Genomic DNA, 288,358 nt, shown 5'->3' with positions numbered 1-288,358 from the left:
ATCCTTGCGCCCTCGAAGGTCAACAACTCTCTGTGACCCCATGGCCTCCGTCTCGCATCTTAGGATCATGCAGAGATCACGATATCTCTCGTCACGCTATAACGCGTTTCCACAAGCACATGACTCATACGAGATAAAATATTTTTCTTATAATATTACGAGAGCATTTTCCTATGTCTCCCGCCGAATTACACATCCGGAGAAAAATCCCACGAAAAAACGGCACAAAAAAAAATTCTACAACCATTTCGAAAATTAGAATAAATATCGACTGAACTTTTGATTCTTTCAAAACTTAAGAACTAGTTAACCCCTTATTCAACCCAGCAGTGTGTCTTTTTTTCTTACACTGCTTAAATCTTATTTCTTTCTCTTTTTTCCCAATTTTATTATTATTATTATTATTATTATTATTATTATTATTATTATTATTATTATTATTAATTAACAACATGCTCTTACTCTTAAATTAATCATTATTTCAATAAACCCCACAAGGCAAAGATTCACTCCTCCTTCATTCTGCGAAAAAAATATATATCCAAGAAAAAGAAAAAACCTGCACAATTCTGATTTGAGAACACATCGATTGCATAAAAATTAAAATTTTAAAAATACATAGTCATTTCCAAAAACAAAAAAAAACGACTCACTTATGAGACACTTCCTGACAATCCTTCACAAAACAAAATTTCAATACAAAATAACAATCGATGGAAACTAAAATTGTCCACCTCACCCAACACTGGGGTTTTCTGAAAAATAAAAAAAATATCTTTTACTTATTCGAGTAATTTTTATTATGGCCTCTTCTGCCATTTTCTCTTCTGCCACTTACGCCACGCCACGTCAGGGGAATTCCATTTGCTCCAAGACGCCGGACAGAAATACATTTCGCTCTGCTATATAGGAAAAAGCCTTTCTTTTTTTTTCCAGGTCGGTAACCGCAACTGCATTTTAAGGCATATAGCTCTGCGAAAAATATCGGGATCTCCACACATGGACTTTTTTTCATGTTCATCCTACTCGAAATCACGGAAGCCCATCACCCAGAGACAACACTTGTGTTTTTTTTCTTAATCTAAAAAAACATACATTTTAACATTTCATAAAATAGTTTACATCGATTTACATAACAATGAATAACATTTTTCCACACCAGAAAAAAAAATTCCTAAAAAAAAACCGTACAATTAGAGAAAAAAAAATTTCACATTAGCAAAACTTGTCCCTTGTTTCTTCACAAAAAAATTACACATTGTTTTTCCTAAAAGTACACGGAGATTTACAGTTTAAAATTGCAACGTTTGAAGTGTGCGTAATTGTTAACATTCTAACTCATAACAAACATTTTTGAATGACGTGTTTCTCTTTTAATTGACAGGCCTATTCCCACACTGTAACTAAAGTTCATATTTCTTTTCTATTTTTTCTTTCTGTTTTACACATTGGCTGTATATTCAAAATCAACAGTTTATTATCAGTATGTCGATCGAGATAACTGGGTTTTTTCCTCCAATTTCTTCTATTTATTTTTTTCTACACATAACGTTCTTTTTTCTTTCTTTCTATTTTACACTTTGGCTGTATTAATATTGTTTTCTTTCTTTCCTCTGTGTTTTCAATTTTCATTTCAAAATCAACAATTCGTTATCTGTATGTTACTCAACCTATCTGTTTTTGTTTTTTTATTTCTTCTTAATTTAGCATATAAATCTATCTATACATAATTTTAATGTGTTTATTTTTCTTCTTTTTTTTCGTTGTGTCTATATTTTTTCCGTGGTTTATTAAATAGACACTACATTGTTTTTTTTCTTTAATTTTCTTTATCTTTTCATCTTTTATGTCTAGTGTACAATAATATTTTCTTTTCGTTGTCTCTATATAATATTTTTATGGCAACCTCCAGGCTCGATTTTTTTTTCACACACTTGTATGAGTGCTCTGGTTCACGAACGCCAAATTGAGCGTTTTGTTGCTTAGTTATCTCTAATAAAGGGGACCGTGTGTGATCGTCTAAATATCTTTCTATTACATGGTATGTTCATATGCTTTTGGATGTGTATGTGTGTGACATGTCATGTATTTTCAGACATACCTTCTGTGTCGTCGATGTTGGTCCATCTGGAAACATCTCGTTTTGGAGGGGAGACCTGGTACCTGTTTTGGACGAAGATTTATTTCACTCCAAGATAAGATTTCACTTTCCAGATGTCTCGCAGAAGGATGGAAAGTGAATCTCTGGCTTGCGGTGTACACGTAATCGTCCCCCCACCCAGTGAAGGGGAGGAGACAACGGTGAAGCTGTCCGTCCTCTTCTAAGTCTAAACCTGATCACGTGACTCACACGCAATCCGATCAGCTGACCCTGACTTCTGGTCAACGTCTCAATATAATTTACACATCTCCCTTTCTCTGTCTCGTCATTCTATAACATATATATATATATATATATATATATATATATATATATATATATATATATATACTCATGAGTAAAAAAAAGAATGAGCCAAGCGTGAAAGAAGGAAGAAATCGATTTTTCAATATTTTTCCATGAACTTTTGTTAAATTTAACTGAAAATTTCTATTTTGCAGATCATTATTATAGCATATAATAATAAGTGCAAAAATTCATCTTAAAAATGGTAGAATCGCATCTTGGTGAGGATATAAAAAAAACAAATTGCAGGATTAAGGCAGTCCAAAATGACTTACAAACTGAAAAAAAAACCCTTAAACCTGGTGATTTTGTGGTCATAGACAATGTCTTCCAAAAGTAATATATTCTCTTTTGCTTGCTGTCTTAATAATTTTTTAACTCCTCCTCCTCCTCCTCCTCCTCCCCCTCCTCCTCCTTCTCCTCCTTCTCCTCCTGATGTTGTTGTTGTTTTTGAAATTGCTGTTTTTGTTTGAATTGTTGGAATTGTTGTTGTAAAGTGGCTTGAAGTTAATTCTGAAATCTGTTCCGTTTTTTACGTATCCACAAGAAAAAGTATTACTCCAAATTGTGTAGACAATAACCTTTCTAAATACAACCAAGAGAAAGGAGCAATTATCACTTTCTGTAAGAATTGAAAAAAAAATTTTTTACGTTCCTCGTTTTAAAAAAAAACTGAAAAAATGCGCACTTTTTGTAAGTAACGATCTTTCTAATGTTCTTCGCTAGATTTTTTTCATTTTGCGAGGCCGTTTCAACTAATTCGTCGTTAGACTAATTTTTTCTAAACTTGTGAGTTCGTTTCGAAACCTTTCGTCACCACTGATATGATTCCGCGAAAGGGCTATATATCATTTGAAATAGCTGAGTGATCTTGCAACAGTTCGAGTAATAAATCTTATGAGTCGCCGTACGGAACGAATGTTGTAGCAATCGATGTTCCTAGCGTGAGAATTGCGTGCCTTTCGACATCGGTCCCCAGGTCGCTCCACCAGTCGGTACGTATAGCTTAATCAGCCAGTCACAGTCGTGGAAGATAGAAAGATCCGGATGTACTCATATTTATCAGAAACGTTGTTTATGCAGCTTTTGTTTCATGTTAGGCACACGAAAGAAAGAAAAGTTCTCTGTGGTTGTCGTAAAAAGGCGAGTTATTGCTGTGAATGTCTTCTAAGGAGGAGCCAGAAATTGAGATTTCATCGATTACCTTCCAATTCTAAATATATATTGCTCATTCGAAACTGAAATTAATAGACTGCATTTTATCTTTGCCCTAATGAGTCATCAAACATCAAGAAAGAAACGGAATGGAATGAGAACGGCATTAACCCTATGCGGGTTTAACCGGTTTCTTTCAAAGGGGGGAGTTCCATGGGAGTGTGAAATTCAAAAGCGATCCCCAGTCGCATATATATCCAAATTAGGGGAAATGGCGACGTTAGATTTTTGCAACTCTTGCAAGGAGGTGTCGATGTCCTCCTACATGGCACTGACCAGGCTCAACGTTGCTTAACTTCGGTGATCTAACAAGAACTGGTGTGTCAACGTGATTATGATAGATACGATATAAAATAAACATTTGGGGTCAAATAGTGAAAAAGGGGTAAGAGTGATAAACGTCTGACCCTCTAAGAGGAAACGTCAGAATGATAAATTAAAAGCTAAGAATCGAATGAGGAAAGAGGGAGATTGGTTTCAGTTGGAAAACCAGTGAGAGAAAATATATATATATATATATATATATATATATATATATATATATATATATATATATATATATATATATATATATATATATATATAATTCTCACTGTTTAGGTGGTTTTAAATCAGTAAATATTTCCAACTGATGTTTCAAAATCTTTTGTCTACCTAGCCTGTGTAGACAAAAGATTTTGAAACATCAGTTGGAAATATTTACTGATTTAAAACCACCTGAACAGTGAGAATTATATATATATATATTTTTTCTCTCACTGGTTTTCCAACTGAAACAAATCTCCCTCTTTCCTCATTCGATTCTTAGCTTTTAATTTATCATTCTGACGTTTCCTCTTAGAGGGTCAGACGATAAGGCCTTAAGGAAATTTTAACAATTCCACCTGCCCGTTTTTTTTTTTTTTTTGTTTCTTTGATCTTTTTGATTTAAATATATATATATATATATATATATATATATATATATATATATATATATATATATATATATATATATATATATATATGACACCCAAGATGGCCGACTTGTAACAAAGTGGGGATGGAATATTCTTTTCCCCAAACACTAGGTTTATCATATACATCGAATCTGATGAGTTGATGAGAATCAAGAAATTTTTATGAGCACATTAAATCATAAAATTGCCATCTCATTAACGAAACGACTGTAATGAAGAAATCCAAAATGAAATAAACAAAAGTAACAAAAAAGAAAAGAAAGTAAGTCTCTGAATTTCAACAAAGTTTTGTACTATATATATATATATTGTTTCATTTTCTTTCAGTCGATGTTCTCAGAAATCAAGGATCCCCCTTCCTTGAGCTAACATTTGATCTTTATATGAGATACATAGAATTTCGAATATTCCATTAAATTTCTTCTTTGCATCTCAAACACTGAGTTAGTAAAGAAGGGCTGAACATACTTTTCCTTTCTCCAATTGACTATTTAAATATGTTATAGCATACCTTTTTGTGGTCTCTTGGTCTTACCAGAATCCAGGAAAAGTATTCATCTAATCTGGTGGAGTATCCAACTTCCGGTTGTTACTTGAGATAACATCACTTGGAAAAGATACACTATTCGTCGCTTCAGCTAGTGTTGGTTAGCCACACCGAGGAGATTTGAACCGTGAATACGAAATGTGATTTTGAATATTAAGTCAGTTTTCTTGCAGGGCAAAATAGTCTCATACCAGGTTGTCATGGCAAACCCCTGTACAGAGAGACCTTAGACACTCGAGGATAATGTCTAGTAGGCATTGTGCATGTATTTATATTAATTTAGGATTTCTCAACTGTTAACTATATTGCAATGTTACCAAACATTTCTCTGTCTTGCTGTCATCGTTATTATTAGTATCAAATCGCAACGATAATTAGACCCAACGTCATCATCAACCAAATTATTTTTGTCTCAATCTTCCCGCTTTTTCGTCCTCTTGTTCGCGCGTTTCTATTCTCTCTTTTTAATATTTTTCTTGCTTTCTTTTTTCTTCCTTTTCATTTTTTCTTTCTTTTTTTTTTTTTTTTTTTTTTTTTTTTTGTATTCTACTTGTTCTCATTTCTTTTTCGGCACCACACTATATTCCCCCGCATCTCTACAGTCCGTTTCCCGACCGCCTGAATATCACATCGCCCTCTTGTCTTCGCGTTGAAAAGATGTACAAGGCGAATGCGGCACGTTCTCGCTCTGCGCACCCAACCCTGCCGCCGTAGAAAGTGAACCGCTTTAGTCTTTCCGTTTCCTGGCACTTGAGCACACTTTATTGGCCGCCAGCCGTGGCCGCCTCCACCACCGCTGCCGGCCGCCGCACTCCGCCACCGTCGCCGCCACCCGTTATTGCCCGGACGCGAAGCACACCGTGATCATCGCTTCGACTTTTGTCTTCCTTTGTTGGCTCTTCTTTTGGCCACTTAACTCCAACAATCTCCGCAAAGACGAGAAAATAGCGGCGACGAGGCGCTGCGATGTAAGGCACATTATAACAGGCACAGAAAATCACTTACAGAATGCGCTGGCGAAGTGAACGCATATACGAACGTCAATAAATTAGTGTTTTATCACCCAACGCCGTCATTATCTCACGTGTGTGTTTGTTGACAACGCATGTTTAGCACAAACACACAATATACACACGACCAAAGATTGGTGTATTTAATGAATTGGTTGGCAGATAAACTACTTCAACGATTCATTAGTGAATAACATGGAATTTATGAGCGTGTATCGTCGTAAAGTCCGTGTGCAAACATGGATTCGTTTATTCATGTGCGCGCGCACCTGTTCTTAAATTCTTTCGTGTTTATTATAGAAAACAAAGCATCAGCAGCAGCATTATTATCATCATGTGTTGATATTTTGTACATAAATTTGCGCAACTGTTTTGTCAAAATACTAACTGAATTGCTTTGGGTGAAAAATATGAATCGACGAGTGAATTGTTAGTAAGATAGAGAAGCGATTCTGACGAACGCTAACACACAAATGCCTCTAATTGCTAAACCTCTTTCTTTCTCAGCTTCGTTAAAATTCTCTTTCCTCTTAACTAACCAAAGTGTTAGATATTGGCCGGACAATGCCGAATAGTATGCTGGTCAACGTTTATTATTATGATCGTTATTAATATTTGTAAAAAATAAAATGCCAGAAAGAATGTTATCATAGTGAAATTAATATTTACAGATAAAATTATTCATGCTAAAATGTTTTAATAGAAAAGAATGTTAGTTTTCAGAACTAGCACAAACAAAAATGTTAACTTAGTGAAAGAGAATGTTAGAACATAAACAAAATGACGTAACGAGAAAAATACACGGATCAGTTAATCAAGAGTTGGAGGTCAGAGTTAGCAGCCCAGTCAGTAACCTGAGAAAGAAAGACAGTCATGAACCGTAATGACTCCGAGCAGGAGAAAATATCGATAGTAAAAATCTAGGACCAGCGTTGCAGCTTTCCGAAGGGGAAAACATCCAAAATAAAGCTGCTGTAAATACCATCAAGGCTTCGGGTCGTACAAATCTTCGGCTTTAGCTTTTCCAAGGACCCGTCAAATCAAGGTCAACCCAGATGGATAAGGTATGTTTCTCTATTGGCTGATGTAAAACCCTAAGAGACTTAATGTTATAATTGTTATATGCCCTGTTTAGACAATCACTATACGCTCAATAGGCACATCCATATATCGACGCGTAAATATATAAATATACACTCGTTTATATATATAAACTCGTTTATATATATACACTCGTTTATATATATACACTCGTTTATATATATACACTCGTTTATATATACCCCCCCCCAAAAAAATATTACAAAAGCAAGAAAGTTTTCACAGAAATGAGTGAAGTCAAAATATTTTCAAATAATGAAAATTGTTCCAACCCCCTAAAAAGGAACACGTACATGTGAAAATAGTAAGCCGGTGCGAACTTAAAAAAAATTATAGGAACGAGTTAACAAAATCAGTTTTTCTTTAGGGTTATCAAGCAGATCACATTTGAAAGACATCAGACCATACGCTGTTCAACCCCCCCCTTCCTTGGCGGCTGAAGGAGGGGTCAAATTACAAAAAAAAAGAGAGAAATTAGATGGTTCGCTTATTTCATCTCGCGCACACATTTCTACATACTATCAAGACTTAGACAAGCAGGAATAAACTGCTGCTCACATCCATACACGCACTTTAAAGAATAAGGTAAATCAACACACATACACAATACTCACATGCGTATATTACTTATACCCGCATATTATTCACACTATGAACATACTGACCTACACATTTCTAAGCCTTGTGAATATTTAAGGAACTTTCTTTACCAAACACGTGTTTGCATAAAATGAACATATATTGATTAAAAATCACTTTTATATTCCTTTCTCTTGTATAAAATTTTTTTATAATTATTTTTTATTGGAACCATTTGAGATGAGTAATTTGTATATTTATTTATTTATTTGTTTATTTATTTATTTATTTGTATATTTATTTATTGATTTATTTATTTGTTTATTTGTATATTTATTTGTTTATTTATTTGTTTATTTATTTATTTGTAGACTGTTATCCTAATCTTCATAGCTGTTGCTGTTTCACCACATTTCAGCCAATTATTCCTCTGGCCTTCTTCAGGCGGTTAACCATTGCGGGATAGGAACGTTGAGGCTCTTAACTGCATCCCCGTAAATTACTACCTTCCATAGTGTTGTTGTCTCACCTCGTTTTGACCAACTAATCCTTTGGCCTGCTTTGGATATGATTGAAACCGCCATCTTCAGACAACGTTCACCTTCAGAACCCATGGTGTGCAGTGGGTATAGGCGTTAATTCCCTACGATTCCAGGCGAGCATTATTTGATATACACCTAATTGAATAAATGTGTGTGTGTGTGTGTGTTTATGTTTATGTGTTTATATATATGTATATATGTATATGTATATGTGTATACATGTATAAGTATATGTGTATGTATTAGTGTTGGGACGATTAATCAGAATCGGAAACATCGGAAAATTTGGGGATATTAGAATCGGTATCGGAAAAATTGGTGTCTATTTTCCAATGCCAAAACGATTCCTTTATCTTGTCTTCTTTTTTATTTGATTTTGTTTTAAAGTAAAATATTCAATTGCTGTTAATAATGATGAAATAATAAATATTTATTGATTTTAAAATACCAGTGAAACTAAAATCCATAGATCATCCTCCACAAGTTTAATTTTATGTTCGGGAACTATCTGAATATTTAAAATGTGTTTTTACGAAAATCGGGGAAATAATCTTATAGATAAATAATTAAAGATTTATAAAAAAAAATCGGAGTCGGAATCGATAATTGTATTGGAATCGGAAAAAATATTGGAATTGACCCATCACATATATGTATATGTATATATGTATATATATACATATACATATATTTATGTATATGTATATACATATATATGTATATATATTTATATATTTGTATATATTTGTATATATATATATGTACATATATGTATATATGTATATATATGTATATATGTATATATATATGTATATTTATATATGTATATATGTATATAAAGAAGGATTCAATTTAACATTATATAATCAATTCTTAATTAATACTGCAATATTTTAAATTATAAATTTATTATATTTTTATCATACTTTTCCTTTTCCTCTTCTATCAACTAGTTTTTCACTTTTCCAGGTTTTATTCTTACACATATAGTAATTCCATGCTAGCATTTTTCTATGTCATCCATAATTTTTCTAGGCTTCGCTTTGAAATAAAATTTTCTCTGTTTCACTTGTTACCAGTGAATTATTAGCGACAGCTGAGCGACAAATCGGTAAAGCGGTTAATTATAAGTAACAGTTTTTTTTTATATCCTGTTACGCTACCATCTCTGCCGTTGCTAACCGATTTGAGTAATCATAACAGATTTCGTTGCTATGGTAACCAACAGCCAATATAAAAAAAAATCTTTCAGTTCTTTACAGATTATGAAAAACTTTTAACACAGTGATTTTATTATAACTTTTGTTACACTAAACGGAAATTGAACTTTTTTTTAAATATAGCTGAGAAGGTGACCTATGAACTGTAAAAATTGTTTAAAATTTGGTCGTATAATGAGTGAGCGTTGAAGCTTTAAAGTAGTTCTAAATGAAAAAAAATAACTGATGTGATGTGATGAAAAGATAACCAAGATTTATAATGTGATGGTTAAATAAACAATAAAAACGATGTAAAGATAACAAAAATTTATGATGTGATGGTTAAAATAAAGAATAAAAATGATGTAAATATAACAAAGATTTATGATGTGATGATTAAAATAAACAATAAAAATGATGTAAAGATAACAAAAATTTATGATGTGATGATTAAAATAAACAATAAAAACGATGTAAAGATAACAAAAATTTATGATGTGATGATTAAAATAAACAATAAAAACGATGTAAAGATAACAAAAATTTATGATGTGATGATTAAAATAAACAATAAAAACGATGTAAAGATAACAAAAATTTATGATGTGATGATTAAAATAAACAATAACAATGATGTAAAGATAACAAAAATGTATGATGTGATGATCAAAATAAACAATAACAATGATGTAAATATAACAAAAATTTATGATGTGATGATTAAAATAAAGAATAAAAATGATGTAAAGATAACAAAAATTTATGATGTGATGGTTAAAATAAAGAATAAAAATGATGTAAAGATGACAAAGATTTATGATGTGGTGGAGAAAATAAACAATAAAAATGATGTAAAGATCAGAAACATTTATGATGTGATGGTTAAAATAAACAAAAAAATGGTGTAAAGATAAGAAAAATTTATGATGTGATGATTAAAAGAAACAATAAAAATGATGTAAAGATAACAAAGATTTATGATGTGATGATTAAAATAAACAATAAAAATGATGTAAATATAACATAAATTTATGATGTGATGGTTAAAAGAAACAATAAAAATGATGTAAATATAGCAAAGCATTATGATGTGATGGTTAAAATAAACAATAAGAATGGTGTAAAGATTAGAAAAATTTATGATATGATGGTTAAAATAAACAATAAAAATGATATAAAGATAGCAAAGAATTATTATGTGATGGTTAAAATAAACAATAAAAATTATGTTAAAATAAGAAAAATTTATGATGTGATGGTAAAAATAAACAATAAAAATGATGTAATGATAAGAAAAATTTATGATGTGATGATTAAAATAAAGAATAAAAAGATATAAAGATGACAAAAATTTATGATATGGTGGTTAAAATAAACAATAAAAATGATGTAAAGATCAGAAACATTTATGATGTGATGATTAAAATAAACAATAAAAATGATATAAAGATGACAAAAATTTAAGATGTTGTGGTTAAAATAAACAATAAAAATGATGTAAAGATAACTAAAATTTCTGATGTGATGATTAAATAAACAATAAAAATGATGTAAAGATCACTGAAATTTATGATGTGATGGTTAAAAATAAAGAATAAAAATAATGTAAAGATAACTAAAATCTTTGATCTGATGGTAAAAATAAAGAATAAAAATGATGTAAAGATAACAAAAATTTATGATGTGATGGTTAAAATAAAGAATAAAATGATGTAAAGATTACTAAAATATATGATATTATGGTTAAAATAAAGAATAAAAATTATTACTAAAATTTATGATGTGATGGTTAAAATAAAGAATAAAAATGATGTAAAGATTACTAAAATTTATGATGTGATGGTTAAAATAAACAATAGAAATGATGTAAAGATTACTAAAATTTATGATGTGATGGTTAAAATAAAGAATAAAAATGATGTAAAGATTACTAAAATTTATGATATGATGGTTAAAATAAAGAATAAAAATGAAGTAAAGATTACTAAAATTTATGATATGATGGTTAAAATAAAGAATAAAAATGATGTCAAATTAATGATGTGATGGTTAAAGTAAAGAAAAATGATGATGAGATTATTAAAAATGATTGTTGAATGTTTATGAAAAAAGAAAAATTATAATCTATTACATGTCTATGTGTATGTTTGTATTTCCAGCTGAAACTTTAAAAATCTACAATAAACACACACAAAATGTATATTTTCTTGGACGGCGTTGACCCGGATGTATTGCGTTGAGAGGAATGTCTTGCGGAATTTTTAATTTGGATTTCAAATGATGTATTTTCAAATAAGTTTTCGTTATAACTTTACTTTATTTATATATCATTTTAAAGAGCATTTTTCGCTCTGTCTAATCGTTTAAATTACAATCGTTTGAAAAAAATTATGTCTTCTTTTCAGAACGTTGAATACAAGATGGGAAAAAAGCAAATTCGCACAATTTTCTTATTTCAATTCAAGCTAGGCCAAAAAGCTGCTGAAACAACTTGCGATATATACTAAGCGTTTGGCCCAGGAATCACGACTGAACGCATAACGCAATGGTTTAAGAAATTTCGACGAGAGTCTTGAAGATGATGAGCGTAGTGGTCGGTCATCGGATGTTGACTACCATCAATTAAGAACCTTAGTCGAAGTCATCCACGCACAACTGTTCGAGAACTTATTTCTGGATTAGATGTAATGTATACAACGATTTCCAACCACTCGAGAGAGATTGAAAAGACAAATAATAATAATAAATGGGTGCCTCACGAATTGAACAACAACCAAAAGAAACGCCATTATGAAGTGTCATCTTCTTTTACACAACAAGAACGACCCGTTTCTCCATTGTGTTGTGACTCGCGGTGAAAAGCGGGGTTTTTTACGACAACTGGCGACACTCAGCTCAGTGATTAGATGCCGACGAAGCTCCACTTTCCGAACCCAGAGTTGCACCAAAAGAAGGTCATGCTGACTGTTTCGTGATCTGCGATCGGTCTTATCCATTACAGTTTTTTAATGCAGGCGAAACCATTAAGCAGAGAAGTACTGTCAACAAAAGGATGAAATGCGTCAGAAACTTCGACAACAATACCCAGCATTAGTCAACGGAAAATACCCAATTCTCCTCCATGACAATGCCAGACCGCACGTTGCTAAATCGACCCTGCAGAAGTTTAACGAATTGGGCTACGAAACCCTGCCTGATTCGCCATACTCTCCACCTCTTACCTACCGACTACCACTTTTTCAAGCATATCGACAACTTTCTCTGTGATGGCAAAACTGATGGTGCTTATTTCGATCAATAAATTTTGTTTGAGCCGAGATATGTTCATCTGAATTTAAAAGTAAAAATCCGCAAGAACTTTCTTGTCAATCTGATATAATATCTAAAATTTGAAAAAATTATTAATATACTGGTGTAGAAATAACAACAAATTCGTTGCGGGTGGTCAAATTTCATTCTACTTTCATTAATGTGTTTCATTTGCGCATGTGTATACTTCTTTCCTTTGTAGGCACTAAAAATTAATAAATACGTTAATTTCGAACTAAAGTTGAAGATCAAAATACTTTGGTTTCGATTTCAGCTAAGGGCGTATGTAAATTTTGTTATGAAAACTTTAAAAGTTACCAGAAATAAATTTTTTTAAATTTAAAGGAAGCGAATTAAGAAAATATTCTTCTGTAGTTTACGGACCGTGCTGAAATAATCTATTATATAAAAAGGCAAACGTAACCCCAGTAAAAGAAATTCATTCGTTTATTGTTAACAAGAACTAAACATGGTTTTTAATGCTATCATATAATAAGCATTTTTCCCCCGGATTAAAATTTATACATTAGTTTTCTCTTCTATGGGAGGAAGAGCGACTTAGGTTTAGTAGCGCTCTGGAGGCTGCCTTAATTCCATGTGTTTAAACAGTCTCGCCCGGGATTAAAAAAAACAAGAAAAAAGAAAAAAAAACTTCTGTGTCCCTTTGTGGATGTTGTCCGGGGGCAATCCCAAAAATGAAAAAGAAAAAGATTTCTCTTCTAGAGGGAGACTTGTTTTAGTATTGCTCTGGAGGCTTCCTTAATTTTAAAAGTGCTCAATATTTAAGATAGAGTAACTCAGTAACTCAAAAGTTAGTTAACTTGGTTTTAGTGGTTCTTTGTATCATAAATAAAGCAAGTGTGTTTAAACACAGTGTCGGCAGGGATAAAAAAAAAACTTCTCTCTCATTTTGTTAATGTTGCCTCGGAGCCACAATTCATAGTGCTCAATATTCTGCATAGAACATGTAGTAACCCAAAAGTGAGATTGCATAAAAGACAGAAATTTGTCTCCTAGAGAGGATGAACCGCTTCTATTTTATTTTCATGTCAAGTGCTCGACTGAACTCCAATCTACGGTTCCCACCTTGCCAAACATTCACAAAAAACACTTGACTAGCTACAGCCATTATATACGATTTCTCCCCTTTCTCTGTTGAACACTGTTTCACTAACCTACTTCTTGACTGAATACAACATAGAAGGCTTCAAATCCAATGTAAACAAGTTCTTGCTGAGCCGTCCCCATAAATAATCAAATTCTACCCAATTTACACCATTAACGATTACTACCACTACCACCTTACATTCATTAATCCTTATCCTCGAGTGGCCTTCGGGTCTTGATAAGTGATACTCTCAAGTAAAAGAGGAGCGCTTTAGAAGAACAAATGTAACACAATATTCAAGATCTATTTTTGTATTTGTTTTTTTTTTTGTTTTTTTAAATCCCGGGCAATGCCGGTAGCTGTTCTAGTGTGATTCTACGTAATAGAAACACGAAAATATGATGAAAACATAATAATCAGATGATTAAAATGACGTAATGCAACAAAAAAAAATAGAAAGAAAATGTAATGCGATAATGATAAAGAAAAGGAGGAGAAAATGACTTCAAATGATGCTGGGATGATGGTTAAGTTAAGGCAAACATGTATTGAGATGATAAAAAAGAGAATGAACAGGCGATGAATAAAAATGAAAATTTGATGGTTAAATTAAAGAAAGATTGTTATGGAATGTTGAAAAAAGGATGAGGAAGAGATGATTAAAAATGATGATATTTAAGATAAAGATTTATAATGAGATGTTGAAAAAATAAAAATAAAGAGATCAGTAAAATCATATCGGGATTGTTAAAATTAGTCAAAGATTGTAATGAGAAAAGATAAAAATTATATAAATATGGCCTAAACGATGATGGGATTGTTAAAATAAAGAAAAATTGTCATGAAATGATGAAAAAGGATATAAAAAAAATGATGAACAGATGACTAAAATGATGATGGAATTGTTAAAAAAAGAAAGATTGTAATGAGATGATGAAAAGAAAAATGATGAAAAGATGGCTAAACAAACAAAGAAAATGATGAAGAATGATGTGTTAGATAACCACATTTAAAAAGAAGGAATAAAAACGTTAGAAAAAAAGAAAAGAGTTAAGTAAAAAAGACAATAAAAGTCAGCCATGCGAATGATAACTAAAAAAAAATATGATGAGGAAACGTCGTCATAAGGAGAGGTCAAATAAAAGTTTCAGATGAAAAAAATGGAAACCGGTAGAATTCAAGTGCGTAAGAATCCGCTTGAACAACAATCGATTTAAAGAGAGATAACGCTAAAATGGCTGGATGAACGTATAAAATTGTTTCAGACTTAATTTCGGATGCTTCACTGGAAACGGTTTGCGACGATGATTATCAACACCCAATGCTACAGAATTTGTGTTAGGAAAATAGAAAAACAATATCCTATACATAAAGTAAAGCGATTTACCCAAATTTTATCGACTGCTTTATCCCCGTAATCTTAAGATGTTTAAAGAATTCTGCTTCGTGTATTCTTCGCCAACAGTTATTTTTATATTTTATCTGATCAGCTATTTAGTTTTTGCATGGAAATTTATGCATAAGATTAGAAGTGGCTACACCTCCAACAATATTAAGCTTTTTTTTTTCCACACAATACACCACAACAAAAACGCAGTATAAATCCAATTACACGCAGTCAATGATAATTAGCTATTGAATGACATCTAAAACATTAAATAATATCCTTTCTATGCTTATAAAATATACCCCTACTACTACTACTACTACTACTAATAATAATAATAATAATAATAATAATAATAATAATAATAATAATAATAAATAATAATAATAATTAGGGAACAAATCTACCACTCCCTGAATAATCGTGGACTCCTCTTCGAGGAACAGAAAGGATGCTACAAAGAAATAAAAGGAACACATGATCTGCTATATATAGATCAAAAGATCCTGAAGAGGGTAAAAAGAAGAAGAAAGGATTTAGCCATGGCATGGATCGATGACAAAAAGCCGTACGACAGGATCCTCGAAGCATGGATAATAGAATGCTTAAAAATGTATAAAATACCAAGCGGGATCATCAACGTGATTGAAAATGAAATGAGAACATGGAGACTGGAATTGACACCTGATGGACAACACATAACAGAAATCAACATACAAAGAGGCATCTTCCAAGGCGACTCACTATCACCATTGCTGTTCATCATAGCCGTGATGCCCCTGAACAATATACTGAGAAAGTGCGAAACTGGATACAAGTCCTCTGATACAGAAGAAAAAATGAATCATCTAATGTACATGGACGACCTCATATTTTTGCAAGGACTGAAAAGGAACTAGAGACACTAATAAACACTACGAGGATCTTCAGCCAGGATATACAAATGGAATTTTTTATAGAAAAGTGCGCACTACTAGTTATAAGAAAGGGGAAACGGGAGATGACAGAAGGCATGGAACTACCCAACAAAATGGAAATGTGGGCACTAGGGGAACTAGACGCCTATAAATACCTGGGAGTTCTGGAAACAGACACCGTCAAAGCAATAGAAATGAAAGAGATAATTGGAAACAAATACCTCAGGAGAACAAGAAGACTCCTAGAAACGAAATTATATAGCAGAAACCTAATAAAATGTATAAATACATGGGCAGTATTACTAGTAAGATACTCAGGACCGTTCATAGGGTGGACTAAAAAACTGAGACAGCTCGATCAGAAGACCAGGAAACTTATGATCATGCACAATGCAACTACAGCCGAAAGACAATGTTAACCAACTCTACGTGAAAAAAAGACAGTGGAAGGGGACTGGTTTGTATAGAAGATTGTGTGAATGACACATACACACAAAAAAAAAGAATTAGAAAAATTCATAACGCAAAACACGGAAAGGATAATAATGGCAGCGAGAGACACTGAAAAAATTAACAAAACAAAAAAACAGAGAGATAAAGCATAAGACGAGAAAAGAAAAATGGGAAGAAAAATAACTACACGGAAGATTCATAAGGATGACAAAAGATGAAAATAACGAAAACATTTGGACATGGATGCGAAAAGGGCACATAAGCTGAGAAACTGAATCCCTAATAACCGCAGCACAAGAAAACTTGATAAGAACCAACCACATCAAAGCAAAGATCGATAAAACACAAGAAAACAGCAAATCCAGACTCTGTGGACAAAGAGACGAAATTATAAACCATAAAGTAAGTGAATGCCGTAAACTGGCCCAAAAAGAATACAAGAACAAGCACGACCAAGTGTGAAGGGCAATACATTGGGAATTACGCAAACAATTATATCTCAAACGCACAGACAAGTGGTGCAAATATAGGCCAGCTACAGTACTTAAAAACGAGAATCACAAAATCCTATGAGATATGGATATACAAACTGATAAACCCATCCAAGAAAGAACACTGGATGGCATGATAATTAACAAGAAAAATCCTGTCAAATCATAAACTTTGCTGTTCCAGCTGATCACAGGGTGAATATCAAAGAAAAGGAGAAGCAGAGCAAATATACAGCCAGAGAGCTGAAAGGAATATGGAAGATGAAGAAAATCAAAAAAATATCTATAATAGTAGGACCACTAAGAACAATCCCATAAAACTTGGGGGGAAAAATGGGAGAAATTGGAATCAAAGGAATAACTGGGAAAATACAACAAACAACAATAATGAAAACAGCTGAAATATTAAGCAAAACCCTTGAATGTGGAGACTAACACACATGTGCCACAAGCGCGGGCCAGACAAACTGCTGCAGAGGCAAAATATGAAGCACTACATGGAACCAAAAACATTGAAGCCGCATAACATTCTCTAACTCCACTCCCCCCCTATTACCACATCACTGCCCCTACTTCCCCCAAAAAACAGTCAGACTGAATAGCCAAGTAGAGTAAAGGAGGAGGGAAGGACTGAGGAGAGAGCACTGACCAGACTTCCACTGAAGAAGTGCGAAGAGAACTGGGACCTTGGAGAGGCTTATTGCTACTCAAATTCCAGTGAAGACTAATAGCCGCTGCCTACGAGAAACCAATTGCAGCAGCTGTTGCAATAATGCAAATTTATTTGCAAATATTATCGGAAGAGGTAAATCTGGGGAGACTTGTTGTCACTCAGCTACTAGGGAACACCACAGTTTGTTTTCAAGGAGAGATCTTTGATGACCTGTGTGAAAGCTTCTTGTGAGCCAATAATAATAACAAATTATGTGAAATATCACATTGATAAAACGGCTTGAAAGTCAACTATGTCGATTGTGTGGACAGAAAAGTGAGAATGTACAACACCTCGTTAGTAGTTGTGAGAAGTTAGCTCAAAAGGAATACAAGAAACGACGTGACAATATTGCGAGAAATGTCCATTTGGATATATGCAAGAAAAGTGGGTTGGAATGCAGTGAAAAATGGTACAAGCATGTTCTAGAATGAGTAGTGGAGAGTGATACTGTGAAATTATTGTGAGACATGAATATCCCATGTGATTGAAACAAGGAGATCAGATTTCGTCTTGTTGAAAAAAAAAAAGAACACAAATCAATAATGATTGATATATAAATGCCAGCTGATGCGGATGTGATGGAAAAAGAAAAAGAGTAAAAAAGTACCAAGACTTGAAAAGGGAAATAAAAAGATTGTGGAAGTTGAAGAAGGTAGAAGTCGTAGCTATTGTGATAAGCGCCCTGGAGAGTGTAACAAAAGGATTTGACAAGTGGATTGAGAAAACTGGGATCCATTGCAATGCTGGAGTACTTCAAAAGACAGTCTTGTTTGAAACCGCCAGAATCTTGCAGAAAGTCCTGGAAGACTGGGAAAAGAAGATGTTGATAGCTTATGTTCATTTGTCATGATCCGCCTATTAGTATAAAATCGGCAATACAAACAGCCAGACACAACATGTAAATAATAATAATAATAATTCTTATTTCGTTTATGAACGTCTCCCTGGAAAGGGATGGGATTCATTTCCAGAGGATTTCCCTCAATCTCAGCGCCAAACCAGGAACTTCAAAGATCAAGGGTTTTCCTAAGGATGTTGATGGTACCTACAATAGCATAAGTCTGAAGGCCACCTAAAACATCGGAGATTCATAGTTTTTTCAATTGTCCTTCCAGACGACTTGATACTACTCCTAGCGTGCCAACTACAACCGGGATTATTTGTGTTTTAACCCCATGTATACGCCTTATCTCCAAGGCCAATGAAACAATTGCTCCATTTCTCGTTCTCCTTCTCTCTCACATTCCTGTTCCAGGGTACTCAGAAGTCTACAATCTGACAGTTTTTTGAGACTTTGTCAATAATGACCAAATCCGGACGCTTATGTTCCAATTGCTTGGTCGTTATGACACTTTTATCCCACCATACCTCTACACTTCCATCCTCACTTGTTCTCACTTCATCAGGAACCTCCTCAAACCATTTTCCAGCACACTTCACCTCCCAATATATCCAGAGTCCCTTGCGATCGTGTCTTTTGTGGTACTCCCTCTGGGCCAATCCACTACACCCTGCTGCAAGGGATTGGCCCAGAGAGAGTACCGCAAATAATAATAATAATAATAATAATAATAATAATAATAATAATAATAATAATAATAATAATAATTATTATTATTATTATTATTATTATTATTATTATTATTATTGTTATTATTATTATTATATAATCAAAGAAAATAAAGTTGCAACACATCAAAATAAATGACTAAAATGAAATAAAATGAATAAAATGAAATAAAAGTAAAATGAAATATAATAAAATAAAATTAAATTAAATTGAAATTAAATATAATAAAATAAAAACAGATTAATAAATAAATATAAATAAATAAAAATAAATTAAATTAAAAAAGGAGTACCAGTTTTGCTGATACCACACAAAGTAAATGTGAAGGATTAAAGAGAGTGGAAGGATCCAGGAGGGAGAGCACTAACCAGACCTCTACTGGATGAGTGCGAAGAATACTGGGACCTTGGAGAGACTTATTGCCACCTAGCAGAACTATTTTGGAACGCGAATTTATTAATATTAAACACACATTAATAAATAATGAATTCCCTAACCATGTCATCAACGAACAAATTAGGAAATTTACAATAATACCCATCAAAACATGCCGCCATATCTTAAATCAGATATTCAAAGCTACTGCCAAGATATTCAAAGCATACACAAGGACAACGATATATTTGTTCTAAATTTGGTATTACACTAATTTCCGACACCCATAACAAAAAATACAAGTAAAAATTAGTGAAATGAAATTAACTCATCATAATTTTTTACTCTACATTGAAAAGGAAAGATCAGGGTTTAAATCGCATATAAACATTCTTTATTTTACACTGAATAAACGGATGAAATTTGATTTGAATGTCACGAAATAACCAAAATATAAAAAAATTAGAATATAACATGACGTCGCAGATATACAGAAAAATATCGTGAAAAAAATTAATACAAATATATACACATCATACCTTAACAAAGTTTTTGTTCAATCATTATTCAAGTGAAATATAATAGTAAAAGTTTTACCTCTGGCTTGTAATATTGCGAAAAAGACATATATAGACATGTATATCGAGAAAAAATTCTTTTTTTTTTTTTCGCAAAGCACCTAAAGCAATTAATTTCCGGTTTTATATGGAGGCCGTTAAGTGACAGAATTTCCTTTATTATTAATTTTCAATATCATAATTAGTAGCCCGAAAAAAAGTAATATTTAAATTTTTTTTATTAAATTCCTCTTTATTCTAGGAAATATCAATTTTTAATTTCTACCATTGAGCTCTTTTTTTAATCTTCACAAAATCTTTTAATTAACTTTCGGCAACTTATTTTCAATTCAAAATTTTGTATGAACTTATAGACTAAAATAGTTTAATACTAGCAGGACCTGTTAACTGTCATAGCCCGGTGAAAGACTACCCTCTCTCCCCCCCGTAAAAAAAAATAAACTACTCTTGTTGTTGGTGACCACTGCAATCCCTGAATAATTGCGGACACTGGCGGCCGTGGTCGAAATGAAATAATCTGGCTTTCACTATAGATTAGTACTGGTTTGAGGTGATAATATGCGGGTACTCTTTAGATTGAAAAGAAAGGCAGTTAAGGGAATGTGTAAATCAGTAATAATTTTTTTAAAAATTACGAAAAATGGTCCATTAGAATAATAATCGAAAGTAAAACAGAAGTTTTAGAGGTTAGGGATTCTCACTGTATATGAACTGTTTAGAGTAATCGAAATCAGTGGTAGCAGTCCTAGCTGTTTCCGTTTGTTGCTTAAACATTGTAATTTCGCATACCTATCGGTGAGAAACGCTTTGGTCTAGGCGATCGAATCAACTTTTCCACCAATAGTATTAAAGTAAATTCCTCTTTTATATCGTCTTTTTTTTAACGTGTAAAACAAAACAATTACAACTTTTTCACTTCACTTCTTTGAGCATTGTCATGTTAAGAACGGCTTTCGAAATAGACAACCCCTTTTTTTTTTTTTTTTTGAATGACGGGAATAATATGATAATCGTTGTCAGCATACCCACCCACAGATGCAAAAACAAAAAAATTGGGAGTGGCAGTGTCGGTAGGAAAGAAGTAGATTTGTTTATTGCGTGTGCGTACAAAGCCAGTGAATTACAGTGTATAATACAGGTTTTATATCTCTATAAACACTTGTCTCTGCAAAATTTGAATGAGATTTTCTTAATCAGTATATACGAAACCCCTTAAGAGTCGTTATTCTAAACAAAAAAAATTGCGAGCGTGAACCATAAAAAGTTAACGTGTGTGCAATGTCGAGGATCCAGTAAATGATATTGCCAAAACATTTATTTTTAATTCGGCGACGGTCGTAATAGATTGCGCAGGTTTAAATAAAGTATATTTAAATAAAGTGCATAAAAAACGTAACTGTCTGAAAAAAATATAATTATTGGAACAAATGTACAAAGCGACTAAGAGAGATAGAGAGAGAAAAAGAGAGAGTGGGAGAGAGAGAAAATAACTGTTTGTTGTTATTTATTTGGCATCGCCGTGAGGAAATGTAAAAAGCGAGCGAGATAGAAACAGAGACAAAGAGAGAGAGAAAGAGAGAGGGAGTTGGGAAGAATATGGCAACACAACAAAGACGGTAAACGACCAAGTTCTCTCTGATTCCCTCTTCTCTGATCTTGAGCACGTGGTACAATGAGGGAAGAGGTGGCTGGTTACTTTTAATGCATCTAAAACTAAGCTTCTATCTTTACATTATCAACGCTCTGATCTCCATCTAACATCAATTGAAATGAATGGCTCTCGTCTCGGGAAGACTCAATGTTTTGATAAGATTCTGGGCTTGATTTTTTACTCCTGATCTTAAATGGAACACATAAATCAAATCTGTTGCTCAAAAAAAAAAAAATGGTGGTATCCTTCTACCGCTCCAGTAGATATCTTACAGCTGATGCAATTCTCTATCTATATAAAAGCCAAATACGTCCTAGGATGGAATACTGTTGCCATATCTGGGCAGGAGCTACGAAAAATACCTTATCCTGCTTTGACAGAGTTCAAAATAGATTTTGACTTTGTAGCTTAGTGGGGGATGCCCTTTTCTCTTCCCTGCAACCTCTTTCCCACAGAAGAGGCGTTGCGAGCCTGTCTCTGCTTTATCGTTATTTTCATGGCAAATGCTCGTTTGAGCTCCAATCTATGGTCTCCCTTCGCCAAACTTTCACGAAAAACACTCGTCTAGCTGAAACCACTGTCAATAATTTCCTCCACTCTTTATCTGTGCTTAAACCAAAATATAGATTCCATGAACAAAGCTTCTTTCTTAAAACTGAACGCCTGTTGAACTTTCTTCTTTTTTGCCTGTTTTCCAGCTGACTACAATTTTGTCTTCAATTCCAATGTAAACAAATTCTTGATGGACCGTCCCCTTAAGTAATTCAATTTACCAAATTTCCACTACTAACGATTACTATGATATTATCCCATTGACTACTGTACACGCAATAACCCTTATCCTCGAGTGGCCTCCGGGCCTTGATAAGTGGTGACTCCTATGTAAAAGAGAGAGGGGGAATGCAAACTTTCGCCGCTAAATGTAAGAAAATGAACGCAACAATTTACTCAGAGGGCAAAAATAGGTATCATTGTGACGCCATATTTGAATGATGCATTTGCGTTTCTTTAGCACGCGAATATCGTAAATCTGGAATATAGGAATGTTCAGAGGTCAGCCAATCAGATTAAGCGGAATTAGTCTGGGGAGACTTTATTATTTTTGAATCGGAAAAGGGAAATATTATGTTATGTCTAAGAGTTTATTATCCATGTAAGAAGGATGAAACCCCATGTCTGTCGAAAGTGCAGAATTCCTCCCAGTGGTGATTTGCAGTGGTGGGAATGCTTGATACTTATAGGGAAAAATAGAAACTATTTCCTCTAAAGATGGTTGCAATTGTGATGATGTTGCTCTTAGGATGAAATGTAGGATTTTATTATAACGACAATGTGTATATAATGCTGTTCTAAATTTATATAAGATATTGGCTAATTATCTAGACATTTTTGTGTGGCATTTGTTGTCGCAAACCTACAGTGCTTTGGTTTAGAGGGGAATTTCTGCAATCAAAAGATGAGATTAACAGATTGTAAAACATGTCGTGCACAAAGAAATTTAATGATCTCTTAAATCATGATTGTTTCAGTTACTTGGTTTAGAAATTATATTCCAGATTGCATTTTTGAAATTCACCAGCAGTGACAATCAAGCTTTAGTAGGGTGTGTTCTAATTCCTGTTGTAGCTGTTCATTTGAACGTGAAATCATAAAAATTGGTCAGTCATCTCATAAGATATATAGCAATAACATACTTAATTTTCAAAACAATTTTAAATGCCTGGAAAAAAAGTCTGGAAACTTATTGAAGTCACCTCGTACTTCAAACCAACTTCTGCCCAACTGTCATCTAGACGTATGTATAAGCATCTCTTCCACATACAATCTACTGTGTATTAAATATTTAGATACGTATATTTTAGGGAATACTTAGCAATAGTATACATTAATTCACTCATTACATCGGCATTTGTATCACAGCGTTTAAAAAAATAGGAAAATTTATAGAAAAATTCATTTGGAATTTAATTTACTACTGACTGTAATTGGGTTCTAATATGCAAATTTATACTTAGATTAGATAATTAGAAAATGTAATCGGTGTTTACTAAACCGATTAATTTTGTACTAAGAAAGTTTGAAAAAAAATGCTATTTTTTCGTATTCCTATTTTTAAATTCATAAAATAATAAGTTTCTCAAATAAAACTCAGTAAAACTAATATACATGTATCAAATTGTACCTTTTCAAAACCCCACTATGATAACACAATTATACAAACTAGTAAAAGTAATTAAAAATATCACAATAATAAGAGTATAATCAGGTTTAATTGTAATCTATCACAAATCAAATTTCCTATGGGGTTTGATAGTTAAATTCATATATAAACCTGATAATTAGAAGATGTAATCGGTATTTTATAAATCTATTAATCGTATACTAAAAAAATAAAGACATAAACGAATATTGCTTAACCTCATATTTCAAATAGTTATAAAATCTTGAAATCCTAATCTTATTAAACAAAATTCTATAAAAATAACAAACTGCCAATAGCGTACAAAGTAATGCTCTTTGTGTAAACAAATAGAGCTTAGGCGTTTGGACAATGTTTAAATATTGTAATTTCGCATACCTATCTTAGTGGCAGCCAAACAGCGTAACGGTGAGAAACGCTGATTGTCGTCTAGGCGATCGAGTTTCAATCCTGGCTTGAGATAGTTGCTACTCTAGCTGCACTGATCAGCTGCGAAACAGTACTGTATGACTATAAATTTTCTCTTGCATACATATATATATATATATATATATATATATATATATATATATATATAATCATCCACATTCTATAAATATATATAGTTATCCATATATAGTACTGTTTCGCAGCTCATCAGTGCGGCTAGACTAGCAACTACCTCAAGCCAGGATTGAAACTCGACCGCCTAGACGACAGTCAGCATTTCTCACCGTTACACTGTTTGCGTCACTTACATGTGACAAAGAGTAAATCCACCGAACTCTATCACACAAGTACGTAAAATAATGTTAACACTTGAGATCTAAAGCTTTTTTTATTGAAATAGTTAAAATAAGACCAATATTATTAAGTCTGTCATTCATTCATTCTATCATTCATTAATAGTGATTTAATTAGTTTTTTTTTTATTACATTTTCACCCCAAACAAGGCACATTGCCACTCAGGTGTAGGGGGCTATTATCAGGGTCAGCAACTACTGGGGCACTATGTAGGCATTTGGGCAGCAAGATGTCGGTTCACGTTGCACTTGAACTTCTGCATGTCAGTACAGTTAGGGAAGCAGGATCCTGGAATGGAATTCCAGATTCTAGCGGTTCTGGGGAAGAAACTACTGGAGTAGAAAGATCTTTTACATCTAGGGATCTCTACTGTGTGGGGGTGGGATTTAGCTGCCTGTCGGGTTTGTCGAGGGTGTCTGCATCGTGGGGGCACAAGTGTCTGCAGTTCGTCAGAGCATTCACCATTAAAATACTTGTAGAACAAGCAGAGGGATGCAACGTTTCGTTGACGGGACAGAGGCTGAAGCTTAGATGCCAGTTCAGGGCCTATCAGATTGGCGACTCTTTTTTGAACCTTGTCTAGGAGCGAGAGACTAGTAGTAGACGCACCAGCCCAGATGTGACAACAATACTCCATACATGGGCGAATGGTGGCCTTATAGAGATACAGGATACTTTCAGGTGTCAGTAGTTTTCTAGCACGGGAGAGAGAGCCTACCTTTTTTGCAGCGGCCCTGGCAATGTTTTCAATATAATTGTTCCAGCTCATGTTTCCTGTGAACGTTAGGCCAAGCAGTTTGAAAGATGTACTCTCAGACAGGGAGTCACTGGCCATTGCTATTGGTGGCAGAGAAGGTTTCTTGTAGTTATTGAAGGAAACCAGTTTAGTCTTGGCAGCATTGAATGTGACCATCCATTTATGTCCCCATTCCACTATAGATTGGAGGTCATCCTCTAGTGTTTTTGCCATTTCTTTAGATATGTGTTCATTTGTTTTCCTGCCATGCCTGTTATAGAGTGTAGTGTCATCAGCATATATACCCATCTCAGAGGCAGTTTTGTCGGGGAGGTCATTAATAAATATCAGGAACAATAGAGGTCCAAGAATAGACCCCTGAGGCACTCCCGCATTTATATCACACTGTTTAGATGTTCGACCGTCGAGGACAACCTGGATTTTTCTCTTATCGAAGAAGGATTTAATTATGCTAAGTATTCTACCAGTGATACCGTATGATTTAATTTTCCTGAGGAGACCCTTGTGCCATACCCTGTCAAAAGCCTTAGATATATCTAGAGCTACCGCTCTGCCCTCCCCCGCTTTGTCCAGTGAATGGTATATACGTTCAGAGATTACAGTAAGAATGTCAGCTGTAGAACGGGCTTGTCTATATCCATATTGTTTGTCAGTCAGAAGTTTAGCATCTGTAAGGTGCCGGACTAGAGCACGGTTAATTATGGTCTCAAATATTTTGGCGAAAAGTGGGAGGAGGCTAATGGGGCGATAATTTGATGGGTCAGTTCTTTCGCCAGAATTCTTGAATATTGGTACCACAGAAGCGGTTTTCCAACAGCCCGGAAAGCATGATTCATTAAGGCATTTGTTGTAGAGTTTGGATAGAACTGGAGCTACTTCGGCTGAGCACTTTTTTAATAGCACAGCTGGGATGAGATCAGGTCCACGTGCTTTTGAAGTGTCAAGATTTTTTATGATAGCATGTGCAATTAGATTGGGTGATCTTCTTCTGATGGGCTGAGGGTACCGGATTGATAGTTCCTGGCTGCTGTTTCCGACTGGTAGTACAGGGGCCTCTAACTCTTTGGTAGCGCTTAGAGCGGCTGCTCCATCAACAGTTGTATAATATCGGGTTGTTTGTAGTGCCATGTCGCGCATGGAAAGGGACCCTGCACTCATCCCCGATGGGCTTTCCCGAGGCCACAGTCCTAGTTGAAGAAAGGTCAGCCAATTGGTCTACTTGTGATGCATGTCTGATATCCTGCATAACCTCTTGTTCAGCTCCCCCTCATCTAACTGAAACTCTTTAAAAACATGATGACACTAAAATCAAAAAATAAGCTTAAACCAGGCCTAGGGGTAAACAAATTCAACTTGCCTCCTCCCTTGAGGCTTGCATTCACTAACATCCGTGGGCTTAGAACTAATTTAGCTGATGTTGAAGCATTTCTCCTAACAAATAACCCGGATATCTTAGCACTAAGCGAGACTAACCTACACTCCTCCATCCTCTCTAACTACTTTAACATGCCTGGCTATCTCCCACTCTGCCGTAAGGACTCTGACAGACATATGCACGGACTTGGAGTCTACATTCGTAATACCCTCCCCCTGACTAGAGAAACAAACCTAGAAACGGACGATCAAGCCTTTATGTGCTTTAGACTAAACATACAACACAACATTAGCTACTTTTATTTTCTCTACCGCTCTCCTTCGACCCAGGACTGCACCATAATAAACAAAGTCTCTGACAGCATAGACACAGCACATTTTAATTACCAACTATAATCTACTACACTTAAATTATTAAATTTCATAGTCCTTTTTCACTGTGGTTTATAAAATTACATTACCCAGTTATTAGTTAGATTAAAGCCCACTTCGACTATCTTTAGGAATTTAAGTAACATTAAATGTATTCTTATTCGGTGATATTTAATTGTTACGTCATACAGGAAAGTACATTATAGCTTCCTTATGGAATGTTATGGTGAATATACTAGATTATCATTATTTATCCAGGTGAATAGTTTTAAATGTCTGCAATTAATACATATTTCTATCCTTTGATTCAGTAGATCATCTTTATTTGGAAACGTAATCATCGCTAGTTTTTACTTAAGACAAAGAAAACAGATGGGGCTGGGTAGCATAGGGGTTGAATTTTTTCAAGGCTCTCCATCTCAGTACAAATACTATATTATTTTCTTTTAGAGAAAATAGGTGCTAGAGTTAATAGTGAGGTGTCCCGCTATTGTTTGGATTATCAATTAATCTTCTATTGTCTCTATATCTAAGCTTAATAATACAACATGTACTTTTATGTAAATTTTTCCAGACTAAGATTATTTTCTGGGTCATGGTTCCCAAATAAACTATACTTTTAGTTAAGCATTTTCTTGTATCAACCATTCACTTTTATTTCTACAGCTACACTCATTATTGTTGTTATTAATAATTCTGTTAATATTACGATATGGATATCTATCTATTATGACGCTTAATTATTTTTCAAAGTTAATTGTACAACTATAACTTAGTTTAACAGTATTTTTATTACAAATTTTATGCATACATCCATTACCAATTCTATGGCTAATTAATACAGGATGGAACGATAATATTGTCGCCCTAGAAAAGACGATATGAATACTTTCCGTTTGATAAAAACCAGTTTTCTTTTTTATTGCAAACCGTTTACTACTTCGCCAGTTGTGTACAAATCCCAAGAGCGATAAGGGCTTTCTATCATGTCTGAAAGTGACACAATTTTCAACGAACGAGATCGGAGATACGCCGTTGTACAACTCATGCTCGGTACCGATCCAAATTATGACAACAGAACTATTGCCAGCACCTTTAAAATGCATTGCTGGATTGCCACGAATAACAGGGACGTGCTTAGAGTTATGAAAACAAACTGATGGTCTTTGATGTGATGTGACACATATATTAATTTTGTGTTTAATACATAATTTTGTGTTTAATACTTAATTTTGTGTTTAACAGTTAATTTTGTGTTTAATACTTAATTAATGGACACGATGCATAAAGGGAAAACATCAAAAAGTTTGTCAAATTAAAAGTAGACGAGAATTTTCGGCTAAAAAATTAAATCCTACATTTTAAGTCGATTTTGGAACCGGAATCGAAATCGGGAATGCTATCGGAATCGGAAATATGAAACAAAATAGTTAATTGCATTGGAATGGGTATAATATTGGAATCGTCCCACCACTAATATATATATATATATATATATATATATATATATATATATATATATATATATATATATATATATATATATATATACCTGTGTGTGTTTGTATTACTGTATCTTTCTGTTAAGTTACATTATTGTTTCAGCTACCCGGCCGTTTTTTGGCCGTCTGTAGCTTCCTCAGACTTTTACAGAAACGTTCTGTAAAAGTCTGAGGAAGCTACAGACGGGCAAAAAAAAAAACAGCCGGGGAGCTGAAACAATAATGTAACTTAACAGAAAGATACGGTAATAAAAAATAAAACGCATATTTGCTCTATAACAGTATTGAGCACTTTCTTCAGTTTTTATTAATTACCATTTCTACTATATATATATATACCAATATATATATATATATATATATATATATATATATAGTGTGTGTGTGTGTGTGTGTGTGTGTGTGTGTGTGTGTGTGTGTGTGTGTGTGTGTGTGTTTAGACAGCATGTATTCTCTTAGGCATATTTCATTGAATAAAATAGACGTTTTTTGTCTATTAATTCTACTTTCGATCCTTTCCAACTTCCGAATAACGGTCTTCACTTTTAGCAAGAACTGGCTGATGTAATCGTCATATCTATCGTAAGTTCCATTGCTTTCAAATTTTCTGGATTCATTGTCAGGAATAGATTAATATAACTGGTTTTGAACAATTTTTATATATATATTTTAGCGTGTATATTTTTTTCATTGGTTAATTATTTTATTAACTTAACAAACATTTCTGGATATTATTACTATTGCTAAATTTTGTTTCGTTGATAGTGGTTTTTTAATATTTTATTATTAATGCTCCTATTATTTTAATCTTTCATTTATTATTGGTCTATTAAAATATGGATATATAAGTATATATTCGTGTATAGATATATAAGTATATATTCGTGTATAGATATATAAGTATATATTCGTGTATAGATGTATAAGTATATATTCGTGTATGGATATATAAGTATACACATATACACACACTTTTTAGTCTGTTGTTTTCAATTTATTTTAGAAATTATTGTAAATGCATTGTTTTAATTAATTTTTTTAATCTGTTTGTTTTTTTTAGAAATTATTGTTAAGATATTGTTTTTATTAATCTTTTTTATTCTGTTGTTTTCGATTTATTTTACAAATTTTTGTAAATATATTGTTTTAATATCTTTAATCTGTTGTTTTTAGTTTTTAGTTTAGAAATTTTTTTAAATATATTGTTTTAATATCTTTAATCTGTTGGTTTTTAGTTTTTAGTTTAGAAATTTTTGTAAATATATTGTTTTAATATCTTTAATCTGTTGTTTTTAGTTTTTAGTTTAGAAATTTTTGTAAATATATTGTTTTAATATCTTTAATCTGTTGGTTTTTAGTTTTTAGTTTAGAAATTTTTTTGTAAATATATTGTTTTAAAATAATATTTTTCATCTGTTGTTTCTAATTTATTTTACAAGATAACAAGAGAAAACGAATTGATGTTAACTTTCGTTTTAAATTTCAGTATATAAATTTTAATAAGAGTACAAAGTTGACCTTAGATTTCCCTTTTGGCAGCCTTGTAACTTTCGCTTCTCTTATTTTGTCCTTTAGTCCTCACATTCCATAAGTGATATATCTATCAAAGAGGATAGTAATGTTGTTTTCCAGGTAAACTCTATCCATATAAAACCTATTGTTTTCTAGTTTTTAACTTTGGAATGGTAGTTTTTTATTTTAGCTCCATGCATCAAGTGGCTTCCTGCATTGTCTGGAGTGATTTTTATAATAATTTTTTTCAATTTTTAAATAAGTAAATTTAAAAAGAAAAAAAAAGCTTAAATTTTAAAAATAATTCATACTAGTCGATGATACGTTCTCGACGATCTCTCCGCCAGTGTTACGCTCCTGTTCAGTCCTAGGAGGTTCACACTTCCAGGCTTTAATTTTTTTTTTATCATTGCTAATCTTCTGGGGCGTTTCTACTCGGGAATTAGGACGGGTCTGTTCAAGTATTTGTATAAGCTAGAGTGCACTTCCCCATAGCGCGCTGGTTTTTCAAACCTTCACCTGATCTTGTGCCTAACTTCTTGCAGATGAAGTAAATAAATGCAACATTCCCATTTATGAATACAACTGTTTAATCATATCGTGAGCAATCGAATAATAGGAGAGTATCTGTTTTTAGGTAATCATCTAATTGGTTCTCAGGTGTCATCAAGAGATCTCAGCATGTTCGAAATGGTTAGTTTCAAGAAAGACCTCATACGTGTGTGTGTGTGTGTGTGTGTGTGTGTGTGTGTGTGTGTGTGTGTGTGTGTGTGTGTGTGTGTGTGTGTGTGTGTGTGTGTGTGTGAACATTTGTTCGTATACTGCGTCTATATAAATGTATTCTTTTTTGGATGGTGTTGTGTGGCGTAAGATGCGGAGCTTTCTTCTACGCGTTAGACGTCCGTGGATAAGGTTGGCGAGCGTGTGCTTTAAGACTGTTTCTGTGTATGTTTGCAAGTGCGTTGCTTGCCGAAAACAATAACAAGTACAGCAAAAGAAGAAGAGTCGAGGCGTGCTAAGATTCCTCCCGACATCACGAACGTATCCCACTTGACAGCAAAATAAGAATCTGCTTCTTCTGTAGTTTGCGGCTTTTGAAATGGAAGACTCCTCGAGTAACTCGCTTTCCTCGACAATACTCGCCTTTTCGAGTTTTTTTTTTCTTTTCTTTTTTTTCTTTTTTCTTTTTTTTTTTCTTCTTTTCTTTTTTTTTCATATTTTTCTTTCTTGTTTCTTGTTTCATCCAAGCTTACACAAAGCTCGTATATGACGACCATACCTACACACACACACAAAATCTCTCTCTCTCTCTCTCTCTCTCTCTCTCTCTCTCTCTCTCTCTCTCTCTCTCTCTCTCTCTGTCACTCTCACTCTTTCTCTCTCTTTCTCTCTCTCTCTCTCTCTCTCTCTCTCTCTCTCTCGCTGGCTCGCTTTCGATCCCTCTCTTCCATTCTTTCTTTCTTTCTTTCTCTCTGTCTTCTCTCTCTTTCCTTCTATTTCTCTTTAATTTTTCTGTTTCTCTCTTTTACATTATGTGTCTCCCCGACTAACTTTCCCTATTTTTCCTTTCTCTCTCTCTCTCTCTCTCTCTCTCTCTCTCTCTCTCTCTCTCTCTCTCTCTCTCTCTCTCTCTTTCACTTTCCGTTTCTTTCTATTTGTGATATTTCACACCTTTCTCTCTCACTTCGTATTCCACTCTCTCTCTAGCTTTCTCTCTCTCTATTTCACTCTCTTTTTATTCCTATCTGTGTATCACTTCTTCTTCTTCTTCTTCTTCTTCTTCTTCTTCTTCTTCTTCTTCGCCAATTCTGTTTCTCCATACTTTACTCTTTTTCTCACCCCCTTTCCACCTTTTTATTTCACTTTCTCTAACTACTCCCCTTTTCTCTACCTCTGCCTAACCCCCATCTCTCCCAAACGTCCACGCCCACGTGATGAGATAATTGTTCTCTAGAATAATCGCATTCACACACGTAGGTTTCATCATGTTTCTATATTAGAGCTGAAAATGATAAGCATACATCTATCTATTACAGTAATAACATTGACAAACTCATAAGAGATGTGTATCTTGGTCAGTGCCAAATGGGTGATTATTTCGGAATATTATGCATTGCATGTGGTAGGATAGCCACACCTCTTTGAAAAAGCTAAGGTTGTGAAAAATTGAATTTTAGCTGACAATCGCAAAAATAGAGGATATTCTTTACATCTCTTCATCACACAGTATATGGATCAATCAACGTTTGTTTACCTAAAGCCTTTTGATAGATATACTTTAATAAAATAGTGGGTACCATAATATCTAATTTAATATAGGTAACAGCACATTAATAGTTATAAGATTTATATATATATATATATATATATATATATATATATATATATATATATATATATATATATATATAATCTGGTATACGCTGCCCTATAATCGGATATCAAAAGCTAAACTTAGAAAAGACATTTCTAAATCTCATCGAAAAATTACTTCCCCGTAACAAATCGCTTACAAAAAATCTTCAATAGAAATAACTCAAATCTGTCCTACGTTCGTTGCGGAAACTCAAATAATAATTAAAGCATATAACACAATATTAAAAGGAGAAATAAATAATAACAACGCCAATAAGAAAGATGACCAATATAACATCAATAAAAGAGCACAAACGAAGACACAAATATAAACACAGGAAATAGTAAAAACCCAAACCCAAATAGCAAGCACCTTAAAAGAAATAAAAACACTAATAATGAATAGGAGAGTTGCAATTGTAAAACACCTGCACGCTGCCCATTACAAAATTAATGCCTTGCCAAAAGCATTGTTTACCAAGCCACGATATTTGCCAAAGAAAATACGAATAACAAGAAATTTTATTTTGGTATGATAAGCTAGTACATATACATTATATATACATATATATATATATATATATATATATATATATATATATATATATATAATAAAATTTTATTCCTTTCTTATTTAAAATATACGTCATGGATGACATCATAGTAGATTATGTCATATATTACGTCATAACAGATTGTGTCATATATGATTACATTGCAGATTACGTCATATACGTCGTCATCCTTTAACGTCGTATATGACGTAATTTTCAATGACATCAGATATAACATGCTCTGCTATGACGTAATATATGACACAATCTACTATGATGTCATTTATGACGTATATTGTAAATAAACAAACGGATACAATTTGATTATATATATATATATTTATGTGTGTGTGTTTGTGCGTGTGTGTGTGTGTGTAAAATAAAAATTACAATTAATATATTATATTAATTATATCTATATATGTGCGTGTGTGCGTCTGTGTGTGTATCTGTGTGTGTAAAATAAAAATTACAATTAATATATTATATTAATTATATCTATATATGTGCGTGTGTGCGTCTGTGTGTGTATCTGTGTGTGTAAAATAAAAATTACAATTAATATATTATATTAATTATATCTATATATGTGCGTGTGTGCGTCTGTGTGTATATCTGTGTGTGTAAAATAAGAATTACAATTAAGTTTACAAAGATAATCTAAAATAGCAAACTTAAAATATTTTATAAATATTAACCAATAAAATAATCCTAACCAGATGTAAAAGCTCAATAAAACCAAATAGGATATAGAGCTTATAATAAGAACAAAGAATTAATAAAACATGTTAGAAAACACTTTAAGAAGAAGAGTTAAAAACATATTTAATTTTCAAAAAGGAAACACAATTAAGTGGATTGTCCTTAATGCGCGAAGTTTCGAAAGAAATACTTTCCTTCTCATCAGAGGGTAAGAATAAGCAAAATACGGAATCAGATTTTGCTTTCAAAATATTTAATGAAACTGCAAGTGAACCATAGAGCATACTTGTTAACAGTAAAAAAAAATAGAGGGAATGGGAAAAATATGAAAAATGATTTCACGTGAATGGATGTTCGATTGAAGAGTGAAAGATCCAAGTCCTTGGATTAAGGACAATCCACTTCTTTTGTGTTTCCTTTTTGAAAATTAAATATGTTTTTGCTAAACTGCTTTTTTAACATGTTTTATTAACTCTTTGTTGATATTATAAGCTTTATTGCCTATTTGGTTTACTATTTTGGATTATCTTTGTAAACTTAATTATAAATCATATACATACATATATATATATATATATATATATATATATATATATATATATATAACTACTTCATTTACTCACATAAAATTAATATACGAAAGTATAGATTTATGCGTAAACTTTAAGTATTTACTTCAGAAGTGCTCAATACGTAGGTAGAGCTAGTTAGTAATTTATAAAATATATATGGCGATTAAGCTACACTGAATATTCGACGTTTCACCCACTATAGGATTCGTCAGGCTTATGCGCGAATTCTGGAGTTGTTTCTCGTTTTTATATGGTCCTCTTCTGTTGAGGATTTTAGTTAGCCAATCAGCTTTCTCGTATCCACCGCGCCCCTTCCTATCAGCATGCATTTTATCGAACAAAGGATCTGTTTTAGAACTAGGTTAGTGGTTTAAGGCAGACGATTTTCCTCAGTTCTGCTCTTTTTTTTATATATATAAATATACATACATACATGCACACATACATACATACATATATATGTGTGTGTGTGTGTGTGTGTGTGTGTGTGTGTGTGTGTGTGTGTGTGTGTGTGTGTGTGTGTGTGTGTGTGTGTGTGTGGTCGTTTATGTATATTCATGTTTATTTAATTTATTTATTTGTTTGTTTTCTATTGTTTTTGTTAGTTTTAAAGCTATTTTGTATCGCTTTCCTAGAGTAAGTTTTATTTTGTGAACACAATTGTTTGCTATTTCTCGTCTACAGTTTATGGATAAATGGATAAAAACTAAAATGAAAAATTCGTTTGATTTGGCGATGGGTGCCAGAGATTCTGCAGAGGCATCAGATCTTGTGGGATTATTCATTCTATATACCCTCACAAGCATATTTGATACTACCGATATCGGCCTATATAGAGATGACGGACTAGCTATAATAAACAACTCCAACAAAGTCAAGGGAGAAAACTTTAAGAAAATCATACACAAGGAAATGAAAAAATTAGGCCTAAAAGCAGACGTATCAGCTAACATAAAAATAACAACCTTCCTGGACGTCACGTTAAACTTAGATAAAAACACATATGAACCATACTTAAAAGATAACGCTACTCCAATTTACGTAAACTCTAAGTCCAACCACCCACCATCAATTATAAAACACATTCCCAACTCGATCGTAAGTAGACTCAGTAATAACTCAAGCGATGAAAATGCATTTAACAGGTCAACCAATATCTACGAAACAGCCCTAAAAATAGTGGATATAAATATCGATATCAAATATAAGCAACAAAACACCAACAACTATAATAAAATCAAAAATAGAAGAAAAAGAAATATAATTTGGTATACGGCCCCATACAATCAAATGTTAAAAACAAAACTTGGTAAGAAATTTCTAGACCTTGTTGAAAAACACTTTCCCGCAACCAACCCCTTACACAAAATCTTTAATAAAAATACCTTGAAGTTATCTTACAGTTGTTGCGAAAATTTAGAGATGATAATTAAAGCACATAATAACAAAATACTAAATAAAAACAGTGTATACAACAACAAAATAACCAATAAAAAAAGTAGACACCATGACAAAAACAAAAACAACACTAGCAGAAATAATAATAATAATAATAATAATAGTAATAATAGTAATAATAATAATAATAATAACAAACCAACCCCGCCCTAGAACAACCATACCATAAATAAAATAATAATAACGAACAAGATAAATACAACTGTAGACACCGCACACTTTGCCCAGTTCAAAATAAATGTCTAACAAAAAGCGTAATTATCAAGCAACAATATTTGCGAAAGAAAACCCGAATAACAAGAAATATTACGTAGGCATGACTTCCTTAGATTTCAAAGCCCGATACTATGACCACAAAAGTACATTCAAAAATAAAAAAAAACACCGTATAAAAACAACACTAGCAGATAAATACTGGGAACTCAAAGAAAGCGGACATTCGCCGGTAGTCGAATGGAAAATAATAAGACAAGCTACCACGTGCAGACATTTAGATGACCCATGTAAATTATGCCTCCATGAAAAATTTTCTATCCTGTACTTTAAAGAACCCCAAAATCTATTAAACTGTAGACGAGAATAGCAAACAATTGTGTTCACAAAATAAAACTTACTCTAGGATAGCGATACAAAATAGCTTTAAAACTAACAAAAACAATAGAAAACAAACAAATAAATAAATTAAATAAACATAAATATATCTACACGACCACATATATATATATGTGTATGTATGTGTGCATGTATGTGTGTACACATATGTATATTTATATATAAAAAAAGAGCAGAACTGAGGAAAATCGTCTGCCTTAAACCACTAACCTAGTTCTAAAACAGATCCTTTGTTCGATAAAATGCATGCCCATTGGCTGATAGGAAGGGGCGCGGTGGATACTAGAAAGCTGATTGGCTAACTAAAATCCTCAACATATATAAAAACGAGAAACAACTACAGAATTCGCGCATAAGCCTGACAAATCCTATAGTGGATGCAACGCCAAATATTTAGTGTAGCTTAATCGCCATATATATTTTATAAATTACTATATATATATATATATATATAAATATATATATATATATATATATATATATATTATTATTATTATTATTATTATTATTATTATTATTATTATTATTACATAATAATTATTCATTTTTACCTACAGACACTAATGTTTTCCTTACGCGGTCGTCAGTGTAGGTAATAATTATACACACACACACACACAGACACACACACACACACACACACACACACACACACATATATATATATATATATATATATATATACGAGCAAACAGTTAATAAAACATGTTAAAAACACTTTGAAATGAGTTAAAAACATATTTAAACTGAAAAGGAAACACTAGATAAGTGGATAGTCCTTAATCCGCGGACTTTCGAAGAAATACTTTCCTTCTCATCAGAGGGTAGTAATTAGCAAAATGCGGGGTCGGATTTTGCATTCAAAGGTATTTGATGAAACAATAAGTAAGTCAAAGATCTTACTTGATAACAAAAAAGTGAAGCAGAGGGAATATGGTGAAGAAAAAGGTGATTACACGTGAATGGATAGTCTGGTTAAAGATAAATAATCCAGTGACGGTAAAATCCAAATATATAACTTCAAGAAAGTTAATTGAATTTCCATTTGCACAAGTAGAATCCAAGGAAATCCCGTAATTGTAAGATGGTCCAAAATAATCAAAAGGCAGAAATCCATGGAATAATTCACAAAAATGTGTACAAGGGAAAAAGGAAAAAAATGTCAATAATATTGATAAAAGAAAAATAAGATATGCTTTTCACTCTACTGCCGCGACATAAATATAAATAAGAAAGATCAGGGAAAAAAAGAGAAGAAAAAAATTTGAAAAAATAAATGGTGTATATAATAGAGAAACAAATGTCAAAATGACCCAGACAGGAAATGTTAAAGGCGCGAAAAAAATATATAGGGCAAAATAATATAGGTCAACTGAAATGTACAGGTCATCACTTAAAAAAATGTCAGCAAGAGTTATTAGACGACACTAAATGGAAAATAAATAAATTTATTAATAATAAATAGAAAATAGATAATGAATAAACAATGAATAAATAAATAAATAAAATTAAAATATAAAATAAAAATAAAAATTATTTAAGGGGAGAGGATGGCTGGTATCTGCAAATTCAGGAAAAAGCAAGAAGAAAAGTAAGTAAATGCATATGGTAAAATATAAGTAAATATATATACAAGATATGAAAGTGTGGGTAGATTGATATATTAGATAGGCAGGAAAGTTTAAAGAATAAAGCAGGAAATGCAGATAAAAAAATCGGCCATGCAAAGAAGAAATAAAGAATTAAAATAAATGATTATTAAATTATAAAGTATTAAAAAGTATGTAGAAAAAATGATAAAGTTAAAGAAAAATTTTATATATCTATATAAAAGGTAAAAGTAATAACTATGTAATTTCAAAATTGCCATAATTAAATTTGGACTTATGTTTACAGAAAGAGATCGGTTCATTTTTAGAATTTATTATATTGTTACTTTGAGGGGAAGTAATTATAGTTATAGCTTCGGTTGTGCAGAGGCGACATGACTTAGAGCCTGGAGTATAAGACTTAACTTTTTTATGATAGTCCATTTGATTGAGAAAGGGGTATTGTTAGAGTTAAGTTTTTTAATTAAAGTGGTTAGAGAAGTTCCTTGGTTATTATTAGAATTATGGTTGTTAAAAGAAGAAATGTGGTTTGATATTCTTTTCTTAATTAATGTTGAAGTAGTGCTGATATATGTATGTACTTTATTAAAAGCTCGAGGTCTGGTATTAATGTGACATGATGCGGACCGAGCGATGCCGAGTGACCTTGCTAGTCAACACGAATTCAGAGAAATTCGCACGGCTGAATTCTAATGATGATGATGATGATGATGGTTTGATGTTGTTTAAACAGAAATGTCTATGGGATTTTGTCAGAGAAAGAAAAAAAAACAAATAATTGTTCTTATCTTATTGTTGGAAATCCGTTAACAACGAAAAGGTTGTTTTGAGCCCTCTGTTGAGCGATATGAAGAAATCCAGATTCTTAAGCTGACAGCTTGGGGTGGGAATCGGGGGTGATGGGTCGCCGCCAGGCATTGTCGACCTGGGAGTGACTAATAGCTCCTAATAAGGAACACCTCAGTGCAATGAGGGTTAAAAATGGGGATAGATAAAGCCGAAAGGAGGAGTAGAAATCAGGGAAACAGAGAGAGGGAGAGGAAAGGGAAGAAAGAAAGAATAACTCCAAAAAGGTGGACGGAGGAATTACTGATTTGATAAAAACAAAATACTTGGCTAATTGGGGTCTTTTTTCGCTGATCCCTTCCCGTGGACTGACAGAAGATGAAGAACAGAGAGCTTGGTAAAGGAAACAAAACTGCCAGCCCCCTAAGTTGCATGACTAGGCAGTGTGTAACTATTATATTGTAAAGTCAAAGACAGTAATCAATTCTGTGTTAACCAATTAAGTTTTGACTTTCTTTTCTTTGATTGGAACGCCGTTGTGAATGCAATATATTTCTCCGATAGCGCAGATGATGGTTGGAAGCTGGTTTGAAAGCAGAACCGGAAGGAGACCGACGATGACCCGAAGACGAATTCGACCACTAGACGAAACCACGGGTAACGCCACAGGTATCGGCTACAGGTGCATTTCAATCACGAGCCTATGCACCTGAGCTGAGCTGCACTGGAGGGGTTACATTAATATTAATTTGCTGATTTGTATTAGTTAAATGGTTTGAATTTTGTTCATAGTGTTCAACAAATGGTGGGACAATTTCTGTATGAGGACTATTTTGGAGGGGATAATGAGTGTTGTTAGTTAGGATGGCTGTTAGGAGAAATATTATTATTATTATTATTATTATTATTATTATTATTATTATTAGTTGTATGATTGTAGATGGAGGGGATGCTCGAGTGGTGTATTGGATTATTCACTATATCAGATGGAGGATGGGAAGAAGAATAACTCGAAGACGAAATATTAGTGTCTGTTATGGGAGGATTGCATGGGAGCTCAGTAATAGTGCAAGAATATATAACATCTTTATGGGTGCAATCATTATTGAGTGGGCAAAGATGTTGTTATTACAATTACAGTTAGTTTTGAGTTTAATTGGGAAAGGTATTTTTGGGGCTGATTTAATTTTTTTTGTTATTAGATCTTAAGATTCTTTGTGCAAAATTAGGCATTGTTGAATAAAAATCCGGATTGAATTTTTATTGAAAATAGAACTATATATGTGTGGGTATTTCAAAGAGTTTTGTACAATGTTGAAGAATTCCTTAGGTATATTAGTTTTGACATTTAGGCTAAATGGAGGATTAAACCAAATATTTTTCTTTCTCCTGATGCGATTGGGTGGGTTAGAGGTATTGCGATTAGTATTTTGGTTTGGATTATAAATATAGACTGGTTCATTGTTATTGATAGCGGCAGATCTTGTTATTTGAACTGGTTTCTTACGAGTCATATTGTGTGTGATTACAGATTTAAGGCGGCCTACAGGAAGAGCATAATTGTTGTATTTAATATTTTCCTTGTGTCCTGAGTTCCATAAAGCATTATTGAAGAAAGTAGCATTTTGATTAAAAGTTTTTTATCAGCAGAAAGAGCAGAAATTCTTCTAGAGACGGATGGTACTATAGATTTTATAATTGAGTTGGGGTGGTTAGAAGATTTATGGACGTATAAAAGCGTAAGATTAGGTTTATGATAGGGGCTATGAGTTTCGGTGTTAAGATTAAGTGTAACATCTAGAAAATTTGCAGTTTTTTTGTTTGGTTCGATAATTATAGAAAGGCCAAAGTTATTGAAGAAGTTATGTAATTTTTTAATTGTTTTGTTGTGATCTCTTGGCCTGGCTGTTGTAGTAAAAAGGGCATCGTCTCTATAAAGACCCCCTTGGATATGTTTAAAGTGGTATTTAAGTTCTTTCAGTAAGAAGAGTCCCACTAAATCTGTAACTGCTGCAGAGTCAGAAGCACCCATCAAGATGTCAAATTTATCAGGGGTATTCTTTCTAGTCCAAAGCTTATTGTTAAATTGTATAAGGGACTTTCTCGCTAGGAGAATTAATTTTATTTCTAAATTAGTTAAGTTAGAATTTCTTTTAGCAAAGATAAGAGACTTATTTAAAAGGATCGGAGCAATTGATTGATAATAATTTTGGATGTCAATGGTTATGAAGTTAAGGAGGTGTTTATTTTTAAGGGAGACAAACCAATTAATTACGGAATCTGAATTCAGCCAAAGAGGGAAATTTACTTTTTCTTTAATAGAAGGGATGATTCTATCTAAGATATTTTTGCTTACAGCTCCTAAGTCAAAGTTACATGGGCAGATCAATCTGATGGAGGAGTTGTCATAGAAATTAGGTTTATGATCCTTGAGGGTGAATCTAGGAGTACCCGGAGAAATTATTTCAGTGAAGTTATGAATATTCATAGAAGTCAGTAAAAGTTTAGCTTCAGAATTAATGGAATCTAAAGTCTTATATATATATATATATATATATATATATATATATATATATATATATATATATATATATGATGGACTCAGTTCGGATGTTCATGTCAGAAATGATATAAAAGCCCAGCAAGTGATCTGCAAACAAGGCCACAAATCGAGCATGAGCGATGACTGTCAGAGATGATTGGTGTTTGTATGGCACGTGTTTTGGTCCTTAATTCTTCTTCTTTCAGTTTGTTGATACGATTTGACTCAAACGTCTTCATTTATTGCTGGCGTGTGCGTCTCCATTTGTTCCTATCAAGCGTCAAGTCATCAAAAGATTTAATTAAAATAAATCACGAATGAAAGATTGTGCTTAAGTTTGTTCTTGTATCGAAGCCACGCTCTGTTAGTCTTTCGTTTACTGCTTTTAAGTTGATTTTATCGATCAGAATTTTCTATACACATTCATCACTCATTTTGACGACTATTTAAGCTATAACTGCATAAAGAACGTTTCGATACCCGCCAATCTTACATTTTTCAAGAAATTCATTATTTGGGACTTTATAGAACGAAGGTATCGTTTATGTAATATAGCAAAATTATTCTAATTCTTCAGTTTAATTCCCCCATTTAAAGGATATTATCAATGAGTATAACATAAACAAAAAGTGCACCTTATCATTTAATTGTTTGCGTGGACTGGATTTAATAGATTTAAACAGAGTAAAGAATTTAAGATGCAATTAGGTTAATAAGTTTAAAGGTTGATTTCAGCGTGAAAAACGCAAAATTTTATTTGCTTCTTCTTCCTCTTCCTTTCTTTCATTTTATTTTATTTTCTCTGCTTCTTTTTCTTTTTCCTCCCTTCCCCTATACCCAAGCCTAACTTGACCTACCATAACGGCTATCCAACATTTAGCGTGTTTGAACTTGTCTATAGAGGTCACTCTGCTATATATATATATATATATATATATATATATATATATATATATATATATATATATATATATATATATATATATATATATATTATATATATATATATACATATATATATGTTTTCTCCCCCCACCACCACCATCTCATCATTTTAAATTTCTCTCCCCTCCACTACTCCTTTTTACCTATTCTATCTCACTAACGTTTAATTCCAGTAACACTAAGTTCTTTAATAAAAAGTTCCAAGACCTTAAAAATCTTTTCACCGGCCAATAAAGAAGAATTACTCCAGAAATATGCCCAACTTGGATTTCTACTCTATGATGTGGATTACACAATATACAGCTTGGATCTCATTACCTCAATGCTTTAAAGGACAGTTACCTTGGATTTTACCGCGCAATTTGGAACTAAACCTTTATATCCTTTTCTTCAATTTCCCCTGCTATGGGACTTCTATTTAATCAAGTTTTGACTATGATTTTCCATGTCTAACTGACTTTAGCAAATAGGATGAATACCGTTATATCTATTTGCCAATATTTTCTCCTCTGAAGAGATGGTAGGCATCGAACCCCTATAGGATAAGGAGATAAAATTTCTAAAGTATTCTTTGTCTTACTTGGAATAATAAAAAATCCTTGATTTAAATAGAGTTTTCTTTTAATTTCATTGAATCACTATAATTTGATATATATATATATATATATATATATATATATATATATACATATATATATATATATATATATATATATATATATATATATATATATATATATATATATATATATTCCAAAGTGGCTTTGAGTAAAAAAAAATGTAAAAATAAAAATAAAGAATGCAATTTTAATTCCCAGAAAAAAAAAATTAACCCATCGCAGACTTAGCACTTGCATAATACAATTTTAAAATGTTTACAATTACAAAAGAGAATTAAACTATATACGGATGATAAAAAAAAACTTAACTGAAATTATTATAGAGAAATAGACTTTGCACTTGCATAAGCCGACTTCTAAAAAGTCTACAATTATGAAAGTGAATTCAAGTATATATATATATATATATATATATATATATATATATATATATATATATATATATATATATATATATATTTGGATCCTTTTCGATTATTTTGGCCCATTTTCCAATTACGCGATTTCCTTGGATATTACTTGTGCAAATGGAAATTTAACTAACTTTCTTGGATTTACATTTTGGGATTTTACCGTCATTGGATACTTTACTTGTCACCAGACTATCCATTCACGTGTAATCACCTTTTTCTTCACCATATTCCCTCTGCTTCACTTTTTGTTATCAAGTAAGATCTTTGACTTACTTGCAGTTTCATCAAATACTTTTGTATGCAAAATCCGATCCCGCATTTTGCTAATTTCTACCTCTGATGAGAAGGAAAGTATTTCTTTGAAACTCTGCAGATTAAGGACAATCCACTTATTAAGTGTGTTCTTTTCAGATTAAATATGTTTTTAACACTTTTTCAAAGTGTTTTTTAACATGTTTTATTAACTATTTTCTCTTATTATAAGCTCTATCTCCTATTTGGATTTATCGAGCTTTTACATCTGGTTGAGATTACTTTATAAATATTGATTCTTTAATATTTATAATATACTTTAGTTTTACTATCTTGGATCATTTTGGTAAATTTAATTGTAATTTTTATTATATATATATATATATATATATATATATATATATATATATATATATATATATATATATATATATGTATAATGACCGGTAACATCAATTCCATGCATTACCCTGACGAGTTCTTACGAAAGTCAAACGCGGAAAGTTGTATGTAGCTGAATTGCTATATATTTTTTCATAACTTACTGCGTGCGTGTGACAACTGGTTCAATATAAAAGAAAAAGAAATGAGTAAAAACAAAACAAAAGAAAGCTGATTTAATGTATGACATAGTTTCGGTGTTTTTCTTTTCTTTTTTAAATACCTCTATGGACAAAGAAATGTATTTTTTTTAATTATTATTATTCACAAGTATTATATTTTTGTTTCAAATGAAGGGAACTAACTCTGTAGTGACGAATACAGAGTTAGTTACATTTGTAACTTCGCGCTCGTATGAAACTAATTTCAACTCGGCCAAAAGATTTTCTGAAAGTAATTAAATCTAATTAATATTTTATTGTTCTTAATAACATGTTGCAATGATCCATTAAAAGAACTGACGAAATAAAATAAAATATTGATGTTGTAGGAAGAAAGCTATTAATGACAAAAAATAGAGAGAGTGAATGACTTTATTTTATATACTAAAACACTAGATGATGATATAAATTTATATCAGGATATGTATATTGTCGAACTTCCACAACCCTTTTATGTGGAAGAATTTAGTTGTAGGTAACGTCGAACTGCCTTAGTGCGTTTACTCCGGATTTCCCTCGTGGTTTTCTCTTGAAGCTTTTTTCATGAGTAAATATTCCATAAGGCAGGGGATGTTTAAAATCACAAGTTAACTTCTTTTAGATGGACCAACTCTGAAAGTTGACAAGTTCCGCCTACCCGCTAATTTTCAAATAATATAAACATAAATATTTAAAATGCAAGTTACAAATAACTGCATATATGAACAAGATAATTGTAATATCTACACACGTAAAAACAATGTTAGTCTGTTTTATCACGTCTATGATACTACACGTGTGTTTGACAACAAAAAGATAAAAAAGTAACACTTGACATTAAATGTTTATTAAAAGATGTCGGCGTTACTATTAGTAACGCCGACATGGTATAAAACATTAATGGCGACATGAAATAAACAGAGAATATGTCATAGCAAATCATGTTATTTCGATTCTTTTTACATTTCTAAATATTTAATTATAGAGTTGTTGGGGGGGGTTGTATTTTGTTTTGTTTTTGTTTTTTTATTTATTTATTTATTTATTATTATTATTATTTTATTTTATTTTTTATTTTTCTTTCATTTTTTAAAATTTGTTGCGGACCAAGATATAAATACCCCAAACTCGCTACAAGAAAAAATAATGAAACGAATTGAATGAAGGAAACAAAGAACTCAAATGCTGGAATAAAATAAACATGTCATTTATTTTCTGTTGAGAAATGAAAGTTTTGGGTGTACACGTGTTCATTCGGCCGTTGGCGACTACGCGTGTGGAAGGAAAGGGGAATGCAATAGAGAAACGCGAAGTGGCAAGCCGACCTGTAGAAAGAGAGGGTAAGCTCAGTAGAGAGTCGCGCACATGTCTGTTGATGGACCAAGACAAAGGAGAGATAGAGTGAGAATGTCAGTCCAGTTCATGGAGATAGAAAGCGTATAAAGTGTACGTACTGTCTGTTAGCTTTTTATCCCACATAGTAGCAAGTGGTGTGAGGTACGCGAGTGCGCGCGCCTGCCGAAACGGCGGTGGCTGGTGCGCCGACCAACCACCTCGGAAGGCAGGTTGGAAAAGGGAGAAGCCGCTTATTGCTCTTTCTTTTATAGGTATTTCCTGTGGTCTGTTGCGCATGTGTGGATTTCCTTTGAAAGGGGAAGTGACGTTGTCCTTGTGCGCGTACGTGTGCGCGTGTGTGAGTACATGTGCATACGTTAGCGTGTGTGTATATACACGTGAATGTGTGTGTATGTACGCGAACGTGAATATATGTATGTGTGTGGACGTGGGCGCGTATGTTTGTGTGCGCGTATGTATATGACAAGTAATATAGCTTGAGATGTGTACGTGTTTTTGTGTGAAACTAGAAACGGCTCGCGCAGATTACAGTAAAAACCTGTTGCGGGACTAACGGGTGTGTCGATGTTAATCCCGCAAATTCAAAATAATAATAATACGCAGTGATGATAATAGTGATAAGATGGAGATAAGAATCAAGTGTAAAAAATGGTGTTGAAACAAGCAAGCAATGATGAGTGAGACGAATGGAAAAATTAAATACAAAATTTATTTTTGTATAAAAGATTGTAAAAGAAAAGAGAAGATACGAAAGTTTCTTCTTGGTCGAAGGTCTCTTTCTGTGACTGAGATAATTCAATGTTTTTCGATGTAATAAAAAAAAAAGACAGTTCCTCAACTGAGGTATAAAAAGATCTATATGTGATAGGTAATTGAATATTTTTTTTATGTATTGAAATAATCAAGGAAAGTCTTCGACTAAATTAATTGAATGTTTTTTTGTTTTTTTTTTGTATTGAAATAATCAAGGAACGTCTATGGTGAGCTACGATGTTCACTCTTTCGCTGCCGGAAGTTCAAGTGCCCCGAGACGTTTTCTGCGCATGCGGCTGGAGGCGCCTTTTTACTGAATTGCTTTGGAGGTTCAATGTTTTGATTTTCTGACCAATCAGAGAGTTTTCCGGGCTGTCGGAAATTCTGTGTCTGTGGGAGCCGATGAGAATCTTTAAAAGAGCTCTGTATTTTCCAAAAAAAAAGACCAGTTAACAAAAATTCAGAGATAGTGTTGGAAGGTATATATCACTACTGTCTGCAACTCAACTCTAACACGACAACACTTTGAACATAACAGTCAGCTAATCAGACAATGTAGGCGAACACACAGACACAGAAACAGTAACTAACTTGTGCATTCCCCCTTTTATTATCTTATGCTCACTTGAAATTAAGTTTATGAAAATAATTATTTTAAAACTTCTCACATTTTTCAATGAACCTTCCAGGGTGATTAATTAACTCTACTCAAAAACTTTCAGTGAAAATTATTTTATATAGTTGAGCGAGGAAGTTTTCTTTACGATTTACAGACCCGTGAACTAATCACGGCTCTTGAATTATCAACTCAAACTTCCTCGAAATCTCAAACTAATTTCCCCCTTTTGTTCACTCATAAATGAACTATTATTTTCAATGAAAATATTTCCTAAAATGTAATAAATCTTTTTCCTTTTATAAATTGAGAGTTAACCTTGTTTGTTATGTTGATATATTTTCTACGAAAGAACCTCGTAAATCCGACTCTCTGTCTCGCTCTCTTTACTTCTTTTCCCCACAATAATAACATCTTCTATCTTCTTTTCTATTCTATATAAATAAAATGAACTCATTTTTCCCCGTCTGATTTTGACATTAATAGGATTAAAAATCAAGATATTTCATGAAAATATAATATGCACTAACGGCAGAACAATATCTGAGGTGTGTTCTAGGCTTATTATTTCTCAAATTCCTCGATAATCTTAGATTTCTATACTTTTTCTGCTGAGAAGTCACGGCCAAAATCGGTTAAGATCAATGGAAGTGGTAAAATATTTTCTCTCTAATAAATTCCTCCTCCCCCTGCGACCACTTAACACCGTTTGGGGATCGTTCACAAGGAACAGTTGAGAAGAGAACACCGGTTTGGCTTTGTAGTTCTTTCATGTGAAGTTATTTAATCATTTTTCCCCGTCTGATTTTGACATTAATAGGATTAAAAATCAAGATACTTCATGCAAATATAATATGCACAAACGGCAGAACAATATCTGAGGTGTGTTATAGGCTTATTATTTCTCAAATTCCTCGATAATCTTAGATTTCTATACTTTTTCTGCTGAGAAGTCACGGCCAAAATTGGTTAAGATCAATAGAAGTGGTAAAATATTTTCTCTCTAATAAATTCCTCCTCCCCCTGCCACCACTTAACACCGTTTGGGGATCGTCCACAAGGAACAGTTGAAAAGAGAACACCGGTTTGGCTTTGTAGTTCTTTCATGTGAAGTTATTTAAAATCACTAAACTAAGCTGCAGTGCTCTGTGGCGTAGTGGTTAGCGTGCTGGACAATTCACATTATATTTTCACATTCGCTCCGACCTACCGTAGTCGTTTTTTTTTTTTTTTTTCCTAAACAACTGGAATGGACTTTTCTTGGTGGCCGAACTGTTAACGTTGCAGATGTTTTTTTTGTTTTTGTTTTTTTTTTTCACACTTTATTTTCCTACTTTTACTCATGACTCCGGGTTTGATCCTTCCTACTTACCTACCATAACATTTTTTAAAACTCCCCCCCCCCGTCCCGGAAACAAACACTCGGGCAACGCCGGGTACCCCCGCTAGTTAATTAATAATAATTAAACAACAATAAAAAAAAAATAAGGAAAAGGCCAAACGTCTTCGACTGAATTAATTGAATGTTCTGAAGGAGAAAAATAAGAGTTCTTGGTGAGAAATAACCAGTCTTTTTTCAAAGAATTAAACTATAAAAACCCCACCGCTTACTTAGCGGGGAGATAGAAAAGAGGGGGGGGGATGGTCCATTAGAGTTGCAAGTCCGTATCCACGTGGAGGAATTAATTGAGGAGCGCGCGCGTGTTTAACGTCCAAACGCGGACGGGTCGATGTTGATGTTTACGTCATGGTGTTCAAAGGTCGACTTCTCGATGTGGGCGAAAAGTGCCCTTTTTATACTTGTCCGACCGGCTCCAGGGAGGCATTCAGAAAAAAAACATTTTTTAAAATTTATTTCCTTGTAATTCAATTGGATGAAAAGAATAACATTCTTATGGCGTAAGATGCTGTAACTGACGCCCGCACGAACAACTGGAATTTCGTTTAAGAATCACCGAATTTGCGTGGGTGTGCAGAGGAAAATGTACGCGCAGCTGAAACGATGTTTATACATCCACGCGCACGCAACTGGGTTTTTACTGTTGAGGCAGCGCGCCATTATTTTGTTTTGGAGTAGATTCGACGCGCGTGCGTCGGGGCTACGACAAACCCGGGTAATATTTGCATAAATAGAAGTAAAAATAATGGTGTGGGCAGGATATATTACACGAATATATTTTTGTTTCGCATAATTTGTCGAAAATAATTAAATAACTTTATTTCTCTTTTAAAACAAAGTTGATTTGCAGGAGTTCGTTGTAAGTTGAGAAATTGTTATTTGAATTTTTCATCAACATTCGGGACAAGATCAAAGTGACGCCCAATTACTGTATCCAATGTTGTGGACAACGTGAGGCCGCCGTGGGACCGGGAAAGACAAATGGTCTACGTTACGATTCTGGCCGTGGCGAGAATGGTGATTTGGACGTCGCGTCTGCAAGGTTGCCGGGGGGTGTTGTCTTTTTCTGATCAAGATCTGATCGCGTTCTTTAAACACCAACTACGGGTGAAGATCAGATGTGATAGAAGAAGGCTGCATCGCGCGGCATTTGACAGAAGATGGATACATGTGGCAAGTCTGTGTGTACGAAGAGGAGCCAAATTTGAATACGTGTTCCCCGCCTAGGTGTGGAACGCGCAGTTCTGTAAAGTTAAATTAAACAAGTAGTCTCTCAGCTAGCTGAGTGTGTGTTCCATCCCTCCCCGATTAGGAAGCCTCCAAGATCCCCATCCCCTCTTACCTGCAATTTTTGTTTTCACCCCTTCCTCTAAATTTTACCCATCTTGGAGAAAAAGAAATACAAACTAACCTCCATCCCTTACCCACAAAATTTTCTTTTCTCCATTCACCCCCATCTAGAGGGCATCCCCACCTAGAGACTGACCCGCAGAAGCGAGGTTCCTTTTACAAACCTAGTGGAACGGGCAGTCTATCAACTAGACGGGGTTGGGAGGGTCCTACTAATCACCTTTTGTTTTTTTTGTTTTTTTTCTTCCCCCTCCCTCGACACAAATGAATTATTGTTACCATTTTATTGTTATCTTTTTTGTTTTTACACGTCAATAAAAAATGTTTTAAAAATTGGGAGTTACTAGGACGTCCCCCAATATGAAAGGGTGAATGCGGTATTATGGTGAAAGAAGATACTAGCTGGGAGAAACTTTTGACTTTGTTTAGTTCTGGAGTGACAAGGATGACCAACGATCCCCAAAATCCCCCCTTTTGAGTTGGCCATGTGCCTAAGTTTTTTGTTCATCGTTGATTTTTTTTTCTGTATTTTTTTAACATGAATAAAAGATTTAATATCTCAAAGTGTAGTATCTGTTCTTCAGATGCTGCAAGCTATGACTAGCAAAGACCAGATGTGGGGGCAACCCCACATGCCTGACCATTAACCAGCTCCCATTTCCCACCTCTCGGGAGCTGGTCCCCTTTTTCCCTTCCCCCTCCCTTCACTCCTCACATTAAAAATCGGCCTTGTGCCTAATTTGCTCGGTGGGGGAGCAAATAAATACCATCTGTTCTTCAGATGCTGCACTTCAATTTCTTGTTCTCTGTCAGTGGAGGAGAAATCCTTCACGACTGAGACAATTTTTATTTTTTGTTCCTTTTCTCCACATTAAAAAACGACCCTGGTGTCTAACTCTGTCCTGTGTGGAGGCATTGTAAATAGGAACATTTAAACATCGTCAACTATGACCTTTTTCAGTACATTTTAAATAGACTACTAACTTATTGTAAAAACTAAATGCTGCAAAGAGAAAAGAAAGTTAAAAGGGGCCATAGCGTAACGGATCGAATACTCAGTAAAATTCAGTCGTAAGTGGCGATGTTCTGGGGGTTAAAGTGTCGATTCTGTGAATTCTATAAGACTAAAATAAAGACAAAAATGAAAAAGAAAAAATCAAATAATAAAATATAATAAAATAGAGAAGATGAAAGAAAAAATGTGTGTGTGCATGTTATCTCAATAAAAAAGGGAAGTGTCGGATCAAAAGAAGAAAAGGAAAAAAGCGAAAGTAATCTCCCTTTGTTCAAAAATGGCCTTGATTAAATAATAGGTGAAACGAATTGATTTTTTTTTTGTCAGAAATAAGATGTCATTAAAAGATTCGTTTTTAAATTAGATAATAAAGCAAAACCAAAAGAATAATAAAAAAAAAAAAAAGAAACCTAGGATTTTGTCTGTCCATTTATTTTAATCAAATCAACCATTCGTATTTTGTTGTCTATCAGCTGGAAACTGCAGAACCGGCGATCCACCTATTGAGATCTCTTAATCTTCAATTGATACTTCCTGCAACGAACGTTCGGATATTTGATCTCAGATTAATGTATTTAAGCTTGACTTGACGATTCTTTGCCCAATGTCGGATCATCTCATAGATTAACGTTATATCAGTCACTCAGCGGATAAAAGACATAGGAGAGAAAAAAACGAATCAATTGGTCGGATAACTTGATTTGAGTAAGATACGAATTTAGTAGATTTTCTATTTTAATAAAAATAAATAAATAGCTAAAGGGTGATATCCCGAAATGAGCAGACAACACTCGGGGTTACAAAAAAAAATCCTCTTTTAGCAACTGACCTCAACAAGTAGCAATGAAAAAAAATGAATCCAACAGTCTTGAGGAATGGTTTCCACAGTAACAAAAACAAAAAAATAAATAAATAAAAACTATTGAGAATGGCAGAACCTGGCGTGTAATCGCATATTTACCGAGATAAGCGACTCCCTGTTTTGAAAGTCGTCCACATTAAACGGTGTAGCCTAATTTGATTTTTTTTGGGGGGGAGGGGGCAATATCATCTACTGAATCCGTGTAATAAACACAGATTCAGTAGATGATATTGTTCAGTATTATAGTTCAGGGATCTCTAAACTATGGCCCGTGGGCCAAATCCGGCCCACCAAAGTTTTTAATTTAACCCATGGAGCTCTTATGTAAAACGTAAAAATATTCATGAATTTTTTTTTTTTTTTTTTTTTTTTAATGAAAATGTGTAAAAATAGTGTGGTTTATCTTTTTGTTCAGAAAAGGATTAAAAGAATGAGGTTTTGGAGAACCAGTTTCACTAATAAGCAAAACAGTGTTGCTGGGCCGGTCGTCCGGGGACAATCGGCCCAACAACTAACAAGGCAGACAGTGGCAAAAAGTAAACAGCATAAAGGCAAAGAAGAATGACAGACACAAGTTGTTTGGTTAAAGATGAGCCTTTTATTTACAACGGAAGCGAAAAATCATATGATCTGGATGCTGGTTGTCCGGGAGGTCGCACGTCACCGGAGGCTAAGGTATGGAGGTCTGGAACAGGTCCGCTAGACGTAGCGTGGTTCAGGGTTGCTCGCTGGGTCTGGAACGATCGGCTGAACGTCATGGCGATCTGGAACGGACAGTGAACACTGAGAACGCGGGAGAGTTAGGGTTAGGGGTTCTATCAAAATACGGTAGGAAGGTGTGTCCCTTGACATTACATTCACTTCTGTAGTTGTTTGTTTGTTTGTTTGTTTGTTTGTTTGTTTTGAGAGGAATATAAAACAGCAACAGTTGCACGATCCGAAGAGAACTTGGAAACGATACATAAAGAACTTGGAAACGATACATAAAGAACTTGGAAACGATACATAAAGAACTTGGAAACGATACATAAAGAACGACATTTTAAAGGAAAAAAACGACCGGAAATAATTCAACCCAAAAATATTTCAATTACGTTTTAATCACTATTTTAGTTTTTGATGCGTGGTTGGTTAGATGATTTTTTTTTTTTTCTTCCTTTGAAGATTGTAGCGCTGGGTATGGGGCAGCTAAACCAGCTGCCAACATTGCTCTACTTTTTATTGAAACCAACCGAGAGCTCTTTAACTGAAATAGAATATTGAACAAGAAAAAGGATCGCGATCTTCCATAAATAAGACCAACATCTCCACCACTAAGACATCAACTTTTATTCAAAGAAACATTGGAACAAAGCAAGAATTGTTTTGTTGATAAATGAATGCCGTTTCCGAAAGCTCCATCCATTATAGCAGGTTTTTTGTGACTGAACGACGAGAATAGAATAACACATCGTATCAAAAATTGATCAAAACTGAAACTGATTTAAATCATATTTTGGGGCGCCCACAAGATTGGCGCTCATTGATTTCCAATTTGTGTCGTTCGCGTCTTAATTCCTACCAAGTTATAAGACTAGAGGTGAGTGCTCGAACTCGAAACCAGACCACAACTCAATCTAACGTGTGATACTGTGCGTACATTCAAACAACTCATGCAATTATTAGAATATATCCTATAAAAGCACACGGAACTGCTATTTTCTTTTTTACAATACGCCATAACAACCTTCCAAACTGGTGACCTCCATGGAGGCGACTTTATTATCAGTGAAATATCAGAAATGAATAGAATGATGAACCACGGAAACGAGGCTGCTCACGTGCAGGATATAATTATGCTAAAAATTGAACGCTGATATGTTTTGTGGAGGAGGGGGGAATTTCGGCTAAGTATTTGTGTAAATGTGTTAAGAAGTTGTTACTTAAGAAAAGTTATGACTATTTGATTATTTACGTCTAATAGTTGGGTGTAAGATGTCTGCGAAACGTTTAGCTATCACTTCCGTTCTTGTTTACAATCGTCTCCGTTTGACTTTATTTATTTTTATTTTTTTATTACATTTTCACCCCAAACAAGGTACATTGCCACTTTGTTGTAGGGGGCTACTTATCAGGGGCATAAGCATCAGGGTACTGTGTAGGAAGTTGGACAGCAAGATGTCGGTTCACGTTGCACTTGAACTTCTGCACGTCAGTACAGTCGGGGAAGCAGGGGCCCGGAAGGGAATTCCAAAGTCTAGCTGTTCTGGGGAAGAAACTACTGGAGTAGAAGGCTCTCTTGCATCTAGGGATCTCTACTGTGAAAGAGTGGGGTTTAGCTGCTTGTCAGGTCTGTCGATGGTATTTACATCGAGGGGGTACAAGTGCTTGCAGTTCGTCAGAGCATTCACCATTAAAGTACTTGTAGAACAGGCAGGGGGATGCTACATTTCGTCGAATGTGACAGAAGCTGAAGTTTAGCTGACAGTTCAGGACCTATCAGATTGGCGACTTTCTTTTGAACTTTGTCTAGGAGCGAGAGACTAGTGGCAGATGCACCAGCCCAAATATGACAGCAATACTCCATACATGGGCGAATGGTGGCCTTATAGAGTTATAGGATACTTTCAGGCGTTAATAGCTTTCTAACACGGTAGAAAGAACCCATCTTCTTCGCAGCGGTCCTGGCAATATTCTCAATGTAATTGTTCCAACTCGTGTTTCCTGTGAATGTTAGGCCGAGGAGTTTAAAAGATGTATTTTCAGATAAAGAGTCATTGGCCATTGTTATTGGCGGTAGAGAAGGTTTCTTGTAATTATTGAAGGGAACAAGTTTAGTCTTGGCAGCATTGAAGATGACCATCCATTTTTGTCTCCATTCCACTACGAATCGGAGGTCTTCCTCTAATGTTTCTGCCATTTCTTTAGATATGTGATCATTTGTTTATCTGTCGTGTCTGTTATAGAGTGTGGTGTCATCAGCATACATACCCATCTCACAGACAATTTTTTCAGGGAGGTCATTATTTATGAATATTAGGAATAATAGAGGTCCAAGGATAGACCCCTGAGGCACTCCCGCATTTATATCATATTGTTTAGATGTACGACCGTCAAGGACAACCTGGATTTTTCTCTTATCTAAGAAGAATCTAATTATGTTATGTATTCTTCCAGTGATGCCGTATGATCTAATCTTCCTGAGGAGACCCTCATGCCATACCCTGTCAAAAGCCTTAGATATATCTAGAGCTACCGCTCTACCCTCCCCCGCTTTGTCCAGTGACTGGTATATACGTTCTGAGATTACAGTTAGGATGTCTGCTGTGGAACGGGCTTGCCTAAATCTATATTGTTGGTCAGTCAGAAGTTTAGCATCTGTAAGGTGATGGACTAGAGCTTGGTTAATTATGGTCTCAAATATTTTGACGAAAAGTGGGAGGAGGCTAATGGGACGATAATTTACTGGGTCAGTTCTTTTGCCAGAATTCTTGAAAACTGGCACTACAGAAGCAGTTTTCCAGCAGGAAAGCAAGATTCATTAACTTTATCTTATGAATAAAAACAATGACAGTGTTTATATGCGAGATCTTGTGTTCTGCTACGTTTGTGTAATTCTGTACGTATGTGTCTATATTATTTTGGAAACAAACTTTTTCAGAATCGCATTTAGATGCAGCGTCATTATTACTTTATTTCTATTTATATTAGTACATGTAAATTTCCGATTCATACGATGTGCGTATATGTTATTGAGCATTTCTAATTGCATTCGCATAACGTGTTCCCTGATATTCTCCACACAATGAAACTGTTCTAGTGTATATTGTTAAATTGTTCGATTATTTATGTTGCTTGCAAGTCTGTTAGTGGTTGCAGTTTATTGTTAGTGTTATTACATCTAAACTAATAATTAAAGCATTTTTAATGTATGAGTTTGAATTATTTAATTATTAATTTTGTTTGTGAGTCTTTTAGTGACCATTTTGTAATATTTTAAGTGAAGTGGGAATTATTTTTATTTTTATTACTTCATTCTATGTTTTCTTCCCGAATCTGTTAGCGACCATTCTTGAGTGTTATTATCTTTCGCTTTGGGTCATCTTTACATACATGTTCCTGGTCATCTTTACATAAATGTTCCTGGAGGTAAATTGGGACTATTTTGTAATTTGCATACCTTTATAACCATTCTGCGAATGATGACGCTTTTTTTTTTTTTTTTCAGATAATCTTGAAATCCTATTCGTGAAGATATTTCAATCAGATTTGGACAGGTTTCCTTAAACATTGGCGGAATTAGCACGATGGACGATCATATGTGAATTAAGACCCACCGGGAACTCTCCTTCAAAATTAAGAGCACTGACTACACAAAGAAAATAATTTATCGAGTCTTGGCAAATTTTGATGGCGAGGGTAAAGTTCAACAAAGTTGTCATAATCCTTGCAATGATTGCAAACGAAGCAAAACTTTTCTGGCAGCATTGCAAAAGTCGATAAAAGCAAACTCAACTCAGTTAATGCCAAAACTGGCCAAAAAACGCAATGTTAATTACAGAATCATCAGCAGAGCAATGAAGACCTTGGGATGATCTCTTACATGAGAAGATGCTGCAGCCTCCTCATTGTCTGCTCAAGATCCATCAGGGTTGAAAGATGTGGAAAGTTTCTCAATCATCTCAAGAATAAAGGAGGACGTTTACATTTTTGTTGATGATTTCTCTCTCTCTCTCTCTCTCTCTCTCTCTCTCTCTATATATATATATATATATATATATATATATATATATATATATATATATATATATAGATAGATAGATAGATAGATAGATATGAGGGCCGTGAAATAAGTAATGCCCCTGACCCACTTCCCATAGAAGTAGAGCAACGAAACATGGCACAGTTGTTAGTCTTTCTCTATATAGGAACCACCCAGAGTTATGCATTTCTCCCATCGTTTGATGCAGCTCTGGAGACCGTTTTTGTAGAACACCCCAGGTTGGTCCTCCAATCACGACGTGACTTCAGAAATCAAGGCTGCATCATCTGGGAAACGCTTTCCTTTCAAAAACAACTTCATGGCTGGAAAGAGGTGAAAGTCAGAGAGTGCAAGGTCAGGAGAGTAGGGAGGATGGGGAAGGATTTAATAACCACGCGCCCCTGCTTCTGATCTGGCGACATGCGAGTTGTAGACCGGAGCGTTGTCCTGCAGGAGGAGGGTACCTTTGCTGATCTTGCCCCGCCTCTTGATTTTTATAGCTGCCCTTAATTTCCTCAAAAGTGAAGCATAATAGGCTCCTATAATTGTGGTACCCTTTGCCAGGAAATCTGTCATCACTACTCTGTCCTGGTACCAGAAGACTGTGAGCATGACCTTGCCAGCGGAGGGCTGCACCCTTGCCTTCTTTAGAGGTGGTGAGTCCAAGTACTTCCACTGCATTGACTGGGCTTTGGTCTCTGGATCATAGTGATGGACTCAGCTTTCATCCTGTGTAATCAGTCTTTTGAAAAACTTTGACTCATCTTCTTGGCACATCTCCAAATTTATTCTCGATCACTTGACGCGTTCTCGCTTCTGGAATGGTATGAGCAACCTAGGAATCCATCTGGCAGACACCTTATGCATATGCAAATGGTCATGAATGATAGTTTCCACAGACCCTGTACTAATCTTGACATCTTGGGCTATTTGGCGAATAGTAATGCGCCGATCTTCCAAAATGGCAGCCTCAACTTGACGGACAGATGCCTTATCAATGGCAGAAGCGGGGCGACCAGGTCTGGGAGTTGTTTCCACAGACTTCCGGCCATGTTTGAATTCACGATGCCAGCATTTTACATGGTCATATGATGGGGCATTATCACTATAAGTTTCTTTCATTTCATTAAAAGTCTCCTGTGGTGTGCATCCTTTCAAATACAAAAACCAGATCACTGCTCGATATTCAACAGGCTCCATTTCACACCTGACTCAGTTCAAACACCTATAAAACAGGAACCACAATTATTTAAGAGCTGTAATTTGCCACATAACTCATAGAGATATAAATCATTGCAAAATTTCAGCTAGATCAAACAACTGGAAGCGGGTCAGGGGCATTACTTATTGCACGCCCCTCGTATATATAGATATAGATATAGATAGATATATATTTATATAGATATAGATAGATAAAGGTATACAGATATATATATATGTATATATAGATAGATAGATTGATATACAGATATATATATATATATATATATATATATATATATATATATATATATATATGTTTCATTTTTTATTACCGTTTTATCTGTTTGGTTACATATGTTTCGGATGTTGGACCATGTTTACGATCCAACAGCTTCGTCAGACCTTACAGAAATGGTTGTTAGTATTTGAAAGAAGTGTTTTAGAAGAAATACGAGAAAAAAAGAGGCAGGGGTAGGAGATAATAAGGGGGGAGGGGGGCGGGTATCGACAATATTTCAGTTTTGAAGGTTAAAATACATTAGATTGTATTGTGTAGGGGGATAGCAGATTCAGGTAGGCATGGTTGGAGATATATGGACATAGGGAGGGGGAGGTGGAGAGAAGATGGTAAAGAAAAAAGAGAGGGGGGTAAGGAGAGAAGGGGCGGGTTCAATTTTTAGGTTTTAAATTTTGACTGCTTTTTGCTTGTTCAGCCATGTATATGAAGTAGATGAGAGAGTGAGAGAGAGAATGAGAGAGAGAGAGAGAAAGAGAGAGAGAGAGAATGGGTTTTTATAGGTGTCATGTGTTTGACAATACAAGGTTTCATTTAAGATTTAATTTTGTATTTATTATTACAGAATATTGTTCAATATATATATATATATATATATATATATATATATATATATATATATATATATATATATATATTAGCAAAAGTACCCGTCATTGACTTGGTTCAAAACAGCCTACAGAAAATGGACTCTGATTTATGAAAATATGATAGGTTATTAAAAGGAAGGGTTGTAAAAGATAGCTTCGAATTTGGGGGTATCAAAACTAAAGCAAAATATGATGAAAGTAAAAATAAAATAGATAAACCCCATAATTTATTATACCATACCTGTTCACACTGAAACACTTATCACAATATTCTGTGGATCTATATTAAAAAACCTTGTTAAACTTTGTGACATATTTCCATTCTATGGAGATCAGGCGCGAGCCAACACCCCATAATTTTATTATACCATATTTTCTCAAACTGAAACATAACTATCAAAGTATACTTACACAGATAGATATGAAAAGTCTTTATTAAAGTTTGTGCCTATTTCCATTCTATGGAGGCCAGGCACAAACGCAGACCCCACAATTATATTATACCATCCCTATTTAAGTTAAAACATACTTATCAAAGTATTATTATGTACATCTATATCAAAAACACTTGTAAACGTTTTTTTTTAATTTTTTAATTTTTTATTTCCATACTTGGTAGACCAGGTGCGAAGCAGACCCCACAATTTTAATGAACCACCGTTCTGCCAAATCAAACATACCCATTCCTGTGTCTCGATACATCTTCTATCATTGTATGTAATCAGTTTTTTAAAATAGTCAACCATATAGGAGCCTATACACACACACACACACACACACACAGACGTTCAGCTTATATATATATATATATATATATATATATATATATATATATATTCAAACATTAAAACTAATGAATTTAATGAGATTATAATCAGAGCAGTCAATATAAAGAGCAAGATATACTTTTATTTATATTCAAATAAATATTTTACAACACAATGTTTCAGTCAGTTATAAATTACTAGCTGTTCATTCATTGTAGACGAGGTTGCCAACTGCCAGAACACGCAAGTTATTGCCTGTGACCCATCACATGTTCGTCCTGTGATGCAAAGCAAGAATCCTGCTTCTGTGATGGTTTGGCAGCTGTAATAAGTGATGAAAGGGTGAGGCTTCCTCATTTCATCGAAGCTGAACTTAAAAATCAACAGAGTATTTGAAGATTCTGAATGATGTTGTGTTGCTATGGATTGCTAGATATACAATGCTACCAAAGTAATGCTTGTTCAAGACTCTGCACCAATTTATAGAGCAAAACAAATCGAACATTACCTGAAGGAGAGTCTTCCCTTGTTTGTACTGAAGGATATTTAGCCTAGTAGTTCTCTAGATCTGAATGTTTGTAATTATTGTCTATTCAGCATGCTTAAAAGAAAATCTGACGTTAATCTACACCTTGATGCAGTCATTCAAAGAACATTCTGTAATCTAGATGCTGATGACATGAAATTGTTCAAAGTTCTGTCATAGGATTTCCAAAACTATTGTAGCGAAGGGGGATCATATTGAATAATTATGTGGAATGGATTGTAAGAATTACCGAAATAAATGTTAAAATGATCAGGTATACCTCTTTTATCCTTTAAATCAGGGAATTTCAAAAGAAATGAAAAAGTCCCAATTTACCTCCAGGACTCTGCATAAATAAATAAAAACTTATGTTGTTAATTAGACCATATGTTTTGGCAAGTTTGTTATCCCTGTGATTCTATATGTTTATATTGAAAAAAAAAAGGTTAATAATATTAGTATGTATATTGCGTTATGTGCGGCTCCTGTTTTTCTGTTGTTTAATTATAGTATGCATTGGGCTAGTGATTTAATTTCTGTCTGTTATAATAATTATATTATTTAATACATACTTTGATTTTTTTCCAGCTGTAAAACAATATAACACAAAAGAGAGTTGATACGATTTTCTTACACGGATGCAATGCACACGCATTTCCAAAGTAATAAGCACATGAACGGAGCTCTTCACTCAAAGTATTTGTAGAGGATCAGACTGTTTAGGTTTGTGTTAAGTGCTGTGATATATGCATTGAAATTGACGAATCATTTGATTTCTTTGCAGTTACATATTTTGGTTTAGGAGGATTCAGAGTCTATTAGGAGGGATTTATGTTGTCTAGTGTCCTGGTAGATTGTACAGTCCTGCTAGTGGTACGACAGAGGATTTTTGTTGGATGGATGTTTGATCTGACTCATAATGGAGTTTTCGTTTCGCCAATCAAAACTCTGTTATCATAAAATGATAAAAATAAAAATAACATTTAATGCTGTAGCTGGTGCGTGTCGGATTGGAATTAGATGTTGGTGTTTGCTATGTTAAAAAAAAGGGTGTGGTGTTTATATGTATGCATACAAGACGTCTAATTTTATTTCATTTGTAACTACCATGTTGTAAGGTATTCTCTGTGTATTTGTGTGAGTGAAGGGGTATGGTTGTCAAATTGATTAGTTGATTGATTGCAATTATTGTAGGTTGAAGATGGACTTCATGGTAGAATTTATTTGTAAGTTGTTGAAATTTTTAGTGAGGTTTGCTTATTTCTTTTCTATTCACATTAATTATGGGACAGATTTGATAGAGGGGCCCACTTTCCTTGCAGCAGCCTTGGCAGTATCTTCTATGCATTTGTTGCAATTCATGTTGTTTGTGAATTTTAGTCCTCGTTTTGATAAGCTTCTATGACTGACTGAGAAAAATGTTAGATCATTCTACTGCTCCAGAAAGTATTTCACTCTTGACGCAATCCTCTACCTGAATAAAATCCAGATATGGACTAAGATGAAGTACTGTTGTCACATCTAGGGAGATGCCACTCAGCATTCTCTCCTGCCTTGATAGAGTACAAAATCGACTTTGAAAATTATACTCTTCTCTTCTCTGCCATCTCTTTCTCACAGAAGAGATAGTGTTAGTCTTTCTCTATCGTTATTTTCATGGTAGGTGCTCGACTGAGTTCCAATCTCTGATTCCACTCTGTAAAATATTCACAACAAAAACTCGTCTAACTACAAGCACTGTGAAAAAATTTCTTTTCTTTCTTGTGTATCTGGAGCCAAACAGAACTTTCTTTCATGAGCAAAGTTTCTTTCCAACAATTACTCGTTTGTGGAACACAATACTATGGGAGTGCTTCCCACTTGACTACAGCATGATCGTTTTTAAGTCTTATGTTAACAGGTTGTTGTTGAGCTGTTCCCATTAGATAATCAAATTCAGTAGATTCAACGATTGTCTATCTGCAATCCCATGTTTGATGAAACAGTTTCATCGAAAGATCATATTAAAAGGTAACTCTTTGCCTGGGTGAGCTCACTTGTCACAAAGAGATTTAAAGAATAGAGTTACCTCCCCTCGCACATCCCAGAAAGAGACAATCTTGGATTAACATGTGTTACAGACCACTTTCTAAGTAAGACGTTTCGGGAACTATGACGTAATTCTTTTCATCACTTGTAAATGAAAAATAAATGCTAATTTATACAAGAATTTTATTCAATTGTTTTTTTAAATTCATCGAATATCTCACAAATACCAACACAACGCCATCAGTTTATTTCATTATCCATCTAATACAAACCACTAATCCTTATCCTCAAGTGCACTTTAAGCTTTAGTGAGCAGTGATTCGCTAACAAAAAAGAAATTGGCCAAAGAGTTTGAATATTGAACTCTTGGAGATGACACTATTAGTCCAGACAAACCTCAAAATCATTCTTTGTCTCCGAGTCATCAAACGGCTGCTGCTGCTTTTGTTATTGGGTATCATTTCGTTTGAATCAGATTTTATTGTTGACATTGGTTTCCCCAGATATCTTCCTCGTTAGAATTCTTTCTTGAAAGACATCAGAACCTCATGAAGGTTGCCAACATTCCAAAATTAAAATATTTCTGTGGAATGAACTGAATGCAAACTTGGTGCACCCAGGTTATCAGTCCATGTTATAAACCAGTCATTGCCTGGCTGCTACTCCTGTTCTGATCTTTGTTGTCGACACCATATTTAAAAGTAGAAAATATTAAAAATAAACATGTCACCCTATTTATATGATTATTATGAAGATATGCAAATACGTCTTTCGTTAAAACATGTTTTTTATTTTCTATTGAATCAGAAAAATAAATATTTATATCTACACTAGCGGGGTGGGATGAGGGAGCTTTGCCCGGGCATAAAATACACTTAAATATATTTTAATATGTCCAGATTTCGTATATAATAATATTATAGAGATTTCATATATATCATTATAGAGTTGTGATTTCAAAAGTAAATAAAAAGTATTTAGGTGCCATCAGCTGGAATCGAAATCGAACCTAGGATTTAAAGTTGGTGGTGTTACCACTGTATCAACGTGATCCAAATATAAACTGATTAAAAATTAAAAATAAACTAAGATCAATGTATACAATGTTTTAATGATTTTTTGACCCCTTAAAAACAATTTTAACCAGCTAAAAACCCATAAAAGAACAGCCCATAAAAAATCCAATCATTTGAGACCCCTAGCGCCACTCTGCGACTTTTAGTTTCTGAGGAGATAGAGTTTAAAAATATGGAGACAGACGGACAGACATATAGCCGTTTATATATTAGATTTGGCTGTAAATTATTACTTTTGATTAAATAATTGAATTCAGTTTTTCAAGTTCATTTTATATTTTAACTATTTACAGTACTGTTACATTGTTACAAAAGATGTTTCTGATTATATCAAATTATTGCTTGAATTGAGGATCTACTTTTCTTTTTAGCATTGCATGTATATATATATATATATATATATATATATATATATATATAAACTGTGTCAATTGCTTATTGCAAATCAGTAAAATATCAATATTTCACTAAATATACGTCACAATAAAATGAAAATTGTGCCGTCAGAGGGCTGCTTTAAGGTTAGTTATTTCACAAAATTTTATTAAAATTCATGCTATATTCACGAAGGCCAGTGGTTGTTGCCCCTGATAGTAGCCCCCTACACCAAAGTGGCAATGTGCCTTGTTTGGGGTGAAAATGTAATTAAAAAAAAATTAAAAAAAAAAAAAGAAAAGTTATGGCATTTTATTCTCAAGGAAATTATACTGTCCATCGCTTTATTGCAGATTTATTAAAATGCCCAAAAAATCAGGCGATTAAAGGTTATCGAAAAGCAAAGGATAGTTGCTGGACTCATAGAAGGATTGTTCATCAAAGATTTAGCCACAGAGCTGGAAAGAGATCCAAGAACCTTGGCCTAATTCTTGAACAGCCAAACACCAAATTCAGAAGATTAAGGGCATCAGGAGAAACCTTTCAGATCATGATATTTGAAAAATTCATAGGGAAGTCAACCGAAACACAAGCAGCACCAGTGCTTCCGTTTTTTTTTGTTTTTTTTTATAAAGCTGGAATCATTTCAAGATTCAGGCAGGCCGGAAACAATATGCTGAATGAGAGTGCAAGGAACATCAAACCTCTTCCAACGCCTCCATTGAGCAAACAATGGATTTCCAACAGGTCCTATTTAGGGATGAGGCCCATGCTACTCTTGACAGTCTGGATAGATGGGCCAAAGTTTGAAACCTGAACAGAACTCTGACCCCTTACAGAGTTTATCATCAATAAAGAGGTGGAGGCATCATGTTTTGAGTGGGAATCATTGGGGTAAGTTGGTTGGACCATTCTGAGCACTAGAGGGTGTAAGGCTTACCAGCAATGCCTACACGGCCATTTTGGATAATCACTTGTCAACATGGCTAGATGACCTACCATTGTCATGTCGCTTTCAGATGATTTTTATACATGACAATGTACCATCCCATTCTGCTTGGGGCGACTCCAGCCTTTCTGGAAAGCTATGGAATTCATTGGGGAAACTATCATGACCTGACCACCATGTTCTCCAGACCTTAACCCCATTGAATATTTCTGGTCAATATTAAAAGGAGGAGTTTATGAGGGAGGAGAGCAATTTACTTCAAAGGATGCCTTGTGAAGGAACATAGTTGATGTTGCTAGAGCTATAACTCCTTTTAAGATCAAACAATTGACTTCTACAGGGGACCAAAGGTTGTTTTAAGTTATTTAAAAAAAAAAAATGGTGGATATGTCAATAAATAATTAATTTATACGAGGCCCATACCTAAAATGTTTTTGTTTATTATTCTTTGACAGAAAATTATAAAATGTAAAGTTTGCAAGATAAGACATTGTATTTTTGCCCTAAAACAACATTTAAGAAACCTGCAATAAAGCAATGGACAGTGGAAATTCCTCGATATAGAATAAAATTTCATAACTTTGTGAATATCACATGAATGGAATAAAAAAAATTTTGAAATAAATAACCTTAAAGGAGTCGTCTAGTGATTTAATTTTCATTTTGTTGTGACGTATATTTAGTAAAATATTGATATTTTACTAATCTGCAATAAAGCGATTGACACACAGAGATAATTAATAAAAAGCTATAACAATACACTGGATTGTAAGAAAGACAGCAAAGACAATTTTCTTTTTTATATATAATAAAACATGTTTACTTGCAAATATCTCCTCAATTAGTAGAAACATGATAGCTGAATATCAAAATATTTCGGGGATAAAATCACTTTCTCAAGTGTTTCTATTTCTTCATATCTCCAGTTATTCTCCGTTGTGAGTGTCTAGTTTTTTTTTTTTTTTTTTTTGTTGACCGTGAGACTGCAATTTTTAAGGGTAAGTTCTCACCATGTTAAAAGTTTGATATATTTTTCTATCCGACATGATTCTTAGCATGACTTAATTTTTTTAATTATATATATATATATATATATATATTAGTGGCCTGGCAAAAAACCGTAACCAAAATTCATCTCAAAGCAGCAAAACTAAAGCTGGCTTGCTGGGACACTATATACAAATGTAGACAAATTTGGGCATATTTTATTGGTTTTAAAATATAGGTTCTTTTTAACCAATTGTCAGAAAATTTTAACCATAGAATAGTATTATAATCTTCAAAAATTCCTGCAAATTTTCATGTAGTTTCGTTCCATAGATATGAGCATTTCAATATTTAATTTGGCTACGAATATATACATACACACACACACATACACACGCGCACATATATACACACACACACACACACAAGCCACCTTTTTGGCAATTTTATAAGTTCGAAATCTCAGCGACTATTGATCAGAATTTAACAAATGAAGGCTCGTTAGAAAGCTAATGACCTGAATTGTGTAGTGTGCCATGTAAGATTTGCTCTTAAGGTTGTACATTTTTATTTTCAAAAGTGGGGAATCATTTTCTATATTAACAAAAAATGAGCACCCACTTTATGGCCACCTTTTTTAAGGGGGGAGGGGGTATTTTTTATTTTGGAGGTGGTAGATCAACAGAAAACCTACCTTAAAAAACTTGTTTTCTGTAGGTTTTCGGGTGTGCTGAAAACGAATATCGCATTTAAATTTTCAGTAAATAAGGATTTTTCCGGGTATTAAACAAAAATATGTGCATGCTTGCATGTACAACAGTGGCCACCACCTACAACAAAGAATTACATTACTTAATACCTGGAAAAATACTTATTTGTGAAAAATTTAAATGCGATATTCGTTTTCAGCAAACCCAAAAACCTATAGAAAACAAGTTAAGGTAGGTTTTCTGTTGGTGTACCAAGCCACAATTACCAAATAAACACCACCCCTAGAAAAATTAACAGACGCCGCCCCCGCCAAAAAAGGTGGCTATAAGATGGGTGTTTATTTTTCACTAAATTAATATAGAAAAGTGATCCCTCACTTTTTTTATATAATTTCTTCATATCTTGGAAACTACTCATTGCATGGGATTTTAACTGTTATTTTCATTTTCAGCACTCTTGAAAAGCTACAATAGTGGTAATTTTAAATTTTTTTTTGTTTCCCCTCCCCCCTCACTGGAAAGATACCAAAATTTCATTCAGTCATTTATTTTCATAGTTCTGCATATGAATTACAAAATATCTGATATTTCCCCAAAACCTCTGGCCTTGATGGAGGGGAGACTAAAACTTGCTATGGTTTCAAATGATCTGTAATAACAGCAAGGGGGAACTCGATTCCAAATATTTCTCATATGTTATATCTCACCCTTTTTGGAAATAGGGTACAATTATGAATATCTCCAGTATCAAATAATCCTGTGAAATTTACTTTATGTATGAAAACCAAAGAGGGGAGAATAACATATGAGAAATATTTGGAATCAAGTCTCCCTTTGCTGTTATTTCAGATCATTTGAAACCATAGTAGCAAGTTTTAGTCTACCCTCCATCAAGGCCAGAGGTTTTGAGGAAATTAGATATATATTTTTTTTTAATTATTTTTTCGAGGAAAAACAATTACATATGATTGCTACAAACAGCCATCTGTTTCAGTCAATGAGACTGTCAGGCGACCCTGAACCATTCGACACTATAGAAAAAAAAAAAAAAAAGACTGAGCTCTTAAAAAAAAGGAAAATATATATAAAAGTTGCGAGCTCTCTAAAAAAGAAGGATAAAAAAAATGGAGAAATCGCATTTCAACCTTTATGGAAAATTGTTCAAAATGTGCTACAGCTGAATTTATAGACAATATAAATTTGAAATGATTAAATGATTAAAGTGGGTCCTAATTTTACCGGAACAGTGAATTGTGTTAGTGGGTGGAGGGAGTTTGTTTATGTGTCAAAAAAAGTGTTTGTAAATGTGTTCGTTGACATAAGTTGCGTGTCAGAAAAGGGTGAAAGTTAGGGCTTAATAAAAAGTATGAGAGAGAAAAAAAGGGGAATTATCTCTGTGATGAAGAATAAAACGTTAGGCGTATATAGATTCAAGTATACATATTCATAATGAGATATATATATATATATATATATATATATATATCACTGTTTCCTAAAGAATGAACTGAGAATAAAATTAAAATAAAATCATTGAGTAAAACAAGATGAATAATTGAACTATATATTTTGTCAACATGTAAAATAAAAGAATTGTTAATACGTAGAAATAAAAATATAAATATGTACATCACATCATTTCAATAACGAATATGGAGAGAATATTATATTCATGCTTTTCTACAAAATATATATACTTATGCCAGCCACACAACTGACCAAAAGTCACTTCACTGGTCAAGAGAGTCTTCAGGGGAAAATTGCTAGCATGAATTAACATATTTATAAATGATTTTAATAATTACAGTAAAGTCAAAAAGTATTTGAAAGAATTCCTGTGAAAAACATTAATAATAAACACAGTTGCAGAATCAATGTTAGATGTTTTAGAACGAGTCAGACTTGTAAGAATGTTAGGAGTCAGAATATTAATCTGACTCTGAATATTACTAAATATTGGAAGACTTTTGAAATATGGAGTTAAGTTTGAAAGAGGAATTCTAAGAATCAAAGTTTTAAGAATCCTAAAAGTTGAAGCCACATTCAACTCACAAACACTGATAATTTCTCAATTTGCTATGGCTAGGGGGTTTCAAACAAACAAGCTCAAGGTCTCATTACTCTGCAGACAGATCTGAAAATATGCACTATTAAATCTGCCATGCAAATCTTTGAACGGTGTGAGCATATTTCTTTTTTTTTAAAGATATGAACAGACAAGCTCAAACATTCTCCTCTTTTCGACTTTTGAGCTGACGACAAATATTTATCGACATTCACATATTCAGTCTCTACTCACATGTTTATATCATTCAATTATTATTGGCACAAACGAATTCTAAGGATTTATCTTTCAAATTCACTATGTCTAGTGTTCATATTTGCTAAAGTGGAAAAATGGACAAATTATTTTTGCTCCCACAAGTTCATGTGTAAAAGTTAAGATAAACCCTACTTCATGGCCAAGTTACTGCAATTCTTTTTTTTTTTAAACTCAAGGGAAAGTTAAAAAGAAACAAAACAAATGTAAAGAATATGTTAGAAAAACTGATAGTAAACATGAGAAAAAGAGAGAGGAAGGAAACGAGAGAGAAAGAGAGACGGGAAATGAGGGTTAAAAAAGAGAGAAGGGAAATGAGAGCTAAAGAAAGAGAGAAGGGAGGAAAGAATTAAAGAGAGAGATGGAGAAAGAAAAAAATTATTGAAAAAGAAAAAAAATTATGGAAAAAGAAAAAAAATTATGAAAAAAAGGAAAAGCCCTGGGGGAGAGAAAAACGGGGAAATGAAGACAAAACTAAAATAAAGAAAAAATTAGCAAAATAACAATAAGTAAATGGGGGGGGGGGGGGTAAACTCACATAATCCAATGAAAACAATAAAAAGCAACACAAACAAGAAAAATAGTTTATTAGTTTTTGTTCCAAAAAATACAATCCAAGGGAGATAATCAGTGGTAGAAAACTTTTAGATAAAAATAAAAAACTTGATTTTTTTTCTCTGCCTTTTCATTTCGTTAAAAATTATTCATTTTATCCAGAAAAAAAGACCATCAGCAGAGACGAGAATTATTTTATGTTGATTTCATTTTCCAAACGTTGACTTATTGGGAAAGATTTAACTTTTGTGTCAGTTCATCTCACCTGCTGATAAGTTGGAATGTATAACACTACGAACTTTGCAAAAATTATAAGTTTCAATATAAGGCATTTTGAACAGATAATCATTAAAAAATAAATGAAAAATTATTTCAATAAGAAAAAAATCTTTAAAAAATATCAGTAATTTTATTTTTTAATCTTAAAAATATTTTAACAAATATTGCGTATAAAATTTGATTGTTTATTTTGGAGATTTATGTTTTGTGTTTAAAATATTTTTAAAAAGACCCCAAAACTTGCAGGACTTCAATCTCTTGTGAAAAAAATTAGTTTTTTTAATGATGAATTAAAAGAATATTAGAAAAAGTTGTGTAAATCCCTTTTATAGAAGAAAAAAAAGTGAACACACACACAAAAAAAGTTTAAACAACTCCAGAGTTAAGCATCAAATCTTCTGTAGGGATTTTCTTCTGTTACCAAACCTACAATAAAAAAAAAAATAAAAAAATGGTAAATCAAAAATATTTATAAGAAAACCAAAGAGAAACAATTTTTTTTATTTCATATCTTTGGGTTTCCTGAAATAAATAAAAATTATATTAACCAAATGATTATTAGGGATAACAAAGTTTTATTGTTTGTTTGTTTTTATTTTTCTAAATATATATATATATATATATATATATATATATATATATATATATATATATATATATATAATAAAATCAAGAATTATTCCTCTCCTAAAAATAAAAAAAAATTAAAATTATATTAACCAAATAATTATTAGGGATAACAAAGTTTTTTTTTTTTTTTGTGTATATATATATATATATATATAATTATAACACCAGTTATAGGTTTTGTGCATATTACCATTCACTTTCATTCAGTACTGTCACTAACTCTTTTTGTTGCAGCAAGATTCACTCTCCCAAACATAATATTTTCTCCCAGTTACAACGTTACCAAATATTTCATAGAGTACAATTATTATACGCGTTCATCATTATTTCACTTTATCGTTCTGGTTAATTAACAGTCATCCAACACTCAGCCCATACTCGAATAATGAACGCTCCCAGAATTTTGAGTTGAGATATTTTGATTGGCTGCTCAAAGTTATGTCATAGATTCTCAGTTTGCATTTTCGAACACTATAGAAATGACTTCTTAAAATCCAATATAGCTTCCATGATACCTCGCTTCAATAAACAAAAAGCGTAGAATCCTTCCATTATAACACACAGGAAAAAGACAGACTTTAAGAAGGGTTACCACAGACAATAGACACACACATCAATTACTTTCTTTTAAAGATATATTAAAGAAAATTTTAATTTTCCATGAACGCACTATCTTTTTCAATTATTCCTTTTAGTCGTTTCTTAATAAGTAAATAAAGACTTAGATTTTAGCTGACCCGCAGCCAGTTGCTGCTACTTCTTTAATGCACTGTTTAAAGGGCACAAAATAGATTAAATACAGGCCTTTTCAAAAGTTTTATTTTTCTATTTGACAGTTTAAATGCTTCAAAATTCATTTCATTTTTTCCTGCAAACACTACAGATGACTGAAATGGATTTTCATAAATACCAAACACATACTATTTTTCTCCTTCATGATGTTTAAAGAACATGAAATAGGTTGAATATAGGGCTTTTCAGAAATATTATTTTCTATTCGACAGTTTAAATGCTTCAAAATTCATTTCGTTTTTTGCTGCAAACATAACAAATGGTCACAGCAGATGACGGAAATAGATTTTCATAAATACCGAACACACACTATTGGCGAGATTTTCACACAGATTCATGACAATAACCTATTGCGCAGTTTACCCAATTCATTACAAGAGTGTACTTTGAAACTCATAATTTCTTTACAGAACAAAGTTTGACACACTGTGCGTGCATAAACATATTCATAAAAAACACAGAAAATAACTTTATGTTCTTTGCAAAAAAACACAATATCTCCAGGTATTTTTTAGTAATACAAAATTTACACTCATATAAGTAAAGAAACGTCAATATTCTTTTTACAGTCAAGAAATACGTCAAAACTGTTACAAACTGGGACGAGAATTAGTCTATCACCGTCTAATTCCACTTCAAGTTATTGCAGATTAGAATCGGTTAAACTGCCGGATTGCCTTCATGCTTGTATCAGTTATGCAGAATACGGACCGTGCTGAAATATTACCGTTATTATTTATAATCCAAATATTAATATGGAAGAATTCTAACAATTTAATAAGTAATAACTACCGAAATATTAACATTATTATTTATAATCCAAGTATTAATATGGGAGGATTCTAACAATTTAATAAATAATAACTACCGTATGCAATTTATTTTTACTTGAACATATGTAAAGTATAACACAGTATGTCTTCTACATGAGTACAAAAACATGCGATATAATATCTACACCAATGTAGGAAATCAGTATTGAATAGAACGAAGAATAGGGTACCTTTTGTTTTAAACAGAATTGGAAAATCACACTGCATCGATCAGAACCGCCATTACCAACTCTTAACAACAATGATAGAGAGTTGTTAAAGCAAACAGTGACCACAATTAACCGACTCTATACAGCAGTGCCATCAAGTGATAGTAACCGCGTTTATAGAACACTATCCTACAGTTACCACCGATAACTGTCATAACCATCACTGGATGACAGTGCCCAACAATTGAAGATAGGCAATTTCGTTTAGGAGCAGTTCAATGGACACCGACAATGATTGATTGTTACAGAGTCAGCCTGTGCCCTCAAAATGTTTTGAAACGCCAGTGACCACCAGTCAAATTTAAGCTGATATTGGTCAATGACAAACAGTTGATCCCGCTAGTTGCCACTGCCAGACAATGCACATTAGTTGGAACCAGATTTTATTTTGGCCACTGTCTGCAATTTTCCAGAGCCGACAGTGGTTACCATGAGCAACCACCTTTTTCTGTGTCAATATTTTTTTTGCTGTTTATCCATAGTCAATAAGTTATGTGATTTGCATAAGATAATGCACTAGATAATCATAGGTTGATAATCTCTTCTGGTATTGGGCTATATTTCCCCTTGACATTGCCGGTACATGAGTCCTGCTAGTTTATTTATAAAGTTGGGCAGTTTATCATACGAACAATGCTATTAATATGCTAATTTTAAATACTAGAGAAAAGAAACTCAGCTTCCTAATATAAGGAATATGTTCATGTGATCAATACATCTCTGGCTAGTAATTTGCATATTCATTTGAAAAATGACATCTCATTAATTCACTGTTAGCTATTATTTTCTAATTTAATAACTTTTCATTTTGTTATTACACAAACTTCTAGTTCTGCATTTTTTTATATATAATCTATATATATGAAATCATGGAAATAAATTTAGAATTTCTAAGGGAATAGTATACTGACTCTTCAGATCAATTTACTTCTCTGGTGATCTGGATTAATATTACCAATTCAAAACATTACCCCCCCCCCCAAAAAAAAGAAAGAAAGAAATCCGCACACAGTAATAAAGTAAACAAGTCTGTGAATATCCATCTCACATTAACTTCCTTACAATATTAAATTCTGCTATAATGCATTTTGGTGTATTCATACATAATTCAATCATTTCATTCTTTGGTATTTATGCAATATTAGGAATGTGCTATCATTGGAAAATGCCAAAAAATATCAAAATTCTGAGCACCTTAACCTTAATACAAAAAAAATCACAAAGAAAATATGTTTGCTATTATTGGTTAATTATATAAAAAAAATCTAAATATTTATTTTGATTTGAACAAAAAAAATCATAAAAACCATAAAAAGAAAAAAAACATTTTTTTAAATCCCAAATTGTTTTTTTTGTTTTCTGTTGTTTGTTATTCAAAAAGTAAACTTCCAATGTTTTTCTTCTTGATTTGGATTTTAATTTTCTAAAAGTCTTATAAAAATTGTCAAGAATATTGTTTTCATTTTTTTTAATTTTTCATTGAATTTGTTTCATACTGATAGAAATAATACTTTCCATTGAATAAATTGGCCAGCATTTGTACGAAATAAAAAAAAAAAATCACAAAGCTCTTGTTCAGTACTTTCCGGTATATCAACTGGACGATTCTGACGATAGTATGGTCCTTATACTGCATAAGTACCCTTCTTCTGTTGGATTGTACATTAGAAACAAAGATCACCCCCTGCCCAGAAAAAAAAAACATATAACAGCTTAGCATTTGGGGTGGAAAGCATTTTTCAAATCCTTAACCAACCAATTTACTTCCAGAAATTGCAATTCTAGATTTCTTTAATTTTCATAGACAACACCCACACACAGATCCTGCTAGTTTTAAACACATTCCAAACTGAAAGTTTTTCCCATAACAACTAGTACCAAACAAATGCTAAAGGGTGGCCATTCATTGAAAGGTTATTTTTACTTTTACAGTTTCAACTTCAATCATTCTAAAAACTGCAAAATAAATTATACAAAATATAAACAAATATGATTTAAAATGATTCTTTACAAATCTATTAATTTGATTAAAAGTTTAAAATGAAAGAAAGCAAGAAACAATAGAAAAGAGAAAAATCCCAGTTGAAATGTCAAGATGAAGAAAGAGAAATTTGAAGGCGTGAAAAAGAAAGTATTTTGAAAGGTAGCGTTAATAGAAAATGTTTAGATTATACTCACAAAACTAATTTTTAGAAAACCAAATTAAGTTCAGCAACAATTAAATTCATCCAATATATTATATGTAAAATAAAAATTTTAATTAAATTTGACTACTTTTAAATATCCATGAATAAAAACAATTTTTACAAAATAAATTCCCAGCAAATATGACCAAAGAAAGAAAAATTACTACCATTATTTTCTTTTGATAAAATATTAAAAATCTTTTTTTTTTACCCTATTTTCATTGATTTTCTGAAATGCAAAATTTAAGCACATTGAAACAATTGGTTGAACATTTGAAGGCTAAAAAACATATTAATGACAATAACTGAATGAATAAGACCATGAAATTGGAACCTTAAAAAACAAACAGAAATTCATAAACATACTGGCAAATTTTTCAAGAAATTTCTTTGAAAAATAATTATTTGTATCATGTTTCAGAATTTTTGAGATGAGGATTTATAACTTATAGAACCCATTATTTAATCTACAGGTGTAATTTGCTCTTGTTCTATCAGCCATGACTGGGCAGAAATTACAAGTAATTCGTAATTGCATTTTTAGTATAATTCACAAAGCACACCGGGTATAAGTGTTAATCAATAATTAGTTCTCAGTGACAGTTTTCTGGATGTTGAAGGTTCAATCCTCGGTACAGGATGGAACGATAAAATTATTATTCTAGAAAAGCCAACAGGATTCCATTTCCATTTGATGAAAACCAGTTTTCTTTTTTTGTTGAGACCATCTCCTAGTTGACCAGTTGTGTACAAATCCCAAGAGTGATAGAAGCTTCTATTATGTCTGAAAGTGGCACAATGTAAAACAAGTGAGATTGGAGATGCACCATTGTACAACTCATGCTCCCTACCGATCCAAGTTATGACAACAGGACCATTGCCAGCACCCTCAAAATGCAAATCTGGATGGTTCAACACTTGAGGACACAGCTCAACAAAGTTTCCAGCCACAGTTATGGTCTTTAATGTGGTTTCAACTGAGGACCACATCATACCACCTTACATCTTCAAAGTCGGCTTGAAAGTCAACACCAAAGTGTATCTGGATGTGTTGAAGAGTGTGGTGATCACTTGGTGCAATCAGGTGGCCAGTGGCAAACACTGGGTGTGGCAGTAGGACTCGGCATCAGCCCACAAAAACCTAGGCTTGGCTTCAGACGGAGTGCTACAACTTCATAACTTTCTCTCACTGGCCCTCCTCCTCCCTCAACCTGAATTCGCTGGAATACTTCGTTTCATCATACATCGAGAACATCATCAACATGACCTCCCACAACACCAAAGCCAGCTTGATCGCCACCTTCTGCCGAGTATTCGCCGAGCTCCCGCCGGCATTTGTGGAAAAGGCATGCTCCTAACTCCGGATGAGTATTGAGGTGATGATTGAGACTAAAGGCAGCTACATAATCAAATTACCTGAATTGATTTTTTAATAAAAGTTTTAAAATAAAACTGTAGTGTTCTTTTCTTTAGGGCGACACTTTTATTGTTACCCCCTGTATAAGTGATACTAAGAAGACAATTATGAATTATTTAAGATTTCTAACTGGTCATGGCTGACAGAATGAGAGTAAGCTACCCTCATGGATTACACAAAACATTCACTTTGAAATTTCATACATATTAACAAATTCGACAAGATACACCTAAAGAATCTTGGAAGTCACATTGGATGAAATGTAAGAATAGCATCCAAGATGAGAACAGTAGTCAAAATAATTCAAATAAGCATTTCTAATCATCATATCCCAACCAGGCTTTTGATAATCACATCCAAGAATAACTGATGATGCTGGTCCAATTTATGTTTAGAATATTTGATGCAAATACAACATCCACTGAATAAAGGGAGCAAAACGCTTCAAATTTCTGGCTTTCTCGAGGAACAAAGAGGTTTGAAGAAAAAAAAAAAAATAATGCCCACTATCAGGGTTCCAAGTACTATCCTGTAAAAGTAGCTATGACAAAACTTGAAACCTGCATGCTAAGCCAACACTTTGCTCCCATCAAATCACATCACTCCCATATATCAGGGTTTCAAAGAAGATATAAAGTCCAATGCTGAATTCCAAAGATATTGATTTAGATATTTTATCTTATTTTCAAGTTTTCAAATATTTAGAATATCTATTGATTCTATGGAGGGATGGCAAGTTTTTTGTTTGTTATTTGACTGAAAATGTTCTAACAACTTCCAACATTTTGTTTTAATCATTTTAATGTGTTTCATAGCAACAGAATTGCAACCATAAAATGATTAAAATACCAGAAACAAACGTTTGCTGCTTTTATATAAAAACTGTATCTATTCTGTGTTTCCTTAAGAATTGTTAATATAATTAACAATAAAATAAAAATCCAACCTTAGTTCCTAACATTCTTACAGCCGATTCCACAATCTTTTCATATATATATATTTGTTATAACAAAATCAAGATATCAAGGAATAGATTGATAGCAACAAATAATGTATTTCATCATTTGTTACAATTGGTTCACGACTATTCGAACAAATTCAAACCCTATATCATTTGAAAATTTTCACAAGAACAGCCTATCATCAGACTTATTGAATAAAAAACACTTTAAGAATGGAAAATATGGAAACTATTTGCCTTTTAAGGAAAAATATGAGAAAATATTTTACCTACATCTCATCCTTCCAAAGTTTTTTTAAAAGATTTTTTTATATTCACCTGTTTTTTCCTTATAAGGGAAATGGTTTCCATATTGTTCATTATTAAAGTGTTTTTTATTCAATATGTCTGATGATAGGCTGTTTTTGTGAAAATTTTCAAATGATATAGGGTTTGAATTTGTTCAAATAGTCATGAACCAATTGTAACAAACGATGAAATACACTACTTGTTGCTATCAATCTATTCCTTGATATCTTGATTTTGTTAAAACAATATATGAATGCTCAATTATGAAATATGGTAATTTTGAAGCTTACAGTTTAAGTCATCTCATTTTGATGTAAAACTTATTGGTATATGAACGGTTACCAAATTTTCAATTATAAAAACCCAATAAAATTCGGAATACTATAAATTATATATATATATATATATATATATATATATATGTATATATGTCTTAAGTTAGTGTGAACTCAAATACTTGCTCTTTCTTGTAGGAACGCAAAAGACTGCTTTTTTTTTCACATAGAATGAAGAAAAGTTAGCAAGAGAAAAGTTATGGAAGGGAACGGCCAGATTGAATAAACGAGATTTGGAGTTTTCGTGCTTGTAGGTCAGGTTGTAAAGATAAAACCATCGGATGAGTCTCATTCATGAAGACACAGATGATGGCGGATGCATTACTACCTAGAGGAAGATGCATCTGATTTCATATGAAACTAAGGCAAATTTAATCTGGACTGAGATGATGTGCAAAATTTCAAATTGAATCCTTTATTTAATTCATGGGTGTAGAATATTCTCATACAGTTCCATTGCAATAGTTAGACAAACACGCATGCACACACATATGAAAAGCTTCAAAATAATACACACACAAGTTGGTTGGTTGTTTTTATTTACTTGCGTTGTTTAATACCGAATCCAGTAATTTATGAAAATGTTTTTATGCTTCAACTTCCTTATATTTACAAATATTTATTCATGGTGTTTGGTTTGAGTGTTTTGTAAAAGAAAATTGTTTTTGTTTTTGACTTTGCAGAAAATGATTGAGTTTTGCAAAGGGAAAGGAAAAAAAAACAATAAGATCAATGTTTAGTGCATTTTTGGTCAGGAAGCCAGTATCTTCAGATAGCCTGATCTGGTAGAACTAAATGCACTTACATGTTGGAGTTCACACACAGTAATGAGCATTAAAGAAAATTTTATAAAGCTTTGCAATTGTTTCATCTCTCATTTTTATGTCGATAAAAGCTTCAAGATGGAAAAATAAAATGGATGGCAGGGAAAAAAGTTTATGTATAATCATGCTAAAAACGGTTTCGTTTACATTTTTTTATAGCATTAGTTTTGTAAACTGAAATTTTACTCTCAAATGAAATCATTTTTTATTATTCGTTTTAATTTGGAATTTTAAACACAATCTAGAAATAAACTAGTGAAAAGGTATTCTTTTATGTTTTGAAAATAGTCGATTTAGTTTCAATGATAGAATACAAATACTTGAGATTGTAAAAAAAATGTTCCAAATGACTATTCCTCAAATATTCGAGATAATTAGGAAAAAGGTTCAAAGATGGATTTAAATGTTTTGGTTTTTACATTATCACACGCATTTTTTCTGTATTTTTTGTTACTTAAAAAACTAAGTAAATGAATTTTAAATTACAAATCTTTTTTATATAATTGGCATATACTAAACAGATTATGATTATTTGAGAATGCACAAACTTGGGTTCTGTAATTTTATTTGTGTAAATTCTGTATATTTGGTGTGTTGCATAGTTGTAATACATGCGGGTGACAGGTCTGCAGTGGGAGACATATTCAGCTAAGAGAAGAAGAATCATCCAAGAAATGGGATTCTTGGGTGCAAAGTTTCATGCTATGATTATGAGCTAATCAAGTTTTGGAAAAATTCATGCTTTTTCAGAGACAAAGTTCCTGATTAAACTGGCCAATGATTTTCAAGTGGCTGGATGGTCTACTACAAATAACATGAATATCTATATAGATTCCAACAGAATGGACAGAGAGAGAGAGATGGCCCTTTTTGGACCTTAAGCTGATTTTGTGTTCAGTTCTACTTCTGTTTTTATTTGGTCAAGTTGAGAGTTCTAATTGCACGTGTGTTGTTCAGTGAAGAAATCTCATTGTAATCTTGAAAAAGGAAAAGTTGAAAATTGTTTTAAACTGGAGTTGTACTTTTGTTTGTTTGTTGGAATCTTTTTGTTGCAGTAATGCGACAAGTGCTGGAACTGAGCTCCGAATCTGGACGAAAACAATAAGCAGATGATCACAGCTTTTGCAGCAAATACACGTAGCTGCACATTTACATTTGTTCTATTTTATTAAAAAATATATAATTAAAGCTGCATTTTTTGTTTGTTTTTAACTATTGAAATGTTTAACAAGTATTTGAGTGTAAAGATTATGTTTATATGTATATTTCAACACGCTTGTTCTTCATCCAGTTTTGGTATTTAAAAGCTGCTGTGAAACGATCAACACCAGGCAATGTCTCATGCCTGCTATCCATGTAGTCTCGTCCAGCCAAATTGTAAGCAGTTATAATCACTTCATGTATTTCTTGGCCTACTACATTCAGGTTGGAATATCCAAATGTATTATGGAGTTTATGCAAGAGGGTGCATGCTGTACATGGCTGAACCACTTGAAATGCAGGATGCAAAAGGCATTTACAATTTCACCACTACCAAGTTTCTGATAAAGCAGGCTTAATGTGTTTTTTTCCTAACAGTTTGTAGTTGTATAAAATTGACCTGGTCATGGCTCATGTTTCATTATCATGCAACATGGCAGAGCAAATGGGCTAAAATGATTTTAGCTTGAATATGACTAGCCGTAAGGATTGGTAGCAGTTTCTTGGACCTTCCCACCATGCATATAAAACAGTGAGCAGTGATAAACTGTCTGCAAGCAACACCACCATTCAATGTGACGTCATGCTTGTTAGAATAAAATCATAACAATAGTAAGTTGAAAATAAGTATTTTATTGGTGGAAGGAAACATTTTTAAAAGGAAAAATTAGTTTGAATAAATTGTTCATATCGTGGGATTCATCTTCACTTAAGATTAAAGACAAAAACAAAAAAAAAGAACACACATATACAGGCAAAAAACAAAACAAGCATTAAACTAGAAATTAAGATGGCCACCATGCATTGGCCAATAGTGTTTTATTTGGCACGGCCAAAACGGAAGGAGGAAGTAAGTATTTTTGACGGAGTCTTCCTTTAAAAATCTACCAAAAATCAAGTAATTACCAATCAATAAAGAATTTTCACCAATTATTAAGTGAAGAATGAGCTTTTATAATAGTGTACTTTTTTTTTCATAATCGATATTTATATCATTCAAACACGGTCGTGTTTGAATATATTGTTAAGTGGCAGTTTTAGTCATTTAGAACTGCTTTAAAGCTTCACTGCTTACTCATTCTTTGACTAAATTTCAAACAATTATTACAGTTTGTGATGAATTTACTGGTGTTCAAAACCATAAAATATGTAAAGAGGTGAGCGACGCTTTTTATGACTGGTTTCCTTAGCAACCACGTCACTTCAGCAATTACTGTTGCTACTAATTCACTGCTGTTGCAAAAAGAAAAGTAACAAGTGAAACAGAGAGAATGAAAGCATGAAAGGGAGATAATTGGGGGGGATTTTATTGAAAGCAGGCGAGTGCTGTATATTGTTATTACATATGTGTTGGTAGGGGCAAAAAAAATAAGACTGAAATTAAACAAAGAACAAGTGAATTTATTGAAAGCCTAGAAAAATCATGGATTACAATAGAAAAATGCAAGCATGAAAAGTAATATGGTTAAGCTTAAACATAGAAAAGTAAAGGACTAGTTGTTAAAACTGGAAAAGAAAAAGACAAGCTATTCTAGTAAAAAATATAATAAATTTATAACTTAACATATTGCAGCATTAAAAATTGATTATATAATGTTATAAATTGAATTAAAAAAAAATTCTTAATGTTGTAATATTTTAAGTTATTAATTTATCATATTTTTTACTAGAATATCTTGTCCTCTTCTATTCCAATTTTAACAACTAGTCCTTTACTTTTTCATGTTTAAGCTTAACCATATTACTTTTCATGCTCGCATTTTTCTATTGTAATATATATATATTTTACCTACAATGCCCCCCTTTATTTGTGGTTACAAATATGCTTAAAATAATCAGCCAAAACTGAACAAAATATATTGTATTGTGGAGAGGGTGAGGATTGTAGATAAAAAAACAACAACTATGCACGTATCAGATTTTAAGGTTTAAAATCCAAATTTTGTAATGTGTTTAATTTTTCATCCATTGTTTTGAAGTGTGAAATTCGTTGAATGGGTTAATAATAATTACACTTTCAGATTAGCAAATATATATATATATTAATCCATTATTTTTACCAAAAACACTACTTTTAAATATTTGAAAAATAATTACCAATTTATTTTTAGTGAGCCTAATAAAAAATGCTTTGAAGAATCGATACCAAAAAGAAAAAAAAAGAATCATTAAATAATTGCGCATTTTGCTAAAAATATAATTTCTTTCAGCAATTTATCGTTATGTGATATTTCCTCACCTATGAGAATATAGGCCTACAAACCATTGTTTGTATTTACAAACAATGGTTTGTTATCTTCCCCTTTTACTTTTTGCTGTGACTTGCACTTGACTTAGTTTAAAGTGTGGGGGACTTTTGCATCTACCACACTCTCTCATCTAAAAACACTTGGTCCTGATGGCAAGACACGGTCAAGATGACCAAGCGTGATACTAGATGCAGGAGTTTTCTTCAACACATGGTGTCTAGCACTCCCAAAATGGTCATCCATCTGGTGCTGGCCAGTCTCAACATTGCTTAACTTCAGGGGTTATGTAGGCAACAAATATATGTATATATATATATATATATATATATATATATATATATATATATCACTTATGAAAAAAAAAATTAAACCTTTATAAAGTTGATATATATATATATATATATATATATATATCACTTATGAAAAAAAAAATTAAACCTTTATAAAGTTGATATATATATATATATATATATATATCACTTATGAAAAAAAAAATTAAACCTTTATAAAATTGATTCTTCACTTAATCTTCAAAAACAAACGTTAAAAATAAATGGAAATTTACAGGATTAAATGATTTCATTTATTCTTCACAACTATCATTAAATTTTGGATTATTTAATTTCACCATGCGAAATCTATAGACTGAGATAAAAGATGGAATTATTTGAAATTCAGGTAATTAGGTTTTAAATTTTTTTGCATATTCGTAGAGCAAATCATCCTAAATCTTATTTAGATAAAAAAAAAAGTTGATTCATAAACTTTTAAAAAATATATAAATGTTATCCATCGAGACAAAAAAAGTGAATGGTGTTTTTTTTTTTTTGGAAAATTTAAAATTCTATTAAAAATAGTAGAAAAAGTTTTATATTATTCTGATTTTTATGTGATAAAATTCAGGCTTTTATCTTACTGAAAAAAAAAAAAAAAAAAAGTTGCTCAAGAATAATGGATTTTAATTTGTTTTAAAAAAACAACTTGGTTTTTCTACCATTTTTTGATTGTGCTTATGTTTTATTAACACAAAATTCAATCTATGATTTACGATAATACGGAGTGCACGATTTCATCAAAATAAAAAATTTAAATAAAAATTTGTATCTAATTTTAGAAAAAAAAACAAAACAAAAAAAACTAACAACTTGAGAAATATAGATCGCTTAAAATTTAAAATATTCTGTATCTACTAATCATCATTTGAAAGAAAAATTGTAATATTCTAAATTGACATCATGAAATATCGATTCACAAATCGTGATCAATAGCTTTAGTTAAATAATACAAAGTGTGATACACTTAGGTTCGATACTAGCATATCAATAAATTTGTACAGATATGGTTTTTACAGTTAACAATGATTCATGATACGTAATATGCAAACATTAAAATTATTTTTATCCTTATCTGTAAAGATGAACTGTTACATCTTTTAGGTCTTCTTTTCTTAATGCATGGGCTACCTAGATCATGTGGCGATCAACCATTGGTTGATTTAGTAATATGATCATTGCTATAAAAAGTGTGACTCACAAGTGCACTTCGTATTTACTATCTTTTGGGCTGACTATTGAAAGGACAACATAATCTCTCTATCTCTCTTTTTGAGTTTAGTCAGTAAAGTGACACCATTCACTTTTCTGCTCTTCCTATTTAGTCTAGATCAACCATTGAACATGCAGTGGTTTCATAAGCATCAGTCTGATTCAGCTGAAGTGCTTTTGAGACATTCACACCAGTCAGTCGTGATCATACAACCATACAAGTTTTGTTTTAATGTTGCACATCTCATCCACTACACATATCAGTAAATCTTCACATGTTAGAAATTTGTGACTTGTTAAAACATCCTCTAACCTATAATAAAGACTAATGTGTATTTGTATATTAGCATGCTGCTTGGCTTTGCCCAGTAATAAAATACACTTAAATAGGATATTTTAATCCATGCAGATTTCGTATTTGTTATTATCGAGCAAATACTCTGATTATTATATTGTATTCAATATAAATAGTAGTGATTTCAAAAGTTTTCAAAAAAAAAAAAAAAGAAAGGTACAACTCGGGTGCTATCAACTAAAATTGAAACCAAAATATATGGCTCTTCCTTATTCATTGCCAACTGAGCTAACAACAGATGGATATCAGAACTTTAGAAATTAACTGACTTTCCTGTATAAATGTATATTTGTACATGCATAGAAGATACATGTTTAGTCAACTTCCACCTATCAAGTTCCAATATTTTTCAATTTTGGCCCCATAACATTTATTTTTACTGGTTAAAAACAAAATCGAATTTTGTTCCACAGATTCAAATTCCTTATATATCAAGTTTCAAGTCTGTAGACTAGAAATTGACTGAGTAGTTTGGTAGAGACAGTTCCTCAGACAAACAAGGTCACTTTTTCATATAATAAATCCGTCTCATTGCACAAAAGTTAGCAAGTAAATGTGTCTTTTTATAGCCCTTTAGAGGCAACCATCTCAAGTGGTGAAAGGAAGCAAAAAAGTAAATAGTAAATCACACAACCTCCACCGTCTGAAATGAATTTAGAAAGTAAATAAAGTCAGGGTTTTTTTTTTCAGTAGGTCATCAGAAATGATAACTTATATATGAAAAATTTAATTATTGATGTAATTCAATACACTGACAAAGCATAATTATTTTATTGCCATTTTTGACTAAGGGTATATATTAGTTTTGTATATTTGTGAATGTGAACAAATATTCTTATATTGCTATGAATAATTTTTGGTTCTTTGTTTTTATACAAAGATAATTAAAAGAGCAATAAATCGTTTATACATTTTTCTAAAACATCGACATGATTGATGATTTTTATGTATAACATACATTGCAATTATCAACCAAACTCCAACTCCTCCATCATCGCTGCAATGTTGCATGACAACTATTTTAATGGAATGTGCTATAAAAATGTAATGTAAATACTCCATGACTAACCCAACAAGCAGCAAAATCTCACCTCTTCATTGTAGATGTAGATGCCAGAAAGCTTTATACTCTAATAGTTTCTTCCCTCAAACTGCTAGACTTTCGAAAACCCTCCCTTTTTCCTGCTTTCCCTAACTTTACTAATGCGCAAAAATTTGCATGTAATGCAAATGGATATGTCACTGCTACATAATTCCCCTGCACACACAACCTCACATAGTAATCGTTCACATCTAAGTTGCAACATGCCTTTATTGGGGTGAATGAGAAAAAAAAAATGAAGTTAATAAAGAAATTTTTCTAAATCTAATTGTTTTCAATATGCAAATCCCATTTTGACAAACTGAAAATATATGAATTGTGCATAGAAAGAAAAGAGACATAAAAAACGAAGACACATGCGTTTGTGATTCGAGAAAGACTCACCTTTTGAACCAATTCCTTTACAGATTGGATGAAAGGGAAAGAAAAAGAACAAATCATTACAAGCATCATCAGGATTTACTAACGTTCAAAACAGAAAAATAATATTTTTAAATGAATTAGTCAACTCAGAAATGTATTCTTTTATCTGAAACCATGAAATGATTGCATGAAATTAAAATTTTAAATGAATAATTAGCAAACAAGCATCAAAAAACATCTCGTAAATGCTGAAAAGTCACTTATCAATGATGAACTTGTTTTAATGCAGGTTTTGGGTTTAAATCAAACTCACTCCACCAGCAACCAAAGTATTTCTCAAAAGAATACCTCTTTCTCAAATGAGATGTTGTCCTATGCACCATTTAAAACATTGCAAATGAGTTCACAGAAAAACAAACTAGTTAATAAATCATTTCCACAAACTACTTCAGTAAATGTTTATTTTTTGTAAATTTAAAAAGCAAACATTTTGTTTCATTTAAATTTTATCATTCATCTAAAATATAAAATACAGTTAGTCTATCATTTCTTTGTCATCAATTGTTTTCTTTCTACAAAATCAATATTTAATTCTGGTTTGTCAGTTTTTTCTTGTAGATCATTGTAGCTTGTTAAGAATAAAATGTAATTTGTATTTCATTTCTTCCAGAAAATACTTTGTCTAAATCAGAATTATTTTGACATTGCTCCCGTTTTTTAAGAAAAGTGACATATCACTATATTTGTCCATACAGAATTATTTCCCTTTGATTAAAACAAAAAAAAAAAAAAAATGATATTTTGGGAAAATGTACCTTTTTTTCTCAAAATATTACATCCCATTTCTTTAAAATGGTAGTTATTTGAAAATTATTTCGACTTGGATAAAATGTTTTCTGAAAAGAATTAAGAAACACAAAGCAAATTATAAGTAAATACACTATCGAGCCACGTTGGGTATGTACACTAGTATCTCAGAGTATAATTACATTTAAAATATTTTCAACTAAGTTGCAACAATTTAAATCTTAAATAATGTTTTCTTTTTTTACCATAAAAATAATTGTCAGCTAAATATTCTTTAAGTAAATAAACTGAGTATTATTTTATTTTTTTTTTATTCAAAATTGCAAAAATTAGATGTGCATTTAAATTAAACTAAAAAAATACAAAGAACTGATTTTTTAATTAGAACAGATCGACAGAACTTAATTTTGGAACAATTCATTTTAAAATGGATAAAGTCAAATTTTTATGCTAATGATAATGTTTGTTTTATGTTAATGATAACAGTTAATTTGTAATTACTTTGTTTTCATTTCATTGTTGCCAATTAGATGATCTTATATTTTTTAAATGAATGTTGAAAGAATAAGATATATACAAACGTGAATAAGCATTAATACACATTATTAATATAAAAAATGTGTCTCTTTATCGTGTACCAATATTGTTGGTGTGTAGTAAAGATTCCTCTTTCTAAAGATTTATCCCCCTCCCCTACATCTCAATCAACATCTCATTTTCTGTAAATTACAAGCTGATCAACCCACCCCAAAATACCACCCATGGAATCTTTTAAATTTAAAATCACAGAGTAAAAATTGTATTTCCTATCAATATTAATATTTAATCCTGATCAATATTTTTTCATTAATCATAAATATAGAGTAAGAGGAAGGAACTTTTACCTTCACACTAAAAAGTCATAATACTGGGATAAAATTCAAAACAATTTTGTTCAGTAGTCATGACCGATTGTAAGAAAGCCATCTGTTCTTGCTTTATGTCGTGTTACCGCTTATGGCTCAATTGTTTAGATTATCGTACTTACAGACCTAAGTTCAAACTTCATCTAAGGCATAACTATCATATTCTGATTTTGTTTGAAAATTAACATTTCAACTTTAAATATTAAAAAGATGCTTCAGTTTTATTTTATCTTCTTCTGTAATCAATAATTTACAGAAATTGGACTTGGAATAACTTTGTGAGTATATACTAGAGATATCTTTGAGTTTGGCTTGCTGATACTTTAGGGGAAATGACTCTTCGGATGAGGCATTATTAATTATAATGAGGTTAGGCATACTTTCTATTTATTTGCCTCCTCATTTGCTTTTTCAATGATGAAACAGTGTAGTATTGGATAGAAAATGTGAATTAGAAATGAATAAAGAATATAGAAGTAGATTGTTTTACTTGAAAATTCCTATTAATTTACCAAATGTTTAATTCCATGAATCAGAAGTTCCTATTTACTTCCTTCCTCACAAAGGCAGAGTTAGATACACGGTCGGTTTATAATATGGAGAAAATCCAACGCCTCCCAACAAAAAAATATTCAGAGATCAGACAGCGCAGCAGGCAAAAGGTTACGAATATCACGAGACGAATATTTCAAACACATGCATAAGAAAAGATGAAAAGCTCAAATGAAGTTGAGGTTCTCAAATGCAGACGTTTTTGGTTCAATACATACAGTCTTTCATTCGGGTTAATCAATCCTGGTATTGTGAAACAAATTATCAAATGATGTACGATTTTAGATTGTTTTAGCATTATATATCAAACAAGAAATCCAGCTAGCTCAGATGAATCTCAAATGAGACTATATATATCCATAAAGCAATAGAAAGAAAAGAAAAATTATGTCTGGAATGAAGCTTGGGCATTAGCTGATGACACCATAAATCCACGGATTGGAATAATAATGAATCGCATTGGTAAGCTAGTTAAACACCATAGGTGTATGTATATATATATATATATATATATATATATATATAAAAACACAAGATGATATAACTTCCATGCATTTTAGCCTGACAATTTCTTATGAGGATGAAACATGAAAGATTCTGTATAGCTCCATTGCTATACATTATATATACATATATATATATATATATATATATATATATATATCTTTATTCGATTGGCAAAATTTTAGAATAATTATAAAAAAGTGAACCATATCGTAAATTCAATCAACTAAAAAATGGAAACCGGGGTGAGGAAAAGAAAAAAAAAAAATATATATATAATGGGGCAAGTTATATGTACAATTAAATAAAATAAATAAGTCGATTAAAAAAGATCGTTAAAATATACCCAAAGCGCTTTTCGTTCAGACAAACATTTTCAAGGGTCATAAGTCTGAAAATTATTATTTTTTAGAATATTTGGTAGTGATATGGAATACGAGCGGAGAGGTTTAGAAAAAAAAAAAAAAAAAAAAAAAAAAAAAAAACCTGACTACCCAAATAATTCTAACTGAAGCCGGAGGTTTCTCTGCTTGCACAAAGTAGGGGGGTTAGCAATGATGGTAAGTGCTTCGAGGACAGACAGATGGAACTTTGTGCGTCCTCGGTGCAAAACAGAAAAACACTCCGGAGAGAAAACAAGACCGCATTCCTTTTTATCGACCAAATGTTGGCCGATGGACGATTCTATCAGTTGGGATTTTCTGGTAGTAGCTTGATGATCCCTGATGAAACGGGGGACATGTTGGGCGATTCTAACCTGAAGACGCTGGGTCGTCTTGCCTATATAGACGGCACCACAGCGCTTTGGGTATATTTTAACGATCTTTTTTAATCGACTTATTTATTTTATTTAATTGTACATATAACTTGCCCCATTATATATATATTTTTTTTTTTTTTATTTTCCTCACCCCGGTTTCCATTTTTTAGTTGATTGAATTTACGATATGGTTCACTTTTTTATAATATATATATATATACACACACACACACAGATTTTCTCATTTTATATACACATGCCCAATAATAAACTGGTAAAATTTTTAAAAAAAGTACGTACCATACTTCTTACGAATCTCATCATTTTTAGATTGTCTTTCAGCTCGTCTGAAAAAGGAAAAAAATTTAATGAAATATTCATTCTTAAATCATTTTTAGAAAAATCATTTTATGTGAATTAGTTAAAAAGACAAAATGTTTAAAGATGAGAGGTTGTCCAACATATGAAATTATCTTAGTGCTCTGGAAGTCTTCTTATGTAAATTGGTGATCTTTTAAGCCAACACATTTCAGGTAAAAATATTACCTACTTACAAGTCAAAAGAAAGATAAATTACTTTTCTATTTTTAAGTGCTTTTTTTTTCTTATAAATAAAAGTAGCGTAGAACACATTACTGTTACCAAGAACAAGATAACTTATTCTTAAATACGAATATAAGGTACTTGTACAGATTTCTAATAATATGAAAACAAACAAAATCTTATCTGTGATGGAAAGAAAAAGTCGTACAATTGTATGTACAAGTCGTACAATAAATAATTTGAAAATCAAAATCATTGAGTAGTTTTATTTTTAGAAGATAAAGTACTTAAACAATAATTTAGTCATACACTGAATGCCCCCTTAATTTTAAATAATGTTTTCAGTAGCATTCTGGAAACCTTCGGAGTTTTTTTGTTTCACTGATCACTTAATAAATAATTTCTCTTCGGGTGGAGTGAGGGGGGATAAAACTTAGTTTTAGTAGTGCTTTGGAGGTCTCATTTTTATTTAGTGCTTCCAGTAGCACTTTGGAAGCCTGTTTTTTTTTTCACTGTTCACTTATGAAATCGATTTGTTTTATTCATTATATTTTTCTTGAAAGTGGTAGATAAACTTGATTTTTAAACAAATGAACTCCAGGAAATAAGAGATAAAGAAATAGGTTAAGCACACTTGTTATTTATGGTACAGGTCAATAATCTGAAACAAACTCCAAACTAATGAATCTATATAAATAAAACAATGGGTTTGAACGTGATTAATCTCTAGGGTATTCAACCATAACGCTGTTTTATTTTAATCATTTTCCCACTTTTCTTTTTTTTTTTCTCCCCTGTAAAATGAATAAAACGCAATTTTAATCGCTTTTTCATTCTTTGTTTTAAAAATTCCCTTAATACAGCTTTGAGAAGCGAGGGTCGAAACTGGTTAGCTGGCTCCTCATTTCTCTTTCTTTCCTCTTCTGTTCCCCCTTTTTTGGAGAGAAGATTAAAGGAATATATATATATTTATATATATACAAATTTACTTTTAATCATGAAAGTCTTCTCTTCCTAATTGCAATATTTAAATTTTGTATCTTTAAAAACATTATGAAATTATATATATATATATATATATATATATATATACACACATACTAGTAGGCCGCCGGGCATTGCCCAGTTTTAAAATACGCTTAAATATAATATTTTGATTAATGCAGATTTTGTATTTATATTATAATGGTCCCAATATATAGTAATGATTTAAAAAGTTTAAAAAAAAAAAAAAAAAAAAAATGACTCATGTGCCACCACCGAGAATTGAAACCAAAACATTTAGCTTACGATTTACTTTTTCATTTAACGTTAATGCCTGAGCTATGAAGACAGGTTTGCTGCAGTGCTAAAAATTAAAACATGAACAAATAGCAATTACGCATGCATATTCGTAATGCCGTCATTCACCCTTCTCCTGGCAAATTCTATTTTTTTATCTTCACACTATTGCACTGATTTTTTTTTGACTAAAACCCGAATATAAAGTTTCACATGAGTTCGAATACCCTATATATTAAGTTTCATGTCTGTAGACCAAAAACTGACAGGAGTTTGGTAGGCCAAATTTGTTAACAAAAATATATATATATATATATATATATATATATACACATACATAAATATATATAGAAAGAAGTTTGTGATTACTATAACCTTTTTATGCAAATATTACGCAAGTATAAATTATGTAGAATATCTGCATAAATATAATTACATATAATAGTTAACTAAAGATGATCATCCCATATGAAAACCAAAAAAAACTAATAAGGAATTAATTAAAATCAATGTTTACAAGAATATGCAAATTAACTAGATCTTTTGCAGATGAATGCAATTCCACGGCCCATATATAACAACGTATTTCTTTTTTAATAAATAGAAAAAAGGGTTTTTAATATGAATATCAATACACAAAAGAACCCAAATTTATAAGAGTGTATATATATATATATATATATATATGTTGTGAAGGAACATAACTGGCTATACACCGGTTACAAACTGTATATATATATATATTGGACTGTTTGGCAGACAGCGGCAGACAAGCAGTCGCAGTAAGACGGATAGTCTTACGTGTTGATTATCAGACTTTCTTCCCCATACTTGTTACTATGTACTTCTATTTACCTTAGGCGAGCAGCCTTACGTTTCTGTATTATAAATAAACCCCATTACACATACCACTCGGTGTAACTCACGTTTGTCTTTATTTCCTAAGTATTTAGGAATATAACAATGGCGACGAAAGGATGTTCTTTCTCTTAACAGAGATAAATTACCGTACCAAGGACTGTGTACAATGCAAGGATTTTTTGTTTTACGAAAAAAACAAACTACACAAGGATTTTTGACCACGTGCGTCAATGAATTTAAAAATTTTTCCTACCTAAAGTAGCGAAAAGTACGGATTTTTCTTCGTAAAGAACTCACAAGAAATTATAGAAACATGTTCAAGGTAAAGTGGAATTTATATTTATTTTGACAAGTAAAAAAAAAAAAAAAAAAAAATGGTCGCAAGTTGAATTCGAAACTACACTAAAGGATTACGAGTTTCGAAAGAAAAAATATAAATACAACGACTATTGTACCATTTTATGCCACGTGGGAACGGCAGCCATATATTTTTTTTTTTTGGAAAATTAATTGTTTGTTATTGCCTTTATATAAATAATTGGAACTATTTGTCGTGGGAAGTAAGAAATATTTTGTGTATGAACTTACGTTGTTGAAAAAAAAAAAAAAAAAAAAAGAATTATTTTACAAAGCCTGTTGAATTACTATGAATGAACTTTGTTGAAACGTGTTGTGTCTGCATATTGCTACTAATTTACGATATACGTAAATTTACGATTTTTCTTTGGAATTATTGTGTAGAATTCGAAAAGACATTTTTGTACTAGAAGCTAACATGGAACAATTAGCAGAGTTAACTAAGGCTCTAGCCCTTAGCATCCAGGAACAGACAAAAATGACTCAACAATTTTTAGCGCAACAACAACAACAACAACAAATTCAACAACAACAGCTACAGCAACAGCTGCAACAACAACAAGAAAGAACACAAAAAACTTTAGAGGCACAACAAGAACAAACAAACATACTACAACGACAAATGTCGACACAGCAAAAGAATTTAGAAAAGCTAATTCTAACGTCGACCGGGAAGAAGACTAATTTTTCTGCCGAGGGTATTTCAAATTCACTAACGGAATTTCGTTACTCCCCGGATACTGGTGTTACTTTCCCTGCATACTACAGAAGATACGAAACAATTTTTACGAAAAGATGTTTAGACTGGACCGATGAGGAAAAAGTTACCCTGCTACTACAAAAACTGGGTACTGATGAAAACACCAAGTATGCAAATCTAATTCTACCAAAAAAACCGGAGGAGGTTTCGTTCGAGGAAACAATTAGTACCTTGTCGAAAATATTTGATAAAAGGGATAGCCTATTTCACTCTAGATACAAATGTTTGAACATTCAGAAGGCAGAAGCTGAAGACTATCTAGAATATGCTTGCACTGTGAACTGTTTATGCGAATCATTTAAATTGAATGAAATTTCCGCAGACCAATTTAAATGTTTAATCTTTGTACAAGGTCTCACAGCACCAAGGGACAAAGATATACGTTCACGGATCCTAACAATTATGGAGGCGGATCCTAACATAACATTGCAAAAAGTCACTGAAGAGTGTCAACGTCTGATTAACATAAAGAAAGACAACACTCGCATTGAAGAGAAAAATATTTTTAAGGTGCAGCAAGTAAAAAGGCAAGGGACCACAAGAAAGTCCAGGTTCCAAGAACACAGGATCCTTAAAGGATACAAAGACCCAAAGCTAAAGTGTAAATGTTGTGGTAGTTTAAGACACAACAATAAGACCTGCTGGTTTAGGAACAAAATATGTTATGAATGTGGTCTCAGAGGTCACAAGGGAACATACTGTGCCCAGAAGAAAAGACAAGGGACCGATAATGTAAATACGCTTCGCATGAATAAAGAAAAAAGCTGCGAAAGACGGAAATATGTTGATGTTCGGATAAATGGACATCTGGTTACATTGCTTCTGGATAGCGGTGCAGATATTAGTATTATAAATGAAGATATATGGAAAAGGATAGGTCGACCTGAATTAACGAAAACCAGAAAGACGGCGAGAAGTGTGTGCGGCAAAAGATTAGAGTTCAAGGGAGAATTAAAATGCAAAGTGACATTCGCTAACCAGACTCATAAATCCAAAGTGTACGTCGTACCAGGAAAGAATACATGCCTGTTTGGGGTAGATTGGATTGTCCTGTTTAATTTATGGGAGAAACCCATAAATTCGTTTTGTAACGTTTTAACTGCAGAAAAAGCAAACCAAAGGGAAGACTTCCTGAAGGATTTGAAAACTGAATTTCCCAATGTTTTTGCCGAAGGACTAGGACTCTGTATTAAGACAGAGGCAAAATTTGAATTAAAGAAAAATGCCACTCCAGTATTCAAACCTAAAAGGAATGTGCCTTTTTCAGCGATGGACGCAATCGAAAAAGAGTTGGATAGACTTCAACAACTGGAAGTCATTGAAAAAGTTAACCACACAGATTGGGCAAGTCCAACCGTGTATGTAAAGAAAAAAAATAACAGAATAAGGGTCTGTGGAGATTTTTCAACGGGTTTAAATGACTGTCTATTGGACCATAATTATCCCCTTCCGTCCGCAGAAGATCTGTTCTCTAAGCTTAACGGAGGAAAAATTTTTTCTAAGATAGACCTCTCAGATGCTTACTTGCAAATTAAGATCAGCGATGAATGCTCCAAATACTTAGGCATAAATACTCATAAGGGCATTTTTAAGCTAAAGAGGCTTCCTTTTGGATTAAAGGTTGCTCCTGCTATTTTACAGCAAATTATGGACACGATGCTGGCAGGGTTGGAATTTTCAATGGCCTACCTTGACGATATCCTAATTAAAAGTGAAAATTTGCAAGATCATAAGAAGCATGTAAAAGAAGTATTCAAAAGAATACAGGAATTTGGTTTTAAATTGAGCCCAGAAAAATGCGATTTTTTTATGAAAAAAATTAAATATCTAGGTCAAATAATCGACAAAGAGGGTCGAAGACCGGATCCACAAAGGACTGAAGCAATTGAAAAGATGCCTGCTCCAGATTCAGTGACAAAATTAAAATCGTTTTTGGGATTAGTTCAATACTATGCAATTTACATCCCTAACATACATAATTTAAGAGCTCCTCTTAACGAGTTACTGAAAAAGGGTGTTAAATGGAACTGGAATAAGGAATGTGAATCTGCTTTCCAAAATATCAAAAGATGTCTACTGTCAGACTTAGCATTGGCACATTTCAATCCAGAAAAGGAACTAATACTAGCAACGGACGCCAGTGATTACGGTGTTGGCGCTGTATTACTTCACAAGTATGAGGATGGTAGGACAAAAGCTATCGCCCATGCTTCAAGAACGTTGGTTGCAGCGGAGAAAAATTACAGCCAAATTGAAAAAGAGGCGCTGTCGATAATATTTGGAATTACAAAGTACAATCGATTTCTCCATGGACGATCTTTTATTTTGCAAACCGACCATAAACCCCTACTTACCATATTTGGATAAAAGAAAGGCATTCCCACACATACTGCGAATCGATTACAGCGATGGGCTGTAACCCTCTTAAACTATCAGTTTAAGATGGAACATGTATCCTCAAAAAAGTTAGGACACGCAGATGCATTATCACGGTTGATCCCTAAAAGAAGCGAAAGTTTCGAAGAAACGGTAATTGCTGCGCTTAAAGACGAAAGTGAATGTACAAGTTCAATGTGTAATATGATACGTGAACTTCCGGTAACTTTCGAAAAAATAAAAAAAGAGGCAGTAAATGACATTTTCATTAAGAAAATGAAAAATCAATTGGGATGGATAAAAAAAAATAAAAAGGTAGATCAAACAACGCCTTTTTCCATCTGTGAAGATGTGCTCATGTATGGTGAGAGGATCGTAATTCCACTAACGTTACAGAGGAAAATTCTGAAGGAATTTCATACAGGTCATCCGGGCATTTCGAGAATGAAATCCCTTATGAGAGGATATGGTATGGACAAGGAAGTTGAAAAATGTGTCAAGACATGCAGAGGATGTCAATTAGCAGCTCGAGATCCTCCAGTAAAAACGACACCATGGCCAAATGGTCACGTCTGCATATTGATTATGCGGGACCTATAAATGGTTATTTTTACTTGATTATTGTAGATTCTTTTTCAAAATGGCCAGAAATATTTAAGTTTAGACATCCAACAGCAAAAAACACTGTGAGTGCGCTTAATGAAATTTTTAGCCGTTTTGGAGTGCCAAAAACCTTAGTGAGCGATAATGGAACAGCATTTACTGCTCATGAATTCAAAGAATTCTGTGACTCACTAAATATTCTACATATGACAACACCTGTGTACCATCCACGATCGAATGGGTTGGCCGAAAAATTTGTAGATACGTTTAAAAGGGCACTTAAGAAAAATCTTACTACGGACACAGACGAACAATGTATTCAAACATTTTTAGCAATTTACAGGGTGACACCAAATCCTAATAATAATGTCAATTCTTCCCCGGCTGAGCTAATGTTTGCAAGAAAGATAAGATCTGTCTTCGATAGGCTGCTACCAGAGAAAAAGAAAGTTTTCAAAAAAGAAAACCTTAATACCAAGTGCTTCTCCCCAGGTGAAAATGTATATTTCAAAAATTTTCAAAATGGACGAAATCAGTGGGTTGAAGGTATTATCAAAAAAAGGATTGGGAGCATGGTCTATACCATCCAAGGATTAAGTTTTGTCTGCAAAAGACACAGAAATCAAATACGTCCCAGACTGTCTCCAAATGTGGAAGAGACACCAATGGAAACATTGTGCGATATTTTTGATATACCAAAACCAGCGTGTGTACCGCAAACAATGAATATTTCGCCTGAACCGACCATACGGGCTGGACAGAAACCTTTACCCCGGGTAACGCTGACCAGAAGGAAAAGCGCAAGAAAGAGAAAAGTTACCAGGAGATTAAGCCCTGACCCTAAAAGGAAGAGGTATTTAAGCTAAAATCAGGAAGATTTCAGCTTCAGGGGGAGGTGTTGTGAAGGAACATAACTGGCTATACACCGGTTACAAACTGTATATATATATTGGACTGTTTGGCAGACAGCGGCAGACAGCGGCAGACAAGCAGTCGCAGTAAGACGGATAGTCTTACGTGTTGATTATCAGACTTTCTTCCCCATACTTGTTACTATGTACTTCTATTTACCTTAGGCGAGCAGCCTTACGTTTCTGTATTATAAATAAACCCCATTACACATACCACTCGGTGTAACTCACGTTTGTCTTTATTTCCTAAGTATTTAGGAATATAACAATATATATATATATAGAATAATATTCTGTAATAATAAATACGAAATTTGCATGAATTAGAATAGATTTAAGCAGGTTTTATGACCAAGCAAAGCCAGGCGCTTCCTGCTAGTTATTAATATAGTTGAACACTTGGTAAATAATATATGCTGCATAAAATAGTGCTCAATTCTCTAGATGTAACAGGTGCATGCAATAATGCAGTAAGGCACTTGGAACATGATAAATGCTGACTCTGAATGTACTCAATGCTCTAAATACAGTTAATATCAGTTACAATATAATTTTACTCTCATTAAGTCTTATGTTAAATCGAACAGTGCTCAATACCCTACACAAAATATAAATAAGAGCTGAGAGAGAGTAGGAAAATAGAGATACAAAAGAGAAATAGAAGTAAAGAGATGGAGCAAAGACAGAAGAGTAGATTTAATTGTATATGTTTTTCTGTTTTACTTTTTCAAGTTTTAAATCAGGTTTTAAGCATTTTTTTTTTTTTTTTTTTTTTTTTTTACAAAATTTTACTTTTTTAACCAAATAAAATATTGAAACAAAAAATAATTTCAACTTGTTACAGGCATGTAAAAGCATATTCATTTTTAAAAATTTAAATTAGAAAAATTAAAAATATAATCTTAAAAAATTAAATACAAATTAGAAAAGCATTTCTTGCAAGGTTAAATAAAATGATTTTTTAAACTTTTAAAAATATAGGTACAGTAGAACCCCGGGATACAGTGGACCTAGGATACGTTTTTTTCATGTTATGATGCAGAATATGATGTTTTTCCGGCCCCTGTTTATGGCATTTGCCCCACCTTACAGTGTTATTTATAATGTTATTTGATTATATACATGTGTATTATATACTGAACTGTATCTTATTACTAATTTTTAATGCTGGGGTTCTATTGTACAAGATTTAATTTGAAATTTATCAATTTTCGAAGTGCACTTTTAAAAACTTTTCAAAATAAAGTATAACAATTTTTAATTTAAAGTGAATTTAAAAATTTCCTTGGATTTATTTTATGTTATGTACATTCTGTTGCACTTCAAAAAATTTTTGGTTGAACATTATATATCTATATTTTGAATTGCTAAATGATAGATAAATTTAGTTTTTTCAAGTGCAACAAAATGTCTATAACATAAAATAAATTCTTAAATAAAGTTTTAGATTCTGCCTGGGGAAGTTAGCTTATGACAATATAAAAGCAATTGACCAAGTGATACAATGAGCAGTTAGCCAGAGTGTGGGAGGGGTTCAGTATAGGAAATTTAGAAGGAAGTAGTTTCCCATGAAATAAACTGCAGAACAAATGGATGCAGCCAATTTTGGTATTGAGTTAAGAGATAATTGGATGTATGCCAGTATCGGTTGAAAGTAGATATATTTGAGCGACACTGGCTTTTTGAGAGTGGAATCTTGAGGCAGACCTCCAAGACAGTCCAATAGAGTTTGACAGTAAATGATCGTGATTGTCCTAACAATGTATGCAAATTGTAAACTGTTTTGTGCTCGGTGATCACCAATACCAGAATCAATAATCAGAAAGAAAAAACCATATATACATTTGGGGTAGTTGGTTGGAAGAAACACACATACACCTGTAATTCTACGGCACTTCTTGAATTAAAAAGTACTAATCAATATATAAAATAGTAGCATTCGTTCATGTGTACAACTCTCCTACAGCCCAAACCACTAGACTGATCATGACCAAACCTGGCATGATCATGATGACACTACCCACCTAGGGATAGTGCACACAATTTTTCAAGGTCAAGGTCATAGCCTACATATACATACAAATATATATATATACATTCTCTCCTACAGTCCACATCATTGGACCGATCATAATTAAACCTGACATGATAATGGTCTCTGATCTAGGGATGGTACACACTATTTTTCAAGGTCAAGATCAAATGTTAAGGTCGGGTACCAGCGAAGTGAGTACCTGAGTATATAGCAAAGTCCCGTGCAAAGCACAGGTATCATTGCTAGTAGACAAATGCAACTGCTTATTATAAATGCAAAATATTTTGGTATTCTGGATACTCACCTTTCAGCAGCTTTTTGTTTCCTCTCTTCCCTTTGCCGTTCAAACCTTAGTTCTTCAGCCATATACCTAGAAAGAAAAAACAATTTCACATTTTTTTTTTCAGTACACATATACAAAATGTCTTTATATTCTTTTCCTTATATTCATTAAATGTCATTTTTTCTTTATTCAGGAGTCAGACAGTTTCTGATATTTCACAAGCTTACTTTCCAGTTCTTATGGTTCAGCAGGTCAACCATCCACAAATTTTAATCTATCCAATTTTATCACTAGCTTCTTAGTTTTCCTTGGCCAGCCAATTTTCCTGGGATTCAAGACATACATACTTCTGGAACGGTTTATCCAGGATGAACACTCCACATTAAGATAACCTCTATGCTGGGTAAATGTGGTACTGTCAGTAAATGCACAAATCTAATGTGTTGGGTTTGATCAGATTTAACATTGCAGATCCATTTAATCAGGGATCAGTTATTGTGCTGTAGTCAGGTAAGAAAGAACTTAGAACATGATGTACTTGACACAGCTGCTATACGACTTACTCTGGATGAAGAGAATTACAGTTTGTGATGCTATCAAAGGTAACAACTCACAAAATGTCACCCATATGGTTGCACCTGCACTCAGCATAGGAAGTAAGAAGAGTTTACTACCTCCAGGGTATTGTTATCAAGTAAAATCTCTTTGTGGGAATGACTGTTAATAGAGCATATCTGTCCGATACACTTAGAGCTAACTTGCTCTTCATATAAATGCACTTTTTATGGACCCACAATAAACACAGATTACATTGTGTCACACTGCATCAAAGATGCTTTCAGTACAGAGGACAAGGTTATCGACCAGTATCCATCGTAGCCAACAATCACACACTATCATTTTGATTTTAAATGAATTCATACTTAAATCCTCAGCCTTCAAACCATTTCTTTTTCTCTCAATATTTTCAGTTCATTCTTTAGCTGTTTCAAAAACTCAATAACTAATTATGAGCATAGAGTAATTCTCCTAGAGTTCAACCAAAATTCTTAAGACTGATAAAAATTATAGGACTAAAAACAGGGCTCCAGTGAACTCCAACCTTGACATTGAAGTTGTCACTGTAAAAACAGAAAAAAAATACCTGCTTTCTGGGCAGCAATTAATCTTGCTGCAGCCTTTTTCCAGAAAAAAGAAACAATTTCCATTTCATATTTTAATAAGTTCAACAAAAAAAAAAAAAAAAAAAAAAAAAAAAAAAAAGATTTTTTTATAATTTAGAAATATTAGAGGATTTTATTTTTATTTTTCATGACAAATGTAATGCTTATTATTAGTATTATTATTATTTAGTATGAATTTTCACATGAATCATAATCAATGATTGCTCACTGGTGATAACAAGGCTTGCCACCCAATAGAGCATCTCCTGCTTCATTACAAGGATAAAATAAAAGATAACCTGAAGCATTGTGAAATTTCTCTGAGCTCCTGGGAGAGTGCAGCAGGGGATAACTGCAAATGGAGGAAGATGTGTTTTCTAGGGACCAGAGAATTTGAACATAACCGCCTACGTCATAGGGACACCCTTTGTGCAAATATGAAGGCAAATCACCAGCAAAATCCACCAAAAAATTACAAGCATGAAACAAAGCAGCGTTATCTGTTCACTCGAGAAGACATCTTTAACCAATCAGTACATGCATATATAAGTTCACCATCTGCAAAGGAGTATGCCGGACATCTGCAAGTTTGTAGTTATGCATGCAGTGTCACAGAGCTTAGGAGTTGCTAAAGATTGCATACTGAACCCTCATTCATCATTGTCTTCAATGAGAGAATCCACCATATAAGGATTGAGGGATTAGGATTATTCATTATTGTCCACAAGTTTTTCAAACTTTGGAAACTTCAAGATACAAAAAACGAAAATCAATATTCATACTTCAATAATACTCCTTTAAAAGACAGAAGAACACTTTATGTGCTAAATGGGTGATGGTTTGTCACTTATTGTCTTATTATCATCACAATAAAACATTTGTTAAAGAAAAACAGAGTTTTAAAATAAACATATCTAATTATTTAAAAAAAAATGAAATTTGGAAGTATTGTATTAGCAAATCCTCATGTATTTGAAAGTTTCAGAAGCTATTTAAACCCAATCATTTTATAAATAGATACCAAAAATAAACATTACCTTAACAAAACTAATAATTTTATAACAATTTGGTTCAAGTAATAAATTCATGACTAAACTTGGCATAATAATTAAATATTATTCTCGGAATCCTATTTAAAATAAAAAAAGATTTAGTTAACAAAAAATAAAACAGTAAAATTAAAATGAAACTGCAAAGATTCCTGGGAAATGCTGAGAATGTCTGATTAGTATATTATATGAAATACTGTATACGGACATTTCTCGTTTTTTTAGATTTAAGTGAGTTTAGTATCTATACATTTTTTTTGCTTCTGCGTTTATCCTATAGAGATAGAGTTTGCACTGGTCTTTCCCATCTAGAATTGTTTTGTAATAGTTATACTCTGATGAATCACACCATCTGTCACCAGGAAGCATTCATAAAATAAAGTTTTATATGGGAGAAATGTTTTCTAAATTTGGCCATGATCTAAATAGATTTTCCATTAAAAAAAAAAAAAACTTTTGATATGTGTAACTAGCAAAACCACTTGTTGTCACATTGAATAACAATCCTGTGTAATTATATTCCTAGCCTTAATTTCTATTACAATTTTTATTTGTACTTTCTTTTAATTTCTATAATTTTTTAAACTATTTATAGAGTTATTTCCCTTGAATTTTTAAAATTTCTTAAGAAGTTTTTTGGAGTATTTTTTTTTTTGTCATTATTTTATCCCAGTCGACTCGAAGCGAATAAGGAATTATTTTTGTTACTATAACATGCTTGAGATCATACTAAATCAGAATAGTTAAGGTTTGTAGGTGTATCTTTAGTAGTTTTTGAGTTTTAACTGGATAGACACAAAAAACAACAACTTTTCTTTACATAATAGTTAACGTGAAGAAATAAATAAATAATGTGTAGAAATAAATAAATAACGTGTAGAAATAAATAACGTGTAGAAATAAATAAATAACGTGTAGAAATAAATAAACGTGTAGAAATAAATAAACGTGCAGAAATAAATATTAAGTAATTGACGAAAAATATTACAGTTAAACACACGGTCGGTTTTTAATACAGAGAAAATCCAGCTCCTCAAAAAAGGGACACAGTGAATTAAAACAAAAATAAAGATTGCCTTGGTCTAAAAGGATTTCCCCTGCTCTAATAAATGCTATGTGTAATTAGCTTTCCAGCGAACAACATTTGTTATTGCAGTTGCCTCAAAAACAAAAAATACTCAAAGAAACCAGAGAACACAGCAGGCAAAAAGTTGTGATATCATCATGATGAAACAAATATTCTGAACACATGCATAAGAAAATATGAAGAACTCAAATCAAGTTGCTATTAAATGTTCTCAAATGCAGAGTTTGTGGTTCAATAAAATCTTTCATTCGGGTTAATCAGTCATGGTATTGTGAAACAAATGATCAAATGACGTATGATCTTAGATTGTTTTAGTATTATATATCAATCAAGCTAGCTCAGATGAAGGTCAGTTTATAATGTGGGAAAAATCCAGCTGTCCAAAAAGGGGCACTCTGGATTGAAAGAAAAATAAAAATTTCCTCAATCTAGAAAGATTTCTCTATCAAAGACATTAATGTGTAGTATCAAAACGGATACTACACTTTGCTTCTAGTCATTCAGCAGTTATTTTGTGATTTAAGTTTACATACAAATTAAATATTAGGGTGAAGACATTTTAATTATAAATGTTGCATCTACGGTGACTAATGCTTTGATCCTCACAGATTATCTGGATGACAGCAGCTCATCATATCAACAGAGCCTCGTTGGTAGACGATACACAGCAGTAATTCATTTCCCCTCTTCTCTCTCGTTATAGACATCTTTTTAATAACAGATCTTGCAAACATTATTAAAAAAAGAGCAGTACAAATTCACTTGGATTTGGGGTTTGTTTTTTTTTCTCGATAGTATACATGTACACATACATTTCCACTACTAAGAATTACTACAATGTTGTCACATTGACTACTGTACACTTATTAACCCTTATCCTCGAATGGCCTCCAGGCTATGTAAATATATATATAATGCCCCCAAACCTTCCCTTATGGAGAAGGGAGCAGCTATGTAAAACCCAAATCATACTCTCTGCCAATTCCGTGAAAAGAGAAATATCTATTTAGCTAATTCTCCACGTTATACTAACGATTACCTGTCCGTAACGTAACTGCCAGGACACAAAGCTCTTACTCGATTTTTAATGGAATATTCCACTCTGTTTGATTTTGATCTTGCATAGAAATATTGCATTCTAATTCTATTCTCATGTGCCTGCATCTGAATATTATTAAATTAAAACATTTCAGTTTGTTTAAACATATGCTGAAATTCATGAAAAAATAACATTTACAATAAGAACATAAATTAGTCACAAGATTGCATACATTTCTTGATGATGTAAAGATGGGCCAAAGTTTCATCAGAACTTTATTTCTCCATATTGTATGAAACTTTCTCAAAGTGATATAATGAAAACATTGATAACGTTAAAACTATTTCTCTGATCAGGCTAAAATTCTCCATAATTATTACTGTAATCACACAGCAACAGATCCATGCATCAAATTTGAAAAAAATCCCAAGTTTAAAGTTACATAAATGTATACACATATCCACATTTCTCTCAAGGAGGAGGCAACAGCTATACAAAAACCCAACCATCCTCTCTGCTGATACAGTGAAAGAAATACTGTGTTACATAAACAAATATACATCCATTCGTGTGTCGGTTGATAAAAAAAATTAGATAGAGTAAACAAACATTATTGCTCTACACAGTTTGCTGTTCATGCGGGTTGGGTTAGGGTTTAGGGTTGGGTGGGTTTAAAAAAAAAAAAATGAAATTCATACTCTTGTTTTAAATAATAAAAAAATTCATAAAATTCAACTTTAAGATGAAACTGGCAACTTTATTTTGTTACTTTAATATAACGTTGCTTTTTATTTTTAAGGCAGCAAACTTTAAATTGCAGATTTGGCACCTATCAGTTATTTTGATTTCAGCTTGGTTTGCAATTTATTATGAAGAAACTGACACCCGAGCAGTGTTTGCAAATTGCAAATGATACAATCAATTTACTGAGACAGACATTTGATGAACGAATAATTTCACAAAATGGATTTGTCAACTGGCCACCTCATTCATACAATTTAACTCCATAAGATTTTCTGTTGGGATATGTACAGTCCCATGTCTATGCTAATAAACCAGATACAATAGAGCACTTGGAAGACAACATTTGATGTGCTACTGCTGAAATAGAGCCAAATTTAATGGGCACAGTTTGTGAAAATTGGATCTCTAGATTACACCATATATGCGCGAGGCACAAAGCCATATACCCAAAAGTATATTTAAATAATAAATAACAAAAAGTAATCTTCGGAATAAACCGCATATTTGTATAAAATATTTTTCTGTGATTTATCTTAATTTAAATTTTGCCGCCTCCAAAAAAACCCTTTCTTATTTTGTTTTACAAAGTTCTTTTTTATTTTTTGTAAGCAATTTTTTTTTTTGCATTTAATTTTGATACTGAATTTTTTTTTAACGATTCAAACTGATATATTTTTTGTAAAATTCTTTCACATTTAAATTCGATGAAACAAATACATTTCCAACAGTGCAATGTCTTGTATTTCCTATTTTTTTCGTTTGAAAATAATTGATACTAAAATGCAAATAGATACCAAGATGCATATATACAAAACGATAACAACAAAGAAAATCTTTAATGCTAAAATAAGATGAAATAACTTACTTTAAACGATCACTCTTGCGACAACAACAGCAATAGATGCATGTACAGAAGAAAATCAGCAAAAGTCCAGCCACAACTCCCATAGCAATTAACAGGGCTTCGAAGTTGACTAGAAAATAAAATGACAAATTAGAAACCTATCATATATATATATATATATATATATATATGTTAAAAGTCCACGTAGCCTTCTAGGATAGTGATTTAAAAGGTTATGAGGATTTTTGAAGCATGAAAACGATGTTACTTTTTGTATTTAAAATTTTTGTTATTTTTGTAGAGGTGGGGAACGAAATTTACCCCCCATAAAAAGCCGACATTGTCTCCTACTCTGCCCTCCTGGGGAATTTCATCATTATTATTTAAAACTATCACGTTTGTTATTTATACTTTACTGTGCTATCATTATGATAAATACCAATTACATTATTTTTACCGTTTAACAATTTTGTTTCAATTTCATTATACATATTGAAATCAATTGTGTCTCTTTTTTGCCGTTTGAATTAAACGCTAATATGTTGCAACATTTTTAAAAAATAAATTAAATATACAATCTTCTTCCACAAACGGCTAAAATAATCCATGTGAACTCTTTCGAACATGGTTGCCAGGAATGCACGCTGTCCATACTACAAAGTTCCAGTTTTTTCAATGGCTTTCTTTTTCATTTCGATACTTTTTTTGTGATCAACACCGAAGGTCTGCTTGAAGTATAAAAAATAGCAAAAAGTAACTTTGTTTTCATGCTTCAAAAAACCCTCATAACCTTTTTATATATATATATATATATATATATATATATATAAGTAGTTGTTTATAAATAGGTTAAAAAATAAAATGCTTATTGTTGCACTGAAGAGTATCAAAAGTGGAAGGATAGGGAGAAGAAGAGAAGAGGAAGGATAAGGAGAAGAAGGGATGGAAGAAGGATAGGGGATAAAAAAGGGAGGAGGAAGGATAGGGAGAAGAGAGAGGAAGATAGGGAGAAGAGGGAGGAGGAAGAGCAGGGAGGAGAGGTAATCATATTCTTGACTTATTCTTGCTTTATAAAAATGAAAGCAATATCATGTTTTAAAACTGAATCTGGGTACTTGTACCAAGATTCCCAGAGGACAGCAAATGGGACCTACAGAAAGCCATAAGATTGACCATCCTTGAACGGACTTAAACTTTAACAGACGAACAAACCAAGAGTTACAAGTCTTTCATGAACACTGGCTTCAATAAACACCAGTTATCGCAATAGGAAGCAAGTTTACAATAGAAACTGACTAAAACTGACCATGAAACTAGTTGAACAAATGCGTACTGCATTTATATTGAGCCACAAATGTCATCATTTTATCAGCAACATAAACCATTTGTCGAATTGGATACAACTCACTAGGTTGTCTCGAATGTCTATCTACAATTGCTTGTCTGAAATAGATACTGTCCCAGTTCCACTGCAGACACAGCATACAAGTCAACTGGCATGGGCAGCTGTTATGAGAAAAGTGAGCAATTCATTGTTCAGATCAGTTGATCAAATGAGTACAGAATTTTTGGTACCATCACTCTTCAATGTGAAATGTAAAAAAAGAGAATGGACTAAAAAACATGATTAGTAAAGTTTACTTTATTCAAACTATTATTCTTATCTGGATTACTATTTTCATAACATTTCAGGTACATCTTTTCAAACTACGGAACCTATACAGACTTTCAAACAGAAACCGTTATTTAAACTACTCCAACTGAAAAGAAAAAAAATCAGAGGTTATGTTTGGTGAACTCAAAGATGAGAATAGTTATCCAAATAATCTAAATTATCAATAGTCATCTTTAAAATTCAAAACTATAATGTTTAGTAAAATATGTAATTTTAGAAATTTAATAACAATTCTATTAATTCTCTTTGGAATATTGGCGTGAAGCAACTACCTCCTATTCATTGGGTCCTTAGATATGGAGTTTAGCTACAAATACCCAATAAGCAATCTCAGACAAACTGGCATTTCATCCGGGAATCTATATGGGATATGATAGAGTAAGCTATATATCCATGAAATGCAAACAGTTGCCCAATACAAAGTTTAGACTTGTCAGGTGTTGGTCAATATAAATGCTAACTGACTGATTTAGTCGAGTGTGGGTTGTTGACCATGGTTGATGATGAACTTAGTGTCAATCACGAAAAGGTATCGGGCATCATCCATAAAACTTTTGCTTGAAATAAACCTTTATGGGTATTTCCATGTGTGCAGATAGTCGTCTATTAAGCTGGAGGTCCATAAATGTGGATGATGCCTTCAAATGTGCATGTTAAAAAAAAAAAAACACTAAAAAGAAGGAAATGGGCACTGAAAGATAAAACCAAACTTACTAAAACATTTGCTCCAACGTGCCTTGTTCAGTGGACAAACAGAAGAACTGGGTAAAATGCTACCCACAGGGTATGGTTTGCAGGTGTTGTCCTGGAAGCAGTAGAGACACTGAAGAGAAATAGAAAAAAGTATGTTTTTCAACAGTGAATCAAATACAATTCCTTTATTTCATCTAACTAAAGCCAAGTTGATCAATGGTTGTTTTCCTATGGATTTTTGCTCATATATTTTAATCATGTAAAATACATGCTAAAATATTCTTTAGTTTTGAGATTGAGTTATGTTTAAAAAATTCTATTTAAATTTGTCTAATTAATCATAATTACAAAAACTCACTTAAATGATAAATTGGCACTTGTCCAGAATTCACCCCCCCCTCACCATATAAAAATAAAAATAAAGAAAATGTAATTAAAAGGCATTAAAAAATCAGTTCACATCTGTTTCTTGTGCAATCCCATGCAGACAAAAAAAAAAAAAAAAAATGGCTGCCTTTCTGCTTTTATGCTAATCCAACTGATCACTTTATGCCAATGAGATGATGTTGATTGTAGTATAAAAGCCTGACTTTTAGAGAGATTTGGTGACAGAAGGAGTGAGTTTTGTGAGCAAAGAGTTGTGCTTTTGCAGTTGGAAGAAATTAGATGACAGAGTGGTGGGAACCTTCTTTTTTTTTAATTTCTTTTTATTTTGGACATTGAAACCAGACAAAATTTACAGAAAAATCTGTATGTGTGTACGCATGATGGAAAGAAAATATTGTACTCTAAAAATTCTTCGTTTCTTTTTCTCTCTTAATTTCCCCTCTCTGTCCTGCTCTAAGTAAATCTGACGACCTAGTCCACAAATTTCAAAATTTCATCATGACAAGTTTCAAGAAAAAATACACGATTAAACCCGGTTCTCCAACTTCCAACGTAGACCCCTACTACCATGTCTCCTTCTCCAACATCAGGGGTCTACGTTCTAACCTTCCAGAGGTTGAAACCCAATTACAGGAGACTAAACCAGACCTTTTATTTTTAAGTGAAACTGGCATTGGACAGGCTATTTCCCTAGAAGAGTTCGCAATTAAAGGATACTCTAACTTAACCTCTAAATCTGACCCCCAAGATCGCCATGGGCATGGAATATGTGCCTATATTAAAGATAGTTTTCCATTCAAACTGTTGATTGTTCAGAGATTGAAAAAAAATCTGACTTCAACTCCATCCAAAACATCTGACTCTGCTTCTGAGAATAATTTATGACAAGTACTTCTTAACATTTGATTTGAAAATGTCGTAGCCCACAGGGAAGCAATTATGTGGTAATATGTTCTGCAGGTGAAAAGTTCTTGGAAAGAAATTGTTTATGGAATTTTAATTTAATGTTAGGCACACAAGGAAAAGAAAGGAAAGTTTTTTGCAGTTGTGGAAGCATGACGAGTTCTTGGAGGAACATGCATGAGAAGCTTAATTAATCACCTTTGATATAAATAACTATATAGTAGAGGAATATAGTATATAAATAACTATATAGTACAAGAATATAGTATATAAATAACTATATAGTACAAGAATATAGTATATAAATAACTATATAGTAGAGGTAGCAATGTCTCTTGTGAGATAAGACCTGTAAGGAACAGAAAAGATCATCTTCGACTAGATTGCCAAGTCAATTTGTACTTTGTCGAGGCAAGAATGAGTGCTTGGAGCTTAGCTATAATTGATTAAAATGAAAAAAAAAAAAAAATCACTAAATCCTTTAAAACTAAACTCAGACTACTAATGCAAGGTGAAATAAACTGATTATCTAACCTGAAGTTTTCTCAATTGGATTCAAAAGGTTTTAATGTTATTTAATGAATTAAGAAAGAAAAGGTTATCTCTTTTTTAATTATCGCACATATTCATCAAATAAGCAGCTGAACATTTGTCTTTGTGTTCTATCATTCAAACTAAATTTACTCACTAGAGAGGCTTTGTTCATTGATAGTTTCCAAGTTTTCTAAGAATCTCAACAACTTTTACTTTTTGGTAAGTGAGATAAGTTTTTCTCTGTTTTATATGTTTATTTCTAAATTACAAGTCATCATTTTTTATAGCAACTGTGATGCGCTTTAGTTAATACTAGCATGCCTACCCGGCATTGCCTGGGTGGAGAGAAGTGGTATACTAAGGATATTGAGCAACCCACAGAAAAAAACAATGTTTCAATCAAAATAGCAACAAGTGCCTGTGCAACAGCAAAAAAAAAAAAAAAAAATTAGCCACAATAGGCAGGCAGGCTCAAACTTGAGAAAAAGGAGGTGAAAAAAAAGCTAACGCGCTAGTTATCAATGCCACGGCAACTTATGACGTCACGGGTCTTTGAAATAACTGTTTATAAACGTACACTGAGATTGGTAGGCATATGACTTGCAAAAATGTTGATGCAAAAATTGACCAATTGACCAGCACAGAATCTTTTTGGCCAATGTTTTTTTAGATATTTTTCATCCGAGAGATCAATCTAATGATACCAATTTTGCCACAGTCTGATGCGTCTGTCAAAAACTTTTGCCAGACAATACAAGCAGACAACAACACCCATTTTGCCTTTTATATATTAGAGTTTTTAAAACATAAAACAATACATTTTTTCATTAGTTTATTTCTGTTTAGTGTTCAGAATTCCAAATCGAAATGAATACCAAAGTTTTTCTAATGAATGTAAATGATTTTATTTAAAAGTAAAACTTCAAATGACAAAACTAATGCGTTAAATGTAAATTAAATGTTTTACAATAATTATGATAATGTTAAAGAATATTTTCTTTTTAATGCAATACAATGTCATTTTTTTCCTCCAACGCTTGTACAAGTATTTGAAAATATTGAATAACAATTTTTTTTATCTTTCAATAATTTTCTTTATTACTTGTTGAGTGTAGAGGGTGTTGTTAACATGGAATTAGCATTGTTATTATGGTAATAATAATGGGACACATTTCAAACAGGTGTTACACTTTGCTCAATAGTAATGTGGAACTGAAAGGCAGGAGTATTCAGCTCCCTGATATATTGTACATACTTATGACATTTCAAACCCAAATAAGTTCCAAAATATTAGTAATTTAAAAATAAAAATAATCACGAATTCACTTAAGTATCAAAGTGATAATTAAGCAAATAAAAACAAAGTAATTGAAATCAAAAAGCTGAAATAGAAGAAATTAAAGGAACATATGTTTTCAACTTGATTTACAAAAGAAAAATCATTCAAACATACCTTTGGTGATTTGACACATTTTTCACAAGAGCCGTTGAACAATGGACAAACTAAAAAATAAAATTTAAAAATGTTAACTTTATTTAAATTGCATTAACAGGCATGCAATCACAGATTAGAATAAGTATCCCAAAATTAAAATTTTCTTTTCTATCCAAACATAAATTTTAATGTTGGTACACAGATCTTTGCAAAAGCTAAACAATGCTACCAAATTTATTCGGCTAGCTCAATCAACTACCCAATTATGACCATTCAAAGTGTGTTAGAAATTAGAAAATTTGTAATCTTGTACAACTAAAAATACAGATTTTGAGTAAATAAAAATGATTTACAAATTGTAACGCCATCTATTAATAAATGAAATTTAATCATAATTGAAACAATAATTATGAGGTCAAACCAACTTAAACAGTGAGTAAACTCTTATTAATAAAAAAAAACCTTAAAAAATGATATGGAAGTGCAACTTCAAGGGTTCATATAAGATTCATTTCAACGGTTAACACATTGAATATTCAATGATTTCTAACACATTAGACATCAAGCTAGTTTTTATTAGTAGTAAATTGATTTAAAAAAAAAAAAAAAAAAAAAAAAAGAACAGACAGAAGCACAATTTGATAATTTTGCAACAATTTCACTCACTAAAATTTTCAACTTGGATATTTTTTTGAAAGCCAATTTAAAAAGCTATATTGAGCCCATCACATTGATAAGTGGCCCTTCAAGATCAAACTATCTTTACATGGTGAGAAAGTCTTAATAAAATACGGATAACATTCTGATTTTTATATCTTCACTTGATGATCTGATGACCAAAACTTGCATGTCTCCCCCATGACACAAAAACAACAAAAAACACTTGTTATCACTAGATCTTTCAGTTTTTCTGCACTATAGTGCCCGTTTTTCCTTTGAGTTTCACTTGGCAACGCCTGGTGGATGATGGAATTTTACTGAGCGAACAGAAGTCAATAAAAAACAAACAAAAAAGAAAGAAAAGAAAACAAATCTATCGTAACAATTTCAAATTTTACTGTTCTATTTATTCATTTTTTTTTAGGTGGGGGTGAAGGTAATAAAAGTTTTGTTTCTGGGAATTAGTTAAATATATATTTTTTTTTGTGTATGGAGAGTTATTTTGGTATTGTATTCATTAAATTAATGAAAAAGTATTTACACGTTTTTGGGGTTTGGGGGCATATAAATATTTTTTTTTCAAGACTATTTCTTTAAGGATAAGTTTTTCTACCAGTTGAAGTAAAGCAACCGATGACGACAAAGGAGGCTGAGAAAGGTTGTTAGAGAATGTAGAAAGAGGAAGTTCCTGAACCGCGTAACTTACTGCTATATGCTTTATGATAGCGACAAAAGGATTCTTTCCGACATTTTTGTATCCACATAAATTCACTAAAATAACTGTCAAACACTTGCTCACTTGGTATAATCCAGCAGTTTCCGTCATTCGCTAGACATTGCTGAATAAAGCGCACAAAAAAAAAAAAAGAAAAAGAAACGGGCATTAAAGTGCAGAAGTACCACTCTAACAACCAAATGACAGCTTTTTCCTCCTAATCGTTCACCTTATATACAGTGACAAACAATAATTCATTTGTGCGTTACGTCTCTCACAGTATTTCACATTTTTATGGACACACATTTACTCTGGAGGGATCGGCTTTGCCCAATACACTTCATTAGTATCAGAATTTTTGTAGCAATTTTTGACACCCCTAACACGAAACTGCGAATAAAATATAAAAATCTCGTAATTTCTGTTAAAAGTGGGTTGTTTATTTTCTTTATGGATTCCAAAATTAACTATTAAAGTTGTTTTAAAAGTAATAGAAATATTTTTTTTTTAAACAGTAATGAATTTTCCAAACTCAATATTTTTCAATTTTTAAACTTTAAAAATCTATCAAAATTTTTCTATTGATTCTATTTTTACGATATTTTCAGGGTCAATGTGAAATTTTATGTTCTTTCCAATAAACTGAATATAATATTTTAGACAAACGTTTTTTTTTTAAATTCACGCCCCCCCCCCATTTTCAAGTGTCTATTAAAAAGTAAATAATTAATTTACTCACCGAAAAGTAAATAATTAATTTACTCACAAATTGAAGAGAAAAGGTCAATAAATAATATATTCAAATTTAAAACAAAAAAAAACGTAGTGTTTTTTAGAATTTTACCTGTAAAGTTTGAAGTTTAAAACCTTTTTTTTTTTTTTTAAACCATGTTATTTGTTTTTTCTTTATTTTTAATGGAACCTTGGTCCTTGCTCCTTTAATTGAAAAAAAAAATAGGGCTTGAATTACATTTTTCGAGGAGTTATAAGCTTGGAAAGACAGGGGGTAGAATAATTCACGCCTCCCATTTTGAAATGTCTATTAAAAAGTAAATAATTAATTTATGTACCAAAGTCTTATATATGACAAATTGAAGAGAAAAAGTCAATAAATAATATATTCAAATTTAAAAAAAAAAAAAAAGTACTGTTTTTTAGAAATTTACCTGTAAAGTCCGAAGTTTAAAACCTTTTTAAAAAAAAGTTTTTTTTTGTTTTTTTTTTAATGAAACCTTGGTCCTTGCTCCTTTAATTGAAAAAAAAAAAAATTAGGGCTTGAATTACATTTTTCGAGGAGTTATAAGCTTGGAAAGATGGGGTGGAATTATTCACTATTTTCACAAAATTTCTGACACACCTAACACTTCATATAACAAATATCCACATTTATACGGCAAGTATCATTACTTAATCTGGTGTTTTATTCTTAAATTTTTATTGAAAAATAGTGTAGAAGTTGTGAGGAAACGCATATAGTTTTAAAAAGGGAAAAATATCTAATCGGGCAAGGCACAAAAATAGTCATAAATTCCTTATCCTATGTATGAGTGGACGAAAAAAAAAAAAAACTGTCTTTTTTTTTTTTTTTTTTTTGAGCGCATGATTAATTTCAGGAGATGGTATGTTTTTTTCATCAAACACTCGAATTATGTGACCTAGCAGTTTTTTAGCCAGAAATTTGATATTGTGATTTTATCAGAATACCCAGAATGCAATATTAAGTAGAATTACGTTAGTTATGAAAAAAAAAAGAAAAAAAAAAAAGAAAGGAATAATTATTCAAAAATAAAAATCCATAGAAAGAAATGGCGACAACACTAGAAAATGTTGCAAAATACAATGGAGACGTTGCAGTTACACGCTTTTTAATTGTATGATGTACATTTGTTTTGATGTAAATAGCCGACTGTACAACTGGAATGATTGGCCTTCCAGCTAATTAGAAGATCTGGGACAGAAACACAAATCACCAAACTTACAGCGCCAATGTGATTTTGCTCCCCTGCCAGAGAATTAGAGGCAGTACATCAACCCATTTCATTGGTTTGCTCAAATCATAAACAATATGATAAATCTACTTTAGTCACATGTCACACTTTATAATGAATGACCATTTCGTTGTTCAAGTTCCTTTTCCAATGCAGACAAAGGTATTTTCATTTGAATTCATGTCTTCTGTTAATTAACTGTTGGAGTCGGATAAACATTCTATTGCAGCCTACAATTAGTATGTGTAGCTATGTGGAGAAAAGAAGGGACAGAAATACCAGATTAAGGGAGGGGGGACAGCTGTTCAAATATCAGGGGAATAGATTAAAAACAGATCCTTTTGAATTTAAATAAGAAAATTTGAAAACCTGAAAATGTTGAAAAATGATAAAATCATTTTTTTTTTTTTTTTTTTTATTTAATTTTTTTTTTTTTTTGGTGTTATTAAATTCCAAATTTTTGCCAATAACATGGCTTTACCAAGGAGATCAGTCCGATCGAGTTTTTTTTTCTTCTTCTTCATAATGATGTAATTAGGAGTCGTAGCCTCCCGAAGATATTTTCTCTTCAAGAGGCTACGACTCCTCATTACATCATTATGAAGAAAAAAGAAAAAAAAAAACTCAATCGGACTGATCTCCTTGATAAAGCCATGTTATTGGCAAAAATTTGGAATCTTGGAATCTAATAACACAAAAAAAAATATTAAATAAAAAAAAAAAAAAATGATTTTATCGTTTCTCAACATTTTCAGGTTTTCAAATTTCCTTATTTAAATTCATTAAAAAAAAATGTTTTCTAAAGTGTATGACTTTACATTGCTTAGATCCTTTTGTTTTTGCAAACCTCGAGAGTCAAGTGTCAGAATTAACCATAACATGAATAATGAATTGAAAATTCTAACAGTAAATTGGATTTTTTTTTTTTTAAAATACAATTTCTCAAAATTAAAATTTCAATATCTCACACACAAATACACACACACGCATATAATGTCTTAGTCCGCCTGTTCCATTTTACTCAGAAACTACTGGGCTAATCTGGCTGAAAATTTGTATAGACCTTTGTTATAAGGTGCAGTGAACTAAGTATTATAGTATCCATTTGATGCACAGCTGAGGATTAATAGGATTAGTCATCACAATACCACTACATTTACTTTAGAAGTTTTCTCAGAAATTACAGAGCTGACCTAGTTGAAATTTTGTATGGACCTTTTTTATGATAAGGTGCAGTAAACCAAGTACTATAGTATTAATAGGATTAATAGATTAATACAGATTAGTATTTAATGCGAAAATGAGCACACATTTAACTAGCAATATACATGGCCATTAAACTTTGGATAATCACAGATTTCAAGGGGTTTCTGCTAAAATAGTAATATTTTAAAAACCAAAGCACTTTAAGTCTTCAAAATACCACCGTTTTGTTCAGAAATGAATATGCTTTCAAATGAATTAGTAAATAATAACATACATTATATATTTTTAGAGTTTTAAGCAAATAAAAGTGATAAAAATGTGAACATCATAAAACAGCATTTCCGGTAAATTTTTGTAACGACCCCCCCCCCTCCCCTGATTTCTAAACATTCGTACCGTGTTTCTGTGAAGAATTTTAAAATGAAATTTGGAAATTAGCCAAAAGAGATGCCATTTTTAATTTCGAGTGTCCGAAATTCATTTGACCACTCGTTTTTTTGTTGTGTTAAAAAAAAGATTTCAAAATGATGAGTATTGAAAATTTTGAAAAAATTTTCTCCGGACACTCACTATTAAATAAAACAATCTTTTTACTATGTTTACTCATTAAAAAGATGATTAAACGGTGTTTTCTCTAGTAGTACGTAGCAATTTAAAAACAATACCAAAAAAATCGTTATGAATTTGAATCAAGACTTCTGTAGTATTAGTGATAGCAGCAGCGATAACATGGCGTAAACAGACGTTTTGTTTTTGTTGTTTATTTTTATTTCAAATCGATTTTTTTTTTAATTGAAAATCTGATTATAAATAAAAATTCTTAGATGTTTAGTTAGAGCTATTTTGTTATCAACCATGCAAATATTTTTAAAAATTGGGTAGTAGTAAATTTTAAAATATTTTAACAAGTGAAAATATGAACTATCATTGTTTTGGTTCACGTGTACAAACGGTACACACACTTCTAATTTTCGTCCCTTAAAAAATGTTTTCAGTGAATTATTATCGAATGGAAACTAATCTAACCGATTATTAAAAATGAAATAAAAAATAATCAATATTTAAATATTTGTAGGAGGTGCTCAGTTAAAAAATAAAACGGAAGGAAAAGACATGAAATGTAATTAAAAATCAAAATAACATTGATTCAAAATGTTTAACAATTTGTCAGCTTTAGCAAAAACTTGTTTCTTTTTTATATTTAAATAGAATTTAAATACTTGATATTTTTCCAAGCATCATGTTTTCTGTTAGAGGGACGTCACTTTTTTAAATAACATTTATTTTTGTTTGTCATAATTCTTGTAAAGTTTCACAAGGGGGATCAAACACCCTCTTAAAAAAAAAAAAAAAAAAAAAAAAAACCTCGCTTAATTCTATGTCTAATCCTAGGTATGAGTGGCAAGCCTCCTCCTAAAACCTTTAGCCTTAACAATAACGCTAAATACAAGTGGCAGAGGTCCACACTAAACAAACTTCCTCTGTGAGCTCATATAAACATAAAATAAAAAAAGCATAAAAAACGTTTAAAGAAAGTGCACATGATTAATCTCCCATAAAAAAATACATTGATCAACTGTCCTAAAACGCTAGGATTGTCTTGAAATGGTGAATTATTTTACATTTATGTGAAACCAACCCCCACTCTAAATTCTAAAATTGTTTTTGTTTTGTTTCTATCAAGTCTTCAGGATGTTCATACATAATTTTCCTTAGACCTATCATTAACCCAAAGTCAGAGTGGCAACCTCCCCACCTTCTCATAATTGCACAAAGACCCTCTTAAAACCATGCATAATCGCCTTTTAGAAAACAAACAAACAAAACACCCAGGATTTATTTATCATAGGAAAAAAGGGGGAGGGGTAACTGCCCTAAAACACTCGAATGATTCAAAATGGGAAATCATTTTACATTAAATTCTAAAATAATTTTTGTTTATCTTTTAAAGTTTTTCAAGTTGTTCACATGCAATTGTCTATAAAGGTAGAATCACATTTTTGGAGAGGTGGTCAGATGGGGGAGGGGTAGCAGAAGGTATTAATCTACAATAATACCAAAGAAATATTGCAATATATTAATTTTTAACCAATCCTAGATTTCGATTTCAGTTTTTGGCACATAAAATGCATTACAACTAAACTTTGAGTTTTCTAACTTCTTTTCTTTTAATGAATACATGGCATTTTTAAGCAACCGCAGCATATTTATGTGCATTTACTGCAGATTATTTGGAAACCATTCAGTTCTGGAGATTTTCAGTAGCATATTCAGATTCCTTGCACAAAAATACACTTATATGGCAAATTTCATTGCTTAGTCTTATGTTTTAACAAAGATATAACATTTTTACTGAAAAAGTAGTGCAAAAAATGTGACAAAACGCATATGGTCTTAAAGAGGGGAAAATATCCAAACACGCAGGGCATAAAAATAGGCATAACGTCCTTGATTTTAATTGGATTTTAAAAATTTAAAAAGATTCTTTCTTAGCTTATCAAGCTCTTTCTATATATACCAATATTGAAATATTTTAAGCCATTTAAATTTTTTCATGTGTATTGCTAATTTAACTACAGTGTGGAACGATAAATTTGTCACCCTGAAGAAAACAATACTACAACTTTATCTTAAAACTTTTATTGAAAAAAAATAAATTCAGGTAACTTGATTATGTAACAGAGATGACATCTATTCAATGTAGCCATTTTCAGCCTCAATCACAGCCTCGATGCGGGCCAGAAACTGGGAGCATACCTTTTCCACAAGCGTCAGTGGGAGGTTGACAAATACTCGGCAAATGGCAGCGATCAGGCTGGCTTTGTTGTTGTGGGAGGTCATGTTGGTGATGTTCTCAATGTATGACCAAATAAAGTAGTTCAGTGGGTTCAGGTAAAAGGAAGGAGGGAAGGGGGCAGTGAGAGAAAAGGTCAAAGTTGTAGCAAACCTGAGTCTCATTGAAATCATGGGCTGACACAGAATCCTGCTACCACACCTAGGGATTGCCAACGGCCACCTGACTACACCAGAAGATCACTACAATCTTCAGCAGATCCAGGTACACTCTGGTGTTGCCTTTCAAGCCGACTTTGAAGATGAGAAATGGCATAATGTAGACTTCACTTAAAACCACACCAAAGACCATAAGCATGGCTATAGAGTTAAGTGTTGAACCATCCGGATTTGCATTTTGAGTGTGTTGGCAATGGTCCTGTTGTTATAACTTGGATAAGTAAAGAGCATGAGTTGTCCAGCGGCGCATCTCCAATCTTGCTTGCTGAACATATTGTATTACTTTCATACATAATAGAAGGCTCTAGAAGTTGTTTTAAGAATAAAAATGGGACTTTATCGCTTTTCTATTCTACAACTTCATCGCCTTTAATATTTATAAATATTTTAAAAAATATATTTTACTACTACTTTCAAGAAAAATGATTTATTTATCTATGTTCTTGCATCTTTTAAAATTATTCTAACAATCTGTGATAAACCCATGATAGAGTTGATTGATAAGGATACAAAAATTCATGGAACCTTTCGATTGCAATTTTTTTCATGTCATACACCTAAGAAAGTTTGTTTTTGTTTTTGTTTCTTGTTTTCTCCTTTTCCAGTTGTTGGGAACTTTAGACTTTGTTTTACAGCATACTGCCCTGTACCATTACAACTGTGCTGAGGATAATTTTAAAGTTTTTGATAATGTCTAGCATTAATTTTTTTTTAAATGTGCCGATTTACAATATTCCAGTTCATTAAAAAAAACACTGAGAATCAGTTTTGCAGTGGAGTTGAAAACTTGCAAAATGAAAATTTAAAAATAAATCCTGCAAATCAGCAAAATTCTTCCATAAACTTTTTCCAATGAGCATTGTCAATTCCATGACTTCATTCATTGGTTAAAATTGTGTTAAGAAATGAGCGAGGCATTGAATACCTTTGAAAACAAATGTACACAAGCCATCAATTAGTTCTACAGCTGACATTTTTAGTACTAAAGTTTGGTGCATCTTCATTACTGGATAAATTGCTTCAAGTAAACTGTTTTCTAGTTGTTTAGTGAATAAGGAATGTCTACTCATCAAGAGCTGATTGTTACTTTTCACTTAAAAAAAAAAAGAAAAAAAAAGGTTCTATTTTTCCATAAAATGTGATGAAACATAAAAAGAGCCATTGGATTGTGTTAATGACATGTATTGAGGTTGTCAAAACTTCCAATTTATTTGAACATTCTGACTTTATTCAACAAAAATACCAAAAAACGGGCTCAGTTGCTGGCTTATCCAAATCCATTTAATTATTTTCTCTACCGCTCTCCCTTGATCCAGGACTGTACCCTAATAAACAAAGTGTCTGACAGCATAGATACAGCACTTTCCCTTGACACTAGCGCACAAGTGCATGTATTTGGTGACTTCAATGTCCACCACAGCAACTGGCTTGGATTTTCTACTACACAGACGCAGCTGGTACCACAATACATAGCTCCTCTATATCTCATTCCCTATCACAAATGCTTACGTTTCCAACCCGTTTCCCAGACCAGCAAGAACAACACGCTTCACTAATAGATCTGTTTCTGACCACAGTTCCCGATGACTGTAATGAATGCCCACAGCCCTCTTGGGAATGCCGATCATGCAGTGGTAATGGTTGAAATTGCCCTAAACTCTAGAGCCAAAATTGAAGAACCACTGCTCAAAACAACAAGATATTATAAAAAGGCTGACTGGAAAGCCATCAGGGACGCTCCATGGCAAAATATCTTTTCACTTCCTGCTGAACATTGCGCAAATTAGACCACTGAATGGTTCAAAGCGGCAATTGAAGCACATGTTCCCACACGCAAATTCTATAGCAAACCCCACTCTCCCCAATGGTTCACTTCAACTTTTACAGCTGTCATAGTGCAAAGGCAGCATGCGTACCGCAAATTTAACCGACATAAGTCCAGTTCAAACAGACAGAAGTACATAGAAGCCAGAAATAACTGTAAGAAAAAAATAGCGACAGCTAAGAGAGAATTTACTGAAACCACCAAAAAACGCATCGAAGCACAGAAATTAGGAACCCAAGACTTCTGGAAAATCTACAACAGTGTAATAAATAATGGGCAATCAACAATTCCCCCACTATCCAACAATCATGAGGTTGTTTGCTCAGCAACTGAGAAGGCTAACATGCTTGCCAGACGGTTTGCCTCCAACTGCACACTGGACTCTGCTACCCACCTCCTCCCTGACTTTCCTTTGCAGACAGACGCCACACTAGACGATCGAAAAATCACCCTTGCTCAGGTGCATGCTATCATAAGAAAGCTTGACACTGCAAAAGCATGTGGACCTGATCTCATCCTGGCTGTGCTATTAAAAAAGTGTGCCGCCGAAGTAGCTCCAGTTCTCTCCAAACTTTACAACAAATGCCTTAATGAATCTTGCTTTCCTGCCTGCTAGAAAACTGCTTCTGTAGTGCCAGTTTTCAAGAATTCTGGCGAAACAACTGACCCAGTAAATCCCGCTCCTCCTCCCACTTTTTGCCAAAATATTTTAGTCCATAATTAACCAAGCTATAGTCCATCACCTTACAGATGCTAAACTTCTGACTGACCATCAATATAGATTTAGGCAGCCCGTTCCACAGCAGACATCCTAACTGTAATCTCAGAACGTATATACCAGTCACTGGACAAAGCGATGGAGGGTAGAGCCGTAGCTCTAGATATATCTAAGGTTTTTGACAGGGTATGGCATGAGGGTCTTCAAGAAAATCAGATCATATGGCATCACTGGAAGAATACATAACATAATTAGATTCTTCTTAGATAAGAGAAAAATCCAGGTTGTCCTTGACGGTCGTACATCTAAACAATATTATATAAATGTGGGAGTGCCTCAGGGGTCTATCCTTTGACTTCTGTTATTCCTAATATTCATAAATTACCTCCCTGACAAAATTGCCTGTGAGATGGGTATGTATGCTGACGACACCATTCTCTATAACAGACACGACAGGAAAACAAATGATCACATATTTAAAGAAATAGCAGAAACACTAGAGGAAGACCTCCGATCTGTAGTGGAATGGGGACATAAATGGATGGTCACCTTCAATGCTGCCAAGACTAAACTTGTTTCCTTTAATAATTACAAGAAACCTTCCCTACCGCAAATAGTAATGGCCAATGACTCTTTATCTGAAAGTACATCTTTTAAACTCCTCGGCCTAATGTTCACAGGAAACAGGAGTTGGAACAATTACATTGAGAATATTGCCAGGACCGCTAGAAAGCTATTAACGCCTGAAAGTATCCTATACCTATATAAGGCCACCATTCGCCCATGTATGGAGCATTGTTGTCATATTTCGGCTGGTGCATCTGCCACTAGTCTCTCGCTCCTAGACAAAGAGTCACCAATCTGATAGGTCCTGAACTGTCAGCTAAACTTCAGCCTCTGTCCCATCGACGAAATGTTGCATCCCTCTGCCTGTTCTACAAGTACTTTAACGGTGAATGCTCTGACGAACTGCAAGCACTTGTGCCCCCTCAACGTAAATACCCCCGACAAACCCAACAAGCAGCTAAATCCCACCCCTTCACAGTGAAGATCCCTAGATGTAAGAGAGCCTTTTACTCCAGTAGTTCTTCCCCAGAACAGCTAGACTTTGGAATTCCCTTCCGGGTCCATGCTTCCCCGACTGTACTGACATGCAGAAGTTCAAGTGCAACATGAATCAACATCTTGTTGCCCAACTTCCTACACGGTACCCTGATGCTTATGTCCCTGTTAGTAGCCCCCTACAACAAAGTGGCAATGTGTGTTGTTTGGGGTGAAAATGTAATAAAAAAAAAATAAATGTATGGTTTTGATCCTTTTGCTTAAACGACTTTTTTGACATAGTTTTATTATAGAAGGAAATTCCTTAAGGTTTGATAAAGAAAACTAGAGCCCTCCCAAACCCCCAAAAAATCTTTTTCACAAGAAGAAAAGCAACTAACTGATAAATTTTCCATTGTATTTATACTCTTTTATGAGATTTAATTGGCATGTGAGCGTTCAAAAGATGTTTGGATCAAAATTAAAAATACAATGAAATAATAGGAGATACAATTGTTAAAAGCAGATGTAAAGAAACTACTTCGGATTTCAACTGTTGATTTTCATAATGGAAAAATATAATTCATACAAAGGACAAGCAAATTGATTTCATTGTAATTACTTGCTTATTGAAAAGCGTAGATGCGATTAATCAAAAGCAAAGCTCATTACTGCAATTATTGACTTGTTTGTATTCAAATGTAGAATTGTGTCTTTCCAAACAAATACGCAAAAGTTGCATATTTGTTGCTTTTCTTATGCAAACTTCCAAACAAAAATATTCTTCCATCTCAATTATATATCATCATATATAATCAACATTTGTGAGTTTTTCACTTGCAAACTTCAAATAAAATATAATTCTCGTCTATATCTTGTATTCTAATGGAGCAGATGCAGTTAAGCAATTTTTATTGAGTAATTACTGCTTAATATACAAACAGAACACCTTCGATACATTTACCATGATCTATTGTCGGAACTGCATTTTCAAACGTGACAATATTCTAATCTGGCAGCCGAATGATTTAAGAGACAAACAGATGTTTTAAACTTGATTATTCAAACATCAACAGTCGATTCTAGTGATCTTGTTGTCAGCAATATGAATTTGGTAAGGGAATGGAAAATTTAATAACTAAAAGTTTAGAGCTGTGGTCAATATAGAAACTGATTTTGAAATAAATGTATGAATCAGGAATGACTTAGCAGACGTAAAATCAAAAGCTAATTAGTGTGAAGCTTAAGAGAAAATAATTGCTCACAAAAAGCAACAGCAAAAATGATCCCATATGTAATATGTTGTCTTCTAAGTAATAAAAAATAGTATTCACTTCAAAATCAATGCAGATACTCTTATTCATACAAACGTATTCCTACTAAAGCAATAAAAAACAGCCATGAATCAACAAAATACTCATGTCTCCTCCATGTAATTTCTATTCATGGACTTATAATCTTGCAACTCATTACAACAGAAGTCATTCGAATATGAAGTAGTACTAGCTTCATATTCAAATGATGATAATCACGTTTTATTGTGTATTTAAGAAATAGGTGTATAAAATATAAGTCAGGTTATTGTTACCTTTTAAGGCTGTTCAACCATATGTGTATTTCTCAAATCATTTAAAAAAATTTCATGATTTTAAATGCATTTTTGTGCACTTATTTTCAGTGAGTGTGCATGTTGTTTATAACATGTACAAATTTATTATACTTAAGCATTCCTCTATTCTGTGCATTGAAGGTAAAAACAAGCAGGATCTCAGTTCAAAATTAATTTATAAAAAACTGGACCATTTTACAGTGTCATGGCTTAAAATAAAAAACATTTTACAAAGGGTCATTGTTTAAAACTAAGAACATTTTACAGAAACTGGGGACTATTTTGCAAAGTGTCATTGCTTAAAACTAAGAACCATTTTACAGAGCATCATTGTTTAAAACCAAGAACCATTTTACAGAGCATCATTGTTTAAAACCAAGAACCATTTTACAGAGCATCATTGTTTAAAACTAAGGACCATTTTACAGAGTGTCATTACTTAAAACTGGGGAACATTTTACAGAGCGTCATTGTTTAAAACTGGGGAACATTTTACAGTTATTGTTTAAAACGAGGGGCCTTTTAGATTTTACATAGTGTTATGGCTTAACACTAGAAGCCAGTGTTACTGCTTAAATCTAGAAACCATTTTACAATGTTGTTTAAAACTATGGACCATATTGTATAGTGTCATTGCTTAAAGCTAAAGGCAATTTCATAGTGTCATTGCTTATCTAGTTTGAAAATTGATTTCTATGGAGTCTTAAAATTGTGTTCTGTCCCACCTACAATCTTTTGAGTCAGCTTCAATAATCTTGATAATACACACGTCGGTTCACATAACACGCTGTTTTTCAACTCACTGGTCATTCCTTTTACCGCTTCTTTTATGCATCTTGCATAATCTAATTTGCATAGAGTTTGCATTACTCACACATGATCATAAAATACAAAAGCAATGTCACCATTTTAGCTTTTTTTTTAATTTTATTATTTTTTTCCTTAAGCAAATGGACACTATACCTATGCTAGTCCGCTAAGCTACAATTTTCCCTACAGCTTATAACTGGGAGCCATTTTCCAGTGTTGTTGTTGAAAACAAACAATTTCTATTAACATTTTACATGGTGTCATCATTTAAAACTATGGACCACTTTACATTTTCCATATTCCAGTGTTATTATTTAAAACTGGAGCCCATTTTCCATAATGTCATTGTTTAAAACTAAGGCCCATCTTAAATCTTACATGATATTAGTGTTTAAAACTAGGAAGCATTTTCCATAGTGTCATTGTTTAAAACTAGGGACCACGTTGTCATTGTTTAAAACAAGATTTAATGTAAATTGTGTCCTATTTATATTTAAAATAAATTTTTCAGATTTTTTCGCTGTTTCTTTTCATAATTATTTTGTTTTTGATCATTTTAGCTTAGGGTAAAGTGAAAGAAGTCAGTAAGAATGAAAAATAGGACATGGCACAGCAACGAAAACACTTACAAAAATAATGATCATAATTGATACTTTTGGATAATCTTATTGTTTGCTAATTTATACTATTCATTAAGTGCTAGTTAGATGTCCAAATAAGGTTAGGTGATTTTACAAAATTAAAAGTATTCTATCACCCACCCACCCACCTTTGCAACATATAACGTACTATTAACATGTACAGCGTGGAGGTGAAGAATATGAGAAACAGGTCAAGATCAAAATGATACCTGGTACTGAGTGAGGGATACTACATGTCCTTATATATCACTTAGTTACCTCCCCTTCACTTTCTCTCTGAACCAACAAGATCAGATTTACTGCCCCCCGCTTCGACATGCACGCACAAAAGATTTTTTTCTTCACATTAAAAACAAACACCATTTAAAAGGAACAGTCTGAATTGGAAGAAATATATAAACATTGCTTTGGTATGGGAGAATTTACCCTCCTCTTATTGAGGACAGAACAAATATTACACCTTATTCCAAGAGTTCTTTAATAAGTTTGCTATATTTTTTTTTTTTTTAAGTACCAATTCAAATGTTATTGGTCAATGTTGAGTATTATGGTCAATATGCGCTCCTTAAAAAGCTGAGAAATACAGTATTTTCTGACAAAAAAAAACAAAAAACACTACTCTAGAAAATAATCAAAAGTTGTATCAGTAGTGACAAGTGTGACTAATAAAAGACAGTTTTAAATTACAGTAAAGTAAAACATGAAGACTAGTTATAACAATCAAAGTGTTATAGCTGTTCCTGCTTAGTTCATCTTAGTCCATTCTGACACATGGGGTGGGTCTTAGGAAGCCATCTGCCTTGGGATTGCTTCCTCCTTTGGGAAGGGGGGTTATTTATTGCCAGTCACCTGCTGCACTCCTATCAGGAAATGTTGACTGGTCTGATTACAGCAAATTTTGCACATAGAATCACTCCAGTTTTGAATCAGATTGTTTTTTGGTGAAACCTCCCTAAAAACTAAATGACATGTATTACCATAACAAAATCATAGATCTATATCTTATACATTCGATTTATTGGCCATCACATCAATATTACACTAACTCAAGTTTGGAGATAGGAACAATCCTATAAAAATATACTCCCTTTTTCTTTGGGGAGGAGGGGGAGGCTTCTAGATTTCTCCTCCTCCCTCTCACCAGGTTAACCTAATGCCATGCAGTAGACAGCAGTTAAAATACTACACAAATACGTCTGATTCCCATAAACAAAACAACAAAAGCAAAATTTGAACGAAATCTTAATAGCGACTTTTAAGAACTTTCACGCACAAAAAAAATATTTAAAAAAAAAAAAAAAAAAAAAAAAAAAACAATTTTGGAGGGTGGGTGGGAGTAACATATTTAGGACAGGACAAGTAAAAACCTTTTCTCTAGCTTTTCTAGAAGTACTTCCTCATTCATGGTAACAGAAAAACAAAGAAAAATGATACTGAACTCTGCTTATCTAAAAATTGCAATTTGTTTTGTTTTTTTACTGAATGGTAAGCTTATATAAGTCCGTCTCATAGTTGGCAATATTAGCTCGTAAAATCTGGTAACAAGTCACAACAGAGGAAAGTCAACACCTAAATTTAAATGGGGTTCCTGAAACAGAAAATGAAAAAATATAACTGATATATAGTTATATAGTTAATATTGCTTTTTATTTTATTATTTTGTTTTTGTAACTTGTGTTCTAGTGATATTTTTAAACAATTTCACAACTATGTGAACAGTTTGTTTTTGTAATAAAAATTTTAAAATACAATAATTGAAAAATAAAAACACACATAGCAACAATCTACAGCTACAAGAAAAAATAAAATGTGATGTAAATAAATCAGTGTCTGTTTTGTTGGTTTCAGATCATTGACTTTAACATTAAGTGGTCGGTCAATGGTCGCCTTTTGTGTTTGACTATCATAATAATTACCGGATTTTCCCAGAGTAATATCGACAGCTTTGTGAGCTAACTAAATAAAGAAAAGAAAAAATTATAAGAAATAATAAAAATAATATTTTAAAAATTAAGTTTAATTATTTTTTATAAGAATTCAAAAATGATTTATGTTGGGTTGTGAACAGCTATTAAAACTTTTACCATGATTAGTTTGTCTTACGGCATATCAACACATTTAATGTTGATTCACATTAGACCAGAACTTTCTTATAGAAAATTTAGCTCAACTATTATTTTATATTAAGAAATTAGATTAAAATGTGTTAAATAAGAAAAGAAAACATGTAGAATTAAGATGTCAAATTAAGGTATATGACGAAATATTTAGAATTTGATCCGTTTGTCTCTTAAAGTTGACAAGAAAACTGGGGAAAAAAGGTAAAAAAAAAAATAGAAATATGTTTTTAAACTCAAATGCAAGTGTGTGTGTGTGTGTGCGCGTGCATGTGTGTGAAATTTTACTCTTTGTCCCACATATCAATAACAAAATAAAAATGTGATTTGTCATTCTATTTCTTTATTATTTTTGCATAATTAAACATGAACAGATTGGAAATAGATGAAATTAAAAATAAACAAAGCATACAAGGTCCCCCTCCACGAGTGAAAAAATTTACTTTCACCATGACTGTGCAAATTTTTTTTTAAATCCAAGGCATGGTTATTGACAAAAAGTGTCAAAAAATGAACGGATCAACAATTTGGGGGCAATTTTATCCTATAATAGCCCCTACGTGAGCGACCAGAGTCATCCCAGAATATCCGTTCCGGCAAAAATTTACTTTCACCATGACTAATGTTTGTGGAAATATTTTAAATCCAAGGCCTGGTTATTGAGAAAAGTGTGAACAAAAGAACGGGTGAACAGGAGTGAATTACTAAGTTCAATCCCTCCTTTGTTGGGGACCAATAAGATGAGAAAAGAGTAAACAAACCACATATATTTTAGACTTAAGAATGGAGGATCAATCTAAGGATCTTGAAAAAATAAATGCGAAAGATTTTTCCATCATCAAAACAGATTGTGCTTATTTAATTTTATGATATAACAAACACTTGAAATACAGTATATATAGCAAACTGCAAATACCCTCAAACACATTTAGGCTTTCTTAATTTAATATCTATTTTATAAGCAACTTTTAATCTATATAATAGAATAAAAAAGTTGATTCTTCCCTTGCATCTACAGTTCAAATATGAAAATAAGCAAAGACTTCCTAAACAAATCTTTTACAATCACCACATACTGCGTTGCCTAAAACTGTTAGGAAACTTTATCCCCATATGCAAATTACATTCATTCAGAACAAATTGCCTCTCAAATATGTATTCTGATAGAAACAGCAGTAAACATTTTTATTTTCTATTTAGTCATCTGATTCTCCTCACTTCACTGGCAGAAATTTCTTCAGGTATTATCATTTCTGTAGTGCCTCTTCTCAGATCCAATACTACAAGGGAGAGAGATATAGAATGGTGAGAAAGGAAAAATATTGTCAATAGAAGCATCGAAACTAGTGCAATATCTTGCATATTTCATTGTTAATGTTGTGGCCAGTATGTGTATGTACGCTAACAGTTCGAAAAATAGAATAACACTTATGAGAACAATGAAGATATTCATCATCTTTAAAGTCTGTAAGAAAAAACATTGATTAAAATAAGCTAAAAAAAGTCAATATAAAAGGTAATAGATGAAATATACTTGGCTGCGATTTGAAAGTATATGTCAAAAAGAGCGCGCATTAATGTGTATGCAAAGCAGTGATTTTTTTCATACAAAATAAAAGAAAGCATTGAAACTTTGTCAGATAAAATATGTTTCTTAGCATGAACATGTGAACCGCAAACATTTAATATAATCTATGAGTATTTTTCCTATGATAGGTGAATAACTACTGTAAGTCTTATTTTAGTGTTGTATATTTTAGTAATTGGATTCATTTTATCATTTCGTTTTTTGAAAGTGTTACAGTAGTTATTGTTTTAAAGTTATATTTTTTATTATATTCACTTCACTCAGCAACATGGTTGTAATTTGATTACTCTCTTGTGATACATCTATTCTAAATTTATAAAGCAGAAATCCTTATAGAGTCAGGAAGATATAGAAGACATTTTTAATTGTGAAGAAATTCAACCTCATCCAATTCATGAAAAATCCATCAACTTTCATGAATAACAAGAAACTTTTGGTGTTTTATCGATAATATTAATTCTGTGAATGTAGCCATAATGAGCAGTAAAAAAGATAATGTATAGATGAGGGAGCTTTCAGTTTTGTAGTTTATATTAGAAGAATTGAAATTTTGTTAGGAATAATATTTTTTGTAAAAAACAGAATCATTACAATTTAAGAATTTTGCTTTTGTAAACAAAGGAGATTTACTGAATGGAGGAGTAGGAGACGCCACGTTGGCTACGTGTTCGGCAATAGCATTTGAATATTCCATGAATAAAAGTGTAGTCAGCCAGTTAAAGCACTATAAAAATAAGTTCCTAAACTGGAGAGAGGAGTCTGTATTTATATTTTGTAAAAGATATCACAAAATACAAAACTAAAATGGTGACAGACTGAGCTTAAAAATGTATTCAATGAAGAAATGCTGGTGTCGATAAAGTTGTAGTAGATTCTTTTGAATGAGTAAAAGTTACAACTTCCTTTAAGTATGTCTGTTTTATGACAAGCAGGTAGATCGGAATTAATGTAAGAATGAAAATGATTTCATTTCCAAAAACACATATCAGTTATTAGTAAAAAGCGTGATCATATTGAAATTATAACATTTGTGTTTATAGTTCTATGATGACTGAATCTGAAGTTGGAAAAAAAAAAAAAAAAAAATCAACATTTTATTTATATAGTAAAAAGATTACAGTAGAACCCCAGGATATGGCATTAAAAATTAGTAACAAAATGCAGTACACTATAGAATACACATGTATATAATAAAATGATATTATAAATAACACCGTATAGTGGGGCAAATATCATAACCAGGGGCCAGAAAAACATTGTATTCCAAATCGTAACTTAAAAAAAACCATATCCTAGAGCCACTGTATTCTGGGGTCGTACTGTATATCAAAAATAGTGTTTCATCAAGACTTCACATTATCTCAAACAAAGATAATTAGAAAAGGACATTTCCTGCAAAACAGTAACTAGAACTCAGTTTATGTACCTAAACTTTATTATTACCAAATTATTTTTATAACAACTCACTATACCCTTTTTCTATACCTAGTTTCAAGTCCACGTTTTTATTAATCATGCCAAAATCATGAAGCACACCACTACATTAATTTAAAGAGTTTTTTCTATTAATATGTAATACATTGACTTTAACTCCAAGACACTCAGTATGTCATGATCTTTTTTTAAAATATACAATTTTGGAGTTATTGCATGTGACTTTTTATAAAAAAAAAAAAAAAGTATCTGTCACTTTAATCTTCATGTTTACCGAAAATTGGAACGGAATTCAAATGAAAAAGAAGTCTTTTAGTGAGTTATATGAAACTAAATTATTTAAAACAAATTTATAAACATATTCATTTACCAACATAATACTTGTTTCTAAAATGAATTATTAGCATGGAAAAATATTATGACCACTAACCTTAAGATAAATCCCATCCCCAAAACAAACACAAACAATGAATTTTAAAGAAATTTAGAAAATGATTAAACTATATATTCTTCAAATTCTATCTAGTCGTTCGGTGTTAAATCTATGGTAACTGTAAAGATCAACGGTGTAAATAATTTCTTCAAAAATTAAAATAAAATTAGAGTATAGGCGAGATATATATGACACTAAGGACGTTTTGGAGTTAAAGATCAATGCATTGTTATGTAGTAATAGAGAAAAAAAAGACGTTTTTTTCCTCTTGAAATAAAAAAACACAACTTGGCGACAATTTTTTTTTTTTTTTTTTTTACAATGGAGTGACCACTTATCAAAGCCCAGAGGTCAGTCAAGGATAAGGTTAATGAGTGTATGGTAGTCAATGGGAAAATATCATAGTGATCTTTAGTAGTAGAAATTTGATAAATTGGATTACTTAAAGGGTCGGCTCCTCAAGAACTTGTTTACATTAGACTTGAAGACGATCATATTATAGTAAGCTGGAAAGCAGGGAAACGGAACAGAGTTCCACAGGAGTGCAGTTCTAAGAAAAAAGGTTTGTTCATGGAATCTACATTTAGGTTTAAGCACAGATAAAGAGTAGGGGAAATTATTGATAATGGTTTTAGCTAGACGAGTGTTTTTTGTGAAAGTTTGGTGAGGGGGGGGGACCATGGATTGGACCTCAGATGAGCATTTGCCATGAAAATAACAAACCAGAGATAGGCTTGTAACATCTCTTTCGTAGGAAAGAGGATGCAAGGAAGAGAAAAGGGCATCCCCGACTAGGCTACGAAGTCTATTTTGAACTCTTTCAAGGCAGGATAAGGTTTTTCTAGCAGCTCCTGCCCAGATATGGTAACAGTACTCCATCCTTGAATGTACTTGACTCTTATACAGGTAAAGAATTGCATCAGCAGTGAGATATCTACTGGAGCAGTAGACTGATCCCACTATTTTCTCAACAACCTTGGCAACGGATTTGATGTATGTGTTCCGTTTCAGATCAGGAGTAAATGTCAAGTCCAGAAGCTTGTCAAAGCATGGAGTCTCCCCAAGACGGGAGCCATTCATTTCAATTGATGCCAGATGCGGATCAGAGTATTGATGATAGAAAGATAGAAGCTTGGTTTTAGGTGCATTAAAATTAACCCGCCACTTCCCCCCCCCCCATTGTACCATGTGTTCAAGATCAGAAGAGGGATAATCAGAGAGAACTTGGTCATTTACAGTCTTTGAAGTTTTGTCATAGATGGTAGTATCGTCAGCATAAACGTCTACAAATGATCTTATGTGATTTGGGAGATTATTGATGTAGATCAGGAAAAGAGTTGGGCTCAGGATGGATTCCTGAGGGACTCCAGCATTAATACTAAGAGCTTCTGATTTCTGCCCATCAACCACTACTCTTATGAACCTATCAGAGAGAAATGATTTAATAATTGAGAAGACATTTCCAGCTATACTGTAGCTGGAGATCTTGTGAAGTAAACCTTTATGCCATACTCTATCAAAGGCCTTTCATGTCAAGAGCAATTGCCCTAGAAAGGTAGCCTCCGTCAAGAGATTCGCTAATCCTATGAGATATAACTGTAAGCACATCTGCTGTAGATCTAGCAGAACGGAAACCATATTGCGTGTCACTGTAAGAAGGTTATTTTTGCTAAGATGGTTGATTACTTCTCTATTTAACACAGATTCCAGCAACTTACTCATGACGCACAGGAGACTTATTGGCCTATACTGTGAGGGAGATGAGCGATCACAGGAATTCTTAAATACGGGGCATACTGATGAGATTTTCCAGAGTGACAGGAAGCAATTCTCCTTAAGACAACATTTAAAAAGTTTTGTAAGGATGGGCACAAGTTCTGGTTGAAGTCTTCTGAGTACTATAATTGGAATACCGTCAGGGCCAGTTGCTTTACTGGAATCAAGGTTTTTGATTAGCTTGGCAACATCATGTACAGATATGTATATCACATAGCATGTTTTCTGATACAGAAGGAAATATTGGAGGTTGGAAGCCTTGGTCGCAAAGGTTAGAATTAGCTGCAAAGTTCTTGGCAAAGAGTTTGGCTTTGTCTGATGCTGACGAGATTACCTCAGGTCCATTTATGAGAGTTGGGATAGAGCACACGTTCTGTTCAGGATTCTGTTTGCTATTTGCCAAAACTGGTGGGAACCAAGCCGCTGCTCAGCTACTTTGGACTTGACGGACTGAGCATACAACTCTCTTGCATTCTTTATTACATTTTTACAGTGGTTGCTGGCAGTTCTGAAAGTGGCTTTAGTCTCAGTACATCTATTACGTTGGAAGCAATGGAAAAAGTGATTTCTGTGCGCAATGGCAGCAGCACATTCCGGAGAGAACCACGGCTGGCTGTTAGGTTTTTGCTGGAATTTTTTCGAGGGCATGAAACGGTCTATACCTACAATTAACCATTCTGTCAAGTCTGATACTATAGAGGACACATCCTTTTAAACATGGAATGCAGAGGTAGATCTGATATAAATGTGCGGAAGCTATCCCAGTCAGCCATAGAGTATCGATATACTGTACGATGGAGAGGTACATCTGGGGGCTTATTACACTTCATTTTTATCTTAACTGATACAACTGAGTGGCTGGAAGATCCAAGTGGAGACAGAACAGAAACTGAACACAGTTCAGGGCAAGTTGTGAGAAAAAGGTCTAGGAGACTTGCATACTAGCCGTCAGTATCGAGAACACGGGTGGGTTCGTGAACAATCTGAGTGAAGTCATAAGCAATGGAGAAATCATGACACAACCTCCCCTCATCATCGGTCTTGTTTGAGTGAGTTAACCATTCCACATTGTGAACATTGAAGTCTCCAGACATGAATATTAGCTGAAGGATAAGCAGATAGGGCGTGGTCAATTTTCTCAGATATGCTTTTAAAGATAGTAACTCCAATGTTGTGGGGGCGATATAGAGCAAATATAAATGCAGTAGTTTGAGCTAGTGCAACCCGGAAGCACATATAGAGTAAGTTAGGATCTTCTCTGGAGATGTTCCTACCACATGGAAAGCCATCTTTTATATAGGCACATATTCCATGCCCATGGCGATCTTGGGGGTCAGATTTGGAAGTTAAATTAGAGTATCCTTTAATTACGAACTCATCTAGGGAAATGGTCTGTCCAATGCCAGTTTCACTTAGAAATAATATGTCTGGTTTAGTCTCCTGTACTTGGGTTTCAACCTCTGGAAGGTTAGAACTAGGCACCGCCAAAACTGGGGGGGGGGGGCAGGTAAGTACTTTTTGACGGACCGTCTTTTTAAAAATCTACCAAAAATCAGGTAATTATCCGATCAATACGAAATTTTCAGCGATTATTAAGAGAAGAATGAACTTTATAACAGTGTACTTATTTTTCATAAACGATATTTATATATATATTTTATTTTGCTTACAAAACCCCCCTTGTTTTGAGGGGGTTCCAAATATGCTTAAAATAATCATCTGAAACTGAACACAACATATTGTGTTGTTGTAAGGGACAGGATTATAGATTTAAAAAAAAATAAAAATTGTTTGCATACCTTATTTTGACGTCTGAATATCAGAACTTCGATTGTATTTAATTATCCCGCTTTTGAGTTTTGAAGTGTGAAATTCGGTGAATATGTTAAGTAAAATAATTAATTTAAGTTAAGCAAAACAAAAAAAAACAAAAAATTTTAATATTTATACGAAAAAAGTCATTTTAAAATCTTTGATAAATAAATTAACAATTTTTTTTTAGCGAGCCGAATAATGCATGACCATTATTAAACAGGGCATGCTTTGAAGAATCGATACAAAAAAAAAAAAAAAATTCGATAAATATTGTGCCCTTTGTGTTAAAAATAGCATCATTTTTTCGATCCCGTTTGAAAACGTTTGTCGCCTTTCGACTACGGTGGACCAAACGTGCTGAAATAAATTTTTTTTATTTAAATTGCCCCCCCCCCTCCCATTTTGGGGAACCTGTCCCCCACACACATACACATTAAAAACCAAACTCATACAAATGGTCACCCATCTGGTACTGGCCAGCCTCAGCGTTAATACATTGAAATTTTCGTCACTGAAAAATAAGTTTTTTTTTGGCCTTCCATAGTTTGCTTTTTATCAAATACAAACGTAAACATTGTCTAGATCGACGCGAAGTAACTGGTTGCCTATATGAATAAGTGGAATTATTTGAAATCCAGGTACTTATATTATAATATTTTTGCATATTCTCATAGAAAATCATCCTAAATCTTAGTTAGACAACAAATAAATAAATAAATTATTTCAAAAACCTTTTCTTTTTTTTTTTTTTTAAATATTTATGTACGTTTTTTGTGCAAGACAAAAAAATGTCAATTGTTAACTTTTTGGGAAAATTTAACATTTAATTAAAAATAGTAGAAAAAGTTTTACATTATTCTGTTTTCTATATGATAAAATTCAGGGTTTTATCTCTCTGAGAAAAAAAGTTACTCAGAAATAATGGATTTTAATAAATGTAATTTCGTTTTAAAAAACAACAACAACTTGATTTTTCGGCCATTTCTGGCGGTGTCTAGTTAGAACGTAGACACCTGATGTTAGAGGGGGAGACCTGGTAGTGGGGGTCTACGTTAGAAGTTAGAGATCCGTTTTAATCGTGTTTTTTTATTGAGACTTTTCATGATGGTGTTTTGGGATTTGTGGATTAGGTCGAGGTTTGCTATTTAAAAAGGCAAAATTCGCGAAGTTCGGCCTTTTTAGGATTGCGGGTTGGTCTTTTAAATGCCAAATTTATCGAAATTGGCTTTAAAAGGTAAACACAGTTTAGCCTTTAAACGTCGATTTACTAAAACGTATTAGAAACTGAGCATTCCATTAAAAATTTTTAAATTACATATTTTTTAAATTACATATTTTTTTTACAGTTTAATCAAGACATTAAAAAAATGAAAATATCGAAAAAAAAAAAAGATTATATTGTACGTATCCGTTTTGAACTGAAGATCTACGGAAAAAAATTTCACTTAATTTGATAAAAAAAAAAAACATATCATAAAACTTTAATTAAACTTGGAAATACGATTTTAAAAAAATAGCGCGGCAGATCACTCTCTGCACTAGCACCTTTTTTTTTTTTTTTTACAGCGGAAAAACACGTTTTTATAAGAGCGTGTTGAAGGCAGTCATCTTGGATTTTTTTTTTTTTTAATTTTGTTTGAATTGTATAAACGCCACGGGGAGATAACTTCATGTAAAGCGCCGTACTCCCTCCCCATCTTTAATACTAGCTTTTCTTCCTAAAAATCGAACCTTTTGCTCGGTATCATAACAAATTGTTTTTCGCTGTAAAAAAAAAAAACTACTTGATGAAATTAAGTGAAATTTTTTTTTTCAGAGAACTTCATTCCATAACGGATACGTACAATTTAAACTTTTTTCGATATTTTCATTTTTTTAATGTCTTAACTAAAGTACTGTAAAAGTACCGTATATTGTACACGCCATCAGAAATTCGGTTTAAAATATGTAGAAATACCAAAATTAATGAATAAGTTTGGTATAAATAATTATAATACATAAAACATATATTAAAATAATTCTTTTAAATTGTCAAATTTTATCAAAACAAACAAGAAAATTGAAACGCTAAGTTTTTGGATTGAACCCAATCGAACAAAGTAAATATTTATGTAAATTTTACTTTTTTTATTTTGTAAATATACGAAAAAGTAAATTGTATTTCAACTTGTTAACTAATTATTATTTAAACTATTTTTTTTTTAAATAAGATAAAGTAATTGATTAATAAAAAAAAAAAAAAAAATGCTTACATTTTTCGGCCGATGACGGCGTTGTTGTCGAAGGGAGCGAAGAAGTTGTAGTCAAATTACTCTCAGATTGAACGAAAATCACATTCAATAATAACACTGAACACCACAAAATCAAACTACTCTTCACGATTAATCCGAATTTTATCTCCATCTTCATAAAATATGGTGGATTAAAATCAAAACAAATATTTAAAAAAAAAAAAAAACAACTTTTTAAGGTGTACAAAAACGTTAATTAGTTATGAAGAAGTTTAACATCCTACGGCGCGCAATAATACATTCAAAACGCCCTAAACTGCGAAAATAAACTTTTAAAGAAAAAGTTATACATTATTAATGACTGTCTAAAAGAATATTTTTCATAGATGGACTTGTTTTTTAAATTTATATATTCGTATGGCAACACTCAAATGTTCAGAAATAAGACATACAGAGAAAAAAAAAACAATAACAAATGGGTGTACTACTTTTCGTCTCGGTTTTAGTTCCTTTTTGTTGTGCAATTCGACACAACTGTACATGCAATTCAGCATTGGATTGCCAGATTGGCCTTTATAGGGCTGAAATTTGCGAATTTGGCCTTTTTAAAAGTAGTTTGGCCTTCAAAAGTTGTATTTAGCCTTTTTTAAAATTTGGTTTCAATTTTGTCTTTATTTTTCTGATTATTTTACAAAAATATTTATTTGATAGCAATTATTAAAGAAAATGTTAGAATTAATGTTTAAAGCAGTTTTGTTTTCAAATATTGTCTAAGCTTTTTCTAATTTGTCTTTTTCTGTACTATTTTACAAATATATTAGTGAAAATGTTACAACCTAAATATTTTTGAAGCAGTTAGTGTGGAGATTTGATGAAGTGTTTACTTAAGGGGGCGGTTCATTAGGAATTTGTTAACGTTGGACTTGAACACATCCAAGCTGTAGTCCAGTGGGAAGCAGGCAGACGGAACAGAGTTCCACAGGCGTGCAGTTCTAAGAAAGAAGCTTTGTTCAGGGAATCCACGTTTTGATTTAGGCACAGATAAAGAGTGGGGGAAATTTTTCACAGTGGATTCAGCTAGACGGGTGTTTTTTTGTGAAAGATTGGCGAATGGGGACCAGAGATTGGAGTTCAGACGAGCACCTGCCATGGAAATAACGATAAAACAAGGATAGGCTCGCAACGTCTCTTCTGTGGGAGAGAGGTTGCAGGGTAGAGAAAAGGGCATCCCCCACTAAGCCACAAAGTCTATTTTGTACTCTGTCAAGGCAGGATAGGCTGTTTTTAGCAGCTCCTGCCCAGATATGGCAGCAGTATTCCATCCTTGCTGAAGCAAGAAATAACTCAGTCTTTTAAAGAAAAAGGAAAGCATGCAAAATCATGTGGCAAGAAACTGAATTTGCATATCTAATTTTTTTTTTTTTTTTAACAGTAAGAACAAAACAATTTTCATTAGCGTTTCCTTTAAATGAAAATATAACAACTCTTCATTAAACAAAACTCCATTTAGCAGTTTCTTTTAGCTAAGTCAGAGAAAGCCAGTGTGTAGTATGAAATACTGAACATATTATATTTCTCCATCTTTTCTGTTCTCCTTCCAAAGAGAATACACATGCTTGCATTACAATCTACCCGGCACCAATTTAAGGGCCGAAAGTTTTTCAGGAATATTCAAATCATTGATCAACCCCTCTTTGTTCCTTTATCTTTTGTCCCTACCCAACGGATGTGCGAATGACCTTAAAAGCTAATTCAAGCCGCTGATGAAAAAAGCCTTGACAGACAAATAAGAGACTTTTACAGACTTCTAGATACCATGTTCAGTGAAGAATATACACGTCACTTAACAAACACCCAAGTATACTTTGTAAATGCATTCATTGAAAACTGACTCATGTTCAAATTTCGGTTTGTAAAAAAGTTTTAATGCTTATCCATATTTCAAAGAAAAAAGTTGAAATGGTTGAGACCTGTACTCGAACCTGCAGCATTATCTCCATTAACTGTATAAGAGCCAAGTACATTCTAGGATGGAGTACTGTTGCAACATCTGGGCAGGAGCTGCTTGAAGTATCCTATCCTGCCTTGACAGAGTTCAAAACTGATTTCGTAGTCTAGTAGAGGATACCCTTTTCTTTTCCCCGCAACATCTGCAATATATGCACAGAGTTAACATCTTCAATGTAACCATTTTTTCTTTATATAGCATTAATAAAGTTTTCGGGAAGGGGGAGGGGCTCTTTTTTTCTTGGGTGGGGGGCTTTTTTGTTTCTAAAAGTCTGGCTTTAGTTTTTAATTTGACCTTTTTGGACTTTTTTTCTAGACTAAGTTGGCTTCAAACATCTAGCAATTCTGATTCAGCTGGTGCTTCTTCGCTATATTTTCCGGTGCAAGTCTATAAATGGTCCACAAGTAATCTTTTTTACTATAAAAATCTGAAAAAAATATTTATAATGTACGTACTTGTCACTGCATGAAGATTTCATATTCCAAAAATCATGTAAACCGATCAAGTAGTTTTTTTTTATTCAAGAAAATCAAATATTATGAGACATTTTATCAAAGAAAAACTTCACGCCATCTTGTTTTTGAATGATACACTGCTAGCGACACCTATTGGGAATGTTGGGCAGACAATCGACTTTCCACACTATAGAAAAAGAAAACTTGGAAAATTAAGACATTTATAAGTTTTTGAAAATGTTGAAAACGAAAATAACGTTTAAAATTCCAGCAAACGAGTAGTTTCCAAGATATGAAGAATTTTACGTAAATTGAGCACCCACACATTGATGTTACTCCAACAAAAATTCGGCAAATGTGTATTTTTCAGTGGCGTAAATTCAAGTTTTACACTAGTGGTGGCCATGAAGTGGGTGATCATTATACGTTAAATTATTATAGAAAAGTGAGCCCCACTTTCTTTAAACTAACATTTCTTCATATCTTGGAAACTACTCGTTTGCTGGAATTTTAAACGTTATTTTCGTTTTTAACATCTTCAAAAACTTTTAAATGTCTTAATTTTCCAAGTTTTTTTTTTTCTATGGCATGGAAAATCGATTGTCTGCCCCCTTCTGATCGTATATTCCAAACATTCCCAATAGGTGTCGCTAGCAGTGTATCATTCAAAAACAAGATGGCGTGAAGTTTTTCTTCGCTAAAATGTCTCATAATATCTGATTTTCTTAAATAAAAAAAATTACTTGATCGATTTACGTGATTTTTGGAATATGACATCTTCATGCAGTGACAAGTACGTACATTATAAATATTTTTTTTTCAGATTTTTATAGTAAAAAAGATTACTTGTGGACCATTTATAGACTTGCACCGGAAAATTTAGCGAAGAAGCACCAGCTGAATCAGAATTGCTAGATGTTTGAAGCCAACTTAGTCTAGAAAAAAAGTCCAAAAAGGTCAAATTAAAAACTAAAGCCAGACTTTTTATAGTAAAAAAGATTACTTGTGGACCATTTATAGACTTACCCCAATTTTCCAAAGTTCGATCTCCAAGTATTCTTGAGCTTTTGTCAAAATTAACATTGTCAAATAATTAATTATCAACAAACATAACGACAAGTAAAATAGAGTAAACGTAAATAAGAAGAAAATAAAAGTGTTTGCCATGATGCACATGATACACAGAAAAAACAAATGTCAAACATAATCGATAATGCTCGATTGTAGAATAGGAATTGCCTCACATTATAAACGTAATGTACTTTTTAAAGTTGTGAAAATATTAAGTAAATATAACTTTCAATGTCGTAAATCTTTTGGATATTTTTACAGTTTACAGACCGTACTGAAATAATATTTAGAAACAATTCTTAACACATAGGGGAGTGATATTCAGTGTTTGTTAAAATACAGTCGACAGACCGCTTTTTTTTTTCTTTTTTTTTAATATTTCGTTTTCAGCACTTACATACTTAATTGTCATACCGAAAATCGTAATATATCTAACAGTCATCAAATAGGAAATTATTTATAGTTAAAAATAATTTTTACAAAAAATTGGATAAAATTGCATTTTTCTTAGACGTTATAAAGTAGGCTGTAGTAGTCGACACGCAGGGGACAAATATTTTAGATTACTTGTGTAATATTTGTTATCTATAGCAATAGACTTTTTTACTTTTGTTTTTTACTAAAAACATAATAGCAATTGTAAGCTTAAAACAATGTATTTTTTTTTAAAATCTGTTTACTATATCTTAACTAGCATCAACTATTTTGTACTTTTACCTTAATAGTAAAAATTTTTAGATAGGGATAGTTAAATTTAATTTTTATGTTATTTTTTACGGTCCATAAACTGTAATAATAGCTTATACATATATATATATATATATATATATATATATATATATATATATATATATATATATATATAATTTAAAGGAGATTAGAATAATAGTCTAAAGAGCTAAGTGTATTTTAATGTAATAGTGAAATTACTAGTTTAATTAAAATACAGGAAATGCTCGTTGTAATTTAGATATATAATAAGCTCGATAGTTAAATGTCCTAGAGCTAATTCAATATTAAGTAATGTGATTTATAATTTTAAAATTTAAAAAAAAAAATTTTAATTTAAAAATCAAATTTTAATTAAATTAAAAATCAGTTTCATAAGAAGGAACAACAACAAAGTCAATTATCTGTACGATCGTTTCGGAAATCCGTGCTTTTTATTTGTGGTATACATGAAGTTATGTAGAACAATTATATATAGTTTTTTTGGTAAGCACGGTCTCCTCATCAGCAAATTTAGGAGGATTTTTATTGAATTTAAAAGACACCATAAATAAACCTAGCATTAAAAGTAAGGCAGATGAATCTGAAAAAATTGAAATAAAAGGTTTGGATTTAAAATTTATAAGAAAATTAATATAGGTTAGAGATAGAAATGAGTAGAAAAAATATATATTTTTTGAATTTACATAATAAATTTGATTTAAAAATATATAGAGATAGTTATCTTTTAGTTTTTCTTTTTTTGAAATCAGGAACTGTGTTTAAAGTAGTCATTTAGATGTTTGCTATAGCTTTTTATTTTATTGAATGATGAATTTTAAAAGGGCGACGCTCGTGCAGTAAATTGTTTCCGTTAGCGTATTTTGATTTAAAGACGCTACAGTTAATATATATAGAGAGAATATTTATTTTGCAAGTTTTTAAGGGGAGATAATTGTCATGTGTTATTGGCTTTATTTATTATTTGATTTACGGGTCTAAGGGAGGTAATTGGTCTAACTTAATTAAAAAAAAAAAAAAAAAAAATTGTAATCTATTTTTACTAATGAGTAATTTTTAATGATTTAAGGTGGTTTATATTTATTAAATTTAAACCAACGTTTATGATTACATGTCAGAAGCTCGTGTCTTGAATTTACTAGTTTGGTTGTGCTTTTTATATCTTCATATTTTAAAATTTTTAGGGTTTCTTTTGTACATAGTGCACAAAATTTATCTCCTGGTTTATATGATTTGCAAGTCTCAATTATTTGCCATTTTAAGTTGAAAGAAATATTGCTATTTTTTAGTTGCCAAATATAGTTGGATAGAGTAGTTTGGTTTGATAGAGAGTTATTTTTAAAAGAATGTTTGTGCGTTGAAATTCTATGTTTTATTGGGCCAGATGTGGAACCAATATATATTACCTCTTGATTATTGTGATTATTTTCCGTTAGGTCTATTGTTGGATTATAATGTGGTGGGTTGATTAGTAATTGATCGGTAGATTGATTTAAGTTGGTGTTATTATTTAATCTGGTAGTTGAGTTATGGCTGTTAATAGGTTCTTGTAGATTTGGAGTTTTTGATACTGTGCAGCTATAGATAACATTTTTAATTTTACATGAGCCTTGTAGGGGACATTTATTTTTTCTTCTACAGTTACAGGCCGATGTATTTTGTATAGTTGTATTTTGTAGTTTATTAATTTTCTTATTATTAGAGCTAATTATTTTCTGATGAAGGTTAGGCATAGTAGAGTAAGAGACTTTAATTGTGTTCTTATTGAAAATTTTATTATATCTATGGGGGGCTTTAAAGTTCTTATCTAATATTTTAAAAATTCTCTGGCTATGTTTGTTTCTAGGTTTTTGGAATACGGGGGGTTGAACCATAGGATCTCCTTGTGTCTATTCTTACGTTTACAGGTTTTAGTTTGCTGTTTATTTGTATTATTATCTAATATTTGTAGTTTGGTTTTATCTTTTTTTGTCTCTTGGTTATTTTTCTTAACTCGTATACGGGAAGACATTGCCATATTATATGTTATTACGCTCTTAATAGGTTTATTTTTAATGCAGTTTATGTTTCTATCATTTTCATTTATGAATTTAATTTATGAATTATATCCAGAGTTTTTAAGGGCTTCATGATAGTATTTTTCATTTTTGGTAAATATTGATTTAGTAGAAGACAGTCTAGAAATTCTTAGAGCGATATTGGGAACTATTGATTTTAATATTGATTTAGGGTGGTTTGATTGATTGTGGACATATAGAAGTGATTGGTTAGGTTTATGGTATGGTTCAAAGGTAGAATTTTCAAGATTTAAGGTTATGTCTAAGAAATTAACAATTTTTTTATTAGGGTCGATTTTTATACTAAGTCCATAATTTTTAAATAATTTATGTAGAGCTTTAATTGCTTTTTCATAATTTTTATTAGTAGAATTCGTTATGAAAAGTGCATCATCTCTATATAGCCCTCCTTCAAGTTTGAATTGTTTATGAAGTATACAATGTATTTCATTTAAAAGGAAAAGGCCAACTAGATCAGTGACCTGAGTCGATTCCGTCGATCCCATTAAAATGTTGAAGTGGTTAGGGGTATTTTTCCTGGTCCAATATTTATTATCAAATGTTATTAAAGACTGTCTAGCTATAAGTATTAGTTTAATTTCGTCTTGAGTTATATTAGTTAATTTTCGTGCCATTAATAGAGATTTATTAAGTAGGATAGGTGATATAGATTGGTAATATGATTCAATGTCAAAAGAAAGAAATTTAATATTATTTTTATTTTGAATATTAGAAAACCAGTCGATTACTTGGTTGGAAGATTGCCATAGTGGGTATTTTATTATGGATTTAATTTTGGGGATAATTCTATCTAATATGTTTTTACTAACCAGTCCTATATCTGATTTCGAGGGGCAAATGAGTCTAATAGTAGGGTTAATATTGAAGCTGTGTTTGTGGTCTTTTAAAGTAAATCTCGGGGTACCTGGTACCGTTATTTCTGTGTATTTATCTATTTTAAGTTTAGTTAAAATGTTTTTGCATCATTATTTATTTTATTTAGTGCTGATTTATTAGTAGTTTTATAATTTTTATTAAGTTCTTTATATATTAGATTTTTATATTGTATATAGTCCATTGTGTAGAAATTTCCAGTTTTATCTGCCGGTACTATGAGTTTATTTTGGTGGCTTATAGAAATAGATTTTGAAAATTTATTTATTTTTTTAAGTGTTGGAGTGATATATTTTTTATTTTTCTTAAATTTAATATTTTTAATCAGGTTGATTAAGTCATTTTCAAAATTTTCAGTGTCTATGTTTCTCTTAGGGTTTTTGTATGTTTTTAGTCTGTAGTATTTCGCTGCTTTTCTTTCTTCATTGTCTTGTCTGAGGATGGTTTCTTTTATTTCTCCAGGTTGGTGGTGTATTGGTTCTGTGGTTTCATTTTGGTAATTATCAAAATGGTAGGCTTTCCATCTCAAGTTCTTTATAAATGTATTTATACTTGTAATTAAGCTGGTTATAAAGGTGTCTTTAGGGGGTATGGGGATGCATTTAGTTGATAATTGTATGTCCTTCTTATGAAACATATCTACAATTACGTATATAAACTCAACCTGTTATAGGGAGCTAATAATTTAAAGGAGATTAGAATAATAGTCTAAAGAGCTAAGTGTATTTTAATGTAATAGTGAAATTACTAGTTTAATTAAAATACAGGAAATGCTCGTTGTAATTTAGATATATAATAAGCTCGATAGTTAAATGTCCTAGAGCTAATTCAATATTAAGTAATGTGATTTATAATTTAAAAATTTTTAAAAAATTTTTAAAATTTAAAAATCAAATTTTAATTAAATTAAAAATCAGTTTCATAAGAAGGAACAACAACAAAGTCAATTATCTGTACGATCGTTTCGGAAATCCGTGCTTTTTATTTGTGGTATACATGAAGTTATGTAGAACAATTATATATAGTTTTTTTGGTAAGCACGGTCTCCTCATCAGCAAATTTAGGAGGATTTTTATTGAATTTATAAAAATCCTCCTAAATTTGCTGATGAGGAGACCGTGCTTACCAAAAAAACTATATATAATTGTTCTACATAACTTCATGTATACCACAAATAAAAAGCACGGATTTCCGAAACGATCGTACAGATAATTGACTTTGTTGTTGTTCCTTCTTATGAAACTGATTTTTAATTTAATTAAAATTTGATTTTTAAATTTTAAAATTTTTTTAAAAATTTTTAAATTATAAATCACATTACTTAATATATATATATATATATATATATATATATATATATATATATATATATATATATATATATATCCATCAACCACATTTCCAGCTATACCCTAGCTGAAGATCTTGTGGAGTAGATCTTTATGCCATACCCTATCAAAGGCTCTTTACATATCAAAGGCCTTTGATATGTAAAGAGCAGTTGCCCCAGAAAGGAAGCCTCCGTCGAGAATTTCACTAATCCTATGAGTATAACCGTTAGCATATCTGCTGTGGATCTAGCATGTCATTTATAAGGTTATTTTTGCTAAGGTGGTTGACTACTTCTCTCTTTAACGCAGATTCCAGCACAGGAGACTTATTGGACTGTACTGAGAGGGAGATGATGATCACCTAAATTCTTAAATACTGATGGATGAGGTTTTCCAGGGTGTTGGGATGCAATACTCCTTAAGACAACGTTTAAACAGCTTTGTAAGTATGGGAGCTAGTTCTGGTTGAAGCTTTTTCAGCACTAGGAATGCAGTCAGGGCCAGTTGCTATACTGGAATCAAGGATTTTGATTAGCTTGGCAATATCACGCAGAGATAATTGTATGTAGCATAGCGTGTTTTCAGATACAGGAAGAAATGGGTGGGGGGACCTTAATTGCAGAGGATAAAATTAGCTGCAAATTTCTTGGCAAAGACTTTGGCTTTGTCCGATGCGAACAAGATTACCTCAGGTCCGTTGATGATGGTTGGGATAGAGCACATGCTTCTGTTCAGGACCAGGTTTGCTATTTACCAAAACTGGTGGGAACTAAGCCGCTGCTCAGCTATTTTGGACTTAATGGACTGAGCATACAACTCTCTCACATTCTTTATTACTCTTCTACAGTGGTTGCTGACAGTCCTGAAAGCGGCTTTAGTCTCGGTACTTCAATTACGTTGGAAGCAGTGAAAAGAGTAATTCCTGGATGCAATGACAGCAGCACATTTCTGAAGAGAACCACAACTAACTGTTAGATTTTTGCTAGAATTTTTTGAAGGGTATAAATGGTCTATACCTACAATTAACCATTCTGTCAGGTTTGATACTATATAGGACACATTCTTTTTAAACATGAAATGCAGAAGTAGTACGAAAGCTATTCCAGTCAGCCATAGAGTATCTATATACTGTACAATGGAGAGGTACATCTGAGGACTTATTACGTTTAGTTTTTATCTTCATTGATACAACCAAGAGGTTTGCTGTTTTGCTGTAGGCTCATAGTTGCTGCCACTTGTGCCTAGAATGTCTGTCCCTGGATATTCATTGTGCTTTCTTTTCTTATATGTAACTTGTGTTTCCGTTTATTTGCAACTTTTGCTTCTTTTGCTTCTTTTGAATGAACCTTTCTAAGATGGTTTAAGATATTAGTCATAAAAGTTTTTGCTGATTTGCTTCCCTTTGATGTGATGGTTTATAGGTTATGGCCCTTGATGCTGCTTACATTAGACCGATTTACATTGTGTACAAACAGCAACTGGCACAAACTATTGACGCTTTCATGCAACAGTTGGAAGTACTCGCAAAGTGACCGCTGAAGAAAACAAAAGACTGTACATTTGAGACGCTTTTATCAGTGGCATCTCTTCCTCCTCAATTCAACAACGCTTGCTCGAGTAACACTTTCTCACACTACAAGAAACCTGCACAATGGCCAGATCACTGGAACAGGCAGGAAAACATTCAGAAAGCTATGAAAACAACTTTAACATAGCCGCTGCTGTAATCCCTTCAAAGTACTCCTATTTAGCACCTATAAAGAAAAAGGCTCAACTTAAAGAGTGCTTTTTCTGTTATGCTCAGCTCATGATGCCGAGTGTAGAAAATGTAAAAAAAAATGGACACTGGGCTAAAGTATGTAAATCTTCCTCTGCTAATGCTGCTGTATTATTCGATCCTGACTCTCTGTTGCCTAGTCTCGCTTGACTAGGAACTGAAGCTAAACACATTACATTCACTAAATGTTAAATAAATGAACATATGGTAAACACGATGGTAGATTCGGGTAGCATGGGAACATTTATCTGCAAAAATACCACCAAAAAACTAAAACTCTTTACTATACATAAACAAAAGCTATTGCTCTGGCAGGCCCTAACATGCCAAAATTATTGGCAAAAGAATTGTAGTCATTACATTAAAAAATAAAGCTCATCCTGGCATGACAGTAGAAGTGATTAAGGATCTCTTTATTGACATAATTCTTGGGAAATACATCCTAAAAATGTTCAAAAGAGTGATCCTGAAATTCATCGGTCTTGGGGATGAACTCATTATTGGAACTATTAATAAGAATAACCCATTTCCATCTATAAACGTTCCGCCATTTTCTCACCTTTCCCCACATATAATTCCTATTGCCACCAAATCATGCCGTCACACCATTACTGACAATAAATTCATAGCAGAGGAGACTGCTAGGATGTTGAGAGAAGGCATAATAGAACCCTCTTTGTGTCCTTGGCAAAAGTTCTGGTGACCTCTAATGAAAATCACACACAAAAAAAAACTGTCATTGATTACAGCAATATCATAAATAGATTTACAAAACTGGATGCCTACCCTATGCCTAACATCAATAAAATGGTTGCCGACATAGCACAGTATAATATCTTTACAACACTCGACCTGAAGTCCGCCTATCACCAAATACTGATAAGTCACACTGATTGGAAATATACAGTATTCGAAGTAATTGATAAACTTTACCAATTCACTCACCTTCCTTTCAGTATTACTAATGGAGTAAGCGCATTCCAAAGATGTATAAATGACATCATAGATAAAGCAAAATGGATACTTTTGTGTACATAGACAACATCACAATATGTGGAAGAAATCAAAACGAGCATGATCACAATCTTCAAAGATTCCATGATGCAGCAAAAGATATAACATCACCTTGAATGAAAGCAAGCGTGTCATTTCAGCTACCTCTATCACTTTACTTGGATCCACTATACAAAACAACCAAATTTCTCCTGACTACCAAAGACTGAGATCTCTTCTTGAAACGCCACCTCGTATCTCAAAAACGAGTAATCGGAATGTTTTCGTACTATAGCAAATTGCTTCAAAACTTCTCCGACAAAATACTATTCCTCAACCACAAGGAATTTCCACTGCCCCCATCTGCCTTAAACTCTTTTCAGACATTAAAAAAATGACTTAAAAAATGCTACCTTAATAACGGTTGACTCTAATAAAGAATTTGAAGTAGAGACAGATGCAAGTAATTACTGCATAGCTGCTACACTAAACCAACATGGTCGACCAGTTGCATTCTTTTCACGGACACTGAGTGAAATCAAACATCACACGCTCAAAAAGGAAACAGACACGATTGTTGAAGCACTTTGAAAGTGATGCCACTTCCTACTCGCTAGACATTTCAAAGTCATTACAGGCCAAAAGAGCATCCGTTTTATGTTCGACAACAGTAGAAAATCTAAAAGTAAAAATAACAAAATATGTCGTTGGCACGTTGAACTGTCGCAGTTCAAATTCAGAGTCATCTACCATCTGAGAACAGAAAATACTGCTGCTGACACGTTCTCTCGCATCTCAGCTCTCACCCATAATTTGCAAGACATTCGTGAGTTGTATATTCGATCATGCCATCCTGGTGTTACATGACTCTGCCATGTTATCAGAACAAGGAATCTCCCGTTCTGTTTGGACCAGATAAAAAGCATAACCAACTCCTGCTTCTCCTGGCAGTATCTGAAACCCAAATTTGCCAGTATTAACAAGGGAACACTCATAAAGGCCATAACTACCTTTCCAGCGATTGGACATTGATTTTAAAGGTCTATTACCAACTTCTTTAGATGCTAACAAATACCATAATTGATGAGTTTTCTTGCTTTTCCCTGTAAGGACATGACGAGCAAAACCATCATCTGCTGTTTGAACCAACTATTTTCTATTCTTGGCATACCTGATGTGATATATATGGACCGAGCTACTGACTTTTTAGCAGAAGAAATCAGAGACTTCTTACATGGAAAAGGTATTGCTATGTCTAAAATAAGTAGATACCACTCAGAAGGCAAAAAGTTGAAAAACTTAATGGCACTTTATCGAAGATCATTCAAATAACCTTATGTTCTAGCAATATGAAACTGCTCTGTTGGGAAAACATGCTACCTGATGTGCTCCATTCGATTAAGCCATTACTCTGCACTGCCTCTAATGTGACTCTTCACAACAAACTATTCATATATAACCGTAAATTCATCTCCAGGACTTCAATTCCTTCCTGGGCAAAACTGGGCCCTATATAAATCACACTAAAACAAGTAAGCTCGACTCTCCTGTAATTCTGACTACTCTGTTGGGCATCAACCTTTACTATTCTCATGAGTGTCTACCTTCTGGCGCTGAAACTACTGTCAACATGTGGGACATAGCTCCTAACTCTTCAAATGAAGAATAACTTCATAATAGAAACCTCTCTGTAATGTACACTTGAATGGATAGTCTGGTGAAAGGTAAATAATCCAATGACGGATATTTTTATATTTTTGTATTTTACCGTCATTGGATTATTTAACTTTCACCAGACTATCCATTCACGTGTAATCACCTTTTTCTTCACCATTTCCCTCTGCTTCACTTTTTGTTATCAAGTAAGATTTTTTACTTATTTGCAGTTTCATCGAATACTTTTGTTTGCAAAATCCGATCCCACATTTTGCTAATTCCTACCCTCTGATGAGAAGGAAAGTATTTCTTTGAAACTCCACGGGTTAAGGACTATCCAATTATTAAGTGTTTCCTTTTCAGATTAAATATGTTTTTAACTCCATTTCAAAGTGTTTTTTAACATGTTTTATTAACTGTTTGCTTTTATTATAAGCTCTATCTCCTATTTGGTATTATCGAGCTTTTACATCTGGTTGAGATTACTTTATAAATATTAATTCTTTAATATTTATAATATACTTTAGTTTTACCATCTTGGATCATTTTGGTAAATTTAATTGTAATTTATATATATATATATATATATATATATATATATATATATATATATATATATATATATATATATAATTTTAAGGGATTAGAACAACAGTCTAAAGAGCAGAGTTTATTTTAATGTATTAGTAAATGCATTAATACAATTAAAAGAAAGCAGTGTTCGTTGTAATGTAGATATATAATAAGCTCGATAGGCATAGATATCATAGTTCTATTTTAATATTGAGTAAAATGATTGATAATTTATCATTAAAATTAAAAATCAGTTTCACACACACACGCGCGCGCGCGCACACACACACACACACACACACACATATGTTTTGTTTTTTATTACCGTTTTATCTGTTTGGTTACATATGTTTCAGAGCACTCTCTTCAGGTTTTTAATAATTACCAGTTTTACCATATATATATATATATATATAAATGAGATAAAAATTTCTTAACCTTATCAAGGTGCATTTTCCACCAGGTAATACCCTGCATAAAATTTTTAACAAAAACACTGTCAAACCAAGTTATAGTTGTAGTGATAATCTTGAAAAAATATCAAGAAATACAATGGAAGAATGTTGGGTGGTAACAGGGAGCCAAATATGTCTGAATTCAGGAATGCTGGATTCTGTAGTTGTTTAGGCAGGTCTGAGTGCCCACTTGGACACAACTGTTTGATCATATCCGTAGTGTACAAAGCAACTATCACTACTAAGGAAGACCTAGGTGTCGATAAATATTATATTGGCTGGTGACACCTTCAAGGAGAGATTTTCCGGTCATAAATGTTCTTTCAGTAATTCCAGGTGTGGAGATGGAACATCGCTCGCCACATGCAATGATAATTTAAAAAGAAAGGCCTGGCACCAGTTGTGAAATGGGATATTTTGGGGAAGTCTGGCATCTGCAGGTCTCTCAGCTCACCTTGTTGTCTGTGTTTCAGCGAAAGACTGTTTGTTGCCGGATTTAGGGATAGAGACAGGCTCCTGAGTAGGAAAAACGATTCCTCAATCGATTGCGGGCACTACAGATCGTACCTTTTAGCCATTTTAATATGCTTGAACTATTTTTACCTTACATTGCTATGAACTATTTGGTGGACCAGGTTGTGTTTTTTTTACTTGCAATGAGCGGGGTTGACTTTGTTGCATACCTGGCTTGTTCTTTTGTAGGCTTCTTATAACCTTCTGCCTCTGACCTTATCTATTCTTTTTTGTAGTTAGGTAAATGGGTTGCAAATTGGCCCCTGCTTCTACCCAGTCTTTATTTAGGACTTTAACCATCCTACATGCTTTCTTCTATCTTTTATTCTTTTTCTTATTCTTATTTTCTTATTGTTTTGTTTTTTATTCTAAGTGTTGTGGGGACGTACACACCCTTATAATCACTAATCCATTAGCCATATAAGCAGCACGCATAGACCGCTCAATGAGAGCTATCCAGATGTCATACAGAGATGTCTACTCACGGACTTACTAATCTTCCTGTATCACTAACCCTGTTCTGGATATAAATGTTCTTCGTATTCTCACCAGTCATTGGGTTTTCCTACTTTCACCTTTCCCGACTCCACTAAGGTATAAATTTTCCTTACCTTTTGTATCCCACTTGACTTTGTTGTACTTATTATTCAATGATTTCCCAGTTATCAATCTTTACTATAATTATTTGTCTGTTATTTTGCCACTGATTTTCTGTCACTTTAATTTGCGACCATTTTTTATAAATTCTAATATTTCAATTTTTAATTCTACCCTTTTTGGAATACAATTGTATTTTTATTATACGAAATATTAGGAAGTGTGTGCGAAAAGAAAAAAGGAAAAAAAAAAGAGATAAAAATGCATCAGGTGGTCGAAGAAACAAACTCGGTGCCAAAAGACAAAATGAGAAGCATGCTAAAATGGACAGGTGACAGCAGGTTGGGGTTTTAAGTGATGCCGAAAAGTAACGGTAATAAAAACGTTTTGTATAAAGAACAAGGCCAATAGCCATTAGTCGTGTGCTCTCGTGTAATGAATGAATGCGTGAATGTAGGATTGACATGAAATTCTTAAAGATAAACTAAAATGACCGAAAAATAGGCTGAAATGACTTAAATAAATAAAAAGTAAAGGACTTAGAATGACTTTAATACACTTAAGGATGAATTGAATGACCTTAAGAATAACTGGAATCCGGCCGGACAGATACTACACTTTGATCTTGGCCAAAAGACCAAGAAAAAGGGTATTTATTTGCTCCCCCACCAAGCAAATTAGGCACAAGGCCGATTTTTATGTGATGACTGAAGGGGAAATGGGGACCAACTCCCCGGGGAGTAGAGGAGCTGGATAGTAACAATTTGTATGAAGGATTGCCCCCACATATGGTCTTTGCTTGCAGTATCTGCCGGAACAGATACTACACTTTGATCCCGGCCCGAAGGCCAAGAAAAAGCTGTATTTATTTGCTCCTCCACCGAGCAAATTAGGCACAAGGCCGATTTTTAATGCGAGAAGTGAAGGGGAAATGGAGACCAACTCCCCGGGGGGTAGAGGAGCTGGCTAGTGACAATTGGTATGAAGGGTTTCCCCTACATTGACCAAGGTCTTATATGTGGGGTCGCCCCCACATATTGTCTTTGCTTGCAGTATCTGCTGGAACAGATACTACACTTTGATCTTCATATTTAATTTATTTCGTTTAAAGAAAAATCTTGGCCAAAAGGCCAAAAAAAGCTTAAAAAGCTAAGAACAGCATCTATTAACAACAGACCTTTGATCTTAACCAAAAAGGCCAAGCACAAAAGTGTGGCAGACCGACCGACAGACCAACCGACGGATTGACTTATAGAGTCGCTTGCACGCGACTAAAAAATACTGACACAGATTTTATTTCTTTATTTTCAGTTTTATTTTTATGAATTACTAAAGTAAAGTTACGCTGAAGCACTCTAACATAATTACCATCTGGGCTGTTTGCTTTAAGCCATGACAATATCTGGAATTTAATAATTTTGTAGTAAGTATTAACAAACATCTTTTCATTTGCTTTGTAGAATTTTATAGGCATTTTCTATTCAATGGAAGCTATAACAGCAAAAGCTATGAATTTTAGTGATATGTTTTCTTCTTAACCTCAGCTATGAATTTTGCAATAAATCTGTCATCTTTGCGATTCAGAATAGCACTAACAGTAAAGATCTTTTCATCTGAAAAGATCTTTACAATAAAGGGTATTTTCTTGAACAATGTAATAATTTTATTGCACCTTTTCAATCTCCGTTTCTTCAGAACTGTTTGTTATATATTGATTTGAGGCGATGCCGATCGGTGGTGTGCACACACGTACATTCACGATGGAGTTTGATTTACATTCTTGTGTCCTAATAAAAATGATCGGAATTGTAATTATCATCGAAAATTCTAGGTCGGGAAGTTAGATTTGTGCAATGCAAAATGAGAAAGGAACAATTAAATATTTTTAATATTTACATTTCAGGAATGTCCATTGATGTCTTTATGAGACACAGTTAACATAAACGACCAGAAAGAGAAAAAGAGAGATGACCGACAGTCGTCCAGTGTGTGTGACATTTTTTCGTCGTCATTTGCCCCCCCCCCACACACACACCCATCCTTACAGCTAAATGCAATGTTATCTCTCTCTCTCTCTCTCTCTCTCTCTCTCTCTCTCTCTCTCTCTCTCTCTCTCTCTCTCTCTCTCTCTTCGACGGTCATTATTGTATTGTAAATAAACTTCTTTGTTGATAAAATTCGTCTGTGTTGATTTTCAGAACAGCGGGAAAAGAATTGTCAAGTGTATATATACACTGCATGTCAAATTATTATCGAACTGTCATTTTTTTACCAGTTTCAGAAACTTACCGGTAGTTTCGTATCAAAAGCTTCAGAAACGTTGGCAATGATGAGCTTCATGTACTGGGAAATTTTTGTACTGTTCCACGCAATGTAAACAACTTATCGTAATTGGTGAATCCACGGTGTTTGCGGTGTGCCAAATTATTAACAAGGCAGTTTGTTTCGTCAATAAAATGGGTCGTAAAGGTGGTTTGGGTAGTTATAAAAAGAGTACTATTACAGAACAGCTAGCAAAAGGTAAAACTACTCTCGAAATATCTAAAATGATAGGAAGATACCATCAAACTGTGAAGAACTTTGTCAAGGGCCCTACAAAGGTACGTAAGAGAGCTGATAAAGGTAAATCTAGAGTTGTTTCATGCCGTTCTCTACTCCAAATTAAACGTGAAGTTGATAAGAACCCTGGACAGACAAGTCGAGAATCTTTGGCCAAGCCGGATTGAAGAATGTCTCAAAAAGTACTTGATGTCGCCTTCTGAAAGAATTGGCAAAGTCTGTTTAGCTTGTGACAAAGCCTCCATTAAAGCAACGTCACATACAAAACCGATTGAAATGGGCAGAGTACAACATGAAAATGGAGTTTTCCAAAGTTTTGTTCACGGATGAAGTGCGTGTCACTCTTGATGGCCCAGATGGCTGGAGCAAGGGATGGATCCTAGATGGACGACATCATCATAAGGCGCCAACAAGGTGGCAGTGGGATAACGATTTGGGCTGGGATTACCGGAGGTACTTTAGTTGGCTCATGGAGAGTCCCAGAAGGCGTAAAAATGACGTCAAATGCTTACATAGCTTTTCTGAAGCAGCATTTTGAACCTTGGCTAAAGAAGCAAAGGTTGATGTTCAGAAGAACCATTATTTTTATGCATGCAGCAAACAAAAGCAAAGAGTATTTGCAACAACCGGGGTACTCTGGGCTATGGAAGATGGAGCAGCCTGCAAATTCACTAGATTTGAACCCAGTTGAGAACCTTTGGAGTATCATGAAGCAACGCATCTTTGCAAGTGGACGCCAATTTAAGAGCAAAAATGTTGTGGGATGCTCTCCAAGAGGTATCGCGAGGAATAGCTGTTGACGAAATCACAAATTTGACTAATTCTGTGGACCAACGTCTTTTACAAGTTATTCATAAAAAAGGATCGCGTATACCCTACTAATTATGCCAACATAGAAATGGCAATGTAGTTATTGTGTTCTAAGCATTTTTCGTAGTTAATTTAATGTTTGAAAATTATTTCAATAAAAAAGTTATGGGTATCTTGTGTTTTTTTTCTCAACCTCGTTAATAATTTGACACACTGAAATCAACAGATATTCCTATCTTCTGCCATAGTTTCGCTAATACTGCTTTAAATACTATTATCTTTTAACTGGAGTAACTGAATAGTATTGTAAGCACCTTCTCAAAGTTTCATGGATTTTTATTCACTAGTTTCTTAAATAATTAATAAAATATAAACTCGTTAATAATTTGATATGCAGCATATAATTTCGCAAGCATTCGAAAAGTGCAAACTAGAAAATTATATACTAGCGAGAAATTCCACAGTGGACTCTTTCATATGTAATATATTGATGTTGGCATTCTGTGGATATTTAGCATAAATGGAGATGCCTTGATATTATGGTAGCATTTTTGTTAAAACTGTAAAAGTATTTATCTAAGCTAAAAGGGACGCCCGGTGTAGCCTGGTCGTAAAATACGCTTAAATATGATATTTTAATTTATGCAGATTTCATATATATTATTACAAAATCAATTTTCTATCTATTCTTATGTATTATAAAGTTGTGATTTCAAAAGTAAAAATATATATCCATATGACTTTGCTGTATCAGCCATAATCGAAATCGAAACGAAAACTTATGAAGAATTCTGGATAAAATTATTTATTATAAGAAATGGAAGGATATAAAAATTAAACGCCAGTCACTTGGAAGAAAAAGATGTAAGCGTGACACACAAAATACACACATACTATCGTATTAATATATAGATTCAATAACACAGCATGTTGTCCACAAGTGTTCCGGTGTTCTTATGTAAGACTTTAACTTCAAATTATATTTTACTGTATTTCTAATTATCTTGTTTTCTACTTCAAATTCAAGTGCCATTTTTCTCATCGATTTGGTTGGATTCTTTAAGGTATTTGAGTTGAGAGATTTAATAAAACATTTTTTTTATATATTCCAGACTTCTTCATAATAGTTTTGCTAATTATTATTCTATATTTTTTTTTTTTTTTTTTACATTATAAACAGCCTTTACTGGCACTCTAACTATTCTTGAAATCTTGTTTGGATGTGAAGTGTGCACTTAGCAAATCACAACACTCTTTAGCGTTTGCGTTTCTGATTACTCATATCGGCAAATATTGCTGCAAAGGTTAGGAATTATTATGATATCAATATGTGTTAGGCTTGAAAACAATTAACAATGCTAATTGAAGAAAGACTAGCGGTATTTACCAGACGTTTCTCAGATGGGCATCGCATAAAATATCAATTTAATAATAAGATGGAATAATAAGTTAAATTAAAAGAAATATATTATCGATTTGCGCGTAAAATAAGTGTATGATAGCAAGAAAAAATGTTATCTGGATTTCATTGAAAATTGTTTGCTGCTGCTGCTGCTGCTGCTGCAGATGATGATGATGATGATGATGATGATGATGATTGGAGGTCGGGGGAAGCTATTAATTATAGAAAAAACGGGTGTGTTGTAGACGCTGTGATAAAGATGATCATTGTTGCACACAGGAAAATTGTTATGACTGCTCGCATTGTGATTGACAGTATCAGGAGGGAGCTGCCGTTGGTGCTGTGCGTATATATGTCCTTGTTTGATACACTACTAAAATGAACCAAAATTATTTAATAATAAATGTGCAAATATCTTATCATTATTTTTTTATATATATTTTAGTGGTCGACAATCTTGCTTTATGAATGTAAATTGATTGTTCTTGCTGCTGTTGTTTCTCTCATGTCTAGAGATTGCAATAAATTATTCCAGAAATTTAAATGTATTATAAATTTTGTCACTTTAACTGCCGATTCTTATATTTTTTAATATATAAAAATGAAAATACTTCATAAAAAGCTGCAATTAAACGCGTTTTTTTAGGGGAGGGGGTTTATGTATTCAAATGATTTTTGTGGAGAATAAGAAAAAGCAGTTACCCAGTGCCAAGCCATTTGCAATCACAGCCTCTTGCTGAATTACAGTATAAATAATTGCTATAAATGAAATATTATTATCACTTATTATATCATTCAAATAGCATTAAAAATGAATAGGCTAATATTTATTTTAAATAAATATAATTGTATATTTGATAGCTAAAATCGATAAAGAATTGATTAAATTTGTTTTTCATTAATTATTTAATTTGATGTTTCTTTTGGGGCATTATGTAAAACTGTTTCAATTTTACAAAATTTTTGAGCTGGAATAAGTACCTTTTAAATAAAACTGACGCGAAATACGTTTATTTTATTGAAAAGAACATGATGCAACAATAATCAATGAAAATAATAAGTCAGAATCATATATAATATTATATTGGTTTAACTTTGAGAATCTGACCGACAAATCGCGTGCATTGTTATTCCGCTGAAAACGCTTCCAATTCCAATAACAATATACATGAAAAGTTTCTATTTTTATTAAGGTAAAAACAGGATTTTTTTTAATGATTTTTTTTTCAGCCGATAGCGTTGATACATGTTATATTGCCCGGTTTATATTCTGTGTTGAATATTAATTCAATGTGATGTTCAACGTTTCGACCAGGCCTCTGTTTTTCTTCATAATATGGCGACTTTATAAAAGGTTAAGATATTCATATCTCACGTTAAGTGCATTTTATTTACCGATTGCGAACGTGATTCGGATAATGAATTAAAAAAAAAAGAATGTGGAGGGGACGACAGAAACAATTTTGGTCTATCGCATTCAGAAGAGAATAATCGACGGTTGAATTCATTTTGAATAAAACCAAGAAAAACAATTCGTTTAAAATAAACACATATGGCAGCGTATAATGTTGACGGTGTTTTTTGGTTTTGTTTGTTTTTGTTTTATTCATTTTTTTCCTTATTTTTCTTTTAATTTATCCACTTGCTCTTGCACGTTTCCTTTACTCTCTCTCTCTCTCTCTCTCTCTCTCTCTCTCTCTCTCTCTCTCCGTGTTTTTAGCCATTTCCCCCCTCTCCCTCATCATTGCCTTTTACACCGAATAATTCAGCATTATACTTGTTATAGTGTTTTAAATTGTTTTGCTTATCGTTTGTTAATGTGTCTTCCTCTCTCTCCCTCTTTCTCTCCTTCTCTCTTCCTCTCCCTTTAAAGAGTGGCGAATACTAAAGAGATATCAATATGACTGACACCTCTACAAGTTTATGCCTCCATCGTCTGAATTAACTCAAACGAAGTGATCAGAGGCAATCCGTGATACTCGTGACACTCTTAATTGTAGGGAGTGCCGAAGGAACTAAAGTCATTTTTCTTTTGTTTAGTTAGTTATTTGTGTTCCAAAGCGTCTATAATTCACTGACTTAAACAAACCTTATGTTAGACTTGGCCTGTTTATAGGAGGCACGTATCGTTGTTTTCATATAAATTTTACTTTTTATTCTTTCTGACGTCGATATCTATTCCCACCCACCCTATCTTCCCCTCTCTCTCTCTCTCTGATTTTTCCCCTAAAAACGTATGTCCTTATTTTCTGTTTTCATTTTGCCTCATGCTCCATAAAAAAATAGTCCCCCCCCCCGCACTCCACATTACTCCATTGCTATAACAATCCATTCTTTCTCCTCTACTCATAATTTTACAGTCTTGCCATTCAAACTATCTCATCTCCACTCCTTTATATTTTTAGTTTTCTTTATCCAATCACTTAAAGAACCGGAAACGGAAATTCTTCACGTTGTTGCAACAGGCAACCGAAATCCGAGACGTGACCAAATAATAATGACATAAAAAAAACAAAAAACAAAAAAACTTGCACACACAAATTATTCCATTATTGCAAATGGATGTATTTACCGGATGTTCGTTCTGTCCCTCTAAATAAAAATGCGTTTAGCAATGTAAAGAAAACGATGACAAATTCAAACATTTTAATGCGTAACTAATCACTCTGGGTTTGAACCGCCATGTTGATTCTCGTCATTTACAGTTCAACCTATCGAAATATAGCTCAAAATACCGTAATATATGATACGGTGATATGTCTTAAATAAGAGATCCAATAGATCGATAATTTAAAAAAAAATACGAATAGTTTTATTATAAAAAAAAAATACGATGTAATTTTTACATAGATATATAGAGTCAGAGAAAGTGGCAACCTTGGTTGAAGTGAGTGTCCCTAATGATGGAGGTCTAGACAGAGCTGAAAGGGAGAAACAGACCAAATATCAAGGTCTCATATATGATATGAAAAGAAACTGGAATCTTAGGGAGATATCAATCATACCAGTTATTATAGGTGTCACAGGGCTTATGAAGAAGAACCTGAAATCCTACCTAACTAATATTCCTGGTGAACCAAGTGCAAAAGAGACCAAGACAATTGTACTTAAGGGAACAACGAGGATACTAAAAAGAGCTCTTGGCTGGTTTCAATAAAAAGCAGGGCAATGTTGGCAGCTGGTTTGGCTGCCCCATACCCAGCAGTACAATCTTAAAAGGGAGAAAATATAAACAAAATAAAAATAAAAATAAAACAAAGGAAAATTGCAAATAAATCTCTGCATTATAAAAGATTCATCCATTTGAGAATCCGTTCAATTTTATAATAAAACAGTGGTGGCATCATAAAATAAAATGCCTCCGTTCAGTCTCGAAAGACAAAGGACATCCCCTACAGTGGCAGCTGCGCGTGAAATCGTATGGCAAGGGTTGCGCAATTCCTAACCACACCTCTCCTGAATCGGCACTGCTTGAGTCCAGGACGACTGGAAACAATACCGAGATACGCGGAGAGCACATACAGCACATCAAAAGTCTCAAATGGTCACCCATCTGGTACTGGCCAGGCTCATCGTTGCTTAACTTCGGTGATCTGACGGGAACCGGTGTGTCAACGCGATATTGCCGTAATCATAGGGCATCATATAAATTGATTTTCAAGACAAGGTAACAATTCTTTCTTTTCGGAAATTTTAGCATTACTCAACTAAAAAGAGATTTTTTGCTCCGCATGATTGGCATTGATGTATTTTGATTCTTCACATGTGTGGATCCTTATTTTAATCTTGATATCTTTGACAACTGCCACTTGTTAAATACGGAAATATTCTTCCGCTACTTGCTTCTTCCTGGCACCAAAATTATCATTCAATTTTTTTTCTTTGTCATATGATGTACAGTTTTTACTATTTATTAGGTTTGAGAGAAGTGCTTTTACAACACATAAAACACTGGTTTTTATAAGTTTAAATGTCTCTTGGGAGAATGTAGCAGCAACAATACCAACAACATCAACAAATAATAATAATAATAATAATAATAATAATAATAATAATAATAATAATAATAATAATAATAATAGATGCATTGGTTTTACAATCACTCCCTTATCTCATCGCCCTTGTACACTCAAGCTCAATTTACAAGCATTTACAAAAATATAACCTCCTATTATCTGATTTAGTACAAATTTCAGTTAATAATACAAAAATGATACATTTTGAAACCAATTCAAAAAATACTTGAAGTTGTCTTTATTGAAACATAACAAATAAAATTACGTATGAACCCAGTAACAGTAATGCAATTCATACCGTGATGCTAATTCTGGCGTCTCGGAATTAAAATTGTTAACGCCTCTCTTGGAACTTCCTTGACTCGTTCTTTTGACATCCAACTGATTTCACGTGCGCGTTCTGGGGTGTTGTTTTTATTCTCTTCATTTCTTCAGACTTTTGTTTGTTTTTGTCACCTGAAGATGATTCGACAATGAATCAAAAACGTTCGTGATACACATGAAACACCCATTAATTTGTTTAGTTTTGGCTCAAAAAATCACGGGAGAAATAAAAAAAAAAAAAAGGTATCACTAAGCTGAATAGTTCTATTATGTCTAACAATGTTTGCCTAAATGAAAAACGATGCCTAAATACACATTGTGTGTATGTGTGTGTGTGTGTGTGTGTGTGTGTGTGTGTGTGTGTGTGTGTGTGTGTGTGTGTGTGTGTGTGTGTGTGAGAGAGAGAGAGAGAGAAAGAGAGAGAAAGAGAGAGAGAGAATCATGAGGTACGGTTTCGGACGGGGTGCGAGTTCGGTCTGATCTGCAAAAGTTTTGGACAAGAATGTTTTAGAGAAAAATGAATCATACATATTTCGAATAAGTAGTGGGGAGCAAGATTGTTGCTAATTTGAGGAGAAATATGCGACGAAAATATGAGAAATTAGAGAATGGAAAGAAAAGAGAAAAATAAGTGTGATCGAAGGAGGAGAGGGGATAAAAAAGTATTCCAGTGAAAGAAGTGCGGAATTCGAGAGAATAAGAAAACGATTGACAAATGAAATGATCCGTGCAAAAATGGGCGGCGTGCGAGAGAACAAGCAGCCATTACATCAGGTGTGGGGGCGAATGGGAAGATGAAGAACGGGTAATAATTGAGTGAGGAGAGTCGTGTTCATAACGATGTTAGAGAGGATAGGTGAGATGTATAATGTGCGAGCACAAGGGGCGTGTCTGCAGCTAGGTAACGAAAAATATAGATACAAGAATGATTGACGAATAGAAAGAGAGGGGGGCGGTGTACGGTTTATAATGGAGGAAATAACTGCAGAAAAGTAAGGAATAAATATGCTATCAACACAACAAGCAAGTCACATTTTTCTCACGTGGGGAAGCAAATAAATACCAATATATAAAGATGAAAGTCAACTTCTAAACGAATAAAAAGAAAAGAACCGATCAAAGATATCAGATGTATATCTTTAAGACACACCTTTATAAAAATGATTAATGCATAAATATTATGAATCTTAATAATGATAAAATCTGTCGATCGTCCGGGCGCCCTTGCTTGCTTGCTTGCTTGCTTGAATTTTGTAGTAAATAATTTTACCAAGGATTCTTCGTAAGTGTTGTAATATGTGAACTTGTTTAATGTGTGTATAACGATATTTGTGTCCGGAGCAACGCCGAGTAGCCCTGCTGGTATGTGATTGTAAAGAAAAAATCTACAAATTTATTAAATATAACGATAAACGCAAATAAAATTTTTTCCAAGAATGTAGATATCGAATAACAGGTGTAGCAGCCGACGCCCGCTACATCACAGGCAGGAGCTACTTCTCTCAACGAGATTTGAAAATTCCCTGGCTTGTCCAATCACAAGCCAGCTCTCTATCACGTGACAGAGTATATAAAAGGCGAAATCTGTAACCATTAATCCTCTTTCTCACTGCTAAGCCCTGCAGTACACATCGCCGGGGGGGCGCTTTAGCACCCGGCTGAACGTGAGTACTACAAGCTAACTATGGCTCTCTTCTAACTACCATTTATTTCCACGTGCTGCACCCACACGAACACTCTTTGTCATGCTAGAGAATATACAACTCACGCTCACCTACGACAATATGTAAACGCACTGAAGTCTTTGCTCTTTCTTTCTCTTTTAAACGGCTTCCTTCGTACCGACGACTACTAGCTATAAACATGTGTAAACAGAACTGAACTGTTCTCTTCTTCAACCAGATATTAATTCTATCTCTACACAAGAACACTTTCAACCTACTAACCCATTTCTCTCTTGTACTCTTCTACTAACGCTAATAACGAAAATGACAAATATTGAATAAGTTGCCAAAGAGAAATAAAGAAGAGAATAAGGAAGAAAGGAATCAGTCGAAGGAAAGGTGTGTTCAAAAGGTATCCTAAAAAAATATGTGGAGAGAGAGAGAGAGAGAGAGAGAAAGAAAGAGAGAGAGGGTGCAAAGAAATATGTTAAAGACACTTTTTACTTTTCTGTTTTGTTATCTATGCCCCGGGTAACGTCAGGTAACCTTGCTAATATGTATCTATGTTCGCATTTGTCGAAGAAAAAGTGTGTTCAAAAGATAACGTGACTGAGTAGAGAGGGGGGGTTAAAAGAAAGTGATAAGTACACCTTTTAACTTTTTGTTTTGTTACCTATGTCCCCGGGCAACGCAGGATATCCTTTCTAGAAGATGTGTGTTGGGAAGAGAATGATAGAGAGAGTGCGTGAGAGAGAGAGAGGGAGAGCGGGAGAAAGAGAAAGAAAGAAAGAAAGAAAGAGAAAGAAAGAAAGAAAGAAAGAAAGAAAGAAAAAGAGAATGAGAAAATTAAAAGAAAGAAAAACACTTCTAACTTTTCTGTTTTATCTATGCTCCCTGTTAACGCCAGGTATCCTGGCTAGTATGTGTCTATGTTCGCATTTGCATCTATCAACGACTAGGTGTGCATACAAGCGTGTACGTGCGTGTTCTTTTAACGAGTTGACAACATGTTTGTGTGTGAGCACATATGCCTCTTTGCTGCATTAGTGTGCATCACTGATGAAAACCAGATTGACCGATCGACTATCAATGTCCCCGTTTTGTTTGATTCTCCTGGATTTCAACTCAAGTGGTCAATTCAAGGGCGACTCTGTGGTGAATGCGGTTTTCGCCGGCCTCCTCGAGCTTTGAACAATGGACGATTTTTCTACTTCTAGCCATTCTGCCTTCCTGGTTCTTTTTCTCGTCGCGATCAACCGACAAAAATAAACCCTTACGACACGCGCGGTTAGCTTGTTCACAATTTTGGAGGAAAAGTAAGCGACCATCTGAGCGTGGTTGACTCGAGGACAGCGGTACAGGGAAGCGAGTGATAAGTTGAAACACCATTGAACAGGAAAGTAAAAGGGGAAAAAGAGGAATCTAAAATGAGTTTTTGCAAAAGATCAAAGCTAGAATCAAAAGAATAAATTAATATTTGAGTTGAGATTTGATCTCTTGGCAAAAAACAAATAAATAAATAAAAGATTTTAATAATAAAATAAAAACGATATGAACTTCCTGGAAGCGATAGATTGTCTTCCGATTAATGGAAAGGAACAAATAAGACATTTTTAAAATATCATGAATGCGAAATGGAAGATAATGTTTTCTTTGGGAAAAGAGGATTCAATTAATATCGACTCGAACATATTCTTCTTTAAGACCTCTCTCTCTCTCTCTCTCTCTCTCTCTCTATATATATATATATATATATATATATATATATATATATATATATATATATATATATATAATTTTTTTTTTTAAATATAATTATCCACTGACACGTGTTTCGTCGTCCACGACTCATCAGAGTGGCTGATTCTAGCGAGATTCGAAAGCGGCACCTCGTGATAAGAAGCCTAAACCTCTACCACGGTGCTAAACCTCGCCGGACTACTAAATGTATCCCTTTTACGTAGATGTTTTTATTTGTTTTTGTTAGCGATACTTTCTTGAATGAATTCAAGTATTTATACGAAAGTGCATTTTTACCTTAATGCTGGTTGGGAATAATTTTTCCATTGACCAATCTGGTACCCCCTTTTTAATGGGGAGCGACATATATATTATTTTTTTTTAAATATAATTATCCACTGACACGTGTTTCGTCGTCCACGACTCATCAGAGTGGCTGATTCTAGCGAGATTCGAAAGCGGCACCTATATACCTATCTATTATAATTAATAAATAATTATTTTAATAGCTACAGACACTTATGTTTTATGCATACTCAATCATCAGTGGAGATGACGATAAACACTAGTCGAAGGATTCGAACCCCGCCCCAAGAGCGCGAGAGAGAGAGAGAGAGAGAGAGAGAGAGAGAGAGAGAATCTTGAAAGGAAGTTATAAAAGTGAGCTTGAGAAGAAAGAGGGATACACAAAGACCTAGTCAGAGAGATAGGTTACTTTGGAATTTCTTAAAACCATCCAATGCCTTCCAGCATGTAAACGGACGTTAAAATGATGATGATGATGATGATGATGATGATGATGATGATGATGATGATGATGATGATGATCCTCCTCCTCCTCCTCCTCCTCCTCCTCCTCCTCCTAAACTAATAAATGGATAATTATAAATTTTGGAATATGTATTCTAGGCAACACTGTGAGTAACAGGGCCACATTATTATTGTCATTATTAATTACTCACTAGGAGTAGTCACACAAGCCATCATCAAAGATTGCTTTTTGAGAACAACTTGTGGTGTTCTCTGGAGCCTGGACAACAAGTCTCCCCAGACTTCCAATACTCTCCACCTCTTTCAAAAGAATTTTCATTATCGTAATGGCCGCTTACCTTTGAGTTCTTGTCTTCACTAGGATTTGGGTCGCAATAAGCCTCTCCAAGGTTCCAGCCCTCTTTGCACTCATCGAGTGAAAGGCTGGCTAGTGCTTTCCCTCCTTGGTCTTTTCATCCTCCTTGACCCTCCTCATTATTTGGTATGGTGCCCGTTTATGGTCACACACACACACACACACACACACACACACACACACACACACACACAGAGGGGGCGGTATCTTACAATTGTACAGTTTCAGGTTTCATGATTCAATATGATGTTCCTTTGTGTTTTACATTTGTAGCCGTTTGTGTGTCCAGTTTGTGTCTGTAGTTCATGTGTGTTAGTTTCCACATTCAAGAGTTTTCCTTAATATTTTGCAGTTTTCATTATTGTTATCCATTGTATATTTCCAACCATCCCTCTGATTCCAATTTCTCCCATTCTTTTTTCAAAGTTTTTCAGTATTGTTCCTAGCGTTCCTACTAATAGTTGTGTTATCTTGACTTTCTTCATTTTCCAGATCCCTTGGAGTTTATGGTCACTTTCGTGTATTTACTCCATTTCTCCATCTACTTGCAGACCACAGACCTGAGGTATTAGCATTGCCAGCTGTAAGCGCTCTTTCTCGAAACTGAAGCTCATAGAGAACTACCTTCAATCAACAATAGCCAGGTAAGGCTTACAGACTTGACAATCCTCTATGTAAAGAGGGAAGTTGTCGAAGAAGTGAATTTTGATAGAATTATTGATAACTTTGCCGAAAAAATAGGGCGAAAAGTCTGTTTGTAAATTTTCAACCGACAGTTCTCTCACAAAAAAAAAAAAGATTTATAGCATCATTTGCAATTTATAAATAAACTAACCTGGTTGGCCGGTGTTGCCCGGGTGTTTGGAGGTGTGTGTTGAACAAAAAAAATAATAAAAGTATTAGTAGGCAGGCAGGAAGGCAGGCTAAAACCCGTACTATGAAGGAGGAAAAGAAAAAAACATGACACGTTAGCTGTTGTGCCCATCGCCAAACTGGAAGTGACATATGTTTAAATTAAGGCTAGACAATCGAAAAGAGGGGATGACTTTCGAAATATCAGCGAAAAAGGCGACACCTCCCTATAGAAAAGTGCCCAGTTTAGGATGAAGGAATTAATGTTTTGGGCCAATTTTTTTTACATTTGTCGTCCGAAGGGTCGAGCTTCAAAACGATATTGATCTCGTGAAAATCTGTCGCGTCTGTCGAAAGTTCTAGGCATACATGATGATTGCAACGTCTTGTCAGACGAGTTCCACTCCCTCAGACATTTAAAATCCATGAGCCCAAATACCTGAGGGAGTATCTATACAAAGATGATGTTACAGAGTCTTAGCTTTGTACGACAGCTAAGTCTCTCTCTCGGTTCAAAATGTTGAGATCCAGCAACAAGCAAGAGCAAGATAGCCAGCAACAAATTAAACTGCAGACCAGCTTAATGCGGGTACTGGTCTTCCGCTTTATGGTTTTTTTTAAATCAGAGATTTGCTTCTCCTAGAAAGGTTGCCTTCACCACGGCTTAAGGGAGCCCTCTCCACCCCAATACATATATACACACACACACAAATATACACGTGCTAGTTGGCCGTTGACCCAGAAAAAGAGTTCATTCGCCCTTCTAGGCATACATACATACATACATACATACATACATACATACATTTAAACAGACAGGTGAGATTTATATTATAGATTTATTTTTAAATTTTTTAAGTATTTTTAAAGGGGTTGAAACATTATTACAACAACAAAAATAAATAATTTCATAACATTCTAAGGTTTTCAAATGTCCTCATTTAAATTTATATTTAAAAAAATGCTTTCTAAAATGTGTGACTCTCCATTCTTAAATTTCGCGCTTAACCCGAGCAATTACACACACGGATTTCAAACAGCACCAATACAAGACATTTTTTCTCTTCGGGAGGCTCAACCTCTTAATAACAACATTATGAAGAAAAATAAAAGAAAACTACATCGGGCTATCCTCTCCTTCATAAAGCCATGGTTGGGCGAACCAACGAAAAAAGTAAATAAAAATGATTTTATCATTTCATAACATTTTTAGGTTTTCAAATGTTCTCATTTAAATTTATTATTATATTTGTTTTTGTAGCCAATTAATTTAATTTAACGGTTCTTTATAATTTGAATTATACGTTTTTTGTTTCGAAAAATCGTTCGTTTCCTTTGTTTGCATATTTTTTTTTCAATAATTTGAATAATACATTTTTGTTTTGAAAATCTTGGGGGGGGGGTTACGACGACTGTATATATAAAAGAGTACTGTAATAAGATGAAAGTCTAGGACTAATAGCAGCAGTCTAAAATTAGAGCCTTGATTGTAGTTCCATGAAAATAAATATTTTGTGGGATTTTTGGAATTTTGAAGATTAAATGCCAGCATTAACCGTCGTTATCCATCACATCTGAAGTAATGAGATGAACATTTAATGCCATGGATGACTACTAAAACTTTGTGGATTCTGCTAATCTTCTTCTGTATCTTTTTGTCTCGGTGCGCACTGGACGATGTCACAAAGGTATGACGTCATTCGCTAAAACAGGTGGAAGTTACGAGAATATTCTTTATAACACCATTGCGAATGTCGTCATCGTTTTGTGACGTCATTCAGTAAGACAGAGTGGGTGTGGAAGAGATACTTTATGACATCATCACAAATACTGAAGCACCAAAATGGTGAGGAAGAGCATAGACATCTAGTATCGCGCTTCTTGCTTTAAAACAATAAAGTGAAGACATTTTTTTATGGTAACAGATAATAATTATCGAAAGGAAGAAACCGAACAACGTTTACAAAATGTCTAAAGTTATAGATTATAGCAGTTGGGACCACATTGAGGTGAGTTTGGAAATAAAATGAGAAACCTTTTTTTTTTTTATTAAATTAACATGATACAAATTAGGAAAAAAAGGCACCCATACAATTTCAATATTTGCTGGGTTTTCTTTCTGTTTGCTTTTAAGTGTATTGGGAGGGGGGGTAAGATAGAAAAACGAAACTGTTTTTGTACATTTTTCTTTTCTTTTCAATTTATTTAACGCAAAATGTGATATTTTTTCTTTTCACAGAAGAGATTAAAAAAAATTTATTTTAATTTTACAAGAATTTATTTAACGAAAACCGATTTTTTCATCACAAGCGGACAGTTTTTTTTTTTTTGTTTTTTTTTTGTTTTTGTTTTTGTTTTTGGTTTGTTTTTTGTTTTTTTGTTTTTTTGGTTTTTTTTTTTTTTGTTGTTTTGTTTGTTTGTTTTTTTTTGTACTTTTGCATTGTACGAGCCGCGATTTCTACGAAATTGGCTCGGGCTCGCTCGGCAGTTGGCGAAAATAACTGGATAATGCCGGACCAGCGATCCTCAAATTTTGAAATGCTATAAGAAAAATAAACATCTATCTAACCTAACCAACCCTAATTCTAAACCCTAACCCCTAACCCTAATCTGTGCGATCAAAATTAATTTTTTTTTAATTCTTCGAATGTAGAAAATGGTCGGTTGCTTAGATTCGTATTAGCTAAAAACCGACAGTGCGTTCGTTCCTAACATTGCGATTGGCCTTTTCCGGTTATTATCCTCAGTTGCCAGGCGAACTCGAGTAACTTCGTAGAAATCGTGGGTCGTACAATGCATAAGCACCCCCCCCCTTTTTTTTAGGAGAAAGTATCTATTTATAGAATTTAGTAGGGAATTATTTTTTTTTATTTACCTTCGATATCTAAAAAAGGGGTGCTGTTTCACCTCGAAAAGTATGCTCGACACACAGGACACCTCCAAAACCGTCAAACAAAACCGTCAATTGCTTTAACCCTAACCCTGATATTTATAAGATACGTTCCATGTGAATTTAGATAAACGCTTCATACAGCGTGGAACGATAAAAGTGTCGCCCTAAATACAACAACACTACAGCCATATTTTAAATCTTTTATCGAATAAATCAATTCAGGTAACTTGATTATGTAGTAGAGCTGACATCTATTCAATGTAGTCACCTTCAGCCTCAATCACCATTTCGATATGGGTCCGAAACTGAGGACATACTTTTTCCACAAGCGCAAACGAGAGCTCGGCAAATACTCGGCAGGTGGCGGCGATCAGGCTTGCTTTAGTGTTGTGAGAGGTCATATTAGTGACGGCATCGACGTATGACCAAACGAAGTAGTCCACTAGGTTCAGGTCGGGGAGAAGGGGGGGGGGGCAGTGAGAGAAGAATACAAAGACGTAGCACTCCTTCTGAAGCCAATCCTTGGACTTGTGGGCCAGCGCAGAGTCCTGTTGCCTCGCCCAGGGTCTGCTAGCGGCCACCTGATTACACCAGGAGATCACCACACTATTCAGCACATTCAGGTACACTTTGGTGTTGACTTCGAAGATGTGAGGTGGCATGTTGTGGTCCTCACTTGAAACCACGCCAAAGACCATAACCGTGTCCAGAAACTTCATTGAGCTGTGCCCTCAAGTTGAACCGTCCGGATTTGCATTTTTGAAGGAACTGGCAATGGCCCTGTTGCCATAACTTGGATCGGTAGAAAGCCTGAGTTGTAGAGTAGAGCATCTCCGATCTCACTCGTTGAACATTGTGTAACTTTCAGACATGATAGAAGGCTCCTATCGCTCTTGGCATTTGTACATAACTGGCCAAGAGGTAGATGATCTGAAAAAAAAAAAAAAATGGTTTTCATTATATAGCGCAGTACCAAAAATACATAAGCACTACAAATAATTATATTTTGGACCAAAAAAAAACATGCAGATGCACACAACTCATCGACATTATCGTCTGTCAATCTGTTAAATCTTATTCATTGAAAAATTCCAATCTTTTTCACTAAACTCCAATTATAATACGAAAACAAAAGAACAATGGCTCTTATAAACAACTTTCAATGAATTAATTTATTTAATTGAACAGAGAAGTTTTTAATGCAATTTTCTTGAAACTTATAGTTCGTAATAAATCGATCTAGACTTCCTCTGATGTCTCAGCTGACAAATCCCCTTGTTTTTAAAAGAACTCTAAAAAATATTCTGCTTTACTATTGCGGTAAATCTTCCATTTTCGCATATATAAATTATCCTTTTTGTTAATATATGACTTCTTAACTCATTATTTTGTTGTTTATCGTATGACAATGTCTCGTTTTTCTCACAATTGATTGTAAAACCTGCAAAGTTTTTTTCACTGAAAATATTTCTTTGAATCAGTCTCAGCCAAAATTATTTCTCTCGTTACAAATCACCGTAAAGTAACATACAGAAATGATAAACACTCCCAAAACTGGCGTGAACACATTCCTAAAGATTAATGACTGCCTCCCTAAAACTGGTGAACGAAATCTCATAACTGGTAACCTCCAACCAATAAATCTAAACACACGACGTTATTTGTATATCTATTTTCTAATAAACTTTTTTCTATTTGTCAGATTAAATGCCGTCTGTTGAGACCATTCCTTTTTATTCGTATCGGTTAACTTTAATGAATATACTTTAACAGTAGTAGTCATAATTGACTTTTGCATTTTGAACTTTAATTCAAACCGTTATATATATAAAATAATTTTATTTTCTTTACAGCGCAATGTAGATTACAGTGCATTGTGAACTCAATGACTTCGGAGTTCCCAACTAGAGCAGGCAATCAATCGATTCGATTGAACAATGGGCTATTTAACCGATTTCGGTGACAATAAAAATATGGGCATATGAGAAATGAATTATGCGCCTAACAGAGTGTGTCTTAAGTCAGGGGTTTCTCTTGGACTGGTGTGAAAGCCCCAGGTAGTTGACAGAGTGTATCAAGTCAGGGGTTTCTCTTGGACTGGTGTGAAAGCCCCAGGTAGTTGACAGAGTGTATCAAGTCAGGGGTTTCTCTTGGACTGGTGTGAAAGCCCCAGGCAGTTGGAAAAGTGTGTCTTAAGTCAGGGGTTTCTCTTGGACTGGTGTGAAAGCTTCAGGCAGTTGGAAGAGTGTGTTCTCGAGGCTATGTTTGCCTTTCATTATATTGAGAATCAGGTGGGTTTTACCCCGCCTCCAATTCTCAGAATTTAATTTCACCATCATTCACGTGGGGGGGGGGGTCCATCCTTCCTTTGCATCACCAAGGGTTTTTTCTAAGTCTCATTTCGTATGAATAAAAAAGTAAATAATTTGGTTTGCTTTTTGGAGTAATCAAATTCCTTGGACAATAATTAATAGACACTTGACTTTGTATCCACCATCTTGTTTTACTTTATCCAAAGAAACTCATAACATCTTACCTATATTTCGGGTGACCCGATAATAATTTTTGATCACCCAGAATTTGGTTAACTGCTTTTCTTTACAGGAGTGTCCTATTCAGATGAACTTGTCAAATTGCCAAAAGGCGCTATTTCTGACATTTTTTAAGGTTTCTTTATATTGGACGTCACGTTTTCAAAAGGCCATTTGTGTCAACAGAAATTATCGTAAAAGAAAACAGATTTCTTCTTTATCAAGATCTGCAAATAAGTGTGTGCGTGTATTAAATTGATACCATAACAAGCTTTCCTAACAATGTCTTTCTTTCCACCATCATCATCATCATCATCATCATCGTCGTCGTCGTCATCGTCATCATCATCATCATCATGCCATTATCATCACCGTTACATCCAACGACACTCACACTTTTTCCATGTTTTTTTAGCCCTCCAGACAAATAATTTCAAGTGGTGAAGGGAAACGAGAAAGCAAATAGCAAGTAAGACAATCATCTCAGACTTCATTCAGAGAGAGAAAATAAATGTCAATGTTCATAACTGCTTCCTATACCTATTCCTTTTTTGTTGACCAACCACAAGTTTCTATTTGTGTATGAACAGACAAATTACAAAAACACCATAACTTTTAATAGTATATAAATTAAATTTTTTCGAAATAAAATCCTGTCTTTCTCTAGGAAGCTATTATTATGAAACTGATGTTAAACTTCTTTTCCATTTCTTTATTTTTTTTTAAAGATCTCTGATGATGAGGATGATACTCATCCTAATGTTGACACAGCCTGTTTGTTCCGTTATCGTCATGATGCCCGAATTGAGAAAATGGAAAAAGCAGCACAAGATAAAAAAGAGTTTGAAGAAGAGTTTTTAAAGTAATTTTCTTTTCTTATGTACATAATGAACGTCAGTACTGAAAATTGTATTTGAAGAATTTAAATATTTGATACTAGCGAGGGAGGGGACACTCAGCTTTGCCAGGGCGTAAAATATGCGTAAATATGATATTTAAATTTGTCCAGATTTCGTATATATTATTATAGAGTCGTGATTTTAAAAGTAAAAAAAAGTATTTGGAGGCCATCAGCTAGAATTGAAACCGAAAGCAAAACTGTAGCATTCAAAGCTGGTAACGTTACCACTGTACAAACGTGACACACACATAAACTGATTAAAAATTAAAAATAAACTAAGATGAATGTACAAAATGTATAACGGTTTTTTCAATTTTGACCAATTTTTTACCCCTTAAAAACTATTTCAACCGGCTAAAGACCCATAAAAGAACAGTCCATAAAAAAGTCAATCATTTGAGACCCGTAGTGCCCCTATGCGACTTCTAGTTTCGGAGGAGATAAAGTTTGAAAATATGAAGGCAGACAAACAGACATATAGCCTTTTATATATTAGATTATATTTCTACTTAGGGGGAGGGGTTAGCAACCACGTGTGTGAGTTTTTCTCCAAACATATAATCATTATTTTGTATGTTGTGTAAACATGGGAATTAAATCATAAAAGTCCCCTTTTGAGATGCCAATACGACAAGACATTCTACCATTATTTATAACAATTCTCTAAAATATTCCGAAGAAACTGAAATTTGGAGAATATTTATTAATTAATTTATTGTTAAAATTTCACTAAAATTCTAGGTGTCTTAATTTTCTCAAAAGGCTTCCATCTGCCCCTTGCACTTTGCACTAAAACTAAATATAGTGCACATTACCAATTTTTATGCATAGTAGCCGTGTTACAAAATTTATAATAATCAAATTACATAGTTTCTGAATAAATCCAATAAATAGAAATATATAAACACATATAACTTCATGTAAATAGAGATTGCATGTCACAAAATTACATCTTTTTTTAATCACGTTCACCCCCAAATAAGGCATATCACCAGTTTGATGTAAGGGGCTACTAATTGGGATCATGCCTAGGAAAGATTAACAAGATGTTTGTTTACATTACATTTAAACTTCTACATATCAATACACTTAGGGTAGCAGATAGCTGTTTGAAGGAAGAAACTATTAAAATAGAAAGCTTTCTGTCATTTAGGGACCTCAACAGTGAAGGGGTGAGATTTTGTTGTAAAACAGGTTTGTCAGAGATATATATATCGAAGGGTCATAAGTGCAACGAATTCATCTGAGCACATTAAAATATTTATAAAACAGGCACAAAGATGCAACTTTGCGGCGATGGAACAGGGGTTGAAGATTAGTTGACAAAGTGGAACCTATTTGATTGAAAACTCTTTTTGGACTCTATCCGAGAAGGAGAGGCTAATGGTAGATGCACCAGTCCAGATGTGGCAACAATACTCCATGCAAGGGCGAATGGTAACCTTGTAGAGGTACAAGATACTCTTAGGTGTGAGTAGTCTTCTAGCTTGATAGAGGGAATCCACTTTTTTGCAGCAGCCTTTGCAATGTCCTCAATGTATATCAGGTTGATGTGCTATTAAACAAAACTCATAATCCTAATCATAGACTTGCCAACCAGCATTATTAATGAATCAATTCTTGACAATGTAGCATAGGACAGAACAAGTAACCATTTTTTGTATTTTTAAAATAGCTTCCATTAAAAAATGAATTTAAAAAAATGATTTCAGAACTAATTTTTTGTTGTTGTTTGGCAATTCCGATTTAGAGTTAATGTTTTATTTATTTATTTTAGACTTGCTGATAAAATACAGAAGGGGAGAAATAAATACCCCCCCAACAAACCCGACAAGCAGCAAAATCCCACCCCTTCACAGTTGAGATCCCTAGATGTAAGAGAGCCTTCTACTCCAGTAGTTTCTTCACTAGAACCGCTAGATTTTGGAATTCCCTTCCAGGTTCCTGCTTCCCCAACTGTACTGACATGCAGAAGTTCAAGTGTAACATAAACCGACATCTTGCTGCCCAACTCTCCACATAGTACCCCTGTAGCAAGCTTATGTCCTTGATAGTAGCCCCCTACATCAAAGTGGCGATGTGCCTTGTTTGGGGTGAAAATGTAATAAAAAAATTTTTTTAAGTTATCTGAAAAAATTAGAAATTGGAAAATTTAAATAATGAAATTAACTTTCTCTGTTGTTGTTACTCTGTATTTTTGTAAATTCAAAGTAAAAAATGAAGAAAAGAAAAATGTATCATTTTTTCTTTTCATGTTTTTCTTTTTGTAAAGTAATTTTTGTAATGTAATTTTGTAATGTAATTTTGTAAGGTAATTTTGTAATGTAATTTTGTAAGGTAATTTTGTAATGTAATTTTTGTAATGTAATTTTGTAAGGTAATTTTGTAATGTAATTTTGTAATGTAATTTTGTAAGGTAATTTTGTAATGTAATTTTTGTAATGTAATTTTGTAAGGTAATTTTGTAATGTAATTTTGTAATGTAATTTTGTAATGTAATTTTGTAATGTAATTTTGTAAGGTAATTTTGTAATGTAATTTTGTAATGTAATTTTGTAATGTAATTTTGTAATGTAATTTTGTAAGGTAATTTTGTAAGGTAATTTTGTAAGGTAATTTTGTAATGTAATTTTGTAATGTAATTTTGTAATGTAATTTTGTAATGTAATTTTGTAAGGTAATTTTGTAATGTAATTTTGTAATGTAATTTTGTAATGTAATTTTGTAATGTAATTTTGTAAGGTAATTTTGTAAGGTAATTTTGTAAGGTAATTTTGTAATGTAATTTTTGTAATGTAATTTTGTAATGTAATTTTGTAAGGTAATTTTGTAATGTAATTTTGTAAGGTAATTTTGTAATGTAATTTTGTAAGGTAATTTTGTAATGTAATTTTGTAATGTAATTTTGTAAGGTAATTTTGTAATGTAATTTTGTAATGTAATTTTGTAATGTAATTTTGTAATGTAATTTTGTAATGTAATTTTGTAAGGTAATTTTGTAAGGTAATTTTGTAATGTAATTTTGTAATGTAATTTTTGTAATGTAATTTTGTAATGTAATTTTGTAAGGTAATTTTGACTAATTCTTCCCACTTGTTTTTCTCTTTAGGATTGAACGTGAGAAGCAAAATGTTGAAAAAAAACTTCAAGATGCAGATAATGTAAGTGTTCGCTCAGTATATTCAGAGCTACTTCCATTGAATTATATTTAGGTTATCCCCCCTTCAATTATACTGTGCAAGAAAAGAATGCACTTTCTAATTTCAGAAATTAAAGAGACATCTAAATCTAAACACATAAAAAGTTAGAAATCTATATTCAATCTTTTTCTGTTTTAGAATGGATCCTAGTCAGATGTGTGCTAGTCTACGTCTACATGTTTTCATGATTTTTTTTTATACCACTGGCATCATGTCGTATCTTACTTCTAGTTGCACTAAAACGAGACTCTTAAACAACTATTCATTTTCTACTAATTACCACATTCATTATCAGAATAGTTCCGAGCTAATACAAAGTAAGTCATATTTACTTTACATAACCAATGCATTCTCTATAATCAGTTTACCCTGGTAATCCATGCTTATTTCAACTGTGTTTATAGACTTTTTGTTAGTAATTCTGTCTGTAATTTTCTATGATATTACATTTCTCTTACAATCCTACTCAAGAAATATTAACACCCATGATAGGATAGTTCTGTCAACGGAGATAATACATTTCATACATAATTTCTATTTATAGCATTCTTCAAACCACATCGACCACATTGATTGAGGTACGGTCAGTAGCATATCACATTAAATTAAATCTATTCAAATAATTAGCTGATGATATTACTTATTTGGCATAATAGCTTTGTTTAACTTTACTAATTAAAAAATATTTTATTATTTAGTTTATTTAAATTTCAATTTATATTTGATTTAACTTATTTTATCTGAAATCTGAAATCGTTTAATTTTCAAACCAGAAATCAAAGGGGAAATGACTGTGATAGTTTAATTGAAAAATCGTTTTAAACGAAGCACGTTATTAAATATTTTTTTGTGTTAGATTTGTTTCCATTTCGAAATATTTTTCTAAGCTGCATTATTATTTTTATTTTTAATTCGGAGGAAATTTGTTTTTCGCTTGTTCTTAATTTTTAAGTAACCTATTTTTTCTCTTCCTGCTCAACAGTGCGCAAATGAGACCACTAAATGGTTCAAAACGGCAATTGAAGCACATGTTCTCATGCGGAAATTTTATAGCAAGCCCCACTCTCCTCCATGGTTTACTTCGACTTGCGCAACTGCCATTGCTCAAAGGCAGCATGCATACCAAAGATTTAACCGACATAAGTCCATTTCAAACAGACAGAAGTATATAGAAGCTAGAAGTAACATTAAGAAAGAAATAGCGACAGCTAAAAGAGAATTTACTGAAACCCCTAAAAAACGCATTGAAGCACAGAAATTAGGAAATCATGACTTCTGGAAAATCTACAACAGTGTAGTAAATAATGGGCAATCAACAATTCCCCTACTAACCAACAATCACGAGGTTGTTTGCTCAGCAACCAAAAAGGCTAACATGCTTGCCAGTCGGTTTGCCTCAAACTCCACACTGGACCCTCTCAACCACCACCTACCTGACTTTCCTATGCAGACAGACGCCACGCTAGATGATTTGAAAATCACCCCTGCTCAGGTGTATGCTATCATAAAAACCTTGACACTTCAAAAGCATGTGGACACGATCTCATCCCAGCTGTGCTATTAAAAAAAGTGCTCAGCTGAAGTAGCTCCAGTTCTCTCCAAACTCTACAACAAATGCCTTAATAAATCTTGCTTTCCGGGCTGTTGGAATTCTGGTGAAAGAACGGACCCATTAAATTATCGCCCCATTAGCCTCCTCTCACTTTTTGCCAAAATATTTGAGACCTTAACCACGCTCTAGTCCAGCACCTTACAGATGCTAAACTTCTGACTGATCAACAATATGGTTTTAGACAAGCCCATTCAACAGCAGACATCCTAACTGTAATCTCTGAACGTATATACCACTCACTGGACAAAGCGGGGGAGGGCAGAGCAGTAGCTCTAGATATATCTAAGGCTTTGGACAGGGTATAGCATGAGGGTCTCCTCAGGAAAATTAAATCATATGGTATCACTGGTAGAAAACTAAACATAATTAAATCCTTCTTAGATAAGAGAAAAATCCAGGTTGTCCTCGTCGGTCATACATCTAAACAGTGTGATATAAATGCGGGCGTGCCCCAGGGATCTATCCTTGGACCTCTGTTGTTCCTAATATTCATAAATGACCTCCCAAACAAAATTGCCTCTGAGATGGGTATATATGCTGATGACACCACACTCTATTACAGGCACGACAGGAAAAAAAATGAACACATGTCTAAAGAAATGGCAGAAATACTAGAGGGTGACCTCCAGTCTGTAGTGGAATGGGAACATAAATGGATGGTCACGTTCAATGCCGCCAAGACTAAACTAGTTTCCTTTAATACCTACAAGAAACCTTCTCTACCACCAATAGCAATTGCCAACGACTCTTTATCTGAGAGACCATCTTTCAAATTCCTTGGCCTAACGTTCACAGGAAACATGAGTTAGAACAATTACATTGAAAGCATTACCAGGGCTGCTGCAAAGAAGGTAGGCTCTCTCTACCGTGCTAGAAAATTACTAACACCTGAAAGTATCCTGTACCTCTATAAGGCCACCATTCGCCCATGTATGGAGTATTGCTGTTATATTTGGGCTGGTGCATCTGCTACTAGTCTCTTGCTCCTAGACAAGGTTCAAAAGAGAGTCACCAATCTGATAGGCCCTGAACTGGCATCTAAGCTTCAGCTTCTGTCCCATCGACGAAACGTTGCATCCCTCTGCCTGTTCTACAAGTATTTTAATGGTGAATGCTCTGACGAACTGCAATCACTTGTGCCCCCACGACGTAGACACCCTCGACAAACCCGACAGGCAGCTAAATCCCATCCCCACGCAGTAGAGATCCCTAGATGTAAAAGATCTTTCTACTCCAGTAGTTTCTTCCCCAGAACCACTAGACTTTGGAATTCCATTCCAGGTCCCTTCTTCCCTAACTGTACTAACGTGCAGAAGTTCAAGTGTAACGTGAACAGACATCTTGCTGCCCAAACCCCCACATAGTACCGCAGTAGATGTTACCCCTGAAAGTAGCCCCCTACACCAAAGTGGCAATGTGCCTTGTTTGGAGTGAAAATGTAATTAAAAAAAAAATAAATAAAATAAAAATTAAAAAAATAAAGGATCGTAGTTATTCCCCCTGGCCGGAATTAAGGATTCCACCATATTAATTTCTTGAAAACACGTTGATAAAAACCTTTACGAAAGGAATTCCTGTTTACTCTTCTTTTATATCTACTTATCATTTCAATTTTATCAACTTAAAAAAAAAAATGGGTAAACTACTGCGTCCGGACAGATTTAACATAGAACCAACAGCTCCAAATTCGGAAAAAGTCTATAAACACTGGAAATTGACGTTCGAGTATTACTTACGCACTTTAAACAACGAGGAATAGAAAATAATGCACAAAATCTCTTCTTAATTCAGTCTCAGCGACAATATTTGAAATAATAAGCGATGCTATGAATTACAATGGCTGTTATGTAATGGGTGGTATTAAGATGATGTATGTATTATTCTTGGGTGTTGACTGTTCGTATTAGTCTTAGTGTGTTCATGTGTGTGATCATGTTGTGAGATGCTAGATATTATATATATTCATTGTGAGTGTTCATATTGTTGAGATATAGAGACAGGTCTTATATATAACGAGCAGGGTACAGGCAACTACAGGAGAGCCTAGCATGTAATTCAATGAGAGGAGACTTATGAATATCTTGATAGATAGACCGAGAGTGCGTTCGATATTTACGTTTGACAGTTGTACATTTTTATAAGCAGAAAGTTCATATTAATACAATTTCACTTTACCTTTGTTTTGGTAGAATGACACAACACAAGACAGCAGTTATAAAAACACATGATGATACGTTTATTTCTTCTTCGGCCGGTCGGACATGATCTGATTCTCTGCTCTAATCTTTTTCAAACTAACTTCGAACCCTCCTATATTGAGAAATCATTTCTGCCCTGACGTCACACATATGTCTGGTCAACGTGACCACAACTCATGTGTTTTAAACATGCACGATTTGTACGTTTTTGAAACCATTTCTGATGACCAGGAAATTTCACATTCTCTTTGTTGTTTTACTACTTGTCTAATTCTGTAACCCATATTATTATGCATTCTTTCTAAGAATGTGAATAGTTTCCAGCAAAATTTGTATTTATTAAATATTTTAACACAATCAACAATTTACTGGACATTCCATTTATAATAATATTCTGTGTTTATTTTAACTTATGATTGGAATTCTCAATTCCAAATATAGCTTCGCAAGTTCGAATCCTTGACTATCCTATTTCATATTTACATTTAACTAATTCCTTATTTTTTTCACTTACATGAAAAGGGGACAGCCCTTATCATGTAACATGGCACCATAGAAACACTAGACGCTGTTTACATAAAACCGGCAAACGTTATATTTAACCAACATCAACTTCTGACGAATAAACAGAACCCGGCACAAACTATCGACGATTTCATGCAAAAACTGGAAGTATGTACCAAATCTTGTGAATTTCATTAGCGGCGTCTCCTCCTCGTCTGTTCGTCAGTGCCTACTCGAAAAACCATTCTCAACTCTATAAGAGACCTTTACAATGGCTAGATCTCTAGAACAAGCGGAGAAGCATATGATAAGCCACTATAAAAGGAAATACCCTACCAAAAGGAATTTGTTTCTTATGTGGGAACACACGACATTCATGAGCGATGTGTCCTGCGCATAATGCCAAGTGTAGGAAATGTAAGGAAAATGGCCATTGGGCAAAGGTATGTAAATCTTCCTCCTCCACTGCTGCTGTGTTATACGATCCGGACTCCCCCCACCAAATCTCTCCTGACTAGGGACGGGTGCCAAAGACATTACATACACGAAATGCAAAATAAATGGGAAAGTAGTGGGGCGTTTATCAGCAAAAATACAGCAAGAAAACTGAAACCTTTTTATTATTCCCAAACAGCAAGCCATAGCATTGGTGGGTCCTAACCATCATGCAAAAATAATTGGTGAAACTATTGTTGACATCTCTCTAAACAGTAAAAACCACCACGCCATGACAGTGGAAGTAATTAAGGATCTGTTCATTGATATGATTATCGGAAAAGGCCCAAAACAATATAAAACTGTGACCCTGAAATTTGACGGTCCCGGGGAAGAACTTGTTATCGGAGCAATGGGTAAGAGGGACAGTTTTCCATGTATCAAAATTTCTCCTTCTCCCTTTTTCTCTCATCTTTTTACACGGAAGACCCTATTGCCATCAAATCTTGTCGTCACTCATTCACTGACAACATATTTATTAGAGAGGAAACTGCCAGAATGTTGAGGGAAGGCATAATAGAGCCCTCTATATCTCCTTGGCGAGCCCAAGTTTTAGTGACCTCTAACAAGAATAAAAAAAAAGAATGGTGGTCGACTACAGCGACACCATAAATAGATTTACAGAACTGGATGTCTATCCATCCCGAACATTAATAAAATGGTTGATGACATAGATCGATACAAAGTTTTTACAACACTCGACCTGAAGTCTGCTTACCATCAAATCCCAATTAGTCACGCCGATCGGAAATACACAGCATTTGAAGTAAATGGAAAACTTTACCAATTTACTCGTATTCCTTTTGGCGTCACTGGCAGAGTAAGTGCCTTTCAAAGATGCATCGATGGCATTGTAGAAAGAGAAAAATCAACAGACACTTTTGTGTATGTAGACAATGTCACAATATGCGGAAAGGATTAAAAAGAGCATGACTACAACCTTCAAAGGTTTTATAATGTAGTGAAAAGATACAACATCACACTCAACCAAAGTAAGAGCATCATTTCTGCTACTTCTATTACACTTCTTGGTTACACAATCCAGAACAATCAAATTGCTCCTGATTACCTGAGGCTAAAACCACTCCTTGAAATGCCACCGCCTCTAAATTTCCGGCCACAAAAACGAATAATTGGTATCTTCTCTTACTACAGTAAAACGAATAATTGGTATGTTCTCTTACTAGAGTAAATTCATTCGAAACTTTTCTGATAAGATACTGCCTCTCAACCATAACAAGGAGTTTCCACTTCCCCCGTCTATTCTAAATTCTTTTCAGACGTTGAAGACCGACTTAAGAAATGCTACCCTTATAACTGTTGACCCGGATAAAGAATTTGTAGCAGAAACTGATGCCAGTAATTACTGCATTGCTGCTACTCTAAACCAACAGGGTAGACCTGTTGCATTCTTTTTGCGGACACTAAACCCAAATGAGATTAGACATCATGCTGTCAAAAAAGAAACTGCTGTGATTGTCGAAGCTCTCCGAAAGTGGCGACATTTCCTACTTGGTAGACATTTCAAAGTTATTACAGATCAAAAAAGCATCAGTTTTATGTTTGATAATAAGAGGAAATCTAAAATTAAAAATGGTAAGATATGTCGTTGGCAGATCGAACTGTCAGAATTCAAATTCAGTATTGTTTACATTCAGGAACGTAAAATACAGTTACTGACACATTTTCTTGCATTAACGCACACTTTGTAAGACCTCCGCGACTTGCATGTTACACTATCTCATCCTGGTGTCACGTGACTCAACAACTTCATCAGAACATGAAACCTTCCTTTCTCTTTAGAACAAATTAAAAATATAACAGACTCGTGCTCCTCCTGTCAGTATGTGAAACCTAAATTTGCCAGTTGTAACAAAGGAACACTCATACAGGCTATACTACCTTTCCAGCGATTAAACATCGAATTTAAAGGCCCTTTACCTACTTCTGTGCGTGGTAACAAATACTTACTCACTATAATTGATGAATATACTCGCTTTCCCTTTGCCTTCCCCTGTAAGGATATGACTGCAAAACCGTGATCCACTGCCTAAACCAACTATTTTCAATTTTTGGTATGCCCGATATGATACACACTGATCGGGCTGCCGACTTCCTTGCAGGAGAAATCAAAGATTACTTATGTAACAAAGGTATCGCCATCTCTAAAACAAGTAGATACCACCCTGAGGGCAATGGGCAAGTTGAGAAACTCAATGGAACTTTATGGAAAACCATCCAAACGACCTTACACTCTAGCAACATGAAACTGCCTCATTGGGAAGATATACTACCAAACGCTCTCCATTCAATTAGGTCGTTACTATGCACTGCCACTAATACGACTCCTTATGACAGAATGTTCAAATATAGTCGTAAATCTTCCTCCGGAACTTCTGTTCCCACTTGGGCGAAACCAGGCCCAATATATGTCAGAAACCATACTAAGTCTAGTAAGCTCGACCCTCCAGTAACTCCTGCTATCCTATTAGACGTCAACCCCTACTATGCTCATGTACGACTACCCTTTAGTGCGGAAACTACTGTCAATGTGCGAGACCTGGCTCCTAACTCCTCAAATCAAGAAGACCAACACAATAAAAACAATCCTGCAAGCACTGAAGCCCCTAAAGAACCGCTAACTGACGAAAACAATACCTACGTGAAGGAGAAGAATCCCTTACCTGATCCTAAAAATATCCATACTTCCCAAGATGTGGACGCTGAGGACTAAAATCCCTGTAAGTCAGTGCGGAGATCGTCCAGAATGCGACGATTTCCAAGTAAATATGAGGACTTCTTAACCTAGTACTGAACAGACTAAATTTAACTTCTGTAATTCCATACTTAATTATTGTTGAAGGGGAAAATGTTATAATAAATTGCTTTGACTCTTCCGGAAATAAATGATCGGAGTTATTCCCCCTGGCCGGAATTAAGGATTCCGCCATATTGATTTCTTGAAAACACGTGTATACTTTTAAGTTGATAAAATCTTTACGAAAGGCATTCCTGTTTACTCTTCTTTTGTAGAGTGTAGTACTTACCAACACAATAAACACCCTCATGTTTGTGCCTTGTATAGGCATGCACGACAACAAAACTTGGGTTTTTATAAGCGGAAGTCTCAAGGTTTTCAGGAATCTACAGGCGCATGCGCAAGAGAAGGGATTGAGATAGTGGTATAAAGGCAGGTCGAGTGAGAAGGTTGGGGTTGTTGTTGTCATTGGACGTTACAGTGACGCATGCGTTAGCAGGTGATTAAGAGGCGGTTTATTTTTGTGTGTCAAGTCGCGCACCTCGGTGAAGGTAATATAAATCGTTCACCTCGGTGAAGGTGAAGGTCATATCTTTTATCTTTACTTATTATTTCAAAAGCAATAAAAGACATTTTACTGATTATAGTTATAAACGAAATTCCCTAAAAAAACTGTGTAGATATTTTTTTCATTACACAAACTACATTTTTCCTTTAATAAGAGGCGGTTTATTTTTGTGTGTCAAGTCGCGCACCTCGGTGAAGGTAATATAAATCGTTCACCTCAGTGAAGGTGAAGGTCATAGCTATTTCGGCTATTTCATTTTGTCTCTTTTCCTGGACAACTATGGCTGGGGCAAAGTTTGATTTAAAACTGATACCCGAATTCGACAGATCCACTTCTGTTGTCGACTGGGTCAAAAGGGTTGAGCTAACCTGCAACCTCTGTGAAGTAAAGGGGGTGCATACCGTGATTCCCCTAAGATTGGCTGGAGGCGCCCTAAGTGTATATCAACATCTCACTGGCTGCCTTAGTGCGGACTATTTTTTCTTTGTGTGGGAAACTTATTGGTCACTTACCAGCGTGTGGCTGGCTCCGAGCAGCTGTGGGCGTCATCAAATGCAGGGCAAGTTTAGTAACTACAGGTTGGGATGATGTATCTGATGATGCTCTTCTAACTCTGATGACGACAGAAACCCTAGAGAGAGTTAACAAGGAGGATCCTGCCCGTGGACAATGGTGTGTCGATGGGGACACTGAATGTATGGGTTGACGCTAGTTCTTTGGCATTGGGAGTGTTATTGGGGCAATGTGGAAATGTAATTGAAGACGCATGCTGGCTGCGACCCGTGAATGATGCTCAACACATCAACCTGGCGGAACTGGATGCTGTTGTGAAGGGTTTAAATCTGGCACTGCAATGGCAGTCGAAGAAGTTACACTTGTACACGGATTCTCTCTGCGTCTACCACTGGGTGTCCGACACTCTCTCGGGACAAACAAGAGTCCGTACTAAGGCAGCCAGTGAGATGTTAATCCGGCAGAGGCTAAACACCCTGAAGAGTCTGGTATCAGAATATGACCTGTCGGTGAGTGTAACGCTCGTGTCATCACACTGTAATCGTGCAGACCAACTAACCCGTGTGCCTCACAAATGGTATGAAGCTGTGAAGACAGGCGTGGAGTTCACTGCTCGATCTTGCGCAGTTGGCGCGATTAGCTCATGCCAAATACAAAGAATTCATGTGCAGAGTGGACATCCAGGTATCAAAAGAACTTTGTATTTTGCGAGGCGTGTAGACCCGGCAGTGACAAGGGTGGATGTCAGGCAGATCATCAGGCACTGTGAGGCATGCCAGTCTATCGATCCTGCACCTGAGCAATGGCAGAAGGGGCGATTGGAAGTTGAGCATGTGTGGCAACGATTAGCAATGGATATTACCCATTACAGTGGTAAGCCCTTTCTAACCCTTATCGACTGTGGACCCACTCGTTTTGCGGTGTGGTGGCAAATGACCAGGCAGGACTCAGCGAATGTTGTCCGCCAACTGTCATCTATCTTTTCTGAGCAAGGTGCGCCGGAAGAGATATTGACGGACAACGATGCTGCTTTTTGTAGCCACCAAGTTCGGCAGTTGTTGAATGAGTGGGGTGTCCGACTACAACTGCGATGTGCCCATGTGCCATCAGGGAATGGCATTGCTGAGAGGAGCCATCGCAGCATCAAGAGAATTGCTGCCAGAAAACCATGCACCATTACGGAGGCCACGTATTGGTATAACGTCACACCAAAGAATAGGAAAACACTAACAACAGCACCGGCCAATGCCATACACAAATACCATGTTAGGATAAAGGGCATTGACACTGTCCAACCAATCGACGAGGAGAGTCATAACAAATACAAGGTAGGGGATCCAGTTTGGGTTAGACCCCCTGGAAACCGGTGCACCACCAAGTTCAAGCGAGGACGAATATCTGGAGTGGTCAGCCAGCAGTCGGTCCTTGTTGATGGAACCCCACGCCATGTGCGCGATCTTCGCCCGGCTAGTGAAGTACATCCCACAACTACAGAGAGCGACGAATCATCAGATGATGAGCTGCTGATGAGTGAGGTCACCGAGCAAGAGAGTGGTAGTTTTAATTCGTCTGATCAGGCAGGATCAGAACCAGAACCAGAACCAGAACCTCACACAGAACCAGAACCAGAACCAGAACCAGAACCTGAATCCGACAGTGTAAATACCACCCTTCGCAGAAGCCAACGAACTAAGGGGCCACCCCCGGAGTGCACTCTATGTGATCATCAGATCAGGGGGGAGTGTAGTACTTACCAACACAATAAACACCCTCATGTTTGTGCCTTGTATAGGCATGCGCGACAACAAAACTTGGGTTTTTATAAGCGGAAGTCTCGAGGTTGTCAGGAATCTACAGGCGCATGCGCAAGAGAAGGGATTGAGATAGTGGTATAAAGGCAGGTCGAGTGAGAAGGTTGTGATTGTTATTGTCATTGGACGTTACAGTGACGCATGCGTTAGCAGGTGATTAAGAGGCGGTTTATTTTTGTGTGTCAAGTCGCGCACCTCGGTGAAGGTAATATAAATCGTTCACCTCGGTGAAGGTGAAGGTCATATCTTTTATCTTTACTTATTATTTCAAAAGCAATAAAAGACATTTTACTGATTATAGTTATAGACGAAATTCCCTAAAAAAACTGTGTAGATATTTTTTTCATTACACAAACTACATTTTTCCTTTAATATTTGACTTTTTTTTCTCCTTCATGAAATCTTCTCTGTCTAAATCTGTGCATTCCATCCTATTCAGGTGTCAAGCGAAGAAATGGAAGAACTGAAATTGAAGCAGAATGATCTAGAAGATCAGGAAAAGAAATTTCGTGAAAAGGAAGAAATGTTAAAGAAAGAAGAAAAGGTGACGCCCCCCCCTGTGTGTGTGTGTGTGTGTGTGTGTGTGTCTCTCTCTCTCTCTCTCTCTCTCTCTCTCTCTTTCTATCTATCTATCCTAATCTATATAGCTAGCTTTCTTAAATATTAAGCAGGTAAATCGAATTGAAAATAATTTTTTAATTGAAGATAACAAGAAATCGGACAGTCGAGGGGTCAGTAGAGGTCAATTTACTGAACTGGATTGAAAATTACTTTGGCTGTGAAAATGTATTAAAAACAATATGATGTCACATTGCTCAAAGATGTATATATATATATATATATATATATATATATATAGATAGATAGAGAGAGAGAGAGAGGGGGGAGATTAATAGTAAGCAACACTCCGTTTTTTGAGCCAATGTAATTACATGGACTAACAAGGTATAACTAATTAGTGATTTCGATTTCTCTGATTCTGTCTTCTTCCCTTTTTGGAAGGAAGATCATTTCCGATAAATGATTGGCTTTCTTTCATCAGAATTGTGTCAAGTTAGTCTTTTTAAAGGTATAAATGAGATACTTTTTATTACAGAAGAGACAGTTCCTCATTCTGAAGGGATCAAAGTAAAACACATACAAGGACGACCAGCAACCACGTTATGAATAACCATTTTGAACTTCAATGTTTCTGTAATTTTGAGGGCAACTTAGTTTCTGCATGTATGACACAAGGTCGAGCATGCAACATGTTCCCCTCGTCTTCTTTTTCTCTCACATGTCTAACATAGAAGAATGTCTTGCGAGATTTTAAGAGTTGGACCTAAATAGAATTTAAGCTGACATTTCAAATTTTAATTCTTACTAGAGAATATTTAGTTATTATTGCTGTATTATGTTAATGGCACTATAATAACCCGACAGTTTTTAATATGTTGTGCCGTCAGGATAATTAATAATATGAAAACATTTTTCATTTATGCCCGAAAAATGAAAATCAGGAAAATAACTCATATTTTTAATTGAAGAATCTAAAAAAGTTGTCTGTTTTACAACTAAAATTTAATTTCTTTTTCTGTATAAGTTTTTTTTTAAATGTGCAAAAAAAGTAGTTGTACAGCCAATAACATGAATTTGGAATCCGTTTGTTTGTATTCTTTTTTGAGAAGGGAATTTTTCTTAAACTTTCATCTGAACACTAATGATGCCTTTCAAATGGTCCATTTATAATATGGGTTGGAAGCGATTATAAACGTTAGTAAAGATAGGAATCGAAAAGATTGTAGCAGTCATATATTTTGTTGTACTATTTTCATTGGTGTAAATAGACAGGTTTATTATTGAGTAATTATTCCATTGAATAATCGGTTGGTTTCGCGTATGAATACAGTTTGTTGGACTAGTTCTTTGAAGTGTCTACACATTTTCTCCCGAACCGGTATTTGGAGTCAGACAATGATACAAATCGGACGTGCTGAGATTGGTCTTTTCAAACACACCAGCCTAGAATTGAATTTACCCTCCCCCTCTTTTTGTCAAGATTACTATTGGCTGTTTAATTTCCTTTACAGCAATGCTAAATTAAAACGTATTTTCTGTTAAACAACAATGTTATATACTCTTTCTTGTGTGAATTGGATGGAAATTCTAACAAGTTGTTTTGAACGTTGACCTCAGATGAACCGTTGAGCCCACTTTAATTATACATATTATCCCTCATACATTTGCCCATTATATAAAACGAGATATCTCTCATACATTTGCCCATTATATAAAACGAGATATCTCTCATACATTTGCCCATTATATAAAACGAGGTATCCCTCATACATTTGCCCATTATATAAAACGAGGTATCCCTCATACATTTGCCCATTATATAAAACGAGATATAGTGACATTATTAAACGTTTACTCCGTTAGTTGCAGAGTAAGTACTAGCATGAATGAATGTCCTCCAAACATGTTGAAAGCATGATACAAGGAAGCCAGTTGAAAGGTAGACAAAAGAAAAGATGGATAAACTACGTCTGTGAATAGACGAACACGAACATAAATCAAGTAAACAATTACATAATCCTTTTGTGGTATAAAACATATGAGTAACGTCTTTTCACATTTAAGCATTTTCAACGTATAAAAGCTTGTTTGCATGAATTACCCATTTAGATAGCTGATCTGAAAATTCAGTAGTCAATGTGTAAGTTTGTGTTTGTGTCAGTGAAGTAAAGGTTGGCAGCTATTCATATTTCCCCTCGACAAGAGAGGTAGAGTATGCAGTCAATCGACTTACCCGACTGCTGGCTGTAATCTTTATGTATTTTGCTGTAAATAAAAGTCCATTAAAATGTATAGCACCGTCGAAAACTGTGTCTTACACCGGAAGTCTAAAAAACAAAAGATGGTATAATGATATCGTGGGGTTTCCGTTTGCGCCAAGTATCCATACAATGGAAATATATCACACTCCTATAAGAATATTGGAGATAAACCATAGTAACCGGATATATTCTGACACTGCATTAATCAGGTTACTTAGATAAATTCCTTTAGTTTTAACAAAAGGTCTACAATAATATCGCGGGGTCTCCATTCACGCTGAACGTCCATAGAATGCCCAGCAGCAATATGTTACCACGTATGAAAGATGCTGCTGTGGAATTTCCACAGGTTCCGTTAGTTTATTATTATTATTATACATGAACACGCATTCTGCTGTAAAATAATTTTACATTTCCGATTCTCTCCAATTCATATTTTTACTGAGAATCTGTTCTTTTCTTTCCTTATTTCAGCTTCGACCTTGGAATGTCGACACACTGTGTAAAGAAAAGGAATCCAAAACTGTAAGCGTGACAAACACTTGGAGATTTGTTTGAGTCGTTTTTCTCGCATAATTTTAGGATTTCTATTTCCTGTATTAAGCTTTCCTTTCATTTTCGTTTTCTTTTCTTTTCTTAGGTAATCAATATAAATAAGAAAACATTACCAGAAGAGGAATTATCAGAAGAAGAGAAACGCATTCGGCGGGTAAAAAAATGTTTCAAACCTTTTTTTCTTGTTTTGGCTATGTTAGTGGCCTCCAGAACGCTATATATAAAAATCTATGCAAATTTGAGTATATTTAATTGGTTTGAAAATATAGGTTCTTTTTTTACCAATTATCGTAAAATGTTAACCATAGAATAGTATTATAATCTTCAGAAAGCCTGCGAATTTTTCATGTAGTTCCGTCCCATAGAACCAAAGATATGATCATTTAAATATTCAATTTGGTTACCAGTATAGATATATCCATATATATATATATATATATATATATATATATATATATATATATATATATATATATATATATATATATATATATATATACTAGCAAAAGTACCCGTCGTTGACTGGGTTCAAAAACAGCTTACTGAAAATGGACTCTGATTTATGAAAGTATGATAGGTTATGAAAAGGAATGACTGTAAATAAATAGCTTCGAATTTTGGTTTATCAAAACCAAAGCAAAATATGATGAAAGTAAAAATAAAATAGATAAACCCCATAATTTATTATATCATACCTGTTCACACTGAAACACTTATCACAATATTCTGTGGATCTATATTATATACATAGTGCACTACACAATTCAGGTCATTACGTTTCCAACGAGCCTTAATTTGTTAAATTCTGATCAACTTATAAAATTGCCAAAAAAAGTTGTATATATATATATATATATATATATATATATATATATATATATATATATAAAACAAGAATGAAAAATGAAAGTATAAAAACTATATATTTGTATATATAGATTTATTCATTTTTTTCAACAAGGGTACATATTTATTTAGGGGTGTTGGATAAGTAGGACTCTTTATACCATGGTATTTCGAAGCGTAATTCTTCTCATCAGAAGAGTGAAGAAAATGTTACGGCTGTTTGAGGGAGCTAAAGGTGGTCCCTGTGATATAGGAGGAGTGTAGTTTGCATCATGTAATGGATGTATATAGCATCTTTGTCATAGTAGGTTTAATGTATGTGAGCAGTGTGTGTATTTAAATTCTCAGGGGGGGGGATATGGGGTAGGTTGGTTGAAAGAAGTTGTCTAAAATTATTTTGAAATTTGCTTTGCATTCAAAACAAGAACTCATTTTAAACGCTTAACATCACACCTCCACCCACTAGATGTCTTCCCGTTTATCAAATTTTCATTTTATTTCCTTTTTTATTCATTTTTATTCCTTTCATTTATTTTCACTTCTTCCTTTCTGCAACTTGAATCCTTACACTCTTGCAGTTCTGCCTTGTTTACATCCACTTTTTCCCATAGTTTATTTTTTACTCTTCTATATTTAATAAGTACGCATCCCTAAAAACTATTATTATTATTATTATTATTATTATTATTATTATCATCTATTATTATCTATTATTATCTATTATTACTCTATAATTCTTATATGCCTAAACCCATCTACACCACACCTCTCTGGCACTGTTACCCCCTACTCCACCTTCTGTTTATCATGTTATAGTCTTTAAGTAACAGTCTCATATTAACATGTTCCACAGACTGGAATTTCCATCTGATACTAAGCACATGCAGTAAAAAAAGAGAGTTGTTTTCATTTGTGGTGGGAAGACGAGTTCTTGGTGCGAATATCTTACAAGGAAGAAATACGTTTTCTTTAATGAAATGTTTAAAATTATTTATTTAAATTTACTCAGTTCATCTTTTAGTCCTCATATTCTATGAGCAATTTTTCTGACAAAGAGGGAAGAATTGCAGTTTTGGGGGTTGGAATCTATCCATCTAACACTTATTGTTGTCGAGTTTTGATCTTGAACTAGTTTTTTTTTTTTACTTCTTACATCAAGTGGCTTCATGTCTTGTCTGGAGCGATTTCTATGAAAAAAATATTGCAAAATTTCATATTTTTTACAGAAACAATTCAACCAAAAATACCAAAAAGAACTCCGGCATTTTGGAATGTTGAAGAAAAGTGAAGATAGCAAAGATTTCCTAAAAGAAAATCTTCATCTTGTTTGTGAAGATACGGGAGACTATTTGGCCAAGTGGTGTATTGACCTCCTGCTGGAAGGGGTAAGTTTAAACAAGGTGTCTCAGAAGTTGTACATCGTCCAGAAAAAAACACACACATAATATCTATATTATTGATCATTAGTTTAACATATGTTTTAAGTATTCAGCCGACTCCACCGCATTGAAAGATGCATTATAAAATCTATAAAACTGTCTTTAACTCTTCTGGGGATTGTACGGATGAAATTTCTGTGTGCTAAGAATATGATGCCCTGATGATTTGCTAATCCTGGCTTATCCCCCTTTATTAATTTCACAATAATTTGTCTTCTTCATGTACAATTAGAACGAAGGAAACGCAAACATGCGAGCAGTCGAAACCTGACACTCCTGGAAATATGTCACGATCACATCGGAGTAACCACTTGTTGCAGAGGGTCGAGAGACGTGAAGGGACAAATCAACCGTACAACTAATAAAATAGACACAAGGCAAAGAATATGGTCGTCTTCAAGTCCAATGTAAGCAAGTTCTTGATTAGCTGTCAGTAATCCAATTTACCAAATTTCCATTACTAACGATTACTACGATATTGTCCCATTGACTACCGTACAATCATTAACCCTTATCCCCCGGACCTTTATAAGGGGTGACTCCTCTATGTTAAAAAAAAAAATTAAAAAAAAAAAAAAAACTAACAGCAATAGCAAAAAAAGATGACAAACACAAATTTTTGATTAAAGACAATAAGATATCGTGGTTTATTGTTTACCAGGCAAACAGTAAAATGTACAAATGCAATGAATTCAGGATCAGCCGCAGCGAGAACGGGTGTCTTAGGACGTTGAAATTCTTGGATCCTTGAGGTAGGAACTGGTAGCCGGATTTTTTTTTTTTTTTTTTTTGCGTTTGCTTCGTTCTAATTGTAAACAAGGGAGCTGTAACATGAAACTTTTAGCAACATTTGTAGATATTTCTTCACCAGTTGCACTTTTTGATCTCTCACGGCAAGCAACTGTTCCAGTTTTCTTCCTTTATTTATTTATTTTAATACTAGCGGGGGTTCCCGGCGTTGCCCGAGTGTTTGTTTCCGGGATGGGGGGGGGGTGAGTTTTAAAAAATGTTATGGTAGGTAAGTAGGAAGGATCAAACCCGGAGTCATGAGTAAAAGTAGGAAAATAAAGTGTGAAAAAAAAAAAAAAAAAAACATCTGCAACGTTAACAGTTCGGCCAGCAAGAAAAGTCCATTCCAGTTGTTTAGGAAAAAAAAAAAAAAAAACGATTACGGTAGGTCGGTGCGAACGTGAAAATATAATGTGAATTGTCCAGCACGCTAACCACTACGCCACAGAGCACTGCAGCTTAGTTTAGTGATTTTAAATAACTTCACATGAAAGAACTACGAAGCCAAACCGGTGTTCTCTTCTCAACTGTTCCTTGTGAACGATCCCCAAACGGTGTTAAGTGGTGGCAGGGGGAGGAGGAATTTATTAGAGAGAAAATATTTTACCACTTCCATTGATCTTAACCGATTTTGGCCGTGAATTCTCAGCAGAAAAAGTATAGAAATCTAAGATTATCGAGGAATTTGAGAAATAATAAGCCTATAACACACCTCAGATATTGTTCTGCCGTTTGTGCATATTATATTTGCATGAAATATCTTGATTTTTAATCCTATTAAGGTCAAAATCAGACGGGAAAAAATGAGTTCATTTTATTTATATAGAGATGAATCAATGGTTATTCTCGTTCAGGATGATTGGGGTTTAATATACTTCGCTACAGAGAGGTATGTCGCCTCATCTTTTCAAAGCATAAAAAAGCAAAATTTTTCTTCTACAGTTTTTCACCGATAATCTAAAACAGGAAAATATGAAGATCAGTGTACTGTACTAGGTGTATCAGAATTTTTGTAGGAATTTTTGACACCCCTAACACGAAACTGCGAATAAAATATAAAAATCTCGTAATTTCTCTGTTAAAAGTGGGTTACTTATTTTCTTTATGGATTATACTTCTAAAATAAACTATTAAAGTTTTTTAAAAGTAATAGAATTTTTTTTTTTAAACAGTAATGAATTTTCCGAACTCAATATTTTTCAATTTTTAAACTTTAAAAATCTATCAAAATTTTTCTATTGATTCTATTTTTTCGATATTTTCAGGGTCAATGTGAAATTTTATGTTCTTTCCAATAAACCGAATATAATATTTTAGACAAACGTTTTTTTTTAATTCACCCCCCCCCATTTTTAAGTTTCTATTAAAAAGTAAATAATTAATTTACTCACCGAAAAGTAAATAATTAATTTACTCCCAAATTGAAGAGGAAAGGTCAATAAATAATATATTCAAATTTAAAACAAAAAAAAACGTAGTGTTTTTTAGAATTTTACCTGTAAAGTTTGAAGTTTAAAACCTTTTTTTGAACCACGTTATTTGTTTTTTCTTGTTTTTTTTTAATGGAACCTTGGTCCTTGCTCCTTTAATTGAAAAAATAATTAGGGCTTGAATTACATTTTTCGAGGAGTTATAAGCTTGGAAAGACAGGGGGTCGAATAATTCACGCCTCCCATTTTGAAATGTCTATTAAAAAGTAAATAATTAATTTATGTACCAAAGTGTTATATATCACAAATTGAAGAGAAAAGGTCAATAAATAATATATTCAAATTTAAAACAAAAAAAAGAACTGTTTTTTAGAAATTTACCTGTAAAGTCCGAAGTTTAAAACCTTTTTTTTAAAAAAAAAACACGTTCTTTTTTTGTTTGTTTTTTTTAATGAAACCTTGGTTCTTGCTCCTTTAATTGAAAAAAAAATTAGTGCTTGAATTACATTTTTCGCGCTTGGAAAGATGGGGTGGAATTATTCACTATTTTCATGAAATTTCTGACACACCTATCAGTGTACGGTGTGAGATTGTATAAAAATTATTTCTGTTCCTTCTTATTTCAGGTGACAAAATACAACAGACTAAATACAGGTAAAAATAACTAAATACAAAGTCAAATGTGGACAAAGTATACTTGGAAACAAATGCTAACCAGTTTTTATGGTACATGTAAGCATTGTGGCAGGTTCAGTTGACGGATGAAGGTCAAGGAAAACATGGGAATAAGTGATAAGAATGGACCTGAGAGAAAAGGGGGGGGGAAAAGATCTGGCCAGAGATACGCTAGTTTAAAAGTCAATTTCTAAAAGCTGTCTAACATATACCAACATGTAAGATGGACAAAGATCGATGATGATGATGATGATGATGATGATGATAATGATGATGATGATGACGACGACGACAACAACAACAACAACAACAAAAGAGCAAAGACTACACAAATATCCTATCAAAATCTTTTCTCTATATCTTAGAAAAAGAATATATATTTATAGCTCATACATTTTTATTTATATTTCTATATTTTTTAAAGTAAAATAAATAAAGTATTACTTCAATCAGCACATTATTTTATTTTAATGTAGTGTTCATTTTAGCAAAGAAAATATATTTAAACCATTAAATCATAAGCGAAAATATTTTCCACGTATGCTGCAATGATTAAACAACGATTTAAACTTTTGGATTTATAAAAAAACAAAAATCAAAAAAAAATTAGCCGGGTGTTTGGAGGTGTGTGTTGAGCAAAAAAAAAAAAAAAAGTGGTAGCAGGCAAGTAGGCTCGAACCCATACCACGAAGGAGGAAAGAACGTGAAAAAAAAAAGTGACATCTTTGCCTTTGCGTCCATCGTCAAACCGGAAGTGGCGAAGTTTAAACTAAGGCTACACAATCGAAAAGAGGGAATGACTTTCGAAAATATCGGCGAAAAAAGCGACCCCTCTCTGTAAAAAAGTACCCGGTTGAGGGTGAAGGAATTAATGTTTTTAGCCAATTTTTCGATATTTATCGTCTGAAGGGTTGAGCTTCAAAACGACACCAATCTCGTGAAAATCTGTCGCCTCTGTCGAAAATTTTAGGCAGATATACATACATACATACATACATACATAAATTTAAACAGACAGGCGAGATTTATATTATAGATGAAACTAACCCAGATGCTCGTTATTTCCCGGGTGTTTGTAAGTGTGTGTGGAGCAAAAAAATAATAATAATTAAAAAGTGGTAGTAGGCAGGCAGGCGCGAACCCGTACCGCGAAGGAGGAAAAGAATGTGAAAAAAAAACGTGACATCTTTGCTGTTTTGCCCATCGCCAAACCGGAAGTGACGTAGGTTTAAATTAAGACTAGACAATCGAAAAGAGGGGATGACTTTCGAAAATATCAGCGAAAAAAGCGACCCCTCTCTATAGAAAAGTGCCCAGTTGAGGGTGAAGGAATTAATGTTTGTAGCCAATTTTTTTTATATTTGTCGTCCAAAAGGTCGAGCTTCAAAACGATATTGATCTCGTGAAAATGCGGTGAGATTTATATTATAGATGAAACTTTGTTATTAAAACATTAACGACACAAGTGCATATTAAAAAGAAGCAGAATCGATTTTGTTTGCGACAGCAGCAGGAGCAGCATACGCTCGCAGCTTAAGAATTTGAATATGATGACAACATCATTGTTGATTGGTTGTAGCAATCACGGCAATTCCCTCTCTTTCTTCCTGGCTTCCACTCTGCTGTTGGGGCGCAAGTTCGCCCGGGCCTTTTATCCCGGGTCGACTAGAAGACAAACAAGCCAATTTTTTTTTTTACGTAAATATGTTTCAGTGTTTTATCATTCTGAACGACTGAATCAAAATGATATTGTAATAAATGAACGGTCAATTTAACAAAAATATTTTTAGAGTTTTAATAAGAAAAAAGGCTATAGTTTGGTTGTTTTGTATCACGGCATATCAACCCTTTTTACGCTATCTTATGCCGAGACCAATTATTTCAATAAAATGTTTATACTTCAAGCCTTTAATATAAAAAAAAAAATTAATAGATTTTATTTTGCATATAACTAATTTCCACTCTTTTTTTTTATTTCTCATGTCTACCGTCTGTCCTTATTCATTCATGCGAAAACATGTTTTCTTTTGAAGTTAATATGTCTAAAGAAAGTATATTTCGCATAAGAATATTTTAGATAGCTTTGTAAAATAATTGTTTTGTAAGTATATATTTTGTAATCTGCAATTGATAAATTCGATTTATCTAGTCTCATTTTTATGAGGCAAAACCGATCTCATTTCTCTATCACATACTTCCTCCCATGATACAACTTCCAGTACACGTCAGCCTAACCTCTAACTTAACTCTTTAATGGAAGAATCTTTTTCTTACTCATTCTAATCTTTCATGGAAAATTCCGGTTTTAATACGATTTGTACACACCCAGGTCCAATGTCGCTTCACCCGCCTTTGGACGATTAACCCAACTAGTAATTAATATTTAATCTTTTTCTTTGTACTTTTTTTTTCTTCATTTCTAGAAGGAAACCCTGATGGAACACGTGGCTTACCAATCTACTGTGATGCAGTTTATTTTGCAACTTTCCAGACTCACGGAGAAAGACCCGCGTGATTGTGTGGACATATTTTTTATGAGGTGATTCTTTTTTGTCTTTCATAAAACAATACCATGAGACATTTTCCTTGCCGACTACAACATGGTCGTCTTCGAAACAAATATCAACAAATACTTGTCATAATCTACCGTCATAAGCAATCACATTTTGTATAATATATCTACTATTTTTAATTCTCTCATAATATCCTTCTTCATTTTAACTGACAATCCATCCTTGAGTTACTTTGGGGCCTTTATAAGTGGTGACTCATTAGTTAAGAAAATCTTTGTTTATTTCATTTATCATTTTCAACCCTCTCATAATATTCTTCCTCATTCAACTGACACTCCACCCATCTTATCAAACCTTATCCTTGAGTGGCTTTTCGCCTTGATAATGATGACTCACTAAATAAAAACAAAACAATAATGATTATTTGTTTAAACAGTTTATCTAAACCGGATATCACCTTCAGTCTAAATTCTGATACAGTCCTTTTTTTTTTTTTTACAAAGACATCACCACTTATCAAGGTCAAGAGGCCACTCAAGGATAAGTGTTAAAAAGTGTACAGTAGACAATTGGACAATAAAGTAATCGTTAGTAATGGAAATTCGGTAAATTTGTTAACTTATATGGAACAGCTCATCAAAAACTTGTTTCCGTTAGACTTGAAGACAACCATATTGTAGTCAGCTGGAAAGCAGGAAAATGGAAGACAGTTCCATAGCCGTGCAGTTCTAAGAAAGAAAGTCCTTATTTATTTAACTCCTTCCGAGGGTAAAATTAGACACAACGTCGTTTTATAATGGGGAGAAAATCCAACTCCCCAAAAAAGGGCATTTTTGATTGGGTCAAAAATTGCCTCAGTCTAGAACAAGGTTTCATAACCCTTTTACCTGTATGGAATCCTTTCAAATAATAGTGACGTGACAAGGAATCGCAAAATAAGAAAATATTTTACAATCTTAATATTTTTCTTTGTATAACCGTTTTAAGAGACTAATGTGCTGTTGAAATCAGCTACAAGTTGCATGCGATTCGCTCACTTATAGTTTTATGCCGTTTGACCATTAAGAAAGGAAAACTCTGGTCTAGAAAGACCCTTTCTTCACTGACTAAGAATAGAACAGATACCACACTTCACTCTTAACCACACAGGCTTACTTGTACTTTTTGTCACATTCACTCCAATCAATATCTGATTTCCTTCCTGGCATGCATCACATCTCGTACGATAGCATCCCAGATGAGATGATCCTCGCTAAAGTCATATGAGATGGTTAGTCACACCGTGAACCAACCATTTGCAAACATTGTAAAATCCTCCATGATTTAGTATTTAAGTTTCTTTAGGATTTGTTTAAAAAAGTAAAACCAAATCCTATTTTGGGCTTTTTATTTAATCTATAGATTTTTTTTTTTTACATAGGCGTCACCACTTATCAAGGCCGATCGGCCACTGAAGGATAAGGGTTAAAGAGTGTAGAGTAGTCAAAAGGACAATATAGTAATCAATAGTAATGGAAGTTCGGTAAATTTGTTAACTTAAGTGGAACGGCTCATCAGAAATAGATATGAGGTCTTGACAGGTACTATCATTTCTCCAGATCAGATTGAACCTATAGATGCCTCCATTCAGTCTCAAAAGACAATGGATACCCCCTGTAAGGATAGCTGTGTGTGTAATTGTGAGGCAAGAGTTGTGCAACCTCAACAGCACCTCTTTTGAATCGGCACTGTTTGTGTCCAGTGGCAAGGAGAAGTCCAGGACAATTGGAAACAGTGCTGAGCTAAGGGGAGAGCACATACAACACCTAGAATTCCCAAATGGTCATCCATTTTAGTACTGACCAGGTTCAACGTTGCTTAATTTTGGTGATCTAACGGAAACTGTTTTGTAGACCTAGGAGTAGTGTAAACTGAGAGGTTACTCCATACTCCCTAAAACTTGGAACTGCATCACTAGATACAATTTTGTGTTATACCCAGGGCGGTTGGACAAAAGGAGAGAACTTTGGGAAGTAGTTGATGGTATTGGAAAATAGGGTAGGTAGAAAAGCAGCAAAGGAAATGTTGGGGAATATCAATTTCAGTGTTGGATAAAGGTTAACAACCGTTTTTTTCTTTTTTTTTTTTTTGCTTGATCATTTTAACTTAAACTATTTTTGTTTTAACTAGTATACACTAGTGTTAGAACGATTAATCGACATCAGAATCGAGAATTACAAAAATTGGAACTTTTGAGGGGAGATCAGAAAATTATAGCCTAATTCCTGATTCCAAAAGCGATTTTATAATTTTTGTTTAAAACTTAATTTTGTAAATGATATATTGAAACTACTAGTAAAACTAAAATCTATAAATCATGATAACGAATTTAAGTAAAACTGTCACCTGAAAAATGGCCCGGGAAAAATGGCACAGGTAAAAACGGCACGAGTTGATAATATGAAAAAAATGGCACAAGTGGAAAATATAGATGAAAATGTCATAATGAGTTTATCATAATTTTGAATACAATACATAAAGAAAATCATATCTATATTTAAACTGGTGAGGATTCTCTGCCTCAAAAAATATTGAAATACTAGTTTTATTAGGCGATTTTACAATTGGAATCGGAATCAGTACTGAAATCTCGAATTTAGAAAAGAATCAGTAATTAAATCGGAATCAGGAAAAATATGGGAATCGTCCCAGTATACAACCCTCGTCGAAAATGACAGAACAAAATTACGCTTTGCAACTGTTCTCACTAATAAATATGAAATAGTAACGTCTGAAGCTGAAGTAAAAAAAAAAAAAAATAGAAAAAAAAGTCTCAAATCTGAAAGTTAAAAAAAAATGTTTATAAAAACATTAATGTGAATATTAACAAAGCATAATTATTTTCGTCATTTGATATAGAGAGTATTCACTCATATAATATATTTATGTATATATTTTTTCAATATTTACTTCAACAGTGCTCAATACAGCTTAGTAGAGCAATTACTCTGATAACTTTTTTGCAAATAAAGCATAAGAGTTTCTATGTAGCTTACTTGCCATGAGTATATTGTCACACTATATATATAATTTGAAAATATACCAGTAAGCTACACATGAACATATATATATGTTCAGGCAGATGTTGTTACAAGCAAGAGAAAGCTTCTGTTTAATAATACCTTTTTTATTTTTTCAATTTTTCATATGATCTTTTTGTATATATATTGAACGTATGGATGTATGGTCCAAGCGTTTTTTTTCTTCTTGAAGTGTCCGCGGTTTTAACTTTTCATGAAATCGTCTTCATATCATCAGGAAGATTTCTTTAAATAGTAGTTGGGATGCGAATGAGGTTCATTGGGATGGCTGACAGTAGTGGAGGCACTGGTGTGGTAGGGGAAAGTGAGGAGAGCATGCATGTTCTAGGGTCAGTGGCAGAAACGGATGTGTGTGGGGAGAGGGGGAAGGAGTATAGCGAAGCATTTGAGTGTATTGGTACTATTCTGAAATATGATCTGGTTAAGGCTAGGATTTTGCATTTTGATATAAATAGCTTCAAGGATTTTAAGTTTTTACATTCGTTTCATGGTGTAGTATTTTGGTGTTGTTAACTCTAATTTCTCTGAAATTTAAGGGTGGCAGCGATGTTTTTTATGAAAATGTCGAAAGGTGGCACGAGATTCAATATTATGGCAGATGAGTGGCGTGATAATGTTGTGGTCATATGTCCGATGTAACTATTAGTTGCATTGTTGTTATAGGAGTTACATTCTTCCAAGGGGCATTTGAACTGATAGATGACGTTCTAATTTAGTGGTTTAAGCGGAGGGAAGAAATTGTTTTTAATAACTACGTTTTGGGTTTTAAATGTTTTTATAGTAAATGATGAATCTAATGTTATTGTTGTCTACAGGAGAGATGATGTATCTATGGATGATGTTGTGCTCTGTCTCCACTGAGATCTTCCGAGCACTCTGTTGTATCAGTTAAAATAAAAATGAAATGTAATAAGTCCTCAGACATACTTCTCCATTGTACAGTATATCATACTCTATGGCTGACTGGGATAGCTTCCATACATTTATATCAGATCTACCTCTGCGTTCCATGTTTAAAAAGTATGTGTCCTCTATAGTATCAGACCTGACAGAATGGTTAATTGTAGTTATAGACTGTTTCATACCCTCGAAAAAATTCTAGAAAAAACCCAACAACCAGCTGTGGCTTTTTCTAGAATGTGCTGTTGCCATCGTGCACAGAAATCACTTTTTCCATTGCTTCAAATGTAACAGATGTAATGAGACTAGAGCCACTTTCAGGACTGCCAGCAACCAATGTAAAAGAGTAATAAAGAACATGAGAGAGTTGTATGCTCAGTCCGTCAAGTCCAAAGTAGCTGAGCAGCTGCTTGGTTCCCACCAGTTTTGACAAATAGCAAACAGAATCCTGAACAGAAGCGTGCGTTCTATCCACACTATCATCAATGGATATGAGGTAATCTCGTCAGCATCAGACAAAGCCAAACTTTTTACCAAAAACTTTGCAGCTAATTCTACCCTATGCGACCAAGGCCCCCCCCCCCGTATTTCCTGTATTAGAAAACATGCTATGTGACATACAAATATCTGTGCATGATGTTGCCACACTAATCAAAAACCTTGATTCCAGTAAAGCAACTGGCCCTGACGGCATTCCTATTATAGTGCTCAAAAAGCCTCAACCAGAACTAGTTCCCATACTTACAAAGCTGTTTACCCTGGAAAATCTCATTAGTATGCTCTGTATTTAAGAACTCAGGTGATCTGTCATCTCTCTCTCAGTACAGACCAATAAGTCTCCTGTGTGTCATGAGTAAGTTACTGGAAACTGTGTTAAATAAAGAAGTAGTCAACCACCTCAGCAAAAATAACCTTCTTAGTGACATGCAATATCGTTTCCATTCTGATAGATCTACAGCAGATGTACTAAAGGTTATATCATAGAATTAGTGAATCTCTCGATGTAGGCTTCCTTTCTAGGGCAATTGCCCTAGACATATCTAAGGCATTTGATAGAGTATGGCATAAAGGTCTACTTCACAAGATCTCCAGCTATGGTATAGCTGGAAATGTCTTCTCAATTATTAAATCATTTTTCTCGAATAGATTCATAAGAGTAGTGGTTGATGTGCAGAAATCAGAGGCTCTCAGTATTAATGTTGGTGTCCCTCAGGGAGCCATCCTGTGTCCAACTCTCTTCCTGATCTACATCAATGATCTTCCAAATCCCATCCTTAGTTCATTTGTAGACATTTATGCTGAAGACACTACCATCTATGACAGCACATCAAAGACCGTAAATGACAAAGTTCTCTCTGATTCTCTCTCCTCTGATCTTGAACATGTGGTACAATGGGGGAAAAGGTGGCTGATTACTTTTAATGCATCTATAACCAAGCTCCTATCTTTACATCATCAACGCCCTGATCCCCATCTGGCATCAATTGAAATAGATGGCTCTCGTCTTGGGGAGGCTTTGTGTTTGGATAAGTTTCTGGGCTTGACCTTTACTCCTGATCTAAAATGGAACACGACATCAAATCCATTGCCAAGGTCGCTGGAAAAAGGGAAGGATCCTTCTATCAACCCATTAGATATCTACCTGCTGATGCAATTCTCTACCTATATAAGAACCAGGTACGTCCAAGGATAGAGTATTGTTGCCACATCTGGGAAGGAGCTGCTAGAAAGGACTTATTCTGTCTTGACAGAGTTCAAAATAGACTTCATAACCTGGTGGGGGATGCCCTTTTCTCTTCCCTGCAACCTCTTTCTCACAGAAGAGACATTGCAAGCCTCTCTCTACTTTATCGTTATTTTCAGAGCCAGTGCTCGGTTGAGCTCTAATCTATGACCCCCTCCTCTCACGAAACATTCACAAGAAACACTATCAATAATTCCCCCCACTCTTTATCTGTGCCTAAACTTAAACGTAGATTCCATGAACAAAGCTTCTTTCTTAGAACTGCACACCTGTGGAACTGTCTTCTATTTTCCTGCTGACTACAATATGGTTGTCTTCAAGTCCAATGTAAACAAGTTCTTGATGAGCCGTTCCCTTAAATAATCCAATTTATCAAATTTACACTATTAACGATTACTACGATATTGTCCCATTGACTACTGTACACTCTTTATCCTTTATCCTCGAGTGACTTCTGGACCTTGATAAGTGGTGACTTCTTTGTAAAAAAAAAAAAAAAAAGAAAATGATGTTTTTTATAGCGATTTCTCCTAACCTAAAGCCCTGATGCATTTGACTGCAAGAGAATAGGTTGATTATCTTGGAGTTATAGTGTTGAAGGGGTGTTACTCTTAGTGGGAGTGTTATTTAACTTTTGGAACATTTTTTTTTTAAATAAACAACAACAACAACAACAACAACAACAACCATTCATTCTGTAGATTAAAATACATACAAATATATTTAAGACTTTATTGTTTGAAACAAGGAATGTATGGAGAAACATATTTATTTTCTTAATCCATGGATTTTCAATAATGGCTCCTATCATCAGAGGAAATGAAATGCAATTAGCAAAATGTTCAGTGATGAATAAACAAATATTTTGCTTTTCAGCACATATATTGAAAATGTTATTTAAAAGTTATTTAAATGGTGCTTAAAAGTCATAGAAAAAGGATATCACACAACCTGGGCAGTTCAATATCAAAATGAGTTCAATTGTTTCTGGGATATTACTGCCAGGTCGGACGAGTAGTAATCCAAGGGGAAAATCAGAGGTGATCGAGTAATCCGATATATCCAGATTATTTGGTTGTCCCATACCGTGATTCCGAAGCACCATTTAAATAACTTTTAAATAACATTTTCAATATATGTGCTGAAAAGCAAAATATTTGTTTATTCATAGCTGAACATTTTGCTAATTGCATTTCAATTTCATTTCCTCTGATGATATAAGCCATTATTGAAAATCCATGGATTAAGAAAATAAATATAATTTTTCTCTATATATTCTTTCAAACAATAAATTCTTAACTTGAATATATTTTTATATATATTTTAATCTACAGAATTTAACCTTAATCATTAAACTATTTTTATGTATTGAGCTTTACTTTTTTGGCTAGGATCGGCCTATATATATATATATATATATATATATATATATATATATATATATATATATATATATATGTGTGTGGCATCCGTCAGTCGAAACGACTATGGATCAGCGCCGTATTAAGATGTTGCCTGTTTGCATCCTTTTGTGTGACTGTAGAGACCAATTCTTGATTTGCATAGTCTGCCACAGCCTTGACATACGAAGGTTGTTATGCAATTTGCCGCTTCGTCCGGCTGTTCCGCCTGTACACTCGCTCTTCTCCTAGCTCTCTTTGCAGCATTTTCAACATGGAGGGTCCTCTCGCTGATGATAATCCCCTGGCGTATCATTTTCCTCCAGGCAGTTCTGTCAGCTGCAGAGACTTCCCATGTATTCCTGTCCACCGAGAGAGCCTTCATGTCACGCTTGCAGACATCCCTGTAGCGAAGATGGGGTCACCCCCTCTTTCTTGAGCCTGAGGCAAGCTCGCCATAGAGAAGGTTTTTAGGGATGCGCCCATCATCCATCCTGCGCACATGGCGCAGCCAGCGAAGACGTCGCTCACGCAGTAGGGAGTAAATGGATGGGATGCCCGCTCTCTGCAGAACATCAGTATTACTCACTCTGTCCTGCCATGTGATACCAAGTATCCTACGTATACACCTCATATGGAAGACCTGGAGTTTCCTCTCTTGTGTTGAGTATGTAGTCCAGGATTCACTCCCATACAGTAGAACACTGAGGATGCATGCTCTGTAGACGGTCATCTTGGTGGAGATGGTAAGGTGCCTGTTTTCCCAGACTCTTTTAGTTAGTTTAGAGAGGGTTGTAGATGCCTTTCCAATCCTTTTGTTTAGCTCCTCGTCCAATGAGAGGGTGTCTGAAGTAGTGGAGCCTAGATATTGAAACTGGCGTACGACCTCTAGTGATGTGCCTTGGATTGTGATGCTGGGTGGGGAGACGGTTGCTTGTCCCATGACTTGAGTTTTCTTCTGGCTGATGGTGAGACCGAACAGGCTGCAAGCATTAGCAAACCTGTCCATCAGTCTTTGAAGACCATCTTCCTGATGCGATGCTATAGCTGCATCATCGGCAAACAGCATGTCTCTTATCCGAACTGTCCTGGTCTTTGTCCTGGAGCGGAGTCTGGCGATGTTGAAGAGACCACCATCTGACCTGGAGTGCAAGCAGATACCATCCGTTGTGTTCTTGAAAGCATGCTTCAGGAGTAGGGAGAAGAAGATGCCGAAGAGTGTTGGGGCCAACACACAACCCTGTTTGACACCACTCCTCACCCCGAACTCAGCAGACATGCCACCGTTAAATTGCACAGTGCTCCTCATGCCATCATGAAAGGATCTTATGATGCTGAGGAGTTTTGGTGGGCATCCGATCAGTGGGAGAATTTTGAATAGTCCATCTCTGCTCACGAGATCGAATGCCTTGGTCAGGTCTATGAAGGCAACATACAGAGGCTGGTTTTGCTCTCTGCACTTCTCTTGCAGTTGGCGTAGGGAGAAGATCATATCGATTGTTGATCTCTCTGAACGAAAGCCACATTGAGATTCTGGGTAGATTCGGTCGGCAAGCACGTTTAGTCGCAGTAATACTATACGTGCGAATAGTTTGCCAACGAAACTCAACAGTGAGATACCGCGGTAGTTGTTGCAGTCACCGCGGTCCCCTTTGTGTTTGTAGAGAGTGATGATATTTGCGTCTCTCATGCCCTGAGGCACTGAGCCTTCTCTCCAACACTGTATCAGAAGACTATGGAGGGGCTCAAGCAGGCTAGCCTTTCCACTTTTTAAGACCTCAGCTGGAATATAGTCCTTTCCTGAGGCTTTTCCTGATGGTAGTCTGTCTATTGCCCAGGATAGTTCTTCTATGGAAGGCTCCTCATCGAGCTCATGCATATATATATATATATTACTTCTTGCCATAGAATGGATTCCTTCTTCCTTTATTCTAATTTTAATTCATTTCCTTTTTTTCTTTTTCTTTTTTTTTTCTTCCTTTGAAGATTGTAATGCTGGGTATGGGGCAGCCAAACCAGCTGCCAACATTGCCCTGCTTTTTTATTGAAACCAACCGAGAGCTCTTTTTAGTATCCTCGCTGTTCCCTTAAGTGCAATTGTCTGAATCTCTTTTGCACTTGGTTCACCAGGAATATTAGTTAGGTAGGACTTCAGGTTCTTCTTCATAAGTCCTGTGGCACCTATGATAACTGGTATGATCGATATCTCCTTTAGGTTCCAGTTTCTTTTTTTTTTTTTTCTTTTTTTTCATATCATACATGAGACCTTGGTATTTGGTCTGTTTCTCTCTTTCAGCTCTGTTAAGACCGCCATCATTAGGAACACTCACTTCAATCAAGGTTGCAACTCTCTCTGACTTATTCCATATAACTATGTCAGGTTTCAAAGCAGCATTTTCAAGGTAGGTGGCTGTAGGGATTACATAGTCGTAATGTATGGTATATAAGTCATTTACAACTGTTCTTTCAGGTTGATGTTCCCAGGACTTGCTGCTACACTGGATGTTTAATTTTTTACAGATGGTCCAGTGGAGGTACTTGCATACTCCATCATGTCTCCCTCAGGACTGCTCCATAATAAACAAAGTATCTGACAGCATAGACACGGCACTGACCCTCGACACTAGCGCACAAATACATGTGTCTGGTGACTTTAATGTCCACCACAAAAACTGGCTTGGATTCTCTACTCACACAGATGCAGCGGGCAGCACAACTCATAGCTTCGCTATATCTCACTCCCTATCACAAATTGTTACGTTTCCAACCCGATTCCCTGACCAAGAAGAACAACACGCATCACTTCTAGATCTGTTTTTGACCACAGTTCCCGATGACTGCATAACGAAGGCCCACAGCCCACTCGGGAACGCTGATCATGCAGTGATAATGGTTGAAATCGCCCTAAACTCTAGACCCAAAACTGAAGAGCCAGTGCTCAAAACAACGAGATATTATAATAAGGCTGACTGGGAAGCCATCAGGGAACTAATTAGAGATGCTCCATGGAAAAATATTTTCCCTCTCCCTGCTGAACAATGTGCAAACGAAACCACTGACTGGTTCTAAACTGCAATTGAAGCGCATGTTCCCATGCGGAAATTTTATAGTAAGCCCCACTCTCCCCAATGGTTTACGTCGACTTGTGCAACTGCCATTGCTCAAAAGCAGCATGCATACCGTAGGTTTAACCGACATAAGTCTAGTTCAAACAGACTGAAGTATATAGAAGCTAGAAATAACGTTAAGAAAGAAATAGCGACAGCTAAGAGAGAATTTACGGAAACCACTAAAAAGCGCATCGAAGCACAAAAACTAGGAACTCGAGACTTCTGGAAAATCTACAACAGTGTAGTAAATAATGGGCAATCAACCATTCCCCCACTAACCAACAATCACGAGGTTGTCTCCTCAGCAACCGACAAGGCTAACATGCTTGCCAGTCGGTTTGCCTCAAACTCCACACTGGACCCCTCCAACCACCCCCTACCTGACTTTCCTAAGCGGACAGACGCCACACTAGACGATCTGAAAACTACCCCTGCTCAGGTGCATGCTATCATAAAAAACCTTGATACCTCAAAAGCATGTGGACCTGATCTTATCCCAGCTGTGCTATTAAAAAAGTGCTCAGCCGAAGTAGCTTCAGTTCTCTCCAAACTCTACAACAAATGCCTTAATGAAGCTTGCTTTCCGGTCTGTTGGAAAACTGCTTCTGTTGTACCAGTATTCAAGAATTCTGGCGAAAGGACAGACCCATCAAATTATCGCCCCATTAGCCTCCTCCCACTTTTTGCCAAAATATTTGAGACCATAATTAACCATGCTCTAGTCCATCATCTTACAGATGCTAAACTACTGACTGACAAACAATATGGATTTAGACAAGCCCGTTCCACAGCAGACATCCTAACTGTGATCTCTGAACGTATATACCATTCACTGGACAACGCGGGGGAGGGCAGAGCGGTAGCTCTAGATATATCTAAGGCTTTTGACAGGGTATGGCATGAGGGTCTCCTCAGTAAAATCAGATCATACGGTATCACTGGTAGAATACTTAACATAATTAAATCCTTCTTAGATAAGAGAAAAATCCAGGTTGTCCTCGACGGTCGTACATCTAAACAATATGATATAAATGCGGGGGTGCCCCAGGGTTCTATCCTTGGACCTCTATTGTTCCTGATATTCATAAATGACCTCCCCGACAACATTGCCTCTGAGATGGGTATATATGCTGATGACACTACACTCTATGGCAGGCACGACAGGAAGACGAATGAACACATTTCTAAAGAAATGGCAGAAACACTAGAGGAAGACCTCCAATCTGTAGTGGAATGGGGACAAAAGTGGTTGGTCGCGTTCAATGCTGCCAAGACTAAACTAGTTTCATTCAATAATTACAAGAAACCCTCTCTACCACCCATAGCAATGGCCAACGACTCTTTATCTGAGAGTCCATCTTTCAAACTCCTTGGCCTAACGTTCACAGGAAACATGAGTTGGAACAATTACATTGAAGGCATTGCCAGGGCCGCTGCAAGAAAGGTGGGCTCTCTCTACCGTGCTAGAAATCTACTAACACCCGAAAGTATTCTGTACCTCTATAAGGCCACCATTCGCCCATGTATGGAGTATTGCTGCCACATCTGGGCTGGTGCATCTGCTACTAGTCTCTCGCTCCTTGACAAGGTTCAAAAGAGAGTCGCAAACCTGATAGGCCCTGAACTGGCATCTAAGCTTCAGCCTCTGTCCCATCGACGAAATGTTGCATCCCTCTGCCTTTTCTACAAGTATTTTAGTGGTGAATGCTCTGACGAACTGCAATCACTTGTGCCCCCACGATGTGTGCACCCTCGACAAACCCGACAGGCTACTAAATCCCACCCCCACACTGTAGAGATCCCTAGATGTAAAAGATCTTTTTACTCCAATAGTTTCTTCCCCAGAACCGCTAGACTCTGGAATTCCATCCCAGGTCCCTGCTTCCCCAACAGTACTGACGTGCAGAAGTTCAAGTGTAACGTGAACCGACACCTTGCTGCCCAAATCCCTACATAGTACCCCAGCAGTTGTTGCCCCTGATAGTAGCCCCCTACACCAAAGTGGCAATTTGCCTTGTTTGGGGTGAAAATGTAATAAAAAAAAAAAGTATAGTAGTCGTCCCTTAGAAGAACTTTGCAACTTGATATCAGATGACCAACACTTTCCAATTCTGTATGGCAGAACCTGCATTTATTGTCATTACTGATCCCTGCTATCTTCTTTTTAGAATGAACTCTCGGGTGTCCAAGGATAACCAACAACAATACATGGCAGCATTCACTGAAGAATTGGAAGAATTTAAGGGCAGAGTACGAGCTTTGGTCAGAAAAGGAACTGATGAAGCCAGGAAAAAAATTGGGGAGGTAATACAGTTTTGAAACCACAATGTTTTAATGAAGAATAATACAAGAATAAAAATCCTAAATCATCGACTTCATAGTATTACGAGAAAATATGTGACCCGTTGGGTCAACCTTTCAGTCCAGATTAAATTGAGAGTTTGCAAACACAGTCAATTTTTTTTAAATACGAAATACATATCTGATAGTCATGATATTTTTGGATGTGTAGAACCACATCTAGTAAATGCCCCCCATCATGCGATAATGGAATGTTCTAGCACTATTTTGCTTAATTTTCGATTTTTGAGTGATCACCAAGGGTCCTCGGGCAGTGGCGTACCTATGTAAAATGGCGCCTATGGCAAAGTTTGAATGTGCGCCCCTTCTTAATAATTAATACCTTACATATACCTAACTACTAATTTTAATTTTTGTCAAGCAATTTTTGCGCCCATGTCAGAGTGGCGCCCATGGCACGGGCCATGTCTGCCATACCCTAGATACGCCACTGTCCTCGGGTAATGCTTATGACAGCCATGTATTTTTTTTTTTTAGTTCTAACTAGAGTAGATACTCGGCTTGTTTTGAACAAAAAAAAAAAAACGTTTTAAATCACGTTAAAACGCAAATAAACTTGTTCAAATAGATAAAAGAGTAACATTTATTTGCTGCATGTGTGTTTTTTATCCTTTTTTTATTGTGTTAAAAATACCTAACTTTGTTTGTCTTAGCATTAAATTAAGCCACGTTTATTATTGTTACGTATCTACTTTTCTTTGAAGTTGTTTGTAGCAATTAAAACTATTTTTCTATGGAATTCATCTTTCAGTTTAATGATAAAGAGTATGACAAATGGTCCGATGGGCTGATGGTGTTTCCGTTCTCAAACGGTAAATTTATGGGCTGCGACTTGTGTCAACATATTTACACTACCAGTAACAAGAGGATCAGAGACAAATCTTGAACATTTTGCAGCAATCAAAAATATGCTGGTTTCATCGACAGATTCGTATTCCAAGTGATTGACATGGAAATAAGTGGGACAGTCTTGGTTTATCAATGTTGCACTACACCAAGGACCATCATGAGTTGATATGATTTTATGATCATCTCTCCATCACTATTATCTGAGAGAAATCTTTGAGCCTGCTCTTGGCCTGTCAAACAAGCAAGATATTCTGATGCATCTATTCTACCCACAAAGACATTTTTTAAATTTTGCAGTTGTCATAGATTATTTAAAATAGGACAACAGCAAACTAAATAGGATCAATTAGATTTGAAGCACCCCAGATTCAACAAATACCAAAAGGGCGCATTTTAAGTTGACACCGGTTTCTTTCCTTTTGGTTAAATTATAAACAAATAATGCACACACATATTGCAATCGAAACATGTTTTATTACAAAACGTTTTGCTGGTAAAATGTATAAAACAAACGAAATAACATTTTAAAAAATACATCATTTTATTCACAAAACTTTTTATAAATTAAGTGAAGTGTTAATTAATTATCATATTAGTCTCATATATTATTACCTGCAGCAAGGATCGAACCTTCAACCTCCAAGAAACTGTCACTAAGAATTGACTGTTAAGCAACGTCGTTATTCAATGTGCGATGCGTTATTTGAATTTTGTATACTATTTTCTTTTGTTAGGAGGAGAAGCAGAAACGGTTGGGCCCGGGTGGTTTGGACCCTCTTGAAGTATTTGAGCAGCTACCAAGGGTACAGTATCAGTTTCTCTGTGATCTCCTCCACCATTTTTAATGTCCACCATTTTGTTATGCAAGCTTTTGAATATATTTTATCTCATTTTACAAACAAATTCAATTATTTATTTGGTATTTAGTCTGGAATCCTTACTTTACTCAGAACATTGATTGCATGAAATCCATTCAGAAACGTACAACTAAACGCATATTCACCGTCAGGCATCTGCTATGCTTTGAATGCTTAGCTTCCCTAAACTTGGATTAATTGAAGCTCGTGCCAACAGCAACTCTGATCACCTTTTTTTTTTTTATCTAAAATTGTCATAAAAACTATCTTTTTTCATTACCTTTGGCACTCCTTCCATATTCTGAATGCCTTTTGTTACTGGTTTTGGATTTTGCTGTGTCTGCACAAATATATATATATATATATATTGTTATGTCTGCACAAATAATTAACAAGAACACGAAAGTAAAGGTATACAATAATATATTAGGAAGAAAAGTTATATACATATTTACATGTCTTCAGATATACTTCAGTTGGAGATATTCCGGCAGGTGGCGTGTTGCATGTCTTACTGGATGGAGCATAGGCGTCTTGCCTATTTGGCGGTCGTTGCCAGACCCCCCCCCCCCGGTATTGGTGATTGATACCTTTATATATCTCACTCACCCGCCTATGTTAATTAGTGGGCATCTCCGCAACAGATTTATTGAGGTTCCAATATTGAGCAACTGACTAACACCCACAAAATAATTAACCTCGCCACCACCACCACAACAACAGCAACCACACGCACACACACACACACACACACACACACACACACACACACACACACACACACACACACAGATATACCTACAAAGTCAGAAAGCATGATTTTCCAAAGCATTTTTTCAGTTGATGGTTGCTTCGACACTGCATCCTTTAAAACTCTCACGCTTCACAAAAGTTAATGAAACTACATGTGATGCCCTTCTTCAAACGCATGCACAAAGCAAAGTGAAGCGGTATGTGGGTCGAAACAGCTGCCTCCACCCAGGGAGAATGATGATGTTATGTTTTAGCAGTTTTTACAGGAAGGTACCAACATCCTCCTATATACAGTACTTGTTATTCCCAAATGGTCACCCATCTGGTACTGACCAGGCTAACGTTCCTTAACTTTGGTGATCTAATGAGAACCAGTGTGTCAATGTGATTGTCGTATTATACACATGCCCATATATATTTTCATTTTTGAAGAGTTGTAAGGCACCTATTATCTACCTTCTAATGAAAAGAGTATATTTTTGAAAATTCAGGGATTATGGACTTTTTCATTATTATAATTCCCCACCTATTAGCATATTGAGCTTTTGATTATCTTGATAGGTTCCAATTTTGGCCTTCGGGACAAGATCAAAGTGTAGTATCTGTTCTTCAGATGCTGCACTTCAATTTCTTGTTCTCTGTCAGTGGAGGAGAAATCCTTCACGACTGAGACCATTTTTATTTTTGTTCCTTTTCTCCACGTTAAAAAACGACCCTGGTGTCTAACTGTGTCCCGTGGCGAGGCATTGTAAATAGGAACTATATATATACGGCACAATCACATTGACACCCCAGTTCTCACCAGATCACTAAAGTTAAGCAATGTTAAGCCTGGCCAGTACCAGATGGGTGACCATTTGGAAAGTCTAGGTGCTGTATGTACTGGTCTGAATCATAGAAATTTCCAGGTTGGTATCTGGGGGTGCATTTATTCACTGGAAGAGATACACCTCCAGTTTCCATTAAGATATGCATCTAGGAGAAGGAAACGCTGATGTAAAATCTGCAGTCTAATGTATACTCTGTCCCGTGGCAGTCATCTGCACCGACGGAGGTTAGCAGTAATACCAAAAAGTGTGGTTATTTCTACACAAAGTCTTCACCACTATAAACAAATCATCTGTGTGGATTTCTGAGCAACTTAGTTGTTGTGACGGAAGCTCATACGATCAAATCGATGAGAGAGTCCATCATTATATATATATATATATATATATATATATATATATATATATATATATATATATATATATATATATATATATATATTCATTTCATGGAATCAGTTTGTCAAGAACAAAACTAAAAAGAATGTAGGGATGAAAATCACAGATATAATTATTAGAGAACAGACCGCGTTAATTTCCCAAAACACAATCAAAGTACAAATGTTGCCAGAGTAAATAAATAGAAAAAGATGTACAAAGAATAATGTTTAAGTAAACATGGCTGACTATTTTATTGATGTTCTGAGAGCCGGATTTTGCAACTAAAACAGATATCTGATTTTGCAACTAAAACAGATATTTGATTTTGCAACTAAAACAGATATCTGATTTTGCAACTAAAACAGATATCTGATTCTGCAACTAAAACAGATATCTGATTCTGCAACTAAAACAGATATCTGATTCTGCAACTAAAACAGATATTTGATTCTGCAACTAAAACAGATATCTGATTTTGCAACTAAAACAGATATCTGATTCTGCAACTAAAACAGATATCTGATTTTGCAACTAAAACAGATATCTGATTCTGCAACTAAAACAGATATTTGATTCTGCAACTAAAACAGATATCTGATTTTGCAACTAAAACAGATATTTGATTTTGCAACTAAAACAGATATCTGATTCTGCAACTAAAACAGATATTTGATTCTGCAACTAAAACAGATATTTGATTCTGCAACTAAAACAGATATTTGATTCTGCAACTAAAACAGATATTTGATTCTGCAACTAAAACAGATATCTGATTTTGCAACTAAAACAGATATTTGATTCTGCAACTAAAACAGATATCTGATTCTGCAACTAAAACAGATATCTGATTCTGCAACTAAAACAGATATCTGATTTTGCAACTAAAACAGATATCTGATTCTGCAACTAAAACAGATATCTGATTCTGCAACTAAAACAGATATCTGATTCTGCAACTAAAACAGATATTTGATTCTGCAACTAAAACAGATATCTGATTTTGCAACTAAAACAGATATTTGATTTTGCAACTAAAACAGATATCTGATTTTGCAACTAAAACAGATATCTGATTCTGCAACTAAAACAGATATCTGATTCTGCAACTAAAACAGATATCTGATTCTGCAACTAAAACAGATATTTGATTCTGCAACTAAAACAGATATCTGATTTTGCAACTAAAACAGATATCTGATTCTGCAACTAAAACAGATATTTGATTCTGCAACTAAAACAGATATCTGATTTTGCAACTAAAACAGATATCTGATTCTGCAACTAAAACAGATATCTGATTTTGCAACTAAAACAGATATTTGATTCTGCAACTAAAACAGATATCTGATTTTGCAACTAAAACAGATATTTGATTTTGCAACTAAAACAGATATTTGATTCTGCAACTAAAACAGATATCTGATTCTGCAACTAAAACAGATATTTGATTCTGCAACTAAAACAGATATCTGATTCTGCAACTAAAACAGATATCTGATTTTGCAACTAAAACAGATATCTGATTTTGCAACTAAAACAGATATTTGATTTTGCAACTAAAACAGATATCTGATTCTGCAACTAAAACAGATATTTGATTCTGCAACTAAAACAGATATTTGATTCTGCAACTAAAACAGATATTTGATTCTGCAACTAAAACAGATATTTGATTCTGCAACTAAAACAGATATCTGATTTTGCAACTAAAACAGATATTTGATTCTGCAACTAAAACAGATATCTGATTCTGCAACTAAAACAGATATTTGATTCTGCAACTAAAACAGATATCTGATTTTGCAACTAAAACAGATATCTGATTCTGCAACTAAAACAGATATCTGATTCTGCAACTAAAACAGATATCTGATTCTGCAACTAAAACAGATATTTGATTCTGCAACTAAAACAGATATCTGATTTTGCAACTAAAACAGATATTTGATTTTGCAACTAAAACAGATATCTGATTTTGCAACTAAAACAGATATCTGATTCTGCAACTAAAACAGATATCTGATTCTGCAACTAAAACAGATATCTGATTCTGCAACTAAAACAGATATTTGATTCTGCAACTAAAACAGATATCTGATTTTGCAACTAAAACAGATATCTGATTCTGCAACTAAAACAGATATTTGATTCTGCAACTAAAACAGATATCTGATTTTGCAACTAAAACAGATATCTGATTCTGCAACTAAAACAGATATCTGATTCTGCAACTAAAACAGATATCTGATTCTGCAACTAAAACAGATATCTGATTTTGCAACTAAAACAGATATCTGATTCTGCAACTAAAACAGATATCTGATTCTGCAACTAAAACAGATATCTGATTCTGCAACTAAAACAGATATCTGATTCTGCAACTAAAACAGATATTTGATTCTGCAACTAAAACAGATATCTGATTCTGCAACTAAAACAGATATCTGATTCTGCAACTAAAACAGATATCTGATTCTGCAACTAAAACAGATATCTGATTCTGCAACTAAAACAGATATCTGATTCTGCAACTAAAACAGATATTTGATTCTGCAACTAAAACAGATATCTGATTCTGCAACTAAAACAGATATCTGATTCTGCAACTAAAACAGATATCTGATTCTGCAACTAAAACAGATATCTGATTCTGCAACTAAAACAGATATCTGATTCTGCAACTAAAACAGATATCTGATTCTGCAACTAAAACAGATATCTGATTCTGCAACTAAAACAGATATTTGATTCTGCAACTAAAACAGATATCTGATTTTGCAACTAAAACAGATATCTGATTCTGCAACTAAAACAGATATCTGATAGAAATGTCATCAGAGTTGTGAAATATTGCAGGCCAATCAAACCATATTCAATTTGGAAGGAAAGAGAAAGAAATTCAGTTTGAAATTAACGCATAGTGGAATTTAATCTATTTTTATTTCCAGGTGTAGAAGAGTGCATTTTATTGTTGCTCAGTATAATCCAGGAAAAACATTTGGATATGGTCCAAGGGAAATAACTCCTGAATATTTTGAGCAAACGATATTTTTCATTATAATTCATTAATTTATTAAGAAGGACAAGAGGGCAGGATACTCTAAAATAGATGATTTTATTCAAATTGTTCGTTTCTAAAGAAATGAAATGATTTTTATTTATTCCATCTCTTGATCTTTTTTATAGGAACTCCAGGAATGTTTTGAATCAAAAGATATGCAGAAGCTATCCAAAACAATAAAACAGATGAAACCTGATGATGCGGACCGCTACATAAAGATGTGCGTCGATTCAGGTTTATGGGTGAACGCTGCTGAGCAGGTGGAAGAAGACGTAGACGAAGAACATGAACAAGAAAATAGAGATAAAATCTCAGTGGAAGGATCCAGTCAATAAGGATGAAATTTACCAAAAAATAATGAATCACTTTCAAAGTTAATACTGATAATACATTTTTTATTTTATTTTAAAAAAATTTTAAAAATGGGTTATTTAATTTTTTCCCCCCACTTTTCTGAACTACTTTTGTTATCATTTCTTTCCCATATTTCAATTCTTTTCAAAGTCAGTTAAATTAAAATTAGAATAAAAGAAGACGGGGTCCGCTCTATGGCAAGAAGTAATATATATATATATTTATTTATTTATTTATTATTTTTTAAAAACAGCAATCTACAAACACGCGTGTTTCAGAGTCCTACTCCTCATCAGCGTAGCTTGACTGTTGGTAGGATTCGAACCTTTGACCTTATGTATTTCAGTCCAGCGCCCTAATCCATTCCGCTATGATGGCATAGACAATTTACTGCTTCGTTTTTATCATTCATCTGTTTAAGTAGTTTTGTTTTGATTTTTTAAACGATATAAAGGTTAATGTCTCCGCCTCGGAGAACTAGTGTTTTTCTTAGAAAGTCCCCCATTTTTTATTTGGATGTATTTTTTATTTATTTATTTATTTATTATTTTTTGAAAACAGTTTTTAAAAAATAATAAAATAATAAATAAATAATTAAAAAATCAAAACAAAACTACTTATATATATATATATATTTATATATAGATATATATACATTTTTTTTTTACACAGTGATCACCACTTATCAAGGCCCGGAAGCCACTCAGGGATAAGGGTTATTGCAAGTACATTACGTTAGTGTGGAGATTTGATGAAGTGTTTACTTAAGGGGGCAGTTCATTAGGAATTTGTTAACGTTGGACTTGAACACATCCAAGTTGTAGTCCGGTGGGAAGCAGGCAGACAGAACAGAGTTCCACAGGCGTGCAGTTCTAAGAAAGAAGTTTTGTTCATGGAATCCGCGTTTTGATTTAGGCACAGATATAGAGTGGGGGAAATTTTTCACAGTGGATTCAGCTAGACGGGTGTTTTTCATGAAAGATTGGCGAGGGGGAACCAGAGATTGGAGTTCAGACGAGCACCTGCCATGGAAATAACGATAAAACAAGGATAGGCTCGCAACGTCTCTTCTGTAGGAGAATAGTTGCAGGGTAGAGAAAAGGGCATCCCCCACTAAGCCACAAAGTCTATTTTGTACTCTGTCAAGGCAGGATAGGCTGTTTTTAACAGCTCCTGCCCAGATATGGCAACAGTATTCCATCCTTGGACGTACTTGGCTTTTATATAGATAGAGAATTGCATCAGTAGTGAGATATCTTCTGGAGTGGTAGAAGGATCCCACCATCTTTCCAGCAATCTTGGCAACAGATTTGATGTATGTGTTCCATTTCAAATCAGGAGTAAAGGTCAAACCCAGAAGCTTGTCAAAACACGGGGCCTCTCCCAGACGAGAGCCATCCATCACAATTGATGCCAGATGGGGATCAGAGCGTTGATGATGTAAGGATAGGAGTTTAGTTTTGGATGCATTAAAGGTAACCAGCCACATCTTCCCCCACTCTCCTGGCTTTTAATATCCATATGTAAAACAATACATTTCCTTTTTATTTTAACTTGAATCACCTGATAATATAGGCGGAAATCTTTATCCTGTCTATTGAAACAAATTGCAACGTCTTGTCAGACGAGTGCCAATCCCTCAGACACTTAAAGTCCATGAGCCCAAAAATTACATCCACCGCCACAGGACCATTTTAATAAACAAATAAAGATAACTTTTAAAAAAAAAGAAGAAAAACAATATGAAAAATGCATCACTTTAATTGTTTTTAAGAATATATATATATATATATATATATATATATATATGTAGTGCAGGTGTTTTTCATGAAAGATTGGCGAGGGGGGGACCAGAGATTGGAGTTCAGACGAGCACCTGCCATGGAAATAACGATAAAACAAGGATAGGCTCGCAACGTCTCTTCTGTGGGAGAGAGTTTGCAGGGTAGAGAAAAGGGCATCCCTCACTAAGCCACGAAGTCTATTTTGTACTCTGTCAAGGCACGATAGGCTGTTTTTAGCAGCTCTTGCCCAGATATGGCAGCAGTATTCCATCCTTGGGCGTACTTGGCTTTTATATAGATAGAGGATGAAATCACCCAAACTATGCATTATAATACTCACCCAATATCCTGCATTTTTCAATCACTCCACCAATCGACGGCTATCCTAATTCAGAAAGTTTTCTTAATTATTACTACATGCGATAAAACGACCTTTTTCAGGGCCATCTTTCTCAACAAAAACTACTATATATTTTGCGAAATCAACTCTTCTTCTTGCAGTTTTTTTAGCACCCTTCCGTAGCTGCCAACACCTACCTGCAGTTTCCAGTGACGACAGTAAAGCCACTCTAGCTTGAATACAAGCAGTGCTCCAACTTTAATACAAGACTTACAATTTTCTTTTATTTACCGAAATGTAAATAAACCTGGACGATATTTTTATCGTTCACAACTGTACAATAGTGTTTTGTTCTCGCTTCTTTGCCATTGTTGTTTACTATTTCTTGTCCGTGTCATCTTTTAGTTGTAGGTTCGAGTGTCCCCAACGGTCGTCACTGCAACACTTTTTTCATTTTTTTTTTTCATTTTTTAGCTACTTCATTTTTTAGTTTTTCAGAAAATAAAATTAGGCAGGTAAACTAATTTTTTAATAAAATAATTTTTTAATAACATTATTATTTTTATATATGTTACCAAACCAGATTAAATATGTACATGTTTTTAATTGAAGCAAAGTACCTTAGCAGTGAATGGGTAGAAATCCAGAAAGGAGTCTGTCAATGGTGCATGCTATCGTCTGATCTGTTCAACCTGTATAGTGGGATTGTTTGTTGAAACTGATGACAAAGCTCAGCATACAGCTTGGTAATAAGAACTACAACAATCTCAGATATGCAGATGATACCACCTTGATTGCTGATTCAGAGGAAAAACTACAAGAACTGCTGGATATAATAGCTGAAGAAAGTCTGAAACTGGACTGTCAATCAACTGTCAGAAGACGTTTTCACTGGTCTGCAGTAAGAAAACTCAGATACCTTGTTGTCATCTATCAGTGAATGGAACCGCAATACATCAAAAGGAAAAGCTTTGCATATTTGGGAAGCATAATTACAACAGATGGTCGATGAGAATCAGACATCAAATGCAGAATAGCTGTTGTGAAGAAAATGTTTACAAATATGAAAGATGTTCTAGGAGCACGAAATCTGAGTCTTGGAATCAAGAAAAGCCTGCTAAAGTGTTACGTCTGCTCAGTTCTGACATACGAATGTGAGTTTTGGACAATCAACAAACGTTTGAAGGCAGCTGAGATGTGGCTCTATTGATGAATGCTTAGCATTTCTTGGACAGATTGTCAAATGCTGAAGTTCTTAGAAGAATGAAGGTCGTTCGTTTGCTGATGCGGTGCCGCTTTGTTGTGCATCGATTGTGTGAAAAAGAGGGCATTGAATGGCACATCTTGGAGAACGACACTGACGTAAAGAGAGCAAGGGGAAGGCAAAGGATATTAGATTGGGTGTGCATGGCAATAGGTGTCAACAGTACCATCAGACTCCGAGAACAAGCAATTGACACAAAGCCTATGGAGAACACTAACCATGATTACATCTACAGCATGAACATGGTACGACAATAACAAATGAAAATTAATTAGACAGAATCAAAGTTTGATTTGTCAGTTTAAATGCTATTTTCCACTGGAGAGCCATGTTTTTAAATCTGTGAAACAGTTAAATAGTAAACAGCTGATGATATCTTGTTTTCCATTTAACAATTTAAGTTAAGTTTTTCCCCACCATTAAATAGTTGGTTCTCCTTTTGTCATTTTGGATGCAGAAAGTTGAGTTATGCAAGTGCTAAGTTTGTGCTATGTTGAATTTAGTTAGTATTCCTAGGAATTTAATCCGCATTTTAAGTAGTATTTTATTCTATTTATTTTGAATATTATCTTATTTTAGTATCCTTTGATAAAATACTCAAAGCTTCTTTATACTATAAATATATATATATATATATATATATATATATATATATATATATAGTGACACCAAAAAGAAAGTCTGCACGTTATTTTTTCAAAAACCTCAAATTTAAGCTAAATTTAATGTAACTGTTTAAACAACCTATACCTCATTTGATTCATCTTTATTCCTCTATAATTGTATCGGCTCATATTTGACTTTTATTTGAAGTACCCTAGTTAACTTTAAATCGAGAAGGCAAAAAGAAACTCTGCAGCAACAAATGAGCTTAAAAGCAGCTTAAAATCTCCATCTTTTAGGCAACAAAGCACCTCTAATTGTAATTGTTGTTGTTTCAAGTCATACAACATAACATTTAGTCCATATGCCTCGACCTACTCTTAGTGATCGTCAGGAGCTCATTAATCTCCACCTTTCTGGTTTATCCAATCGAGAAATCGGCTGCAGATTGAAATGTGATGAGAAAACGGTACGAATGACTGTGCAAAAGCACTTCTTACAGGGAAAACAATGCTATCAAGATTTGCGGTCTCAGAAACAGATTTAAACAGCTACCGAAATCTAACAACAGTGTAATCTCGTTAAAAAGTGCCCTCTTTCTACAGTTAAGAACAGATTGAAGGAATTTAATTTGCAAGATTTAGATTTAGACGTATTCTAGAATTAAAATTACCTTTGCATAACAACGTGCACTCCAGACGCCTATGCACAGTCATCGTTCACTTTGCTGCTGACAAAAGTGCATTGAAAATGGTGGTAACTATGTAGAAAAATAAATTTTGGAGCACAAAATGTCATTCGTTTTAATGGTACCACTCACATCTTCGTAGTTTTTACTTTTGGAACAACCCTGGTACAATCCATGTGAAGATTAATTGCTTATTTACCAGGTTTCAGTCATAAGTGTTCCAAAAGCTTCATTCTTAGAACTGCACGCCTGTGGAACTCTGCTCCGTTTTCCTGCTTTCCAGCTTACTACAACATGATTGTCTTCAAGTCTAACATAAACAAGTTCTTGATGAGCCGTCCTCTTAAGTAATCCAATTTATCAAATTTCCACTACTAACGATATTTTCCAATTGACTATCATACAATTATTAACCCTTATACTCGAGTGGCCTTCAAGCCTTGATAAATAGTGACTATTTTGTAAAAAAATAAATAAATAAATCTTTAAAAAAGTAAAAACATCAGAAAAATATCTCGCACTCAACAACACTTTTTTAAACAAAATTTTAATTGAATTTAGTTTTTTGTGGAGAAACTAACACGAAAATCATTTCTTTTCTGCAGTGCTTGGATTTATTTGTAAACAATATGCAGTTGTTATGTGTTAAGTAATCTATTTGAAAGTTTACAGTTATTTCCCTTATAAACAAAAAATCCCTATTTTGGACATTTGTTTAAATCTTCTATTCTTTATAAAATACTATCAGGCCACCTGGCATTGCCCGGTCATAAAATATGCTTAAATATGATATCTTGATTAATGCAGATTTCGTATTTATTATAATATTATATTGGACCCAATATATAGTAATAAGTTTAAAAGTTTTTTAAAAAATGACTTGTGAGAAACCACCAAGAATTGAAACTACTTTTTCCCTTGACATTAACGCCTGTGCTATGAAGACATATTTGCTGCAAAGTTAAAAATTAAAACATGAACCAATAGCTATTACGTTACGCATGCATATTTGTACTATCGTCGTTCGACCTTAACCTGGCAAATTCCATTTCTTTAATTTTCACACATTTGCACCGATTTTTCCCATCTAAAACCCAAATATAAAGTTTTGCATGGGTTCAAATACCTTATATATTAAGTTTCATGTCTGTAGACCAAAAACTGACAAAAGATTGGTAGGCAAAATTTTTTAACAAATATATATACGCATACATAAATATATATAGAAAGAGGTTTGTGTTTACTATAATCTTTTTACGCAAATATTATGCAAGTATAACTCATGTAGAATATCTGCATTAATACAATTACACGTAATAGTTAACTAAAGATGATCATTCCATAAGAAAACCGAAAAAACTAATAGGGAATTAATTAAAATGAATGCTTAAAAGAATATGCAAATTAGCTAGATCTTTTGCAGATGAATACAATTCCACGTCTTATATGTAATAAAGGTGTATGTTCTTTTTAAATAAATAGAAAAAAGCGTTGAGTTCGGCTGTGTTTTCGTTTTGCTGCTGTCCAGAGACCGGCTGCCGGTCCCTGTTGGGCGGGTGAGCCTTGTTTTTATTTTTCTGCCTCCCCGCGAGGCCATTATTGACTGTCTTGTTTACGAATTATTTCAGGTTGTCTCTTTTTCCGACTCGACCGGTCTGCGTCTGAGGTGGTTGTTCGAAGTCATATCCAACGGAAACTTCAGCCGGGCCAACCGGGAAGAAGACGCAGAGGAGGAGGGTAACTTGGCCGGGCTCCGGTGCAGACATGTCTAGCCCGGGGTCCGAAGCCACCTCTGAGCACAGGATTAGGCCTTGGAAAAAAAAAATTCTACCGCCACGTGGTCCGAGTTCCGACACCCCGCCTAACCCGGTTTCTGTTCAGGCCCAGTAGACAGACCACTAGGATGGATTAGTGTTGACCCCCGCACAAAACTCGGTGTTGTCCCCCGCACCGCTAATTTAGGGGAATCGTTTGCGTTAGGCAGCGACTCTCACGTAACTAGTCGTACTGCTGTTCCCGGCAGTAATAGTAGTAGCAGTAGATTTAGGCCAGCTGAAAGAGGTGTTCCGACTCGGTGGAATCACCCGAGGAAGAGGGCTTTAACTGTCAGCCCTCCCGCCCATGGGAGAACGGACCCCCTAGGGTCGGGAATTAAACCAGCAACCTCTGGAGATATCTCAATATGGAGAAGCACCGAGTCGGAACAGACGTTTTCGAACGGGTTGCCAGACGACAGGGAAGAGGCTATAAACATGTTAACGCTTTTAGACGAACAGTTGAACGCCGCGAAGCAAGCCGACATAGAATTTAGTAGCAGCGACAGTAGCGCTGATGAATGCAACAGACAAGAACTGCTACTACGACAAGCGAGAAAGTCGCGTCAACGAGAAAGAAAGGGGGCTGCTCAGACTGAAAGAGAGAATGGGGCAGCTAGTGCCACAGCCACAAAAAAACCGGCACTGACCCCTAAACCGTCGTCCCCAAGGGAGAAGCCGGGAGAGTGGCCGACGTTGCCAGGGAGTTCACAAACAATAGACTCGTCCGGTTCTATTATTGCCCCGGGACAGAAATCACCGCTGTTAACAGTGTCACAGACAACACCGCAGACGGCCGCGGCAGCAGTGGTAAAAGACTGGGGCCCCCAGTCGCAACTAACTCCCGGGGATTACCGCCGGTTATTCGATACAAAATATAAGGATTTGACCGACGGAAATGTTATTAGAGTAGAACCGAAAACTATGAAAGAACTTTCAAAGAGAATAATATCGTTAGTCTCCATAGACACAAAGAAACGAGCGCTAACCGGTGTGCCGAAAGACGACATGGCGAAAATTCTGGGGGAATTAAATATCCCCGCAACCTATATCTGCCGTAGAAGCTATGCAGTGTGGGATTTACTACTGCCCAAAGAGGAAGACGCCGCCAATATTTTCAAATCGGAACACATGTGGCGACATATTCGACTTAAGCCGGAATATTTAAGTAAGACGCGGACGAACGTGTCTATTTTGGGAGTCCCCTGTATTCTCGGCCCTGAGCAATTAGGGGCCTTTATGAGTCAATATGGGGACGTAGAGTCCGTCATTCCTGTCCGTGGTCCCCGTAACCTTATGGTAGGGGACTACAACCTAAAAATGCGTGTTGACAAGGAAGGATTACAAAACATCCCCCCCATGCTCAGGTGCGACATATGGTCGATGAGCATTATAGTAGAAGGTCGCAGGCCCCACTCTTGGAATTGTCAACAGCAGGGCCATATGGCACGGGAATGTCCGAAAAGAAACCCACAGACAGTAGTAGTAGTAGCAAAGCCGGCGGCAGTGGTACCAGCAGCCCCTGAGAAGCTAACCGGAGGGGGCAAAGAAGCAACAACGTCGGACGGCTGGACTACAGTGGTAAAGAAGAATGGCAGAACCACCAAGACCCCCTCCACAAGAGAGCAGCCCCCTGAGGTACAAGGTCAGCCGGTTCCCACAGTGTCGTCAACGGTCTCTTCCACCAACGTTACCACTAAAGAAGTTGTTAGCGGCCAGAAAAGAATGCATCCGGTCTCCTTGTCTGACTCAGAAGGGGAGCACGATAAGGAAACGGCTACTGTGATAGAGTACCAAGTGCCGAAAAAGGAAACTAAAAAGAAGGCGAGAAAAAACAAGGAGGCAGGGTCCCGTTCCCCGTCCCCTATGAATGTAGAGAAGACTGTCTCTACGGTGCAGCCACCCAAAACCCCTACCCTAACCTCATCGGCTGAACCAAAATCCCCATCCCTTTTCGATACCCCCCCAACCGGTGCCCGCTCGTTGTCCCGGGAGAAGCCGGCGACAAAAACCAACAGCGGTAGAAGAGCCGCCTCTGTATCTCCTGTAAGGAGTGAAAAGACGAAAAAGCTCCCCTACCTTCCTGGAGACCGGATTTGCGAAGTAGACCCCCTTCACGCTGACACGTATATAACGCAGCGCCATAGGGGCCTGATTAAGCCGCTTAGAGAAATGAAAATAATCGACGGGAAAAGTGTTACCAACCCTAAAAACTTCCCAGACGCCCCCCTAGTCATGACCTTTGTGCGCCATACAAAAACTGGACGCACGAAGGCCATGTGGAATATGATCGACGACGCCAGGGGGGCGATTCCAGATTTAAAGTTGGTGGAAGAGAGGCATGACTCCCTCGATCAGCTGGCGCCGAGATGCGAAGGTAGGGTTCCTATTTACGTCCACCCTTGTTTGTATAGGGCCCTTAAATTAACGTTTCCCCTGGATGTCGGAGGTATTGCGCGAGACGGACGAGTAACGTCCGAGTTGCTTTCGGGCAACCTCGCCCAGTCCTGCGGCACCCTTTCTAGCAAAGACTTTAGGTCGGTGGTTGCGGATATCTAGACACAATGGCCACGTCCTTGAGCTTGTGTAGTTTGAACGTTAGGGGCATGAGGTGCCGAAGCAAAGCCGCTAGGGTACTGAGGGACCTCATGTCGATGAATATAGATGTGGCTGCGTTACAGGAGACTCACTACGATTGCGTTGACGATCATCGGGTGCTGGAGGGGCATTATGATGTCTTTTCAACATACGGTGATAGTCAAAGTAGGGGGGTTTCTGCAACGGTTAGCGCTGTTCACGCGGATGCTGATGGTAGACTGATCGTGGCCGATGTTGCCGTGGCAAATAGAGCGTTTCGAGTCGTCGTGGTGTATGCGCCCAATTGCGTACGGGAGCGGGTTTCCTTTTTCCGGCGGTTGGAGGTGTTTCTCGGGGGTTCGGAACGGTTAATACTAGTGGGTGATTGGAATGCCATCCTTGACCCCAGGGCAGATAAGGTGGGCGGGACTAGCGGGACGGATGGGTGTGAAACCAGTCTGTCGGACCTGATGGCTAGATGCGATCTGGTAGACAGGTATCGGGTGGATCACCCGGGGCGGGAGACGTGGACGTGGCTCTCTAGCAGGCCTTCCGCTTCAAGTACTTACTTGGATCGGTTGTTAGTTAGAAGAGGCAACATAGAATACATATCTTGTCCCACGTTCCACTGGTTAGGCCACTCTGACCACAAACTACTTGTGGCCAGGTTAGACTTAGATAGCAACCCCAAGTTAGCTGGGTACTGGAAGTTAAATACCTCCCTACTGGAGATAGGTGACTTTCGGGAAAGGCTAACTAAACACATACAGAAGGGATTAGTGGGGGCGGTTACCGGGAGTAAGTGGTGGGTAAACGCCAAATCTAGCATTAGAGACTTCTCTGTCAAATATGGCCAACGCCTCGCGCTAGATAGGGCCAAGGCAGAGAAGCGTCTAGAGGATAGACTATCCCGGGCGGTGGCTGGGGGGGATTCCCTAGAAATAGGGTTAGCTAAGGCGGATCTGAGTCGTTTGGCTAGCGAGCGATATCAGGGCCAGGTAGTTAGGGCTAGAATTAAAAAGATGCCCAACGAAGCTGTGAATGTTGACAAAGCCGAACGAGTCTATTCGCTCAGGCGCAAATCGGATAACTACATTCGTAAAATTTAGAGCCCGGAAGGGGACTCCTTAGTGTCGGCTCGGGGGATTTGCGAGCGGTTTCGAGTGCACTTTGAAGATTTCTTTGTGCAGCTGTCCAGGCTCCGCGTCCAGGAGTTTGGCAACTATTTGGCTGGCTCGCCTCGCCTGGAGGCGGCCCGAGCGGCTGGTTGCGATGGTCGGGTTACAGAGTGTGAGGTCATAGCTGCTATGAAGCAGGTCGCCTATAACAGATCACCAGGACTGGATGGACTACCCTACGAACTTTACTTGAGGATGTCGCACATGTTTGTTCCGATTCTGACGGGTGTGTTTAACCACTGGTTTGACACGGGATCTATCCCGAGTCAGGTTACCAAAGGAGTGGTCACACTTCTGAAGAAGAACGACACACATGTTGGGGGGATAGATGATTTTAGGCCAATCACGTTGCTGAATACGGATTTAAAAATCCTGGCCCGAGTGCTGGCGAATCGTTTGCAGATTGTTATCGCTGACTTGGTCGAACCGGATCAGAATTACGCTGTGAAGGGAAGATCAATTCAAAATAATTTGCATTTGATACGTACAGTCATAGAAAATTTAGAAGACGACACTGAAGCCGCGCTGATTAATTTGGATCAGTCCAAGGCGTTTGATAGGGTGGATCATCGTTTCCTGATGGCTGTTTTAGAGACCGCCGGATTTGGATCCGGCTTCTGCAGATGGATTTCCATTTTGTACGCTCGGCCGACGGCAGTTGTACAGGTCAACGGGGTGCGGTCGGCGCCGTTCGCGGTTTCTCGGTCGGTGCGACAGGGGTGTCCGTTGTCGCCCTTGCTGTATGTCCTCGCGCTGGAACCATTCCTTAGGAAAGTGAGGACCAGGGTGGCTGGACCGGCCCTGCGCGGAATTGCTCTTCCTGGCGGTGCGCGAGCCAGGGTTTCCGCATTTGCCAATGATGTCACCGTATTTGTTTCGAGCGTCGTTGATATTATTACGGTGATTAAGGCTCTCAAGCGTTATGAACAAGTTACAGGGGCCGTAGTCAATCTCAGCAAATCCGTTGGCCTGAGGTTGGCCGCTTGGTGGGGCTCGAATGCTTTGCCTGGCGCATTTGTCTGGACGGATGGCCCGGTCCGTATTCTGGGTGTTTGGTTTGGACCCGGTCTATGTCTAGATAAGAACTGGTCGGAAGTACAGAGCAAGGTCGAAGCGTCTGTCAGGGTTTGGCTTCGAAGGGGATTGTCCCTTAAAGGTAGGGCGGAGGCATGCGCCACTTATGTGTTTCCGCTGATCCTTTACCGATTGGCTGTACTTCCTCTGCCTGCGGTCCACATGGCGGCCTTAACGCGTGCGCTTTTCTTACTGTTGTGGAATGAGCGACGGCCGCTTGTCCGTAGACAGGTCAGCACTCAACGTCTTGAAGATGGGGGCCTGGGGATGCCTGACCTGGCTAGCCACAAAAATGCCGAAAGGTTGGCGTTCCTGGGTAGAACTCTGATTGAGGAGTCTGATTGGGGTCCCGCGGTCGGTGCAGCTTTTCCCGACCTTATCCCCAATCATTTAATTGAATGCCAAAGAAGGCCGAGAGGGCAATCAAGATTCTTCAACGAATGCCGAAATGCGCTTAGAGCGATGCCAGGGTCCTTGGACCTTGCACAGCCTAGAAGGGCATTATATCGGGGATTAGTGGTGGGGACCGCTTCGGACCCGCTTGGGGAGCGGCTGCAGCTGTCGGAGGGGGAGGTTCGCTCTCTGTGGAATTGGGCGCCAGGCCGGGGATACCTTAACAATTCCGAATTTTCCCTGACCTGGCGATTGGTTAGAAACGCTCTACCCCTCAATGACATATTGTTTAGAATTGGTATGGTATTTAGTCCCTTTTGTCCACGGTACGACGAAGATAGCTTAGAAACCGTAGAACATGCTTTTTATACTTGTTCCAAGCTCCGTGAATTCTGGGAGTATGTCAGTGAGGTCACGGCTCGCATCGTCCCCGATCAGGTGACGATCCTGGATTTAGCATCCGTTGTCTACAACGCAGATCCCTTGTGGCCTAGGGAGGAACGAATGGTGTTCCTAGCGACCTTGGCCGTAGCTAGACTGGTAGTGTGGGTTTCACGCATAGAGATAGGGCGTGGGGGGGGAGCCACCTTCTCATCGGGATCTGATTTTGTATTTTAAACACCAACTTAAAATCAAAATCAGATGCGATAGAAGGAGGTTATCTCGCTCACAGTTTAGTAGGAGGTGGATTCACACCGCTAGTTTATGTGCGTTTGTACGAAACAAGCTTGAGTACGTGTTCCCTGCCTAGGCATGGCACACGCCGACCGTAAAAGCAACCCCCAGACCAGATCAAGATAATCCCGTAGTGGATCAGTCCCTTAGCTAGTTGGTATAAATGAGTTCCATGTCCCCAATTTTTATTTTTAGGTGTTAGGATACCTCCAAAGAAGCCCAGTCCTGATAATTTATTTTAGTCCCAACCCGTCCCGATGTTATTTTTCTTGGAGGTCACCGAATATCCCTTTCCCCCCCCCCTTTATTTTGTCCGTAGCTGTGCCCACTCCCTCTTAGGAAGTGCTCCCTTGTTTTCGGCCGATACCGGAAAACAGGAAGCATTTCAAAATCAAATAGGTAAGGGTGGGTCAATACTAACACATTCACCGTTTAACGTTTTATTTGGTTCATTTATTTTTTATTACTGTTATTTTTCTTTATTTTGGGGTGTTTTTAAGGCTCTCATTATCCCCGCCCATCATCCGCATATATCATACACATCACAATTTCATCCGCATATATCATACACATCACAATTTCCATTTTGTCATTATTTCATTGTAAATATAAAGTCAAAAAAAAAAAAAAAAAGCCATTGTATATAATTTTATTGTTAAAAAAAAAAAAAAAAAAAAAAAAAAAATTGTACATATTGTCATCTGGGGCTTTAAGTAGATCCAACTCCTAGAGTGAATGCGGTATTGTGGTGATTGCAACTAGTGATAGGGAATAGACAAGTGGACGACCCCCGACACCCATCTTCCCCCCCCACACCCTTTTTGGCCTCATGCCACATTTAAAAAGAATTAGTTGCCTGTTTTATATAATTTTAACCCTAAAATTCTGTAAAATTTGTGATTTTTCTTCTTAAATAAATATTTAAATAAATAGAAAAAAAGGCAAGGTATTTATTTGCTCCCCCACCGAGCAAATTAGGCACAAGGCCGATTTTTAATGTGAGGAGAGAAGGAGAAATGGGGACAAACTCCCCGGGGAGTAGGGGAGCTGGATAGTGACAATTGGTATGAAGGGTTGCCCCTACATTGACCAAAGTCTTATTTATTTTTTTAATTATTTTTTTTTATTACATTTTCACCCCAAACAAGGCACATTGCCACTTTTGTGTAATATCAGGGTCAGCAACTACTGGGACACTATGTAGGGATTTGGGCAGCAAGATGTCGGTTCACGTTGCACTTGAACTTCTGCATGTCAGTACAGTAAGGGAAGCAGGATCCTGGAATGGGATTCCAGAGTCTAGCGGTTCTGGGGAAGAAACTACTGGAGTAGAAAGATCTTTTACATCTAGGGATCTCTACTAATAAATACGAAATCTGCACTAATCAAAATATTATATTTAAGCCTTCTTTATGACCGGACAATGCCGAGCAGCCTGCTAGTTTTCAATGAATTACAAAGAAAATATTTGAGGAAGAATATTTAGAATATGCATGTAATATACACCACCCCTAAGTACATTCTGTACATTTACAAAATACATGGATTTATTTAACAACTTACAGATTAAATCATAATGTAGAACCCGACTGGATGCGTTATGATTCAAGTCTAATGTAAGGAAATTGTTGTCATGAGCGATTTTTTTTTCACCTTCAGTGAAAGGAAAAAACCTAGTATTTTTATTTTAGTTTTTACCTAACACTATTACACACAAGTTTAGGTTAGTAATAAGTTCAGAACATTTACAGAACTTGAATATCCAAACAGGATAATATATAGGTAAAAGTACTTTATTAAAAAAAAAAAAAAAAAAAAAAACACAACTTTATTTTGGAGATCACAATCGTTGCTCATTCTCTATCCCTATTTTTCTTTTATCTCCCACTAGTTCCCACTCCCACTTTGAGATTGACTTGCATGTTTTCAGGTTTTACAATCCTACAAGGCTACACTCAAAATGGGTTTACAGGGCTTTACTAACCTGCCCCTTATCTAATTTTATTTATTTAGTTTTTTTTTTTTTTTTAGTTTTTTGTATTTTTCCCACTTTATCTTACATGTCGTTTTTTTTTAAATCAAATTCATTTTAAAACAACATATTTTAAGTAGAATTAGGCCGAGAAAGTAGATACGATATTCAGGTGATTAATTAGTTTAGAGTAAGCTTTAAAAAATTGCAAGAGAAAATCCGCCAAACAATTCTGACCTCATTGTTATTTTCAATTTATTGTCAATTTTTGTTGCAAACCAAAGAAACTGATATTTTATGTAGACACTATTTGAATTCAATTTTATGAGAACATTTAAGATATATGGAAATTGAAATCAACATGAGACACTATTTTTAGAAAAGTAAGGATCAATTATTTAATTAAGAATTTACTTTGAAATAATTAATCTTTATAGGCGTAATTTATAGTTAATTCCCAATTATTTATTACTTTGAAACAAAAGAAATTCAATCCGTTTTGACAATAATGTCTTTTACATCTTATCTTTACAAGTTAATAGCTCCTACATTTGATAAGATGGCAGTTTAAATTGGTCAATTAATACTTAACCTTCAATGAAGAGTGGAGAAAGTTGATATGTTCAGCTTTCATACTACACAACTTAACTGAAAGAAACTGCTAATTTTTTTATGTAATAAAGAGTTGTTATTCAAATATCACATATACTGCACTGTTACCCTTAACAGCTTAAAAACAATTAGATTATAATGTTTACTTTAATAGTTATTACAAAATATATTTTTTTATAAAATCATTGGGAAAAATAGTTTTAAAAAGTTTTTAGAAAAGACAATACAACTTTTGAAGTCCAAACTGCTTCAAGAATATTTAGTTGGAATATTTTCACTAATAATTGCATTCAAATAGATATATTTGTAAAATAGTAAAAAAAAAAATAAATAAAAAAAAGCCAAATTAAAAAAAAGGTGTAGATAATATTTGAAGACCAAACTTCTTAACAAATTAATTATAACGTTTTCTTTAATAATTAGTATTAAATATTTTTGTAATCAGGAAAAAAGACGAAATTAAAGTTAAGTTTTTAAAAAGGCTAAATACAATTTTTGAAGACCAACTACTTAAAAAAAAAAAGGGGGGGTCAAACTCATTAAATTTGACCGTAAAAAGGCCAATCTAACAATGATAAGAATGGCACTAACAATGATTAATTCAAATAAGTTTTTTTAATGGTTTGTTATAAAAGGGAAGTAATTCATATTTGTGTTACCTCCCTTCCTTATATGGCACGCGTATGTTGTTTGCCGATGTTGAGTCGCATTTCAACGAAAATACAATTTTTTTTTTTTTTAGATTAATCGAAACGAATATCTTATATATCTTGTCATCAAGCAAATATTTCATTAGTCATTTCAGTTTAACTATCGTGATAATCTTTACTGGCATTTTCAAAATTTTTTTTTTATGGAAATCGCTCCAGGCAAGATGTGAAGCCACTTCATGTAAGGAACTACAATAACGAAAGAATTATCGTAAAGATGGAAGATGCTTATTGGCCTTAGTTTTGCAAAGACTAAGGCTATAGGTAGGAGGAAAAAAGTCAGTAGGAGAAGAGTTCTACAAGTCTGCAGTTTTTGGAAAGAAGCTATTGGAATAGTGTCGGAATTTATCTTGCTTCCAGATAAATTCGACACTAAAGTAACTAAGCTGAAAAAAAAAGCATGAAACAAAAGACGGGGAGGGGGTAAAGAATGAAATATAAAGGTCTTGATTTGAAATGAAGAAGAAACTTTATTTACAATAAGTTGCAAATTTTTCCCTTTGTGGGCATTAAACTTAAACGCCAAGGTAACATATGAAAAAGTAACATGTAATGAAAAAATAACAACACTGCTGGTTCTTATAAAGAAGTTGTGTGTATCCATAAATGAATACAATAATAATGTACAAAATAGCAGTATCTCCTAATCACACTCGCATATGAAATTAATCTTAGGAGCGTACTCACAATTGAAAGCCAGTCAGGCAGGTGCCTTTGTCTTTTTTTTTGTTTTAAGTTCTTTTAGAATTTTCCTTCCCTCCATGTTGCATGCAAACCGTAGAGACACACATGTATTACAGGAGCAAGACCTCGTCGCTTGTCCGGATAGGAAATTCCATAATTCCTTGTCACGTAAAAGGTATTTTCTTTAAATTCTACTCCTTCTAAAATACGTGCAGAACCATAGTCATGTAAATAGTTTTCAGAAGTCTGTCTTTCTTGCTGGGTTTACTTCTTTGAAGGAGGCTCTTCAAAATTCTATTTTCAGCGCCGGGCAATGAACACGTTCACTCTCCACGTCAGCAGAATTTCAAAAGAGGACGAAATACGCGCTGAGCTCGTGACGTCATTACAGAGCTAGCATTTCTCTTTTCTCCAAATTAAAGGGAGTTTCGTACAAACCGAAAATATACGAAACTAAAATCATAATGGATACAAAATACAAAAAATCATATATAAGAACCAGATAAAAAATAATAAATGTAAACAGGGAGGAATGCACCATTATTGGTACAAAAAAAATTTCAACATTCTCCCCCAACAGGAAATGGCAGTCAACCTACAGTTGGATGACACCTGTAAAATTTACAATACAAAAAATTTTTTCTTTATATATACATATACCACAATGTATGGTCAGAAGAACTCCGGGAAACACATATTAGAGCAAAAAAGCAGAAAATTTTAAATAGGCTTGTTTTATACAAATTCACATGAAAACCTTCATGTTTTAGGTTAGAACAGAGGAGTACCTAACCAAATTCATAAATTTAAATTTAAAACTAATGCTATGATGCTAGGTCACAACAGAAGTTTGAACAGAGAATATTCTGCCAGGTAATTAACTATTGGCATATAAGAGTATAAAGGCTTGAGAAGTTCACTTACCATCCAACCTCCTCATCCTTCATCTCTGGCGAACATCAAAATATCTCAGCTCCCTTGTAACCACAAGAGCCCAGTGAGATCAACACCGGTGCTACAAGAGGGACGAATCCAATCAACCCTATGCTTTGATGAGTTCTTCAACTCGGTGGAATGAAATAAAACTGCAACCCAAATTTTGCACAAATTATTCAAGGCAATTACAGCTTTAAACGCCTGCATAGCCATATACATGTAGCCAAACAAACAAAGTTGAATATAGGTGTCAGAAACACCTAGGCAGCTGGAGATGTAATACTTATGGAATACTCCTGTCAAGGAGAGATCCAATCTTGTTGTGTTCAGTACTGAAACAAATATCTCAGCATCAGAAAACTCACTCCCAACTGAGTATAAGATGCTTCTCAGCGCCTCAGAAACACCCCTGAACAAATCAAGCTTGACTTTGATAGCTCTTGCAATACTGCAGTAGGCTACGTCAAGGCAGATCTTTACAAAATATTCAAAAACAATAACACCTGCATGTGACTCCCAAGCAGGAACCGTCCTACTTAAAGGAGCAACTTCACAGAATGAAGGTTCTGCAAGTGATTTCTGCACAACATATCCTACACTCTCATAGGAACTCGGAGAAGCTGAAGTACACACCATGTAGTCAGCAAATTCAACAGGATCCCTCATGGGATTCTTTATCGAGTTACACTCTACCTGAATCTGGACGCCCCAGTCCAACTTGAGTTCACATAACTCTTCAAAAACCATTCTCCTCTTGGTTTTTACACCTTCACAGGTGGATATAGTGCTTTCTGCCCTATATCCTTGATGGAGAATTTCTCTCCCAATGCTAACATTAGCACTTAAAGTGCACAAAACTTGCACTTTCACACAGGATAGACTCCTGTCCTTTAACCACTGACCATTGTCAGAACCACATGACCGGAGTAATATCCCACCGTCATGATTAAGTTCCTCGGTATTCTGACAAGGTTGTGGAAGATAACCACACATGTGAGTTTTCAAACTCACATGGTTAGAGGGCAAAACAATTCCAACATCCCATGGAAATCCCTCCATAAATTTCATAATATTCATGCCCACACTTACCAAGTCGTGGACACAAGTGGTATCATTCATGATACCTGGGAATCTCACTCCCAATACCTTTTTCTTTAGAATACTACAGGCAAACTGCCCGTCAGAAAAATCAAACTTCAGCGCCTGACTACGCAGATCTGCAACACTGCCCTCAGACTGTGATGCAACATCTTCCAAGCCAAACTTGCCAGCACTCAGCAAACAGTTTTCGGAGTCTGGACATTCAGGCTTAGTAGTCGGTAACACGCCAAGCATCTCCCTAGGGGTTTCAAATATCTCAGGGTTGCACAAGGAATCACACTTTACACCATCTGCCAACCTCGAAAGAATGAATCGAACCTGGGACGAGAACACTACAACATTAACAGCATCCGCTTCTACTAGCGAACAGTCCACGTCCTCACGTAAGGAACGATCACCCAACAACTCAGTTATATCATCCACCGATGCTAACCATTCATCAACATCGGCCTTCATTGTTATAAAATAAGGCTGGGGTAATTCCCTCTGCAACCGCAACAAATCCAAGACGGCGATAATTTTCCCCAAATAAAACTTTCGTTTCCTTACAAGGAATCCGGAAGAACAAGTGACCAACATCGTGCAGCGTTTTTTTGTTTTTTTTTCAAAAATATGGAATAAATCCAAACAAATACAAAAAATAGGCGCTCAAGAATTATACACAAAAAAATGCACACACAAAGGTTACAAGGGTATTTGCATAAAATTCCTTCCTCATAGCACAAACAAAACAAGACCAATACAGCATATGGAGCTGTGAAAATATCAAGGGATACAATCCCCAGTTACAAATTAAAAGAGTCACTATGATTCAAAATTAAAATTAAGTGAATTTAAAATTCAAACTTCTATATGGAAGTTAATTGACTAGAAAATGAATAATAGTGTTAACACTCTTATAGCAATATCCTCACTGAATACGACCTAGGAAAAAAGTGGGAAGAGAGTTTAAATATACAACTACGTCGGGGGAGGGTACATACCACCAATGTCACATGTGTATCTTCGAAAGAATCCAAATAACCAATGCAAATACGGGCTAAGAAAGAAAAAGGGGCTTGTCTTTTCACAAACTCTTAGAATAACAATCTGCAAAGCAAATGGGTATAAACTTGCTATCGAAAATTATAAATATCTTCAACGTATAATATAATATTTCTAATAATGTTGTCCGGTTAATTCACACCCCGAAAACATTTAACACATGTGAGAGAATGCACGTGTTCATTAAATCAAATAGTGGGGTATATACTTATTTCTTTTTTTCTAATATATTGAGGAAAAATACCAACATATAACTAACACCGGTTTCGGACACAGCGTCACTATTTACTAGGCTCCCCACGAGGGTATAATTAGATAAAAGTCGTTTCTTAGAGTGGGGAAAATCCAGCTTCCGAAAAATATCGAACACGCTGGATTAGGTCGAAAAATAAAATTACCTCAGTCTAGTAGGATTTCTTATTCACTGACTAGGGACAGAAAACGCTATAGTTTCTCCCAACGTAAATCGCAATACCCGTAGAAATTCAACTAAAAGTAAAACGTAAATTATATTCTGAAATAGGGCTACGAAAGTTTCAACTCCAATTCTAAGGAATAAAAAAAAGGAAAGTGTATACTTATCGCTTAATCTTTTTATTAAGAAAAATATTTCTGAAAAGTGCGTAAAATATTAGTCAGATATAAATAAAGACATTAGACGAACATAAATTGCTGGAATGTGCAAAGATTCAATTTTTATGGAGCCAGTCTGGTTTCTTATTGGTTGATAATAGCAGTTCCTGTCGGCAGCGTTTATAAATAGATTCTCTTGACTTTCACGGAGGATACCCCATTATGAAACAAAAATATTGCAACAGTTTTCTTTTGTTTGTTTGGATTTTTTTTTTGAAGTGGCTAAAAAACTGCAGATAACAAAGCTGTGTATTTCGGGGTCACGAATGTAGTAGGAATGAAGACAGGAAAGCAGCTTTATTGGTTATCTTCATTGCGTGTTCTGTATGTGGAGATAGCCATGTTGTTTTACGTTATTGTCAAACCCTATGTTTGTTGCAATTTTCATCTGCTACCGACTTCTCTGCTAAATTCCCGAAAACGGTTTTGCCATTAGACTTTATCTACTTCCTGTTGTTTCTTGGGACACATGACCAATGTCAATGACATCAGCAGATTATATGATTTTAGTGCTTAGACCATCTTAATATTACAGAGGGGCTTGACAGATAGCCCAATCCGGATCCTCAGTATGTGGTTCGGACTGGATCTCCAGCTCGAAAAAAAATTTGCCGGGGGTACGGTCAAAGGTCAAAGCCGATCAAAATAGCGAGCTTGTGTGCCAAGTTGGAGTTCGTGTTCCCCGCCTTTGTATGATGCACACTGTTCCAGCTCCTGTTAGACCCCAGACCTCTTAAGGTAAGCCTTGTGTTTAGTTTAGGTTCTTAGCTAGCCAAGTGAATGCCCCCTCCCCCGATAGGAAACCTCCAAGATGCCCACATCCCAACTTTTCTTTTCATCCCTGGCCTTCCCAATAATTGGAAGGGCTTCATATAACTCCCCCAGCTCCCCCACACCATTTTTCTTTGTTCCCGCCTAGAATTCAACCCCATTTTGAGATCAACCCCCATGAAGCCATATGTAGGCATAATCACATTGACACACCGGTTCCCATCAGATCATCAAAGTTAAGCAACGTTGAGTCTGATCATTACTAAAATGGGTGACCAATTTGGAAATTTCAGGCACTGTATGTAGGAGGACATCGACATCTCCCTACAGGAGTTGAAAAACCTAATGTCGATATGTGGGAACATGATGAGAATTAGCAGCAAACCGGATGTTAACGCATCCATCATGAGAGACAAAATAAAAACTCGTCTTTTGCACATGGCTCCACGCATCGCTTCCGCTTGGGAAGAAAAAAACAAGATAACCACAAAATAATTATCAACCAATGGCTGAGCTCCGCGCCTAAAATAAACACCTCAAATATCACAGTCGCTGGAAGCCAGTTTGCCACTATAAAATGAGGGGACCAAAAAGAGAGAGAGACAGGAGATTCGCCCTGCTGCGTCAGTGAACACACAGACGGATTCTCCCACCCGACCTAAAGAGATGAAGAAGAAAAAGAAATAAGGCACCAGTGAACTGAAGCCGACTACGCTCTCATGTTTTTTTTTTTTTTTTTTTTTTTTTTTTACACAGTGATCACCACTTATCAAGGCCCGGAAGCTACTCAGGGATAAGGGTTATTGCAAGTACATAAAGTTAGTGAGGAGATTTGCTGAGGTGTTTACTTAAGGGGGCGGTTCATTAGGAATTTGTTAACATTGGACTTGAAGACATCCAAATTGTAGTCCGGAGGGAAGCAGGCAGACGGAACAGAGTTCCACAGGCGTGCAGTTCTAAGAAAGAAGTTTTGCTCATGGAATCCGCGTTTTGATTTAGGCACAGATATAGAGTGGGGGAAATTTTTCACAGTGGATTCAGCTATACGGGTGTTTTTCATGAAAGATTGGCGAGGGGGGACCAGAGATTGGAGTTCAGACGAGCATCTGCCATGGAAATAACGATAAAACAAGGACAGGCTCGCAACGTCTCTTCTGTGGAAGAGAGGTTGCAGGGTAGAGAAAAGGGCATCCCCCACTAAGCCACGAAGTCTATTTTGTACTCTGTCAAGGCAGGATAGGCTGTTTTTAGCAGCTCCTGCCCAGATATGGCAACAGTATTCCATCCTTGGACGTACTTGGCTTTTATATAGATAGAGAATTGCATCAGTAGTGAGATATCTTCTGGAGCGGTAGAAGGATCCCACCATCTTTCCAGCGACCTTGGCAACAGACTTGATGTACGTGTTCCATTTCAGATCAGGAGTAAAGGTTAAACCCAGAAGCTTGTCAAAACACGGAGCCTCACCCAGACGAGAGCCATCCATCACAATTGATGCCAGCTGGGGATCAGAGCGTTGATGATGTAAGGATAGGAGTTTGGTTTTGGATGCATTAAAAGTAACCAGCCACATCTTCCCCTACTGAACCACGCGCTCGAGATCAGAGGAGAGAGAATCAGAGAGAACTTTGTCATTTACAGCCTTTGATGTGTTGCCATAGATGGTTGTGTCATCAGCATAGATGTCAACGAATGATTTAAGTATGTGTTTAGGGAGGTCATTGATGTAGATCAGGAAGAGAGTTGGGCCCAGGATTGACAGGGGGACTCCAGCATTTATATTGCAGGCCTCCGATTTTTGTCCATCGACCACTACTCTTATGAGCCTATCGGAGAGAAATGATTTAATGATTGAGAAAACATTTCCCGTTATACCGTAGCTGGAAATCTTGTGAAGTAGACCCTTATGCCATACCTTGTCAAAGGCCTTTGATATGTCAAGAGCAATTGCCCTAGAAAGAAATGGGCCAAACGCCTTCAATTCTAAACAATGCCTAAGTAACACAAACCAAAGAAGAGAGGAGAAGATGAAGATGCCGGGCTGCTAGCGCTGATGAAAGAAGTCACTCGCTTTCCAGTTACAAGCCAGGACACGCATCACCGACAGCAGGATGACCGGCCTACCCTAACCTCTCCATCGTCGAAAAGATAAGTTACATTTTACGAACATTCATTCCTTGTCAATTCATACATACCTACAAACATTTTACGAACATTCATCTCCTTCGTTAAATCACATTCCATCCTACGAACACTTCGCTTCTCCTAATACAAATTGTTGGTAGTAAATAAAGTTGGTTCTCAACCTTCAATATTCGTCTGTCTTTAATTATATGGAGTCAGAATCTACACACTTCCAACGTTATTCATTTCATGTATTCTTGGTTGTGGTCTCTATGGCATCCTTAACCACTCCTAATCCTTTCATAAACACCGAGGCCATAGATATACATACGACTGGGAACTGCTTGTGAATTTCATACTCCCATAGAACTTCCTTCTTTGAAGGAAGCCAATTAACCCCAAATAGGATTAATGCCATTTCACACACACACACACACACACACACACACACACACACACACACACACACACATTAAGCCAGAAAGCAGTGGGTGGTCTACCATTTAGAAAGCGTTGGGAGGGCCTTACTGACATTTTTTGTATATTTTGGGGTGACATTTTACCCCCCCCCCCGCTAATGAAATTCTATCTCTAATAAAACGATTTCTTATGAAATTCTATTTATTTTATATATATATATATATATATATATATATATATATATATATATATATATATATATATATATATATATTACTAGCAGGGGATCGTCCAGCTTTGCCCCGTCATAAAATACTCTTAAATATGATATTTTAATTTGTCCAGATCTTGTTGTGGGGAGGCCAGAAGGTGGTTAGCCAACTGACCGTGCAACTAAATAAACATCAGACACAAGGACAAGGAAGAAAACAACAGGACAAAGAAGAATGACAAACTCGGGTAGTTTAGTTTAAAGACGAAGATTCGCCTTTTATTTAAGCAAACGAAAGGGTGGCAAATGCGAATTTTCTCACTGGGCGACGTTGGTCCGGGATCCGTCGCCGGTGTATTCTGCTTGTCGGTTCGCCGTAAGCTGGAATGCTGGGATGACGTCGGAGAAGTCGGCGTGGTAACTGGTGCGGATGATTGGTCGACTTGGGTCCGACTGGGATAGTACTGATACGTTAGCCTCAGGTTATGAGAGGAATGGACGGACAATTGGCAACACTGAGGGTTCAGTATTCATTAGGTACGGACGGGCGCTCGGATCGGACAGTCGCTGAGAAAGGTGTCAGTGTATGAGAGGTACGGACGAACGAATTGGCAACACTGAGGGTTCAGTGTTCATCAGGTACGGACGGGCGCTCGATCGGACAGTCACTGAGAAAGGTGTCAGTGTATGGGAGGTACGAACGAACGAATTGGCAACACTGAGGGTTCAGTGTTCATCAGGTACGGAACGGGCGCTCGGATCGGACAGTCACTGAGAAAGGTGTCAGTGTATGAGAGGTACGGACGAACGAATTGGCAACACTGAGGGTTCAGTGTTCATCAGGTACGGACGAACGCTCGGATCGGACAGTCACTGAGGAAGGTGTCAGTGTATGAGAGGTACGGACGAACGAATTGGCAACACTGAGGGTTCAGTGTTCATCAGGTACGGACGGGCGCTCGGATCGGACAGTCACTGAGAAAGTTGTCAGTGTATGAGAGGTACGGACGAACGAATTGGCAACACTGAGGGTTCAGTGTTCATCAGGTACGGACGGGCGCTCGGATCGGACAGTCACGGACGACATGGAGGACGGAGTCGTGGTGATGAGGTGGACTTCTACGGCGTGGAGACCGGAGCCACGGTAGTGGTAGTGGACTTCTACGGCGTGGAGACCGGAGCCACGGTAGTGGTGGTGGACTTCTACGGCATGGAGACCGGAGCCACGGTAGTGGTGGTGGACTTCTACGGCGTGGAGACCGGAGCCACGGTAGTGGTGGTGGACTTCTACGGCGTGGAGACCGGAGCCACTGTAGTGGTGGTGTACTGGACTGCTACAGTGAAGAAACTGGAGTCACAGTAATTGCGCGAGCGTCGAACGGTTAGGGAACCGTGAGCAAGTGCAGAGCTTTGCCGAAAAACCAAGCTTGTATTTAGTCGTTACGGCCCCGACCTTGGCATTATCTACTGCCAAGGCCTTATTTGGGGTCCGTAACAACTTAGGCACCAGGGCCAGTAGGGGGAAGTGGGGAAAAATAGGGGTCTTTGCTAGTCCTAGGCTAGACTTGCGTTTGATAGCAAGTACTTTATTAAGTAAAACCTATACTAGAGTTTCTATCACGCACTATTTGCATAACCGCCTTACATTCTTACCAGGACCTACTTAAAATAACAGCTCCCCAGCTTACACGGATGGCGGGCGACATTCACGCTGAAAAATTTTAAAACAAATATATACAGGAACAAAACAAAACCTATTTATATACAAAACAAAGTATTCCTTCTTTTTTTTTTTTTTTTCTCCTAACAAAAATGGGGGCGAAATGATGGGGAGGGGGGCAAACTAGAAAACACCCAAAAAGAAAGAAAAAGAAAGCAAATAAACAAAATGCCTATGGGGGCAGGTTAGTAAGGGACCCTCCCTACCTAATAGCTGGTCTGTCGTATGAAACGCCCACTGTCTTCCGATCCTCTCACCCGGGGGGGAAGAGGTGAAAGCAAGCAGGTCGTTCCCTAGAGGGAAGAGGAGGACCTAAGGGTATGTGTGAAAAATAACTTGGGGTTGGGGTAAACCGGGGTGGATAGCGTCTTCCAAGATAAAAGTGCGTAATGGGCAAAAATAGGCCGGGGACAAAATAAACAAGTGGACTGGGCATCTTTGGAAGCTCTCTTAGTGCCAATCTAACGAAAAAATAAAAGACTACGGGAACAGGGTAACATGCATACTACCCTAGTCTAGGCCCTAATAAAGCATAAGCTATCCACTCTTGGTGGTTAAACACCTACCTAGCCTACTCCTACCCATCGTATAAGGTTAACCTTATATTACTTTACATAAGGGGCTGGGTTCCGAGAAAACCAAACCTCAGCACCTTAGGAACAATACCACTAGGGTGGAAACACGAACTCGAACCTAGCTCCTCGTCAGATGCACAAACTAGTGTTGTGCACCCATCTCCTATCAAAGTCTATGCAGGGCAATCTCTTCCAATCACATCTGATTTTTATTTTAAGTTGATGCTTAAAATAAAGGACCAGATCCTGATCGGAAACAGATCGCCCCTCATAGACAATGCCCAGACGTGTAACCCACGTCACTAACCTAGCTACAGCCAGTATCGCCAGAAACACCGCCCGTTTCTCCCTGATAAACGGCGGGTCCACATTGTCAACCACGTACGCCAAATCAAGTGGCACCGACTGCTCGGGGTCGATGCGAGCCGTTACCCCTTCGACATACCTCCAGAGACTCCGCACCCCGCTGCAAAGAAAGAACGCGTGTTCACGCGTTTCGTCCTCATTCTCATCGTTGCAGCGTGGGCACGGGGGATAATAATAATCAGGATCCCTGAAATCCCTGGCAAGTCGGTCGAAGAGAGGCAACGCATCCCGGACTAGCCTCCACGTTATCGAAAATTCCGCATTATTGATGTAGCTACTGGCAGGCACCCAACTCCAAAGCGAGAGAACCTCCCCCCTCGACAGATGTAGCCGCTCCACCAGCGGATCGTTCGCGGTACCCTCCACTAACTACTCATATAGCCTCCACCTAGGCCGTGCAAGGTCACTGGACCCCGGCAATGCCCTAAGGGCGGCTCGGCATTCGGTCAGGAAGCGCCCTTCCCCCGCTGGTAGACGGCGACCTTCGGCGGCGGGGTCGGTTAACAGCCGTGGGAAAGCGTGCTCCACGGCTGGTACCCAGGGTGCCTCCTCTATCAGTGTCCGACTCAGGAATGCCAGTCTTTCTGCGTGTTTATGGCTGCGCAGATCAGGCATCCCCAAGCCTCCCTCGCTAAGCTTCTGCGTACAGACCTGTCTACGGACATACGGCTTTCCTCCCTTCCAGAGCAGTTTGAAAAGGAGTCGCTCTAAAGCCTTACAGCGGTCCGCAGGCAGGGGAAGAACAGAGAAACGGTAAAGGATCAACGGAAACACGTAAGTGGCGCATGCCTCCGCACGACCCTTCAAGGACAATCTCCTCCGAATCCAAGTCCCGACAGACGATTCGACCTTATTCTGTACCTCCGACCAATTCTTGTCCAGCTGGAGATCCGGCCCGAACCACACACCGAGGATCTTAACCGGGCCATCAGTCCAGCCGAACGCACCTGGAAGCGAGTTTACCCCGGTCCAGGCGCTCAACCGCAGGTCGACGGACTTGCTGCGATTGATCACGGCCCCTGTGACAACTTCGTACTCAGCGATCGCCTCTATCACCGCTTCGATGTTGTTACGACTGGCTGCGAAAACGGTGACGTCATCAGCGTACGCGGACACCCTGGCAACTCAGCCGCCAGGTAGAGCAATGCCGCGTAGGACTGGTCTCGCCGCCTCGTCCCTTAATTTGCGAAGGAAGGACTCCAACGCCAGGACATAGAGCAGAGGCGACAGCGGACAGCCCTGCCGCACCGACCGGGAGATCCCAAAGGACTCCGACAACCTACCATTGACTTGCACCACCACCGCGGGGTCACGATACAGGGCGGAGATCCACTTGCGGAAGTCCGGACCAAAGCCGGCGGCCTCCACAACAGCCCTCAGGAACCCATGGTCCACCCTATCGAACGCCTTGGACTGATCTAAATTGATCAGCGCGGCTTCCGTGTCGTCTTCTAAACCCTCTATTATCGTGCGAACCAAGTGCAGATTGTTTTGAATTGTTCGACCCTTCACAGCGTAGTTCTGATCCGGTTCGACCAACTCGTCGATTACGACCTGCAGTCGATTCGCAAAAATACGGGCCAAAATCTTAAAATCTGTGTTAAGCAGAGTTATGGGCCTATAATCATCTAAGTTCCCCCCTCCATGTTGGTTTCCCTTCTTCAGAAGCGTGACCACTCCTTTGGTTACCTGCCTCGGGATCGAGTCCTGGGCAAACCAGTGGTTAAACACGCCCGTCAAAAGGGGCACCAACATGGGCGACAGCCTCAAGTACAGTTCATAGGGCAAACCATCGAGCCCCGGAGATTTGTTGTGGCCAACCTGCTTCAACGCAGTAATGACCTCACGCTCCGTAACCACCCCCTCGCAACTAGCCGCTTGGGCCGCAGTAAGGCGGGGCGAGCCAGCTAAATAGCTGCCAAACTCCTGGCCGCGGAGTCTGGGTAGTTTGGTGAAGCACTCCTCCAAATGTTGCCGAAACCCATTGCGGATCTCCCGCGTCGACACGAGAGAACGTCCTTCCAGGTTTTTCACCTCCCGAATGTACCCATCCGAGCCGCGTCTTAAAGCGGCCCCACGCTCAACAGCGTCAACGTTCACGGCTTCGTTGGAGACTCTAATTAACCTAGCCCTAACTACTTGACCTTCATATCGCTCGCTAGCCAAGCAACTGAGGTCCCCCTTAATTAGTGCTAGATCTAGGGAATCCCCCCCCTGCCACCGCCCGGGTCAATCTATCCTCTAGGTGCTTTTTGGTCCGAGCCCTAGTTAACGCAAGGTGTTGGCTATATTGGACACAAAAATGCCTAATGGTGACCTTAAGATTAACCCACCATCTACTCCCGGTAACCGCCCCCACTAACTCCCTCTGAATTAGTGTCGTCAGCTGCTCCCGGAAGTCGACCGACTCCAACAAGGAGGCGTTCATCTTCCAGTAGCCAGCCAACCTAGGCCTATTACCTAACTTCAAACGGGCCAACACAAGTTTGTGGTCCGAATGACCTAACCAGTGGAACGTGGGACAAGATAGAAAATCTACGTCGCCCCTTCTAATTAACATCCTGTCCAAGTATGTACTTGGACTGGCGGCCGCACTAGTATGCCACGTCCACATCTCCCTCCCGGGGTGATCCAAACGGAACCTGTCGACCAGATCGCACGAGGCCATCAGGTCAGACAGGCTGCTATCACACCTACCCGGCCCGCTAGGCCCCCCGACCTTATCTAACTTGGGGTCCAGGATGGCATTCCAGTCCCCCATTAATATTACCCGCTCCGGACCCGAAGAGAGAAACCCCTCCACCCGCCGAAAAAAGGAAACCCTCTCGGTTTGGATGTTGGGCGCATAAACTGCCATGATCCGGAACGCGCCGCTGCCAACGGCAACATCGACCACGACCAGCCTCCCATGAGCGTCCGCATGAACAAGCGTAACCGTCGCAGATAGGATGCGACTTACTAGCACAGAAACCCCCCGGCTATGGAGGCTGCCATATGCTGAGTAAACATGAAAATCGTTTACCAGCACATCGCAGTCCCCATCCCAACAAAGTGGGTTTCTTGTAGGGCAGCTACGTCTACCTCAAGGGCCACGAGATCCCTCAGCACGCGAGCAGCCTTGCTTCGAGATCTCATGCCCCTCGCATTAAAACTAGCTAGGTTCAAGGCCATGTTTCCCTAACTAGAAATATTCCTCAACTAAGGGTCTAAAGTCCTCGGGAGTGAGGACGTCGAAGGCCTGACCAAGACTGCCCGTGAGCAGGTCGGACGTAAGCCGTCCGTCTCGAACCAGGCCCCCCACGTCCAAGGGGAACGTCATTTTCAGTGCCCTAAAGAGGGACCCTCCCCTCGCATTGGGTATTTATCTTACTTAGTGATGGGTGCTCCCCGTCTACTAGTTTGAGGCCTTTAAATGCTGTTTTTGCCTCCTCCACCATTCTCCAGAGCGCTTTCGCTCTACCTCCCCTATTCACCCGGACGAATGTAATTAATGACGGAGCGTCCGGAAAGTTTCTTGGGTCAGTGACCTCCTTTTTATCGACCTTTGAGAGGCTTTCTAGTTCTTTAAGGTACCTCCTCTGCCTTCCGTTGAGGTCACTGACCGTGTTGCTTAAGTCGGCTTCACAAACTTTCTGGTTTTTTCCGCTCTTGTTGCTGCCGACTTTTCTACTTTCTTTCCCGGGGCTTCTTTTTCTGCACTCATTTCAACTGGTTCGGACGTTTCCGCTGGAGCCTCCGAATGCTCCGTTTTACTTGTTGGTGTGGTGAATAGGGGAGGGGTTGGCTGAACATCCTCTTGGGGGGGGGGTTTTTGGAGATTCAGTAGGCTGGTCTTTTTTTTCTCTTTTTTCTTGCTGTTTGTCATCCCCTCCGTCGCTCTCTTATTCGGATGACCTGCTACTAATCTTTCTCTTTGTAGCCGTTACTACTGGTCTTGCTTCTGCTCGTGGAGCCGGTTCCACTTTTCTCCCCTTCTTTGATACCACCGTACTCCATTTTATAGTGGTATCTACCTCCATCGGGGGCTCTTTAGTCTGGCTCTGAGCTGGTCCTTGTTTACTGGTCTCTGCTGTTTTCTTTTGAGGGCAGAATCTGGCCACGTGCCCTGGTTTTTGGCATTGCCAACATTGTGGTCTTCTGCCCTCCACGATGACCACCATGGACCAACCCTCGCATGTCAATTGGGCGGGAATTTCATGGAACTCCTTCCTTGACAGCCGCATCAGAAATTTATATTCCCCTGTTCTAATATTACGGGGGCCTTTCACAGCTTCCACTTCCTCGACTTCCCCGTACTGGGACATGATGGCCCCCAGCTGGTCTTCTTCTAAGAAACAGGGGACTCCTGAAATTGTCACCGATGTTCTCCTTTTAGACAAATATTCTGGTCTGATGCGGATGTCCCGCCATGTGAGATCCCCTCTTGCCAGTTTTTGTGCCTCTTCTTTTGTCGGCAAGAGGACCTCCCACATGGCATTAAATCTTCTGACGGCGTATTGGGCCGGGATCTTGACTTTGCCCAGGAGTTCCATCATTCTATCTTTCGGGACGCCTTTAAGTCCCTTCCCTTTGGCATCCAATGTTAGTAGGGAGACGGAGCGCTCCCTTATTCCTTCCAATGTTTCTGGGACCACTTTGATGTTATTCCCGTCCACGAGCTCTTTATATTTCGTTTCAAACAGCTGTTTGTAGTAAGCTGGGGACTTTGCCTTCCTCTCCTTTGGTCCCCAGCTCAGCTGTTCACCCATGGACTGGACTCCTGCCGATGCTATTACTGCTTCTGCCACCGTCTTTGCCTGCGGTGTTCTCTGGCCTGCTGGGATAGGTGAATCCGACAATACGAGGGCTGGCCATTCCTCCTTTTCCACCGGCTCCACGCTAGTGTATCCCCCCGTTCCCGGGGAGCACCCCTCTAACCTGAACACCTCCATGGATCTCGCCTTCCTCATCCCTTCCACCGATTTATCCCTTGGGCTGCTTCTCTCGGACCGTGACCATTGCTTGGCTCGTCTCCTTTTATTTTTCACCTTCCACGGCCCGCCTGGAGTCTCTTCAACAAACTTTTGCCAGGCCTCCACCTCCTCCTCCCTGGACGTTGCTGTTCCCGTCCAAGGCCATCCTGATTTTACCGATCCAGGGATGTCCTCCTGGGAGGTCATCCCAGCGCCCGAAACCCAACCGGGTGCACCTGCACTGGGGGGGCCCTGCACGGCGCCTGCAACCCTGCCAGACGCTATTGGGGTGGCACCCAACCGCAACGCAACCGAAAACGACCCTTCTGAGTTGGGGGTGGCGACCCCCGGAACCGCACCGGCACTCGACCCTTCCGAACTGGGGGTGGGGACCCCCGAGACCCTTCTCGACACGAAACCCTTCTCGGCACCTACACCTGAGGCGTCCCCCAAGGTGGCAGGAGCAGAGGCCTGCTCCATCTACTTTGTTGGCCCAAGGCCCGGCTAGTTACCCGCCGATTCGGAAACCAAGGGGACCTTCGCCTAAAAAGGCACATCAGTTTCCCTTGGCCTTGCCGGCTGCTTAAGTGCTAGCTGGACCCTGGACTATCTGAAAGAGAGGGAAAAAAAAGCAGTTAGTATTTGCCCAGGATGGGCAATAACAAAAAACAAAACAAAGAACAAAGTCCTTGCGGGTCCAAATCCCCAAAGAAGGGGCTGGTCCTTGCAGGGAGCAAAGCAAAAAAAACAACCTTTGGCCAATGACCAAAAGCGCTTGCCGAAAAACCAAGCTTTTATTTAGTGTTCTGCCCCGGACCTGGCATTATCTACTGCCAGGCCCTTATTTGGGGTCCAGAGACACTTAGGCATGAAGCCCGTAGGGGGGAAAGGGGAGGGTCGAGGGTCATTCTAAACTAAAGCTAGGTCTTTGAAGACTTTATTAAAAATCCCTATACTAAGACACTATTTTTTATATTATCATTCTTACCATGGAGTTTATCTACTTAAAATCTCCCCAGCGTATGATTTTGGCGTTTTAACTGAAAGAAATAAATGTTTTTATTCAACAAAACAAAATCATATGTACAAACAAAAAGAAAAGATTTTTTGGAAATAAATTTTTACTAAAATGAGGGATGAGATGATGGGGAGGGGGGCAAACTAAGATACACCCAAAAAGAAAGAAAAAAAAAAAACAAATTAACAAAATGCCTATGGGGTCGGGTTAGTAAGGGATCCCCCCAACCTATTTCTAAATATGGAGCGCCTACTGTCTTTCGGTCCCGAAGGTCGAAAGCAAGCAGGTCGTTTCCTAGTGGGGAGTGGGGGACCTAGGGACAATATTTGAAAAATAAATTAGATAGGGATTGGTAACATAAGGACTGGACGGCGTCTTCCAAGATAAATGTACGTATAGGGGCAACAGACCGGGGACAAAACAAAGGGTGGACTGGGCATCTTTTGGAAGCTCTCCTATTGCCGATAAAAATAAATTCAGGGACGGGATCAACTTTCATACTTGCCCTAGTCTAGTATCTAATAAAGAATTTTCCACTCGTGGTGGTTAGGACCTAACTATCCCTACTCTGTTACTTTGTTTGGGGCTGGGTTCCGTAGAACCTTAGCACCGCCTGACAGATACCACTAGGGTGGGAAAACAAACTTAAACCTAGCGCCTCGTCGGATGCACAAACTAGTGTTGTGCACCCATCTCCTATCAAAATCTATGCGGTGCAATCTTTTCCAATCGCATCTGATCTTTACTTTAAGTTGATGTTTAAAGCGACCAACCAGATCCCGATCCGAAACAGATTGCTCCTCATAGACAATGTCAAGACGTGAAATCCACGTTACTAATCTAGCTACTGCTAGGATCGCTAGAAACACCAATCGTCTCTCCCCAGTAAACGGCGGATCCATGTTGTCGACGACGTACACCAAATCAAGTGGCACCAACCGCTCGGGGTCGATGCGAGCCGTTACCCTGTCGACGTACTCCCAGAGCCTCCGCACTCCGCTGCAAAGAAAAAAGGCATGCTCCCTCGTTTCATCTTCGTCTTCCTCGCAGCGGGGGCAGAAAGGAACGTATTCATCCCCTCTGCAGTCTCCGGCAAGTACGCCGAAAAGTGGCAGCGCATTCCGGACTAGCCTCCATGTGATTGAAAACTCTGAATTATTTAACAAGCTACTGGCTGGCGCCCAATTCCACTGAGAGAGGACCTCCTCCCTCGACATGTGCAGCCGCTCAACCAGCGGATCTTTTGCGGTCCCCACTACTAAATCCCGATACAGTCTCCTCCTAGGCCGTGCAAGGTCACTGGACCTCGGCAATGCCCTAAGGGCGGCTCGGCATTCGGAGAGGAACCGCCGTTCCCCCGCCGGTCTTCTGCGACCTTCGGCGGCAGGGGAGGGTATGAGCTGTGGGAAAGCATGCTCCACAACTGGTACCCAGTGCAATTCCTCAAGCAGTGTCCGACTTAGGAACGCCAATCTTTCGGCGTGCTTATGACTTAACAAGTCAGGCATTCCCAAGCCTCCATCGCTGAGTTTCTGTGTACAGACCCGTCTACGGACATACGGCTTTCCCCCTTTCCAGAGGAGTCTGAAAAGGAGTCGCTCCAAAGCCTTACAGCGGTCCGCAGGCAGAGGAAGTACTGACAAGTGGTAAAGGATCAACGGAAAGACGTAAGTTTGGCACGCCTCCGCACGACCCTTCATGGACAAACCCCTGCGAATCCAAGTCCCCACTGACGATTCGACCTTTGTCTATACCTCCGACCAATTTTTGTCCAGCTGGAGCCCAGGCCCGAACCAGATTCCAAGAATCTTTACCGGGCCATCTGTCCAGCCGAACTCACCTGGAAGCGAGTTTACCCCGGTCCAAGTGCCCAACCGCAGGCCAACGGACTTGCTGCGGTTGACTATGGCCCCTGTAACACTTTCATACTCATCGACCGCCTCTATCACCGCTTTAATATCGATCCTTCGCCCTACATAAACGGTGACGTCATCGGCGTACGCGGAAACCCTGGCAAACTTGCCGCCAGGTAGAGCTATCCCGCGCAGGACTGGTCTCGTCGTCTCGTCCCTTAACTTGTGAAGGAAGGGCTCCAACGCCAGGACATAAAGCAGAGGCGACAGCGGACACCCCTGGCGCACCGACCGAGAGACCCCAAAGGACTCCGACAACCTACCATTTACTTGTACCGCTACCGTGGGGTCACGATACAAAACGGAAATCCACTTGCGGAAGTCCGGACCAAAACCGGCGGTCTCCAAAACAGACTCCAAGAAACCATGGTCGACCCTATCGAAAGCTTTGGACTGATCTAAATTGATCAGCGCGGCTCCTGTGTCGTCTTCTAACCCCTCTATGATCGTGCGCACCAAGTGCAAGTTGTCTTTAATCGTTCTCCCCTTCACAAAACAAGTTTGATCCGGTTCGACCAAATCACCAATGACAACCTGCAGTCGGTTTGCAAGAACGCGGGCCAAAATCTTCAACTCTGTGTTTAGCAGAGTGATGGGCCTGTAATCATCTAAGTCCTCCCCACCATGCCGCTCTTTCTTCTTCAGTAGTGTGACCACTCCTTTGGTTACCTGCCCAGGGATAGATCCCTGGGAAAACCAGTGGTTAAACACACCCGTCAGGAGAGGAACAAACATGGGCGACATCCTCAAATACAATTCGTAGGGCAGACCATCGAGCCCTGGAGATCTGTTCTGGCCAACCTGCTTCAACGCAGTAATGACTTCACGCTCTGTAACCACCCCATCACAGCTAGCTGCTCGGTCCGCAGTAAGGCGGGGCGAGCCGGCTAAATAGCTGCCAAACTTCTGGCCGCGGAGTCTGGGTAGTTGGGTAAAGCGTTCCTTCAAGTGTTGACGAAACCCATTGAAAATCTCTCGAGTCGATACGAGGGTATGTCCTTCCAAGTTTTTCACCTTCCGAATGTACCCGTCCGAACCACGTCTTAAGGCAGCCTTACGCTCAACAGCGTCAACGTTCACGGCTTCGTTAGAGACTCTTTTTAACCTAGCCCTAACTACTTGCCCTTCGTAACGCTCGCTAGCCAAGCGCTGAAGGTCCCCCTTAACTATGTCTATCTCTAGGGGATCCCCACCAGCCACCGCCCGGGTCAATCTATCTTCTAGCTGCCTTTTGGTCCGTGCCCTAGTTAACGCGAGGCGTTGGCTGTATTGGACACAAAAGAGCCTAATGGTAGCCTTAAGTCTAACCCACCAGCTACTCCCGGTAACCGCCCCCACTAACTCCCGCTGAATTAGTGTTGTCAGCTGTTCCCGAAAGTCGTTCATCTCCAACAAGGAGGCGTTCAACTTCCAGTAGCCAGCCAACCTAAGCCTATTACCTAATCTCAAACGGGCCATTACTAATTTATGATCCGAATGACCTAACCACTGGAACGTGGGACACGATAAGAAATCTATGTCGCCTCTTCTAATTAACATCCTGTCCAAGTAGGTACTTGGACAGGCGGCCACGCTACTTTGCCACGTCCACATCTCCCTCCCTGGGTGATCCAGACGGAACCTGTCGACAAGATCGCACGAGACCATCAGGTCAGACAGGCTGCTTTCACACCGATCCGACCCTCTATTCCCCCCGACCTTGTCTATCTTGGGGTCCAGGATGGCATTCCAGTCCCCCATTAAAACTACTCGCTCCGGACCCGCCGAAAGGAACACCTCCACCTGCCGAAAAAAGGAAACCCTCTCCCCAGCGATATTGGGCGCGTAAACTGCCAAAATCCGGAACTTACTGCTTTTAACAGCAACATCGACCACGACCAGCCTTCCATGAGCGCACGCGTGAACTACAGTAACCGCTGCACCTAGGGTGCGACTCACTAACACAGAAACCCCACGGCTAACGGAATTGCCGTATGCTGAATAAACGTCGAAGTCGTTCACCAGCACACTGCAATCCCCGGGCCCAACAAAGTGGGTCTCCTGAATTGTAGCTATATCTACCTCCAGGGCTATGAGATCCCTCAGCACGCGAGCAGCCTTGCTTCGAGATCTCATGCCCCTCGCATTTAAACTAGCTAGGTTCAAGTTTGCCATAATTGCCCTAACTAGAAGTATCCATCAAAAGCGTGTCTAAAGTCCTCGGGTGTTAGAACGCCGAAAGACTGACCAATGCTGCCAGTTAGCAACTCTGTTGTGAACTGACCTCCTCGAACCAGTTCCCCCACGTCCAAGGGAAAGGTTATTTTCAGGGCTCTATAAAGGGATGGGTGAACATAAATGGGGACCCTCCCTTCGCATTTGACTGCTATTTGCATTAAGGACGGGTGTTCTTCGTCCACAATCTTCAGCCCTGGAAAAGCCAGTTTTGCTTCGGCAACCATCCTCCATAGTGCTTTTACTCTGGCCCCCTTTTCCTTTCTCAGGAACGTGATGAGCATCGGTGCTTCACTGAAGTTGGTTGGCCTCTCCACTTCCTTCCCGTCCACTTCGGTGAGCTTTTCCAGCTTTTTCACATGTTTCTTCTGGCCTGCGCTGAGGTCCACCGGTCCCTGGCTCACATCTACCTTGCATATCCTCTCCCCGGGTAAGAAAGGCCGCTTCCGTGTCCGTTCAGTCCGGATCGGGGCTACCGGGGTGGTGGTGGTGCTGATCGTCTCTTCTCTTTCTCTGTTCTCTTCTGCTTCCATGTCCTCTGAGGACCCGGCTTCTATGTCCTCGGGAGTTTGGGCTTCAGAGGTCTCCTCGTTGGTAGTAGGAGTAGTAGCACTAGTAGTAGGGGGAGGGGTATTCTGCTCATCCATGGGGTCTGACGGTTGGGCAGGGTTTTCTTGGTCTTCTTCGTCGTCTTCCTGGTCTTCCTTAACCTTCTTGTTTGTGGCTGCCAGGCTTCTATTTTCTGTCTTCTTTTCTTCTTCTTCCTCTTCTGATTCGGGGGCCAACTTTCGTTTAACTCCCGACTTTTCTTCCTTTTGCTTCTGGTCTTTTGGCTTTTCCGGGGCCACTGTCTTATGCTTTCCCTTCTTGGCTACAGTACTCCAGCTGTTTGATGTCTCCGCTGTTGGTGTGACTGCTTTCTCTGTCACTTTCACCGGGGGCACCGCTGTCGGCGGGGGCACTGGATCCCTCTTCGGGCAGAATTTCGCCATGTGGCCCGGCATCCTGCAGCTCCAACAGTGTGGCCTTCTGCCCTCGACGATTATGGACATTGTCCATTTCTCCCATGTCAGTTGGGCGGGGATTGCGTCGAAGCCAGCTCTGTTGACCCTCATCTTGAGCTTGTAGTCTCCAGTCATTATATTTTTGGGGCCACGCGCTGCAGTCACTGCCTCCACGTCCCCGTATTGTGACAAGATGGCTCCGACCTGTTCTTCTTCAAAACACCATGGGACTCCCAGAATGGTCACCGTTGTTCGTCTTTTCTCTAGGTATTCTGGCTTACACCGGATCCCCTTCCATACTGTGTCGCTTTTCGATGTTTTGATGGCGTCTTCTTCTGTGGGTAGCAGAACATCCCACATTGCGTAACTTCTACGCACTATATATGTTGCTGGAATGTTCGTTTCAACCAACAGGCTTATCATCTTCTCTTTGCTCAATCCGGTGAGCCCCTTCTGTTTTTCGTCGAAAGTTACTAGGGACACAATTCTTTTTCTGAGGCTTTCGAGCTTCCCGGGCACTGGCTTGATCTCATTTCCGTCCGTCAGGTACCGGTACTTTTCCTGGAAGAGTCTTCGGTATGCTTCCGGGCTTCTTTGCTCCCTCGGGCCCCAGGTCTTCTCCGGGCTTCTTTGCTTTGGTCCCCAGCTGCTTCCTGCTTCCGGACTTTTTCCTGGGCTACGCTGCTGTGGTCCCTCGTGACTCGTCTTCTCTGGCCTTGCTTCTGGGCCTTTTCCCGGATTCTGCTTCCTCTCGTCGTGAGTGGTAGGTTGCCGTATGGTAGCTTTCTCAAACTCTAGGGAGTGCCATCTCCTTAATGCTGGTTCCTTCTTTCTCGGGCTATTGTTCGCCGACCTGACCGCTCTGTTCGCTCCTTCTGCGGAAGGGTGTGATTTTCTGATGGGCCTTTGTGGTATGGCCCAGCCTGTCTTGCTTGCTCTTTTCTCTTCCCGTGTCCGTGGTTTTCCCCCGACAACTACCCATGGGTTGAGGAAATCTGTGTCGCTGTCCTCCCTTGGTTCAGCGCCCCCGGGCCTAGAGGTTCCCGTCTTGTCTTTTCCCTCTACTAGGTATACTGGAGGTGATGGTGAATACCCTGCGGTTAGAGACTCTATTTCGACCATGAACGCTGCAGGTGATAGTGGGATTTCACTGGGTGTGGCATCCCCTGACAACGACGACGGCACTGAGACTCCACCGGGTGTGGTATCTCTCGACAAAGACGGCACTGGGATTCCACTGGGCGTGGCATCCTCCGACAGCGGTACTGTAACGTCACTCGACGGCACTGTAACGTTACCCGTCAACGGCACTGGAACGTCACCGAATGTGACGCTCCCCCTTCTCGGCACTGGAACGTCACCGAATGTGACGCTCCCCCTTCTCGGCACTGGGGTGTCACCGGATGTGGCACCCCCCGTTCTCGGCACTGGGGTGTCACCGGGTGTGACACCCCCCCTTCTCGGCACTGGGGTGTCACCGGGTGTGACACCCCCCTTCTCGGCACTGGGGTGTCACCGGATGTGACACCCCCCCTTCTCGGCACAACACCAGGGGCGTCCCCCATGGTGCTAGAGGCAGAGGCCTGCCTCCTGATTTGTTGGCCCAGGTCCCTTCCCCGACCCGCCGATTTGGAAGCTAGAGGGCCTTCGCAGCAAAAGGGCACGTCGGTAACCTCTAGTCCTGCCGGCTGCTTAAGTCGGTTCCAGACACTGAACAATCTGTAAAGGAATAGAAAAAGGCAACAGTTAGTACAATGCCAAAAGTACCATACCCCCAAAGGGGTCGGTTCTATTGGACAAAAGAGTTGGCCGCAAAAACCAAGCTGCCGAGCGGTGAAAATATCGCCGAAATATTCAGGGGGCTGCTAGTCACCGGGAGCGGGCAGGAAGTTGTTTCTATTTCTAAACAACAGTTAATATTAATTCTCGGATGTGTTCTTTACAAACAGTCGATGCTGAAGGAGTTCGTTGTTTGTATTTCACGAAGTTTTTCCAGGAAATTAAAGTTTGTTGTTTTTGTTTTTGTTGTAGAAAAGATGTCTTTTTTAAATTTCTTTTCTACAACGGGGTTCTGGAATCACGTGACGGCCGCCGACATTACTGCTACTGCTGATTTCGGCGAAGGCCGTCAATGGCTGGTCGTCTGTTGTGCTGTTGTTGTTGTTGTTGTTTACTTGCTACTGCTGATTTCGGCGGAGGCTGTTAATGGCTGGTCGTCTGTAGTGCTGTTGTTGTTGTTGTTTACTTGCTACTGCTGATTTCGGTGGAGGCTGTTAATGGCTGGTCGTCTGTTGTGCTGTCGTTGTTGTTGTTGTTGTTGTTAGCGGCCAAGCCGCGACAAGGCCCCCTCCCTGGATAATTGATCGTTATCAATTAAAGTAAATGTAGGATTTGTATTTTTCTGGGAAGGTGACCTTCCTTCCTACACGGGTTTTTCTTGGTGGAATGGTGTGTGCTTCACGATCCGCTGCTGGCTCTGGTGGAGCGGGTTGTATCCGGATGCTTTCTGGTGCAGGTGGGGGATCTCTATGGATTGAGCTGCGTTCAGGCTCGTGTATGGATTTCTCTAGTCGAGCAGGTTTCACTCTAACGATCGAGACGGTGTCTGTTCGATTTCCTCGCTCGATGGTGAGGTGTTTGTCCGAGCGTTTCTGGACTCTAAAGGGACCCTGGTATGTCGGTGTCAGGGGCTTCTTGACCGCGTCATTACGGATGAAGATAAACTCGCAATCCCGGAGCTGTTGTGGAACGTGGGTGTTTGGTGTGGGTTGCCTTGGCGGTGAGTACTTTAATTTATGGCGTAGTTCTTGGGTGAAGGAGTTTGTAGCAGTGAGGTCAAGCTTCGTATCATCGAAAAATTGACCGGGCAAGGAGAGTGGTGTGCCAAATACTATTTCCGCTGGTGAACATTCCAAATCCTCTTTGAGGGAGTTCCGGATAGATAGGAGTATTAGGGGGAGTTCATCTACCCAGTTGTTAGTGGGGTGTTTCGTAGATAGAGAAACTTTGAGTGTTCGATGAAATCGTTCGACGAGACCGTTGGCGCATGGATGATAGGCGGTGGTTTTTATATGTTTAACGCCGAGCATCTGCGTAAATCCCTGGAAAAGTGAGGATTGGAACTGCGCACCTCGGTCTGTGGTAATGATACCGGGTACGCCGAAGATTGCTATCCATTCTCGCAGTACTGTCTTTGCTACGGTGTTAGCAGAGGTGTTACTGATGGGTACTGCTACTGGCCATCTGGAGAATCGGTCGACTATGGTGAGGAGGTATTGAAAATCCTGGCACATCGGGAGAGGTCCGACGATGTCGACATGAATATGGATAAACCGTGCGTCAGGGTTGTTGAATGTGCCTGGTGGAGATTTCGTGTGTCGTTGGACCTTGCATTTCTGACACTCAAGGCAAGTCGCTACCCAGTTCCGGACATCGAAGTTCATGTTAGGCCAGACAAAACGGTCAGCGATAAGTTTAACGGTTGCCCGTTTGCTGGGGTGTGATAATCCATGAAAGTGGTCGAAGATTTGTTTCCTTAGTGCCGGTGGTACGTAGAGCCTGGGATTGCTCAACTTTGTGTCGCAGTACAAGGTCTTACTGCTGAACGGTGCCGGAAATTCCTTTAGTCGCAGAGATGTGTTTTCTAAGGCCTCAGGGAGGGTTGTGTTGGATCCCTGAGCTGTCGCTATCATCTCTTGGCTGAGTGGGCCGTCTTCAATAGAGTTGACGTCAGAGCGGGACACGGCGTCGGCAACAGCATTGTCTCTTCCTTTCACGTATTGGATATCGGACGTGAACTGCGAAATGTAGTCCAAATGCCTGATTTCGCGTGTCGAATACTTGTCAGAGTTGTTTGACAAGGAGGTTGTTAACGGTTTGTGATCTGTAAGAACCGTGAAATGTCTTCCTTCCAATAGGTGCCGGAAGTGTTTGATGGCAAGGTATATTGCCAGGAGTTCTTTTGAGAAGGTGCTGTACCTCGACTGGGCCGACGATAATTTAGCTGAGACGAATGCGATTGGTCTTTGCTGATTATCGATCTCTTGTTCTACCACGGCCCTGACTCCAGTGTCTGAAACGTCTGTCGTGAGGAATATCCGCGTTTGGACGTCCTGGTCAAGGTGTGCTAATTTCGTGAAGTTAGCCAGTGATGCTTTTGCTGTGTGGAAGGACTTCAGCTGGTCGCCTTCCAGAGAGATGGGTTTGTTTTTCCTCTGTATGATATTCGTCAGAGGGGTGAGGAGACTTGAGCATCCTGGGATGAATCTCCGGTAAAAATTTATCATTCCCAGGAAACGTCGCAGCTGCTTGATTGATGTGGGTACCGGAAAATTCTGGATAGCTTCCACTTTCTCTGGCAGAGGGGTGATTCCACGAGCGTTGGTGTGATGGCCTAAAAAGTCAATGTGGTGTGCTCCGAATTCACATTTGTCTGGGTTGATCCGGAGGCCGTAATGTGCTAGGCGGCGGAACACTTCATCCAGATGTTTCTCGTGTAGGTCAGCATTTCTGCTAGCCACCAGGATGTCGTCAATGTAAGCATAGACGTAAGGTAGTCCATGCAAGACTTCGTCCATGAGTCTCTGAAATGTTTGGGCTGCGTTGCGTAATCCGAAAGGCATTTTGGTAAACTCAAAAAGTCCAAAGGGAGTTGTCACTGCTGTCTTTGGGATGTCCTCTGGGGCCACTGGGACCTGATAGTAGGCCTTAGTCAGGTCTATTTTTGAAAAAATTCTAGCTCCCTGTAGGCCGGCGGCGAAGTCATGGATGTGAGGAACGGGGTACCGGTCGGGGACCGTGGATGAATTTAGTTTCCGATAGTCCACGCATATACGGAACTCGCCGTTCGGTTTGGGTACCAGGTGCAGTGGTGAAGCATATGGGCTGTCCGATGGGCGGATGGTGTTGTCCGCCAACATCTCTTCAAATGCTTTCTTGGCGTAAGCTAGTTTGTGTGGAGGTAGTCTTCTGGGTCGGGAAAATGCTGGTTGTCCGGTCGTCTTAATGTGGTGTTGCATCTGGTGTTCCCCTGCATCGGTAGATTTAATGGGCTGAGTTAGGTCCTTGTACCAGTGCAGGATGGTTGCGTACCGTGGATCGTGTTGTGTTGCCACGCTGATTCCCGTCGTGTTGAGGCTTGAAGGGGTTCCTATGATTTTTATCGAGGTGACGCCGTCAGACAGGGTCCTTGTCCTCATGTGGACGGACAGGTTGTAGTGGGCCAGGAAATCGGCACCAAGTAATGGTGTTTTCACATCGGCCAATGTAAATGACCATTTGAAGTCCCGCCTGAGGTTGAGGTTGAGGGTGAGTTCCTTGTTGCCGAAGGTTTGTATGGTTGATCCATTTGCTGCTCGAAGTTGAAAGGAGGTGGGTTTCAGGGTGGGTCTGTTGGTAGGTGGTATAACACTGATAGCGGCGCCGGTGTCCACTAAGAATTTGAGACCGTTATTACGGTCCCACACATAGAAAAGACGACTGTGTGGATGTGCCCCGACAGGAGTAGTCGTCGCTGTCTGTCGGTTTATTCGTTTCCCTGGGCCTTATTGTAATTGCAAGGAGGTTGGCATTTTCGGGCCCGGTCGCCGAAGGATTGGTGGTACCAACATGTGCCTGGGAGGTTCCTTCGTCCTCGGCTTGGGGAGCGGGTACAGCTTCGGTTCCGGGTGTGGGGTATTGGGCTACGTTGTCTCTGGCATAGGGAGAGTTTGAGCTCTCTCAGCTCTGCTCGCAGTTGAGTCAGTTCGTCTTCCAATCGTCGTGAGCGGTGCCCGGGGTCACTCTCGACATGATGTATCCGTTGGTGGGCCTGTGAGTATACTTTGTCGGCCGAGTCTGCCACTATTTCCAGGGGCGTCTCTACGGGTACCAGTGCCAGGACCTGGGTAATGTTTTGCGGAAGCCGATCCAACCAAAGACCGCGGAGAATGGGCTCTGCCATGCTGTTGTTGCCGAGTCGGCTCTTCATCAGTCGCAGGAGCTGGGATGGGGTTCTGTCCCCGAGAGTCACATTTGAAAATAGGTCTCTGATGAGATCCTCGTCTGAACGGCCGGTTCGCTTGAGGATTGCTTCCTTTAGGCAGGTATATGGGAGTTGCTCTGGTGTGTTGAGGAGGATGTCCTCTACTTCTTCTACCATAGATGGAGGTAGTGCCTGCACCACTGAGGCGTATTTCGAGTCCTGGCGAACGACCCTCCGGGCTGCAAAAATTGCTTCGAGCTGGATGAACCAACTCCTGGGGTTCACTGGGTTGTAAGGTGGTAACTGGACCAGCGGGGCAGAAAAGTTAATCTCCAGCTCTGTGCTTTCTGCCATCTTCTCTGCCTGACTGTTTTTCCAAGCCTGTGTCTGTAGATCACGTCGGGGTCACCACTTGTTGCGGGGAGGCCAGAAGGTGGTTAGCCAACTGACCGTGCAACTAAATAAACATCAGACACAAGGACAAGGAAGAAAACAACAGGACAAAGAAGAATGACAAACTCGGGTAGTTTAGTTTAAAGACGAAGATTCGCCTTTTATTTAAGCAAACGAAAGGGTGGCAAATGCGAATTTTCTCACTGGGCGACGTTGGTCCGGGATCCGTCGCCGGTGTATTCTGTCAGGGGGATGCTTGTTGGTTCGCCGTAAGCTGGAATGCTGGGAAGACGTCGGAGAAGTCGGCGTGGTAACTGGTGCGGATGATTGGTCGACTTAGGTCCGACTGGGATAGTACTGATACGTTAGCCTCAGGTTATGAGAGGAATGGACGGACAATTGGCAACACTGAGGGTTAAGTATTCATTAGGTATGGACGGGCGCTCGGATCGGACAGTCACTGAGAAAGGTGTCAGTGTATGGGAGGTACGAACGAACGAATTGGCAACACTGAGGGTTCAGTGTTCATCAGGTACGGAACGGGCGCTCGGATCGGACAGTCACTGAGAAAGGTGTCAGTGTATGAGAGGTACGGACGAACAAATTGGCAACACTGAGGGTTCAGTGTTCATCAGGTACGGACGAACGCTCGGATCGGACAGTCACGGACGACATGGAGGACGGAGTCGTGGTGATGAGGTGGACTTCTACGGCGTGGTGACCGGAGCCACAGTAGTGGTGGTGGACTTCTACGGCGTGGAGACCGGAGCCACGGTAGTGGTGGTGGACTTCCACGGCATGGAGACCGGAGCCACGGTAGTGGTGGTGGACTTCTACGGCATGGAGACCGGAGCCACGGTAGTGGTGGTGGACTTCTACGGCGTGGAGACCGGAGCCACTGTAGTGGTGGTGTACTGGACTGCTACAGTGAAGAAACTGGAGTCACAGTAATTGCGCGAGCGTCGAACGGTTAGGGAACCGTGAGCAAGTGCAGAGCTTTGCCGAAAAACCAAGCTTTTATTTAGTGTTCTGCCCCGGACCTGGCATTATCTACTGCCAGGCCCTCATTTGGGGTCCAGAGACACTTAGGCATGAAGCCCGTAGGGGGGAAAGGGGGGTCGAGGGTCATTCTAAACTAAAGCTAGGTCTTTGAAGACTTTATTAAAATCCCTATACTAAGACACTATTTTTTATATTATCATTCTTACCATGGAGTTTATCTACTTAAAATCTCCCCAGCGTATGATTTTGGCGTTTTAACTGAAAGAAATAAATGTTTTTATTCAACAAAACAAAATCATATGTACAAACAAAAAGAAAAGATTTTTTGGAAATAAATTTTTACTAAAATGAGGGATGAGATGATGGGGAGGGGGGCAAACTAAGATACACCCAAAAAGAAAGAAAAAAAAAAAACAAATTAACAAAATGCCTATGGGGTCGGGTTAGTAAGGGATCCCCCCAACCTATTTCTAAATATGGAGCGCCTACTGTCTTTCGGTCCCGAAGGTCGAAAGCAAGCAGGTCGTTTCCTAGTGGGGAGTGGGGGACCTAGGGACAATATTTGAAAAATAAATTAGATAGGGATTGGTAACATAAGGACTGGACGGCGTCTTCCAAGATAAATGTACGTATAGGGGCAACAGACCGGGGACAAAACAAAGGGTGGACTGGGCATCTTTTGGAAGCTCTCCTATTGCCGATAAAAATAAATTCAGGGACGGGATCAACTTTCATACTTGCCCTAGTCTAGTATCTAATAAAGAATTTTCCACTCGTGGTGGTTAGGACCTAACTATCCCTACTCTGTTACTTTGTTTGGGGCTGGGTTCCGTAGAACCTTAGCACCGCCTGACAGATACCACTAGGGTGGGAAAACAAACTTAAACCTAGCGCCTCGTCGGATGCACAAACTAGTGTTGTGCACCCATCTCCTATCAAAATCTATGCGGTGCAATCTTTTCCAATCGCATCTGATCTTTACTTTAAGTTGATGTTTAAAGCGACCAACCAGATCCCGATCCGAAACAGATTGCTCCTCATAGACAATGTCAAGACGTGAAATCCACGTTACTAATCTAGCTACTGCTAGGATCGCTAGAAACACCAATCGTCTCTCCCCAGTAAACGGCGGATCCATGTTGTCGACGACGTACACCAAATCAAGTGGCACCAACCGCTCGGGGTCGATGCGAGCCGTTACCCTGTCGACGTACTCCCAGAGCCTCCGCACTCCGCTGCAAAGAAAAAAGGCATGCTCCCTCGTTTCATCTTCGTCTTCCTCGCAGCGGGGGCAGAAAGGAACGTATTCATCCCCTCTGCAGTCTCCGGCAAGTACGCCGAAAAGTGGCAGCGCATTCCGGACTAGCCTCCATGTGATTGAAAACTCTGAATTATTTAACAAGCTACTGGCTGGCGCCCAATTCCACTGAGAGAGGACCTCCTCCCTCGACATGTGCAGCCGCTCAACCAGCGGATCTTTTGCGGTCCCCACTACTAAATCCCGATACAGTCTCCTCCTAGGCCGTGCAAGGTCACTGGACCTCGGCAATGCCCTAAGGGCGGCTCGGCATTCGGAGAGGAACCGCCGTTCCCCCGCCGGTCTTCTGCGACCTTCGGCGGCAGGGGAGGGTATGAGCTGTGGGAAAGCATGCTCCACAACTGGTACCCAGTGCAATTCCTCAAGCAGTGTCCGACTTAGGAACGCCAATCTTTCGGCGTGCTTATGACTTAACAAGTCAGGCATTCCCAAGCCTCCATCGCTGAGTTTCTGTGTACAGACCCGTCTACGGACATACGGCTTTCCCCCTTTCCAGAGGAGTCTGAAAAGGAGTCGCTCCAAAGCCTTACAGCGGTCCGCAGGCAGAGGAAGTACTGACAAGTGGTAAAGGATCAACGGAAAGACGTAAGTTTGGCACGCCTCCGCACGACCCTTCATGGACAAACCCCTGCGAATCCAAGTCCCCACTGACGATTCGACCTTTGTCTATACCTCCGACCAATTTTTGTCCAGCTGGAGCCCAGGCCCGAACCAGATTCCAAGAATCTTTACCGGGCCATCTGTCCAGCCGAACTCACCTGGAAGCGAGTTTACCCCGGTCCAAGTGCCCAACCGCAGGCCAACGGACTTGCTGCGGTTGACTATGGCCCCTGTAACACTTTCATACTCATCGACCGCCTCTATCACCGCTTTAATATCGATCCTTCGCCCTACATAAACGGTGACGTCATCGGCGTACGCGGAAACCCTGGCAAACTTGCCGCCAGGTAGAGCTATCCCGCGCAGGACTGGTCTCGTCGTCTCGTCCCTTAACTTGTGAAGGAAGGGCTCCAACGCCAGGACATAAAGCAGAGGCGACAGCGGACACCCCTGGCGCACCGACCGAGAGACCCCAAAGGACTCCGACAACCTACCATTTACTTGTACCGCTACCGTGGGGTCACGATACAAAACGGAAATCCACTTGCGGAAGTCCGGACCAAAACCGGCGGTCTCCAAAACAGACTCCAAGAAACCATGGTCGACCCTATCGAAAGCTTTGGACTGATCTAAATTGATCAGCGCGGCTCCTGTGTCGTCTTCTAACCCCTCTATGATCGTGCGCACCAAGTGCAAGTTGTCTTTAATCGTTCTCCCCTTCACAAAACAAGTTTGATCCGGTTCGACCAAATCACCAATGACAACCTGCAGTCGGTTTGCAAGAACGCGGGCCAAAATCTTCAACTCTGTGTTTAGCAGAGTGATGGGCCTGTAATCATCTAAGTCCTCCCCACCATGCCGCTCTTTCTTCTTCAGTAGTGTGACCACTCCTTTGGTTACCTGCCCAGGGATAGATCCCTGGGAAAACCAGTGGTTAAACACACCCGTCAGGAGAGGAACAAACATGGGCGACATCCTCAAATACAATTCGTAGGGCAGACCATCGAGCCCTGGAGATCTGTTCTGGCCAACCTGCTTCAACGCAGTAATGACTTCACGCTCTGTAACCACCCCATCACAGCTAGCTGCTCGGTCCGCAGTAAGGCGGGGCGAGCCGGCTAAATAGCTGCCAAACTTCTGGCCGCGGAGTCTGGGTAGTTGGGTAAAGCGTTCCTTCAAGTGTTGACGAAACCCATTGAAAATCTCTCGAGTCGATACGAGGGTATGTCCTTCCAGGTTTTTCACCTTCCGAATGTACCCGTCCGAACCACGTCTTAAGGCAGCCTTACGCTCAACAGCGTCAACGTTCACGGCTTCGTTAGAGACTCTTTTTAACCTAGCCCTAACTACTTGCCCTTCGTAACGCTCGCTAGCCAAGCGCTGAAGGTCCCCCTTAACTATGTCTATCTCTAGGGGATCCCCACCAGCCACCGCCCGGGTCAATCTATCTTCTAGCTGCCTTTTGGTCCGTGCCCTAGTTAACGCGAGGCGTTGGCTGTATTGGACACAAAAGAGCCTAATGGTAGCCTTAAGTCTAACCCACCAGCTACTCCCGGTAACCGCCCCCACTAACTCCCGCTGAATTAGTGTTGTCAGCTGTTCCCGAAAGTCGTTCATCTCCAACAAGGAGGCGTTCAACTTCCAGTAGCCAGCCAACCTAAGCCTATTACCTAATCTCAAACGGGCCATTACTAATTTATGATCCGAATGACCTAACCACTGGAACGTGGGACACGATAAGAAATCTATGTCGCCTCTTCTAATTAACATCCTGTCCAAGTAGGTACTTGGACAGGCGGCCACGCTACTTTGCCACGTCCACATCTCCCTCCCTGGGTGATCCAGACGGAACCTGTCGACAAGATCGCACGAGACCATCAGGTCAGACAGGCTGCTTTCACACCGATCCGACCCTCTATTCCCCCCGACCTTGTCTATCTTGGGGTCCAGGATGGCATTCCAGTCCCCCATTAAAACTACTCGCTCCGGACCCGCCGAAAGGAACACCTCCACCTGCCGAAAAAAGGAAACCCTCTCCCCAGCGATATTGGGCGCGTAAACTGCCAAAATCCGGAACTTACTGCTTTTAACAGCAACATCGACCACGACCAGCCTTCCATGAGCGCACGCGTGAACTACAGTAACCGCTGCACCTAGGGTGCGACTCACTAACACAGAAACCCCACGGCTAACGGAATTGCCGTATGCTGAATAAACGTCGAAGTCGTTCACCAGCACACTGCAATCCCCGGGCCCAACAAAGTGGGTCTCCTGAATTGTAGCTATATCTACCTCCAGGGCTATGAGATCCCTCAGCACGCGAGCAGCCTTGCTTCGAGATCTCATGCCCCTCGCATTTAAACTAGCTAGGTTCAAGTTTGCCATAATTGCCCTAACTAGAAGTATCCATCAAAAGCGTGTCTAAAGTCCTCGGGTGTTAGAACGCCGAAAGACTGACCGATGCTGCCAGTTAGCAACTCTGTTGTGAACTGACCTCCTCGAACCAGTTCCCCCACGTCCAAGGGAAAGGTTATTTTCAGGGCTCTATAAAGGGATGGGTGAACATAAATGGGGACCCTCCCTTCGCATTTGACTGCTATTTGCATTAAGGACGGGTGTTCTTCGTCCACAATCTTCAGCCCTGGAAAAGCCAGTTTTGCTTCGGCAACCATCCTCCATAGTGCTTTTACTCTGGCCCCCTTTTCCTTTCTCAGGAACGTGATGAGCATCGGTGCTTCACTGAAGTTGGTTGGCCTCTCCACTTCCTTCCCGTCCACTTCGGTGAGCTTTTCCAGCTTTTTCACATGTTTCTTCTGGCCTGCGCTGAGGTCCACCGGTCCCTGGCTCACATCTACCTTGCATATCCTCTCCCCGGGTAAGAAAGGCCGCTTCCGTGTCCGTTCAGTCCGGATCGGGGCTACCGGGGTGGTGGTGGTGCTGATCGTCTCTTCTCTTTCTCTGTTCTCTTCTGCTTCCATGTCCTCTGAGGACCCGGCTTCTATGTCCTCGGGAGTTTGGGCTTCAGAGGTCTCCTCGTTGGTAGTAGGAGTAGTAGCACTAGTAGTAGGGGGAGGGGTATTCTGCTCATCCATGGGGTCTGACGGTTGGGCAGGGTTTTCTTGGTCTTCTTCGTCGTCTTCCTGGTCTTCCTTAACCTTCTTGTTTGTGGCTGCCAGGCTTCTATTTTCTGTCTTCTTTTCTTCTTCTTCCTCTTCTGATTCGGGGGCCAACTTTCGTTTAACTCCCGACTTTTCTTCCTTTTGCTTCTGGTCTTTTGGCTTTTCCGGGGCCACTGTCTTATGCTTTCCCTTCTTGGCTACAGTACTCCAGCTGTTTGATGTCTCCGCTGTTGGTGTGACTGCTTTCTCTGTCACTTTCACCGGGGGCACCGCTGTCGGCGGGGGCACTGGATCCCTCTTCGGGCAGAATTTCGCCATGTGGCCCGGCATCCTGCAGCTCCAACAGTGTGGCCTTCTGCCCTCGACGATTATGGACATTGTCCATTTCTCACATGTCAGTTGGGCGGGGATTGCGTCGAAGCCAGCTCTGTTGACCCTCATCTTGAGCTTGTAGTCTCCAGTCATTATATTTTTGGGGCCACGCGGTGCAGTCACTGCCTCCACGTCCCCGTATTGTGACAAGATGGCTCCGACCTGCTCCTCTTCAAAACACCATGGGACTCCCAGAATGGTCACCGTTGTTCGTCTTTTCTCCAGGTATTCTAGCTTACACCGGATCCCCTTCCATACTGTGTCGCTTTTCGATGTTTTGATGGCGTCTTCTTCTGTGGGTAGCAGAACATCCCACATTGCGTAACTTCTACGCACTATATATGTTGCTGGAATGTTCGTTTCAACCAACAGGCTTATCATCTTCTCTTTGCTCAATCTGGTGAGCCCCTTCTGTTTTTCGTCGAAAGTTACTAGGGACACAATTCTTTTTCTGAGGCTTTCGAGCTTCCCGGGGACTGGCTTGATCTCATTTCCGTCCGTCAGGTACCGGTACTTTTCTTGGAAGAGTCTTCGGTATGCTTCTGGGCTTCTTTGCTCCCTCGGGCCCCAGGTCTTCTCCGGGCTTCTTTGCTTTGGTCCCCAGCTGCTTCCTGCTTCCGGACTTTTTCCTGGGCTACGCTGCTGTGGTCCCTCGTGACTCGTCTTCTCTGGCCTTGCTTCTGGGCCTTTTCCCGGATTCTGCTTCCTCTCGTCGTGAGTTGTAGGTTGCCGTGTGATAGCTTTCTCAAACTCTAGGGAGTGCCATCTCCTTAATGCTGGTTCCTTCTTTCTCGGGCTATTGTTCGCCGACCTGACCGCTCTGCTCGCTCCTTCTGCGGAAGGGTGTGATTTTCTGATGGGCCTTTGTGGTATGGCCCAGCCTGTCTTGCTTGCTCTTTTCTCTTCCCGTGTCCGTGGTTTTCCCCCGACAACTACCCATGGGTTGAGGAAATCTGTGTCGCTGTCCTCCCTTGGTTCAGCGCCCCCGGGCCTAGAGGTTCCCGTCTTGTCTTTTCCCTCTACTAGGTATACTGGAGGTGATGGTGAATACCCTGCGGTTAGAGACTCTATTTCGACCATGAACGCTGCAGGTGATAGTGGGATTTCACTGGGTGTGGCATCCCCTGACAACGACGACGGCACTGAGACTCCACCGGGTGTGGTATCTCTCGACAAAGACGGCACTGGGATTCCACTGGGCGTGGCATCCTCCGACAGCGGTACTGTAACGTCACTCGACGGCACTGTAACGTTACCCGTCAACGGCACTGGAATGTCACCGAATGTGACGCTCCCCCTTCTCGGCACTGGAACGTCACCGAATGTGACGCTCCCCCTTCTCGGCACTGGGGTGTCACCGGATGTGGCACCCCCCGTTCTCGGCACTGGGGTGTCACCGGGTGTGACACCCCCCCTTCTCGGCACAACACCAGGGGCGTCCCCCATGGTGCTAGAGGCAGAGGCCTGCCTCCTGATTTGTTGGCCCAGGTCCCTTCCCCGACCCGCCGATTTGGAAGCTAGAGGGCCTTCGCAGCAAAAGGGCACGTCGGTAACCTCTAGTCCTGCCGGCTGCTTAAGTCGGTTCCAGACACTGAACAATCTGTAAAGGAATAGAAAAAGGCAACAGTTAGTACAATTCCAAAAGTACCATACGCCCAAAGGGGTCGGTTCTATTGGACAAAAGAGCTGGCCGCAAAAACCAAGCTGCCGAGCGGTGAAAATATCGCCGAAATATTCAGGGGGCTGCTAGTCACCGGGAGCGGGCAGGAAGTTGTTTCTATTTCTAAACAACAGTTAATATTAATTCTCGGATGTGTTCTTTACAAACAGTCGATGCTGAAGGAGTTCGTTGTTTGTATTTCACGAAGTTTTTCCAGGAAATTAAAGTTTGTTGTTTTTGTTTTTGTTGTAGAAAAGATGTCTTTTTTAAATTTCTTTTCTACAACGGGGTTCTGGAATCACGTGACGGCCGCCGACATTACTGCTACTGCTGATTTCGGCGAAGGCCGTCAATGGCTGGTCGTCTGTTGTGCTGTTGTTGTTGTTGTTGTTGTTTACTTGCTACTGCTGATTTCGGCGGAGGCTGTTAATGGCTGGTCGTCTGTAGTGCTGTTGTTGTTGTTGTTTACTTGCTACTGCTGATTTCGGCGGAGGCTGTTAATGGCTGGTCGTCTGTAGTGCTGTTGTTGTTGTTGTTTACTTGCTACTGCTGATTTCGGTGGAGGCTGTTAATGGCTGGTCATCTGTTGTGCTGTCGTTGTTGTTGTTGTTGTTGTTAGCAGCCAAGCCGCGACAAGGCCCCCTCCCTGGATAATTGATCGTTATCAATTAAAGTAAATGTAGGATTTGTATTTTTCTGGGAAGGTGACCTTCCTTCCTACACGGGTTTTTCTTGGTGGAATGGTGTGTGCTTCACGATCCGCTGCTGGCTCTGGTGGAGCGGGTTGTATCCGGATGCTTTCTGGTGCAGGTGGGGGATCTCTATGGATTGAGCTGCGTTCAGGCTCGTGTATGGATTTCTCTAGTCGAGCAGGTTTCACTCTATCGATCGAGACGGTGTCTGTTCGATTTCCTCGCTCGATGGTGAGGTGTTTGTCCGAGCGTTTCTGGACTCTAAAGGGACCCTGTTATGTCAGTGTCAGGGGCTTCTTGACCGCGTCATTACGGATGAAGATAAACTCGCAATCCCGGAGCTGTTGTGGAACGTGGGTGTTTGGTGTGGGTTGCCTTGGCGGTGAGTACTTTAACTGGGCCATTTTATGGCGTAGTTCTTGGGTGAAGGAGTTTGTAGCAGTGAGGTCAAGCTTCGTATCATCGAAAAATTGACCGGGCAAGGAGAGTGGTGTGCCAAATACTATTTCCGCTGGTGAACATTCCAAATCCTCTTTGAGGGAGTTCCGGATAGATAGGAGTATTAGGGGGAGTTCATCTACCCAGTTGTTAGTGGGGTGTTTCGTAGATAGAGAAACTTTGAGTGTTCGATGAAATCGTTCGACGAGACCGTTGGCGCATGGATGATAGGCGGTGGTTTTTATATGTTTAACGCCGAGCATCTGCGTAAATCCCTGGAAAAGTGAGGATTGGAACTGCGCACCTCGGTCTGTGGTAATGATACCGGGTACGCCGAAGATTGCTATCCATTCTCGCAGTACTGTCTTTGCTACGGTGTTAGCAGAGGTGTTACTGATGGGTACTGCTACTGGCCATCTTGAGAATCGGTCGACTATGGTGAGGAGGTATTGAAAATCCTGGCACATCGGGAGAGGTCCGACGATGTCGACATGAATATGGCTAAACCGTGCGTCAGGGTTGTTGAATGTGCCTGGTGGAGATTTCATGTGTCGTTGGACCTTGCATTTCTGACACTCAAGGCAAGTCGCTACCCAGTTCCGGACATCGAAGTTCATGTTAGGCCAGACAAAACGGTCAGCGATAAGTTTAACGGTTGCCCGTTTGCTGGGGTGTGATAATCCATGAAAGTGGTCGAAGATTTGTTTCCTTAGTGCCGGTGGTACGTAGGGCCTGGGATTGCTCAACTTTGTGTCGCAGTACAAGGTCTTACTGCTGAACGGTGCCGGAAATTCCTTTAGTCGCAGAGATGTGTTTTCTAAGGCCTCAGGGAGGGTTGTGTCGGATCCCTGAGCTGTCGCTATCATCTCTTGGCTGAGTGGGCCGTCTTCAATAGAGTTGACGTCAGAGCGGGACACGGCGTCGGCAACAGCATTGTCTCTTCCTTTCACGTATTGGATATCGGACGTGAACTGCGAAATGTAGTCCAAATGCCTGATTTCGCGTGTCGAATACTTGTCAGAGTTGTTTGACAAGGAGGTTGTTAACGGTTTGTGATCTGTAAGAACCGTGAAATGTCTTCCTTCCAATAGGTGCCGGAAGTGTTTGATGGCAAGGTATATTGCCAGGAGTTCTTTTGAGAAGGTGCTGTACCTCGACTGGGCCGACGATAATTTAGCTGAGACGAATGCGATTGGTCTTTGCTGATTATCGATCTCTTGTTCTACCACGGCCCTGACTCCAGTGTCTGAAGCGTCTGTCGTGAGGAATATCCGCGTTTGGACGTCCTGGTCAAGGTGTGCTAATTTCGTGAAGTTAGCCAGTGATGCTTTTGCTGTGTGGAAGGACTTCAGCTGGTCGCCTTCCAGAGAGATGGGTTTGTTTTTCCTCTGTATGATATTCGTCAGAGGGGTGAGGAGACTTGAGCATCCTGGGATGAATCTCCGGTAAAAATTTATCATTCCCAGGAAACGTCGCAGCTGCTTGATTGATGTGGGTACCGGAAAATTCTGGATAGCTTCCACTTTCTCTGGCAGAGGGGTGATTCCACGAGCGTTGGTGTGATGGCCTAAAAAGTCAATGTGGTGTGCTCCGAATTCACATTTGTCTGGGTTGATCCGGAGGCCGTAATGTGCTAGGCGGCGGAACACTTCATCCAGATGTTTCTCGTGTAGGTCAGCATTTCTGCTAACCACCAGGATGTCGTCAATGTAAGCATAGACGTAAGGTAGTCCATGCAAGACTTCGTCCATGAGTCTCTGAAATGTTTGGGCTGCGTTGCGTAATCCGAAAGGCATTTTGGTAAACTCAAAAAGTCCAAAGGGAGTTGTCACTGCTGTCTTTGGGATGTCCTCTGGGGCCACTGGGACCTGATAGTAGGCCTTAGTCAGGTCTATTTTTGAAAAAATTCTAGCTCCCTGTAGGCCGGCGGCGAAGTCATGGATGTGAGGAACGGGGTACCGGTCGGGGACCGTGGATGAATTTAGTTTCCGATAGTCCACGCATATACGGAACTCGCCGTTCGGTTTGGGTACCAGGTGCAGTGGTGAAGCATATGGGCTGTCCGATGGGCGGATGGTGTTGTCCGCCAACATCTCTTCAAATGCTTTCTTGGCGTAAGCTAGTTTGTGTGGAGGTAGTCTTCTGGGTCGGGAAAATGCTGGTTGTCCGGTCGTCTTAATGTGGTGTTGCGTCTGGTGTTCCCTTGCATCGGTAGATTTAATGGGCTGAGTTAGGTCCTTGTACCGGTGCAGGATGGTTGCGTACCGTGGATCGTGTTGTGTTGCCACGCTGATTCCCGTCGTGTTGAGGCTTGAAGGGGTTCCTATGATTTTTATCGAGGTGACGCCTTCAGACAGGGTCCTTGTCCTCATGTGGACGGACAGGTTGTAGTGGGCCAGGAAATCGGCACCAAGTAATGGTGTTTTCACATCGGCCAATGTAAATGACCATTTGAAGTCCCGCCTGAGGTTGAGGTTGAGGGTGAGTTCCTTGTTGCCGAAGGTTTGTATGGTTGATCCATTTGCTGCTCGAAGTTGAAAGGAGGTGGGTTTCAGGGTGGGTCTGTTGGTAGGTGGTATAACACTGATAGCGGCGACGGTGTCCACTAAGAATTTGAGACCGTTATTACGGTCCCACACATAGAAAAGACGACTGTGTGGATGTGCCCCGACAGGAGTAGTCGTCGCTGTCTGTCGGTTTATTCGTTTCCCTGGGCCTTATTGTAATTGCAAGGAGGTTGGCATTTTCGGGCCCGGTCGCCAAAGGATTGGTGGTACCAACATGTGCCTGGGAGGTTCCTTCGTCCTCGGCTTGGGGAGCGGGTACAGCTTCGGTTCCGGGTGTGGGGTATTGGGCTACGTTGTCTCTGGCGTAGGGAGAGTTTGAGCTCTCTCAGCTCTGCTCGCAGTTGAGTCAGTTCGTCTTCCAATCGTCGTGAGCGGTGCCCGGGGTCACTCTCGACATGATGTATCCGTTGGTGGGCCTGTGAGTATACTTTGTCGGCCGAGTCTGCCACTATTTCCAGGGGCGTCTCTACGGGTACCAGTGCCAGGACCTGGGTAATGTTTTGCGGAAGCCGATCCAACCAAAGACCGCGGAGAATGGGCTCTGCCATGCTGTTGTTGCCGAGTCGGCTCTTCATCAGTCGCAGGAGCTGGGATGGGGTCCTGTCCCCGAGAGTCACATTTGAAAATAGGCAGGTATATGGGAGTTGCTCTGGTGTGTTGAGGAGGATGTCCTCTACTTCTTCTACCATAGATGGAGGTAGTGCCTGCACCACTGAGGCGTATTTCGAGTCCTGGCGAACGACCCTCCGGGCTGCAAAAATTGCTTCGAGCTGGATGAACCAACTCCTGGGGTTCACTGGGTTGTAAGGTGGTAACTGGACCAGCGGGGCAAAAAAGTTAATCTCCAGCTCTGTGCTTTCTGCCATCTTCTCTGCCTGACTGTTTTTCCAAGCCTGTGTCTGTAGATCACGTCGGGGTCACCACTTGTTGCGGGGAGGCCAGAAGGTGGTTAGCCAACTGACCGTGCAACTAAATAAACATCAGACACAAGGACAAGGAAGAAAACAACAGGACAAAGAAGAATGACAAACTCGGGTAGTTTAGTTTAAAGACGAAGATACGCCTTTTATTTAAGCAAACGAAATGCGGGACTTACCTGGATAGACCACGTGCGGGTCGGTCACCGAAAATAAATAAAAAGAAAGAAAAGAAACGGTCAAGACTCTTATTTATAGAGTAGTGATCACGTGAGTTAGAAGAATATGCAAATAGAGGTGAACGAATTTGCGATATAAAAAGCCTGTGTTGTTAAGAGGAGGAGCAGACTGTTGGCAGAAGTCAGTGCTGTCAGACGTGCTTTAGAGTTTTGTTATTATATGCTGTGTTCGATTGTTGGGAGAGAGAAAAGAGAAGAGGAGGAACCAAGAAGACATTCTGCAGATACTTGACTTTGTGTTGGTTTTAAGCTATTTCGGCGCTTGGTGTGCGGTTACTAACAATGGACAGATTCGACATTCGCTTAATACCCGAGTTCGACGGATCTACCACTGGACCGGCTGTCGTTGAATGGATTGAAAAGGCAGAGAAAATCTGTAAACTGTGCAAAATTAAAGAACCAGCCACAGTTATCCCTTTGAGGCTAACCGGAGGGGCCTATGCAGTCTACCAACAACTCGGGGATGAACCAGACTGGGATGAAATCAAGCAGAGCCTGTATACAGCGTTTGGTACAGATCCATTTGTTGCGTGGCAACAGTTCACGAGCCGGACACTTCAACCCAAGGAAACAGTCGACGTGTACCTAGCCGACCTGCGAAAATTATCTGTACCGTTTGGTGGGGTCAACGATAAAATATTAAGCTGTGCTTTTTTGGTAGGCCTACCCGAGGAGGTCAGTAAACTGTTGCGGGCATCATCAAGAATCGATGAATTGTCAACTGATGAGTTATTGGCCCGAGCTCGAAACATCTGTAAGGAACAGGAACCAATTGCAGCAGCAGCTCGTTTTCGACATGGAGGCAATGTGGACTCTCTTCCAGATAGTAATAAGCATGCCACCCCAGTGTGCTATAAATGTGGGGAGGCCAATCATTTTGCTAAAGAGTGCCGGAGTGATAGGAGAGGTGTATATCCACAATCAAAGAGACCAGTGCAATGCTATCGCTGCAATAAGTTTGGGCACATATCTCGCAACTGTTCGGGAAACGAAGTTGGGGGCAAGGTACTATCGCTACCCTTGCCCCCTGCCAACCAATAAACACAGGATTGCCTGTCATTAGCATTAAACTTGATGATGTGCAGTGTTCAGCACTTATAGACACGGGGTGTTCCCGGTCTATAGTTAGTGCCCATTGCTGTCCGGTGTGGCGGAGGAACCCAGTTGGCGTTATGACCATTAATGGCTTATCACGGGTATGTTGTGGTGAAGGGACAGTCACAATCTGCACTGAGAAGGGTGACACAGCTAAAGTTGACGTTCTGGTGATGCAGGAGAAACCCCTTGGCTACGACATGTTGCTTGGAATTGATGCAATACAAGCACTAGGAGGCGTTACAATCACAGCAGCTAGAGGTATCAGGCTTGGAGAAGGGAAAGACGTCTGTGCAGCCATGTCGATTGAAGAAAAGGACTTCTGTGCTACATTTGATGACAACGAAAGGGTGTGGACTGCAAAGTGGAAATGGGCCATGGGCCAGGAACCAGATCGGCTGTGCAACACGATTCCAGAGTATGCAGTTTCTACCAAGAATAGGGCCGCATATGAAGAAGAACTTCAGATGTGGATTGACAACGGTTGGTTAATACCATACCCACAGGAACGTCTGGGACCACCCAAGGGATTAATTCCGCTCATGGCTGTTGAACAATCTACCAAAGAAAAAATTTGTCCCGTAATGGATTACCGAGAGTTGAATCGGCATGTTGATGCGTTTACCGGAAACGCAGATGTGTGCGCTGCTAAACTGAGAGAGTGGCGTCAAAAAGGGAGCAATGTAGCACTTCTGGATCTAAAGAGGGCCTACCTGCAGATACGTGTCCATGAGTCATTATGGCCGTTTCAGACAGTACTACTCAAGGGAAAACTATATTGTTTGACACGTTTGGGTTTTGGCCTAAACGTAGCACCCTTGATTATGACAACCATTATTAAAACTGTTTTGATGCAGGATGAGACCACAGCAAAAGCTGCTTCAGCCTACATAGATGACATCTATGTTAATGAGGACATAATGTCTGCGGATGCAGTTCGAATAAAACTGAAAGCGTTTGGGTTAATAAGCAAAGACCCTAAGCGCCTAAAGGATGGAGTGCCCATGCTAGGCCTCGAGGTCTGGGAGGAGGGCAATACGTTGCGATGGAAACGAGGGAGCCCACTTCCAAAGTTACCCAATGTATTAACAAGACGTACTGTGTTTTCTATCTGTGGTAAATTGGTAGGACATCTACCTGTCTGTGGATGGCTCCGATCGGCAACAGGAGTGGTGAAAAGACGAGTGACTACAGTAACAAAAGGATGGGACGATGTTGCGGATGATGATTCTCTCCAACAAATGATGGCTGAAATGTTGTCCAGAGTGCATAGGAATGACCCTGCCCGGGGTGAGTGGCAAGTGTCTGGAAACGAACTAAATGCATGGGTTGACGCAAGTTCGTTGGCTACAGGTGTCGTGTTGGAGCAACTAGGTGTTGTTGTGGAAGATGCATGCTGGCTTCGTCCGAAAAATGATGCCCAACATATAAATTTGGCAGAACTTGATGCCACGTTAAAAGGTCTTAATCTCGCATTGCAATGGCAGACTAATGTTGTGCATCTCCACACTGACTCATTGTGTGTTTACCATTGGTTAACCGACACCTTGACTGGAAAGGCTCGAGTTAAGACTAGAGCTGCAAGTGAAATGCTAGTACGAAGGAGACTAGCAATAATTAAGCGTCTAGTTGACGAATACAGCTTGCAGGTAGACATTACGTTAGTCTCGTCGATGCAGAATTTGGCTGATAGCTTGACTCGAGTACCAAAGAGGTGGATCGATGCAATGAGGCAGGGATCCGATCTTCAGCAACAAACATGCGCGACTGTAACGGATCAATTAACACCTGACCAGATCCGTATGATACACCAGCAGATTGGACATCCTGGAATTCAGAGGACTGCATATTTTGTCCGAAGAGTATGCCCTGCAACTACAAAAGCATCAGTGAAAGCAGCCATACGTTCGTGTGAAGAGTGTCAGAGAATTGATCCGGCACCATCCCAATGGCAAAAAGGGAAGCTCGAGGTGGAGGGCAACTGGCAGCGAGTAGGGATGGACATAACACATTATGGGGGCAAACATTTTTTGACCATGACGGATTGTGGCCCGACGCGTTTCACAATATGGCGCCTGTTGACACGACAGGATGCAGCCAGCATTGTACAACAGTTGAGAGCCGTCTTTTTTGAACGTGGTGCCCCGATTGAAATTCTGACTGATAATGCCGCCACATTTCGATGTCAAGAATTTCAGAAATTCGTGCACGAATGGGGGATTAAAATGCATTATCGGTGTGCATATTATCCCGAGGGTAATGGTATAGCAGAACGGTGTCACCGCACCATCAAAAGAATTGCAGCCAGGACGCAGTGCTCTATTCCAGAAGCTGTGTACTGGTATAATATAACACCCAAGGACAATGCAACACCAGCAACTGCACCAGCCAATGGGATTTACCAATATGAACAGCGTGTGAAAGGAGTTGATGCCATACCATCAGTGGTGAGTGTTGTCAATACACCATATCAGGTGGGAGACCTTGTTTGGATAAAACCCCCAAATGCTGGGTGCACTACGAAATTTTTCCGGGGAAAAATAGATGAAATCATAAGTCCTCAGACCATGTTGATTGGTGGCATACCACGTCACGTAAAAGATATCCGCCCTTGTTATACCTCTTCTGATTCTGAGGACGATGAGGAGGATCACACACCGTTCAGAGATGATCCTGATCACTTACTGCCCCTTCAGGTGAGCATAGAAACACCACCAACAGAACCAGATGAGGGAATGATGGGACATACTGATGACAATAGTGAGGAGAGCGATGGACACAAGGAAGTAATGCCTCATCGAAATACTCGACAGAGACGAATACTGCCCACCCCCCGTGATTGCGAAACCCAGCGAGAAGGGATGATGGAGCATACCGAGGAGATGACGCCTCCGATTCTTCGGAGAAGTACCCGACAAAGACGGATACTGCCCCCCTGCCCTGATTGTGAGACACCGCCTATGGAACCACGAGACGGGATAATGGAACAGACTGGTAGTAATGATGGTGGTAATGAAGAAAACAGCAATGAGGAAGTGCTTCTTCGAAGGAGTACCCGCCAACGACGATTGCCCGCATGTCCTGTTTGTGATCATGAGATCAGGGGGGAGTGTGGAGAAATGCGGGACTTACCTGGATAGACCACGTGCGGGTCGGTCACCGAAAATAAATAAAAAGAAAGAAAAGAAACGGTCAAGACTCTTATTTATAGAGTAGTGATCACGTGAGTTAGAAGAATATGCAAATAGAGGTGAACGAATTTGCGATATAAAAAGCCTGTGTTGTTAAGAGGAGGAGCAGACTGTTGGCAGAAGTCAGTGCTGTCAGACGTGCTTTAGAGTTTTGTTATTATATGCTGTGTTCGATTGTTGGGAGAGAGAAAAGAGAAGAGGAGGAACCAAGAAGACATTCTGCAGATACTTGACTTTGTGTTGGTTTTAGGTGGCAAATGCGAATTTTCTCACTGGGCGACGTTGGTCCGGGATCCGTCGCCGGTGTATTCTGTCAGGGGGATGCTTGTCGGTTCGCCGTAAGCTGGAATGCTGGGATGACGTCGGAGAAGTCGGCGTGGTAACTGGTGCGGATGATTGGTCGACTTGGGTCCGACTGGGATAGTACTGATACGTTAGCCTCAGGTTATGAGAGGAATGGACGGACAATTGGCAACACTGAGGGTTCAGTATTCATTAGGTACGGACGGGCGCTCGGATCGGACAGTCACTGAGAAAGGTGTCAGTGTATGAGAGGTACGGACGAACGAATTGGCAACACTGAGGGTTCAGTGTTCATCAGGTACGGAACGGGCGCTCGGATCGGACAGTCACTGAGAAAGGTGTCAGTGTATGAGAGGTACGGACGAACGAATTGGCAACACTGAGGGTTCAGTGTTCATCAGGTACGGACGGGCGCTCGGATCGGACAGTCACGGACGACATGGAGGACGGAGTCGTGGTGATGAGGTGGACTTCTACGGCGTGGAGACCGGAGCCACGGTAGTGGTGGTGGACTTCTACGGCGTGGAGACCGGAGCCACGGTAGTGGTGGTGGACTTCCACGGCATGGAGACCGGAGCCACGGTAGTGGTGGTGGACTTCTACGGCATGGAGACCGGAGCCACGGTAGTGGTGGTGGACTTCTACGGCGTGGAGACCGGAGCCACTGTAGTGGTGGTGTACTGGACTGCTACAGTGAAGAAACTGGAGTCACAGTAATTGCGCGAGCGTCGAACGGTTAGGGAACCGTGAGCAAGTGCAGAGCTTTGCCGAAAAACCAAGCTTTTATTTAGTGTTCTGCCCCGGACCTGGCATTATCTACTGCCAGGCCCTCATTTGGGGTCCAGAGACACTTAGGCATGAAGCCCGTAGGGGGGAAAGGGGGGTCGAGGGTCATTCTAAACTAAAGCTAGGTCTTTGAAGACTTTATTAAAATCCCTATACTAAGACACTATTTTTTATATTATCATTCTTACCATGGAGTTTATCTACTTAAAATCTCCCCAGCGTATGATTTTGGCGTTTTAACTGAAAGAAATAAATGTTTTTATTCAACAAAACAAAATCATATGTACAAACAAAAAGAAAAGATTTTTTGGAAATAAATTTTTACTAAAATGAGGGATGAGATGATGGGGAGGGGGGCAAACTAAGATACACCCAAAAAGAAAGAAAAAAAAAAAACAAATTAACAAAATGCCTATGGGGTCGGGTTAGTAAGGGATCCCCCCAACCTATTTCTAAATATGGAGCGCCTACTGTCTTTCGGTCCCGAAGGTCGAAAGCAAGCAGGTCGTTCCCTAGTGGGGAGTGGGGGACCTAGGGACAATATTTGAAAAATAAATTAGATAGGGATGGGTAACATAAGGACTGCACGGCGTCTTCCAACATAAATGTACGTATAGGGGCAACAGACTGGGGACAAAACAAAGGGTGGACTGGGCATCTTTTGGAAGCTCTCCTATTGCCGATAAAAATAAATTCAGGGACGGGATCAACTTTCATACTTGCCCTAGTCTAGTATCTAATAAAGAATTTTCCACTCGTGGTGGTTAGGACCTAACTATCCCTACTCTATTACTTTGTTTGGGGCTGGGTTCCGTAGAACCTTAGCACCGCCTGACAGATACCACTAGGGTGGGAAAACAAACTTAAACCTAGCGCCTCGTCGGATGCACAAACTAGTGTTGTGCACCCATCTCCTATCAAAGTCTATGCGGTGCAATCTTTTCCAATCGCATCTGATCTTTACTTTAAGTTGATGTTTAAAGCGACCAACCAGATCCCGATCCGAAACAGATTGGTCCTCATAGACAATATCAAGACGTGAAATCCACGTTACTAATCTAGCTACTGCTAGGATCGCTAGAAACACCAATCGTCTCTCCCCAGTAAACGGCGGATCCATGTTGTCGACGACGTACGCCAAATCAAGTGGCACCAACCGCTCGGGGTCGATGCGAGCCGTTACCCTTTCGACGTACTCCCAGAGCCTCCGAACTCCGCTGCAAAGAAAAAAGGCATGCTCCCTCGTTTCATCTTCGTCTTCCTCGCAGCGGGGGCAGAAAGGAACGTATTCATCCCTTCTGCAGTCTCCGGCAAGTACGCCGAAAAGTGGCAGCACATTCCAGACTAGCCTCCATGTGATTGAAAACTCTGAATTATTTAAAAAGCTACTGGCTGGCGCCCAATTCCACTGAGAGAGGACCTCCTCCCTCGACATGTGCAGCCGCTCAACCAGCGGATCTTTTGCGGTCCCCACTACTAAATCCCGATACAGTCTCCTCCTAGGCCGTGCAAGGTCACTGGACCTCGGCAATGCCCTAAGGGCGGCTCGGCATTCGGAGAGGAACCGCCGTTCCCCCACCGGTCTTCTGTGACCTTCGGCGGCAGGGGAGGGTATGAGCTGTGGGAAAGCATGCTCCACAACTGGTACCCAGTGCAATTCCTCAAGCAGTGTCCCTTAGGAACGCCAATCTTTCGGCGTGCTTATGACTTAACAAGTCAGGCATTCCCAAGCCTCCATCGCTGAGTTTCTGTGTACAGACCCGTCTACGGACATACGGCTTTCCCCCTTTCCAGAGGAGTCTGAAAAGGAGTCGCTCCAAAGCCTTACAGCGGTCCGCAGGCAGAGGAAGTACTGACAAGTGGTAAAGGATCAACGGAAAGACGTAAGTTTGGCACGCCTCCGCACGACCCTTCAGGGACAAACCCCTGCGAATCCAAGTCCCCACTGACGATTCGACCTTTGTCTATACCTCCGACCAATTTTTGTCCAGCTGGAGCCTAGGCCCGAACCAGATTCCAAGAATCTTTACCGGGCCATCTGTCCAGCCGAACTCACCTGGAAGCGAGTTTACCCCGATCCAAGTGCCCAACCGCAGGCCAACGGACTTGCTGCGGTTGACTATGGCCCCTGTAACACTTTCATACTCATCGACCGCCTCTATCACCGCTTTAATATCGATCCTTCGCCCTACACAAACGGTGACGTCATCAGCGTACGCGGAAACCCTGGCAAACTTGCCGCCAGGTAGAGCTATCCCGCGCAGGACTGGTCTCGTCGTCTCGTCCCTTAACTTGCAAAGGAAGGGCTCCAACGCCAGGACATAAAGCAGAGGCGACAGCGGACACCCCTGGCGCACCGACCGAGAGACCCCAAAGGACTCCGACAACCTACCATTTACTTGTACCGCTACCGTTGGGTTACGATACAAAACGGAAATCCACTTGCGGAAGTCCGGACCAAAACCGGCGGTCTCCAAAACAGACTCCAAGAAACCATGGTCGACCCTATCAAAAGCTTTGGACTGATCTAAATTGATCAGCGTGGCTCCTGTGTCGTCTTCTAACCCCTCTATGATCGTGCGCACCAAGTGCAAGTTGTCTTTAATCGTTCTCCCCTTCACAGAACAAGTCTGATCCGGTTCGACCAAATCACCAATGACAACCTGCAGTCGGTTTGCAAGAACGCGGGCCAAAATCTTCAACTCTGTGTTTAGCAGAGTGATGGGCCTGTAATCATCTAAGTCCTCCCCACCATGCCGCTCTTTCTTCTTCAGTAGTGTGACCACTCCTTTGGTTACCTGCCCAGGGATAGATCCCTGGGAAAACCAGTGGTTAAACACACCCGTCAGAAGAGGAACAAACATGGGCGACAGCCTTAAATACAATTCGTAGGGCAGACCATCGAGCCCTGGAGATCTGTTCTGGCCAACCTGCTTCAACGCAGTAATGACTTCACGCTCTGTAACCACCCCATCACAGCTAGCCGCTCGGTCCGCAGTAAGGCGGGGCGAGCCAGCTAAATAGCTGCCAAACTCCTGGCCGCAGAGTCTGGGTAGTTGGGTAAAGCGTTCCTCCAAATGTTGACGAAACCCATTGCAAATCTCTCGAGTCGATACGAGGGTATGTCCTTCCAGGTTTTTCACCTTCCGAATGTACCCGTCCGAGCCACGTCTTAAGGCAGCCTTACGCTCAACAGCGTCAACGTTCACGGCTTCGTTAGAGACTCTTTTTAACCTAGCCCTAACTACTTGCCCTTCGTAACGCTCGCTAGCCAAGCGCTGAAGCATTTGCATTAACGATGGGTGTTCTTCGTCCACAATCTTCAGCCCCGGAAAAGCCAGTTTTGCTTCGGCAACCATCCTCCATAGTGCTTTTACTCTGGCCCCCTTTTCCTTTCTCAGGAACGTGATGAGCATCGGTGCTTCACTGAAGTTGGTTGGCCTCTCCACTTCCTTCCCATCCACCTCGGTGAGCTTTTCCAGCTTTCTCACATGTTTCTTCTGGCCTGCGCTGAGGTCCACCGGTCCCTGGCTCACATCCACCTCGCATATCCTCTCCCCGGGTAAGAAAGGCCGCTTCCGTGTCCGTTCAGTCCGGATCGGGGCTACCGGGGTGGTGGTGGTGCTGATCGTCTCTTCTCTTTCTCTGTTCTCTTCTGCTTCCATGTCCTCTGAGGACCCGGCTTCTATGTCCTCGGAAGTCTTGGCTTCAGAGGTCTCCTCGTTGGTAGTAGGAGTAGTAGCATTAGTAGTAGGGGGAGGGGTATTCTGCTCATCCATGGGGTCTGACGGTTGGGCAGGGTTTTCTTGGTCTTCTTCGTCGTCTTCCTGGTCTTCCTTAACCTTCTTGTTTGTGGCTGCCAGGCTTCTATTTTCTGTCTTCTTTTCTTCTTCTTCCTCTTCTGATTCGGGGGCCAACTTTCGTTTAACTCCCGACTTTTCTTCCTTTTGCTTCTGGTCTTTTGGCTTTTCCGGGGCCACTGTCTTATGCTTTCCCTTCTTGGCTACAGTACTCCAGCTGTTTGATGTCTCCGCTGTTGGTGTGACTGCTTTCTCTGTCACTTTCACCGGGGGCACCGCTGTCGGCGGGGGCACTGGATCCCTCTTCGGGCAGAATTTCGCCATGTGGCCCGGCATCCTGCAGCTCCAACAGTGTGGCCTTCTGCCCTCGACGATTATGGACATTGTCCATTTCTCCCATGTCAGTTGGGCGGGGATTGCGTCGAAGCCAGCTCTGTTAACCCTCATCTTGAGCTTGTAGTCTCCAGTCATTATATTTTTGGGGCCACGCGCTGCAGTCACTGCCTCCACGTCCCCGTATTGTGACAAGATGGCTCCGACCTGTTCTTCTTCAAAACACCATGGGACTCCCAGAATGGTCACCGTTGTTCGTCTTTTCTCTAGGTATTCTGGCTTACACCGGATCCCCTTCCATACTGTGTCGCTTTTCGATGTTTTAATGGCGTCTTCTTCTGTGGGTAGCAGAACATCCCACATTGCGTAACTTCTACGCACTATATATGTTGCTGGAATGTTCGTTTCAACCAACAGGCTTATCATCTTCTCTTTGCTCAATCCGGTGAGCCCCTTCTGTTTTTCGTCGAAAGTTACTAGGGACACAATTCTTTTTCTGAGGCTTTCGAGCTTCCCGGGGACTGGCTTGATCTCATTTCCGTCCGTCAGGTACCGGTACTTTTCCTGGAAGAGTCTTCGGTATGCTTCCGGGCTTCTTTGCTCCCTCGGGCCCCAGGTCTTCTCTGGGCTTCTTTGCTTTGGTCCCCAGCTGCTTCCTGCTTCCGGACTTTTTCCTGGGCTACGCTGCTGTGGTCCCTCGTGACTCGTCTTCTCTGGCCTTGCTTCTGGGCCTTTTCCCGGATTCTGCTTCCTCTCGTCGTGAGTGGTAGGTTGTCGTGCGGTAGGTTTCTCAAACTCTAGAGAGTGCCATCTCCTTAATGCTGGTTCCTTCTTTCTCGGGCTATTGTTCGCTGACCTGACCGCTCTGCTCGCTCCTTCTGCGGAAGGGTGCGATTTTCTGATGGGCCTTTGTGGTATGGCCCAGCCTGTTTTGCTTGCTCTTTTCACTTCCCGTGTCCGTGGTTTTCCCCCGACAACTACCCATGGGGTGAGGAAATCTGGGTCGTTCTCCTCCCTTGGCTCAGCGCCCCCGGGCCTAGAGGTTCCCGTCTTGTCTTTTCCCTCTACTAGGTATACTGGAGGTGATGGTGAATACCCTGCGGTGAAAGACTCTATTTCGACCATGAACGCTGCAGGTGATAGTGGGATTTCACTGGGTGTGGCATCCCCTGACAACGACGACGGCACTGAGACTCCACCGGGTGTGGTCTCTCTCGACAACGACGACGACGACGACGATGGCACTGGGATTCCACTGGGCGTGGCATCCCCCGACAGCGGTACTGTAACGTCACTCGACGGCACTGGAACGTTACCCGTCAACGGCACTGGAACGTCACCGAATGTGACGCTCCCCCTTCTCGGCACTGGAACGTCACCGAATGTGACGCTCCCCCTTCTCGGCACTGAGGTGTCACCGGGTGTGACACCCCCCCATCTCGGCACTGGGGTGTCACCGGATGTGACACCCCCCGTTCTCGGCACTGGGGTGTCACCGGGTGTGACACCCCCCGTTCTCGGCACTGGGGTGTCACCGGGTGTGACACTCCCCCTTCTCGGCACTGGGGTGTCACCGGATGTGACACCCCCCCTTCTCGGCACAACACCAGGGGCGTCCCCCATGGTGCTAGAGGCAGAGGCCTGCCTCCTTGTTTGCTGGCCCAGTGCCCTTCCCCGACCCGCCAATTTGGAAGCTAGAGGGCCTTCGCCGCAAAAGGGCACGTCGGTAACCTCTAGTCCTGCCGGCTGCTTAAGTCGGTTCCAGACACTGAACAATCTGTAAAGGAATAGAAAACGTGAACAGTTAGTATGATGCCAAATGTACCATACGCCCAAAGGGGTCGGTTCTATTGGACAAAAGAGCTTGCCGAAAACCAAGCTCTTATTTATTTGCTCCCCCACCGAGCAAATTAGGCACAAGGCCGATTTTTAATGTGAGGAGTGAAGGGGAAATGGGGACCAACTCCCCGGGGAGAAGGGGAGCTGGATAGTGACAATTAGTATGAAGGGTTACCCCTACATTGACCAAGGTCTTATATGTGGGGTCGCCCCCACATATGGTCTTTGCTTGCAGTACTGCCGGAACAGATACTACACTTTCATCCCGGCCCGAAGGCCAAGAATCAAGAGCTTTGCCGAAATCATATATTGCTTAGTAAAAAAAAATCTTGAAAATACAATTAACAAAAAAATTTTAAAACAACAAAATTAGGCACAAGGCCCTACAAGAAGTTTGGGAGGGGAAGGGTTCAAGGTTTTTGTGACTAAAGTGATTAAAAAGGTAATGAATGTAGACTTTGGAGTCTTACTCTTGACTGGCAACATTTACCAAAATACCTCATTCACTCTATGGATCTTAAACTAACTAATAAATCCCCAGCGTTTAAGAATGAAAACCATATTTACAATTGATAAACAGTTGTCTGTGTGTTTGTGTATGCATTTTTTTTTTTTTTTTTTTTAAATGGTGTGTGTGTGCATGTGTGAAAAAATATAGTTCAATTTCATTAGAAATAAAAAGTTTTTGAATTAAGAGAAAGATTTTTCGTGGAGTGGGGAAAAACTAATCAAAAGTGTTCATATGAAAAACAAAAAATAAGTCCTACTGGGTTGTTAGTGAGACCCCCCTGTACTAATCTAGGTGACTAGACCCCCTACTGTTTTCCGGGGAACCGAAAACAAGCAGGGCGATCCCTAATTGGGGATTGGGGAAAATATCTTAATGGCAGTGGGAGAAGACAAAGCAACGGGTGTAGGGGGGGTTGGAAGGTGACCTCTGAGTAGGGGAGTGACCGGGGATGTTGAAAAAGCAAGGATGTGGCACAAAGCGGATAGGCAGACTCAGAGGTTCTCTAGTACCAAAACATAAAATCAGGAACAGGATCTCATTTATACCACCAGTCAAGAGTCTTCTTAAGTTTTTCTTAGCTAGAACCTAAGCGGGATGGGTTCCGAAGGCCCCAGCACCGCCCATGCCATGCTTAAGGAGGGAACACGTATTGAAACTTGACTCCTCGACGGATGCACAAACTAGTGCTGTGCACCCACCTCTTGTCGAAATCCACTCTAGGCAACCTCCTCCAATCGCATCTGATCTTTACTTTAAGCAGATGTTTAAAGTAAACGATCAGATCCCGATCCGGAACAGATGTCCCTTCGTGGACAAACTTGAGGCGCGTGATCCAAATCACCATGCGCGCTACTGCCAGGATCGCCAGGAAAACCATTCTTTCCTCCCTGGGGAACGGCGGCTCCATGTTGTACACAAAAAACCCTTCGTCGAGATCGAGCGGACATTCGGCATCGATGCGAGCCGTTACCCCCTCGACGTACTCCAATAAGGGCTGGATCCGGCTGCAACTAAAAAACGCGTGCCCGATCGTTTCGGGCTCGCGTTCGTCACAGCGCGGACAGAAGCCACTTGTATTTTCTTTATACCGGCGGAGCACGTCGAGAAGGGGCAGCGCGTTACGGACCAGTCGCCAGGTAAGGGAAAATTCCGAGTTGTTCAGAATCTCCCGTCCCGGCGCCCAACTCCAATGAGAGCGGACAACCTCCATCGACCATCCCATCCGCCTACAAAGTGGATCCTTCGCGGTCCCCTCCACTAGCTCCCGATATAGTTTCTTTCTTGGCTGATCGAGGACACTGGTCCCCGGCAAAGCTCTAAGAGCGGTCCGGCATTCGGAGAAGAACTTAGACTCCCCCCTCGGCCTACGACGACCTTCTACTGAGAAGTTGGATTTGAGATTGGGAAACGCGTTCTCAACCACAGGGACCCAAGGAGCGTCTTCTTCAAGCGAACGACCCAGGAAAGCCAATCTCTCGGCATTTCTATGACACAAGAGACTGGGCTGACCCAGGCCTCCCTCGCTCGGCCTCTGGACACAGACCTCTCTGCAGACATAATGCTTACCCTCCTTCCACAATAGTGAATCGAGGCGCCCTTGTAAGCGGGTTAGTCGTTCTGCAGGGAGAGGAAGTACAGACAATCGGTAAAGGATGAGCGGAAAGACGTATGTAGCGCACGCCTCCGCCCGACCCTTCAAGGACAATTTCCTTCCAATCCAAGTCTTCACCGACGATTTGACCTTGCCATATACTTCCGACCAATTCTTTTCCAGCTGAAGTCCCGGTCCAAACCAGATACCGAGAATACGGACCGGTCCATCGGTCCAGCTGAAAATACCTGGAAGCGAGTTTACCCCGGTCCAGGCCCCCAACCGCAGGCCGACAGACTTGCTGCGGTTGAACATGGCCCCTGTAACTTCTTCGTATCGAGCGAGCGCCTCGACCACCGCTTGAACGTCCGTGTGGCAAGACACGAACACGGTGACGTCATCAGCGAACGCGGAAACCCTGGCTCGTGTGCCTCCAGGGAGGGCTATTCCGCGCAGAACTGGTGTAGCCGCCTCGTCCCTTAACTTGCGAAGGAGGGGTTCCAACGCCAGGACGTACAACAGAGGCGACAGCGGACAGCCCTGACGCACCGACCGAGAGACAGCGAATGACTCCGACAGCTTACCGTTGATCTGCACCGCTACTGTCGGCCTATCATAAAGGACAAAGATCCACTTGCGGAAGTCCGGATTAAATCCGGCGGCCTCTAACACAGCTCCCAGGAACCGATGGTCGACCCTATCGAATGCCTTGGATTGATCTAAACTGATCAGCGCGGCTTCGGCGTCATCTTCTGTCCCCTCTATGATCGAGCGTATCAAATGCAAATTGTCTTGAATCGATCTCCCCTTCACAGCATAAGTCTGGTCCGGTTCGATCAAGTCAGTGATGACAGCCTGCAAACGATTCGCAAGAATCTTTGCCAAAATCTTTAACTCTGTGTTTAGCAGAGTCAAGGGCCTAAAATCTTCGAAATTATCCACCCCACCATGCCGTTGACCTTTCCTCAGCAATGTGATCACTCCCTTGGTCACCTGTCCAGGGATGGAACCCTGAGCAAACCAATGGTTGAACATATCCTTCAGAATAGGGACCAACATGGGCGACAGCCTCAAGTAGAACTCCTAGGGTAAGGCCGTCAATGGCTGGTCGTCTGCAGTGCTGTTGTTGTTGTTGTTTACTTGCTATTTCTGATTTCGGCGGAGGCTGTTTTTTTTTTTTTTTTTTTTTTAAATGCATACACAAACACACAGACAACTGTTTATTAATTGTAAATATGGTTTTCATTCTTAAACGCTGGGGATTTATTAGTTAGTTTAAGATCCATAGAGTGAATGAGGTATTTTGGTAAATGTTGCCAGTCAAGAGTAAGACTCCAAAGTCTACATTCATTATTTTTTTTAATCACTTTAGTCACAAAGACCCTGAACCCTTCCCCTCCCAAACTTCTTGTAGGTCCTTGTGCCTAATTTTGTTGTTTTAAAATTTTTTTGTTAATTGTATTTTCAAGATTTTTACACTAAGCAATAAAATATATAATTTCGGCGGAGGCTGTTAATGGCTGGTCGTCTGTTGTGCTGTCGTTGTTGTTGTTAGCGGCCAATCTCATCTTTATTATTATAGAGTTGTGATTTCAAAAGTAAAAAAAAAGTATTTAGATGTCATCAGCTAAAATCGAAACCGAAAGCAAAGTTATAGCATTCAAAACTGGTGACGTTACCACTATCAACATGACACACATATAAACTGATCAAAATTAAAAATAAACACCCCCTACCTGACTTTCCTATGCGGACAGACGCCACACTAGACGATCTGAAAACCACCCCTGCTCAGGTGCATGCTATCATAAAAAACCTTGACACCTCAAAAGCATGTGGACCCGATCTTATCCCAGCTGTGCTATTAAAAAAGTGCTCAGCCGAAGTAGCTCCAGTTCTCTCCAAACTCTACAACAAATGTCTTAATGAAGCTTGCTTTCCGGGCTGTTGGAAAACTGCTTCTGTTGTACCAGTATTCAAGAATTCTGGCGAAAGGACAGACCCATCAAATTATCGCCCCATTAGCCTCCTCCCACTTTTTGCCAAAATATTTGAGACCATAATTAACCATGCTCTAGTCCATCATCTTACAGATGCTAAACTACTGACTGACAAACAATATGGATTTAGACAAGCCCGTTCCACAGCAGACATCCTCACCGTGATCTCTGAACGTATATACCAATCACTGGACAAAGCGGGGGAAGGCAGAGCGGTAGCTCTAGATATATCTAAGGCTTTTGACAGGGTATGGCATGAGGGTCTCCTCAGGAAGATTAGATCTTACGGTATCACTGGTAGAATACTTAACATAATTAAATCCTTCTTAGATAAGAGAAAAATCCAGGTAGTCCTCGACGGTCGCACATCTAAACAATATGATATAAATGCGGGAGTGCCCCAGGGTTCTATCCTTGGACCTCTATTGTTCCTGATATTCATAAATGACCTCCCCGACAACATTGCCTCTGAGATGGGTATATATGCTGATGACACTACACTCTATGGCAGACACGACTGGAA

At 37.1% G+C, this 288,358-nt stretch overlaps 3 protein-coding genes across 8 annotated transcripts; 1 reads left to right on the top strand and 2 right to left on the bottom strand.

Annotated features, from left to right (window-relative positions):
* Positions 1 to 69,143: 69,143 nt before the first annotated feature.
* Positions 69,144 to 135,960, bottom strand: LOC145291531 (pituitary tumor-transforming gene 1 protein-interacting protein-like). 4 transcript variants are annotated; one of them, XM_080137524.1, is made up of 8 exons: positions 135,427 to 135,960; positions 109,805 to 109,854; positions 106,549 to 106,657; positions 104,181 to 104,289; positions 98,255 to 98,320; positions 88,524 to 88,570; positions 84,717 to 84,731; positions 69,144 to 69,833 (listed from the first exon to the last, which is right to left on the bottom strand). In XM_080137524.1, the coding sequence occupies exons 1-8, from the start codon at positions 135,581 to 135,583 to the stop codon at positions 69,790 to 69,792; spliced, it is 597 nt and encodes a 198-aa protein (XP_079993650.1). In that variant the 5' UTR covers positions 135,584 to 135,960; the 3' UTR covers positions 69,144 to 69,789. The 4 variants fall into 4 exon arrangements, with proteins under 4 accessions (XP_079993650.1, XP_079993653.1, XP_079993651.1 ...); XM_080137527.1 differs by lacking the exon at positions 135,427 to 135,960 and adding an exon at positions 134,144 to 134,171; XM_080137526.1 differs by lacking the exon at positions 69,144 to 69,833 and adding an exon at positions 74,270 to 74,286.
* Positions 112,968 to 215,761, top strand: LOC145291530 (hsp90 co-chaperone Cdc37-like). Of its 3 annotated transcripts, none has more exons than XM_080137521.1 (12): positions 112,968 to 113,311; positions 164,707 to 164,799; positions 171,160 to 171,293; positions 174,442 to 174,493; positions 185,431 to 185,535; positions 188,288 to 188,338; positions 188,454 to 188,522; positions 190,441 to 190,599; positions 195,971 to 196,086; positions 208,463 to 208,598; positions 210,239 to 210,307; positions 215,509 to 215,761. In XM_080137521.1, the coding sequence occupies exons 3-12, from the start codon at positions 171,244 to 171,246 to the stop codon at positions 215,716 to 215,718; spliced, it is 1,017 nt and encodes a 338-aa protein (XP_079993647.1). In that variant the 5' UTR covers positions 112,968 to 113,311; positions 164,707 to 164,799; positions 171,160 to 171,243; the 3' UTR covers positions 215,719 to 215,761. The 3 variants fall into 3 exon arrangements, with proteins under 3 accessions (XP_079993647.1, XP_079993648.1, XP_079993646.1); XM_080137522.1 differs by lacking the exon at positions 112,968 to 113,311 and adding an exon at positions 158,840 to 158,952; XM_080137520.1 differs by lacking the exons at positions 112,968 to 113,311; positions 164,707 to 164,799 and adding an exon at positions 166,827 to 167,016.
* Positions 215,762 to 271,361: 55,600 nt separating this feature from the next.
* Positions 271,362 to 272,096, bottom strand: LOC145291117 (uncharacterized). Its single transcript, XM_080136631.1, has one exon. The coding sequence runs from the start codon at positions 272,094 to 272,096 to the stop codon at positions 271,362 to 271,364; it is 735 nt and encodes a 244-aa protein (XP_079992757.1).
* Positions 272,097 to 288,358: the final 16,262 nt, after the last annotated feature.

The sequence above is a fragment of the Euprymna scolopes genome, chromosome 12 (assembly GCF_053919585.1).
Source record: "Euprymna scolopes isolate OS-2025 chromosome 12, ASM5391958v1, whole genome shotgun sequence".
Classification (NCBI taxonomy): Eukaryota; Metazoa; Mollusca; class Cephalopoda; order Sepiida; family Sepiolidae; genus Euprymna; species Euprymna scolopes.
The sequence above is the reverse complement of the archived record's forward strand: the minus strand, read 5'-3'. Positions and strand labels throughout refer to the sequence as shown.

Excerpts from the sequence above, each read along its gene's own strand:
- LOC145291531 (XM_080137524.1), bottom strand. The coding sequence starts at position 135,583 with ATGAAGATGGAGATAAAATTCGGATTAATCGTGAAGAGTAGTTTGATT. Across the intron at positions 106,658-109,804 it reads AATGTGTCAAATCACCAAAG|TGTCTCTACTGCTTCCAGGA; the intron begins GTATGTTTGAAT and ends ATTTCTCTTCAG. Across the intron at positions 98,321-104,180 it reads CGCAAGAGTGATCGTTTAAA|GTATATGGCTGAAGAACTAA; the intron begins GTAAGTTATTTC and ends TTTTCTTTCTAG.
- LOC145291530 (XM_080137520.1), top strand. The coding sequence starts at position 166,975 with ATGTCTAAAGTTATAGATTATAGCAGTTGGGACCACATTGAG. Across the intron at positions 171,294-174,441 it reads TTTGAAGAAGAGTTTTTAAA|GATTGAACGTGAGAAGCAAA; the intron begins GTAATTTTCTTT and ends TTTTCTCTTTAG. Across the intron at positions 185,536-188,287 it reads TGTTAAAGAAAGAAGAAAAG|CTTCGACCTTGGAATGTCGA; the intron begins GTGACGCCCCCC and ends TCCTTATTTCAG.
- LOC145291117 (XM_080136631.1), bottom strand. The coding sequence starts at position 272,096 with ATGGCAGAAAGCACAGAGCTGGAGATTAACTTTTTTGCCCCGCTGGTC.